The sequence below is a fragment of the Simochromis diagramma genome, unplaced genomic scaffold (genome assembly GCF_900408965.1).
Source record: "Simochromis diagramma unplaced genomic scaffold, fSimDia1.1 OVJJ01000387.1, whole genome shotgun sequence".
NCBI classification, from domain to species: domain Eukaryota; kingdom Metazoa; phylum Chordata; class Actinopteri; order Cichliformes; family Cichlidae; genus Simochromis; species Simochromis diagramma.
In genome coordinates this window covers 2,534,523-2,784,911 of record NW_024387152.1, presented here as the reverse complement: position 1 = coordinate 2,784,911, position 250,389 = coordinate 2,534,523, and the positions used below count along the sequence as shown (strand labels likewise).

General features: G+C 41.2%; 14 protein-coding genes across 26 annotated transcripts; 7 read left to right on the top strand and 7 right to left on the bottom strand.

The window, feature by feature from the left end:
- Positions 1-8,781: 8,781 nt before the first annotated feature.
- On the top strand, positions 8,782-51,688 carry l1cama (L1 cell adhesion molecule, paralog a). 5 transcript variants are annotated; one of them, XM_040047246.1, is made up of 29 exons: positions 8,782-8,909; positions 29,853-30,210; positions 31,326-31,340; positions 32,936-33,038; positions 33,516-33,718; positions 36,566-36,688; positions 37,022-37,192; positions 38,200-38,314; positions 38,604-38,788; positions 40,677-40,808; positions 40,888-41,034; positions 41,123-41,234; positions 41,595-41,758; positions 41,868-42,027; positions 42,194-42,318; positions 42,502-42,603; positions 43,481-43,678; positions 43,767-43,837; positions 43,932-44,157; positions 44,269-44,384; positions 45,722-45,938; positions 46,176-46,298; positions 46,563-46,739; positions 46,825-46,938; positions 47,078-47,227; positions 47,644-47,775; positions 48,483-48,555; positions 48,717-48,728; positions 49,080-51,688. In XM_040047246.1, exons 2-29 carry the CDS (start codon positions 30,081-30,083, stop codon positions 49,339-49,341), a joined length of 3,858 nt encoding a protein of 1,285 aa, XP_039903180.1. In that variant the 5' UTR covers positions 8,782-8,909; positions 29,853-30,080; the 3' UTR covers positions 49,342-51,688. The 5 variants fall into 5 exon arrangements, with proteins under 5 accessions (XP_039903180.1, XP_039903184.1, XP_039903183.1 ...); XM_040047248.1 differs by lacking the exon at positions 8,782-8,909 and adding an exon at positions 14,548-15,740; XM_040047250.1 differs by lacking the exon at positions 31,326-31,340.
- A 268-nt stretch (positions 51,689-51,956) lies between these two features.
- On the bottom strand, positions 51,957-56,996 carry ribc1 (RIB43A domain with coiled-coils 1). The gene is made up of 8 exons (XM_040047253.1): positions 56,801-56,996; positions 56,339-56,559; positions 55,960-56,177; positions 55,722-55,836; positions 55,320-55,438; positions 54,491-54,727; positions 52,375-52,541; positions 51,957-52,214 (listed from the first exon to the last, which is right to left on the bottom strand). The coding sequence occupies exons 2-8, from the start codon at positions 56,535-56,537 to the stop codon at positions 52,133-52,135; spliced, it is 1,137 nt and encodes a 378-aa protein (XP_039903187.1). The 5' UTR covers positions 56,538-56,559; positions 56,801-56,996; the 3' UTR covers positions 51,957-52,132.
- Positions 56,997-57,108: 112 nt separating this feature from the next.
- Positions 57,109-69,922, top strand: smc1a (structural maintenance of chromosomes 1A). Its single transcript, XM_040047252.1, has 26 exons — positions 57,109-57,498; positions 58,309-58,497; positions 58,812-58,924; positions 59,170-59,373; positions 59,937-60,175; positions 60,268-60,526; positions 60,657-60,797; positions 60,884-60,966; positions 61,082-61,181; positions 61,525-61,632; positions 61,754-61,939; positions 64,208-64,387; positions 64,489-64,635; positions 64,822-64,959; positions 65,047-65,163; positions 65,246-65,352; positions 65,452-65,593; positions 65,673-65,818; positions 65,928-66,081; positions 66,173-66,280; positions 66,448-66,604; positions 66,721-66,875; positions 67,042-67,193; positions 67,283-67,352; positions 67,464-67,574; positions 68,835-69,922. The coding sequence occupies exons 1-26, from the start codon at positions 57,390-57,392 to the stop codon at positions 68,913-68,915; spliced, it is 3,696 nt and encodes a 1,231-aa protein (XP_039903186.1). The 5' UTR covers positions 57,109-57,389; the 3' UTR covers positions 68,916-69,922.
- A 96-nt stretch (positions 69,923-70,018) lies between these two features.
- On the bottom strand, positions 70,019-87,887 carry LOC120743599 (dihydropyridine-sensitive L-type skeletal muscle calcium channel subunit alpha-1-like). 2 transcript variants are annotated; one of them, XM_040047245.1, is made up of 45 exons: positions 87,445-87,886; positions 86,027-86,132; positions 84,008-84,147; positions 83,749-83,882; positions 83,428-83,580; positions 83,146-83,351; positions 82,955-83,058; positions 82,724-82,869; positions 82,559-82,640; positions 82,324-82,484; positions 82,005-82,230; positions 81,703-81,910; positions 81,212-81,332; positions 80,983-81,097; positions 80,809-80,896; positions 80,612-80,681; positions 80,178-80,310; positions 79,943-80,072; positions 79,795-79,854; positions 79,483-79,589; positions 79,270-79,357; positions 78,375-78,482; positions 78,211-78,263; positions 77,981-78,127; positions 77,601-77,802; positions 77,323-77,481; positions 76,173-76,283; positions 76,003-76,086; positions 75,382-75,426; positions 74,864-74,890; positions 74,645-74,770; positions 74,478-74,543; positions 74,281-74,372; positions 74,041-74,200; positions 73,819-73,946; positions 73,623-73,719; positions 73,439-73,541; positions 73,241-73,342; positions 73,012-73,145; positions 72,750-72,875; positions 72,289-72,500; positions 72,145-72,209; positions 71,878-71,924; positions 71,725-71,799; positions 70,019-71,502 (listed from the first exon to the last, which is right to left on the bottom strand). In XM_040047245.1, the coding sequence occupies exons 1-45, from the start codon at positions 87,627-87,629 to the stop codon at positions 71,191-71,193; spliced, it is 5,544 nt and encodes a 1,847-aa protein (XP_039903179.1). In that variant the 5' UTR covers positions 87,630-87,886; the 3' UTR covers positions 70,019-71,190. The 2 variants fall into 2 exon arrangements, with proteins under 2 accessions (XP_039903179.1, XP_039903178.1); XM_040047244.1 differs by having other exon boundaries at positions 73,241-73,541; positions 87,445-87,887.
- Positions 87,888-89,228: 1,341 nt separating this feature from the next.
- Positions 89,229-92,723, bottom strand: tmem9 (transmembrane protein 9). The gene is made up of 5 exons (XM_040047955.1): positions 92,327-92,723; positions 90,944-91,035; positions 90,699-90,807; positions 90,320-90,451; positions 89,229-90,215 (listed from the first exon to the last, which is right to left on the bottom strand). The coding sequence occupies exons 1-5, from the start codon at positions 92,417-92,419 to the stop codon at positions 90,072-90,074; spliced, it is 570 nt and encodes a 189-aa protein (XP_039903889.1). The 5' UTR covers positions 92,420-92,723; the 3' UTR covers positions 89,229-90,071.
- Positions 92,724-111,388: 18,665 nt separating this feature from the next.
- Positions 111,389-120,183, top strand: c1ql4a (complement component 1, q subcomponent-like 4). Its single transcript, XM_040047758.1, has 3 exons — positions 111,389-111,770; positions 112,073-113,515; positions 119,918-120,183. The coding sequence occupies exons 2-3, from the start codon at positions 112,970-112,972 to the stop codon at positions 120,095-120,097; spliced, it is 726 nt and encodes a 241-aa protein (XP_039903692.1). The 5' UTR covers positions 111,389-111,770; positions 112,073-112,969; the 3' UTR covers positions 120,098-120,183.
- Positions 120,184-123,854: 3,671 nt separating this feature from the next.
- On the bottom strand, positions 123,855-132,420 carry zgc:153867 (uncharacterized protein LOC337226 homolog). Of its 4 annotated transcripts, none has more exons than XM_040047759.1 (7): positions 132,235-132,420; positions 128,451-128,478; positions 126,514-126,657; positions 126,238-126,411; positions 125,954-126,031; positions 125,433-125,467; positions 123,855-124,355 (listed from the first exon to the last, which is right to left on the bottom strand). In XM_040047759.1, exons 1-6 carry the CDS (start codon positions 132,403-132,405, stop codon positions 125,439-125,441), a joined length of 624 nt encoding a protein of 207 aa, XP_039903693.1. In that variant the 5' UTR covers positions 132,406-132,420; the 3' UTR covers positions 123,855-124,355; positions 125,433-125,438. The 4 variants fall into 4 exon arrangements, with proteins under 4 accessions (XP_039903693.1, XP_039903695.1, XP_039903694.1 ...); XM_040047761.1 differs by lacking the exons at positions 128,451-128,478; positions 132,235-132,420 and adding exons at positions 128,728-128,755; positions 129,159-129,262; XM_040047760.1 differs by lacking the exon at positions 125,433-125,467.
- Positions 132,421-139,858: 7,438 nt separating this feature from the next.
- neurod4 (neuronal differentiation 4) lies at positions 139,859-142,772 on the top strand. Its single transcript, XM_040047243.1, has 2 exons — positions 139,859-140,067; positions 140,993-142,772. Exon 2 carries the CDS (start codon positions 140,999-141,001, stop codon positions 142,055-142,057), a length of 1,059 nt encoding a protein of 352 aa, XP_039903177.1. The 5' UTR covers positions 139,859-140,067; positions 140,993-140,998; the 3' UTR covers positions 142,058-142,772.
- Positions 142,773-147,403: 4,631 nt separating this feature from the next.
- On the bottom strand, positions 147,404-149,755 carry birc5b (baculoviral IAP repeat containing 5b). Its single transcript, XM_040048220.1, has 4 exons — positions 149,605-149,755; positions 148,835-148,944; positions 148,526-148,640; positions 147,404-148,416 (listed from the first exon to the last, which is right to left on the bottom strand). The coding sequence occupies exons 1-4, from the start codon at positions 149,728-149,730 to the stop codon at positions 148,333-148,335; spliced, it is 435 nt and encodes a 144-aa protein (XP_039904154.1). The 5' UTR covers positions 149,731-149,755; the 3' UTR covers positions 147,404-148,332.
- Positions 149,756-151,383: 1,628 nt separating this feature from the next.
- Positions 151,384-209,613, top strand: znf385a (zinc finger protein 385A). 4 transcript variants are annotated; one of them, XM_040047661.1, is made up of 8 exons: positions 151,384-151,543; positions 184,120-184,271; positions 189,796-189,906; positions 195,323-195,497; positions 201,675-202,034; positions 205,325-205,509; positions 205,764-205,856; positions 206,154-209,613. In XM_040047661.1, the coding sequence occupies exons 1-8, from the start codon at positions 151,531-151,533 to the stop codon at positions 206,400-206,402; spliced, it is 1,338 nt and encodes a 445-aa protein (XP_039903595.1). In that variant the 5' UTR covers positions 151,384-151,530; the 3' UTR covers positions 206,403-209,613. The 4 variants fall into 4 exon arrangements, with proteins under 4 accessions (XP_039903595.1, XP_039903596.1, XP_039903597.1 ...); XM_040047662.1 differs by lacking the exon at positions 151,384-151,543 and adding an exon at positions 155,860-157,850; XM_040047663.1 differs by lacking the exon at positions 151,384-151,543 and having other exon boundaries at positions 184,154-187,441.
- A 17,463-nt stretch (positions 209,614-227,076) lies between these two features.
- On the top strand, positions 227,077-229,188 carry tac3a (tachykinin precursor 3a). The gene is made up of 7 exons (XM_040047953.1): positions 227,077-227,340; positions 227,682-227,797; positions 228,064-228,163; positions 228,394-228,423; positions 228,507-228,560; positions 228,645-228,711; positions 228,977-229,188. The coding sequence occupies exons 1-7, from the start codon at positions 227,115-227,117 to the stop codon at positions 228,993-228,995; spliced, it is 612 nt and encodes a 203-aa protein (XP_039903887.1). The 5' UTR covers positions 227,077-227,114; the 3' UTR covers positions 228,996-229,188.
- A 218-nt stretch (positions 229,189-229,406) lies between these two features.
- Positions 229,407-236,694, bottom strand: c1galt1a (core 1 synthase, glycoprotein-N-acetylgalactosamine 3-beta-galactosyltransferase, 1a). Of its 2 annotated transcripts, none has more exons than XM_040047950.1 (4): positions 236,469-236,694; positions 235,088-235,342; positions 234,010-234,674; positions 229,407-230,312 (listed from the first exon to the last, which is right to left on the bottom strand). In XM_040047950.1, exons 2-4 carry the CDS (start codon positions 235,296-235,298, stop codon positions 229,977-229,979), a joined length of 1,212 nt encoding a protein of 403 aa, XP_039903884.1. In that variant the 5' UTR covers positions 235,299-235,342; positions 236,469-236,694; the 3' UTR covers positions 229,407-229,976. The 2 variants fall into 2 exon arrangements, with proteins under 2 accessions (XP_039903884.1, XP_039903883.1); XM_040047949.1 differs by lacking the exon at positions 236,469-236,694 and adding an exon at positions 236,238-236,462.
- Positions 236,695-237,974: 1,280 nt separating this feature from the next.
- Positions 237,975-239,939, bottom strand: LOC120743927. The gene is made up of 2 exons (XM_040047951.1): positions 238,780-239,939; positions 237,975-238,647 (listed from the first exon to the last, which is right to left on the bottom strand). Exons 1-2 carry the CDS (start codon positions 239,059-239,061, stop codon positions 237,994-237,996), a joined length of 936 nt encoding a protein of 311 aa, XP_039903885.1. The 5' UTR covers positions 239,062-239,939; the 3' UTR covers positions 237,975-237,993.
- Positions 239,940-242,377: 2,438 nt separating this feature from the next.
- Positions 242,378-244,594, top strand: LOC120743594. Its single transcript, XM_040047241.1, has 2 exons — positions 242,378-243,539; positions 243,672-244,594. Exons 1-2 carry the CDS (start codon positions 243,258-243,260, stop codon positions 244,323-244,325), a joined length of 936 nt encoding a protein of 311 aa, XP_039903175.1. The 5' UTR covers positions 242,378-243,257; the 3' UTR covers positions 244,326-244,594.
- Positions 244,595-250,389: the final 5,795 nt, after the last annotated feature.

Genomic DNA, 250,389 nt, shown 5'->3' with positions numbered 1-250,389 from the left:
TGTTGCACTTTGAGAAACAAAATACCCTGTGATTGTTTAAAAAGACAGCAAAAGACCCCAACAAACTACATCATGTGTCGACTGTTTTAAGAAAATAAACTTTAAGTTAAAGCACGTCCCAAAAAAAAAAGAAAAAGTGCTCCCTCCTCATCAGTGATAGTGGAGCTGAGGAGGAAATGAATGCCAATGGAGTTCATTAACGATGTCTGTGTATGAGCCAGAAAGCTCTCAGCCTAATTCATTTTACTGCTGTGGAATAAATCACAATATTTCTGCTCTCACAGATAAAAGGTTTTCTTTCAGTACTGAGCCCAAACGGGCAGCGGGACAAAATCAGTTCATTAGAGTAATTGGTTTAATGTTTCTAATTACCTAGAGATATTTATACTAAAGAAAACTCAAGACGGTGCATAACCCTTTCTTTGCAGAATTAATCAGCCATTTATTTCCAAATCAAGGGTTTGATGATACTCTGAGGTGCCACAAGGAAAAGCGAGGCTTGAATATTCATAATCAATAAACTCTGGCTTTGTTTGCAGTGTGAACACTGTGCTAACAGCTCACCATTAAGTTGTGCATTAATCACTGGGTAGGTGTTCCAATTGCAAAGTTTTAAATTGAGAAAAATTACTTTCTTTTTTGTCATGTTTATCTCTGCGTTCTGAACTTCTTCCAGCTGGTGATGGGAACACTGTGTACCAAATGTGCGGATGAAGGAGAAGCTTGACATATCAAGGAGGACAGGAGCAGCCCTCAGTTTTGACAGCAGTGCAGCGGGTTGGGGAGGCTGTTGTTGAATGTGTCGGCATTGTCATCACCTCCTGATTAGGCCGCTATCTCTGCTCTGCCTCTGAGGACAACGTCTGTAGAGAGCTGCAAAAAGTGAGTGTGTATTTCAGGCAGATGAGCTGAACTCCATGTAGTGACAAATCTTTGTGCTTCTGTTTGTGAAGCAGAGGGAGACTGGAGACGAGGAAGAGGAGGAATTAAAAAAACAAAAACGTTGGGCTCAGGTGGGCGTACATAGGCTGGCTTTGGGTCACAGAAATGAGCACAGCGCAGTGACTGCACAGTCCAGACCCAAACCAGAAGTGACAGTCTGTCTACTGTAAAGGTCATAGTCTTTATTACCTCTGTGGTCGCTATCTCTCTACGCACATCTGCGACCACCTCCCCTCCAAGCTTCTCCCTCACCTCCCCTCAGGGGCACAGCAGTAGGCACCTTGTGGCATTTTAGAGAAGCCAAGCCACCGTGTGAAATTCAGCCCTGCTACATTACTGATCACGTAGTCAAGTAATTTTACTGAGCCACAGAGAGACATGTGCCACGCAGAAGGCAAAGACTGCGGGACGATTTAACGGCACCACATAAAACCTGCGTATTTATCTTCAAATAAGGCACAGAAACCTTATCAGTGAATAAGCTCCATGTCGTTGTGGGACTTTTTTCCATCTCTACTACATTACATTAGACTTAAAAATGTAAATGATTAGATGATGCAACTCCCACATGGTCAGTAGTAATACAAGATCAAGATGGTAAAGGGTCGTTTCTATTTTTGAGGTTTGGGAGGGAAGCCTTTGAAGTGAATGACTGTAAACAAACATCACAGTGATTCCTTTGCTTTAACAACACAGCGCGCAGCAACAAGTTCTATGCAAACGCCTCAATTTGAATATCAATGACATGAATTTGAGTATACATAAGCTGCAATTGACCATTTCTGATCTGACTGCCTGGCCTCGATTTCTGGTACCGATGTCTTATCTGTATCTGTAGTGGTGGTCTAACCTTTGGTGTACCACATCTGGTTTGTCTGAAGCTATTTACATTTAGTTAACATGCATAATGAGATGGATTCTGATGAGTGGAGCGCCGGTCATATCTAGCAGCCATACCACTGCAAGCATGGGCGGAAACTAAATCAGTCATTTCCCCTCAATTACTGAATGATTAACGCCAGGTCAGAGACGACCAGCTGACCTTCTGGCCACATAATGACTTTACATGGATCAATGGATCTCCAAAAACCAGACACACCAGCAACCCAAGAACTGAACTGTGTAGTCAAAATCTCAGGGAATGAGAGTTGGTGAAACCTGCTCTGACTGCTCACTTCTCACTCTTGGTTTGTCTTTTTTATAACTTTTGTTACCTGTCACCTTTCTCCATTTTTTTCCTCCTTTATAAAATTGTCACATTGCCCCCCCCGTCTCTTTCTTTTTCCCAGCGCTGGCAGTACTGTTGACTCACTGCTATTTTCCTTTGCGTGTCAATGTGTTTAAAACATTTTTCTGTCACTCTCTGCAGCTTTTCCATGAATTTCCTCAATATTTTCTACTTGATTTAACTTCCTGTCAACCATGAACTCCTCTGTACTCTAGAGTCAGATTTGAGGCCATCTGTCTGACAGCTACATCCTGGCCCTAACTGGGTCATGCCACTGGACAATGATCCCAGCAAAACAGCAAGAAAACAAGTGTTGCAATGGCCCAGTCGTAGTTCAGACCTCAACCTTGTAAATCCTTAAGAGAGCCGTAGAAGCGCCTTGAGGCGACTTTTGTTGTGATTTGGCGCTATATAAATAAAATTGAAGAAACTAATAAACTTACAAAGAAACTGCATTGTTCCGAGAGGCATCGACTCATGGGCTGCACTGCTACCGTACTAACAAAATGCAATATGTCACGTGTTGTTCGTGTAGAACCTGGTGAGAGCAAGATGATTTTTAATTATACCCAAAAGATTTTTCATGTGACTGTATATATATTTACATATATATTTAAATATGTTGGATTTAACAGTAGCAACATTAGTTGAAAAAGCTGGGGGAAGGTTAATAAAGGTCTGGAAAGACGTTAACGAACAAAATAAGTTTTTAGGAGTCTGTCAGAGCTAAAGATGGTGAAGGGTTCATCAGTCAGTGAAGAACTAGGGGCAATAGTTCAAGAATTTAAAAACCTTTTTCAACATAAAATAAACTTATTTCATCATCTTACATACAGATTACAATTAAAATGTTCAGAGGATACAGAAATATCTCTGTGCGCGAGGGACAAGGCTGAAACCCCAATTTTCAATGGCTGTGATCTTTAGACCTTCAAATCTCACCATATTTAACTAGAAAATAGAGTTGCAGTGTAAAGATTAGTGCCTGGGCTCAGAAACACCTCTAAAACCCACTGACAGTGATAACTAATCGCTGCATACACATACAGTTGTAGTCAGAAGTCTGTATCCACTCATCATGGGTGTGAATGTCATGGTAATGTTTGTTTAAACATGCTTTAGCACCTCGATCAGATGCTTTTGATCCCCACCGACAAGCTTCTGGATCCATCTTCTCACTGGATATTTGAACACTCTTCTAGGTAGAGTTTATTTCAATTTCCTGGCTTTTTTTGTCTTCTGACAAAGAAACTTTTCTGCAGAAGGTGAAATGCTTCTGTTCACTTGGGCAGCTACAAATTTCAGTCGAGTTTAAAGGTGTCGACTGTGGAGAAGGAGCTTCTTCTATTCTCTGAGGACAGTGACACTGGTGCTCCAGTTTTCACTTCACGGTGAACCTGAGCTTTGGTTGGTTGCAGGGTTGTCTTAAAAATCTTAACCCATCTCCTTCAGTCTCAAGCTAACAGTTTGGGTTTTCTTCTAGGCCTCGGCAAAGGGCTGACACATCAGAATAACTCGTATGTAGGTACAATTGTTTGAACCGATGATCTTGGAATCTTTGGAAATGACTCCACACAGGCCTTCCCAACTTTTGTAAATCTAAAGAAGTTCTTCTTAGATCTTCACTGAGTTTGAAGAACCATCAGCACCACTTTTTAAAAGATTTGATGTGTATACATAAAGTTTTGTGTAGTTCAGAAAATCCCCCAAAAACTTCCAATTCTTGTGTTTTAAAGTCCTTAAAGATGTTTGCTGTACAATCATTACACGCTGAAAAAAAAAAAGTTCAAAGAAAATTACCATGACGTTCATACCCACGATGACTGGAAAGTTCTGAGCACAACTGTATGAAAGCTAAAACTACAATGCAAAGAAAGACACAAGACTGCCTTCAATGCATCCTTTCACACAGACTGAGGTAAAACAGGAAAACTGTGGACTTTTTTTTTTTTTTGCACATCTCATAAAACCAGATTTTGCATTGACAGTAGAACACAGAAAACATGAAATGGTTAAACACACATTCTGCGATTTTAAGAGAAATACCAGCTCGTATCTGAATGGGACGGCAGCGACACATCCCACAAAAGTTGGGACAGGAGCAACAAAAGGCTGGAAAAGTAAGAAGCACTAAAAAGTTACAGCTGGAGGAGCATTGTGCAACTAATTGGCTGCTGATGTGTCAAACTGTCTTCAGGCAGCTTGCTGTGATAGACGAGGGATTCAATGCTTTTCGCATGACATTTGGGCTCATTTTACAGAAGATGTTTTAACATGACACAGCGGGAAGATCAATTAAACACGTGCAAATAATAAATTTTTTTTTAAAAGATTTTCCTTTTCCTACAGGAAAAGGAAAGATGCTTTTGTCAGGGCACATTTAGGATTAAACCTTTCATTATTATCTTATATAGTTATTATTATATATAGAACCATCTGTTTCTCGTATAATTGATATGTGTCTCACTCTTTTTAACTCTATCCTAATTTAACCATGAAGAAAAATGTTTTTTTTAAAGCTTTTTTTGCTTTTCGAGCCAACCAGGAAACACTTTACACAGTGTTTGTAGCTTTTTTGAGGACTATCTGTATTTATTTTTTCACCACACCATCCTTGGTGACACACTATCCTCCTTTTCCTCCCTTAATCTCTTGTTCCCTCCTCCATCTCAGTACCTCTTTCCTCTCTCTCCCTTGCTGAAACTCCACACCCACATTGCAGCCCTTTGCTGTACTGCCCCTGTCTGCTCGCTTCTTTTTAAGCTGATGAAATTGCCCCACCTTCCCCGCTCCCTCACCCTTCTCTGTCTTTTGCTGACTGCGTCTGTTTTTCCTGCAACTCCAGGCTTTAACTTGTTCATTCATAACCTTTCCTTCTCGCTCTCTCTCCCATCCTCCTCCTCATATATCATTCCACCTCTCCCGCCAGTCTGCTAGCTGACTCACTTACAGTCAAGTCGGGAGGAAGGAAAATGAGCAGAGAGCTTTTGCAAGGGCAAGTGGGAAGTCTCTCACAGATGAATGGGTTTGAGTGAAGGCCCAGCCAGCGGGTATGAAGAAGTGACAGCTGAGAATAAAAGTCTCCTCACAGATATGTTTATACTGCAAAGGTCGTGGAGGTGATTTTTATTTTATTTCTTCAGTTTGCTCGAGTCTCTTTAACATGAAACTGCTTTTAGGGAAGTGAAACGATCAGAAAGAGGGAGCAGAGACATCATCCCTATTGATTTACTTGAGTGCAACTTCATACAAGCTGCAAATTTTCCAACATCCTCCACTTGCAACTGCCTCTGGAATATTACTGCACTGAAATTTAGCTGTGGACTAAAAATCACTAATGAAGTATAAAGCGAATAATAATTATGATCCAGCTTTTGGGCTTCTTGTAAAGTTGTTGCATTTTGGCTTATTGGCCCAAGAGTTTTATTCACCGCTTTTCAACATCTGTTTAAAAAAATGTTACCAAAGCCAGATTTTCTAAGGTAGCACCGTCATCTCTGCTCCATGTTCCTTTTCAGCCTGTAACCCAGTTTTAGTCTCCACTCCTGGCATCCAACCAAGCCCAGATTTCACTTTGACCTTGCAGCCTTTCTTCAGCCATCCAGCCTCTCCTGGGAATAATGGCTGGGGTTTTCACCTAACTAGCATCATCAATCATTATTCCCATCCTGTCTGCTGCTGTAGCGGCTTTTGTCTGAATGCTTGGCAGATCCTCGGACACCAGCGGCAGATGGGCACGCTGGCACCCTCATGTTGATGAGGAGCACAAAGAGAAACTACAGCAGCTCAGAAACTACTCAGCTACATCAATGTTTCTGGAAGGGTCAGTGATTCTGCCAAATGCAGAGTACTGTGAAAAAGTCTTGAGCTGCCCCTCATTTCTTTAAATTTTGCGAGGAAAATGGGAAATACGTGCAGCAATTTCATTGAAACATGCAAATGTACATGTAAATACAGTATATGAGGCAAAAACAGAATTTGTACAATTCTAATGAGCTTGAAAATTAATACTTGGTGTGACCACTTTATCCTCCAACACAGCGTGAATTCTGTTAGCAAAACTTTCTCATAATTATTTAAAGGGATTTTCAGTTCTCCGGGCTTCTTGAAGGACATTCAAAGCTCTTCTTTGTTCCGTTGTCTGTCAGGACGATCCCAAACAGCTTCGATGACGTTGAGGTCTGGGCCCTGGGGAGATCAATCCATGACTGACAGTGATCCATTGTGTGCTTTACTGTGCATGTATCTGCACTGGCAGTGTGTTTGGGATCAGCTGAAAAATGAAGCTGTTGCCAGTGAGAACTCTTGCTGATGACACTGGTGCACAAACATGAGACATGCAGCTCCAAACCAAGACAGAGCTTCCACCATGTTTTACAGTCGGCGCTAGACACTCACTGTTATAGCTTTTTATAACAAATTGAACCAAAACTCTCAGATTTTGGATTAACAACTCCATAATATGTGTTCCTGCTGATTTTCAGTCCAGGTCTTGTGTCATTAGTGTACCTTAGGTCTTCCTCTTTTCCCACTGCCTGGCAGCTCCATATTCACCACACTTTGTCCAGTATATCCAGTATCCCTCCTCTGCACATGTCCAAACCATCTCAGCCCTACCTCTGTGACGTTGTCTCAAAAAACACTCAGCCTGAGCTGTCCCGTCTCATTTCTAATCCCGTCCATCCAGGTCATTATCAATAAATTTTTAGCATTTTGATTGGAAAATGTGAACATCAAACAAAACTGGGTATGTCATCTGGACCGACCATTTTCCAGTCTTCATCTTCTATATAGCTGCCCTCACTTCCTCCTTACTAATCCTCTGTGCTTCTTGACTCACTCACTGTCCTCCATCCCTCCTCCTCGTCCTCTCATCCTCATTTTCTTTATTCATCAGCTTGTCAGAGTACTCCTTCTATCTTCTATACACACTCTCTTCACTCTTTAGTACATTTCAGTCTCTACCTTTAATCACTCTCACCTGTTGCACATCCTTTCCAGCCTTATCTCTTTGTCTAGCGTCAACCTCACATATCCCACTTTGCCCATCTCTCTGTCTCTCTCTTTGATTCACAAAGGGCGAGATGCACTGCAGCATTAGTTTCTCTGGGACTGCTACTTCAAAAACACATGTAAGAGAATTACAAAATAAGTAGTATGTAGTAGTAGAAGTAGTAATGATAATCTTAAAACAGCATGAGGGAAAACATTTAGGCAGCCTGAAGGCAACACATGTTTGAGTTCAGCTAGGTTTGTGAAACTGTGTGAAATTAAGAGGGATAGCTGCTGAAAGGATTGAAACGTTAGGTGTCACCTTTTTATAACGAGCTTGTTGACTTGTGGTTGTACTTTGTATTAGAGGGTCCTCGAGATAAAGAAATGTTAGAAATGTTGTAATGTTCTGTCTGCTTTCCACGGAGTCAAGCAGGAGTCCCTGCACGATCAACCATGGCACTTCTATCTAGGACAGAATAGAATAATTTCATTTATATGGATTATAGCATAAATGTGAGTTTTTAAATGTGAGCTGGGTGGGAAAGAATTATCTTTCCATGGAAAGATAATTCTTTCTTTTTTCAGTGCCAACCCCAGCCTACCCCTTTGTCCCATAATCCTGTGTTCTTTTGCAGGATTAATACACGTTTCTGTTTGTTTAACCTGACTCCTCTGTGTTTGCATTTTGGATCCTCCTTTTGAACGCCTTGCAGCCCTAAAGGGTTTTAGAGAATGAATGGGGATGGAGGAGGTTTTAAAATAGTGCCACTTTATTCAGTGCTTTAAAAGCAAATAAAAGAACATTCAGTTCTACATTCCTTGATTTTTGGATGAGCTGGAGGGGGAACAGAGAAGACTGAAACACAGATTCATGCTAGCAGGATGCAGCAGATAAAAGGACGTAAAATAAAAGACCTGCTTTATCACGTGCGGCAGATTATCATCACCTATCATCACCAAGTTATCTTGGCCCCGACAACAAGCACATCCACACAGCCCCTGAATTACCCAACAATGAAGCCTCGAATCAGGACCTCTTCCCCCAAACTCAAATAAGAAATGGCAGATATTCCTGACACATTTTTATTCACCAGCGTTATGTAACATTCATCTCAGCTGTGCCTGCGATTACTCTATAATGAACTGAAGTCCAGTGAAATTCTTAATAGTGCAATGAATTAAAAGAGCTTATGAAAGTTGAGCTCAGTGGAGCGTAGAGATTACAAACACAAAACCTCATATGGACGTTATTTCACCCTGTAGTCTATTAGCCTCTGAAACGGTGCAGGGAGAACAAGTGCTGGAGAGCCATAGGCTATTTCCTCTATTATTATTATGCCTGGCACTGCCCAGGTGAATACAAGAACAGTAAAAAGAGCTGCTGGACCCTTTAATCCTGACCGTGTGGAAGGAGAAAGGGGAGGACAGAGGGGTACAATAAAGGAATGGCCAGAATCCACAGAGAGTGAGGTGAGGAGAGTGATGGGAGGGAACAGAGGAGGAGGGAGGCAGGCAGGCAGAAAAGGAAGGGTGATGTCACCTCTAACAGGCAGCCAATGAGAGTCAGGGAGGGAGAGTGAGAGAGAGAGAGGCCGAAGGAGGGTGTGTTTTTCTATCACTGCAGCATCAGCAGAGGAAAGGGGCACGATCATTTTCATAGAGAAGAGAAAGAAAAGACACAAGTAGATCAGGAAAAGAGGGCGAAACGGACGGGCCGACAGAGCCAAGGAGCATCACTCTGCAGGTAAGAGCATCTTTTTGTGACGAGGTGGGCAGTTTGTCATCACATGGAGAGAGAGCAGGAGTGTGCTGGTGAGTGGATTAATTAGGCTGCTAGGTGGAGGTGGCTTGTCTCAGAATCGCACCTTTGGCTCGTCTCATGCTGGCGGTGAAAAGACGACCGTCTGGTTCGTGTAAATCGCTTTATTCTTACCTTTCTTATTTAAATGTCTTCACATTGGGAGGACATCGTATTTCCACCAGACTTGTTGATGTTTGGGGGAAAAAATCAAATTACATTTTTTAAACACATTTAACTGAAAGAATTAGACAAATGTAAAAAATTTCACCAGACGTGTGTATTGCAGTGTTTTGGGGGAAATATACTGTAACACTGAATCACTTTTAATTGTTTAAGGAAAGTCAGGTGCCAGGAGTAACCTGTTGGTGTGGAATACTTTTAGAGGAAATCTCTTCTCTTTTGTGGCTGGATTTATCGCTTGCTGACTGAAGAGCAAGAACGCTGCATGCAACAGGCTCTCCTCTCATTATATTGAATACAGAACAGTGCCGATTGCCATTGAACCTTTACTGGTCGGCGTCACATTTCCTTTACCTTTTTAGCTAATGTTCCTCAAAGCTGGCGTTTGTCTTAAATAAAAACTATGAAATATTGATCAATGGATATTTTTAAGTGCACTGAACCGTGTTTTACATTTATAATACTCTGTCAAGTGCAAAATAAAGCTGCCGTCTGCTGCAACTGTCTACTGCATCACATTTGTAAAATTCTTCGCTTTGCTTCTCTTTCTGCCTTTTTAATTTAATATGAATATTCATCTCCTCCATGCATTCCCCTCCCCCAGCTGATATCTGAGTGGCTTAATGTTAAGTACAGCCTATGATTGCCATGTCCTCATCAGATTTTCACTCGGGTGTATGGAAAACGACAAAGCGGAGCAGACCCCAGCAGTTTTTCTAGTTCACCAGTCTTATTTCCTACACACCTGCAGTGAGTGTGTTGTGGCAGGTCGGTGTCAGGCTGGGTAATTTAAACCTGCTGAAATAAGAGAAGAAAAGGAAAAGGAAGTGGGGTGGTGAAAGAAAAGCAAAGAAATTCAGAAATCAACAGGAGACAGACTGAGAGAGAGATATTTAGACTGAAGGAGACATCAGAGTGAAAATAAGGGTGGGGCAGCGCACGCAGCAGACAGTGGAGGTGTGCCGACGGATGGAGGCGCTCACCTGGCTGTATGCCATACAGATGCCTGCTGTCAGCCTCTGCGACCTGTGAACCAATAGTTTCTGAGCCCAATGAAAACAGATGGTTGCACCAGTTGTGTTAATGCTACAGATCATATACAGTATATCAATATGTATTAAATGGATTTGCCAGAGACAGCTGCTGATGGTCGTGAGATTTTCCCCACTTGACGGTTCTTCACTGCCTGTCTCATGTTTTGTAAGTAACGCACACATATCATGCACAGAGATGTGACTGGATTTTTAATAAAGCAGTGATTAAAAATCTGCGGGTATCACAAGTGTTTGTGTGCTAGTACTGCCGTGAACCGACACGCTCCCCCTTCCTCGATGCCTCAGTAGCCTGGAGCTTGTCCCAGATGAACCCAGTCGAGGGACTGGAGGGGAAGGAAGGCGCTCTGTCTCACAATGACTGTAACCATCTGTACAACATCCATAAACGCACTGCACTGCACACATCCACACAATAGATCACGATACAGCTGCTGCTGAAGGGGCACGTTGGAGTGAATGAGAGTGTGTTTGTGTGTGTGTGTGGATCCTCACTGTGGCAGCGATGCTCCAGAGACCCACTGCTGGTCATATTATCATACTATTAAATGCAGCGGATTTTGTGTGGCAGTGAATCTCTAGACTGCGCTGGGAGCTGCTTGTGTAGCAGTGATATTGTTGTCAGAGTAGCCAGACTTGGACTCCGTCATTACCCTTGCTACAGCATGGTGCAGAATGTAATCTCCCCTCTGACGCTGGCTGGTTAATTGAGCTGTTTCATCAAAGAGATGGATGGAAACGGGGATTTATGTGCGGAGAGAAGGACGGACGAATGGGGATGTGCAATAAAAATAAGCAAAGTAGGGTGGTGTAAGCAACATTTAAAAAAAAAAAAAAAAAGCTGAAGGGGAAGAAGAGGAACGTCCTTTTGAAAGGCAAATCACTTTGCGTCATTTAAAGCATGGTCACTCCTTTCAGGGAGCGGAGAGAAGAGCACCAACTAGGACGAACAAAAAAAGCAATGCCATAGGAGAAGACACCAAAAGGAAGACTTGTTTATTTAAACATAAATGCTCTAAATATTATTGAAGAAGGTTATAGGTAGGTAGAGCCCTGCAGTGCTTTGTGACATATTCATGCTTTTGCTGTATACGGTTTTTAATGTCAGGGACTGGCCCATTTCCAAACGCCTTTAGTCCAGCAGTGGAAGTCGGGAGCTGTGTTGTGTAGGAGGAGAGGAGTGATTTGCTCTCAGTATGCCAGCTAGGAGCAACTCCAGAGTAGAGCAGCACAGCTCTGGCCCTTCAGCCCCTCAGCCACCTGTTATTGCCTTGGGGCACATTTGTCAGTCATCCCGCTCACCAAACGCAGATATACGAACACACACGAGCAGAAACACATCTGTAAGGCACATCCTCAGCAACCCAAACAAACACTCTGCAAATACACGCTGCAGAGGTCCTGTTGCAGTGCGCCAAATGAAAGATTCTCTAATGTTGCCTACACAGTCTGATTACTTAAGCGTCTGCGACTGATCAAAGACCACACTCATCACTTTCTGGGGATTCAGCCATTAAAGCAGCAACGGGGTAAAATAAGGGTTATGAGGAAACGCTCGCTCCTAGACTGAAGTGTCAACAATAACACTTTCAAGTCTGAGTTTCTTTTTATCCTCTTTTGAGAATAGCGGTTGTAAAGTTACAAACTCACAACTGCAGATTCAAAGGCTTGTGGTGAAAGGCTCCCTTGAGTTATCTTCTAGTGTGTGTGTGTGTGTGTGTGTGTCTTTTCGATGCTGTGTGTGTATGTGCGTGTGCACTGTTCAGCATCAGGATCCTGTTCCTTCAGGATGCTGTCAAGATGGAGAATGAGCCCCCCCTTCCCCTTCCACCAGCTGCAGCTCGGAGGCTGTTTGATTTAGACTGTGCAGATGGGAGTCGACCCACTGGGTGTCAAGTAGAGGATCGTGTCGACATGCTGTCAGGGTTTGGTGGGGAATACATTGTGGTGATTTAGGGAGCCAAGGGTCAGATAGATTGACAGGCCAGCAGGGGTAAATTATTATGGAAAAGTGAGGAGGAGGAAATGAAGCGAGCAAAGGGGAGAGGGAATTTTGCAAAGGTAAGGTGAGGCAGAGGGGGGGCGAAACCATAAAGATGTGAAGGACTGATTTAAAAGGCAGGAGGATGGGAGGAGATGGGATAAATATGAAAGTTGTACTGGAAAGTAGAGAAGAGGCGTTGTGATCTAAAATCACAGTTCCCGCTCTTCAAACCTTTAAACCTTTAAACATGGCTAATCCCTCGGACGGCGTGACAGTCTGTAGAGTCGGGGGAATTCCCAATGGGACGGCTCCCATTCAGCTCTCCTTTGGGCCGCCTGGGTGGGGAAAAATGACTTTTTCAAGAGAAAATTACATTTTCTTCACAATGCCCATTCTACCATCTACCATCGCAGTAGATCAGATGGGATTTACCATCTGAAGGAGTTACCCCCTCCCAAATATTCAAGTCCGTTGGTGATTATGGAGAACAGGAAGAGGCCGAGAGGAGGCTAGGCTCAAAAAAGAAGGGAGTTGGAGGAAGCTGTCAAATGTGCTGAGTTAACCTGTTTACCACAGGATAGATCCCAGATGCAGCCTGTAAGCAGACAGCCTGCATAGACTATAAGGCTAGCACAATTGATATAAAACCAATTCATATAATAGAGGTGACTAGCCTAGTTTATTTCGTAGAGCCCAATAGGTACACGATGAATCACAGAAGAAGAACATAAATGGTTCCAGGATGATCTGTGTAACATTGAATTACTGCTTTTAATTTAATGTTTTTGTAGCATCAGAGCAGCAGATAAGCCCATCAGACACTGTTGAACCTGATAAGCTTGGACAGAGGGGACAAGTAGAGAATAGTCTTAACAGAGTTAAGTCATTTAAATTAAGTTATTCATGTCTAGTGTAAAATATAACACGCGGAGAATAGACGAGATAGACTCTATATCCTATCAAGACTGAATATATCAGCATGGTGGTAGCTAGCCTAATTCATTTTAGCCTGTCAAGTCAAATAGTCTAAATTGTGCATCACAAATATTAATTATAAACTATTATGATATGTAATATATAATTGTAAAAAAAGAAACAACCCCAGAATAAATTCCTCCACTTCATGTTGCTGCCTTTGAATGTCTTGTTTTTTCTCCTTCCTCCAGTCTTTCATGTCGTATCAGTATTCATACAATGATCAGACAAAACCGCATCAGGATCTTAATCAAAGTAATGGCTGAGGCTCCGATTAGCCTTCCCAGAAAAAGACTCAGACAAAGACTCATAAATCCATCCCTATTATACAATTGAACCTGTGACGGAGACCAAGGCCCAAATAGAGGCGTCATGTATGGAAACAAATTTAATTTGGCAGAGTGAATTACTTTATCACTTTAATATAGCTTTAGAAGTGATGGTATGGGCGAGGAGAAATGGCAGTATTCCCCTGGGTAACAAATATGATATTGGCAGTTAAAATTGCAAAACTGAAACCCAGGAGAGAAATTAATTACTGACAAACCAATAACCCAGCTGGAGGCCCAAGATATTGTGGAAAGAAACTCTTTAAATAAGATAATTAAAAATAAAAAAAATCGTTATCGCTCTATCATTACGTTGCAAATCGTTCTAATCCTGTGACTTAAATTTTTTTACTCGGTGTCTTGAAATGAAAAGATGTAAATCACACAGAATCATACTGAAAAGCTGCAAAGCAATAAAGCTGCACACTGAATATGAATTAGGGGAGATATGAAACTCTGTCTGTCCTCCCGGATGCTCTCCTCATCCTTTTTCTGTCTCTTGCAAAATTATCTCTTTGTCTCAGCAACATAGAGAATTCCCCTCAGCGTCACTCCTTGTGGACCACAGTCAGCTCTATGAAAGAGGCTTTATTGTCCACCTCAGTAGCTATAATTAGACTAAATTGACCCTCTGTCCAGTGTATTTCCCCACTGCATGTATCTGTCTCTATGAAGTCTTCTGTTTAATGTCGAAGATGCTCCTCTGCCTAATTGTGTGCATCAGTCACAATTCACAGTGACCAGATGAAGGAATTAATTATTCATCAAATACCAGTGTTGGAATATTATTTTTTAATTTGTTAAAGACAATGTAAAGTATCTTTTGATGGATTATTCATTATTCACATTAAAATTTATGTGCTATAGCTTCTAGATAGCTGCAAAATTACGCTACATTAAACTATATGAAAATCACTGATGTTGTTTTATATATATACACACATATATATACATATATATGTGTGTATATATAAAACAACATCAGTGATTTCCATATAGTTTAAAATAGAGAAAAAATAGAGATATTTTCTTATTTTCCTTCTGATTCAAGCTGAATACAATTAGAATTAAAAATTAGGCATCTTCTAATATTATGTTATTATGACATTAATGTAGCACAAGGCTCAGGTAGCACATGAATAGCTGGTAGAAACATCTTCTAATTTTTGATTTCTTACTTTGAGTATATGTCAGAGCCTGTACTTTTTTACTTTTTACTTGAGTAAAGTTGAATCAGCACCTCAACTTTTACTGCAGTATTTTTTAACACTAGTATCTGTACTTCTGCTTAAGTACAGAATGTCTGCACTTTTGCCATCTCTGGGTTTTGTAGTCACAGTAGTGGAAGTGGCCGAGTGTTAAAGCATCTCACAAACACCCTTCATTTGCATTTCATAAAGAGGTTTTGTAGGCGGGGAGGTATCTCAGCGTGTAGCATCAGCATGTAGCTCTGGACTAACATACCTTCTGAAAAATGCATTTGTAGAGTGAGTTGTCTATAAAAATGCATTTATAAAATGTACGTCCTCTGGAGGAAAGCATTGTCTTTTTTTTGAAAGCACTGAATTAGATTTTTCCTGACTGATTTTTCTGATTTTCCTGGTTTTTCCTTTTTTGCTGGCTCCACGCTACCAAATTGAGCTCTCATCCGTCTCACGGTTGTGTTAATAAAAGCTAACACATTCGTGTGACGATACTGACAACATCTCCGACCACATTATGATACTTTGGGGACTTCACATATCATCGCCCCATTGTGGCTTTCATTACACTGGCTGTTTATTAAGAAGACACGGCCTCGTTGGTTTACTAATTTATTGATTTGTTGCTAAGAAGCTGGCTGCATTTTTAATGAAATTTGGGTTTGTGATATATCTCAGAACTGTAGGCTACATCTGCACTGTTGCTTTAAGTTACATCATGCAGCTCCTCTGAGATTTTGAGAGGGTTTCTCAATGCTTCTAGAATTTATTCTTCATCTGTACTCCGTGCCTCTCTTCTTGTTTTCCCTTCGGACCGTTCTTCTCAGTGTCCTTGGCATAACTTTCATGCCAGCTCATTTGTTTCCCATCATAACTGGATACACTTTTAAACAGTTTAGACAGACAGGCAACATTTTACTTGTACAAATGTATCTTTTGCACAGTTAGTATTTCATAGACGTGGCTGAATGTTTGAAACGACGGGGAGCCCGTTTGCCACACGACATGCATAATCTGGAGCACAGACAATCCGCTTTTCTTCAGACATTAAGGTAAGTGTGCTGGATGCCGTCCAGTGACGGAGTCGCACTCTCCATTTTCTCACATTTGAAATACAGTGTGCTTTGCGAGTTTTGAATCCCTCTGAAAGCTTATTTATTTGGAGTGTTGACATTTAAGTGTATTGATTTGCTTTCACTTGCCTCATTCTCGCGGTACTCCTACACCTCATTTGAATGAGCCATAACTGAAATAGATGGGGCATGAAGCGCAAGCATGAGGACAAACTTGCACTGAAACAGCATCTTCAAGTACTTCCGGCGATGCAAGTATCAGACTGTCTGTATCTGTGATGGAAAATGTTGGTGAAAACCATTGCTTATGTCTGCACGAGAGCAGTTAATCATGATGTACTTGCAAAAATAACATGTGAGACAGGAAAAGTGTGGTTGAAAAAGAAACCAACAGTGACACTAACTGAAAACATGATGCAGTGGTGGGAAAGGTTGAGATGAGATAAGAAGTAATAAGGATACGATCATACAGCTCTGGCACGTCTGCACGTTGAAGTACTCGTAAACACTGTGTAACTCAGGATGCGACTCCCACTCCTCGCTTCAAGTAAAACTTGTTGAAAATGCGATTCTGTGACTCTGTGGTCATCGCTTAAATGTTTGATAAAATTGCTCCCAACAATCTGTCTTCTCTTCATGTCTCAGTGATGTTGTGACTCTACTTTCTTGGAGGCGTTTTATCTGCTGTGTCAGGCATGATATATTCATTAGGGTTGGATTACAGAGAGTGGGAAAGGATCAGGTTTTGAGTGGGTTGTAATCCCCATACACAGGCCTAATTTAATCTTACCTACTGTGCCATCCTATTACACACTACACCCACCGCATGTATTCAAGTGCTGGCCGGAGGAGAGCAGATGGGGGGCATACAGGGTTAAAACAGGGTAACGTCAGACAAAAGAGTGTGAGACAACGAGGACGGATCGTAAGAAAAGACCCACGGAGAAGGAAAATTGATTATGAACAGCAGGAGAGAAAAAAATCAAATGCAGAGGAGAAAAAACGCCGAAAACATCAAAGAGAAAAGAATTATCTGGTAGATGAGATTTGGTGAAAGGTGTCCAACTATAATGGTTGCTGGTTTCTTTCCTGCATGAGCAGGCAGAAGACATTTCTTACAAAAAACTGTTTATCTGCGAGATTTCATTTTTATGTAATTAAAGACTTTAAATATCCCTCCCGCTATAAGACTGCAAATCCATCACACTGTGCTAGAAATTATTCATTGCAGTTATTAGAAATTCTAAACAGGGATGTCTAAAGAGTTAGTGAAGGAAACTGCTTAGGCATATTTTGTTTGGCAACTTCTCCTATCTGCCTTCTGCCCAGTGTATCCAGGGATGCTTCGCCACCTCATTATATTTATTTGGCCAAGTTGCAAAATAATTTGCATGCCACAGAGACTTTACACAGCGACGAGAGAGGGTTTATATAATGTAACCTAACTTCTGTTGTTTTTGCTACCATTTCTGACCTACATCCCTCTCATCATCCATCCGTATCTGCTCTTAGCCAGAATAAAATAGGCCACGCTTCCCTGCTACACAATCCACACACTATCTACCTGAAAAGGATCCTGTATGTGAAACTGTTCTTCTTATTCCCCCCTCTTTGTTTTTAAAATCAGGTTGGTGTTGCAGTCGTTTCAGTCTGCTCTCTGAATTGATCAGGGGTAATTGGGCAGAGCACTACAGAGAGCCTCTCACAGGCCCAAGTTGCAATAACTCAACTCTATATTTTGCTTTAAAACTGTCTGTTTACATCAGCCACTGTGCTCTTCCTGCTGAGCAGTGTTTGTGGCCAAACTCACAGGGCGCACTTGGTGCAGCTATTTTGTAAACCATTTGTTTAAATCTTTGCTGAAGAGAGGATTTACTTGTGTAGCAGGACGCCGTGAGGATTGTTAATGTGAGGAAAAGATGAAAGGGACAGTCCCCAAGAGAAAACGCAGGAGCAACAAGAAGAAAACAACACAGCTTTATTCAGGGGGGCGCGTGCCACATGCAGGGAGATGAAGAGGGAACGGATGCGGAGCATAAACAAACCGCATGGAGATGGATAAAGAAACTGGAGAGAATAGACCGAGGGTCCGGACATTGTTAATGAGCTTAACGAGGTAATTACACGCAAACGCAGAGACCTCATCCTCCAGGCCCTCGCGCAGGTTGGGAGGGGAAAGGGGAAGCAGGCGAGAGAGCTGGCAGAGAAAGAGAAGACCTTTGTTATCAGTCACCTTTTAATCGTTTTGATTGAACAATTAAAGTTTGATCCTGCTCAGGGCGTGCGTAGGAACTGCGAGAATGTGGAGGTTGAGATGGAAAGGCGCTGAGAGAAGATAAAGAGGAAAAGACACAGGGAGCAGAGGGAGATGGGAGGGTAAAGGACAGAGAGCCCGCAGCGATTAAAATGTCACCGCGAGCAGAGGCAGATGCACACCTGTCAAGCACAAATTCGCCTGCACACCTGCAGACTGAACAGACAGCATGCGCTCTCTGCTGGAATGACTTTAATTCCCAGTATGCATCTTCCACCTTCATATGTCTCTCTAGATGTTTTTCGATGCTAGTCCCCCTCCATAATCCTACGTGTCTTTTTGTTTCTCCAGACAGTTTATGTTTTATTTATGTATGCAGCGAACGCTGTTTTGACCAGTCTGTGGTTCAGAAGGGGGACAAATAAGCCAACAATAAAACGTTCGTGACAGGGCTGTTACCAGCTTTGCAGCCATCACACACGCGCCGCTTCCTGTGCTTCGACCCCTCGGCCTGCCTGCGGGGCCCGTCCGCCTCCACAAGTGTCAGGACAGCTGGTTTGTCCTTTCAGTTTCAATAAAGGAAAGATGTCTCAGAGTTATTTGAGACATGTTGTCATGCAAAACCTGTGTTTGTCTGGCTGGTTGTAGCAGGCGGGAGTTGCTGACGTGCTTTGTCGGTGTCCTATATAAAAACCAGCAGAATCAGCGGGTTTTAATCCGTACTATCATGGGGTGAAGATGAATTCGATATCTGCCACTGTTGCAGGGGATTTAGTGTACCAGAGCGTTACCCCGGGTCTTTTTCTCTATGAGAAAACATGTATCGTTATGCTCTGCATGCTTAGATCAACAGTTGGTGTGTGTGCGCATATAGACGTGCATTGTCAGAACATGTTCCTCAATGAACATAGCATCTTGTTGTTTAGCTGCAGGCGAAGGTTGCTAGAGTGTTCGGTGCTTCCCTGTGGCCTTTCTCTCTCGCTGTTTTCCTCTCCTGCTCTCATTGGAATTGGAGACAAACTCTTTCTGTCACCTTTCATAACTGAAGCAAAATGGGAAGGAAAGAGATATGAGAGACTATTTTAGGGACAAGGCCAAGGCTGGGGCCTTTTTGTTTATGGGGCAATACCCCAAGTGGATAGGGAAAAGAAAAGTGATGTGATGCAGGAGCAATGAAGCAAGGAAGACAGGAGCTGCAAAAGAGATGAAGCAGCATCCTCACTTCTTTCTTTTTGTATTTATTTATTTTTTGCTTATTCACTCTGTCTGCCTCCTGGAATAGATGATATAAAGCCAGATATGCTTGTCACTCCCTTTAAATGTCTGACGGGAGATGACGCAAACAGGCTGATGCGCACACAGCCGGGACAGAACAGGTTGTCTGTTTACCCTCTTTCATATTGCGCCTTGCAGAAAATTGATGCACGCGCCGCAAAATGTCACGTCCTTGATCTCTTTGCACCACTACACACTGGTGTGTAGAGGGGCTGGAGCTGTGCAGAGACGCGGGGAGGGGGATTTACAGAGGGGTCTGCAGAGGAAACAGGGCTGTGCGCCTCAGATAACACTGCAGCCTTTGATGGAGCCTGGCCCTTCTCTGTTGGAGAACGCAAGCTGCTCCGCCTCAGATACATCCCCACCTTGGACTCCGCTGGTAATGATTGGATTTAGTTACAGAACAGAAATGGTTTTCTGATGATAATGATAACAGATGCGAAGGGAGTTAGTCAGCCACTTAGGGTCGAGGGACCGTATCGATGCTGTGCCAGCCTGCAGATTTCCCCTTAGACTCCCCTGCCTCTCGCAGGCTTGATAGAAGCTGATGGTGGAGGTTGATAGAACGCTACCTGTAATTGCATTGTGTATGATCCTAGAAGGGTGGCTGTAATGAAGATGTAGTGCAGGATAGCTGCATTCCACAAAGCAGCAGAAGCTTGGTAGGGGGTCTGGGGGAGTTTAGAGAGAGAAAAGGCGCGGTTTTCTACTTATAGCACGAAGCAATCAACAGGGAGCAGGGAACTGACAATAGAAGGGTAAGAGAGACAGGAGTGGAATTAAAAGACTTAAAAGTTGACAGCCAGGGAATGATGAACTCTTTCAAGTGTTGGTAGCATGTAGACAAAACGAGAGAACTGGAGAAAGACGGGAGATCGGGGGGGAAAGCGCAAGTGAAGGCGACACGCAGGAGACAGAAGATGAAGGTAGCGAGTATAAAAGTGCACATCTATGACGAAGGAGACAGGGGATGGGGGGGATGGGGTGAGGAGGATGAACATGTGGGAGGGGGCAGGGAGAGAAATATTTGCACTGTGCCAGTGAGCTGGAGTCAAGAGGTTGTCATGGTGATAGTGAGGTGAGAAAGGAAAAGGGAGGCAGGGGTATTGACACCTACACACACACACACACTGAGAGACACACACATATAAAAGCTCATACACACAAACTACAGCAAATAAAATTCGTCTTTCATAAGAATACTGACCTGTCACATCTCGGGTAAACAGACTTTTCACGGGGACGCACACAGAGTGGGTGTGCACGACTAAGCTGAGGTCATGTATGAAGCCTGGTAGTCATATTACTATGCAAACTCTGTTTCCCAGATCGCTTTGCTTTCTTTTATCCTCAATCAATCCCATTTGAATGGCATGCAAATCCTTTGAAACTGACTTTAGCGTTGCCTTTAGTCTGCTGCTGCATGCACCTGCCTGTGTGTCGGTGTGTGTATCTGAGCCTTTCTGTGTGCGCAACAAGCAGCTCTAGTCGGGCATGTTTGTCTGAGCCTGTGCACATACTTACATAATAACCATCTGTAGTTTCATATAAATATTAAAAACGATAAACCTACAGAGGCAGCAAAAGGAAATGTTAAAATCTGAGGATTTTTTGGGTGTTTAAGAGAGTCGTTTTTACAGTCTGGAACCCTGTAAACATTATAACAGCTTGCTAGGATTAAGTCACAGTTCTTTTTCCTCCTAAATAAAATCAGCTTCACGTTAACTGTTAGGAATTCATCAGACTCGGCTGAAACCATCTTCAGTCCTTATTGACTAAACCAAACGAGTGACTTGCCTTGGTAGTGTGGGGAAAAGGTTGGGTGTGTAAAAGGAAAAAAAAAAAAAAAGCAAGCACAGCAGGAAGAAAAAACATTTCCATATTGAACAACAAACAAATCAATACCACTGCTCGTTGGTAATGCTGGCTCTTATATGAAATATGCTTTTAGTTGTGTACTGAGTGCTGGGAGGCAGTGCTAGCTCAAAAAAAGTGCACTGCAGCTGATGACTCGATAATCATTTTTTAAACTGTTTGAAGTTTTACAAAAACCTAAAAAATCCTGCAAACACGATCCTTTCTTTAACCCTGTTCTTCCTCCTTATCAGTACGCACACAGCCACTTTTATTTTCCCACTTTGTTTCCACTCCATAGATATTTACTAGCTGTTTAGGGATGTTATCTCCGCTCTTGTCCCTAGAAGACCTTCTATTTGATTAAATGAGTAGCACTTAAAATGAGTGCAACTTTTAACAAAGTTAATGGGTTTGTCGAGAAGCTTTTTGTGTAACCTGGTATTTTAAACATGTCAATCAGTAGATCTTCCAAGCTGTTTCGGTAACTCTGCATCTCCTCTACTTCTATTACTGCAGCTAGTTTAGTTTGTGTTATATATTTTTATATATATATATATTTTTTTTTTTGCAGGGTTTCTCTTGTTTGCTTTGTTTTAACAATGAAGTGATAAGTAGGAACATTTTGTGTGTGGGTTGTGTATGTTTTCATTCATGTGATTCCTGTAATTTCCTGTGCGATTCCTTCATGTCTCTACAAGCCCAGTGTAACGCTAGAAACAAAATCCATCCTCTTTCACACAGTCGTTCGGCCACTGGGGCTCTTCCATGCAAACGTGTTAGCAAAGCACTATGTGTGACCTTGCCCTGCCAGCAGCTCATTTCCCTGAAGTGGTGGAAAAAAACGGATTACATCCAACGTAAGGAGACCTTGACAAATGCGTCTGGCAAAGACTGAAGTCTTGGCATAAAGCTTTCTGCGGAGAAGCCCACGGGCAAATCTATCTACTAGAAATTCAAGCTAAATAAAAAGAAAAATACCTGCAAAACCTGGAAAATGGAGACACAGAAACAACTCTCAGATTTGTTTGGTATGAATTTCACTCAGGTACGGGGCTCTCTGCTATCTATCCTGTTATGATGGAGGCAGTAGGCGACATAAACACCCCGCCCATCTCTTCAGGTTATGGCGTGCTGCTTTTCCCTATGGATGTGGCCACGTGTTCTTGTGTGTCACACAAGTGGCTGGCAGCTGAGTCCTGCAGCGCTATATAGGCCACTTATCACCTACCCGAGGGACCACACCCTTTTCTCTGTCAGATGAATGACTGAATGCACAGCACTTCTTTAGACATCACTACCTGCAGCACACAGCAGGCCTCCCTCCACCTGCTCTCTGCACTGATGCAACCCACACATATGCAGACATATGCTCCTATTCACACCTGAGGCTCATGTGATAACTAAAGCACTACAGCCTTCCCTTTTTATTTTTACAGCTTTCACTGCATTTATGGATGGCTGATTCAATAACAACAAGACCTATATGGAAAAGTTATCACAGAGTCAATGTTTTGTGCCTATCTAAATAAAATGGTTTAGCTTTTCAAGCATCATATACAATGCTTCAGTGCCTGGTTTCCTGCTGGCCCCCTTTTTTTGTTGCTGTAGCGTGTTTGTGATCTGCAGCTAAGCTGCTGCGCTTGGCTTCGAGGCTAACAGTGACAGATATACTAATGTTAGCTCCTTTTCACAGCCCAGCCTATCTCCAGTTTGATCCCCAAAGGCTTTACTAACAAACAAACATAAAATTTCCTTTCCCCCCATCTGAGCTGGTATTTTTATTTATTTATTTATTTTTATCTCTAAGGGATGAATAGCTGCATACAAACACATTTACTCAAGTATCTCCCCTGAATCTCAGTTCCCAAACAGAATATGTCCTCACAGGGGAACTTAAAAGTGTCAGTGAAGGTCAAAATGCATGTCAAAATAAAACTAAAAAGAAGCAAGTTATTCACTCTGGGGGATGAGGAGAGGGAGGAAGAGGCTGACTGTCAGAGATAAAAAACAAACAAACAAACAAAAGAATGCAAGGAGTGTAGGATGGAGCAGGAGACGTGAGAGGGGAAAGAGAGAAGGTCACTCGTAATAGCTCTTCCACATAATTTCATAATGCCATGATTGCCCCTATTTACTCTGGCTAACACCATTAACTCTCTGCTGTATGGACACTAAACCATTATGGCACAAGAAATAGCTTCACAAGCTGTATACGACCACCACTGGATGCTCCTACAATACAGTTTACACAACAGTGTGCCTATAAGATAAATGATGTGCATAAGCGTGGAATTATTCGTAGTGTGCTGCAGAACCATTGTGTGTTTTATCTTACCTAAGAGGAAGTGTGGTGTGTGTGTAGGAGGGGTGGGGGGTATCTGGATGCAACACATCTTATATCTTCAGCGTGACACTGAGGGTGTGTCTGTAATTAGCGGCGTTTGTGCTGCAGGCACAGACTCTGACTGATGCTGTTGCTAATGAGGCAAATGACGCCCACGAGCAGAAGTTCAGCAGCAGTAAGGGTTTATATTTGAGTATGTGTGAGTACGAAGTCACAGCGTGTGTGTGAGTGTTTGCTTGCACATACAGAGTGCACAGCAGGCCTTAGTGTACAGAAAAGATTTGATTTGCTTCCTTCGCATTATCTGTGTGTGTGTGTTTGCTTTTTAAGATTGGGTTTTCTGTTTTCTTGTAATGTTATTATGTTTAATTTCCAGGTGAAATTAAAGGAAATGGGAAGTGATTTTCATTGACCACATGTTGAACCTGTTTTACTCCCTCATGTTTTTAGCTATCCAGTCGCAAAAACATCTCCATTCAATTCACCCCCCCCCCCCCCCCTTTGAACATACATACACTTTCATTTCCCACAACCAGCTGACTGACAGGCAAGACAAGTAAACTGTCTTATCAGTTTTGTACTTAAGTGCGCAGCAACTAGCATGCCAGAGTCAAAGGCAGGTCTCCATCTGCTAGACTGGCTCCATTAGCTGATAAGAGCGATTAGCTGACCTGCTGACACACAGACTGATCTTCACTGATACATGCAGCAACAGAGACGGGCTTATGTGCACCTAAACACATGCACCCCCCCCCAACACACACACCGGGAATCTGATACACTATTACAGGGGGTAACACCCCTATGTTGATCATTAAAGAGCTTTTACTGGTCCGGGTTCCCATAACTAGATCTCTCTTCCTTTAATGTCATTTAGGATTCACCTTTCTTTAAGAAAAGAAATCTCTGCAACCTATTTCTTTCTCTCTTCGCCTTCATTCACGATGAATTTTTAATTTTTCAGACTTTTTTGTTCTCAACTTTGTTGTTAGCTCCACCCATCTGGTCTCCCGTCGCTGCTGCCCTTCTTTTTCCTTTCTCCTGCCTGCATCCCTTCTTCCCTCCATCCACCTCTCCTGCCTCTCTCCGGACCTGACGGATATCTTAATGAGTCCACTCCCTTCTCCTTGAATTATTCACCACTATTTTTTCTCTCTCTTTTCTTTTTTTTTTTGTGGGGGGGGGGATGTTGCCACCATTGCCATTGTATCTTAAGGGGAAAAACATCAATAAATAAACCGCGCCAGAGGTAGCTTCTTCTGCAGTCTTGGTAATACGCTGAATAACTGTGAAATAAAGAGAGAGAGAGTGAGAATAGAGAGGTGAGGAGCACTCTCAGCACTGCTGTTTTGTAATTTAACTTTCTGTTGTATAAGTTTGTAAATTATTTAGCCTTATAATCCCTGAATTTGCAAGCTATAAATATGTGCAAACAGTGAATATATGAGCACACCCAGTAATCACACTTGTGTGTGTGTGTGCTGAGAGGAAAGTCTGTCAGTTTGCACCACTCAGTGCCTACGTGTGTGTGCATATGTAAGTGATACCGCAAACCCGATAGTGTCCATGTGTGTGAATAACTGAATTTGTATGTACAAGGGGGGATGCAGTGTGGAGACCATGTTGTTATGGCAACCAGGGTAGGGCGGGAGTGGGCGGTTGCCCTCACGGCTCCTCTGACAACCTTTATTTTCTCCTGTGTTGAGCCACTCCAATATTAAACCCTAATGCATGTCAAAACGGAGGGAGGGGGGTGAGGCCTGTAGTGAGGTGGGGTCCTCGAAAACAGGTGCGCGTTTTGGAAAATGATGGCGATGCTGTGCGGTGTGCCTTCTGCCATCACGTTTGACACCAGTGGGAGTAGTAAAGTATGCAACTGCTGAGCTTATGCTAATAGTGGTATTGATAAATTCGCTGTCTGTGTATCGTGATTTCAGATAAGCTGTAGCTCTGCAGCTTTTTCCAGCTACTAAATTTCCATTTGGAGTCGACTGTGGATCATCAGTCTTGAGATATATGTTACTGGGCCTTTCAACAAAGGGTGCAGGCATGATGGCACTGGGAAGAGGCTTTATAGCACAGTGGGAAACCACTGTGCTATAAAGCCTCTTTTCCATTAAAGTTGCAAATATTGAATTAACCAACCACGCTGCCTATTGTCCAAGCTAAAGTGCTACACCAGCAGTTTATTAAAGTGATGGAGTGAAAAGGGGTTCAATGCAGAGAAAAGAGGAGAGAGGAGGAGGGACTCTGAAACGTATTGTGAAAAGCGATCAGAAGGGAATTGAAGAAAGCTTTTAGTGTCGGCTACCAAGAGGGCTGACACTGAAAGAGAGGAGAAGACTGATGAAAAGAAAATGGTGACAGGAAAATAGGTGCTCATCGTTCTTGGACAGTTCCTATTATAAAGGTGGGCTCTTAAGTAGAAATGCTTTTGCAAAATGCGAGAAAGTCTTATGAGAAAGGCAATCTTCCCAGCGGTGAGTGATTAATGACAAATGACTGAGTTAAAATTGGGGAACAGAGCGGAAACAGGGAGCTGGTATTATTTCACATGATTTGTGGTATTTTTCTGCTGTAGCGACAAAATGGGCCGAAGACTGTTCTCACTGCAACAGGCTCATGCATTAACTATGACCCTGCCAGAGAGAGGAAGAGGGGAGGGTCTGAGGGAGAAAATCAGACAGCCACACCAAAGGCAGCAGGTATGGACGGTCGCTGTCAGTCTGGGACCAAACCAAATGTATGGCAAGGGGAGTAGATGAATTATGAATTTGGGTGAATTTAGGGCAAATTGTGCCGACAGGAAGAAGAAATCTATGAATAATTCACTCTGTAGGACGCCTGATCATCTACCCCCCACTAGCATCACCTTGTTTCACAGACACCCTGCCTCACTCGTACTCATCACTGACCTTTGCAATTTCTCACTGCCCTTCTCCTGTAACGCCTCCAACCATCCGCCCTCTTTCTTTAGGTACTGCTCCCTTTGCTTTTGTCTAAATCACGCCATCTCTCCCCTGTCCCTCTATCCACTTCTCTCTCTTCAAAACAATAAAAAAATCTGATGCTTCTTCAGACAGAAGAACCCTCAGGGAAGAAGAAGGGGTAAAGGGGGGCACGTATTCATTTATTTTTCTCCCCCCTCCTTCCGTCCTGCATCTTCTCCTCCTACACGTCTTCACAGCTGGAGGTAGTTAATATTTAAAAGCAAGGCATGACAGGACACGAGACCTGCACACATGCTTGAACACACCCACACATGTTCACTCGTGAATCCAACAGAGCGGTTGTATCTGATCAAAATGTGCTGCAAACGAAAAAAAATGAAGATAAACGCATATATCTATATTTATGTGGTTTTCTTCCCGTTAAGGGGAAGGAATACCAGCTATGTTCATTAGGACGAGTGAAATGATGTACTTGTGGCTGACTGGCATAATGGAGATGAGAATATATGTGAAACTCAAGACCCGATTAGACTCCTGAGGTTTGATCTTGTGTTATTGCCCCACCTTCTTCAAAAACAAGCGAGCCTATTAAGCACAGGAAGTGCCCGACAACGCCCAACATGTCTGCTTAATGCTAATTAGAACATTTTGCAGAGGAAGGATGGGTGGGATCTTCTCTCTAATGGGTAGCAGGGGGTTACACATCACAACAGCGCTGCAGTGGTTAAACTTTACTAATGATGGCAGTACTAACAGCATAATGCAAAATGTTTGAGTTATTTGCATTTTCTAGGCAAAATGCCTCAAAGCAAAGCATGAATATTTAAAGGAGCTGCTAAATCGACTCGGTCGATTCGGCTTGTTTGATACACGACCTGTTGGTGGCTAATTTTCAGCAACGTTGTAGCAAAGCAGAAATGACCTTGCCCTCGGATCTCAACTCAATGCTGCTCACTCTCCGGTCTCTCTGTGATTGAATGACTTTTGATGGTGCCCGTTGACATCCCAGTGGTGATAATAGTTTTTAAAAGCACTCAAACACCGTGAAGGTTCATCTCAGCCCAGCTGCGAGCAGCCATCCCAGGCATGACCTTTGACCCTGTCAAATGAAGCAGGTAACAGGGATGGGATTGGATCACTGACAGCTGCACAGCAGACGCCCTGAAGAAGTGAAATCAGACATCTGCTTCAATGACAGTCTCTTGCTCCTGTGATAATGGAGCGACCGCGAGGCTTCATGCTGTGTACACAGTGTGGAAGCTGTGTGTGTGTATGCGAGTGTGTTAGTGGGGCTGAGTGGGGCTTCAGTCTGGGCGGCATGTTTGGGTGGCAGGGTTGGCCTCGTTACATGGCAACCTCGCAGCCTCAGTCTCATGTGACAGTCATTTCTTCACCATTCCCATCCCATTATAGTGTTCCCCTTTACTGCTCCTCCTCAACAGGACTGGAATATTCCTCTGCAAGCTTTGCCTCCTCCTGACTAAAGCCCACTGGACCATGCCCTTTTATCTTTTTGATATCCTCTGTCAGACCACTGCAAGTGTCTGTCTGTCCTCTTTCCTTTCTGTCGGTCTGGTCATGCATTACAAGCTTCTTTTGTGTGTATCCCTGTGCGTGCGTGCGTGTGCGTGCATGTAGCAAACTCCCTTGGTGAACTGTGATTGGCAGAATGACAAGGTATAGCATGCCTAATCGTTAATCAGCGTCTTGCTTTGCTCCACACAGCGCTCCCTTGCCATCTCCTTGAATGCTAGGCAAGCTCCCACTTTAGATTACATTAACACCAGTATTAATACCCTGACTAGTCCTGCTTTATTCATCCCCTTCTAATGGTATTTTGGAGAGGCCGATTTAAGACCGGATCACTGTAATTGGCTCCCTGTTTCCTAAGAACAACAACAACTAAAGAGGCTTTAAGCCGACAGAAGGACTAAAGAAGAAGAGGACTATCAAGAAAGTGAATGATGCACACTGATTTGAAGATCTTGCACATGTGTGTCTATGTGTGCGAGTGGATGGATTAGCGTCACAGCTGTCACCCTTTGTCATCCCTCCTCTCCTCCCTCACATCTCTCCACCCATCCCATCAACCTTTGCTCCCCCCTCTTTTACTATGCCTCTCTCTGTCTCACCCCTCCCTTGCTCCCCTCCTCAATCCCACTTTCCACTTTTTATCCTTGCTAAAAGTCTTCCACCTACTTCACCCCTCCTCCCCCTTCTCTCTCCATGTTTTCCATTCTTCTGACAAAGCAAGCAAGTGAGTTTAATGGCTCATTTAATCCCAATGCTGTTAGTTTAAACAGCCTAACTAAAGACTTCTGTTTGGTCTTTAATTTAATCTGAATAGATCTTTTGATGTAGACAAATCCCACATTCCTGTGTCCTTTTGTAGGATATTGTTCAGTGCAATCTCTGCTGAGTGACACAAAATCCACAATAAACACATGACCAGCAATTATCCACTAGATGCAAGAAAATGACCGATAATCACCACTCTCTATCGTCCTCCCACCCACCACGCTCTTCATGCTCTTCATCTCCTCTTCTCTCTGACCTTCCCCCCACTCCCCAAGGTCACTCATCACTCTGCTGTGGCAGTGCCAGCAAACAACGGTGAGCGGAGCCAAAACTCCTTCGATCAGGCTGCAGAGCTGCCAGATCAGCCCCTCTCTCTATTATCGCCACTTTCTTTTGTCTCACATGCACGTCTTAATCATGGCGTGCTATAACAGCTCTTTGTGTGTGATACTGAGTAGTGTAAACAGTCAGCGGGCTGCGCCACGTGGTGCCGCGGGGGAGGACAGCCTGCATGTTGTGGCGAGGACCGACTCCAAGGATACAGATGGAGAATAGATAGACTAAAAGGAAGGGGTGGTTTTCCTTACTCACCAGGACTGATAGCATCTTTATCGCATACTTAGCACAATACTATCACCCCAGTACACTACAAACTGTTCAGTTCATGCAGTGCAGCCCTGACCAGTCAACCTAATTATCAATTATTTGTTTGTCTGTCTTGCGTATCGTCAGATTTATCACTTCATCACTCTGCATTTGTCTGTCTGCAGCCCATCTGGGTGCTGGGAGGCTCTGTTCAGCTTCTTGTTGTGGTATTCAGCCCATCTGTCCTGCTGACTGGCCTCTCAATACGGGCCACTGGTCATGCAATTAAAACCAAATAGTTTTTTTCTTTTTTTCTTAATAGGAACAGGTTGGGCGATAGGCTGGCTGGTGGTTTTTTTTTTGTTTTTTTTTTCCGATGGGATGGGCACTGTTGACTGATTGGTTTGTTAACTCTATGTCTCAGTCTGTCTGTTGATCTAACCACATGGCTCTGGGTATTTTTTCTTTCATTCTGACACATGGCCTCTCTGTGCATCTCCTTCCCTTTTTTCCTCTCTATCTTTCAGAGCAGAGACCAGCAGGAGGGCGTGGACCTGGTTTGAAGAACACTGAAGGAGAGGGGAAAACAGAGGGAGAGGACAAGAAGATCAAAGGCATAGGAGGCAAAGCCAAAGCCTCTTGCACAAGAAACATAGCCTCACACTTGCACGAGTCTGTGTGTGAGTGAAGGTGCTCTCTGTGTGCATTTTACTGTAAGTGTGTGAGCAGGTGGGACTTTGATGGGACAGTGAGCAATGCCTGACACGCAGCGACAGCAGGTTGGCAGTAGGGGGCAGTGCTCCAGCTGCCTCCTCCCCCTTGTCCTCATCCTTCTCTCCCTTGCAACCCAGCCCAGCCAAGCAGCCATAAATATTCCCCCCAATTGTGAGTACTGATTCATAATATTCCTATTAGTGGGTTGTGAATGCTTCCATGTGGTTCAAAGATCTATTTGTTGTGGTAATTACATTGTTGCCTCATCAAAGGGCTCTAATAATAATCTTTTATCATGATTAATTAGTGCAAATGAGCTGAATGAACACGCGTTTCTCTTTCAGTAACCTCAGTATTCAGTGTTACAGAGCTCCGTTATGCTGTAAATACATAACAGAACACTAGTATTTAGAGCTGGGGTTTCTTTGGTTAGGCCTCCTTTGTGCCTGTGTGGCGTCTAATTGCTTTGCAGTTGATCCTCCCCTACTGTATTGATTAGTCCTACTATTGATCTGGTTTCTATGGTGCAAACCAGAATCTGATTGGGGAGTAATTCAATCAACAGTTGAGTTATACAACAAAAAATCCAGTGATGTTTATCCTCACTCACCTCCTCGATGTAATATGTGGGCATTAGAAATACAGCTGAGTTTGTGGCCCCACAGGGAAATTGATCTTCATCTCCTCTGCTGCTGTCAACCTGCCCACAAAGCTCCAGCAGAGAGACAGAGAGAGGATATTTCCTCCACTGCTGCTTTTGTTGTTAACTCTTTATCTAAGACTACTTGCAGTGAGTCACAGCCGCCTACACTAATTTCAAAAGTGCCTGTATACAAACACATGCGCATCCCTCAAATGCTGATGAATGCATTAAATCTACCCATATGGGTCCCCGAGGAGGCTAGGTGACAGCGAGGTGAGAGGGTTGAAGGGATGAAGGGAGGATGATGGTGAGGAGGAAGAGGAGGAGGGAGGAGCAGGTCAGAGATGCAAAAGGTCAAGGTGTCTGGTGCCTTCAATTAGGAAGCCTGTGCCATGTCAATAAGAGTCACTGAGAATGAATGATTAGGATCAATAAATGGCATACCTTAGGATCTGTGTCAAGGAAACAAGGGTTAAAACCTACGCCCTATTAAAGGAGATATTACACCGCTGCATTGTTCATATGTGATAAATACTATTCAATGCGATCTATCTATCTATCTATCTATCTATCTATCTATCTATCTATAATTAAAATATTTTCCTTCATTTCCTTGACTCTGCCCACCACTGTGGACTAACAGACCGCATAAGAGATCGTAAGTGCTTTTACGTTTATTGATGTCTTAATGTGGATGCTGGCAATGTTTACTGCAAACACTTTAACCGTACATTTAATTTATTAGCATGTTTTTGTTTTCCATCCAACACGCATCAAACAAAATATACTTCAGTGCTGAACTTAAATGAGTCCTGGCATCTGTGTGCCCTTTCAGTGTTATGCTGCTAGTGTCTGTGTTTTATCCTGCGTTTGTGATCGCATGTGAGGACGTGTGTGTTTTATTTTCAACAAGCACCTGCGTGTAGGTTTGGGTGTGTATATGTGTTTAGCCTCATTGGCTCCCGGTAGGTGGAATTCCTGCAGGAGAAGGGAGGAGGAAGTTTGAAGAGCTGCTGTCGGTTAGGAGGCAGCAGGGCTGTCAGATCAAAGACGCGAGGAAATAAAGAGGAGTTAAAGCACTAAGCACCAGCTCCTCTCCTCCTCTTCTGCCAATAATGGAGCAACGCCCGCAGCCCAAACTTCAATTTGATCAGCTGAGGAAATGGGCTTATTTCCCTGCATCACTGGGAATCCTTTCATTAAATTTCTGCAGTCTCCCTATCCGTCTCTTTCCAAATCTCTGCAAACTTGCCCCTTGTTTGTTTTGTTCCCTCTCTGTCTCTGCGTCTTTTTGCTCAGTTTTTCTGCCGCACTGCATGTGCTCTCTCTTTGCTGCACGTTCATCTATCTCCGCTGTCTGCTTAGCTCTCCATCTTCATCGCCTTTTTCTCATCTACCGCGCCCCCCCTCTGTCCTGTGCCTTCCTTTACCCATTTACCTACATAATATAAATTTATCTCTGGCTGCAGCGCTGTCTCTTTCCTTTAAAGTCAAATTAAAGACTCTACTCACAAGTATCAAGCTGTGGCTTCTGTTCCACTGCAAAGAAGAACAGTGTGAATAGTTCCTGAAGATATGATATGAGAAAAACATTTAAATTTGGATTGATTTCAAAAACTATATAACACAGTACTGTGGTTTATAACATATGTTAAAGACATGTTGGTGTTGTGCCCAGCAAGTTGTTTTTTTGTGCATATGTAAATGCCGCATGTGCTTTATGGCTGCTGTGCACAGCGATGATAAAGAAAGGTAAACCTGTTCATTTGCTCTTTAAAAAAATCCCTGCTTCATTTCCAAGCCCACTTTTTCCTCCCTCTTTCTGTCTCAGTCTCACAGGGGACACTGTGCTATATACCTCTTTTATATGAACTCTTCCTCTTACATTATGCTGTATCAATTTTCTCTCATCTCAACCCATTTATTCCTCCTGCTCTCTTGCTCTTACTCTTTCCCTTGGCCTACATTTCATCTCCATCTCAGGGGACTCTTTTTAAGAGATATTGACTATATAGTTATCTGCAGCTGTTAAAATATGGAAATAAGTGGTGTCTCTGGTTATTTTGTGTTATTTGCTATGAGTCTGAGATGCGTCTTATGCAATCTGTGTGTTAAAGCTAGAGATATAGCAGCATGCATCATGGATACTCATCATGTGAATTTAACAAAGCAAAGCCTGCAAGTCAGTTTGGGGTGTGTGCATTTACATGTCTGTGTTGTGACTCGACTAACTATGACTTTTGATGTATGCAGTCAAGAGGCCTCCAGTGATCAAAACACAGCCGGAGTCTGTCACCGTATTTAGCACTGAAGACTTCGTCATGAACTGTGAAGCCTCTGGCAACCCTTCACCCATGTTAGTCAACACGCGCGCGCACACACACACACACACACAAACATAAAGATCATGGTTTGATTAAGAATGACAATGCTATATTATTCACAGGGGAGACCAACTATTGGTTATCTGGAACGGTGACCTTCCGTCTCCTTGTTCAGCTGACATCTACATATTAGCATTACATGAGAGCACAGCTTCTCCTAGTCAGATTTCTTGTTCCATTTGGGGATAAATGTCATTAAGCCCTCGAGCAATATTTTCAAAGTGTCTTAGCTGCTCTGAAGTGGAAAAGTGCTCCGATTGCCGAGGAAAAGATGAATATCACAATTATAGCACGAGTTCTAAGTCTGACTGGGGCATCTTGTGTAAATTTTGCAGCTATTCATTTGTGCCCTTAAATTAAGCAACATGTAAGGACACCCTATTTGTGTCATCAAAGGGACAGAATATTTGAAAGAAGAAAAATTCAGGCTCTTCTGTTTTTTGTTTTAGCTTCCGATGGGCAAAGGACGGGGAAGACTTTGACCCAGGCAGTGACCCGGAGCTGAAGGTCTCTGAAAGCTCTGGCTCATTCGCATTCTACACACTTAGCAACACCATGGACACACTGAACAAGTACAAAGGCAAATACGTTTGCTACGCATCCAATGAGCTGGGGACAGCTGTGTCTAACGAGGCCATACTGAACACGGATGGTAAGAGCACGTCGACGACTCGTGAACCACCGACCGCTTGTTGAAAGATATAGCCGTGAAATATTTGCCCCAATTTGTAATTGTTTGTCCTTGCCCTCGAGGCAAGAACAACTTCATTGAAATACTATCAAAGATATAAAACATCTCTATGATAAAGAGCAAACTGCATCACACCAGAGGAATTACAAATCTCTTAAATGTCATTTCCTGTTAGCTCTCCTATAAATGCCTTCAAGGTTCAGTTTTGAAGCAAGCTGCGGTATTTGTTGATTTATATATGGTTGATTTAAAAAGCTGTGAATGGAGACAGTGCTTTTCCTGCTTTATACAGCGCTCATCTGTTAGCAGATGGGGCTCACACTGAGAGTTAAGAGTATTGCCACCTGGAACATAATTAGACGCAATAACGTGATAATCATATACACAATCATCCACACACATACATGGGGACCCCTGAGCAAAAGTAAAGAGTACCTCTGCACATCCATCTACCTGAGTGACTGGCTCTCTCCTGGACGACCTCATCCCTCCACAGTTTCCCTGACAACGGTTTCCCCAGAAACGCTCTTGAGTTGATGTCATGTGAAGAAGCACTCTTCAGTAGCTCCTGTGAGGTTATCAACGGATGGGAGGAGGGAAAGCAAACATGTATCACTCACAAATTAAGTCTTCTACAAGACAAAAATAAAACAAACAGTGGTTCTGTTTCTGCTTTTGTAGAATCATCAGAAGTCAGTATTTTTTAATGTTGCATAACAGCTGAAGAAGCTGATGCACATCAGCTGAAGAGCAAATGTTACTAGAAAAATTGTAACTCTATTGATCTCAATAGATATATCGATAACACATATTATACCACTTTTACATAGATACATGTACAACAATCAACACACCAGACTGCAGTCTAATAGTAGCACAGACAAATTATAGTTATGTGAAGACTAATTAAATGCGTGTACACACAGCACTACAGTGGCATGGTGGTTCGCTCTGTTGTCTTACAGACTCCTCCCACAGTCATGTATGGTTTGGTGACTGGTAATTCTAAATTGCTCATAGTGTGAGTGTGAATGGTTGTCTGTCTGTGTTAGCCCTCCAACAGACCGCCTACCTGTTCAAGGCGCATCCCACCTCTCACTTGATGGCAGCTAGGATAGACTCTAACGCCCAATGACCAAGAAGTGAATAAGTGGAAGAAAATGGTTGTAAGCATGTAGGCACAACAGTTGAGATATCCATAATCCTAATAAACAAGACAACTTATTGAAGCCCCACAATACGCTCTCCACGTGTTATACCCAATAGGCCTGTTTTTAGAAATGTTTCTGACAATAGAGAATCTCCCTTTGCTGTTATTAATGCAACTCTTGTGCTAAGAAGTCCTTAATCTCAATTTGCATGCTATGTTACCCACATACTGAAATAACCAAGGGCGTTTTATCAGGTCGACTACATATGTGGTCTTGCGTGAGAATCTGCCCAGCAGCTTAGTTTTTTAGGCCTGTCTGTGGATGTGAGACGTGACCTTAAAGTTCACACAGTAAAAAAAGAATGTTTGTGGGGGAAGGAAAGAAGTGAAATTTGTCTTAATAAACATGCCGGACAGATTACTGGACTGCTTCATAGCCAGCTCTCAGCTGACAGTGTTGATAATGAGCAGGATGTTTTCTGCTTATTCAAGCAGCTGGAAAATAGGCAACAGGCAGTGATCAAAACACCACGAGCTCTTTTGCAACACTCCTTTCCAGAGATTCTTCTCACAAAATCTTTAGAATTACTTTCCTTTAAATTTCAGAACTCTCAATCCGCTTGGCTCATCCACAGACACTGCTATAGTTTGTCTGTTAAACATTAGTTTTAATTATTATTTCTGCAGCTGTGTCATGATATGAAATAGGATGTAAAATTTTGCTATGCATTCATGATTAATAAGAAAAGATACACAGCTTTGAAGGGAACCATCAATTTTTTTTCCTGTTAGAGCCATCACAGAATGATTTTTACAATCACCAACTACTTCCACCTGTAAACTTGTTTTGTTTTTACCAATTTGGAAAATGTCTCTATTTTCACACACAGATAAGGAGCACATTGTCCTGGGATAGTTGGTCATGTTTCACATCAAATGTGTAAAATTTCATTGAAAACAAGGACACTCTAATAAGAGAAAGTTTACTACATATCAGTTTATTTGTGTTTTTAATATGATGTATTTTTAAAAAACCAAGTATTTTTTATAATTAAAAGAATGCATCTGACATATAACTGAGTACAACTTCCAAAACAAAAATGTTTCTAATTTATGCATATCAATGTTTTGCATATAAGCCAAATGATGAACAGCGTGTCATTTACTACTACGGACACTACAGCCTGAAACACGCTGCACAAAACTCACCTCACAAGAATGAAGCATAACTCATCCTCTTACCTGCAGCAATATCATATGCCTGGGATACATAGCACTTATAAATAATCAAATATAGTAAAGTAATGTTTATATTTGTTGTTGTTGCAAGTTGACAACGTCAAAAATTACACGTTGACATGAAGATAAATTCATATATTCAAATGATCCTTCTAAGCCTGAACCTGTGAGAACTTTATCACTAGGACCAGCTCTTTATGATCAACACCAGCTCATATAAAATTACAGTATTTCCTGGAATATAATATTGTTTTACACGTGTACAGTAAAGCTGAGTTTGCCTTTGTAGTGCGACTGACCCGCACTGTATTCGTTGTTCACGATGACTTGTGTAAGATTGTCTCGTTGAACGTCTATATGAGCTCGTCCATCACCTACGTGTTTACTAAGACCTTTTTTCTGTCTTGCCTCCCTTTAAGTTCCCCCCTCCCAGCAGAAAGATAAAAAGGTTGATGAGACGGCTGGCGAGGGAAAAAGTTTTATTCTGAAGTGTAACCCCCCACAAAGTTCTATGGAGCCTATCATTCACTGGATGGACTTAAGTGAGTACATTATCTGTCCATCTCTCTGCTTCCATTACATGCTTCCTGTCTCCAAGATTTTGTTGTGCATTTACCACTTCAGAGAAAGCAAGTTAGCAATTTATTTCTGCATCGAGACATCAACATTTCTGCAACATTTTTCCTCTAGTGCTTTTTTACAATCCATGCAGGATCTACATTTTTCAGTTCCTCTCATCCTGTTGCATCTGTATCTCCTGCCCAATCTATATCCTGCTGTTAATAAGCTCCTCTGTTATTGTAATTTTTTCCAATTCTTTTAAGCAGTTTCAATCATTTTGTCAACATTTTTCTCACTCCTTTTACTTCTTTCAGGGTTACGTCATATCGACCTTAGTAAGCGGGTGATGGTGGGGAAGGACGGCAATCTGTACTTTGCCAATCTGGAAAGTTCGGACAGCAGGGATGACTACACGTGCAATGTCCAGTACCTGGCAACACGCACGATTCTGGCAAAAGAGCCCACCTCTCTGAAAGTCACCCAATGTGAGTTTTGTTGAAGATTATCTAAACTCATCTGACTCAGATTAAGCTGATCTAACCTGAATTAAGGGTGGGTTCCAGTTAACAACAGCTTTATTCAAAATTTAAACCAAAATAAAACGTCAAGGCCTTAAGGAATAAGAAAATTCAAGGCAATTTAGTTTACATTGGTGATTTTCTGATTGTGTGTAAAACAGGATCAGAAACAACAAAACAACAATTGATCATCAGGGTAATCGATTCGATGGCTCCTCTGTGGTTGAAACATGTCTTTCAGAACAGTAAATGTGAGTCTCATTGTGGTGCTAGATAGAAAATAAATCAGAGGATCCCAGTCAGTCTGGCCTAATGTCTGGAAATCTGGCTTATCTGTACCAGCGTTCCTTGAATCCTACAACTATTGATACACTCAGAACTTTAAACAGGAGTTTAAATTATTCTCCAAGCGCGTATCATGGTTGTAAAAGTCATTCAGTTACGGAGCTGTTTTGAAAAATAACCAGTTTACATTCATACACCTCTTAAAATCGAACTTCTTTCATTCTTAAGGACATAAATGCTACATTTAAATGCCATATGCAGTATATTAGTTGAGGCCACATAATTAAACTACACATCACCATGTGGTGGCATGTTGTGCTGACCGAAGCAGTGACCAAATCCAGTAGGTCCCACTGAACCAGCAGGGGGTCTTCCTCTGCTCAGCCCGTATTATAATGAGATTCAGCTCACACTGTGATGTGGCTGCCAGCAAGTGCGACCCAACTAGAGGTCAGAAAGATGAGCACATGTTAACATGAGACCTCTGTGTGTGTAGAGAGTCTAGATGATGATGTTTTGTTAGAAAGCTAAAGTCTATCAACATGAATCCACGCCCTGCATCTCTACTTGTGTTCTTCAGAGTCTTTAAAGTGGTTGCTGTGTCAGCAGCAGAGCAATCTAAAAAAATGACCCATGCATATGTATGAGTGTTTCTCTTTGTCTTTGTGGTTCCTCCTCTCTTTGTCCAGCCAACTCGGTACTGCGGAACAGAAGGCCCCAAATGATGAGACCTACTGGACATCACAGCACGTACCATGCCCTGAGGGGACAGACACTAGAGCTGGAGTGCATCGTCGAAGGCCTGTGAGTGTCTCAGCGTGCACATGTGTGTGCGCTTCCAACCCCTTTAATTGGAAAACTTAAGCCTTCAATCTTACCTGTCTCTCATCCATCCACCCCACCCTACGCATTATTCCATTATGTCTTTCGCTTCTTCCTGCCAACTCTGCTTCCTGCTGCCATCTTGTCTTAATGGTCCTTATCATTCCTTCCGGCATTTCTCTCTCTGCCTGCTTGCTTTACTCTATGCCCACTTCCTCTCATTGTTTTTCTCTCTTCTCTTTAATCCTTCCATACATGTCGTCCTTTCTAGTCCAACTCCAGAAGTGTCCTGGATGAGGAGGGATGGCGAGCTGTCAGAAACTCGGACCACCAAAGATATGTTTGACCGCCGCTTGCGCTTCACTAATATCTCGGAAAGTGACGGGGGCGAATACCAGTGTATAGCTGAGAACTCCCAAGGAAACACCAAACACATTTACATGTTGACTGTGGAAGGTATATCTCTTGCGTTTCTCTATTACACTCTCATTCCCTCACACACACATACACACACACTCACACACACACACACACACACACACACAGCATGCTATTATTTCCCATTACATATTTCTAGGTTGATATTTTAATCTCAATATATATGATGTGGTTTGCTGACCATTAGAATGTTTTCGGGGTTTCTGTGGGTAGCTGCATAGACAGAGACCTCCCTCACTAACTTTTTTTGGAACTGCCATAAATTTGGGTTGTTAGTGAGAGCCTGTTAAAAATAACATCAGTCACAAGAGATGCCACAGAAGCAGAGACACCTTGTGGTTCACACTACACAATCAAACTGCAGAAACACCAGATCCTGCCATTTCCTCAGCTCCCCAGTGTCTTTCATAAGAATAGCTCTGCTTTGTAAACTTCCATGTTGAAACTAATGGGCTCATTTTAAAGTGCAACCTCATTTTTAAAAAAAAATTCTATAAAAATGTAACACAGCTGCTTGCAAAAATGTGCTTTTTTTATGTTTCAAAAAAGTTTACCACTATGCTATATCGCCTCCTCTTTTAACAACACTCTGTAAACTCTTGGGCACTGAGGAGACCAATTAGTCTGAGCAAATTACAAAAACGTTTTCCAACTCCTGACTAATTAATGATGCGCCAAATGTTTGCAATGCGTGCCAGGTCCAGACTGCAGACATGACACAGAGACTGTTGTTATGTGGTTTGGCCTTATATCGCCGAATTCTTTCTCTGGGGAGGATGTTGTTTGGGTGGCAGCATATGTCACACAAAACTTTTTACATCGCCGGGCATTGATGGTACCTTCACAGATGTGCTAATTATAGTTATGTACACCCATGCCGCCAGAGATTACGGCTTTTGAACTGTTTAGTCTCTTTACGGTTTAGAGTGGAGGATTCACTTTTCATGCTTTCCAAGGAGGAATTTTTAGAATTTGAGAGGACAACTGAAATTAATGGAGAAAATGAGACTAACACAAGCTGCAGAGAAAAAATGTTACAGAATACAAACCAGGAAACGATAACACACAACAAAACACATACACTTTGCACAAGAAATTCAAAAACTGAAAGCATCAATGTAATTAACTAAAAAACTCAAAAAAACAATCCCCCAAACCAGAATTAATAATAAACAAGGGCACTCAGAGTGTGCAACTGTCCCCGAAGGGCTAAAACATCCAGGTTTTATGCCGATGTCAGCATTGGTAATATGGAAATTTAGTTTAGTGTATTAATCTTTTTGTGTCATTGTGAAGTCATATAATGGATATTAAGGGGCTCGTGGCTCAAGAGTTGGGAGTTCGCCTTGTAATCGGAAGGTGTAGAGCGCTTTGGGGTCCTTAGGGACTAGTAAAACGCTATACAAATACAGGCCATTTACCATATTAAAAATTGATGTTTTAAAGAGCTAAAACATGACTGGTATATTGCTTGAAAAGTCTGGAGATGGAAACTAAATCTTTTTCCTAATTCATGTGGTTCTGAGCGTTGCCCTATTACCTTGAACCATTACATACTAAAATGGTGTATTTAATTATTTTAAACCATATGTTTGAAGCAGGATTTGAAGAAGTCTTTGGCTTCTCTAAGTTGTAAAAACTTGTGATTTTAAGATATATTCATGCAGTGTGTGATTTTGCGTAAGTGTATGACCTCTTTGTGATGTCATAGGGTTTTATATATAAAAAGTGTGTTGTGAAGCTCCCTCCATGACCTTTTTTCAATCAACAATTTTGACAAAGAGCAGTGTTGTGATCAGTTGCTTCATTTTTTTGTGCTTTTGTTGATACCTACAAGGTAGTAGAAACTCAGTCTTATAGTATTTTGCTTGTACTATTCGGGACTGATATATTCTGTCACTTGCAGCTGCACCTTATTGGATCAAGGAGCCAGTCAGTCAGCTATATGCCCCAGGTGAGACAGTCAGATTAGACTGTCAGGCAGATGGCATTCCCTCTCCTATCATCAGCTGGACCATCAACGGGGTCCCCATCTCAGGTCAGTGCACACACCTTAACATGCGCCACCACCATCTCCTGGCACTTAAGATGTACTGACAGCGTGTATTCTTTAACAGGAGTTGATAAGGACCCTAGGCGTACTCTGACAGCAAGCGGATCTCTGATCCTAGAGGATGTGAACTTTGGAGACACTGCCATCTATCAGTGTCGGGCCTCCAATAAACATGGAACCATCCTCACAAACACCAATGTTTATGTCATCGGTGAGTGCTAGTCGTTACGTGCTGTTTGTTTAACTGGATTTTGAGTTTGTTCTCTGTGTATCTCATTTGTCTTTGTGGGATGTTTCAGAGCTGCCTCCCCAGATCCTTACCGATGATGGGAATACATATGCGTATACAGAGGGCCAGAAGGCTTTACTGGAGTGTGAGACCTTTGGCTCTCCTAAACCAAAAGTGATATGGTGAGGCGGTATTGCATATTCCATCGTTTGCTGGCAGATTTTCCCATTAATACATTCTAAAAAGGTGATATTATTGCGTGGGTAGGTCTTCATGTGCATAAATTAACAGCTAAGTGTTGTTACATCTGGGCTGTGACTGTGAATTCTGTCAGTGTGGCAAATATCCAATCAGGCTTTGCTCCTCGTAGTAAAACAGGAAAAGTGGCTTTTAAGTTATTAAATTTGTCAGCCGCTGCAGTTGCTGAAAACCCCTTTTTTTAAAATCACCGGCCAAATTTCTGATGTGTGTGTTGGTTTTTAAATTGATGAGTGTGTGTGTCTGTGTGTGTGTGTGTGTGTGTGTGTGTGTGCGTTTCACAGGGAAAGAAACAACGGCAGCTCCTTCCTTCTAGCAGATCGCAGAGTTAACCCTCTCAGCAATGGGTGGCTCGAGATCGCTAACGTCACCCACAGCGATGACGGGATCTACACCTGCACTGTGCCAAATTCCAATTTGTCAATCAGTGTTGAGCTGGAAATATTCAGTCAGTGACACTCACATGCTTAGAGACATAGTAACTCTTGGCAACTTTATTTATTACTTGTACCTCCTGCAGCTTGTCTCAGCATTGTATTGTTTGCTTTCTTCTGCAGATAGGACCGTGATACTGTCACCCCCACAGGCTCTGAAGGTCCGGGCTGGAGAGAGAGCCATTTTCACCTGCCTGGGCCTCGTCGACCCCAGACTCGACCCTCCTTTCATTCAGTGGAGAAAGAACAACCAGAAGCTGGCTGATTCCAACAGTGATGAAAAGTGAGATATTTTGATATCTGAAAATAAAGAGGATCATTTTGGAAATCATGAAAGGATGATTATGCTTGTGAGCCATTTGTTTATTGGGGTGGGGAATGAAGAGTTAGAGGGGAAGGATGATGATAATAAATTGTAATTCATGATGACGATGACTGTATTTCCTCAGGTATACAATGGAAGGACCGGATCTCAAAATAACTAATGTGCAGCCAGATGATGAGGGAGTGTACACCTGTGAGATCATCACAAAACTGGATGTAGCAGAAGCCAGGGGTACCCTCACCTTATGGGGTAAGACCACTGACCACATATGACCACAAACCGACAAATGTCCAAACCCTGTAAACAACAGGCCTAAAATCATTCTGTAGTTATAAACTCCACCCCCACAAAAAACAAACTCATTTAAAACCTTTATTGTGCATGTAGTGCATAGGTGGTCATGCTAGTAATAATACTGACGTCCCCTATCAGATCGTCCAGACCCTCCCATCCTCCTACAGATCTCTGATCCTAAGGATCGTACTGTCACCCTCAGCTGGACTCCTGGAGATGACCACAACGGCCCAGTGACAGGTGTAGTACAAACACATATAGTTGCACACTTTTAAGCACTGACATGTACAAAACCTTATACTTCACCTAACCTTAAAAACTACATATTAAGCCTATCTCTGTCACCACAAGGAGGACACATCCTCATGACTGCAAAACCCCCCACAACACAATCATACAGACATGCACAGACACAGCTGTCTTTCTCCTACTTCAGAGTATTGGATTAGACATAGAAATAGGGAAAATGGAAGAATTAGGTCAGGACATTGTCCAGAGTTGCTCTTTCTCACATGAAGCACACAGCTGGAGATCTGCCATATTAGATATGTTCTTACTGCTAGAAACACAATGTTTGATTTAGGCAAGCGTGGCATCCTTTTGGGGTGTGCGGGAAGCAGGACACATAACATGACAACCTGTAAACAGATTGTCTCTACAACAATAACAAAAATACAGACACGCACACGGTTTGAGTGCTCAAATCGCTTAGAAAAGCTAGCTATCCTTATAGCTATACAATAAATCCAGTTCAGTTGTATTTATGTAGCACCAAATCACAACAACAGTTGCCTCAAGGTGCTTATATTGTAAGGTAAAGACTCTACAATAATAGAAAGAAAACAGAGAAAACCCCAACAATCAGGTGACACCCTATGAGCAAGCTGTATGGCGACAGTGGGGAGGAAAAACTCCCCTTTTAGCAGGAAGAAACCTCCAGCAGAACCAGGTTCAGGGGAGGGGCAACCATCTGCCATGGTCGGTTCGGGGTGAGTCGAGAAAGACGGGACAAAGGCAGACACAAATGCAGCTTTATGAGTGTTGAGTGTTTAGTTATGTTTCCATTACTTCCTTGGGATAATGTCCTTTCTCCATCATTCCTTGACTTTTGTCGTAGAGTATGTGGTAGAGTTTGAGGACCACCGTTCGAATGAGAGCGTCTGGAAAATGCTGGCCAGAGTTAGCGGAAACAAAGAACGTGCCGTTCTCTCCCTGTGGCCCTTCATGTCCTACCGTTTCCGGATCATTGCCATCAATGACGTGGGCAAGAGCGACCCTAGCAAACCATCTGGAATACACAACACACCCGCTGAAGGTAAAAGCCATGGATCTGTAGCTATATGTTTATGAACTGTCACAGTAAATCCCAAACAACACTAAACCATCTTGTTTGCTAATCCCAGCTCCAGATAATAACCCTAAAGATGTCAAGAGCGAGTCCATTGAACCGAACACTCTGGTCATCACCTGGAAGGTATATCTCTTACCTGAATGCACCATTTGGTCAAAGCGGTTACTGATAATATTTGAGAAATGGTCTTATTTGGCTGCTGCTCCCATCTTTACAGAAAATGAACAAAACCGAGGTCCACGGACCTGGCTTCAAGTACTGTGTGCAGTGGAGACAAGCAGTGGGAGGTGGGCCCGACTGGCACGAGAAAAATGTAACAGAGCCGCCATTCCGTGTTGACAATGTCGGGAACTTCTCTGCGTATGACATTAAAGTTCAGGCTTTCAATGAGATAGGGAGGGGACCTGAGCCAGACACAGTCATAGGCTACTCAGGAGAAGATGGTACTATATTTTTAAAAAAACTATTACTTTTTCAGCACACTTTTCTTTTCCTGGGATTTCTTCTACTTGGCATTCTAACCCGTCTCCTTCCTGTCTGTCATTGGCGCTCAGTTCCTTTAGAGGCCCCGATGGATGTGGGTGTTGAAATAATAAACAGCACTACAATCAAAGTGACCTGGGCACCTATAGACCATGGGACGGTCAGAGGACACCTGCTGGGATACAAGGTACTGCCCTAGTATCTCATCTGTTGTTTGGCCTGACGTATGCATGAATAATACATGAGTGGTTTTAAAGTGGAGGCAGACAGATCGTAGCTTAGTGGCGTCAGGGTACTTTGTAGTTTCAAGGTTGTAAAGCCCTTTCTCCCCCTCAAAATATATCTCACATTCTAGAAATACTCCTTTTATTTTGGTTTTTTATGATTCACGTTCTAGTAAATGCTCCGTCCCTGCTTTTAAAGTCTTAGAGAACCAAATGAGAACATCAACAGAGTCATAATATAAATGTAATCAAATGCAATAAATGTTACAGTTTTCCTCATTTGCTTGGGCTCAGTTAATGAATGAGAGCTAAACCTGTCGAAAGGATGAAGAGCATCACGAAAAGCATTTCGTTTTCTTTGTTAGGTCTTTCAAATGTTTCAGAACACTTAAACAATTGTCTCATCCCAGCTTTGTGTGTTTTGAGATTTAATTATTGTATATGTCCTTGTGTTCCAGATAGGTCACATTTCTATCATCCAGATAGTTTTTGCCTCCAAAATATGTTGGCATGTAAATCATCCATGCAGAATACTCCATATAAATGTCCAAATCTGTTGGCGTAAGCCATGAGTATGAGAATTGATTGCAACAATGTTAGAGAGGAATAAGGATGTGTGGTGGTGAAGCAAGGAGAAGATGTTTCAATACCTGAGGCCAACCATCCAAAGCAAAGGACAGAGCACATGAGAGGGAAGAAGAGAGTGCAGGCAGGGTGGAGTGTCAGGGTAATTTGTGACACAAGGATAGCAGCAAGTGTGAAAGGGAAGGTCTACAAGATGGCAGTGAGACCTGCTGTGATGGATGATTTGGAAACTGTCCTTCTAACAAAAATAATTTGGTTAGGAGCGATCAGGACGTACACGGTTAGAAATGAGAACATCAGAGCAACGGCTCAGGTTTGGACACAAAGTTAAGAGAGGAAAGACTGAGATAGTGAGGACATGTGCAGAGAAAGGAGTGGATTTATTAAATAAAGCTGCCAGGCAGGAAAAAAAGAGGAAGACCATCAAGGATGAGGTGAAGAAGGACATGAAGAGGGTGGTGAGGATACGATGAGATAAAGGGGGATGATCCACTGTGGTGACTTGTAACAGTAGCAGCCTGAAAGAACAAGAAAGAACAGAGGATGTTTATAATTTGTTATCCTGCCAAACTGAGCTGTTTTGGGAGATTCATCTTCAGATTCAGTGACTTCAAAACTGTTCGAAGAAATGTGCCTGAGCAAACTGAGATAAACTGTAATTTTCCAAATATAAATAAAAAAATAAATCCTCATTTGTGATGTCCTCTTTTGCCAGATCCACTATACCAGGAAAGTGCATAGGAGCCACCACCGAGGCCGCAGGGCACAAGAGTTAGAAAGCACTGTGGTGGTGAAAACGGAGCCCAACGAGAAGAAGAAAGTGATCAGTGATCTGAGGCCGTTCTCCAACTACACCCTTAAGGTGACTGTATACAACATAAAGGGAGAAGGACCCTTCTCTGAGGCGCTGCCCTTTGAGACTCCAGAGGGAGGTGAGAATAAATGGGTTAAAGAGGCTAGAAATAAGGCTATGACAAAGTGGTTAAAGATGTTTTATTGCAGATGATACAAATAAGAGGTCAAGAAACATGGCAAAGGGAGAGGGAGAACTATAGGCATGAAGAAAAAAGAAATGAGACTGGTAGCAAGGGGTGATGATAGAGTGATGTGATGATAGATATTACTACCGTAAGTACATTATCATCATGCATTTTTTGTATTTTTGCTAGTCCCTGGTCCTCCCTTGACCCTGACCCTAGACAGCCCATCAGAGACAGAAATGACCCTCCACTGGACACCTCCTGGACAGCCCAATGGAGTGCTTATTGGATATCTGCTGCAGTACCAACAGAGTGAGCATGTGTCTATTTCAACCTTGCCAGCAAAGTGAACATTGAGTAAAATCCTTCAAGTTGGAAGTTCTTCTATGCTGCAATCAGACATTGGAAAAACGAGCAATGCATCTCCAGTGAAATCAATAGTGCTAAAAATGTCAAAAGGAAAGCATCCTAATGAGCTTATCAGTCAGTTACTTGTCACCATGAACAATACATTATCCATACATGTGTTGACAACCAAAAAGTGATTAAATGTTTTTTTGGCTCTGCTGTGGTCAGTTACAGAGAGTGATGACAGCCCCATGCAGGTGGAGACAATAGATGACCCCACAGTCACCCACATCACCCTGAAGAACCTGGACCATAAGAGCCACTACCGTTTCTACCTCAGGGGGCGGACTGCTGCTGGGGATGGAGTACCAACAACGATGAAGGGTGCCACTATGCTGGATGGAGGTATAAAGCCGATTCAGTCTTTTAATATGTAAAAGCTATTAAATTAAACAAAAATTTGATTTGCACTTGTCTGAATGCATTACAGTAGTTCCTATGAACATCAGCCTGTCTGTGGGGGAAAACGCAGTGAACTTTAGCTGGGTACCAGAAAAGAGACGCAGGAATGTTGGCTTCCAGATCCAATACCGCAACAAGAACGGTATAATATTCACACTAATCTGTGCATAAGTTACGCATCTTTGCATTCAACCTTTTAAAAGGATTATTACCTTGTGGGAGTAGCTACACAATCCTGAACAAGAAAAGAAAAAGACAGGTTTCTTGTTGTGCTTCTGCAGATGGCAATAAATGGAAGACGACAGAGAAGGTGAACTCCTCTCAGTCTTTCTACCAGATCCAGGGCTTGACTCCTGGCTCCTATTATTCTTTCCAATTTATCTACAACAACACAACCTTCTTCAAGACTGGAATCGAGACAGAAGGAACAGGTACTATGAGCCTTCATTCATCCTCTTTCCTTTTATCCCTACTGCTCTCTCCTCTGGGTTTCCCGCAGCTAAAAATATAAAGCCTGATCCTACAGAGAGTGTCTTGCAGTTCTTTCTCTGCCTGTGAAGTGCTTTCAAAGACTTTTGTGAAAAGAGAGCTTGGTTAGCCATATGAAATGATCCATTACTTGTGTTTGTTTGCTGTATTTTGCTGTATTCTTTGGTTCCCTGGTGAAATGCCAGCCTGTCAGAATGCATAATGATCTGTCTCCTTTGCTCTAGATTCTACTCCTTCTTTTATCTTGGTCTCCCTATCTGTCTCATACTTTCCATTTGCCGTGTATTTCATTCCTGCTTCCTGTTACCAAAAAAGCTCTAACTCCTCTTTCTACCACCTTCTTTTTTCCTCTCTTAAGGAGTAACAGAGATGCAGCCAAGCTTTGCAACACAGGGCTGGTTCATTGGCGTTGTGAGCGCCATTGGGCTGTTGTTGCTGATCCTGCTCATCCTCTGCTTCATTAAGAGGAGTAAAGGGGGAAAGTACTCAGGTCAGTGTGACCTACCCTAATAACTGTTTAATATTAGGAGCTATTAAACTGAAGCTTGATGAGCAGCAAGTTTTGTGTGGGCAATGCTGGCCAGTCTGGAGCCATAAAGCTGTCTGACGCTGCTGTAGAAAAAGCTTACTGCACCACAGTAAATATATTATATTGACTGGGGAGAATATTACGTGTTCTTTTAAATCAATCCCAAACAGTTTGATTAACTTTCTGATCTGAACTGTAAATATCTGTCCCATTTCACTCAACCTGCTTTCTCATGCAGCTGTCATGTCAAACATGAGACAGACCTCTAAGCTTACACTTCCTTGCTTTGACAGTAAGGAATAATCTCTGGCTCTTTCTGAAAAAGACAAAAAACGTAAAATAATGATCCATGTCTGACTGAAAAAAAACAAACTTTTAGCAATTTTCACATGAGAGAGAAGTGAAGACAAACCAAATAATAAAGCTGATGATACCTACCGCCATTCTAATTGGCTGTTATATTTTTAGAAAATCAGTGAGAACTTAAAACTATAATACAGATAAACTGATACTATCTACAGATAGTCCAGCTTTTTTGCTCCACCTAAGCATCCTTGATGTTATCTTGCTTTTTAATAAAACTTCACTGTTGAGATCTGAGACTTACAGTGGCTTTAGATAGAAGCCAGATTAAAATCTGACTATAATGAAATCTGTCACATTCTCAGTGAAAGATAAAGAGGAGGGCCCAATGGACTCGGAAGCTCGGCCCATGAAGGATGAAACTTTCGGAGAGTACAGGTGTGTCATCTGAATGAACGCTGTTTCCTGGATGCTTTGTTACGTTTCTGCACATTGATTTCTAACACAGCCCTGATTCCCTCAGCACTGCTTGGTTTTCCTAACCCTCTCTGTTCCTTTCATTGTCACTCTCCTCCCTAATGCCTGCCCCTGTTATGCAGATCTCTAGAAAGGTATGCTGCGATATGATTTAATATCCTTAACCCACTTAATTTTTACCTCTGCCAATGCCTCACTTACCTTCTGCCTTCCCATAAACATTCAGACTAATTTTAATGTAATATATTTGTTTACTGATTGCATTATGTTCAACAGTTCAAAATCCAATAATGTTCACCTCACTGTAATGTGAGACCCTGAAAAGCAAATAGTCATGATTTATAACCTGGAACCGACTATTTAAAAAAAAAATTACTTAAAATATTAGTACATAATATTCAACCTTTGGCATGTAGCACTGCATTTTTCGTATGTATCATGTTAACATTTCTTGCTTTTGACCTCTTCTGTTCTTCATGCTGCAGTGATCTTGAGGAGAAGCGAACAGCCAGCCAGCCGTCCCTGTGTGAGAAGAGCAAGCTGTACAGCGAAGACAACCTCGACTTCAATGGCAGCAGCGCCATGACCACAGAGCTCAACATGGATGAGTCTCTGGCCAGCCAGATCAGTCGTCCCAGTGGCGGTCCAGAAGGTTTCCACGGCCTGCCAGAGAACGCCCCGCTGAACCCCACTACCTTCTCTCCCGCCACCAATGGCGTGCCCAACTCAGTCACCATCCTCGATTAACCCCCACACATCCACCGGGGACCATCAGACCAAAATATGTCAACACGTATGTGCCCATATGCTCCTGTTCCCTACTGACTTGCTGATCTGTACTCCGACGACTAATAAACAATCATATTCAGATGTCCCTGGCAGCCATCTGATTGACTAGACTATATTGACCAAAGGAGTGTCCAAAGTAGTGGACAGCGATAGTGATATAAGCCCTACTGACATGAACATGCCCTTTGACCTCCCTTCATTTTCCTGTGCAGTTTACAACTAATGAAAATGACTAACATTCATTTCTCTCGCTCCTCTTTCGTTCTCTCAGCAAACAACAGTGCAGATGCATAAAGACAGAATGTTGTACAGTTAGAAATATCAGGGGGTGTAGGTATGGTCATGTAAAGATGCAGAGTAGTGCATTAAAAGTAAAGGATGATGGTAGAACCCAGTGTAGGGAACAAGACAGCTAATGCTGCTGTAAAAAAAAATCTTGAATCTTAGATATGAATCATGTTTGATGTACTTCCCACATGATTTTGTCTGTCTAATTGCCATTTAATGTCTCCGATTGTACTTGCCAGTGACATTTTTTTCATTTTACGAGCGTGTTTGAATACCAAACATCATTTTTTTGTTGCTGTTGTTGTTGTTGTGTCATTTTTTGTTACGTAATCATTTTTCATATTGTTTTCTATACTATTTATATAAAAAGCTACGGCACATTTCATAGATTAACATGTTTTCAGCAAAATCAAGTGAAGCCAAGTTTCTTACTGTTTGGATGCATTAAGTGGAACTTGCTGTGAAAATGCTGAGTAGCATCTGGTGTATATAGCTGCATCTACACTTATCTATTTAGCCATATTACAGTATTATAGATCCTTATAAGTTCCTGTGCCTGCTGGGTCTGCATAAAGCACCAGATTGATGTCATTACTCTCTCGCCTTCCCACCAGAAGTGTAATGTCATTTTTGAAAACGATGTTGTAATTTTTTTGTGTGTCGAGACCTATGTGTAGTTTCTGTATCGCTGTCTTTGTCTCTTTCTACGCTGTATTAAAACATTGTCTCTAATTAACAACCTTTCATACCTGCTCATCTCATACTAAACAAACTGAGGTGCAGTATTTATGTATATTTCAGATAAGAGGGTGGCGTCTAGTGCGCAAACACTCTCTCAAGTTTTATTTTCAAACCTTCCTCAATGCAAGCTGATATTGTTGACAGTTGTAAAGGCTGCCATTTGATATATGATAAAGGTTAAAAAATAGTTGTTTATATCAAACAGAGAATGTATTCCTTTCAGGGTTAGGCAGACACTGTATTTACTTGCTTCTGAAAATAATCTGAGCTAAAAAGGTAAAAGGAGAGTAAAGTCACAGGAAGAGCCGGGACCATTTGTTTTCCCTCTGAATGTAAATACAACCCTTACAGAACCATGTTTGATATGAAAATGTGAAAAATGTGCAGGTTTAAAGCCACTTCACTTAATTTTAAAATGTTGCAAATTGTAGTTTTTTTCCTTCTCTGTACTATTGCTATGAATTCAGACTTTTCTGTTATCGACAAACGATCACAGTGAGATTTGGGTGTAGCAAAAACATACTCCATAGTTGAATAAAGGAGAAAAAAATAAAAAAGGAAAAAAAAAATCACATTGTTATGTAGATGTTTTTGCAAACATATCGAAATTTGAAAACGGGAAAAAAAAAAGAGTCAATTTAGTGTCACTTAGTGAAAGTAGTTACATTACAATTTAAGCTAGGATTGCGCTCATGCCCTTAATCATCCAGCAATGCAGTGCAGTGAATATCTGTGGAGTTTTTGTCTGATGAAGTTGTGCGGGGCAGAAATGCAGTGAGCCACAGGGAACGCTTAAACGCGATACTCTCCCTTCTCAAACAAAAGCTCGCCACTGGCCAAATATCAACTGTAGTCTCCGAGGTAGAATATGAGATGTCTAAAGAGGCTAGTGGCACTGAAGGAGGTTTGTGTAAGCTCCCTGTTGTTGGTTAAACAGACACACTCAGGACAAATAAAGCTTTTAAAAAAAATCTATTTTCATACAGGAGCGACGAATGACGCAAGATATGCCAATATTCTAACTCAACTATCTGCTGCTAAACAACTGTGTGTCAGTGTTTGGGGGCAAATGTTAGCTCTGAATGAGGAATGAGTGTACACACACAGATACTCACTCGACTGCCGCTCACTCTTTGCTTTTCATGTTTTGTAGGGGAAACCTGGGGATGCTGGCCTTTGCTTTCTCACTGTGGTTGTTCTTTCTTTTTTTATATAGCTAAAGAAGAAAAATCGATTGAAAATGAATTGGTTTGTGTAGAGAAGCTTCTCTAGGACTCAAAAACAGACATTTTAAGTGGAAGTAAGACGAAACAGAAGGGGCAAGGGAGGCCAGGGGGTGTGCGCCGCTGCTGGGGATGATATGCCTCTTCACAGAGTGTGGGGTGCAGTATTAGCACAATATGATGATGCCTATATTTGTCATGGGTGGATGACTGGAGCTGTGGGTCTTCTGCCACTTTTGGGGCCAATATTGTAACTGCATTATGAAGCTACTGCTGTAACTGGATATATGACTGAAAAATAAAGTACGTGGAACAATCTGTACCAAAACAGGCTCCCATTTTTTGTCACTAATCAGAAATAACCGTGTTAATCGGGAGGAAATCTATGTCACTTATGTTATGATTAATGTTCATCCAGTTCACACTGATTCATTGATTAACCAGGTTTATTTAGCCCAATGCCACAGGAGGACAAGCTAATGTCAGGTCACTGGCAGTCAGCGGGAGCTGGTGTTGAATTGATAAAAGTAGTCCTTGGTGGGTTTGTTGGTGTACAGTCTCTTATTCAGGTACTCTTGCCTGGGGCAGAAACAGAAATTTAAACACAGTAAGTAGCTTGTCCCCCTAAATGTTTATAAAATCTGAAATCTCTATTTCCATATTTTATCACCTAAGCCTAAAACACATTTGCTGATTAGTGTCTAATCAGAAAGTGTATGAATATGTGGGCAGTGCTTACTGTGCCAGCTGCTCTCGGGCCAGCTGCATGTTGTAGCGGTCCATCTGAATTCTCCGCTCTCTATTCAGCTCGGCTGCTCTCAGGTCCTCCGTCTCGGCTTCTCTGGACAGCTTCAGCAGCTTCAGGTCCCAAGCTGCTTCACGGATCTTTTCAGCATCTCGCTGTTTCTGAAGGCAGAGAGAAAATAAATCTAAAAACACACTAAACTTGTTCTCCTAAAGGCAATTCTGCTTCATTATGATTTAGGTTCCCAGACTTTCATGCTGATTTTGGATGACTTTAACATGCCTGTAGATAACACTGAGAAATGCAAAGCTTCAGAGCCAAATAATCTGCTGGAGGTCTTATGGCTTGGTAACTGGATCCACCCAAATGTTTTTTTCTGTGTTAGCACTTTATGTTTATGCTTATTCTCGCCACTATTGCATCTTGAAATCAATGTTGATCATGTTAATCCAGGTCCAGGCACTAATGGAAAGTTTGGGGCCTTATTTTAGTACACTAGAAAGACTAGAAAGATACCATCATCCTGAATAAGGAGAAAACTGATATACACTGGTATATTTTTCTAATATCTCCAGCACACTAAAATAAGACCTTTTATTACTTGTTCAAACCAACTTTCAGTGCCTGGATGCTGGTTTGAGCACCGCTGGCTTGATGGACACTAGTAGTGCTCCTGTTACATTTACTAGCTTCCAATTAGTTTTAGAATTGATTTTTAAAGGTTAGTGCTTTTTTAAGGTGACGCAATGTTTGCGACCTCAATATCTATCTGACAAGCTAGTAAGCTACCCGCAGACCTCATGGATTATTTACAGAGTCTTAAGCAACACTGGTGATGTGGCTTTTATCTTTTCGCTGCTGAAACAACCTTCTGAATCACATCAGGAGTACTCCAACATTTGCAGTGTTTAAAACAACACAAAAAGGAGGGACAAACCTAAGTTGAACACCATTTCCACTGTGGGAGAAGAGCTACAAAAACCTGGGTGTTCACATCAATAACAGACTGGACTGGAAATGCAACTCTGAGGCTGTCTGGGTCATTTAATGAATTCAGTAAAACACTATTGTCTGTTACTGCTAGTGCAATCTTCTTTGTAGGTTTGTTTTGTGGTGGCAGCGTCAGAGCCAGTGACGCTGGAAAGCTGAACAAGCTGATTAAAGGCTGAGTCTGTGCTGGGGACTAGCCTGAAGCCCCTACAGGGAGTTATTAAGAGCAGGATGTTGCACAAACTGCTAAACATACTGGACAACACACGACATCCCCGTCATGACTGTTGTCAGCAGGTGACTCCCTTAACTCTGCTTTAATAATGACTGACATTAGTATTTTAATGTATTTTTTAAAGTTATTTATTTCTTTTTGTTTTATGAACTTTAATTCTACTTATTTTATTGGTTTTAAATGATCATTTATACTCATCTGTCAATAGTTTTAATTATCTTAATATATTTCTCTATTTTATGGACTGAAGGTATCGATCTCATATACATGTATATTTTTACTAGTAATATTGCACTGTTGCTTTTTTGGTTGTTTTTACTTGTGATTACAGACTTTGTAGGTTTCACATTCCCGTCTTATGTTTTTGTTTTTTCAAGTCTAGGATCATTTTCTTTGTGAGTAATCTCTTCAAAGCTGAAATCCTTTTTGAAAACAACCTGTGTAGAAAAGTTGGCACAGATGTCAAAAACTCTTTCCCTTCATCCCAAAATGGTCGCGGCAGATGGCTGCCCCCCCCCCCCTGAGCCTGGTTCTGTCTAAGGTTCAACAAGAGTTTTTCTGTCCCACTGTCACCAAGTCGCTTGATTGCTGTTGTTTATTTAACTAATATTTTAGGGTCTTTAACCTACAATATAAAGTGCTTTGATGTGACTGCTGTTGTGCATTGCTGCTGACAGAGCTGAATTAAATAAAAAATAATAAAAAAGAAAACACTAATTTCAAATCCACACATGCAGTGCCCAAGCACAAGTACTTGCCCCGCCCAATTCCCCTGCTGGCCACCTCTGTACTCAAGGGATTATGTGGACATGGTATTCTACATAACATATATGGAATACCGTGTGCAGCTTTGACTATATTACTGTGGAGTACAGAGTGTAATACCTGTCTCTCAAGGCATTGTTGTTCTCTCTCCTGCTGAATGCGTTTCAGCTGTTCAGGGCTCATTCCTTTCCACCTGTCTGGTAGAACCTGTGGTGGCCTCCCTCCTCCCACCTGTCTCTCTGTTGCCTCTGCACACTCTGTCATCATGTCAGATGTCATTGTATGCCACATCTCTGCCAGATTTTCCTGTTCCTCTCTCTTGCGTTGCTCCTCCAGTTTCTCTGCTTGCTCTTTAGCCTGTGTGTACAGGACATGGTGAGGCTTTAACACAGATCCAGGGACAGTTAATTGATTATCCCACTGATGACTGATGATTCAGAAGCATTGCAAAACCCAGTCTCTAAAATGTGGTTACTCCTAGCATAGAGCTACCAGTCAGCCATATGGCGAACGTCGTCCTGAGAGAGCCACTCAGTCAGCTGTATTTGCTTGTGCATCATGAGTGGTTATTAGTGAAACCACTAAACACTATGAAAAAGTACAGTGACCTGAAGGATTTACAATGATGCCTCCCAATGGGGGATTCAGCCGAGTGCATTCAGGCAAATGAGGGAAGAGCTAAATGGAGGCTTTTAAAAACAGACAGTAACCATGCATACATCAAAGCCGTTTAACCATCCATGTTGCCTGGTGCCAAATAATATGATTGCCGCCATCCTGCACCAAGTGTGTGTATGCATCATTTGACATTTTCAGCTTGCAATTCCCACATGACAACATCATGTCACAGCTTGCCCCTTCCCACCCCCCACCCCCCTTAGATTTTGCCTTGAGCATTCACATTAGTGAGTGGTGTGTGCATATCTGTTTGTCCATCTGTATACTGTACCAGAGCCTGATTGTAGTTCTCGAGCGCGATGCGGCTGGCTCTCTTACACACCTCCTCGAGGGCAGCTTGTTGAGCCCCTCTCACGTCTTGTTGCACCAGCTCTTTGCTCGCAAGCATCTCTGTGACACACATGATTTGGCGATCATCTGATGTGTGTTTTTCCACACCTGCCTTAGCTGTTGTATTTGGCTCTTTAACTGCACACTTCACACTTACAGTAAAGCTCTTAGGGATAAGCATCCATCACTGTCACCTGGTAATAAGGGCTGTGCATGGGAGTGTATGATTGTTTGTGCAGGAAAGCATGAAGCATGTGTGTGATGTACAGAGGTTGTAGAGTAAATGATGTAAACTCATTAGGAATGCTAGTGAATGTGTGTACTTGTGTGTGTCTCTTTTCACCTATGTGCTTGTCTCGCATGTGCCGTTTTTCATTCTCGTCCATCTGTGCTCGCAGATCTCGTTCTGTCTTTCTTATTTGTTCTCTCATCCTCAGCTCCTCTCCGACACCCTCTCCCTGTGCATGAAACAAGGACAGATGACCATAAGAGGTAATAATATTACATATTTAACCATTAGCTGGACCCCCCTCCCGGTCTTTAAAGCTTACAAATCCCCTGCTTTGTCAGAGCTGCCCTACCTTAAAGATTTGCATACTGGCAGGCCCTAGCTCATTCTCTGGAATGGCGATCTTGAATGCCCCCTTCAGGCCAAATTTAAGATCAGCATCACGAGAGTCCTCTGGTCGCTGATGAGTAGCCCAGTAATTGGTGAGTTCAGAATTCAAAACTCTTCGCTTCTCCTCTTCAGGATTGTTCTGCTGCACCAGTGCTTCATCTTGGTATATTCTCAACTTATCTGTAATACATTAAAAATACACCTGTGACCAACCAAAGCTCATTAATGGAGAGGGCCTGAAATAATAAGGGACTAGGGGACTTGCATTTATAGCGTCTTGCAGGAATTATGTCTGCAATTAAACTGCTTTAATTCTAACTCATCCCTGTCCTTCAGTTTACCCAAAGCTTTGTCCATTTGTTTCTCCATGTTTTGCTGGTGTTTCTTCTCCTGGACTTGTTGGTTTAGTGTATCTAGGTCGAGACCCATCACACGAAGCCGGGTGTTGAAAATGCGGGCCTTGCGTGCTGTTTCTGCAGCCCTACGCCTCTCCACAGCCTTTTCCGTGGACTCGTCTACAGGCAAATCCACTTTGAACATGTTCAAAGTTTCTAGTGACTTCCTAAAGAGACAGCATTACGACACTTATTATAGGAGCTGATAATCTTGCTTGAAAATAAATTATTAAAGAAATGATTATGCCGATTGAAATATAAAATCCTGGTGGGGTTCATCTTCAGAGCGATTGCTCCTGTCATCACCTGATAACATCAGAAACCAAAGGCAAGGCATATTTAAAGAAGAAGTAGACTAAATCAAATGTCTCTTCCTTAAAAATGGACATAAACCTCTGATCAACTTACCGCTGACGTTATAAATCTGTTCAGTTTCTTTCAATATCAGTGAATGAAAATCTGCTCCTGTTGTGTTTGGAGACCCTTGGTAACCATGGAAACAAGTGGCCACACATCGCTATGCTGGAAACACATAACAAGAGTGACAGGACCAGCTAAGGAAATGTCTTTTTATTTTTAATAATGTGTATATTCTGTAATAAAGTAGCATTAATAGTAGTAAAAAGTGATATCCAAGGTCGATCACAATCAAAACACGACAAACTCCAGACAACTAAATTTTGTCTCGCGAGAAACTGTGAGGTTTCGTGTCTCGCGCGCTTGTGGGTCTTCCTGTTGGATTGTAAAATGGCGCATTGTTGTCGCCGCCGTACCGAGTATATTTGATAAAGATTATATTTTTCATTTTAATTTTTAAAACGCTTGCGCAGATCATAATGTAACTTGTGCATAGAGCAGCAGTAGATTGACCAGAGCGGTTCATTCATTTCGTGCACACTGCGTCTTTGCAACAGCTTACCGGGTAAACATTGGTTGTTAGCATTAGCTAACTGCTAAGCTAATATTCACTGCAGACCAGCTAAACAAATATAACAAGATGGGTTATTTAAAACTGATAGAGATCGAAAATTTCAAGTCGTATAAAGGAAGGCAGATCATCGGACCTTTTCACAAGTTTACTGCAATCATCGGACCCAATGGATCTGGTATGTAATAACAGCTAACATAAACTCGAAGCTAATGCGAAATGCAAACTGCTAGCTGTGCCTAACGGTAAACACAGCTCCACAGCCCCTTTCTCTTTAGATCATAACTCTCAGTCTGTGCATAGCTGAACTGTATGGGGGTTCAGCTGTTGGTAGTGTGATGTATCGTATTGTTTCATATCCATATTTGCCACTAGAGTAGTTATTTAAATTTTATTTCGGTGTATTAATCGTTGTTAGTTTGTAGAATAACGTATTTGCATTTTAATTGAAGTAATTCCTTTAGACTGCTTAAGCACTTATGTCGTATAGGCACTTAATATATTTGTAAACATTGGGGTTGGACCTACCTTTACACTAGAGAAAGACGAAGTCTTTCAACGGTCTTTTCTCGTAATACAGTGCAATGCATCATCAAAATTATCTGGCCAACACAACGTGTAAAAACTGCATACTAATAGCCAATAAGATGCATTTTATTGCAGAACTGCTGTTTTGCACCAGACTGTACAAATAAAAGGTGAACTTTCCTATAATATTTACAGGACATGCATATTATCCCCATTTCATAGTGTACAACTAGAATAAATCAAAAATAACATTAAATAAAACAGAGATATAAGAATATGAGATGGGATGTAAAAATGAATATTAGGTAACAAAGTATGTTTTACATAAGGGATATTAAAGCCTATATACAGTTGTTGTTTATGTATAGAAGCAAGCAGCAACATGGTCTTAACATGTGTGTTTTAATATAAAAAGCTCCCAAAGTTTACTAAGATTTCAATGTCATCATAATGTTTGTAGGAAAGTCCAACCTTATGGATGCCATCAGCTTCGTGTTGGCAGAGAAGACAAGTAACCTGCGTGTGAAGACTCTGAAGGATCTAATCCATGGAGCGCCTGTAGGGAAGCCAGCTGCCAACAGAGCCTTTGTCAGCATGGTGTACCAGGAAGATAATGGAGAAGAACGTGCCTTCACAAGAGTCATTATTGGTACAAAGCTCCATTACCAACCGTCCTTTAATATATAATTAACTTTCTTTTTGAATAGTTGTCTGTGTGAATTAAAAGACACTGATCTAGTAAAATTTGAATGCTTTTCAGCTGAATAAAAGGATAGTAGTAAAGCTGCATGGATATCAGTTTTCAAAAATTGACTCATCGTCTAAGAAAACATTTTTACACATGTTTGCAATTTGGTGGGTCAAAAATATTTAAAATCTGTTACATTTATAAATGTATATATATATTATTTGTCTGTGTTGATGATGAGCTAATGCTTGTTTTGTTTTTGGAATATGCACCAGGTTCTTCCTCTGAGTATCGCATCAACAGTAAAGTAGTGGGCCTGCCTGAATACAGTGAAGAACTGGAAAAACTTGGAATTCTGATAAAGGCTAGGAACTTCTTGGTCTTTCAGGTAAGATTTCATTCTTGTAAATGTTGTCAAGATCTTTTCAAGAGCAATTTACGCACAGGCAGTCTTTCATAGTACTCCTGTACTAATCCACTAGGTTATTTTGATTGGATAGTGCAGTAGTTTTTAGTGTGTGTGTATCATTGGTTTGAACGTGACTTGGTCAGTTACACCAGAGATTAAATTAACACCAGGTAACATTTTATTTGCTATTTCAAATCTCAGTTTTGTCTTTATTTCCCTTTAAGGGAGCCGTGGAGTCTATTGCCATGAAGAACCCCAAAGAGCGTACGGCGCTGTTTGAAGAGATCTCCCGTTCAGGAGAGCTGGCCCAGGAGTATGACCGGAGGAAGAAGGAGATGGTGAAAGCAGAGGAGGACACGCAGTTCAACTATCATCGCAAGAAAAACATCGCTGCAGAGCGCAAAGAGGCTAAGCAAGAGAAAGAAGAGGTTTGCCATTTTTACTGAGTCTGCATAGGACACAAAGTGTCATGATCAGTGTCTATGGTTATTTGGCATTTACTGAATTCCTCCATACAGGATCCATTGAGTGGTATAGCCTGTTTCTACTCTAACAAATTTTAGTTAATATATAATTCCAGATAATGCAAATACTTGTCATTCATATGAATGCACCAAATTTCAACAGTAAAAGACAAACTAGGAACTTTTAGCTAAGCTCAACATAAGCTTTCAGCAATGTAACAGTTTCAACTGCACATCCTGCATATAAATCTATCCCACATATATTTATATAAGAGAGAAAGTCTGGTGTTAGGTGAACAACACAAAGATGAAGTAAAGATTGTTACACTGTAATCGGCAACAAATCTGTGTGTTTCTTATTTGAAATGACTCAAAAATAGCCTTGAAACAAACGTTTGAATTTTCGTAATTAGTTTTTTGGGTTATCTGATGGAAAAACCTCAAATTCTCATTGGTCATGAAATGTGGAATCAGTTACATCTCTAATCATGATTTGCTCGCTTCTCTCTTTTCCTTCATTTTACCAGGCCGAGCGTTACCAGCGTCTTAAGGATGAAGTAGCCAGAGCTAGTGTACAGTTGCAGCTCTTCAAACTGTACCACAATGAGACTGAGATCGAGAGGCTGAACAAAGAGCTTGGGCAGCGGAACAAGGAGATCGATAAGGACCGTAAAAAGATGGACCATGTGGAGGAGGAGCTGAAGGACAAGAAGAAGGAGCTGGGCAGGCTGATGAGGGAGCAACAGACCATTGAGAAAGAAATTAAGTAAGTGGCATTAAATAAAATAAGTTTTGACATTTAAAGCTTAATGCACCATTAGTCATTTGACTTACATTAAACGGTTGACTTGACTACAGGGAGAAGGACTCTGAGTTGAACCAAAAGAGGCCTCAGTACATCAAAGCCAAAGAGAACACCTCACACAAAATCAAGAAGCTTGAGGCAGCAAGAAAATCACTGCAAAATGCCCAGAAGATGTACAAGAAGCGGAAGGCAGACATGGATGAGCTGGATAAAGAGATGAGGGCAGTGGAGCTGGCTAAGCAAGAGTTTGAGGAAAGAATGGAGGAGGAGGCGCAGAGTCAAGGCCAGGATCTCACCTTGGAGGAAAATCAGGTCTGATGTGTGAAAACTACATTTTAGACATTTTATTTTGAAAAAATACCAAATTAGTTACAGGATTTTAGTAAAATGATAATGTTTCATGAAATTGAAAAATGCACACTCTTTGTCTCGCTTCTTCCAGGTGAAGCAGTATCATCGTCTGAAGGAGGAGGCCAGCAAACGTGCTGCCACGCTGGCACAGGAGCTGGAGAAGTTCAACCGTGACCAGAAGGCTGACCAGGACCGCCTTGACTTAGAGGAGAGAAAGAAAGTGGAGACAGAGGTAAAGGAGAGAAAAATGGAAAACGATGGAAAAGTTTTATGAGCCAGAACAAAATTGATTTGATAGAAGTTTTTGTTTCTCTTTAGGCCAAAATTAAACAGAAGATCCGTGAAATCGAGGAAAACCAGAAACGTATTGAAAAACTGGAGGATTATATTTCCACCAGCAGGTATGCTGCTCTTAATTTTGGATTGTTTTGAGCGGAGCTGTGGCAAACTTATTTTTATAGGTTTCTCTGGTTTACTGTGTGATTCACATCCTTTTTTCCCTTCTTTCCCCATCAGGCAATCACTAGATGAGCAGAAGCGTATGGAGGAAGAGCTGACTGAGGAAGTGGAGATGGCCAAAAGGAGGATCGATGAGATCAATATGGAGCTTAATCAGGTACTCAATACACAGGAAAGAAAGAAATCAGCACCAACAACAAGTTGAATCTACTCTAATTGAGTTAGTTAATTTTTGCATGTGGTAACTCTGCTCCTAAAGACATCAGCCTTTTTCTATAGCTCATATTTTCCTGAACTGTACAAGACAAAGCATTATTTCTTTTTGTCAATCAGTAGACTTGATTAAATAAATCATTGCTTTGTGGGTCATTAATCCATGTTAGCACACTAGCTTGGGTAATACTGGATTCTATAAATTTCTTACATCCGTTATGGGAAGTGAATACGTCACCTATCGTAGCACCTCTGATGAACCCCCTTATTATTGGACTGTGGTTTAGGTGATGGAGCAGCTTGGAGACGCCAGAATCGACAGGCAGGAGAACAGTCGCCAGCAACGCAAGGCCGAGATCATGGAGAGTATAAAAAGACTCTATCCTGGCTCTGTGGTAAGGCACCTTTGGCACTATACCCATGCCGGGTCTGCTTTTCTTTTCTTTTTGGTGAAAGCATTTAAACATTGAGCATAAGAGCACTAAACAAACAAACGTTTACTGATTGTGTTTTCAGTATGGTCGTCTGATCGACCTGTGTCAGCCCACTCAGAAGAAATATCAAATCGCTGTGACTAAAGTGTTGGGTAAGAACATGGACGCCATCATTGTTGACTCAGAGAAGACTGGCAGAGACTGCATTCAGTACATAAAGGAGCAGAGAGGAGAGCCGGAGACCTTCCTTCCTCTTGATTACCTTGAAGTAAGTATATAAAAGTAATGACTCCAACTGAGAGCTTTGAACAATTCCTAATAAAATTATGTCCTTGATGGGTGTAGCCTGTGAGCTAAATTGTGAGTCTTGTAAAACTTGGGGAAGCACAAAGCGTTGTCTGTCCATCCATACATCCATCGACTCAGACGTAGTTCACAAGGTGAACTACTTTACCTACATTATTGGTTTGAATTTGATTAAAATGTTATTTAATTTGAGTGAAATGGTAAAACAGGATCATCTGTTGTTCTACGGAGACTTTCCAAAGAATCCTCATGGGTCACGTTTTTAGGTTTGTGGGCAATGAGCTGTGAATTGTGATGGGTCCTGAACTAGATAAGCTGCTGCGTTGCTGGAGTTCTGATTTTAAATCTCTGCTCTGCTCTGGAGAATAATATCCAGGGTTCTTACGGGTGCTTGAAATCCTTGAAAATAATATTGTCTTTTCAAGGTTTGAAAAGTGCTTGAATTTCAGATGTGGTGCTTAAACGGGCCTGAAACTATATTTCATTCACTACAAATAACTATCTGACCGAATATTTTTCTTATCAGATAGAGAAATAAAATGAGTCTCGATGTGTAAAAGTAAAATTTCTCTGCCTGGGCTGCACATTACATACACATTAAACAACTTAAAAATTATAAATGGCTTCAAGCTCACATTGACACCTGTGGGGCCCTATCAGCCACTGAGACAACAGACAGATTTAAGTGTTTTAATATATGAATGTTTCATGCTTTAAGGCTGCCTGTTTATTTAAGGGAGATCAACAATACATTATAATTTTACATAATTATACCACAGATGACAGATGAAATAAATAGATTTTAGGTCGATGTTTGTCTTAAAGTCTTATATGTTGAATTGAACTGAGTGTGTCATCTGTTCGAAGCCTCTCCCAGTCAGCGCTGTTCTCCATGCCTGTCTTACTGTACAAGATGTTATTAGAATAAACACTTTAAAGGTGACTTTAACAATAATACAGACAGCAGTGTAGTCAAACATCTCACAGTAAGTTTTATTGGGAATTAACTTTAACCTGTTAGGCCCTCAGGGGTTTTCTGAGCTTGCTGCTTGAAAATGAAATGACCAAAATAAATGGAGCATTTCTCTGCAATTACAAACTACTATGTTAAAAAGTTACTGTGACTCAAACATATAAAAATTGGATTTTTTTTATTTCCCTCCCCTAGATTTTTTTAAAAAAGTAACACCTTTGAAAATATGCTTCGGTTCACATTTAACTCCAGAAAATCATAAATCAAAATATGGATATTACTGTGACAGTCCTCATGTCTGCACTTATATTTCTGACCTTGTGTTTTAAACAATTAAACTCGATCTTCTCCCCTTTGCCCCAATTTTTCTGGGCGTGGGTGCTTAACTAGTTAAAAACAAACAAACATGTGTCTCCTATTTTTGTGTCACATAGCTAAGAAGCGTCAATCGCTGATGAGAAGACTTATTCATTTGGCCTTGCTGTGTATTATTGTGGTGTTTGGTGCAGTTTTCTTGTTATGTGGGGTTGCTGTTTTTTTCAAGTGGAGATGAATATCTCTAACGAGTTGATTTGTTCACATTTTCACATCTTAGTTTTTAAGAGAAATGTGTTTTTTGAGTTTGTACACTATTTGCATATAAGGCGAGCATTTCCTTTTTCAGTATTTTTGTGTGGTGCATTTTTCTCTGTTCTTACACAAGGGGAACAAAGGACATTTAAGTCGACCTAAGATGATTTGTTTTAATCTTTACTTGGCCTTACTTAGTTAAACGAGTGAATCATGCATTCTTTTTTTGCCAATCTGGAAAAGCTTGAAAATTGACCTTGAAAGTGCTTAAAAAGTGCTTGAATTTGACCCTGAAAAATAGGTGCAAACCCTGAATATCCCTGTTGGGTGAAATTGAAGGTGGTCAGTTGGATGATTATGTATCCAGATAATATTTTGTTAAAGTTTCTCAGAGTTGGTCCTCACTTGAAATATTTGGCTAACCTAATTTTCCCTGCGGACGATAATGAAAATTCCTGCAACATGTTTTGTTTTTTGTTTTTTTTGGGGGGGGGGTTAAATGTTGTCACGTCTATAAATAATCTTTTTTCACTGACAATTTGAACCTTTTTTCCCCCGCAGAGGTTCTTTATATAAAATGCTACTTAACTCTAAAATAATCCCAACCTCAGGTCATTAATGTTCTTTCCTTAGTGCCGTTCACACTGTAAATATTGTCTAGAAAATTTAAAACTTGTCTTTTCAAAGGTGAAACCAACCGATGAGAAACTCAGAGAACTGCGAGGAGCCAAGCTGGTGATTGATGTGATTCGCTATGAACCTCCCCACATCAAAAAAGCTCTGCAGTACGCTTGTGGCAATGCTCTGGTCTGCGAGAATGTTGAGGATGCGCGAAGAATTGCTTTTGGAGGGCCATACAGGCACAAGGTACTTAACCTAATTTAAAGATGGATGATTGGATGATTCATAGATGTGAGAATGCATAATAACCACTTCTACCTACTAACTTCTTATTCATCGGTGTCCAGACGGTAGCCCTGGACGGTACTCTGTTCCAGAAGTCTGGAGTCATCTCTGGAGGTGCCAGCGACCTGAAAGCTAAGGCCAGACGATGGGATGAGAAGGCAGTGGACAAGCTCAAAGAGAAAAAGGAGAAACTCACTGAAGAGCTCAAGGTGACTTTAAATATATGACACACATCAGAGAGTTTGTTGGGACGACAGATTTTTAGTAAGAGTCACCATGAAGCACTTTATGCTGACTAACCTCTGACTAAAATAATTGTTGTTATTTTGTACTCCCTTAATTATTAAATGAACAATTCATGAATATCCACTTAATGTTAATGTTTTCCTCTGCAGGAGCAAATGAAGGCCAAGAGGAAGGAGGCAGAGCTCCGTCAGGTGCAGTCTCAGGCCCACGGTCTGCAGATGAGACTCAAGTACTCACAGAGTGATCTGGAGCAGACAAAAACCCGTCACCTCTCCCTCAATATGCAGGTACGGCTCAGTAACAGCTTTCTTTCCTCTTACCGTTAGAAACAGTGACCCTTGCATTAAATGTTTTTCCGTTACTCTGTGATACAGGAGAAGTCTAAGCTAGAGAGTGAATTGGCAAACTTTGGCCCTCGCATCAATGACATCAAGAGGATCATCCAGTCCCGTGAGCGGGAAATCACTGACTTGCGCGACCGCATGAACCTGGTGAGACTGGCACAGAGTGAGCTGCAGTTAGAAGTCCGTTTATGAACATGTAACATTGCACAACACTGTTTCTGTTTCCCAGGTGGAGGATGAGGTGTTTGTGGAATTCTGTAAGGAGATTGGAGTGAGGAATATCAGAGAGTTTGAGGAGGAGAAAGTGAAGAGGCAGAATGAGATTGCAAAGAAGCGGTGAGTTCAGTAATCCAGTCGCTTCTGATGCAGGACAGTGAGCTAATAGTGAATCTGTCTCTGTTTGTTGAAGCATAACTTCATTTTTTTTTGTCTTAGTCTTGAGTTTGAGACTCAAAAGACCCGCCTGGGTATCCAGTTGGACTATGAGAAGAATCAGCTGAAGGAAGACCAGGAGAAGGTCATGATGTGGGAGCAGACTGTGAAGAAGGACGAGGCTGAAATCGAGAGACTTAAGAAGGTGAAAACAAAGTTAGACGATGAAAATGTTTTGCCCTTGATTTTGTCATCACTTTTAATCCCTCTTGCGTGCTTTGTAGGAGGAGCACAGACACATGAAAATCATTGATGAGACAATGGCCCAGCTGCAGGACCTGAAGAACCAGCATCTCACCAAGAAATCTGAAGTCAATGATAAAAATCACGAGATGGAGGAGATTCGCAAAAAACTGGGTGGTGCAAACAAGTCAGTGACTGCAGACATATGCACTGTAGTTTTTTTTTTTTTAATATCTTCTTAATATGATTTTATGTTTGAGTGAGTTTGTTCTACAAACAACTTTTTATTATTCCAGGGAGTTGACTCAGCTCCAGAAGGAGGTCACTGCCATTGAGACCAAACTGGAGCAGAAGCGCAGTGACCGTCACAACCTGCTGCAAGCCTGCAAAATGCAGGATATCAGGTTGCCTCTTCGTTCTGGAACAATGGATGATATCAGCCAGGGAGAGGTACATTAACAAAACCATCGTTGCTCTAATTGTAATTCCATTAAGACCGAAGCAGAAAACGACAGCCGTCTTTTTGTTTTTACTGTTCAAGGGGAGTTCCCAGACGGATGAGTCCAGCAGCCAAAGGACATCCAGCAGTGTTTTGGCCAAAGAGGCTCTTATAGAAATTGACTACAGCAACCTGTCTGAAGACCTCAAGGTGGGTCCAAATAATATTATAAAAATTTTCTTTACACATTAAAATATACCAAGTAGGAAAATGAGCAATTAGCAGCAGAGGTGATCTCTATAGCTGAAGTCAGATTTTGTACTTACATTTTGTAGATGCATGTAAATTAATACATTTATTCTTTGATCTTCCTAAAGGATGCACTGTCAGAGGAAGAGATCAAGGCTGAGACGAACACACTGCAGCAGCGTCTGAATGAGCAGCAGAGCATCCTGCAGAGGATCAGTGCACCCAACATGAAGGCTATGGAGAAGCTTGAGAGTGTCAGGGACAAATTCCAAGAGACCAGTGATGGTGAGATGGCAGTCTCATGTTAGAAGCTGGGGTGAAATGTGGAAGGGGACAGGAAGTTGAAGACCTCTTGTTAAACTTGTATCATACGCTTTTTTTGGTTTCCTTTCTTCTTTCAGAGTTTGAGGCTGCTCGGAAAAGAGCCAAAAAGGCCAAGCAAGCCTTTGAGCAGATCAAGAAGGAAAGATTTGATCGCTTCAATAACTGTTTTGAGTCGGTGTCCACCAATATCGATGAGATCTACAAGGCTCTGTCACGCAACAGTAGTGCTCAGGTATGTTTTTAGAGACTTGCCACATTACACATCATTAACTATGTCTAATGCCATGACAGGAAGCAGTTTTATGTGTGGAATTTGGTACATGGTAAATTTTATATATATATCCATTTGTGCATGTGCCCAAGTTGCGTTTACCAATCAGCGTATGTTTCTTCTTTAGGCATTTTTAGGTCCAGAAAACCCAGAGGAGCCATATTTGGATGGTATCAATTATAACTGTGTGGCCCCAGGCAAGAGGTTCAGACCAATGGACAACTTGTCAGGAGGAGAGAAAACTGTTGCCGCCCTGGCTCTGCTCTTCGCTATTCACAGGTGAAACAAGGGAGATGTGCAGAGGAATTTTTAATACACGTGTGACTTGACGGAAGTTGACTGTTTACATCTTTCTTGCTTCTCTGTAGCTACAAACCCGCCCCCTTCTTTGTGCTGGATGAGATTGACGCAGCTCTGGACAACACTAATATTGGCAAGGTCTGTTTAGAGAATAAACGTTGATATAATGAGCTGTTTGTTTGTTTTTAAATTAATATTTCTTGTGATTTTAGTGCATTAGCCTTAATGCTTTCTCTTTGTACCTTCAAGGTGGCCAACTACATCAAAGACCAGTCAATGGAGAACTTCCAGGCCATTGTCATTTCTCTGAAGGAGGAATTCTACACCAAGGCAGACTCTCTCATAGGTGTTTATCCAGAGGTGAGTCTTTTTTTTTTTGTTTTGAATTAGAGACGGATAAAATCCCCAAAGAGCGGATCAGCTTAGATCCGAATTAGTACTACTTGAAGCACCACTTAAAAAGTGCAGCTGTGTAGTTTCAGCATTGTTTTACAACAAGAACGCTACCATAACAAAACCACAACAAAAAAGAAGCCATAATAACTGAATAAAAGTCGATAAAGATCCAGCATATGCATTGCTTTGTGATATTAAATTTACCCCATAAAATAATGCATATCATTATGTGTCATATAAGGTTATGCTATAGATAAGTCTTTATGGTTTGTTAAGAAAATGTCCCCATTTCATGCATCATTTTTCATATAAACTCTACTCTAGCACTCACAACACGCCAGTGTCACGAGACTGAGACATGTATTGACTGCACCAGATGTCTCCTGCTGAGCATAATGGCTGTTGAATCTATTCGCAAAGCAAAGAAGGAATTTACCCAGGATTCATCAGTATGAACTAATGTCTGCAACAGAAACTCCTAATCAAAGATTCTCTGGATACAGTTATGTATTGACGGTCACAGTTTCTGACTGGGTGGCTCATCTGTATCTCCAGCATGCAGGGTCATTAACCTGTTATCACCCGAGTATCACACGGGCTGCGTTTGTGATTTCGCCTTTAAAATTATAAAATAATTCTCATCTTTCAGGAACCATTTGAACTTTCTTAAAATAGTGGAGGATTTGCAGTAATGTGAAGAGCACGTGGTAAAATCTGTCTGTTTAGACTGCGAATGCTTTGTGTTACCACGATACACCAAATATCCCCGTGAAGCCCGTCTTCTCTTCTTTCTGAAACTGCTCGGAAAAAAACAAACATCCTAATATTGTATTGTGACCTGTGACGTGTTTTAAGCTAAGCAAAGTGTTGACCCAACCGGCGAGATGCATTTCTGAGTATTAGGCATATAAAGCTTTATGCAAAATACTAAAATATAGCCTTGAGATGGCTGAATTTTCAGTAGTCAGGCTGTTTTTAGACGTTAAACTTCTGAACCTGGAGCTGAGACAGCAATAGAATGGAGTTCATTAGATCCATATAACACTTTATATTCTTCATATACAGACATGCAATAACATTCTCATCATAAACCACATGCAGTGTATCTAAGAATTAAAAGATCCTGTTTGATATTTGGCCAATAAAACCTGAGCATCTTGAGCTGTGAAGTCAATGCTGATTCGGAAACAATGAACTAATTTTCTTTTTTTCTTCCATCAACAGCAAGGAGACTGCGTCATAAGCAAAGTGCTAACCTTTGACCTCTCGCAATATCCCGATGCCAACCCAAATCCAAATGAGTAAGACTAGCTCTCCCAGCACTGCTATTTTGTGAAGTTGGATGTTTCCATGGTTACTTTTTCTGGATTGCTCATTGTAACCTTGTAGTCACAGATGATGTATCCATTAGGTCTCACATGTTATTTCCTTTAAAAAAAACAAAAACATTAGAGTAGTGACTTATTGAGCTTCAGTTGTTTTATTTTCTTTATAGACCGTAATGACCAGGATGTATGTACATTTATAAAAACCAGTCCTTTGTCAGTTTTCCAATATAATTGTGTGGGGTGCTTTTTAAGAAGCTGTAGAATTTGTATCATGTGGTTAAGTATCTCGAACATCCCTAAAGCCAATTTTTGTTTTCATAACTTTTATACTGTTCATGGCCGTCTTTCTAGCTGTGTGCTTTAAAGCTCTTGCTTGTTTCCTCTTCTCTGTACTTAACTGCAATTTCATATGTGCGCCTGTGTTTGTTTGTTTTTTAAAGCTTAATGAGGAATCTGTTGTTACAGTATGATGGATACATTCCCATGTGCAAAAGCTAAATAAAACCTGCAGTTAGCAGCAGCAGCTGGCAGAGCTGTTATGAGATCATGGAACTGAGGCTATCACTGCTCTGCTACTTAGAAGTTTTTTTATTCCCTGAGTAATAATCTGAATCAACTTTGGTAGGCAGAAAACTCAGCATGAGTTCATGCTGAAACAGTTCGGCCTGTTTTATCGATTGCTTTGCTTCAATAAATTTTGAATTATTTAAACTCATTTATCTTGTTTACTTCATAATACATTCTTGCAACTCATGTGCTGTTTTGTAATTTCATCGGGCTGTTTTTAAAGTAGCTTTCATATGAATATGTTTGAACCGATCCTCAATGTAGCATTTATTTTGCTGCACTAGTTTATATTCCATAAGGGGGAATAGGGCTTTGGTAGGCGAGGCTATTTATAGTCCTTGTTTTCACACAAACGTCTACAGAGGCACCAATGAAAGCGTTCACTTTGCTTCTCAATAAAGCCTGTGTCTGCATTAACTCGTTGCACAAGTATATTTCTCTCATTAGTTTTGATTATTTGAACACTTATCATTTCGTTGTCAGACATCAGTCGTTAAATAAAACCTCGAGAAGTACATTTTTTGGATGATTTATTTTTTTTGCCAATGGTGAACATACCAAAGTAAAACCAACCCTTAGTGGGACAGATTTAGAACTTTAGAATTATGATGGGAGGATAACTCAAACTACTAGTATCTCCATAATTTTAAACAATAAGTATGCATGACAGCAGGTCAGAGGATAATGTATGAAACAAAACAGTCCTGTCGATACCTGATGTTAAGCACAAACATGAAACAATGCAACAATCCTATCCACACAGTTATGAATAAAACGACAAGTTTCAGTGACATATCAAGCTAAATCAACCATACCCCAGGTATGCTGATAAATCTTTACTAAATTTCTCCCAACACTTATTCATCACAAATTTATGTGTGAAGCGTTAGAGTGACGTAAAAACTGCAGGCACCGCTCAACTGCTTCAGTTTGTGTTTGAAATTCATAAAATATTTATTATAGCTAGATCAGTAGTTAATAATTCCATTAGATTGACCTCAGTTTCCTTTCATGGTTCATATAACAACATTTGTGAGCAAAAGAAATCTCGTTCGAGACTAACAGATTACAACACAGTGAAATCCTAATAGATCAGAGGACACTGCTTCACAACCTTCATCTTGCACTGTTAGCACCAGAGCCCCTTTAAGATGCTTCAATATTTTGGGGCCTGAATGCAAAGAAACCACTGGTTCCCCCTAGTGGAGTCCTGTGCCATTGTCTTGTTTGAACTGCATCACAGTAAAGATGCAGTAAAGTTACCTTCTGTATGAATTCACTGAGTGACATTTTCACCACACGTCACTTTCCGACTTTCCTCATTCCTCATTAGTAAGACACGCGGCTCACTGACGTGGCTGTCCCAAAGGCTATGGAATGGATAACCTCAACAAACACTACAAAGAAAGAAGTGCATCAATCCATTTACTCTGAGACAAGTACAGTGTTTTTATTAATTCGTCAAATCTGAAGTATTAGATGTTTCATTATTAGATATATTGTTACTTCTCAGTTAATGTTTCAACCAAAACATGAAACCTCCCAACTGTCTGCAGGCATTGAGCCATCCTGACTGTTACAGATTTTCAAAGAAGCAACAAGCTTGGTAAAGTGATGTGAGTTGGAGTCACACACTAAAAATACAAAACTGTCATGATAACCATGTAAAATCCAGGTGACAGTCCCTACACTGCGGAGTTGGTTTCAGACGGTCCCTGTGCGGAGGGAACCGTGGGAATCGGACGTTTCTTTCTCCTCACAGCTGGATCTGGCCGGCCTGTTACCACTGTTGCCGCCGCTGGGGCAGGAGAAGGGACAGGGATGGGACGCCTCTTTTTAACGGGGGTCATGCTGCTGGAGCGTTCTTTGAGGATGCCCTGAGCCACACCCTCCATGTCAGATACTGAGATGTGCATGGCTTCAGCCATCTCTTTCTTTGTTAATGAGACGAAGCCCGGGTCCCTGGCCAGGGAGACCAGTCCACTCTTCTCTAGAGCCTAAAGAAACAACAACATTCAGGTTTGTGCTCGCGTACAGTATTATTTTTAGTGTATTAATAACCATTGTGTTATGTTAAATCCTTTCAGTTATTGTACAGGTTAATTCAGTCCAGAACTAGCTTTAACGTAACCCATCTCTGACAAACCTGACAGCAGATGTTAGACGTGGCATTTAATTAGAGTAGAAAAGAAGACCTGATCAGCCACTTTGACACCTACCTCTTGGACGAGGTGGTCGGCTGCAGTGTGTGAACTCTGACTCTGACTGTCACCATAGTTAGGGTCATAAGGGAACTGCATAGAGAAGGTAAGTATTCATATATCGCCTGCATAATCTGTTGTTGGATGAGTCAACCTTCAATAAAACATTACCTGTGTTCTGCCTGTTCTCACTGTGAAGTTCCAGGCATGTCTGCTGGCTGAAAGAGGTAAAATAAATACATTAATGAATATATAAATAAGCAATTACGAAGCATTCCTATGGCTCATGTCTCAGTTTATTAATTTGGAGTTATTATCCGTCCAGAATTTTCCATGGCCACATTAAAAAGTCTTATCAAAGACCTTCATCTTTGATTGGACTTCTTCTGTGGTTTCGATTTAACATATGCAGCATATCATCTCCTGCTTGTGCCATACCTGCCTCCTCATCCTCACAAGGATTGTAAAACTCATCCGGAGTCCTTTCTCTTTCAAATGAAAATCTGAGAGGGAACAAAAATGATCACTCATAACGGCACTGGTACGCCATCATACTGATCAGGAGAGCACTTTGGTACTCACTCTGCAAAGGCGTTGTTGTTAGTGTTGCTCTTTGGTGGAGCTGTGGGGAAAAATTCTGTACCAGACACCAAAGCTGAGGCTGAGCTTGGTGGGGACTCGGGCTGGCTTTCAGCGAAACTGAGTGGCCGCATGTTGGTCACCTGTTGGGACTGAGTGTTAGCCGGCTCAGTGGAGAACGACTCTACCTGGTTACCAAACAGGTGGTGTGAACGCTGCAAATACAAAGCAAGATACATATTAATAATGAAATAGTACACAACAACGTAAAGGCAGGTTTAACGAAATGTTGATGTCATCTGACTGCTTTTCAGAAAGGTTTCTAATGGATGAAAAGCCAAAAAAAAAAGTCTCCATCCACTAAAGCTTTTTTTTATTAATAAAACAAATAAAGGAGGCCATAACAAAGGTGCTGCAGAATGGGAATACGAATGCACCGTATCGTTGCCGACGTTGTTTTGCACCTGATAAATGGCCTCTTCTCCTGCCTCCTCCATGGCTCTTTCCATCTCTTCTTCATTCTGCAGGTCTCCTGAAATGGCTCTGTGCATCTCTGGAGCTGCTTCTTCCTCTATACTCCTCAACCCCGCCTAGAAAAACATGGAGAATGTGGATAAATGAAGGACAGAGGAACATATCACCGAGAGATAAAGCTGAGTACTGCTGATTTACAGTATAGAGTACATTTACTTGCACTGTAAGCGGAAAAGGAAAACCCCAGCTCACCTGGATCTCTGGACCTGAGGCACTCTTCTTAGTTGGACGGTAGCCGTAATACTCCTCTTGACGCTTGATGAACTTGCGCAAATGGTCTTGCAAAAGGAAGGTGGCGTAGAATTTCCCCACAGTCACCTCATCATCTATAACCAGACATAACATAATCACAGTGCGCTCTGTGTTCAGAGACGCTGGATGATTTTGTAAATGTGAAACATGACATATACTACTGCCTCACCTCCAATAGGAGGAATGACCTGGTCTAACAGTTTCATGCTGGTGCGCTTCCAGATCTGCTTTATAATGGCTCTCAGCTCCTCATTGGCCTGCTCAAAGTTACCTGTTAGGAACGATTCAAGATAATGGAGCGTTGTTACAGTAGTAGCAGATGAGGCTGAAGGAAACATGTATGTTGCATAAAACATGTATACCGTACCTTCTGTTTTAATTTTGAGTGCAGTCCTGACCAGAGCGAAAAGCGTGGCATTAAAGGTGACCGTGCCATCACTGTTGAGAGGCATGTTCATACCGACCAAGCGCTACAAAAAGCAGGAAAACTTTAATATGGGCTCCTGCATACTTGCAAGCGCCACACAGTGCTACTTTAGGCCTTTCTGTACCTTGCATGCAGCCCGGTGAGGACAGAATTTGCCAAAGCCCAGAGGAGGCTGAATACTTCGCAGCAGCGTCACCACATCCAGATGTTTGATTCTCCCCCTGTTAGATCAGAGGAACGTCGCGAGTAATACCCAATTAAACAGCATCCCAAGGCTTATTTGAAAAGAAATGAGTTAAGAAATGAGATTTCACACTCACGTAGCTTCGGGATCATATTCAGCCCAGATCTTCTTAAACTCATCCAGATGGTGTGGACCAAGCAGAGACCAATCACGGGTCAGATAGTCAAAATTGTCCATAATTACAGCTACGAACAAGTTGAGGATCTAGAATAGGCAATAAATAAATATTGTTTGTTTCATATATCATCCCTATAATATGACTATATATAATAGATAAAGAAAAATGTTGAATTCTCACCAAGAAGGCACAGAGACAGTAGAAGCTGAGGAAGTAAAAGACAGCAAAATTGGACCCACAGGTGTACTCTTCTCCTGGCAGGAAGTCAGACTTGGGGTCACACTTTTTTCCATACATTGACGCCATCATGACCTCTTGCCAACCCTCTCCAGTAGCACATCTGGATATGTAAACATAAACCAAACAATGAAATGATGTTTTGTGTTCAAAACACAATTGAAGTCCAGAACCTGGTCTCACCGGAATAACATCAGAACAGCCTGAGGGAATGTCTGGAAGTTGTTGTTGCGGTTGACTTGAGTACCATCCACTAATGCTATCTTTCCAAAGATCTAAAGGTTGAAACAATGCCATTTAAAATTCAGCGTCAATCATCAATAACAAAAAATAGCAAAGTGTAACCGGTGACATTTTTTTTGCAGTTTGAATTCTTGTACCTGCATCCCAACGACAGAGTAGATAAAGAAGAGCATCACGATGAGCAGAGCTACATGAGGCAGAGCCTGTAGGCAGAAAACAATGACATTATTAAAAAGTCATCACTGGGAAGCGCAATGGAAATTTGAAATAAAAAAATCACGACGACAACGATTTCAATGATGACCTGGAAAGATTTGATGAAGGTCCACAGCAGGTTACGGATGCCCTCCGAACGGTTCAGCAGTTTGACCAGACGCATAACACGGAAGAGTCGGAAGAAAGTGATGGAAACAGAAGCATTTTCAGAGGCCTTTGGACACAAAGAAGGAATTTCATGAAATGAAACCTCAAGTAAAAAACAAAAACATGACTGGTTTTAAATGTCTGAAGAGTTCAGGCTTACCGCAATTACTTGCATTGGATTCGTCTCCTGAACAAAGCAGACGAAGAAGTGAGAGGTTGCAGCGGTATGTGTTGCATTTAATATAATGTTAAATATTATTCAAATATGACTTCAAAATAGGGTTAATATTAGAGTCATTTTCCACTTTTGATGAGTTACAAATCTTTCAGATCAAAGCCGCTTGTAACTCATGCAAAATAGACAAGCTACACACGCTTTATTTTGGACATATTAACTTTGTTTTTGCAGTCAAGCAATGATTAATACTTCCTACCAATATAGTACATAGTCTTGAGACAAAGCCGTGTTTATAAAAAACAGTACGAGCCATACTGCAACATAATATTGCCACGCCCTTGAGATTTGTTTTATATTCGCTATGTAAGATGACGCAGACAGTGTAAACAGAAAGGTTTTACCAGAAGGTTAAGCAACACACGGTCTGTTACATTAGTGCGATACTTTAGTGGCGTGCTCACACAGCAGAGCACATGCAGCAGTGGAGATCAGATATTTACACAGCCATGGAGACAGTACAGTCCTCCACTATCGGCCAGGGCACTCTGTAGAGGATAGACAGATGAGTAGTGAGGTGCATGGGTGGCAGACGGATTGATGGGCTTTGATTCAACAAAAGTGAAACTGCTGCAAGCTTGTGCTCGTGGATGGAAAAAGTCTGGCATTGCAGTGCAACCATGACTGAAAAATAAAAACTGTGATCACCAAGAGGAAACACTAAGCAGCACGAGTAGCATTACCACCTAAAATAAAACTGAATTCTTATTTGATATTGTGCTCTTTTTAAGTGCTCGCACAAGACGTCACATGGTGGTTTTTGTGATGGAAATGCATCCCAGGCTGCACAAGGCACCGAGGACGGGGAGATGGATGGGATAAGGTGGGAAAGGACGACAACAGTACTGACCATGTCCTGTGAACTAGTTCTCCTGGTGCCAATCAGCTGTTGGGCCACAATTATATGCTTCTGGGTAAGATTACTAAATAAATACATGTGGTCATTCTAAATCATATCGCACTAAAAATGTCTTAATATAGCAAACAAAGCAGTTTCACTTCATAATGGTGTTCTTTAATAATGATATAAAATATGCATGTACGTAAATCTTATATGTACTCACATCAACTTCACTCAGGATGACGTCAACAACGCTACCAATAACAATAATGAAGTCAAACACATTCCACGGGTCTCCAAAGTAACCCTGCACAGACAGGTGAAGCATACTGACACATTAGGCAGGGGGAGTGGGTGGATAAGAATCCAGACAATAATCGTTAGAGCGTTTACCCGTGCTTTGAAGGCCATGAGCTTAAGAATCATCTCCACAGTGAAGAGCACCGTGAAGATTAAGTTGAGAATGTCTGACAGCTTTGTGACGTGGTCCGACTGATTACAGTGCTGTTTTAAAGAGGGAAGAAAACAAATATATTTAAATATTTTAGCACTAACCAAATACAAATACACATTCATCAGTCCGATTACTAAACAGTCAACTATTTAGTAATAGGACTGATGCTTAAACTACTCAAATAAGATTACATTTACAACACATAAATCAGGCCCACATTGACATTTTTATAATTAGGTCTGCTACACATCCCATTCTCTGCTGCTTTACAACCCTTTTTTTAAAAAATATATTAAATATTAAATATTTTTATTAATATATTTAATATATATTAACAAGCACCTCACATGCACATCATGGTGGGATGAATTGTCAAAGAATTATAGGGAATGCTCACGTAAACAACCCTCATGGTTTGGGAAGAGTACACAAAATACTGTTGGTCACCAGACAAACTATTAAAAATAGTCTGGAACCTCTCAGTTCATATTGAATTTCCGAGGGCCGTAATTAACAACAGACTCCATCATAAATAATGGACACAGCCACTGACGAGCTCCTGTGTTTGCCAGGGGAAAATATTTTTTTCTCTAATGCACGCTATCAAAGCAGCTATGTTTAACCTGAAAGGAAACTGAGGTGGGTATCCTGCAGAGGTGTCTGTGCACAAGCTGTGCACTGCAGTGTACATGTTGTTGGTGCAATTATCTATGAATAATCAGTAAAGATTCATGCATGATGACATGACCGCAATGTTAATTTTATGTTTGGGACTTTTAGTTTATTCAGAGTCTGTGGGTATCATTAGGTGCAGAAGCCTCTTTGTTAGGCCTATAGTTATTTAGAGCATAAAACATGTGACATAATAAAAGGTGACAGAAGCACAAACAGCCCCACCCCCCCACATCTGCTCAGAAAAATGTCTGTCAGTGTCATCAGCTCCTGCAAGGAGCCAGAGATGTTCTGCTAAAGCATATAAATCAGGATCTCTCAGATTCATCTCGGTCCTAGACTGAAGATACTCAGTAATGACATTTAGTATTTTCTATGAGGACCATTAATATATATTAGGCAACAAAATGCACATACCTGCATCCCAAGACACAAAGTGTTCAGCATAATCAGAAAGAACATGAGGTACTCAAAGTAGCAGGAGGTGACAATGTACCAGACCCTGTACTGGTACGGGTTTTTGGGTATGTAGCACTTCAGAGGACGAGCCTTCAGAGCGTACTGCACGCACTGGCGCTGAAGAGACAACGAACAGACAACAGACACATTAAAGGAAAAAAAACGAGTTGCAACATGTTTTTATTTTGAATAATTAGACTACCAGTAGTACTGTCCTTGGCCTCATGTCAGTGTACCTGGTTCTTGTCCAGCTCACAGTTCTTATACTCCTGCTCACCCTGCTGCTGGAAGGTGACTATGACAAAGCCCACAAAGATGTTCATCATGAAGAAGGCTATGATGATGATGTAGATAATGAAGAAGATGGACACGTCGACACGGTTGTTGAAGACTGGACCCATGTCTTCTTCAGCTGAATCTATGGCTTTGTATAAGAGTCTGCAAACAAATGCAGATGAAAAATGAATAAATCAGTGAACTGAGATATGGTCAAATCAGTGACTTACAGTATTTCCAGTCAATGGAAATACTCGTTTGTCACTTTCCACCTAACTCCTCACTCAGTCAAGCTTATCACAAATGCAGCTGATCAAACCAGAACAGATTGTGTGCTTACTTTGGCCAGCCCTCGAATGTGGAAACGGTGAACAGAGCCAGAATTCCATTGAGCACGTTGTCAAAGTTAAAGTCATTGTTAAGCCATTCTCTCTTAGCCACTACTGTGTCTTGCAGGGAATTCTCCATATGCTTCAAGTAGAAACCTCTGAGAGCAGACACAAGGAACATTAGTTCAAACAGACGATGGTGGAATGAAATCTGCGATGTGATGAATGGTGGTTTCCTTACTGGCATTCCTCCTCAGTCACTTTGGACACATCTGTGCAGCTGTGGAATTTACCCTGAAAGGAAGTGACACAATTCAGCAGTTATATTTACCAAAGAGCAGTTTTGACTTATCACCTCTATGGTATCTTAGGCCACCCAGCTTTAGTTCAGAATTTAAAAATTACCTTAAAGAGTTGGACTCCTATGCAGGCGAACATGAAATTCAGCAGCAGGGTGACCAGGACGATGTTACCAATTGTTTTGATGGCCACAAATACGCACTGGACCACGTGCTGTCATATAAGACAAACAAAATCCAATAAACACTGAGGAGAACTCTGGACATACAAGTGAAAGACAAGATGTTAATTGATCACTTAAAATCCATATCTATCTGAAAATATCCAGTCATTTTCTTTTACTTTACCCTTATTATCTTAGAAAATTACTAGTTACTTTGCAGGTGAAGGTTGGACCACTAGACGAAACTACCTAACTCACACCTGGGGAAAATATGACCCCAAAGCCAGCAAACTGTCTTAATATGGCCTACAAAGAAAAGGAAAATTATCTCCCCAAACCCAGTGGGAGGTGGCCTTATACAATGAAATGAAGGGGACTGAATGGAGTGGGTCTTAACTCAATTTCACTGCACTCAATTTTGCACTGTGTTTTTTCAGATACCAATGCAGCGTTGCATTTAAACCATTGGTGAGGTGAATTTAGTTGGAAAGGTGTAGCATTTGGGTGGATTTGGGTGTTCTGCTTAACTTATCTAGCTCTTGTTTGGGATGCATTTTTATTTCCCCCTGCTACTTATGATTAATTAATGAAGTATGAAAAATCTAAATGTATTGTCCCCATTTGAGTACTGAGAGTCTCAGAAGGATAAGTCAATGTGGCTCACTTAAAAAAATGCTGCCAACCCCTGACCTTTTTACAATTGTAGTTGCTAAACTTAATACGGCAGTTTTTATGGGTATCAGGCAACTTTCCACTTATTTGACTTTTCCTTAAGAGTCTCTCTGAGCACTCTCACTCAGGCTCACAGCTCTCAAGCAAACTGTGCGTGTGTTTTACCTTTAATCCTTTGGCTCTGTTGATAGCTCTGAGAGGCCTCAGCACCCTCAACACCCTGAGAATCTTCACGACGGAGATGGCACTGGATCTGCGCACAACAAGAACACATGGCAGAAAGCAGCCTTTAAATTCATATCTAAGAAACTAGTATGATTTAAGCATAAAATAACAATGGTGATCTTTTCATTTAACTTGAGCATCATGAAAACTCACTCCATTCCCATAGACAGAAGAGACACTCCGACCACAATCAGATCCAGAATATTGAAAGAGTTACGACAGAACGAGCCTTTGTGCATGAACGCTCCATACACCGTCATCTGCCAGTGAAATAAACAGAGAACAGTTGAACAGTGACTCTTTTTTTAAGTGGTTGACCTTCAGTACAACAAGAAAACTCCTCTAAACTTCAGTCTCAGAGAAATTATAACAAACTAGCTGGTTAATCAATAATGTAATGTAGCATGACATTAGAGCTGGATCCATCAGTAATGCTCTTTACTACTGTTACACTGTTAAATCTACCTTCAGTACAATCTCAATGGTGAACACAGATGTGAAGACAATATCAGCATAGGCCAAGATCTGAAAGAAGCACACAGAAAAAACAGTCACATTTTGCCTTCATCCAACAGAAATTGTTCAGTTGGATCATCCTACACCTGGCTTTTACCTGGTTTCTGGGGGACTTGGGATCAATGGGGTCCTCAGCTGCTAATGAGATGGAGGAGAGCAGGATGAAGAGGAGGATTAAGTTGGTGAAGGACGAAGCATTGATGATCTTGTAGCATAATTTACGGAACCTAGATTGTAAAAACACACAGGCACAGGTAAATGTTTGCAGCATTTATTATGATATGATATCGTTTTCAGGTTGGTGTTGAGCTGGATGATGGTCTGTTTCCTACTTGTTCTGAGGGCCAAAAATGAAAAAGGAGCTAGCTTCAGGTAACGGAACTGCTTCTTCCTTCAGCTGCAGATCCGCCATTGGTCGGGGCCGGGGGCTGATAGGGATTTCAGGCTCTTCCTCCTCATCATCACCTACAATAGATAGAAAAGGCTCAGATTACTGGAGGTATTCAAATGAAAGCCTGAAGCAAAGACCCGTAATGATGCTGTAGGCTTCATATGGTAGTCACCAGGGGAGTGTGCTATAAACACAACACGGGGAATTAGCTGAGTCTAACTGTGATGACAGGTTACTATACTTATACTGTAACACAGCCAAGACAGCAGCCTTGATAAACAGCTGGTGCAAGGATTACAAATTCTTGCAGTTAGTGACCTCCTTCTGCTACAATTACACCGCTGAGAAAGGTTCAAAATTATTTTCTTGTATTACCTGGGAAATCAGCAGGTGGAAATGGATCTTTCACTTCATTGACATTAGACTCAAATTCATCAATTTTGAGCTAAAAAAAAAAAAAAGAAAGAAAGAAAAGAAAAACAAGGATGTTAATTTCTTCTAGATACTCGTGCTGCCAAATTACATACATTTCAAGAGTAACGAAGTGACATGAAGCCAGAAACAACAGTAACCTTGGCTGTGGTGGGCATGCCTTCTATCTTGGCCCTCTGCTTAGTTATCTTCTCTCTCTCCTCATCAGTCTTCTCAGGCATTTTCGCCCTGTACGGCAAGAAGGAAAATAATTAGATCGAGCAGATTATCTCAGCTGGCTTAAACCTTTGGTTTTGCTTTTTTTCCCCTTTCACCTTAGTAGCTTCTTCCTCAACTTCTCCTCTGCCTTTTCTTTCTGAGCTGAAGTCAAACTCTCAGCCTCTGCGAGGTTGTCGACGGCGATAGCGAGGAAGACGTTGAGGAGGATATCTGTTTGCAAAGAGCTCAGGAAAAGAAATGAACCATGAATGTTAACATTATCTCCATGCATAGTTTAAAAAAAGCAAAAAACAAAATAATAGTGTGAGCGTATGAGAAGGATACAGTTTCCACAGACAAAGAGAATAATGAAGTAGATGGAGACCAGGATGCCAGGAATGACAGGCCCTCCATAGGCCATGATTCCATTGTACATGATGGATGTCCAGTCCTCTCCTGTGAGGATCTGAGAAACGGTTAAGAGTTTAAAAAGCAGAAAAATGATGAATTATTGTTATGTATGAATGGATAGGACTGGAAATTAAATGTGAAATGAGCTTCATTTAAACTACTGACTGCAAAAATCTGTTTTAACAACTCAAATCAGTCATTACATCCGAGGCATATAGGGAATGATATGTGGTGATTCCAAATATCACATTACTTTGGATCTTTGACCTCTTCTTCAATGTCAGATAAAGTCAAACTATCATAAAATGCCTTTGATCTTTAAAATTATCCTTGAAATTGTACTGCCTCTGAGGTTTGAGCTTTCTGAGTGCTTCTTGTATTTAAAAGTTTAAAGAAGAGCCTACGAAACGAGTGCCTGGTCTCACCTGAAACACACTGATCAAGGCCTGAGGGAAGTTGTCAAAGTTGCTGCGCCTGGCTCTGTGGTCAGAGAAGTTAAACTTCCCTCCAAAAACCTGCATGCCCAGGAGTGAGAAAATGACAATGAAGAGGAAAAGAAGAAGAAGGAGCGAGGCAATGGAGCGAATGGAGTTAAGGAGAGAGGCCACAAGATTACTGAGTGACTTCCAGTACCTGAAACACAAACGAGAGGTGGTAAATGGCAACGGGTTACGCTATAATAGCTTATACTGATACTACGGGGATATTTTACGCGATCTCGGCTTACTTTGTGACTTTGAGGATCCTCAGCAGGCGGATACACCTGAGTACAGAGAAACCCAGGGGAGCCACAGCACCTGCAGACAGCATGATCATCTCCAGGATTCCACATAATACCACAAAGAAGTCAAAACGGTTAAATAGAGACATGAAATATGCCCTGGGTCCCAGAGCATACATCTTCACAAACATCTCAATGACAAACAGCACCAGCAGCACCCGGCTAGCCACATCTGTTGAGATGATGGAAGAGATGGACAAATGAATAAGTAACTGGAATATACGCAAAACTATTGTTTATTAAAATATATATGTAAATGATCAACCTTGAAAGGAAGTCAGGCTTTCAGACTGGTGGTGGTACTCTGTGGCTATGGTCAGAGTGTTGAGGAAGACCAGGAACATCACCACCCAATAAAACGCCCTGGTTTTCACGTACACCAGGCACTTCATCCTGAAGAAACGGTTCCAACGCCGAGCCAGGCGGCTAAGCACAAAAACAACTCTAACTTACTGTTTCATATTGAATGCCAGCAGAAATTTCCACAGTGGGAAACTCACTAGTAATAGATTATTCGACTCTTGCCCTCCAGGTCATACAGACTGTCTGTGTCTGAATCTCCACTGGTCAAAGGCAGGAGTCCTGATAAGAAAAAAGCAGCTATAATCCGAGATTTTCTTCGTTGACAAATGTTCAGAGGTTTTTTGTTTTTTTCTAGAGCGCACCTTTTCCTTCTCTATCAGCATCCAGGACTTCAGCGTGAGTGATCCACTCCATGTAGCCGTGGAGGTCTTCATCCAGTTGCTGACGCTCTCGTAACTTCTGGAACTCTCCACGTGACCTGGCCTTTTCTCGCTCTTTGGTAAACTCTCTGTGTGGAACAGCAAACACACGTTATTCTATTATTTCTCTGTTTACGTGAAAATGTTAGATTTACGGAAGGAGGGTAATCTTACCCACTGAGCACACCCAGAACCAGATTGAGCACGAAAAATGAGCCCAGCAGAATTAGAGGAACAAAATAGAGCCAGGGCCATTCATTCCCTATGGCATCATTCACCTAAAACCCAGGGTGTCAGTCAAAATCAGTGAATTTTATTTGGCTGCAAACTGCACACTGAATTTGAGACAATATTCAGCCACTGACCCAGTAGAGCACTTTGGTCCAGCTTTCCATGGTGATACACTGGTATACTGTCAGCATGGCAAAGCCAATGTTATCAAAGTGGGTGATCCCGTTGTTGGGACCTTCCCAGTCGGGCCGACATTCCGTGCCATTGATGATGCAGCGGCGTCCATTACCAGCCTGAGCACAGGGGGCAGGCAGTTCACCCTCTGCTGTGGCGTAGATATCTGTGGGGCAAGTTTAACAGCTTAATGTAAAGACCCAGGTGCAAGTATGTCTCACTCAGTGTTCTTTTAAACATACTTGTGCCTTTGTAATAGCAGGTCTTATGCATTTTGCACTTAAAGAGCTCCAGCCCCATGATGGCATAGATAGTGACCAGTAAGAAGACGAGCAGAGCAATGTGTAGAAGAGGCAGCATCGCTTTAAGGATGGAGTTCATCACCACCTGTAGGCCTGCAAGTGAACAAATAAACCCAGTTTGTTACAGAACCATAAGAACTTGGTACTGTTACAGACTCATAATACATGCCCATACACTCTAATGTTCAGTGTATCAGATGAATTTAATGTGTATAATCTAGAATCAGCATCTCTCTGTAGCAGGTGTGGATTGGTTCTTACTGGGGACTCCAGAAACGAGGCGTAGAGGCCGCAGTACTCTGAAAGCTCTCAGTGCTTTCATATCAAAGCCCCCACCCTTCTCCTTTGGCACACCTGACACCATGTTTACGGTATCCATAAATAAGGTAAAGAGACTGCAGGAAAAGATGAGACAGCCGTAAGTGCCATAGCCGGTACATTGTTTATGTATATCACATTTTAATATATATTACGTTCTTAACAAATAAGCTGTCTACCTGCAGCTAAGACATCCTCTTACCCCATGAAGACGATGACAAAGTCCAATATGTTCCAGCAGTTTCGTAAATAGGCCCCTTCGTGGAACACAAACCCATACGCTACTATCTTCAAGAAGCACTCCAACGTGAAGATGACCAGGAAGATATACTCCAGACTTTCCTGCAGCAACGGGAACAAAATGAGAACACTTTCAAAAAACTTTCACTCTCACATAATATTCTCTAATAAAGTATTAAATGATTGATTAAATATTTTAAAGAGCAACATGACATGTGAAGGAAGAGCTTGGTTACAGAAAGATGAGTAAAGCCACTGGAGGTCAGCAAAGGCTTAATTCTTTCTCTTCTTGGGCAGACTTGTGAAACATATGCTAGGAAGAGCAGCATAAAAAAGATCAGCAAAACTGTTGCTGGCATTGTCGCAGCTCATTATCTTTTGTTTCCAGTTTGTTCATTCTGATGCAGATTAAACATAACCTCCAGAAGGTTGAACAGAGGGACGGCTCAGTGCCCGCAGAGTGAATGATGAAACATTTTGACACCATGTAGCAAGTGAGACGAAGATGAAGCAGACTGTTTGCAGGAGACAGATAAAATGAGTGGCTGAATGAAAGCATCATCTGCAAATTGTCCCCATCTCTGTGCTTTTATTATCAGTGTTGACACAGGGCAGGAACACAGAACAGGGATTTTTCCTCAGACTAGACGTGGTTATATATGGATCTGAATATAAATGTTGTAGAACAAAAGGCTCTTAATATGACAGCAGTATGATAAAGTTTCAAGAATCCAGTAGGAACCCAGTCCTACTTCCAGTCCTAACAATCAGAAATAGAGAATTCATCTGAGGTATGTGCAGTTTATTTCCCCAAATCAGCTCAATAATCTCTAGCTGAACCAGCAAACACTGGTGCCCACATACCTAATCACCGACCCTGCATCCATTAACAAGTGTACACACATTTATAGACTTTTACTCAGTGTTACCCCAAGTAAAACGAATTCACCAAGGAAAGCTGCCCTGCTAGGCTACTGCGCATCAACATTACAAGCTATCATATTATTGGAAGACGTGGCTGTGGTTACACGAGGCAACACTGGCGGATTCTCCTGTATCACCTGCATCAGTGGAGTGGCGGCACGTAGGCTGACCTACTTCTAACAGTAAAAGAGGGGGTTGGTCCATCTCTTCTTACATTGTCACCTCTGAGGAATGGCACCGTAAGAACTAAGGAGGATTTAGGAAGAGGGCCAATGAAGAGATCAGGTGAGATTTGGGTTCCTAATAAAAGTAAAATGGCTATAAATCACAAAGACTGACATGAACTTTAACCCAGAGATATGTGTGGAGTATTATTGACTTAATGTAGGAAAGTAACCGACGGCTGGTGATGGCTGACATTTGTGCTAAATGCCAAACCTCTAAGAAAAAGTGATCTATTTATCATGACATTGGTGTCAATAGGACACATCCAATAAGCACTGGCCACATGTATGCACGGTGCAAGATCAGATATATCTTTTGCTCACATGCGCACCTTGTTTGTCTTTGGGTTGTAAAGTCTGTGACCTGTAATACACTACCAACAGTTTCACAGCTTTAAAACACACACCTATGAAGCTGAAAAATAATATTTTTCTGTACACACATCAGCATCGTGCCACCAGCTTTTTTACACTTCAGAACGAGACACTCGATGACTCAGATGCAGACACAGATGGCGCTCCAAATAAAGAACCGAGTTGTTTCTGGACACATTCAAATGGCGTCTGGCATCCCACAGCTTGTCACTGATTCAAAGCTGTAGTAAATTAATATTACTACACTCACTTGCTGATCAGAGCTGCACAGTCATCTACTAGTGATGGTAAAAATGAGCCTTCATGAACCCAAAAACACGAGATTAATTTAGTGTTTCAATTCTTTTATGTATTATGAATATTCTGAAAATGAAATACCGATATAGTCGTCATTCACCGCAGTGACTTCTCATACAGTCATGTGACATGCAACAAAAAAAGGCTCAATGTTTATTTACCAAATTTAAGTTGGTGTTGTTGGTGTCTTCTTCGGGCATGGGTAGGAACACAGCCAACGCGATACAGTTTGCAAAAATGGTCAATAAGATGATGATCTCAAAGGTTCTGGAAGGGGATGCTCAGGATCATGACAACAACAAACAGCAACAAAAATCCCATTTTGCCCCCCCAAATATCCACAAAGGTCTATTGTCTTATGTTTAGTATCTTACGATGTTAATGGGTGAGAGTGGGAGGGTGACTTAAACTTTCACAAGAATAAAAAGGTCAGTTTATTTATCTGACTAAGTTATTTTACGTTTGTGATTCAGTGTAAGGGATCCAGCTCTGCATCAGCTCTGCAGGCACTGACTAGTGCCTTTAAATGCTGCCTGAAACATCATCCCTGAAACAGCCCCCCGGGTAGCCAGCAAAGTGTTCCACTTTAATGCAATCTTGCCTGCTGTGCTGCTTCATTCTCACCCTTAGGGGGCTCTCTGCGAGAATTCCCCTGCCAGGTCAGCACCATGTCTCAGTGTGATGCCATGGGACAGCTGCAGAGCCCAAGAATATGACCAAACCATTTGAACACAGACTGTTAACCAGGAAAGAAATAAAGAAAAAAGCGGCTCTTTAAATTTTGTGATCCATGTATGAGGACAGTTTTGCTTTTGGCCTTCAGACTTTTAGTAATTTTCTATAATTTGGCTCCGTACACAGCACCTAAGCCCTGTGTTACCAAACCACATACCAATGAGATTAAACTGTGCCGGCGGAATGACTTATGACGTGGTCCAACATACCAGAATGAAATGTCAAATAGAACAGATCTTTACACATCATCACGTTTTAAAATGAGGTCACTGTTAAACTCAAAGTCTGTGTATCTGCGTTTAAACGCTGTGAACAAGAGGTTCCTATCACTGGATTGGTATGATCAACTCATTCCAGTCTGGATCCAGGAATGGACATGAGGCTAAAAGCAGAAAATTCCCTAGAGGGGCCACATTCTATCAAAAGCCTGCTTTGTGCTCTTTCATCTTCTCTTACCTGGACATTTAAAAAAAAAAAAGGAGCGAGTTGAATGAGACTACCTTGCTTTTGTCAGCTGATCTCAGATTAACAGCAGGTGAAACTCCACAGGCTGCAAACTTGACTTTGATACAGATCAGAAACATTACAAAAGTCTTAACACTTCAGGGATCATCTCATCACACATTTGAAAGAGACCTGGCTTGAGCATGCTGACCACAGGTGAACAAGGCTATTAATTCCCTGCCCTGCTGTCAGTATTTTTAAAACGGGGCTCCATGCTGCGCTGACTGTATAATGCCTCGATATCCTTGAATTTCAAAGAAATATTTAAACTGAAATCTCTGCTAAAATACACACAGTTGTCTGAGGCGTGTGTGTAATGACTGAAAGATCTAAAGGATACTTCCACTCCACTATGTTGATGCAGGCCTTGCGGAAGGGATTTTTGAGGTTGAGCAGGAAGAGAGATCTCGCGGGTCGAGGGTTTCCTCCAGTGGCCTGTAGTTTCTTAAGCTTCTCCCTCTGCTTCCTCTTCAGCTCCTCTTCATTCATGATGACCGGCTTGGCCGCTTCTGTGTTGGACGCCATCTTGATGCCTTCACCTTAGACAGGCTCCAAATTCCTGTGAAAGTTAACGTTTATTGTAAAATCCCAAACTCAGGTCCAGTATGTCTCCCCTTTGTGAAAGCAGATCCTCCTCAGGCTCCCCCTGGCACCTTCTTTCTTCTCCTCCTCCTCGCTCCTTTGTCGATCTCACCCGGGCAGAGCCACAGGCCTCTCTGCCTGGCTGAGGGCCTCTGACAAAATAAGCCCACTGCGTCCAGGAAAAACAGCAGGAGCCCAGAGTGACTGGAGGAGCAGTTGGCCTTGGTATAGTTTAAATTTAGATTATGAACCACCAGCAGGCCATGCTTGGGGATGATTATAAGGGTAGAGTGAGGGGGGGGGAACTTTGTGTGTGTGTGTGTATATATATATATATATATATATATATATATATATATATATATATATATATATATATATATATATATATATATATATATATATATATATGTGTGTTTTATTTTAATGTCAACCTCTTATTTAGGATTCATAAGTAGTACACAGACTTGTAATCATTTAAAAAAAAAAAAAACAAAACACTATAATGCAGCTTTTTGGCATTTCTAAATAATAACTGAAGGCTGGTATTTAAAGGAATAATGAACAATAGGTATCCGTAAGCCCACCCTAACCGCTGTAAGCGCCTCACATTGATTGTGTGGTGCGTGTAAACAATAAATCAGGGTTTGTGATCTAGCTAACAAGAAAACTGCAAAACTTCACCAGAATAATATTCAACACTGAATGATGGACTCAATACTCTGTAACATTCACTGTGACCAAATTATTTAGTGTTAATGTTCATAACCAAACAATTTAAATGAAAGTCAACCAACCCACCAATCACCAACCCTTAAAACAGTCGGTAGAAGCAGTGCCGTTTCAAAACGTGTAATTCCCAAACCAGGACGTTTGTAGTTACACATTTCAAAACACCTTTTCAAACTGGCAACATGATCTTAAACATGCCACAGGTGACTGTTTTCCCAGCAGCTGAAAACCACTCAACATGTGAGCAATCTTCAAGCACCACAGACCAGTGCAAGAACGCGCACTTACTGTGTACTTTGTCGCCCTCTAGCGCCATTAACAGGAACAGCAAATATGAAAGGACAAAAGTAACTGAAGGAGAAAGAAATTCCAAAACCTTTTTTTGAGGAATTTTCCTTTATTATCTCACATCAAGCTAAACATATGGTTCTATAGCACACTTAGGCCAGAGATGCATATAATACATTGACAGAAGGGATATTAAACAGTAATTACAAATCAACTAATCAAAAATCAATTAAAAAGATAAATTAGAAACCAATAAACTTCAGTAGATCATACTGTGTATGAGGTACAGTAATGCAAACCAGTGTGCCTGTTTTTGCTGTACTAATAATTTCCCAACTGGGAGCTTCAGTAATAGGATGCGAGCAGGAATTCACTGACAGATAATGATGCACACAAGGCCCTGAAGCCACGAAGCATCTGGATTCTGCCACATTATCATCAGCTTTAGTGGTTTAGGGCATTCTCCTGTGATTTTTCTGAGAGTCCCTTTAAAACTCTGATAAATGCCTCCTTTTCTTTTTCTCTCTTTGCATGAAAAGAGTGTTACGTCAAATTGTGCTGCAGAAAAAACAACAACAAAAAACAAACAAACAAAAAAACAAACAAAAATCCCCACACATGGCTATGGTGCTGGGTTCAGTCAGAAAATGTAAAAATAAAATTAATACAAATGCAAGCACTAGTTAACAATGGGTGAAATTTCTTAGTTGACCTTTCCATCTGTTATTTTTAGAAAGCTGTAAAGTTGGGAGAAACACGATCTCCCACACAAAGAGAGAAAAGGCACAGAGTGGGGCGCTGCTCAGATGTGAATATACAAAGTCCAAAATCAACAATCATACATTAAATTCATCCAGATTTAAATACCAATAAATAATCAGTGCCAAAACAATAGCAACAGCATTGCAACTGTATAGACAGAGCAGTCCTAATGAACTTAGCTTATTCTGAGATCACATCATAAATTATGCTTGAAGGAAAAACAATTATAAATATTAACACACAATAAGCTGAAATGCTTTTGACAGCCAATGCAAAATGGGAAAAGTTATTTTATTAAGACATTCAAAGCTGCACTGATGTGCAATTTGCTGAAAGGATTTGCTGAGATGACTTTAGGTCACCAGGAGTGCTTCAAGCATCAGTTTTCTTTAAACTGCAGCTTTGCCCATCTCAAGTTTTTACATCTAGTAAATAAACCAAGTTTAAACATTGTCGTGGTAGATGTGTAATGTTTAAATATTAATTCAGCAGATGCGGTGCACAGCAATGACAAGAGGTTTTGTGACAGTGCCACTGGTGTAATAGCAGACGGCCCAGGAAGGTTACGCACTCTAAACTTGGCGTTAAGGTCAGCCTTAAGGTTTAACTTAACAACTTGTGGCGGTCAAAGACCGTTTTGCGCTGCTCCTGGACCTGCTTTTTCCAGCGCTGCTGTGCTCCCTCAACCCGCTCCAGCACCGTGTTTCCTCTGGCCTGGCTGCTGCTCTCTGCCTGCGGACGCATCTCCTGAACACAAACCAGAGACGGTTTGAAATCAAGAACTTTAAACTCCACAGAAACCAAATAAATACACTGGAGTGTGCTTGGATGCTGTCTTCTTGAATGGTTACCTCAGAGTCTTCCTCATTGTGCAGCGGCTGGGTGTACGGGTCATGCTTGCGGATAAGAGGATCAACCAGTAGCAGGAAGAGCATGTAAAGCAGCAAGGCGCCCACGACTGACAGGTAAATGATGATGGTCACCTGCGATATTTAGCAAGAGTAACTCAATGAATCCAACATATAAGCTTTGCAAACTATTCTTACAAATCTTTTCTTTAAAATAAACAAACAAACAAAAAACCCCCCAAAACAAACAATAAACTAGAAAGGCTTTGCAAGATTTTCAACGACTCATCTTATATGACAAACAATCACAATGAACCCGCTTTGCTTGGGAATAAAAGCTGAGGAAGATATGTCGTCATATCCAAGACAAAGTCAGTTGTACCTTAATTGTGTTGCTGCTTCGTTCTTCATACTTGCACTCACAAAGCAGACAGTAGGCTTCCACATCATGGCCAGGAACAGGCATGGGCTCCACTACATGCAGGCAGTTGCTGTGAAAAACATGAAAACGTTTGTCATTTCTACTGAGCTAAGAGAAAGAAAACCCCTAAAAACACTAGCGCAGTGAAAGAGTAACGCCTTTTCTTTAAAAATCCATGAAAGTCTAAATAAAAATATTCTTCTTACCAATCTTTCTGGGAGAAATTTCTGTTATAGATGTGACCGGTAATGTTTCTGTAGGGCGGGCAGATGCATTTGCAGCGGACATCCTCAAAGCTCTGCAAGAATTAAGGAACTTTTGTAAAAGTGGCCCAGATTCAGCCCATCTTTCCCCCACAGCACCACTTGAGAAGTCTCTCTGTTATTAACACAAGCAGTTATACAAACAAACACTCTGACATATACTCCAGTTATTCTAAGTCAAATGGCACAAACACACAGATGAGGACAAGATTATGAGATCCTCTATGAAAACTTTATCTTTTGGAGCATTTAAGTGCTGTTTGACAGTGCAAGAAGTTTAAAAACACAGCTTTTCTTTTCTTTTACATAATTTTAATTTGGGCACAGAAACAAAATTATTTCACATTAGCCAAAAACTACCAGAGCCAAAATTATTAGCCTACGATACTATACTTTTGCAGTTTCCAACGAGTCTCACACACACCTCCTGAGTGATCCCAGGACAATTTCTCAAACGCCTCCAAATTCGATGGTGTTTTGGAGGCAGCTCTTCACAGGAGTGACGCATGTTTTGGGTGATTATCGTGTTGAAAAATAAAGCATAACCCAGACCCAGTTTTGCTGCTGACTGCTTGATGTTTTCTTTCAAACACTTCACGTATCCATCTTTTATGATACCTTCTACCTTAATGAGATTCCCAGTGAGTTGTACACCTTTTCCCTTTTGTCTCAACTGACCAAAGGACTCACTTTCTATGCACACTCATTCTCCAGGTTGACCTTGGCAGACTTCAGTCTGCTTTGAAGGCGTCTCTTCTGCAGAACTGGAGTTTGTGTTAGTCTGCAACCTCGCAGTGTATTCCTACTTCTAGTTGATTGTCTTCTTTAAGACTACAATTCCCAACTTGGCTAAGAAATTCACGAGTGTCCTGGCAGTGGTTCAGGGGTATTTAGACACATCTCTCACGAGTTTTCTTTCCAGTCTTTGAAATCTTTCAGAGGGATAATAATATTTACTCTAATAATGTTTTTCTGTGCGCAAATAAAACTGATTTATAGTCTCTAAAGAAAATTCTTATGTTGTTTAGTTAAAAAAGCACTTGGGAAAATTCTGACAAAAACTTTAATCAAGATAATCATTATTTAGATAAAATAATGTAAGACTAACATAAACAGGTATTGTTTAAGTAGATGTAATTGCATAATTGTGCTGACAATATCGCCCTTGAACTATTATTTTACATTTCGTTATTTAACTATACAATCTTTATATTTCACTGAATAAAACTGAGCACAGTTTACTGAACATCTTCCCATAAACAAAGCGATACTTGATGACATTTAATCCACAAACACAGATCCTCTGTGTACCAGCAGGTCTTTTACCTTAGCTCGAGCAAAAACGACAACATCCAGCAGAAACACGGTCACCACTGCGGCTGCAGCAAACATCCAGGATCTTCCCCAACCACACGACATTTCCCCAAAGGCAAAACAACTGGCACGACGACTGAAGGATCAGCAGCAAGGCTCTGTCAAAATATAGCAGCTAGCTAGCACTGCAAGGCAGGAAATCCACGACGCGAAATGTCGTAAAAACTGAAGAAACAAAGCTCGCAACGCGGTAACTTCCGCTGTGAGAGTGAGGAAAACGTCTGTTTCTGCTTTGCATTCAGGTTGAAAGTGTGCTCTCACTTTGTTTAGAGCAAAGATCGCCAAATGAATTTTGTCCTTCCTTATTCCGGACTCGTCACACATGAAGAAAACAATCCGACAGCAAAGACGCAGAGACGGCGCCACCTTCTGGACAAAATAAGAAGTACAATAAAATAAATGCATATTTATCAAGCAGGTTACATTATAATCACTTACTGTCCCTCTTTATGTGGGACTGCACAGCATTTTACCCCCACATACAAACGCACACATATCTTTAGACAGTGTCTCACATTTTGACTGGTTCTGCAGGACATGCGCTTTTCTAAAGTCTGGCTTTTACTAGTTGCATATGAAGGGAAGACTTTTTTTTATTATAGACAGAAAAAGGAAAAAGGTCAGCCTGTCTGATGTCATACCCATCAAAGAAAGTTACCAAAAAAGTCACAAGCTTTGCACATTTTATTGAATATGATGGAAGCTACCAGAAAGAAAAAGAAGATCCAGCATATTTTGGAGAAACAGAGGGTTTTCTGTGGTTTTTTGTTTGTTTGTTTTGTTTTAGTTTGGTTAGTTCGGCCCCCACACAGTGAGAAGGTCCTGGGTTTGAATCCAGTCTGGAGCCTTTTTGAGTGGCCTTTGCGAGGGGATCTGTCCGGGTACTTAAGCTTCCACCCACAGTCCAAAGACATGCATGGAGTTAGGTTCACTGGTAATTCTAACCTGCCTGTAGGTATTAATGCTTTTCTGTCTCTGTGTGCTGCACACTGGCAACTAAGGTGTACAAGGTGTACTCTGCCACTTGCCCTATGACAGATGGGAAAGGTTCCAGCTCCCCTCCGAGCGGAGGAAAGTATGGTCAAGTGACACGGTATATGTGTGGCCAAACTATGCACACTGAAACCCCAAAACCTTTACCAGATAGAAAAGCAGCTTAAGTAAAAGTGAAATGAAAGAGAATATGGGAGTATATAAAGACTGTTGCATTAGACCATAACAACAAACATTAGTCCTCCCGCTTTATCATATTCACCTAGCAAGAGAGATGAAATAACAATCCAGTCACTTGCACAATTTACTGTATTTTTGAGGTTTTGATCCCAGCATTGTTCTTGCATCCCATAGACAACATTTTCCCCACATTCAGTTTGTTGGGATCTGGACAGCATACCTGCACTCTTTTATTAATTTAATCAAGCCATTACTTTTCTGTGAATTATTGCACATTTTAGTCCTCAGTGCTAATTGCTTTCCATATTTTACATTAACAGTAGTGAGTGGAATTGTGAAGCTACAACGCTTGGACCAAAGGTTTGCTTTCAACAGTTTCAACAACATGTTTTAAACATTTTTATCAGCATTAAACGAGCACTGTGGACTCCAAAGCCTCTCATCCACCTTTACTGTTGTCTTATCAGACATTAGTGATGTGATTAAAGTGTGTCATAGCTGAAGCTGTACAGAGCTCAGATTTGCAGAACTGCAGATTATAGAATAAGCAATTCAACTATGAAATGTTTACATTTTGACCACTTACAACATTAAAATAATGCTTAAATATTAATGTGTCTAAAAATTAGATATATCAATGATGCATAATTCCAATCATATGTATAATATACATGAAGCAGCCTTTATTAATCTTTTTTTAAATGACCAGAATAATCAAGGATGCTTTATATTGTTTCACTCAACACTGCTCTTGAGTCAAATCCGGTTTCCATTTTGGAATTTGAAATATGAGTCTTAGCTTCTTGACCCAATCAATACCCCTATTTCCTGGTAATCCTGCTTTCACATCTCTCTGTATAGTAAGCTACTCATACCTTTAATAAGCCACAGAAATCAATGACTCACAAATTCAGCCTGAACCTCTTGAGCTTTCGGTCATATAGATCAATCGAGACCGTGGTTGTTTCTCTAATAAGCTACGATATCAGCGTGAACAACAGAGCGCCGTCTGTGTGTAAACACTGTCGTTCGTGTGACCTGTGATTCAACCACTTAAATCAGCTGCAATGCTGCCAAGAACTTGTTTATTCTATATATAGTTTGGAGATTTGGAGTGCTGGGATTTCAGTCTCACAAAGGACGTGAACTCAGTCAGTTTATGTCTGCCTACAAGGTTGTTGTTGAGCTATTTGTACGCCTAAAAAATATGAGTGATGGGAGACTTAATCATGTGAAACAAATACACAGACAACAGAAGAAATCCCTGAAATCCATATTTGTACTCATTTTTTAATGCTGTACAAATTACTTATTTTCAAATTCTTCCTTTAAAAAACAACACATAAAAAAGATTTCCACTCTTTTACTGAAAGATGCCAACCACGATGCTGTTTTCTTGGGTGGGAGCTAACAGGTGATATTTCACGGGCATTTATGTTTGTCAGAAATTGAAATTTTGCTGTTTTATTTTTATTTACAGTGAGCAGGTTTAGTTTTATGAAAAGACAAGAACTGGTCGGATTATGTGGAGAAAACCTTTCACCCAGACAATATTATGCTGGTGATGTCTTTTATGCTGTCAATGACCTTTTGCTGTTGATATACTTGGCAAGTTAGTTCTGAATGCTTTAAGTGTGTTTTGGTTTTTAATTGATTCCTCAATTGATTACTTCATGAACTCATGCATGTACTTCTTCATTCGTGTAATGATCTCCGTCATAATTGGACTAATAAACGCTTTAGATGGTGATTTGTGCGAGCTGTCTATAATATATTTCATTCTCTCACTTCTGTCATTGTAAGCCACTTGGTTCTCATCTTCTCTGATGCATGGTTGCCCTTTAATCCCCAGGCCAATTACAGCATAAATGACACTGACCAGAGCCTAGTGCCAGGTCTCATTATCAGTTCAGACTTTTTAAGAAAAAGAAAGGAAAAGATTCAGTTCTTCTTTGGGTAGACTTGGTAAAAAAAAATTCATTTAGGAAAGAAAAATGAATCTAGTTGTTTATGTAAAGTGGTTTATTACCACTCAACTAAAAAAAAAGCGCTGTAATTGATGCGGGCAGATACAAATATTTTGACAAAGTCTTTAGCCGGTGAACTGCGAACGCAGCCTGACTATAAAACAGCAAAGGGAAATGATCCATAATGGAAACACTGCAGAGAAATTCAACTCATAAACAACATCAGAGGGTGTCAAGTTCTCTTACTTGTCAAGGTACCTGAAAGTATTGACTGAATCACATTATTCAAAGCGTTCATTTTCCAGGGACATGAAAGCATCAGGCACTTTGCCCACTAGGAGATGCTATAAGGCCCAAGGCAAAGCAAACTCGACCAGCAGACGTTAGTCAAAGCAGACTTGGATCTGGAGCAATGTGGATACGATATAGGGCATATAAAATAAAACAAGAGAAAATATATTGTGAAATTCAAAGATAGAGCTACATAAAACCAATTAATTATTAGCTAAACAGCTGCAGCAGCACTGTAGATAAATACCTACCTTATATGACTCACCTATAGGATCTACAGGTTTTTGTCCTTAATCTAGCATTTTCAATACGCCCCTCAACCTTTCAGTATGTTTCTTTTTGACCTTTATCACATCATCTGCAGTGTCTTTTTGCCCTCCTCTGTATCATGCTTTTGGAGAGAACACTGTTTGAATAACAAGACTATCTCTGAAGCGATATCTCTCCTCTCCTCTCCGCTGAGGTGATGCATTGTGGGCAGTAGGACTATTCTAATGGACACACGTGGTAATTACAGTAGTGGGAGGTAGCAGACAGTGGTGATCCAGGGACAGCGCAAAACTATAAATCACAACTCCTGGTTCCGCCCTCCTGAGCGTAGCCGATCACAGTCAACCAAAAAGCAATTCTGCCAACATGTGTTTGCACATTTGTCTTCATCAGCCACTGGCTTGTTTTGGGCCCCTGGAATTGAATTTTTCTTTCCCATGGTAATCAAACAAAGACTACTTCTTAGGTGTTTCACTCAAAGTCCCCTGCATTAGGTCTAAATATTGACCACATGTGAAATATACTTGTCATTTTTTGTGTTTAGTTTGATCCTGTTGAAGTTACAGGAAAAAAAAATATCAAAGAATTATTAAATTACAGGATGTTTTTTTTTTTTAAATAAAAAAAGCTCTGTGTGATCTTCAGTCAGAGATAGAAGATAAAAATTATCAGTTTCAGTGATGTTGCTTTTTTGGAGGTAGCGTGAGATGCTTGCTAGAGAAATGTTGTAACCAAAAGAGGTGTCAATAGCAAAGGTGTTACAGCAGTAAGCAGTGATGGTGACTCAGAGTACAGTGTGTGTCCTGCTCTGCTTTATCTGTACGGACAGCTGCCTGTCAGCCAGCTGAGCCCATGCAGGGGGAAAGGTGTCTGCTGAGGAGCTGGTGTCAGCAAGGTGAGAGCCGAGCCCGGCTACGCTGAGCTGAGCTGAAATGGATGCAGAGGAGGGAGTGTCTCCTGCCTCTGAGGGACACCGATTTTCAGCAAGGAAACAGAGACTGCTGGAGCAGGAAACTCAGCCAGACAGAACATGAAAGCCAAGAGCGGCCATGACACATGATGGACACAAACGGAGGAAGGGAAGCCGTCCCCACACTCACCCGCCCACCGCTCGCTATTCCTCTCCTTCAGCAGTGCTGCACCCCTGCAGAAGGAGAAAAGAGAAACATGCCGATGATGCTTGAATTGCAGTGGCTCTCGGTTGAACTCTGCCCCCGTGTAATGTGTTGTCTTTGATGTTGCACAAGATGTTGCAGAGATGCAGGGAAACTTCAAAGAAAGCTTCATAGGCCAATTGCAGAATTGGTCAAAAAAGATAAATAAAACAGCAAGCTGCCAGAAATCCACACGCATCTTTCAAGGGAGACCAGGGGTCAGGCAAGAAGACAGCTGAAAACAATAGCAAGAAATGAAAGGTGACATGGATTGAAAGGTAGATAAATAGCTGCGGGGGAGGAAGGAAGTTTGTCGTTGGTATATAAGGATGCAATTTTAGGTTGTAGTCTTGGAAAAACAGCCTGCTGGTTTAACAAATACAGGCAGGCCGGTCAATAAACTGTCAGCTATTAACGTCTACTTTAAGTGACAAGGCCCCCCAGACTGATTTATAGAGCCAGCGATGCATAGAATCCTTACAGATAAAAAATGTTAGGCACCTGGCCGATCAAGTCAGCGAGCAAAACACAACACACACGTCAGTCAGCAAAAAGCACAGATATAGATATCGATGTGGATCTTCTTTCAGAGTAAGCTCAAAACAGAAGGAGGAAGGTAAACAGTCAAAAGTCACCAAGAGCCTTTTTTCCCCGACAAAGCGATTCCATGATCAGAAAACTTTGTCAGCTCCTTTGGAAGGAGACTCCATTCCTTCCAAACGGTAGGGACAGAGGTTTCTGTGTGATAAGTTTTCCCTAATGAGGTGATACAGACATTGCCACACCCTTACTCCATCTCCTTGTGTCAGTCTGTGATCTACCTACCCCAGCTGCAGGCCACATCTGGAGGCATGATAGATTTCATCCACAGGGGGCCTCCTTCGCCAAATGTCACCGTGAGTCATCTTCCTTTGTTTCGGCATTTGTTGCAATCTGACCTGGCAGCTCAGTGGTGCGCCACGACGGACTGCCACTGACACTTTCACATACACAAACAAAACTATTCTCGAGACATAAACGATATAAAGTAAAAATGTCTTCACAGGCGGTACGGTTGAGTAACACTTAACTATACTTGTTTGGTGCTTTCTGCCCGGAACAAATCAGACGTAAACCCTGTGATATAGAATCAAACTTGTCATCTCACAGCTTCAGAAATCAATAGAGCCCCACACTCTACCACTAATCTCAGCACACATGGAGCAAGCTCTGGATGACTCGTCCAGAGACGGCGGCAGGAGCAGAGAGAGAGGAATAAAGGAATAAGGTAAGATGGAGGAAGGTGACAGTAAGGAAAATGAGACATGAGCTGAGTAAGTTACATTTAAAGCTATTTATGTTAAGTGTCTGCACATTGTTGAGCACATAGTTTTCTTTAATTTGTAGGTTTGGAGCTCGATCTAGCTTTTAAAAGCCAAATAGACGCCTGGAGTCTCAACCTGAAATGTCTGCAGTTAAGTTACAAACGCTGATCTGAAAATGTGGAGAAGCTCTGAACAATATAAACAAAAACAGAATGCAAGGATTCACAAATCTCACAAACCCATAGAAAACATATCAAATGTTTAAACTGAGAAAACATACCATTTTAAGAATGATATGACAAAGAAGACCCGCACTGTCGAGCAGCTAGAATCCTAATCAGGCAGGAATGGGGCAAAGGTACCCTGTCAAAATCCAGCAGCTGCTCTCATCAGCTCCCAGATGTTTATGGGCTGTTGTTAAAAGAAAAGGGGATGCTACACAGTGGCAAACACGACCCTGTCCCAACCTTTTTGAGATACGTTACTGCCGTCAAATTCAAAATGAGCTAAAATTTTTCATGAAATAGTAAAATGAACTTAATATGCTTAAAAAAATTCTGTTTATCAAGCACTAAAGGATTTCTACCATTTCTTTTCACATGTGCACTAGTACACGTACAGATGAAACCTGAAAAATAGATTCTCATGTGCAGAATTGATTGAGTGCGACTTAATTTGCAGTCAGGGCAGTAAAGGGCTCTACATCCAAAATTTCCTTAATGGGATTCCTTAATATTAAGCATAAAGTGATTGTTTTCAGTGTTTTTCTTTAATAGAGTTAGCCCACCCTATTTAACAGCCTCTGCCATATCTCATTCCCTTTCTGGTCTTTATAGACTTCATCGCAGGCCTTCTTTTAATGGAGGAGTAGAGAGGCTGTTTACCAGACGTGAGGAAAACAGAAAACAGGGATGGTGAAAAGACAAGGGAAACGGGGTAAGCGAGAGGTGGAGGTTTATAGAGTGAGAGTGAAACTGCGAAAGAAAAGGGAAAAGACAGAGAACCAGGAGGAGGTGGGGTTAGAGGGAGACGCTCCACTGCCTGGCTGACAAACACAGGGTCCCTCCAGAGTCAGGCAGATGAGAAGGAGAGGAGGAGAAAGGGAGAGGGGTGAGAGAAAAGGAGGGGAGTTTGATGTGGGCAGTCAAGCCCACCACCCACCAGCAGCCTTCCTCTCATTCTCCACAACTCCACCCCCCCGCCCCCACTCCAGCAGAAAATCTATGCCTGCTCTCTTAGTATTCCTCCCATCTCTTGCGAAGGCTCGGCGGAGGGGAGAGCAGACAAGTGGACTACTAGTGAGGCCCTGGCCAGCCGTGTGTGATGCTATCTGGGAGCTTTTTTCCCTCCTTCCCTTTTAGGATGGGGTGTTTGCTCAGGGCTGACAGGACAGACAGAGCACCCAGCCACTTGAAAACCTCCACCAGGGACCTGAACTGGACACATCCTATCTGTACACCCCATTTTCCTCCCCTCCCCCCCGCAGAAAACCTGTAGATCAGTGGGGTCAACTGTGCAGGTTGTCTATTCTCTGACTGAACCAGAGTGCACAGATGAACCAGGGAAGGTGTGGCGGACAAGCAACATAATTAAGATCTCTTCATAAAGAAGGCTGCAATGAAAATGCTTAATATTTATTCGAGATGTTCACTTAGATATAACCTGTGCCTGTTAATATAAGCTCTCATTGATTTCAGGGAATACAGGAGCACTGCTTGCATGTGAGTTTGTGTCATTTGTGGTCAAACCCTTTACTCTTCATCTAACACCAAGTTAGTGCAATACTATTACTGCTACCTGTCAGTTCTTTGGTTTATGACCAAGCAGCCAACATCCTGCTTCAACTGTTGGCACTTCTGCAGGTAACCAATGTTAGCAGGATAGCATGCTAAGCTAAAATGGTGAACATAATCAGATCTGCTTTGCAGTCATCATGAACTCTGTCATCATGAGCATTTTAGAATGCTAGTATGAACAGCATAGCATGAAATGACGTACTGGCTCCTTTGAAAAGATTAGAAACAAATCCAGATGGAACAGATGAAGCTAAAAATGAGTGTTTCCACAATCATAAAAATGTTGATGCAATGTTTGTATTTGAGCAGGAAAAAAGAAAAGGCAGAGAAGTTGCAGACATGTGTTGTATCATAATTTTGAGTAGGTATTGTACGTATATTAAGTAAACGTTTGCTTTATGTATGTACCACACTGTTATTACATGATGTGGCTTGCAATAAAAGCATAAAATTGCTAAAATCACATAGTGTGTAGGTGCTGTTTGCTTCAAAGTGTTGCTAGCATGACTGTAGACTACACAAATGCAAACACAGTGGGGTGAACATTTTTTTTAGCTGTTTTCTGATTTCTTAGTTTTTTGCACATTTGTCACACTTAAATGTTTCAGATTGTCAAACACATTTTATCATCAGACGTTAGAGTAAAATACAAAAATGATGATTTCATTTGTTCAGGGAAAAAAGTTGCAAAGCAGTCCCAGACCACCACACTGTCACCTCCATGTCTGACTGCTGGTATGATCCTCATTTTATGAAATGCTGTGTTAGTTTTACGCAAATACTTTTTCACAGCACCACACATGTCTACAGAATATTTAAAAGAGGGTTGACAAGTGGTCACACCCTCTGACAAGTGGACTGGTTTCTTATGTTATGCAAATCTGAACTTTTTATCTCTTTACATGCAGTGATATTTTTGGGGTATCTTGAAAATGTTAATCCAGGTTTACATGAAAAAAAGACAGACTTAAATGATCCTGGGGGGATTTGAGGGAAACTGAAGGCAGAACCTTCTCTTTTCTTTACCTTTCAGTAATTACCAAGAAAATTAGTGGCAAACAAAGTGTGTATGTTTCAGAGTGTGTAGTTTGAGTAATGCGAAGGAGCGTATGTGCACTGTCGGACTTTACTTGTATTGTATGTTTATTTTGCCTTTAAGTGCATTTACACACAGTTAGCCAGGGTCCTCTGACAAAAATAACATGGCTATCGATCACCTGTGTAGCTTGTCGCGTTCGAATTTTGAGGAAGAGACATACGACTGAAAGTCCATAGTGGGTCAACACAAATTATTTATTTAAAACACATACATGTGGTGAAAATGGGGTCTGCAAAACATCAGGCTCCATCTCCCCCCTTACAATAGGTGGGTGTGATATTTATACTTCTGATGACCAGTACCACACGTCAGACTCGCCAAAAGCCTAGAAACTTTTAAAACCGCTCTTAAAACTCACCTCTTTTCATTGGCTTTTAGAAAGGTTTAATTTATTTGTTTTATTTATTTTTTATTTTATTTTTATCAGCGAGGTGTTACTACGAAATTGTGTTCTATTGTATTTTTATCTGTATTTACTGTACAGCACTTTGGTCAGCCTTGGTTGTTTTTAAATGTGCTCTATAAATAAACTTGACTTGACTTGACTTGACTAAAACAGAACAGTTCCTCTTTCAGTTCCTCCAGATGCATCCTGTTATTCTACTTGTCTAGACTTAAACAACACTTGCAATCAGTTTACCCAGACAGGCTATGTGTCTGTGTCGTTAATCTAAGTGCATGACCCCCCTCTACGTCACCTGTTACCAGGCAAACATCCATAGCATAGGCAATATGTAGTAAATTATACTGTAAACATGTAGGCAACCTTTCAATAGCTGAACTTTGCTCCATTGATCGGCCAGACATCGCGCTGCCCGTAGCTTCAAACCATTAATTATGCAATATGTGTATAACATGATTACAGTTGCACCTGCAATATCAAATCAAATCAAATCACTTTTATTGTCACATCACATGTGCAGGTACATTGGTACAGCACATGTGAGTGAAATTCTTGTGTGCGAGCTTCACAAGCAACAGAGTTGTGCAAAATACAATAATGTAAACAAGCAAAATACAAGAATGGCTACATCTGAAACTAATAAATATATGTACAATATATAATAGTGTATGCATTTCTGGATGTGTATACTAAATATTTTTCTACGTGTGTGTGTGTGTGTGTGTGTGTACACATATTTTACAAATTAAATAGAGTAAACAATAAATAAAATATATAAAATAAAATATACAGAGTGAGACATGTGCAAAACAGTGGCATTACTGTACAGTGTGGAGTGCATAATGTTAAAGTTCCAGTAGTGAAGCTGAGGTGTCTATGAAGTGTTCAGCAGCCTGATGGCCTGGTGGAAGAAGCTGTCTCTCAGTCTGCTGGTACGGGACCGGATGCTGCAGAACCTCCTTCCTGATGGAAGCAGTCTGAACAGTTTATGGCTGGGGTGACTGGAGTCCTTGATGATCCTCCCCGCTTTCCTCAGGCAGCGCTTCCTGTAGATGTCTTGGAGGGAGGGAAGCTCACCTCCAATTATCCGTTCAGAGCACCGCACTACTCGCTGGAGAGCTTTGCGGTTGTAGGCGGTGCTGTTGCCATACCAGGTGGTGATGCATCCAGTGAGGATGCTCTCAATGGCACAGTGATAGAAGGTCCTGAGGATGCGGGGGCTCATGCCGAATCTTTTCAGTCTCCTGAGAAAGAAGAGGCGCTGCTGCGCCTTCTTCACTGTTTTGTTTGTGTGTACTGACCACGTAAGATCCTCAGCCAGGTGTACTCCAAGGAACCGGAAGCTGCTCACTCTCTCCACAGCAGCGCCGTTGATGGTGATGGGGGTGTGTACTTCTCTGCACCTCCGGAAGTCCACTATCAACTCCTTTGTCTTTGCGACGTTGAGGGTGAGATGGTTGTCTTGACACCAGTGGGTCAGGGCGCTGACCTCCTCCCTGTAAGCCGTCTCATCACCGTTGGTGATAAGACCTACCACTGTAGTGTCGTCCGCAAACTTCACAATGATGTTGGAGTTGTTAGTGGCTGTGCAGTCGTAGGTGTAGAGTGAGTACAGGAGAGGGCTCAGTACACACCCCTATAAAAGATTATTATGTGCTTATGCTAACACCTGAAATACAGACTTTAATATAACCTCACCAGTTTCAATAAATGTGTCAATAAAATGATAACAATGATAAATCATAAATGATGCAACAGTAATAATAAGGATTATGGATGTAACATAGATTATGAATGTAAAAAAATATTTCATCTCGACAAGCTATAATCTCCATTGCCACTGCTGGACCATGACTGCTTAACCACAAACACACAAAGCTTTGTTGTTCTTAATATCCCCCTCCAAAGTAGCCAGATCCTCTGTCACCTTGAGCCTGGTGCGTCATGCTTGTGTGATTGCGCTAAAGGTCACAGCTTGTAGCTACTGTCATTAGCTGTCACTCTTCTGCACTCCCTCCTGTTTCCCGCTTCTCTCCTCCTTCGAATCGCTCTCTGTCACGCATTTCTTTCTTCGGCTCTGGAACACGGATCAAAGTGCCATCCTTAGTTGGACCTTGAAGGTTGAGGAAAGTGAGAAGCGACCCAGATGCACAATGAGTGTGCTTTGTGTGTTTGTGCATGATGTGCAGTGAAGCTGATGAGGGTAGCTCTGCTGGGAGCACAGTATCTTAAGTAAGTAAGTGTTAGACCGCATCAGACGGTTATGCCTATTGCAATTACACTTGTATTTGAGACAGAGTCTATTGCTATTTGAGGATTCACTGCCTGAGGAGGGAGGAGGAGAAAATATGTGTTTTTCAGCACTTCAGTGACTAATCAAGGTCTAATATTTGAGACTGCAGTGAGATGATTGCATTTTTCTTTTTCATGGACACGTAACACATTGCTTTCTTTACAGAAACACAAGAAGAGGCAACTCAGCATATTGTTTGGAAATCCGGAGAAAAATGTGAAGACACAAGTAGTAAAGAATACTGGTGCATTCCAGCTCACAGAGCAGGACCACGTGTGGTTAATTGAAACATGTTTGAGCGAGAGGAGCGAAAGAAACACAGATGTGGCGTTTTATCTGTTGGGGAGGTGAGGGGTAATCACTGCAAACTTTAATCAGTTCAGATCAATTATTCATGGTCAGGGGCCTATCGAGCTGATTTCTAAAATGCCCCTTCTCTCTCGCTCGCTCTCACTTTTTCTGACAGCCCTGTATGAATAATTCAGACTGCATTTACACAAAGAACTCCATCTCTGATACCTGATCAGTCAGTTAGAAACATTATGCAACTGGGAATGTCAATTAGAAATGGGAAAATGGGTCTCCTGGTATGTTCACAATAAAAAGAAAAACAAAACCACTCAAGGAGAAGCACAAATATAGCGAACGCCTTGAAAGGTCTTGAAGAACTCCAAACTTTATTATTCACTGGGAGAGAAGTTCTGAGCCTTAATGGGTTCAGCCAAAGTCAGGATTGTCCCTACACTGTGTCCACTCATCATCCATGAGTTTGTCTATTCACTAAGTGGACCCCACACACAGCTTGCACTGCATCAGACCAGCTCCATGTTGAAGCTCTGATCGTTTCCTTTGCGCCTCCTCTTGTTCCATCAAAAAGACTTCTTGCAGCTCCCAGTGCTTGTTCAGATTGATTTGGCTGCCTAATCGTTGTTACCCCCATCTTTTGCCATTTTTTTTCTTTTTTAAAGGCTGTCACATTTGTTTTGATTTTTTTGGAGTCTGATTAAATTCCTCACTACTGGGTGAGCTCTAGTGGGCAGGCTATATGAAAAAGTCCCTAACAGCCTTTGAGCTGTCCTTCCCCTGGTCTTATTTTGCCATCGAACTCCATTCTCTGCCTTCGAAGAGAGAATAACTTGTGTCTTATGGTCTTTCATACCCATCATTGTGTATTGAAAACTACATTTAAAAGCTTCTCTAATGCACAGTTTCTTAACTGTGAAATTAAACAATATGGTCTAGAGTATTACTTCAATTGTAGTTGTGAAAATCCACAAGAATTTTGATCTTTTTGATCTTATGTGATGATCAGTTGGTGAGGTGGTTAGCACTGTGGCCTCACAACAAACATGTGTGCACGTTTTCCCCGAGTTTCTCCGGTTTCCTCCCACAGTTTCAAGACATGCATGTTAGCTTAATCTGTGCTTCTAAACTGTAGGCATAAATTTGACTATCTAACTGTTTCTATGTGTTAACTGTGCAACAGACTGGTGACCTGTCCAGGCTGTACCCTGCCTCTCTAACCGTGACCACTCAGAAAGGCTCCAGCCCCACTGCAACCCTGAGCTGTATGAGTGGAAGCAAAAGTACATATGATCATCAGTTAGATTTCCTAAACTGTAACTTAATAATAGATTCAAAAATCTACAGGTACGATAGCGGGTGAAGCCACCTGTGAGTCCTGAGTCAGGGACACCAATTTCACAAACAAGCTTTTGTTTTTGACAAGTAACTGATCCATCAAAACAAAATCAAACACCAGTTGATAACACACTACATGGAAATTTGAGGGAAAGAGATATTTATATATATCATGTCATGGCTGAGATATTTCAGCCTAAACTAGTGCACCAACTAACCCACCATACTAATGGAAATTGCCATCTGCAGCCATGCTGCTATGCGTAAAAAACATGCCCACGCCTGAGAAAACCTTGTTGTCATGCCGCCTTGCTTCAGGACTTTTGAGGACATGCCCTTAAAGTTGGTCTGAAAACTCACAAGTACAAGGACAGACAAGCTAGTAGGATAAGTGTTCAATAGCGGAAGGGTGGTCAGGGAGAGAAAGGCAGATAAATAGACACTGTAGAAATGAGAAAGTGTAATTCTTGCTTGGCACAGTTTGTCATACCGTACCTGACAGCCACCAGCCATAAGTCACCAAATAATCACTCTCAATAATTCAGAGGGCTCTCTCCTGTCCTCCCTTCCCCTGTGCCTGCCCTTGTAAAGCATTCCCATGACATGAGGTCAAACCACATGGCCACACAGACATTTTAAGCTGCCTGTAAATGCAGAACGTTTAACTTGACTGGCTGCATTTCAACAGGGCAAGACAACAGATTTGGGGGTGGGGAGGGGTTTATGAAAAAGCAGGAAATGTTGTTCATGCCTCCCAGCAGTCCTGCATCTCAGCAACTGGACTAATAGGCTATCACAGTTGACATCTCCATGGGAACGTCCCACTGTATCACATTCCACCGCTGCTTCCTTTCACACCAATGATATCTTCCCGTGAAAGCATTAAGAGTTGATGATGTCTTGCATTTCCAAATGTGTACTGTTATAAACACAGTGGACCAATGCACAGTTTGTCAGTGGACAACAACAAAGACGTGCTTATGGAAGGAAATGTTGCATACAGTCCACACAAAGCTATTAAGTTTTTATGGCTGAAAAGATAATTAAATAAAGGTTGTAAAGGGTATAAATGAAAGAAATAAATGGAGTGGGTAAATATATAATTTCCCTGACAGCAGGTATTTTGAGTGACTGGACAGTCTATTCATCCTCGTCACAGTGCTGTCACAGTTCTGCTGCAGTCGAGTGATGACCACCCTTGTCAGGCCGAGTGCTGTCTGTCTCCCTCTGAATGATAGAAATGTAGAATGTGTCCGTACAGATGGACGGATCAATTTCTTTCAACATGTCCTCTATTCCTCTGTTCTTTCTTCTGTCATACTTTGAAAATCACTGTAATCTCTCCTCTCCTGAAATAAAAGATTTGTGTGTGTTTTTGTGTGTGTGTGTTTTCTTTGACCATCTGAATCTTAATCCGCACCTATACACCGGTAAGGTTTTTGCTCTGACATCTGTCCCTGCTGTGTGTCACTTCACGACCTTTTCTCTTTGTGTGTGTCCATCATCTCTTTTGTCTGCGACTGCTGGCTTGGGTGATCATGTGTGTGGCGTGTGTTTATTTCACAGTGTAGCACAGGAGGGGATCGCCTCCGACTTGGGGATGCTCTGAAAATGTCATTGTTTGGTTGCGCTCCGCTTTATGACACAGTTTATACAGCGCCAATGATTTTTCTTCCCCAGTGTGGCCCTTTTGCTTTGTCTGCCTGGAATCATGAACGGTAAATAAGTGGTAATGGGAGTGAATGGGAGGGGAAGTCAGCCAACGTCTTTCTGTCATCTCTTTAGAAGGTTGCGACCCTAAAGCACGCTGGCACAGAGCTGTTAAATTATTCAGGCTGTGTCTCAAGCCCCGATCTCTGGAGAAGACGGGGCTGTGATTGCTGGGAGCTGACTGACTGACATTTGCACATGAAAATCGCCTCTGTTTCCCCCAAACACCGGTTCTGCTCAAAGAAAACAGTAGAGGGACCTTGGTTCTGGAGGGTGTAGCGCTGAGCAGCGGAGGGCTGGTTTGGTTGCGGTGTAATTAGAAGAACAGTGCTGCACAGCAGTGGAGGCACTGCTTTTTAAATCTGCTGCAGTGAACAATCAGACCGATTTCACACGTCTGTAACTCTCGGAGATACAAACTAGGAGAAAAGTTCTAATATGTGGTAAAATTGGACTTCAGTGTAAATGAATATCCTAAAAGTGTCAATATAATGAGCGTAACCTTACGCTGAAAATTGGAATGGCAGAGCAAGACCTAGGGGACCGGCTGACTCATAAATCATCTTTCTTTGTGGGGTCAAGGGCCATTTGAATGAGACATGAGCAGAAATGTGATTTTTAGTTATGAGGATCTTTTCGCACCTATAATGCAATAATACTTTGTGCATATCTCCAGCATACATATTGATTAAATGCCAGCATTTGTGTAAATAGAAATTTCAGATGGCTGGGATTAATGCTAGAAAGAATCAATGTTTTCCAAAAGGCCATTGCACGCTATCTCACCGAATGGTTGAACGTCCATATAATGATGCATTACACTGTACACGGTTTGGATGTGTTGCAAGTCCAGCAACGTGCATCATAACTGCTCACTAATTGCAAATTGAGGTTTGTTTTATTGCAATTTATTATAATCTTCAGTAAATTGTTACTAAAACAGTCCACACAATCCAAGTTGTTAACTTTTATTTGGCCAATTAAAACTGGAGAGCTTTTGATTAATCACACTCAATCCAGAGTGCAATTAAAGTGAGTGGGAGAGTGAGAACATCCCTCTGTATGCTGGACCATGTCTCTGAGTTGATGGCGAATGGAGCTGGTGTAGAGGGTGGGAGGAGGCGGAGGTGGAGCGGTGCAAGGGATAACTGGCCCTGTTGGGAGGGAGGCTGGAGGAGAACACAAATAAAGAGAGGGAGGGTATTCGGAAGGGAGAAGGAGAGGGTGGAGCATCGGACAGATGACAAATTGTGATTAATAAATGTGGTTCAGGACGGCAGTGTGGAGGGTTGTTATTAATAGAGAGAATTAGAGTGGCTGTGCAACTCAATCTGCACACTGTCACTCTGCATCAGGCCCCATAATCAGAGCCTAATGAAACAGCAGAGCACCAGGATGTAGGCACATCCACACTCATCCACGCTAAGCTTATAAGCCTACCCTTTCAATACAGTACAACACACACTCCCAGGTAAGAAATAAAGTAAATAACGCTTTCCAGATAGTTAGCCAAAAAATAAACAGACATATATTTTCAAATGCATTTTGTTCCATGTTTTATGCATTGCGCTTTTCTTTTACTCCAACATACATCCAACTGGAACCACATTTTCAACAGACAGACTAAATTAAAGCGTCCCTTTTATATTACTGATCTATGTTGCTTTTGATTTAAAGACAAGACTTCTCTCACTATACATTTTTTTTTTCATCTGTACAATTTAACACTTGTCCCGGACCACCTTTATGCCCCTAATGACCTCTAAAGTGATCCACTAGAGTACAATCTACATAGCAAAGAACAGGACCTTGATAGCTGAATAGCTGTCAGTGTTAACTATGGAAGATGTGCATGGTGGTTCCCCAGGGAGTAATAGTCCTCCTACAGCTACGCACCTCTTGGGGACATTATGCCATCATCCATGAAAGAACTGATGCTCAGTATGAGATGTTTGCACAAAACGTATCGCGTGTCGTATGCAACGTATCTATTCCTGGTTGATTCCTAGTCTGCGAGCATTTTTGTAAATGTGAAACTATTTGATGATTGCTATGGATCGCTGCACTGAAGAATTAGTATGTCTTTAAGAAACTATGCCGACAAAAGAGCAACAGCGGAAGAGAAACATAACGTGAGTAATGTGGCCATAAATACGTTTCTGCCTCGCTCTTACTTATTTACACAGAGGAGTCGAGAGAAAAACTGGTGCTCGGATTATGCAGGCGTGTGCACAAAAGACAGAGATTTATTCTTGGTGTATCATAATATATGAAATTAATTATTAAACAAACTAATAACTCAAAAAGCCCAGTACTTATTCTCCTATGGCCCTTTTGCTGCTGGTGTCAGTCAATTCTGTGTGAGTCACAGTGAAATCAGAACAGGTAACATGATAAAGCAATTGCACTGAATAAAAAGAAGACACACCTCATCAACATAATGCATAATATTGAAATTTTAGGTGAGCGCGAATAGTCAGAGGAATGAATCAAGAGGAGAATAGGGAGAGAGGGAACAGACAGCTGAAAGACATGCACATATTTCAATATTAATCACCTCAGTAATATTTTAACAGGCTTTAAAAATCCAATCCTGAGCATATTGCCTCTGACTGTTGGCAATGATTATCTTCCCCATGCTGCTTAGGAGCTCTGAGCACTGTTCTAGTGGGACAGACTGACTGACCTGCAAACTGGGACTGACACAGCATTTAACTCGTCCCGGTGCTGCCCAGCTGCACCAACATCTCCCAACAGAAATATTGCCTGATATCGCTCCCCAAACCTTTCCGACACTTTACCAATTTCCCACTAAGTCCAAACCATCCTTAGAAAGCCACCTTAAAACTTGGTGATTATTTATCTCTCCATGTCCGGTGGGATAAGGTGATGATCCCTACATTACCAGATAGTGGTCATCGTATTTGAGGAGATGGAGGTCGAGGGAGGTGGGGGTTGATGAAAAGGGAATCATCAATACTGAATGCAGACCTATTCCCCTTGCTGCCACTGCTTCGGCCATTAAACTTTAAACTCGCAGATGTGTGATTGTGCCTGTCAGACAGGTGACACAAGACTCCAAGGAAATGATGATATGAACTAAAAATCTGCCCAATATGTTTCTGAAATGAAATGTGACCACCAGTGAAAGTGATGCCGTGGTAACTAGAACTGTAGGGAATGCTGATACAAGGATGCAAAACTTGCCTTTCCAGAATTAATGGTGTAAAATCTCTTTGTCCGTACATCCACTAGGATGCATGTGTATAAACACTGAAGTGGAGGTATTATATGTGCCTGTGTGTGAGTTTTTAGGTAAAAGAAAAAGAGCAGCACAATGTCTGGGGCAGGGTGTCTCACTAATGAGGCTTTATAGCAGTGGGATGCGAGTCACACACACAGACAATGGTCTGGGGAACATTTAGTGTCTCCTCTCCATTCCTCACACATCATGCCGAGGCAGCTTTTACTTAGTCACCATGCTCTGTCCTCCCTTGCCTGGCACACAGAAGATGAAAACATCTGCCTTCCTTTTGCAACACTCTATCAAACATTTTGCTTGCAAAGAGTTTGCCTCTAACAACAGGTGAATGTCGGGCTAGCAAGATACAGAAGGAACAATATGTGTGATTGAGTCCACATTTGTGTCAGTTTGAAGGTAAATAAATGCAGCATAATGACAATATGAACAACAGCAACATAATACAACAGCCATAATAATGAAATAATAATATTTGCTATTGTGAGTGTGTATAAAAAAGAATTTAACAAAAAACATCCGTTTTAGCAAAAAAACAAACAAACCAAAAAAGGAAAAAGAAAAAACAAAACGGGGATAGCGCGAGCGAGAGAGAGAGAGAGAGAGAGGGGGGGAGAGAGAGAGGGAGAGAGAGAGAGAGAGAAATCTAACAGGTGTAGACTACGACTGCCCATGGACCAAGCGCTGCGAAAGGCGGTACAGTGGACAGACCCTCTGGATAGGAGCGTCAGACCGGCGTGCGCTTTCATTTGGAATTGCGTAAAAAAAAAGTGTTCAAGCAAATATTTGCAAGGTTTAAATTCCTCCGAAGTTTATATCGTTTAGACTTTTTTTCTACCTGGAAAGAAAGGAGGGGATTACGCTCTGATCGAGAAACTCACTTTCTTGGCATTTCCTGCGCGCCCGTCGGCTCTCCAGCTCTCCATTTGGCACGGTAGCGGTCCAAAGTCCTTCAGTCATTTGATGGGACGCGTGAAGTACACTGAGTCACACAGATTTTGTCCTTCAGAAATTAAGGGATTATAAAGAGCCGATGGTGAGTTTATAATTGTTCAGTTTTATTTAGCAATTTACTTTTAACCACAGACTCGCTGCAGATATTTTGCATGAATAAATAATCACCTGTAAAAATATGTATATATGTTTGGCATATTTCTACAAAAATGAGTCCTATATTTATTTTAAACTGAACATTTTAATTCCATCACTTTATTTTAATTTCATTGTTTTACTTTTTTTCTTTTAATGCTGTGTTTCATTTAAATTGTGTACATGTGTGTAGTAAGTCAGACCAAATCAGTTATTGAGTGTCTCTGCTCTTTTTACCATCCTTTTTAGATCCAGCTATAGCCAGAAGAGGAACGTTTGAAAAGCACGCCCAAGTCAACAAAATCGCTTTTGGTTTCCTGAAAAACATCTTTTTAATGTGAACAGATAAAAGTGGGAGGTCATAGGATGATTGTGTCAGCCAGAGATCTTTGATGAACTTTTTTTTTTAACTTTCAGCCATGGCATTAAGTGAGATATACACATGAAGTGAAATCCTCTGCTTTGGAGGGAGGACTTAAAAGAAGATTTTTCAGTGAAAAAAACAAAAACTAAAAACACAAACTGTAGATTATTCTTCATCCAACAAAACAAACAAACCTCTACTCCCTCTTCAGTGAGATGAATTTGGCACCAGCTCTCATTTCAGCATACTTCTAATTAAGCTCTGGTTTCACAATCACCATCTCACTGCCAACTACCGTTTCTGCTTGATGCTGAAAATTGAACAGAACTCTAGGACTCCAGGAGAAGTCAGAAAAAGGCAAAGCAGACTTAATCAATTAAATTGTGTTTTTTGTACCATGTCACCACAAATCTGAGACATCGAGATTCTTGTGCTTACTTCTCTAGAAACTGTGGCGTGTGAAGTTTGTATTATTTCAGTCATATAGTCATAATATTTTGAACCCTGGACATTTAAATTTTCTCTTGGATTTTCTCCCTTGGTTGTTTCCTTCGTGGCTCTCTGCCATTTTGTCCTCTCATTCATAGTTGCTCTAGTGATACGCTGTTTCCCCCACACACCCCCAAGTCCTCCTCGTCTCTTTTGCAAATCATACTGGTTCTCTGAGAGGCTTCATCCTGGCCGGCACTATTCCAGCCAAGGGGGAAGAGGACTTCCTGACGCTGGCCGCTTCACGGCTCAGCCGCAGGAAACGCGTCATTGGAGCTGCTGTAGGTGTAGCAATGGTTCTAATACTCTTGGTTGCCATTCCCTTGCTGGTCCACACAACCAAAGGAGGGAATGCTGGAAATGCAGGGAGCCATTATGAAATGCTTGGAAGCTGCAGGATGGTATGTGATCCCTACACCACGTCTCAGCCAGGCCAAGAGCTGACAGCTGCGTCTCCACCCCCCCAGGATTACTCTGGAAAGAAGATAAAGTCTGGGCTTCGAGGGCCTCCAGGGATCCCTGGGCCTCCAGGAGAACGTGGACCCCCTGGAGAGCCAGGCAAACCAGGGCCACAGGGTCCCCAAGGTCCAGGCCCTGGTGGCTATTCTCCCTCACTCTACACTCCCAAAATTGCCTTTTACGCAGGGCTACGAAAGCAACACGAAGGCAATGAAATACTGAAGTTTGATGATGTGGTGACAAATGTTGGTAACTACTATGAGCCGAGCACCGGCAAATTCACCTGCCCACTGCCTGGCATCTATTTCTTCACCTACCATGTTCTAATGAGAGGTGGTGACGGGACGAGCATGTGGGCAGACCTGAAGAAGAACGGACTGGTGAGTACAAGTGTGTGCGTGTGTGTGTGAGGATGCGCATGCATGAAGACGCTGAAATAGAGAATGTATAAGTATGTATTTGTATGTATGCACACACATGACCATGCAGCAGATTTATTTATTTTTTATTTACTGCTGACCACCCCGTCTTACCATTGACTCATATTCACCTCTGTAACATTGAGCTCTTCAGATTCAGAGCACATTCCACTTAGCAGGTGGCAACATGACAGCCAAAGAATGAAACGGCAATCTTTCTCCTCATTAAGGCGAATTCATGCTATACAGTCTAAAACTGCGGCTACAGGTATTTGCATTCCCACATGTACTGTGGCTAAATGACAAGTGGCAGAATGCAGCCGCTGCCGCCGAAAGGAACAGTCTAATTAGTAAGTATCATACACAGAACTTGATTATCGCCTAAACAGAAGTGCAAAAGAGCACAAGAGAAATGTCTGTCAGAATGTGGACCAGCCAGTTTACACCTCAGCTAAATAAATAATGAATGTAAAATTGACAGTCCACTCATCCCCTCTTTCATTCCCCAGACACTAATTAAAGACAGAGGGGCTGACGGGGGGAGGGGAGAGGAGAGGTGGGATAAATCACAGGGATTTTATCAGAGAACTCCAAATTCAAGAAACATTCTTCAAGTTTCTTTTTACGCATTCATTCATTCATCAAGGACTCTGAATGCAAATGCACTCTGCTCTGAACTTACTCTCTAGACATGTAGTGTATCAAGGACTGTCGGTCAACATGGCTTAGTGCTGGTTCATGCGTACAGTTTACTTTATCATTGCAGCTGTGCTAAAGTAGGATGATTTAAACTTGGTTTTGAAGATGCAAAATTAATTGTTTAAAATAATTCATCACCCAATGTTTGATATTTGACGCACTGTTATATATGCATGAGACCACAAAGGTGAATGTGTGTTTAAGGCTGTCTGCCTAATGCTCCATATTGTCATTCAAGTCATTTTAGACTGCTAAATAATTTATACATCTTAGATGAGATCCCCTGAACACCCGCTATACTTTCCTCTCCTAACCCCTTCCCAGCTTGTTCATTGATTCTCCATTAATTATCTTTTCACTCAACTCAATTATTTAACCTCACCCAGGTCCATTTGACACCCGTGAGCTGGCCTCTTTAAACAGTTCTGTTAAATAGAGCACTCACCTAACAGGGATCTACCCAAACAGAGCTGCCTGTAGATGGAAATGGAGTGTAAATGAAATTCTGCAGAATGCCTGATCATGTTTGGAGTTATTGAAGCCCTGAGGCAGGCGGGTATTGTGCCTGAGGCCAGTCAGTGGCTAGGGTTTACTAAAAGGGCACTGTGTTTGACAGGTTGCATTCCTGGCTATAGAATCAAACAGCCTGTTTTATCATTGCCGTAGGTGCTGAAGCTTTATTGGATATTTTTTCTCTGCCTGCTGCTTTTTTTCTTCTTCTTTTTTTTCTGTTTTTTAGTCGATCGAATTGCCATTGCCACAAATTTGCCTTTCAACTTGTGTTGTTACCTATCTAACAGGTAAGGTCATTTATAACCTTATATGTTGTGTTGCGGCAGCCAGGCCAGGAGAATAATCTCAGAAAGATTCAGCAAGAATGAATGAAACACGAGAGACCGGACATGGCAGGGACATGCTGAGACGTCCATTTAAAGACTCTGAAAAGGGAGAGCAAAACAAGACAAGTGAGTTGATGGCAAGATCAGGGGTGGAGCAGAGGAAGATAGATGACTTAATGGAGGTATGGAGACAGTGGGCTGGTAGACGATGCATCTGGGAGGCTGGTGGTGAAGGCCAGGATGAGATCAGGCATGATGACCAATGGACTCCCACTCAACACGTCTCGACTTGACAAGTGATCAAGGTCGACTAGAGAAAGAGAGAGCGAGCGAGAGAGAGAAAAACAGGTCTTGCGAGCTCTGTTTATGCACTAGTTGAGCAAATGTAATGCTTGTTAGAGACACTTTAAGATGAGTGCATTAATTAATTCAGAATGCCGATAAATGCCTTCTGGAAACATTCGAGTTGTACAGCTTTACTTTTATCTCAACTGATAATGTTTAAAACTAGCATGCTGCATGGAGTCTCCGAGTGTGTCATGTGACATGATCTCAGGAGGATGTGCTGACTGGGGCGAGGCTTCCATGGGATTCCTATAGATCCAATACCTATTACCTTCAATAAATCCCCTCCCTGTAAAGCCTACCTGCACACACCTCAATCTAACTTTCACAAATCATTGCAGCATGACACCGTTTCAGAGCCAAGGGATTTGTGATTGAAGGAGGGAGGTCACACTTCAGCTGCTTCCATGTTTGTAATCGACTTAGGGTTTAATTCTAAAGTACGACGTGAAAGTTTGATTAACATTTTTCTTGCCCAGCTGATTAACTGCCCTTTATATTATTTGCACTGGACACAAGAAATAAAAGTTGGTAAATATGCTAGATATCTATTATATCATTAAGATACTTAACGATTCAATGCATCCAGCCTTGCTCTGCAGAAGACTGTCAACAAGCCTTTCTCATTGTTGACAGCGCTCTTATAAATGGCTTGAATCCCTCCTTCGTCAAATCACTGCCTATAATATAAGAGTTAAATTCTAGTTAATATTCTAGATTGGTAACAAATGCTATTAGTACAGACCCTGCTAATGTTGGCATGCTTTATGCTGTGAAGGATGATAATACACCACTGAATGTCTCTCCTTTCCCCTCATTAACTGATATGCGAGCTGCTCACCTACACATTTACAATTCTATAACACTCCACTCTGTACATATCTATGTATTAAACTTTCTTGGTGCAATATGCAATGTAGACAAATAGACACCGCTTCGACTCTCATTTTATCTCTCCCTTGTATTTTCATCTTACACGGGCTCTTTTAATAGCTCAGTTAAAGGTCAAGTTATCTCACACGGTAATGTTAAAATGTCATCACTTGCTGTAATGACCGGTACCTGAATTAACTCCCACAGAAGGAGGCGAAGAGGGAAAGACATTGATACACAGTAAGATTTGCTGTCTGAATTCTGATTTTTGTTTAAAATCTGCTTATGTGCTCCTGATTAAACACAATAATTAAAAGAAGTCACAGTGCACACAGGTGCCACAGACCACTGGCTACAATGCAGAATGGCAGGTAACAGCAAGCTAAGGCACGGTTCAGTGCTTAAGTCGCTTGTCGCCATGTAATCCCTGGGCTCCCAGAGGAGAGGGAAAACCTATTCAATAAATAATCTATTTCCACAACATCGTGCCCCCCACCCCCAACACCCCTGCCATGTGCAGGAGTCCCTTAGGTAAGTTTAACAGCTACTTTTCTATTGTCTCCGCTCTAAGAGGTCAGTATATCACAGTGAATGAATCCTGTCAGTTTTATTACCAGTGGAGCAAAGCACCACAGATAAAAACAAGACTTCATATACCCCCACATCTCCCTGGTCTCACAAAATAGCCTCGCTTGATCAGTCTGTTACTCTAGGCCCCCCTTCCTCAACTCTCTGGTCCTTGTTTTTCTCCACTCTCCCTTCATTTTGTCTATCCTTGCCTGTCTTTTGTGCTGCGGCTCCACTTGTATAGAAAATGACACTGCAGCTGCTCCTTACACCCCCCCTCCTTCTTTCTCGCCCGTGGCCCTCAGCTCCCAGGCGTGTTTACTGGAGGCCCTATAATGAAAGGGCTAGGCGGAGACAGAGACAGCCACAGGCAAGCCCCGGGGGCCCCTGCCTCACGGCTCACAACCCTTCCAACTCCAGGATCAGCACTGTATGCTGCCTGCTTCACAAGGATCAGTTTGTGTCCTCCAGCCGTATCCATCTCTTCTGCCGGCTTCCTGCCCTAATCCCACCACGTCTCCCTCATGCCTCTCTGTCTGGTATCTGCATCACTGGATGGGTTGTATTATTCCTTCAAGCACAGAAACACAAGCTGAAGTATCTATTCACATAATGCCATATACTATTTAAATTATATTTGCTGAGTGATCAATGCTATTCTTATTTATAGATTTAAATTTATTTTTATTAAAGTCGTTAGAATATGAGATGGCCTGAGGGATGAACAGAGCTCCCCGCATCGCTTTCCATGACACTGTTTGGCCAAAATAATAAGCTGGATGACATATCCCTGGTATCAATAGGAAGTCACAACAACATCACTGTCAGAAGCAGCCAGTGATGCAAATGTTTTATTGGCTGTCACTACACATGTCAAGCAGAACAATATAACCTTTATAGATGACAGTGTATTGGTTTTGTTGTTTGAGAGATGGTCTTCTGAGGGTCTAAGAAAGGGTAAATTACAACTAATGTTTAATTAAACTAATTGGTCAGGCCGGTTAGCACAAGGGTCTCCAAAATTAGAAAAAAAAGTACGGGTCAAATCTTAACAAAAATTGTATTTGTTATTTGCTAAATGCCTAATATACATTTTCTAAATGATGTAAATGTTTTTCTTTTTAGGCATTTAAATGTGAATCAACTGGTGATGATGAAAAATACATGTGAGAAAAGTTGCTTTTGTTGATATTGCTTTGAATATAGAGAAGATAGCACTAACGTGGACAGATAATGATTTAAAGAATGTAAGACTCAGTTAGCTTTACGAGAAGCATGCAGTTGGTTGGTTATTAGGTCTTTTTGAGATAATCTTTCACAGATTTAGGAAAATGCAAACATTATAGGAGCAGGCTAACTGCTTAAATGAAAGGAATTAAATGAAAAGAAACAAAGTGTTGAAATGCATCTTTTTTAAATAACACATGCTAAGAAATATGAATAGATCTAAAACAGTGAGAAAAAGCTATTCAGATCAAAGTCTTTTTAAGGTTATCTTAATGTAAAAATCCCCCAATAAACCACATACTATATATGAAGCATTCCCTGGTGGACTGGAGTATATACCTGTATTCCATCAGGGCATCTAATGTAATGAAACAAGACTGTTGGAGTAGCCTAACAATAGCTGTGGTTAGTTTTACTGACTGTCTTTTATGCTGCGAGCCCCCAGAGACTGACTTCTCAGCTCCTTAATCAATCTGGTTTAGAACGGACAGGGCCATGCTTAACAACTGGTCACCAACATGCAGTATCGTCTCATTTAGGACCACCTACAGATATTATTCCCGCAATACAATCCAACTCCAGGCTGGACAGATGGTTAACAGCATGTTCAGTTAAGGGAAAAACAGATTGGTGCAGTGGGAAACAAGCATATTTTTTCAGTTACAGTAATTCGAGCCGTGTTGCTCTGCGATTGACTGTTTTCGAATTGATGCATGCTCATTGGGGAGAAAGAGGCACCGGTGACGGGAATGACATGATGGTAGTTGAGTTGCAGATCATATTCTGTGGCTGTCATGGATATGTGCGTGGCTTGTCTGGCTGCTGACATAGATTGAGTGCTCCCACCGTAGATGGACACTGAGCCAGACATAAGGCCACTGATGGCTGACATGTGTCTGATGATTGGAGCTGCTACAACAGAATTATTGATACATCCTACTTAGAGGGCTTTCTTTCTTTTTTATTTTATTTTTTTAAGGAGTGCTGATGTTCTGTGCATTTTTAAACACTGAAACCGCTTTAATATTGTTTAAATTAAACCCTGGATTGCCTGAAGATTATTCATATTGCAAGGTATATACTTACTATCTGCCCCCCTTACATGTATATGCAAGTTTAAATAACACACTTAATACAAATCCTATTTCTTGTACAGCAGTAACTCAATCTAGGCATGTGTATTTGTCCACACACAGAAAATCCAATTAAATGTGTTAACAAACAAGTAAAGATCCACTGCTGCCTGCTCAATAATACCAAACTCAAGCACAGCATGCAAATGTGAAACTGTCTAGCTTAAGCATAGCCACTCAATATCATGCATATTGAGCTGGTCCAGCATCATAAGCAACAGGTCAATAGATGATGTGGATAGTGATGCTGTTTCTCGGCTGAACCACTTTCCCCATAGACAAAACGTTGTCTCCAGTGAGTCCGCTTGTCTCCACCACCATGCAGCTCTCCATCACCCAGCATTTTGCCCTCAAGTCCCACGAGCAGCTGATCAATAAAAGACATAGTAGCTGTGTTCACCTCTGAGGTTACAGGTCAGTGTCCCATCCATGTGTTTAAGCAGCATCATTGATGGAGGTTATGTCACAGCCATAACTCTGAGGTATAGGCTGTAATAATGAGTTACAACCCATCCTAAAATAAATGAATACAGTTTTAAAAATAAGCATAATGTGATGAATGTGGAGACTGATGCATGACACTTTTTGCTACAAGGAGCTCTCGCTGACTATGAGGCAGCTGTTTGTGCAGTTTTGTCCGTGTTCTAATTGTCAATGTGTATGTCCTCTGTCGGTGACAGGTAAGAGCAAGCGCCATTGCTCAGGATGCTGATCAGAATTACGACTATGCCTCCAACAGTGTGATCCTGCATTTGGACGTAGGTGATGAGGTGTGTGTGCAGCTGGACGGAGGGAAGGTCCACGGAGGAAACACAAATAAGTACAGCACCTTCTCCGGCTTCCTCATCTACCCAGACTGAATTTAATCCCCGCAGAGTGCGAACAATAAAAAAAAATAAAACAAAACACCAACATACATATAGACACACTGACACTTACACAGACATATACATATGCAAATCGATGCACAAACACAGAAATGCAGTGCACACACAAAAATATGCACATAGATGAATACAAGCAAGCACACACACACTCACACATATCTGCATAAAGACATTTTGAAATTGCAGCGTACAACAAAGGAATAAATGAAAATCAGAGATAAATGGAATAAGGTCAATCTGTGCCAATAGTCCTTTATTGGTGCCCTTTGAATACAAATATGAATTTCAGAATAGGTACAATATAGGTGCAAATTCAAATTCTACATTGTGGCTCTAAAATATCTAAAGAATTGTAATGTGTTATATATTAAATGACATTGTGCAAACTAGAATAAATGAAAGAGCATAAGTCTGGCTGTCGTGCTGCAATGATGGTGTTAAGGGTGCCATTAATTAACAAAGCTGAGACAAACGTGTTCCAATCTTTACCTGCACAATATTTATTTACACATTTCTGCTCCGCTTTCCAACAATCTGTTTGAATGGCCTGCATACATTTTGCAACTCATCATTGTAAAATACTTTCCTCTAAGCTTCAAAGTGAATTACACCAATTGAAATGAATTAAATCCCTGTTGTGATTCAGCGAGCATTGGGACGATACTGATTAAAGCGAGGCCATTTGAATAAACAGATGTTTGACTCCTCTCTTCTCTTTTGATTATGGCGCCGAATGTCACTTGGCAGGACAAAAGAAAGCATCTGAACATTGCAAGGAAACATATCACAATGCATTTCATCGATGGCACTTTTGTGTACTGACATTTTAATTGCCAAGTGCATTATATTGTGTGTGTTTGAGAGCACGTGCGTGTATGTGAGTACGTGGGCATGTTAATATGTGTGAGTGGATATATAAATCATGTAAGATACTGGGGAGGTGAAACACTGACAAGTCCAGTGTTTTATTTTCATTAAATGTTGTACATTTCACACCTTACTAGAATTACACTGCCATGTCTGAGATACCTTGTCAAAGAATCACCATATGTAAAAGAGTCATTTTGGGATGGGCTATGAAGTATATTGAAACGTTTGAGTTGACAGTTGCTATTAAAAATATCTATACCTACACTTTCTGTGTTCTTGCATGTTGTTTTGGCATGGTGAAGGTCAGTGCTAAATATAGGCACCTACACTCATAAACACGCACACGACCTTTTTATTTTTATTTGATTTGACCAGCTGGACTGACTTGAATTGAGTAGATGACATGACTCCGTGGACCTACAGTCAAAATCGAAACGGCAGCCTGCTTCAGTGTGGATTTCCAATATATGTTAAGACACTAAGACACAAACAAATATTTGACAATATTGACCTCAGCTTATAAAAGGCTCCACTACATGCAGGTAATGTATACATTTAAATGTAGAATCAGCTGTGCAAACAGTCCAAACTGGTCTTGACAATTATCTATTATGCTTTTGACACAAAGCTCACCATTAACGAAAATATACAACTGCTTTCTTTGCAAACATTGGCTGAAATCTGAATTTACTTCTTGCAGCTCAGTGATTTTATGGATGTCATACTCGGCTCTTTCGTTCTCTCTTTCCCTTCCTCCCTCCAAATCTCACTCTCTCACACAGACACTCTGTTCCTCACCTAACCCAAACCTTAACCTTTAAGTGTAAAACTTAATTATTTACATTTTGGACACTAGATTTTTGTCCCTGTAAGGAAGATAATAATTTTATTATGCAAACAATATTTGAGTCCATGCAAAATAAGCAATGCCAGTCCCACACACTTATACCCTTTGGTCTCTTTATGTGAGACTATCATGAAATATCAGGACACATTATTTATAATTAAGGTACAATGCTATTGTAAACATGTTTACCAAATTCCCTCACTCATTCACCTCAAATATTTGATAAATCAAACTCACGGTGATTTTCATTACTGTTTATATTCTCAACCCAAGAAAAAAAACATTGAAACCCATCGAAATTTCCTAAAGACGCATCATTTCATGTCTTATTTTTGTCCAGCAGCAATGCACGCTCAAATTTGAAAAGCTGGAACTAGTGCATTTTTGCCTCAGAAATTACTCGAGTGATTAGTTTTGGAATTTTCTGTCTATTGATTGAAAGACTGAAAATCTCAAACCCTGGTGTTTTTTCTTACCTACAAGCACCAAAATCATATTAAAAAGAATATGCGATCTCTTTTTAATCACATAAAGAATTAAAGTAATTGGGATTCCAGGGCTTTTTTAAAAGTTATCTAAGTGGATCAGTAGCTTTTAATTTCACCACAAAAATCTGTGCAAACTACTAACCACCTTTATGTTTATTAATAATCAATAAAGTCTGATATTACACATGAAATGATCAAGATTAAAAAAGGTGGGCAATATTTCAGATGATGCATAATTATTGGTGCATTGCACAAAATGTTTTTAAAGTTCACAAGAAGGCCCAAATGTGCTGCAAAAATAAAGTTTGCACACAAATTCCCAAATCTTGCTTTCTGTGAATAATTTCCCCACATTCAGGACCAGTAGCTTTTTAGAGTAGGCACTTCATCACTTTTTAAACCAGTAAGAAGGAGACATCATCTCCATGTTGAAGAGAACGCATCTTGATTTTTTCTTAGATCACTGGCTGAAAGTGAAGTGTCTAATTACAGTAGAGAGCTGAAGACAGTCTAGACGTAAAGGATTTGGTGAATCTGTTGCTCCTGAGCAGAAAAAGGAGGATGTAGCCGCACCGCGCCTGGGCCCAGCCCCCGGCTCTCTCTCCTGGCAGATTCCAGTTGAAAGTTAATTGGACGGGGAGAGGTCTGAGACAGGCTGTGCTGAGGCCCATTAGTGATTCCCCTGTCGAATGCAGAGCCACGAGGATCACAGACTCACAAATAGGAGGATTAAAATAATCAATAGCCTTGACTTCCATCGACCACACACATACACACACACCGAGTAATTAGTGGACAACCTATTCAGCACTGGACTATGACACCCTCCTGAACCTTACCCCACACACACACGAGCTCCACACTCCAATAGCTGTAGTGCCTAATGAGGGGAAATAGTTGTGGCTGCTTGTGAGGAAAGTGAAGAAAAGGTCAGGAAGCCACCAAACAGCCCTCTACTGCTCATGTCTGTGCTTTGTCATTTCCTCATTTCTCTGAAAATTTACAGCATGGCCAGAAGAAATATAAAAAACAAAACTTTTAATGTTTCTAAACAGCTGCTGCAAACATGAGATCCTACATTAGAAACTAGTGTCACCGGAAACAAACTCCTGTACAATAATTCTAATTTGGCTCAAGTCAGCAAAAAGGGCTTTTGAAGGCATGTCTTTGGTATAAACCGTAAATTCTGACAGTCAACCAATGCAAGTGTAGTTGTTTACACATTTGCTTAAGAAGTGAAAGATCATTGGTTTGATTCTGGGATACAAAAATCCCTTGGGGATTGCACCAGGAAGGGCATCTGGTGTAAAAATCAAAATCGAATGTGTGCAGCTATACGCTGTGGTGACCCCATGTGAATAAGGGAGCAGAATAGAGCAGCTTTCTGCACTGAAGGCTCAAGCAAGACAGATATCAGCAGTAATACTGCCCTCTTGTGTCAGCAGAAACCCCCCCACAAATAAAGAAAATCAATACAGCAAAATATCTTTCACTGTATCATACTAAATCAAACAAAACAACCACATGGGTTCTCAGAAAACATTTATTTAAATGCAGCAACAAAATCTGTTTGAATTCTAAACACAGAAAACTTTTTTTCTGCCTTAGTATGGCTTTAAATACACTGGTTTACCGTACAGTCAGAAACACTTTTATTCAGCCGTAGCAAGTCTTAGCCAATGACACAGCAGGTTGGTGACAGTATATGTATTTTAAAGGTCTTATCTAAAAAAAATTATAATAATCAGAAGTTATTGCATAATGATTTATGTTTTCTTACATGATGAAATGCTGCTGCAGGTAATATAAACCCAAATGAATAAAAGTTGGTCACACAGGTGAAAAGGCCTGGAAGCAAAACCTGGATCTTTGTGAGGAATGTAAAGGCACTTCTTAAATTAAAGATGGAGTAATAACTCATGGAAAGAAGCTAAATGGAAAAAGGGGGTACATGGAAAAAAAAAAAAAGAAGAAAAAAAGTGGGCTGCTCTTCGTCTTCACCCGCTCATAACCATTCTGACCAGTTCTGTAAAGGAGAAATAAAAGAGAAGTGTGAGTTTCATGGTATCAGTTTTTATAGAGACCCCCTCCAACTACAGCATGTGGAGGTAATGCCCCCTCCTCACCCAGCTTTGCTGAGCCTGGGTGGGAGATGCTGCATTTGGAGGCAGATCTCTCCACATTCTGCTCGCCCAGAGCAAAAGAAGGGTTGAAGAGGCGGGGATGAGAGAAAGAGGTGAAATCACCTCAACCTCCTATTGAGCCAAAGCAACTGGCAATCTAAGATCCAAAAAGAGCTGGTTAGAGAAGCCATCCTCGTTGTATGCTTTCCTCTAGCTGAGAAGAAGAGAAAAGCGAAGAAGGTCAAGGGAGCTACAGTCCAGTTGAGAGACGGCCAGCTACAAATTCAGTTTCCAGTAATACAGAGGAAAGAAACAGTCAGCACAGGAGCGACTCATTGCGATTCTCTTGTTAGTAGAAAAAGGGACTGGTCCACTCTCCCAAAGCTGGTGACTATACCATCTAAAAATGTAAAACATGACTATCTGAAAAGGTACATCTTATATGTGTGTTGCATCTGTGAAAAGACCAGTACCTCTGACACCAGTATAGTAAAGGCCTGTTTAATAGCACCAGTGACATGCAAACGAGATTAGAAGAGCTGCAATCATAACCACACCACCACACCAGTCAGTTCGAATGCCTTCGCTTCATGGCCACCGGGCTTTTCCTGAATGAGACCAGTCTCTTCCCTGTGTGTCCACCATATCCCCATAAATATAGGGGGGAGTCATAGACACATGCAGAGGGCCATGCTGCAGGCCAGGGGCCAAGACAGAGGGCTGCAGGAGAGAGAGGGACAGAAGAGCAGGAGGCTACACATGGGTCAGAGCCTCAAGTAGAAACGAGGAAGACCACCAGGCTTTCCCACATACATCTATGGGTCAAATCTACTTAGCAACAGTGCACTGTCCCAATTTACCAATACAAACAGCGCAACTAAAGCTGACTAGCGTTAGGATGACCTAATGCAGCTGGATTATCTGGAAACTAAAAGCAGGAAAGCCTGGAGGTGCTATCCAATGGTATACAATGCCCGTACCGGCCCTCAGCCTGACATGATGTGACGAACAAACCCTGTGGAAGAAGAACATTAACACGCTGTCAGACGCTGACATTTAAACAGAGCCTCTTACAGAAGTCCATTAAACAGAAGAGGTAAGAACAGGTATTAGAAGACGCCAACATGAATGATACGGAGCCCCCTGAAGGGTCACAGGAAGGAATTTTGCAAGGTTACGTTTACGCTGAAGCACAGGAACGTTTGCATTCCTTCAGATCCATATGAACACTTGATATGTTTAATAGCACATTTATGTCTATGTGACACTTTACTTTTACCCCTTTCAAAAGGCTCAGTGAAATGGACGCCAAACTCACACATACATAACTTTAAGCTACATTCAATTGACTTTTCAGAAAATGCACAATAACTGAAGTCAGCATAGCCTACACACAATGCCATGCATGAATTTTGAGATGAGTTGAGATGATGACATCCTGTTGCATTAGCTTAATTGTAGCCAGCATCCCATCTTGACCTTTTATATCATCAGCTCTCACCTTCGTAATTGATGCACCCATTTGCATCTTCGTGTCCTGCCAAGAGCGTCTCTACTTCCTCCTCTGTCATTTTCTCACCTGATAAATGGAACATAACAGAAGTAATTTAAAACTTACAAATTAAAATGTTGGAAAGATAAAAATACATTTGCAATTCCCTGGATATCAATTTGTATACCAATTTCAGGAACAATACGCTTCTGGAACTTGAAATCAATGTAAGTAGTGTGATCCCAACATTTCCATTTGAATAGCTATTAAGAAATGATAACAATATAGCTTGCCTAACGTGGTGAGGACATGACGTAGTTCTGCTCCCATTACTGTGCCGTTGCCCTCCTTGTCAAAGACACGGAGTCCCTCCACGAAATCCTCCATCGTCCCCTGATCTTTATTCTTAGCAATGGCCTGGAACATGGGCAGGAACTGCTCGAAGTCGAGCATTTTGGTGTTCATCTCTGCAAAAAAATAAAAATAAATAAGGCAGGCCTGTGTCAGAGAAGATTCCCTTTTGTCACTGCTGTATGTAACACCCAGTACGTTCAATCTTGTTCCCTCACCCTCAGACTTGGGGTTGCCCAGGACTTTGAGCACCTCGGCGTTAACCGGATTTTGCCCCAGGGCCCGCATGACATCTCCACACTGGCTGTAGCTGATCTTCCCATCTCCTGTCCTGTCGAACAGCAGGAATGCCTCCTTAAACTCTGCAGGACACACAGACACGTGATAAATTAAAGTATGAACATGAATTATTCAAGACGAGATGTTCATGAGTATGAGCAGAAATGATAAAGAGATAGGAAATGAACTGGAAATGAAAGCGGAAAAGCAACGGATTGGAAAAGAACATGAGAACAAGCAGACTAAAGAAAGATCCTGATTAAGACTAAATTGTAAACTTACAAGTTATCTGGCAAAACAGACAGGATGCAAAGCACCGAACTGACAAACCTGCCCAGCTTTTGTATGACACTCAACGCATGAAAATGTTAGCCAGCCTCGCTAAGATAACTGATCATATTGCGAAAACTTACACTTTACACAAATTAATCTTTGGTAAAGTGTGGTGCAAAATTAAAAAACAAAAACAAACAAACAAAAAAACAAAACACTATCTGCACACCATCTGATGATACTGCAACCATCACTTCCTCAAAAACTCTTTACTACAGTTACAGCCGATTTACTGCAGTTAATGCCTGCATGTTAAGGGTTTGTGCATTTCCCACCTAAACTATTTCACAAGTTGTGTTCATTCTTAAACAAAGGTTAAAAAGACTCAAACCTGTATTAATACAAGGCATCAAAAGCAGGCAAATCTCTCTAACAGGCAGTGACGTGTTTAGTAATTTTACTAGAAAACAAATGCAACAAAAACTCAATTCAGCCAACCGCTGCAAAAATGTTAATCAAATAACAGTTTCAGTTAAGCTTCATGCTGATCTAGTATCACCTCTAACAACCTCTAATAACTTTTGGACACCCTTTTAGCTTTGATCAGACACAAAAGGCCATCTAGCACAATAGTCTTGGAGGTAGCATTTTCTTGCAAATGATCGGAGGAGCTTCATTTAACACCATCACTGTTTGGCAACTCCACATATTAATATTGTATACTACTAATGAATAGTTAATAAACCTCTGAGGCACCTAAACCTTCTTAAGCCTTTACATTAAAAAGTATTGAGCATCTTTGTTGCTGCTCAAGTGGAGTCAGCTTTATCAACTGTCAATGATCTAAAATCAGCCATTCTAGTGTCAAACAGTGAAATAAATGCTTGCCTAAGCTCCAGCAATCAGGGAGACATGGAGCATGATTACACAACAGCAGGCAGTTTCTAATGTTATAGAAAAAAATAAATAAATAGTCCCCCCCCCAAAACAAACAAACAAAAAAAAAAGGCGTAGGCACTGTTGTGGAGTTTTTTTCCCCCCCCTGTTCTGAGGAATGTCTCTCTTCCTTTCTCGCCTGCGAGCACTTTTCCCAGCACCATATTTGGTTATTAGAGGAGTGGAGAGAAGGAGGAGGAGAGTGAGAGTAGCTCTGGCCTATTATGTCAGCTATGATTAAACAAACCAGCCCTAGGACAAAACCCATCCACCACTTTATCCAGCACCAAAAATGGGCAGAGTGGAGATGAGCTATTTGGAAGATAGCAGGCAAAGTTTATGGTACACTGACAAAAGCGGGAAAGCCTGCGCTCTAACAGAACAAGACTTGTGAGAGCAAATATGGACTCTGGCCATGATTGGCTTTTCAAAACTTCTTTCAAAATAAAATAAACCAAAATAAAACTGCAACACACATCAAGGCCGGTGAGTAGTACAACATTATGTGCAACTATGGCTGACTTTGACGTACCAAACACCAGTGCAAAGCGGCTATCGTACACATTTACGACAGACTTGGCTCCACAACCGACATGCAGATCACACCCTAAAACACTCCGAGATGGCCATCAGTTTAGTGTAAGGCGTCCCCTTTACAATGACTTACCATGAATCTGATCCAGGTTAAATTCAATCTGGAAAAGGACAAGCAGTTGCAAGTGGAAAAAAAGTGATGAAACAGTACGAAAATATAAAAAAGGAGAAACAGAAGGAAAACTTAGGTCTAAGGCCACGACTGCTACTGCTGCTGTGGCGGGCGGAGGACTTAGAGCAGGATGATAGTGGAGGTACAGGGCAAAGTGTCATCTGGAAAAAGCACGAGTGAAAGAACACCAAACAGGAGAAATACGATGGACATGCCACAACACAAAAGCAAGACTCACCGAGGATTTGATCTTCTGAGAAGTCAGACTGTTTAAAAAGAAATTAGGCTACATGAAAATGGTTCCTTAAAGCTGTGCAAAGCTCGCTCGCGTTTACATCAAAGGATCTGTGAAATACTTTACAGTTATTTAGATTGCCTGAACTTGCAGATAACATTTCCCACCGTTACCACATTCACTAATGCTCAACCTAAACCCAGTCATTACATCAGTCGACAAGTCGTATAATTGTTAACTTTATCCGCCATTCAAGCTAGTGCTAGCTTATCTAAAGTTGCACTTCCGCTTGCGCCCAGCGGTCCAATTCGGATATTCAAGTTCATCTTAACATCTCTGCAAAGTTCGGCCATTTTCTTAAAAGACTGAAAATAATACCTAACTGCATAACAACTGCGGTAATGCTAAGATGTGAATGAGGGGAAAAAACCCACCATGGCTGTGTCGGCTAAGGTGTGTCCGAGACGACGGCAAACCAAAGAATGTGACGGGTCGAGTGGAAGGTGGGGTGAGACAAACCAAGCAGGCGTACGTCATCACGCACAGGACGCAGGAACTGACGTCGCGGCAGCTGCCGCGCTCCATATATAGAAACAAAGCTGAAGGTATGGTATGTGATTTACAATACATGGATATGGAGCCTTCGTTTTATGATTAAGGTGACAAGTAAATGGAATAAACGGCTTAGGCCTTAAACCTGATTTTAGGCTAAAAGTGGATTATGATGGTCGGCCTGTCCTTTCCTTTATGGTTATGGTAACGTTATTCACAAATGTCCATTAATTAAAATATAGATTTTTTTTAAAATTTGTTTTTCAGATTGGGAAGAATGATGCTATTGTGATGATGTAATGATGTAATGATGTCTGCTGCTGGGTTTGCAGGCTGTGTTTAAGCCACATTTTCTTCAAGCCATATTTTGTGGCAAGCCCTCTGTCCCGCATGCACTGTGAAGTTGGACAAACCTTGTTTCAGCTATCTACTCTGCAGATTTTTACACGATCAACATTTTGCATGATCATAGAACTGGAAATGAATTTTTGACTGAGATTAAACTTAAAGGAGTTAATTATTTAAGTCGATCATTAATCAATGAGCCACTAGACCCCTTTTAAAAGAAATTATTTTAAGGATGTTATATAACAAAAAACACTTGCGTGATTGAGCTAAGGGACCTGCATTAGTGTTGTGGGTGTCTGGCCATCCAGGAAAGATGGATTTTTTGAGTATAGTAAGATCATGGACTGATGTCATATCACTTTATAGGCCAAAGACCTTTTTTTATTTCCTAGATGGCGGCCCGGCTTCTTGTCATGTCTGTGAAGTGGGTAACTTAACATGGCCCACATATCCTCACCAGCTAAATGGGACAGTCTCACTCTATAAAACAGTGCATGCATTGGCAACACTTAAAGCATATGAGGATGGCAGCAAAAGCTGGGGCACAAACCAAGCTAAGCTATATTACTGCACATATAAATACATTTTTTACATTAAGAATGATTGCCTATTCCTGCTTTTAACCTTTTAACATTACAAGCCCACATGATTTTGACTCGTAAAGTTCAAATGTTTTTAACAAGTGGTCAAGGTTAACTAAATTCCTATATCCACTGAGGTTTTTATATCAGCGCGCCCCTGAAAGGACTAAAATCCCCATAAAGCAATGACATTCAAAAGTATTCAAACATCCTGCTGCAATACTGGTTTATATTTGTTTAACACATACAAACCCTTTTAACATTAGTCTTGTAATGCCAGAAGGACACAACTGGCGGCTGGGTATTTTACAGCTGACAGTTAAAGTGTAGTGTTAAACACACACTGCAGCTGGTATACACTCACTGGCCGCTTTATTTGATACATCTTACAAGTCCTGGGTTAGACCCTCCTTTTTCTTCAGAGCAGCCTTAATTCTTTGTGACATAAATTCAGAAATGTGCTGGAAACATTCCTCATTTTGACACGTCAGCAGGCATTTGCTGGAAATTTATCAGCTTCACATCCATGATGCAAATTTTCCATTTTGCTACTTACCAAAGGTACTCTGTTAGAATGATATCTGGTGACAGTGGAGGCCATTTGAGTGCAGTAAACTCACTGCCATGTCATGTCATCGCTGTCTGAGATGTTCTGAGCTTTGTGATGTAGTGTGTTATTCTGTTGGAATCAGCCATCAGAAGATGGATACCCTAAATAAAGGCATGATCATCTGTAATACTCAGGTAGGCTGTGGGATCCAGATTGCTAAGAAAATATCCCCCACACCATTATACCACCACCACCACCAGCCTGAACTGTTGCTACAAAGCAGGACAGATCAGTGCTTTCACGTTATTCTGACCCTTACTGTTCAAATGTTGAGGCAGAAATCAAGACTCATCATACCAGGTGTAGTTTTTCCAATCTTGTGTTATCCAATGTTGGTGAGCCTGTGTGAATGGTAACCTCAGTTCCCTGTTCTTCTCTGGTAGGAGTGGCCCTCGGTGCGGTCTTCTGCTGCTGTGGTGATCTACGTCAGGGTTCCATAGCTTTTGCATTCAGAGATGCTGTTCTACGTGCCTCGGTTGTAACAAAGGTTTGGGTAACAACCAGTCTTGCCATCCTATTGCCTCAAAGCACATTAAAAGTCTATATACTAATACTAATCACCTTGAAATTCAGCAGGTTGTGCTGACGATGTCTATAAGCCTAAATGCCTTTAGTTGCTGCCATGTGCTTGCTGATTACACATTAGCAAATAATAAATCAATAAAGTGCTCAGTGAGTGTATGCCACTGTGCCAGAATAGTGGATGCAGATAATTGTGAACAATGAAATTAATGCAAAGTAAAATAATGTCACTTTCTAAATGATCTCATGATCTTTTGACAGAAGAACTTATTGCCTTATTTAACTTTTGAGGGTAAGCTAAGAAGTAAATGTTTAAAGATCTTTGGATACAATAACTGCAAAACATCAGAGAAGTATGAGAAGGTCTATTCTTTTGTTTTAATCTCATTACTTTATCTAGAAAGAAAATAAGAGTTTGCTCACTTTGAATTTCAGTGGTCTTAACTTTCTTTTTGTAGAAATCACTCTTGTGTGGGTTTTGAGATACAGGCAACGAATTTGAATTATCCTTCTGATGACAGAAATAGCACATGCTGTGACGGGAAACTGTCTCTAAGGGGGCCACTCACTGACTGACAACCAGTGCTGCTGTTACTGTCCCATTTCTTTGATTAACTTAGATTCTCTCTTGGTCTTTTTAATTAGCTGCACAATTAAAAGAAGCTACTTTGCAAATAATTAGAGATATTATTTGGATGGATATTATTTGAAATAAATTTCATAAGAGACCACTATTATGTATCTTTCACTGAGCTTTAATCTGTTTTCTAAGAGGCATTAATGACATACTGGGTGTAAAACTAGACTGGCTAGATGCGACTCATACTTTAGTCATACTTTATGAATGCCCCACATAAGCTCTGTTACAAAAATATGTACTGCAGACGACCCACTCACCTCCAAAGTACTGGGATCAAACGGTGAATCAGAGGGACGGAGCATCCTAGGCTTTTGCTCCGGTTTTGGAGTTGCAGGAGCTGAAGGCATGCAGGGATACGGAGGACCGAGTCTGGGTTGGGTCACTGATGAGGGAGACTTCTTAATGGAGGGTTCTCTTTTTGGAGACATTCCTGATGTCCTGGTAGAGTTACACTCAGTGTCAGATCTCTGCACTAGCAGCCAGTATGGCGCTGAGAGAAAAAATTTCAAGCTATGAAGTAAGTTGGGTGTATCCTGTCGAGGAGAGGGGGGAGGAGATCAGATTTATGATGCTGATGATGCTCAGGGACTGGCAGGTGGATGAGGCAGAGGTGAATTAGTGAAGCAAAGCGTAGGAGGAGTGGAGATGAAAGTGAGGGTGTAAAATAAAGAAGGGCCAAATATAGAAATCACCATCCTCCTCTGACTTCATTTATTTGGGTCAGAAGAGTGTGTGTGTGTGAGAGGGAGAGAAGAGAGAGAGGATTGGGTGCTAGTTTGTGCTATAAATGCCTAGAAACAGATACAAAGCATTAAAAAGCTTATATTTCCTGAACCAAGAGTCTAGAATATGCATAGTTCAGTGAATTCTGACAAGTGCATAAGGTACTATGAATAGTCATTGATTGGGCTGTAGGGGTACTGAAGTATCTCCCAGTACACCAGACAGATCACCAGTGTGTCACGGGTCCAGCACAGGAAGACACACACATTCACAGCCACAGCATTGTCTTTGGAGTCTGGAGTTCCTGCAGGAAATTCACGCAGGTACAGCGAGAAGATGTAAACTTTACAAAGAAAGGCCCCAGCTGGCAGGTCACCTTCTGGCTGTATCACTGTACCACTGTGCTGCCCGAGATTGTAACATTCATTCTAATTTTATGTTACGGATCACTCGAGGTTGCTAAATTTATTCTATCTTTTCATTTTAATATACATTTGGGGTTAATTCACAACAATATTCACTTAGTTGTATCTATTTTTAAGTGTAAATACCTTGTCTCGTGTCCAAAAACAGTTTTCTAGTGCAGACTTTGCCTATAAAATAACATTAAAGAATATCTAAAAGCACTCCTAAATCAAACATGCAACATACAACTTGCTTCCCCTTGTGACAAAGAATCAGCTAGAAGTAGCTTTATTTTTACATTCTGATGTTGTGGTTGTAACTCCTATAATATTACATGCACTACTGTATGTGTAAGCCTCTATAGTAAAGTGTTATAGCAAGCCATCATCAAACCTCAGACCACCATGGTCCAGTTTGAAATGTGATAATGTTCAGTAGTCAAGACAACCCTTTAATCACAGCTCTGATCATCACACAAGCAGAAATGTTTTAATTTATTTCCTTTGTGTTTTCTGTGTTTTCATCAATTAATCATCTGCTGATGATTTACTGGTTGAGGCTTATTTTCAGTCAACAGCTTTGTTTTCAGATTAAGTTTCCCCCCCTAAATAACAAGATATGAGTGTGTTTAGGATCAAAAAGAGATCTGTGGTTTCATTAGTTCAGTTTCTTCTTAAAATGAAACTATTTCATTGTCATTTTAAAAAAATTACGGAAGCTGATTTGAAAAATATTTTAGGATTTGATTTTTGGAACCAACCCCCCAAAATTTTACTTATACAATTAAACCAAATGATTATTATTTGATTCACCACATTTAAGTGCACATTATTCTACAAGTTTTTCCCACAGAATAAAGTTGCATAAAAATGTAAAAGATGTGGCCTTTTATCGTAATACACTACTATCTATTCAAATTTAAATTTCAATCTTGAGAGAATTAAGAATTTCAGTTGAGAAACAAATAAGTAAACCCGATGTAAACGACCTCCTGCGGCCGCCCTGCAGTACCTTCACGGCCCACCAGTAGAGCGCAATCCATGCTTTGGGAATCACTGAACAAACCCATCAGCCGTGAGGCGCTCTCAAAATATTTCACTAGATGTCACAATTGCACCACAGCACCATACGTACTCGACCCCATTAAACATTTGCCCTTAAATGATGATGAATGAATACAATACATCCGCTCACGCGTTTTAATGGACCTTTATGAGTGAAGTTTTTATAATAAATTATCGAACTTTCAGCTGTCAGTGTCGAAATGTTTTACAACTTCTGGTTTCGCTCTTTGCGCTCATCCAACAGTTTTTGCTCTCCGCTAGTCAGTCACATTTGGGGACAATCCATCGCACGCTCAATGGGCCTTGAAATCATCATTTATGTGTCCAGTGCGTCTAAACAATAGCGACATAAGACCCTTGCTGTGCGCCCAACGGCACTTCTGGTGCTTTATAATAGCCGATCGAACATGCAAAACTATAGGGTACGAAGGAACAAAATTATCAGCCCGTTATCAAAATAAAACGAAACAAGAGAAAATATAAATAAGGGAAATATTCTGATTTTTTTAAATTCACACTTTTTTTTATATCCATTACTTTATTTTTCAGCGTTAATCCTATTAATGCTTTCAGGATGCAGACCATTCACTTGCCAGCTGATTGCTGACGAGTCTGCCGAGCAGACAGCTCAGTGTCAAATAGTTTAAGAAGATTACCAGGGCTTCACGTTTTCCTCATCATTTCCAACAATAATCCACCGCAAGAGGCTAATAACTCTGAGAATACCCTATACATCTGCTTTGAAATAGATTATCAACCATATATGCTGTAATTAGCAAATTGAAATATTGTCCTTTTGTGTTTTGCAGGTGTCTGTGTATACTTATGAAATTAATTTTCTAAATAAAAAAAAACACTACCATCAGCGGTTCCTTTATTTTCCACTTTGTGTTGATTGTTGTGAAAGCAGATTCAATTACTTCAACTTAAAGGAAATGTTTCAACAGATCCTCTGAGCTGCCCCAATTGACTAATGAAATTATGGCACTTCTACCTAATGTCATTCAAAGTCCCCCGCCTGCTACAGCAAATCTCCACACCACCTGATTTATTTTTAATGATATTACACCCCTCGGTCGCCTGTGTCATGGTAATAATCGGGGCTGCTCCAGCTGCCTCTAGATCACATTAGCCAGGCTTAATATTGACAGTGCCGGGCCCACTGAACAATGAAGCTATGGGGATAGAGGGAGCTTAGAGGCTGCCTAGCCAGTGGGTATTCTGCAGGAGGTAGTGGAGATGCAGGCCAGGATGCTCCAGTTCCCTATGCCCCGGAGGACTGGCACCATCATTAGGCAGCATCTTCTATAGTCCTGTGGAGATTTAAACCCACCACTACCAAATCCAGACCCCACCCAGGCCCAAGACATCAAAACCATACTGACAGGGAACAATGAAACTAGTGGCAACTTGATTCCCTGCTATTTCTTCACTGGAAGGGGAGACCTGCCAGGACAGCAGCTCAGCAGCTGCACCTTGTAGGTTCCTGCTGTGACAGAGTATTTGGATAAGGTTCAAGGAGAAGCGATCTGCAGGGCTCACCTTATAACATCATAAAATAGGCTGTTAGAAGTTCACCCTAATGGACATACAAACCTTTTTTTATCTAAAAAAGAAGAAGAAGAAGTATAAATAATTACATAATATCATGGCTAATGCATATATATTATTTTGATTTATTAACTGATTTTTCTCTTTTTCTAACCAAATGTATTATAAGAAAAAGAAAAACCTTTTGCATCCAGATCTGATTAGAAAAGTGCTTTTATCCGTTAGACAAATTTATGTTGTAGGCTCGTCTAGTTGCTGTATTTGCATAATGGTCACACTGGGATTTCAGACTAGGCCACTTGTGGGACACTTGCACCTGATCACAGAGACACTATGGCTCTTTGCCAATCACACCTTCGCAGTTGATTCTCCCAATTAAAAAATCACCTGAATTTGTCATCACGTTTATCAGGTTGTTCAATGTCAGTTGAATGTCTGTATACTCAGATTTTATCGTCTATCCTAAATTGTTGTTTGGATTGAAAGGGGATTTTGTATTGGGGGCCCACAGATTACTGCCGTTGATTAGTGGTTGGGTGTAATCCTTTCAGACCCTCTCTCTCCAAAACACCCCTGGGATATGCCCATCTCCCAGAGGACCGGCAGCATGGCAGATGGACCCCCCCCCCTCCCTCCCTTCGGCCCCCTCTAACAGCACAACGAAAAACACTGTTGATGTCCTGGGACGGAGGTTGTAAAGTATCCTGAATATGAAACCACAGGCACCTTTGTTTAATGGCTCTCTCCCCACTTAGTGAGAATTGCCCTCAGGCCCGATTCCCATTCTGTAGGCACATTTCTGCTCGATTGGAATGTTTTCCAAATCCATTAGCCCAAAGGAAGAGGAATAAGCTGCAAACAATCTACTCATATTTTGGAGATGAAATGCTGCCTGATCTTATCTAAATGCCCTTTGTGATCCAGGAGACTCTAATTTATTGGCACCATATGGATATAACAAGGGATTTTCCAGGAAAAAAAAGGTATCAAGTTGAACATGGAATTATGTTCAGACACAACAGGATAAATAAACCGTACACTTTTCTGTGGAGCATGGCTGCACACACACCTTTATTCAGTCTGCCATGCTGAATGTCAGCAGTAGGACGTTCATGTAAATGGGCCGCAGTTGCAAAAGTGTGAAAACTTACAACTGAGCTCTGAGCTCTTTACATTTAGTTTGCACAATTTAATTTGGGAGAAACACTTCATTTAAAGATCTTTCCAAGTCTACAATAAAAAATTCTGAGAAGTCTGCTTTGTAATTGTATTCAGCCACGATGAACAGCAAATGGAAGGAAGACTAAGACGTCTTAACACGCAACATAAAATAACTTGAAATCAGCTGCTGCCAGTCGTAGAGAGAAAACTGCATCATACATAGTACAAATGGGCTCAGGACACTAAACTCTGAACAGTGAAGTTGCATCTCTCTCTAGCCTAACCGCCCTGTGCCACATCACCCCAACTCCTTAGCATGCCAGCTCCTCTCACAAATCCAAGCTCGCTGCATCTTTCATGCGTACAAGGGGGCTCAGCTTTCAGGAGCGAGCCAGGGAGCATGTGGAGCTTTAATTCCTATTGTATTCGTGCAGTCTTGGTGTGTGTGAGTGTGTCTGTGTTTTAGCAAAAGAGGGAGCGGGAGATAGAGATGAAGAAAAAGACGGAACAAGGACCCATCTGTCAGCACAGTGCACCAATCCCTCCCATTCCACTCGGAGTCCCAGGGGACTAGAGCGCGAGACAACTCACTTGTGGCAGTGGTTTTTTGTACGGAATGGGGTTGCCCCCATTTATACCAACAACAGCACTTAAAAAGCTAAAGTGGGGCTGGTACTCTTTTAGTCGTGAACATAAACTTGTCTTGGACAGCTCATGCCAAAGCTGACAATGCATTTCTTTTTTGGCCAATCAATCAAATCAAAGCATACATTAAAATCTGATTTATGTTCACAAAATCTTCATTATTAAAATGCATCTCTTTGAAACACAGTACGTCAGTTCAGTAGACTGTGTAACTTTACTTGTCTACTTTAACTTTACTTGTTGCAAAGATAAATATGTAGAACTATCCCAAGTTCAAATCATGCAAACTCATCAAAAGTTGGTTCAGATCATCTGTGTTCACCATGACCTCTTCCGGAAGGTTGGCTTTCTATGTTATTGCTTAAATGGGAGCAGGGCAATTCCCTTTCCGTTAGTCAGTCAGTCATTTGGGAAACCGATGGGGATTGTCGGAGACTGCTAGGCTCCAATTCCCCATGCAGGCTGCAGGTGTGGCGTGGCCATACTCACACTCCTGGGACAGAAGGAGAGTGTATGTATTTGGGGGTGTAGAAGTGCATCCACCAGGGGAGCTTTGGGACACATCATATTAGCCACATACACAAAGGACAAGGCTTATCTTCCTGTCCACATACCTTTATGGCCAGTGCACTGACCAGGAGTGATTAAAGAGGTAGATAAATACTGTTTCAAGCACAAGACATCTACTCGCGAGTGACGCCTGAGCATCCAAGCAACAGATGCCCCCACCCCCCAGTTGCTCCCATATTCAGCCATCTGTTAGCTTGTGTCTAATAAATCGTTTGATAAGTGCCTGTTTTCAAGCGCTTCTTGTCGATTAATCGCGTGATTATATCTTTTTCCCCGGAAATACTGCTCTTAAAAACAAGGAAACTTCACCGGATAGTCGAAAAGGTTCAGTCACGAGCACAGCTGTGCGCAATCGCGCGCACAATTGGGATCAATGCGGGGGCACGTGCGACTCGCGAGACCCCGTCTGTCAGTGGCCGGTTGTAACAATAGACCCCCACTGAGCTGCGGCTCGCCACGCACGACGACTGGCGGGCGTTTCTCGTGCTTTGGCATTTGTAGTTAAAAGTGTGCAAAATGACCAATATTTACATAAGATTTGTGAAGCCTAATAAAAGACGTAAACTCACGTCACGTGGACTACGCGTTTGATTCAAAGAGTCTACTGAAAAGTTAGGTTGTACGTGTTTAAAGTTTAAACAAAAGACAAACAAACAAACAAAAAACGACATAGAAAGCAAAGCATAAAAGCAATTAGTCATCAGCCAAACGTATCATTGATAATCCAGTAACTAGACGGTGTAGCTGATTACATTTCCAAATGGATTCTCATAAGCATAGCTGATCTAAATGTGTCTCGATCGCAGGACCAATCGACTCAGTAATCAGATTGCCAACTCCTTGGGGCCAAATATGACGCTAAAAATTGAAGGAAACAATTGAATGAGTGGTTGAACAGCGCACACACCTGCTCTCCGCACACCACGCTGTCAAAATCACTTAAATACGCACATAAGGAAGAGCGTCTCTTAACTCATTGAAGATCAAGCCCACACTGCGTTTAATGAAGTGGAAAATGTATAATCCAACCGACTAATGAAGAGATAGACAATCGATTACGATGGTTAACACACTCGCGCAGCAGCAAACAGTCCAGTGGATTTTACGATTTCTGTGTTTTCAGATTTGAGGGCAACAACAAGAGATCTTCATTCAAGTCAGATGTGATTGGAAATCTAACAGTAAACTCCTGCGTAATACTGAAATCTGTGATGGGAAATTATTGAGTTTATTATTATTGAGTTTGAGTTATTCTTTCTTCTTTTATTAAAAAATAGCTTTAACATTATTTCAATTTGCGCGCAATCGTGGTACTTGTAGACCTATAGCGGCAATAATTTTGCAACACAACTTAAAATTAGAAAAAAAAGTAGGATAAGGCGGGATTAGCAGAAGATTGGAAAATGATTAGTTTTGTTTTAGACATAAATATATTTTTAGATAGTGGTATAAGCAAAGTCACATTTGGGGAAAGAGTCTTATGAAAGGCTGTAAGATGCTAAATAACATTGCATGTGCTCCTTAAACTGCTACCAAGTGTTTTCAAGTTCCTCTTTGTTGGCCGCTGTGCATTTCTGACGTCCTACACACCCATCCTTTCGTAGTCCACGGACTTCATGATTAAAAAAAAAATGTTATGCATTTACCCTGTCTCACTCTCTCGCTCGCTGCACATTTGCCAAAACTTCTGGTCACGAGCACGCCACGCGCGTTTGGATAAGTTGACGGTGGGTGGGGCGGCAGAGGGAGGGACTTGCCCGGTTAAAGGCAAAAAGAATATCAGCCCGATCGTGTCATTTGGAGATGAAAGTTCCAAGCGTACTCATGGCCATCTGAGGGAGCAGAAGATTAAGGGACACTGGCCGGTGCGCGAAGAAAGAAACACAGCAGTTGTGGACTTATCACTCTTTTATTAGTCTGTTTAACATTTAAAAATCTATTGTGAACGAAGCGAAAACGGATCCCAAACAGGTGAGTTGACATTTTATGTCCAAGTCTTGTGAAAGAAATAGAAAAAAAAACCCATATGGCTCACATTAGAGCTAATAAATTTAACACATGCAATTTTTGCAGAAAAAAACTCTTAAGCTTATTTACAGCTGTGAAAACCTTTCAAATCACCCAAGCATCATCCTATTATTTACAGTTCTATCTTTTTTATGTTCAGTGGGATGTACAGTAAAGACAGAATTACGAGCCCAAAGTTCGCTCTACAAGTTACTTTAAATTGTCTCACAAAGTAGGACTTTTTTGCACAACAATAACAAATATTCTTCGTTTCACTTAACATTAAAGTACAAAATAACATTTAAAATGTGATTTTGGGGCGATATAGATTGCTCTGCAAAAAGTATTATAATAATAATAATAATAATAATAATAATAATAATAATAATAATAATAATGAAGGTATTCTAACAGAGAAATGTGTGTGTGTGTGTGTGTGTGTGTTGGGGGGTTGCATGTTTGTTGATTTGTATGTTGCCTGTTTAATCTTTGAGCTTTATATACTGAGTAAATCCCGTGGTGTCCCAGATTGACAGCGTCTCTGAAAGACTGGAGAATAACAGCAGGGAACCACTCATCCATCTCATCTGAAAACAGCCATTTATTCATTAATATCCAAATTTCACAGTGAGATTGATTTTAAATAATTACTGGATTTATTTCAGAACTGTTATGCGACAGAGGTGCTTGCACTTCATATAAGTGATCTGTCCATACTGCCCTGCTGAAATGAGAGCACTCTCAGTCAGTGTGTGCTTCTTCTGGTACCCATCAGTTATAAATAATAATACAATTTTATCACGTTATGGGGGAATAGCCTCAAGGATTTACATTCACAGACACTGAATCCCAAAGTATTGAATTTGTTGTGTGGGCTCTTTTTCTTTAGATCAAAATGATGACCAAATCATTTGGGAAAAGTGGGGATGTGAGTGAGCTGGTGAGCTCCCTCAGCTGGCTCGATGATGACGGCAGCTCACAGGATGGAGATGAAAGCCCAGAATTGACGGGGCGCCATGGCCTGACTGTAGGGGGTCGCCTCCGCTCCTGCACAGAACTGGGTAGTGAGGATATGGAGGAAGAGGAGGAAGAGGAAGAGGACGAAGAGGATGGACCAAATGGAGAAAATGCTCCCAAAAGGAGAGGCCCTAAAAAGAAGAAGATGACCAAAGCTAGACAGGAGAGGTTTCGTGCACGGCGAATAAAGGCCAATGCCAGAGAACGTTCTCGTATGCATGGGCTAAATGATGCTCTGGATAATCTGCGCAGAGTGATGCCTTGCTACTCTAAGACACAAAAGCTGTCGAAGATTGAGACTCTGCGGCTGGCCCGCAATTACATCTGGGCTCTGTCGGAGGTGCTGGAAAGTGGCCAGTCCCCAGAGAGTCATGGATTTGTGGAGATGCTGTGTAAAGGTTTGTCCCAGCCTACCAGCAACCTTGTGGCTGGCTGCCTGCAGCTGGGACCCAGTCCGATGATTCTTAATAAGCTGGAAGACAAGTGTGGAGGTCCAGGAATGGGTAGTATGGTGGCTGGCCATCCCCTCAGCTACCCATCCCCAGGCCTTCCCAGCCCACCCTACGGCTCCCTCGAGGCATCGCACCTCCTCCAAATGAAAGGATTCAAGGGGCCTGTATATGACAACCCCTCCCCTAACGAGTGCAGCAGCAGCACTCCTCCATACGATGGGCCCCTCACTCCCCCACTCAGCATCAGTGGCAACTTTGCCCTGAAGCAGGAGCCATCTCCGCATGAGTCAGAGAGGAACTACACACCCCACCATGCTCACTACCTCTCATCCCACCATTACCCCACGTCCACGACAGGCAGCCTACCAGGGGGGCCTCAGGCCCACCCACTCTTACAGGCTTCTCGCTACGAGTTGCCCCTGGATGTGGCCTTTGACTCCTTTGCTCCCCCTCACCTCATCACCTCTCACATGGGTACCATCTGAAATGTGATAGTACCAGTGAATGAGTGACTGTTATGAATAGCCAGAGTAGAAGCACTGCTCCTGTATAAACTGCTGTAAAAAGAGGATGACTGTGGTACTGAGTGTATAGAGAAAAATGTTTGCTTTTATGTTGTCTAGTACTCTGGGAGAGCACTGAATGCTCAGAGAGAAGACTCATCACCTCAACTCAATCTACCTGAAACATGCACCCATAACATTTATTATTGTATTTATTTCACTTTTGTTTATATGTTAATCTTCTTTTGAACACATTGCTCCGTCAGTTTTTAAAGAGTTGAAGTAAAAATTAGTTTACCAAATCAGATGTCCTCGCTGAAGCATTATTCAGATGCTTATGTTTGAACAAATACTTTATTATTTACACGTCTACGTATAAAAAGAAATTGATCAAAAAGTCACCCATTGTGCACTGAGGCCTACAGCCAGTTTCCTTCTGAATTTAAGAAAAGCGATGCATTTATTTATACCTGTATTTAATATTTATTTTGATAATGTCTTGTCTGTTTTATATTTTTCTCAGCACAGTTTCTGTTTCACTGTCTTGGGTTGATGCCAGCCACTGGTAGCTGTACTGTATTTAATTTATTTATTTTAAGTCTTTCAGGTACTTGTTCATTTGGTGTCACAATTTTTGTCATACTGTACTGTTAATATTTTGCTGTTTCGCACTTAATTAAATAAATATTCTTATATTATATGCTATTTCCATAGTAACACGTGTGCCATGTCTTTTTGTGATGTTATGCTCTCATCCATTTCTTACATTTTAGTTTAACAGAAAGACAAACGCATGCACTAACTGGCTGTAAACACAAGCTTGGTACAGTGATGTTTTCATTCATTTAGATTTCTTTTTGCGTTTTAGTATTACACTTATATATAAAGCACAGTAGATAATACAGAGATGACTCTTTTCGCTAAGCCCTCACATCAGAGGACAAATTATTTTCATCAACTCGATTACAATTTTAGTTAAATTACAAGTTCTGGTTTTAAAAAATAAATAAATGTGAGTCAGCGACAGCTGTTACATCGCTCTCACTAGCTTTGTGCATCGTTTTAGATGCATCATTTTCACAATATCCCTGTAATCTGGTCACGATTACCAGCAGGTGCAGTATTGGGCATTTTTCTGTACTCATAAATGCATTTTTACATGCAAAATAAATATCACACAAACAACACAGATAGCTAATTAGTATATTTAGATTTTTGTGGCTCTAAATCATTTTACAATAGAAGAGTGTGCCAACTAAAAAAAAAAGGGAAATCAGCAAGACTGGATGAAGGAGTACTTTGTGGCTGGGAAATAGAGATCTGTTGCATGATATGAGTGTGTGCATGTGTGTGTGAGAGAGAAAGAGTCTGTGCATGATGTCATTCAAAGGCTTGCTCCGGGGTTTCTATCAGGTCAGGCGGGAGGCTGTTGTGGGCCATGGGAAAACTGCTCCGGGGAACAGGTGAACCTGTCACAGCTCTGAGCCTCTATCGTTGGCTTTCTCTCCCATGTGTCCCATTTTCCCATGTAGCTCATGCCAAAACACTGAAGGGCAAGAACTCATTTTCCAATAATTCATCCAGTTTTACTGAATGGTAAACTAGCCTGGGTTTTCTTTGAGACACAGCACATGTGTAAGAAGGATGCTATATAGTAGCTAAGAAGATTAGCTTTTATGAATATTAAAATAATGCAGTCTCTACATACTAATGCCATAAATGGGTAAAAGTTCAGCAAAGCAGAAATAAGGATACATCAATCCAGAGATAATGTAAAGCTGCCAAAGTTCCTAAAACATTTATATCACTCAACTAATGACCGGAGTATCAGTTTTGACTTTCATGATTGTGCTGAGGGACATGATGACTCTTGAAATAAACAAAGAACAGGGCGGCAGAGTGCAAAGATGAAGTGCATGAGTGTATTTATCCTTGTGGTCTTTTGGCCAATTGTTAAAAAAAAGAAAAAAAAGGGGGGAAGGTGCTTTTGGATGCTGTTCTCTAAGAGGACTCCCCCTTCGTTTCCTTCAGCTACCCCTCCAGAGATTTGTCATTTCCAGTCCTGGCAACAGTGGAGAAGGGCTGGAAAAGAAAAGGGAATGATTGTTTTAGTGGGCGCCACTGGTCTATTGTGAACGCAGCCTGTTCTTTCTCTTGACCTGTGACCTGTATTGTTGTTGGGCTCCTCGTTTGGGGAGGTCAGACAGCTGGGGGAACGGTGGGGGGCTGATGGACAGCTGGGCCAATTTGGGGAGAAAGAGAGAAAGAGCAGAGAGTGAGAGCATAAAAGAGAGAAATGGGAGAGGCAAAGGGAAGTAAGTGTGTTGTGGAAGAGTGGAGAAGTGGAGAGAGGAGCAGAGGGCAGCAGAGGTGACCGAGGTCCTTGATCCTCAATTGCAAGTTTGTCCCCTCTGCTGCTGTGTGTCAGCCGTGATGAAGGAATGACACATAGCTCTACACACAGGCAGACAGTGTGAGAAAGTACTCGTAGAGTAGCTGATGCATGCTCTTTGTGTCCTTGCTATTCGGCTACAGCAAAAACAGTGTGTGCGTGTGAGAGAGAGAATGTAGTGGTTCTTCTTTTTTTTGGTGGTGGTGGTGGTGGTGGGGGGGCTGTTACGACTTATCCTCCATAGTCCAAATAATACATGAGTGGGTGGATATGGACATAATCCCTATAAATTGACTTTGGATACAAGATTAGAAAACACAGGACAGTCTTGCGCGAGGAGCATGGCGGAGATTTTCATGCAGCAATTTCAGAAATATATACGTGCCATAAGCTTTTAAAATGTAATTTTTTCTTGCTAATTTGTGCAAAAAACCCAAATTATTTTAAAATGGAAAAAAAACCCCCAATAATTATTGTAATAAAATACTTAAAAAATAGTAGAAAGGTTCATAACTTTACAGTACCATATATCACAGGCGTCACACACACATCAAGTGGCTCTTGTCTATAATAAGGGCATGATGATGAGGGTCTAGTAATGGGAAGGGAACACATGCTCTGTGATGCCATCTTGGCTGAGGCGACAGGCAAGGGAACACAACCTGTAGCTCAATCCCCTGGGAGAGTGAGGTCATGTCAGATATCAGCACACAGGGGTTATGGGTCCCATGCTTCAGCTAATGATTTCTCAACTTTAGTACTTTTTATTGATATATGAATATAGCCCAGTAGTTGCTGACAGCATGAGCCTATGTATAGCTTTATGTCTATATAAAGCACAATTTTTCCTCTAATTCACTTCTCTGCTTATATTTTTTTGTTTTCGTGTACAGCATGCCTAATCCGCTAGCTAAACAAGAGTTGCTCACAGTAAAATGAAAAGGTCCTGATCCATAGGAGGTAGATGGAGGGATAAAGCATTGTGATTAAGACTGTATTAATGGGGCCATAGGACGCTGGAAGGCTTTAATCAGTGTCTGTGTGCCGATAATCCCTCTGCCTTTAAGCTGAGGGTGAACACAGTGATTCTCCCTCCTCTTGGGCCTCAGCGCACATGCATAAACACACATGCTTGCTTCTGTGGGGTGCATAAGGCAATGGGTGGCTTGGTTGAGATGTGGAGCACCCCCAAAACAGAAACACCCTACACTCAGGAGCAGCTGGTAGACCTGGTAGGTGTTGTTAAAATGACAGCTTTCAGTCATAAATAGTCAATGATGTTTTTTCCCTCTGATAAAACACTAAAACATCAACTGAAAGTTTAAATATTTATATTAATGTCAGGAAAAAATAATAAAATAGAATTTAAGGGCTCTTTTTAAAATATGAAACATGAACTCAGAAATGGAGGAGGAGAGGAGGAGGAGGAGGAGGAGAAGAAAGAGGGTAGCTCCCAGGTTCATTACCTATGGAAGTGGGTGTAAAGGTGACATTGTGTGCAAGTGGATGAGGGGTGGACCTTCCCCTCCCAGACTTCTCTCCGAGCGTTAGGGTGTTAGAGTTAAAGAGCTTCTAATGGGATCTGGATGCTGTCGTGTTTACCCTGGCCCCCCTGCACACGCCCACTACATTGTGGAAGTTTCTGGGCTTAGGGACACCACAATGGGCTGAGTGTAGGGACAGATGGAGGTCCCTTTGGAACAGGGTACAAAACACAGCCAAGGTAGACGGGCTGCGGTGTCTTAGAGGAGAAGCAGCCAGAAATGAGAGAATATTTGATGAAAAATGAAAATGAAGTGAATGTTTATTCCCCCCCCCCTTTGTAATACAATGAACAGTGCAACTCATTGTCCTTAATCTGGCCGTCTATCAGCAAATTCATCATTTAAACACACTCACAGACTGTGGTCCACAATCACAATGGCGTCTAAGCTTCTGTGTCAGCTGGCTTCTTTACATGCCAGTCATTTATCCTTTTTATAATATTCCCATCAGAACTTTTCAGACTGAGACAAGAGCGTGAGACTTTAAAAGTTACATTAACATCATCCTGCCTTTCTCAGTGTATCCATTGCGCTCATGACATCTTTTAATTTGCCCTTTGTTTATGAAGGGGTTAAACCAGGTCATATGAGGGGGTAAATGCTGATGTCATTCATTTTGGGCACTATGGAGAATGAGAGGAGAAGATTCAGTGATAGATGCTGATGAGAAGCGTTGGAGGAGGGTAGAGGGAGGCACTGGTTGCAGGAGCAACAGATGGGGCCGGACTGGAAAGCCCAGGTTGTAAAGTTTCTGTTAGTAACATCTGTCAATTTGTCCATCTGCTACACTTGCCGCTTACAGTTTATTAAAGAGAAACCTATTTCATGACCAATCCTTTCTCACAGTCATTAATAAGTTTAGAATTAGATCGGCATGTGTCATAGTGCTCTGTGGACTCCTGTTATTTTAAAGTGTGATTTGTTAGGTTTATTCAGGTCTTAAATAACAGGATGGGAAAAAGTGAAAGGGCATCTTCCCAGCTTAGTTATGATGCAGTAATTTAAAATATTTTACTCCATTCCCACAGATAAGCTCATCTGTTACATCTGTGCCACTTGAGGACAGAAGTCATACCAAGCTATTCTCTTTGTTCATTTTCTGGAGCACACATAAATAAGTGGATTGACACAGGATGTGGGTATAAGCCCTGATTAGAGTTACATTAGCAATTACTGCACACATCCCCCTTATGATCCATGTAGTCATGCAAAACCACACCACTTACCCAAACACCTCATCAGTAAAAAGCTTGGATCTTTCCCCATACTAACTCAACATACACCTTCATATCCTTTAACTTTTTTTAAATGAATGCATTTAGCTTAAAGAACAAAATATAGTTTGAGGAAATATTTTACAACAGCACTGCAAGAAAGAGACCAGAGGAAATGATAAAAGCAGAACAGTTTATTAAAAATGTTACATCACCTATGAGCATTTTACTTTAGTTTTGTCTAAAAATATTCTCTTCAATTTGCTCTGCAGTGAGCGGATAAGAGAGAATTAAGCAGCTGATCTGGGCTCAGTGGCCAGAGTGTTACATTAGACATTAATCCAGAACAGTGGAAGGTTGGGGAAGGGATAGCATCTCTTAATCCTTCACGTCATCCAACCAAGCTCTCCATAAAACACAGTGAGAAACAAACAGAGCCCTGCATCATGTTTCTCTTGCATAAAGACAGGAGAAAAAGTAAAATGATTTTCAGAGTTAAACCGTTGTTCTTTAAGTGCAAAACAAACCCAGTCAAGTGCTTATCATGCAACCATCGTTCCCACGCCTTCTACTGTCAGCTGCAGCATCTCTTGAATTTCAGTCCCCCTCAGAGTTAGAGAAGTATCCTGGCAAGCCCTCGGTGCACTGTCCCCCTATATGTAACAGATGTTACTGGGGCAACAGTTGGTATTGAAAAGGAGGGGCTTCAGGCCATCTGTCCAGGGTCAAGGTTTGAAAAGGGGTGGTAGGGATGGTGGCACGTTCAGGGAGATGATAAGTAAGTGTTTGAAAAAAAGAGAATATAGCCCGCATTGTAATCCAGCTCAATGTGCGCTTTCATTTCAGAGTGAGGTGCATTTGTTAAGGTTTTGATGAGAGATTGGGAATTTCAGAAAGTGTATCAGCGTTATAGCAAAACTGCAGCTTTAATGCAAAAGCACCATCTTGTGGTCAAAGACGGTACTGTAAAGAAAGTGTCGCATTCGCCTAAGGCTGAATTTTATGAACTGCTATCCAATCCGACCAGTGAGTCAGGCTGCGGGTTCTTGTTTAACACTTAAGACTGGTATTGAAATAAAATAAGATGCAATGAATAAATGCATAGAATCAGTCCAGCTTAGATTTAAGCTCCACAACTGTATGGTCTATGGCATCCCTCAAAAAAGCCATCTTCTTGTGCCAGACCTTTTTCTAAAGGGAGAATGTTGGAAAGGGGGAAAAAAAAAAAAAAAAAAAAAAAAGTAGTAAGAATTGAGGAAGAGTTAGTGTCTTTACACACAGCCTACTGATGGGCACTTACGTAGTAAATCTTTAGCCTTTTGTTTTCCAGGTGACAGAATTCAGCCATTGTTAGCTTGGTGAAGTCTTTCTTCATGGTTAAGAAGTCACATTTAGAGCGTCTCTCATGTTCTGACCTTGTCAGATGTACATAATAAGCAAAAACACAATTAAAAACAAAAACATAATGCTGATTAGGCAATAATCAGGAGCCATGACTTATCAACTTCATGTAGCAGTCGGTCTTCTGCATATAGGTAACACGTCTGAGTAATGTAAATACAAATTAAATGTTTAACTGCTGCACCCCAGGTAGTATATTTTTTCTTACCAGGGATCATCATCTGGTTCCCAGCCCTCAAGCTCGAGCAGACAGAAGAAGCAGCAGGCAACATCTGGCTCATTCTCACTGGGGCAGTGGACAAACCCAGCTTTGGCCATCTGCAAATGTAAAAAGCAAGAGAGCCCATATTGTCTGAACCCTCTTGTTGCCAGGCAGGCCAAGAATTAAGAAGTTTTTTTGCAAAGGAATAAGTTTCATTGAAAATGAAACCTGACGATGGTCTCCTTTTGACTTCAGAGGGTAACATGGCACATGTTGCTCATAAAGCAAGATGTCAGCAGCCTGTTTATCATGACAAGACTAGAAGGTACCGGGACAAACCCGTGCACTGGACACTTGAAACTGAATCTGGCACCTCCCTAACCATAAATTGCACACTGCCAGGCTTTCATAAAAGTATGTAGTGGAATACCAATGATCATCATCAGTTACAATTATGATTCATGGAGATGAGTGTAAATACTCCTGTGTACAGTTTGAACCACCTACACTTAAACTTAATTACATATTACCTTTAAATACTTGGTGTCAATACAAAATGTTAAGTCATATTTAGAAAGCAGTTCAACTATTTAAATAAAAATATTATTTTCCCAAGAAGTCCCAGTTAAACCAACCTGTTAGAAAATAGATTTGGCCAAAGGTAACCGCTGTGTAAATCCATAACATATTGTAGATACAACAAATATGATGGAAACAAGCTAGCTAATCATGTTCCAAAGCATCAAGATTTCAGTTACTTGCAATGGGCGTCATACCTTTTCAGGCGTGCAGTTGCAGTCCTCTCTAAATGGCCAGTCTACAAAACTTTGCTCACGTAAATCATGACTGTACATTTTGCCAAATGAGTAAAACCTTTTTGCCAGCACATCAACGCTCGCCATAATGTCACCAAGGATGGACTCAGCCTGACATGTGCTTAAATCACTGCCATGCACACTTCTGCAGCTGTTTTCACTTTTCACTGATTAAATCCTCCCCAGGTTCAAGGCCGCGAGGATCTGTTTAGACTTGCTTTTGTTCTTATGTTCTACAGTGTTTTGTTGTGAATATCTTTATTATATTAAGATTGAAAGTTGTTATACAAGTAAAACTTTACTAACTTACAACTGTGGGCAAAATTAGGCCCTGCTAGTAAAGAAGAAGAAGAACCACTGCAGATATACACTGAGGGGAAAGCAGTGAATGGGAATGAGTCAAAAGTTCAATTAAAAATCATTTAGGTAAAGAAAACAAACAAACAAAACAAAGCAAAAATGTAACTTCTGAAGTGAGGTTTTCCACACAGACATCTGTTTGTCTTTATTGTTGAAATAAAATTGGCAACCTAACCCGCCTTGCCTTCTCTCCTTCCCTCTGGCTTTGAACCAGCTTACAGTATGAACCACAAATACGATCCAGCATTCTTACTGAGAAATTATTAATACGCTTGAGTTTTTTTCACCTACATGTGCATGTGTCAGAAACCTAACAGTAAATAGAGACACTATAGCCATTAATGGTTTTTGGTGCTACTTTTAATGGCATGTTTATTGCTGAGAGAGACGGGGGCAGTTTTTTGTCCGCAGTGAGTCTCTGTTACTCTGTAACGCTACCCCGAGGCCCCTGGGTGCTAAAAAATGCTTACATCTATAAACTGCTGTCCTTTTCCCCTTCTAACCTTATCTTTCTGCAGAATGCATGGGGAGGTGGGGGTTGCAGTGCCTGCTTATTAGGCTGTGAGTGTGTGACTCTGTGTACACACACACACTCGCACACTAATCACTGGAGGCACTCTAGGAAGTGATGCTGTGTAAGGACATATCAAACAGTAGGCTTTGAATGAGTTGGACATTCACTGTACAGCTGATGTCACATTAAAGCTAGCTCCAGTTGGCCTATGTGGTGGATGACTGCTTACTGCAGAATAGAATTTACCTTTAAATTTCTTCGTGTGTTATGTCGTCACTCTGCTTTTATTTATATCTGAATTTTTGCTTTTTTTCATCAGATTTTATTAAACACTGCCGTTGGTTTGAGGTACAGCAGCTGTGCTGTGATCCAGTGGGACCACAGGGTTTATTTAAAGGTTGAAGAATTTGCAGATGTAGAAAGGCTTGTGTGCTTAAGAGTGTTTTGCAAATGTTGGAGAATTCAATCCACATGCTGTACCAAAAATCCTTTCACGGGTGGGTAATTCTCATCTGTTGGTATTGGATCTGACTTCCTCACGCATTCACTGACATTTGGCTCACCTTTCTGCCCTCTTTGCTGCTGATGAGTCCCCGCTACAGCATTCGGCAAACGGCTCGCTCCTTCCCCTGACACGACTGCTCTCACCAGGTCTGTCAAGATTAGCTGCTGTACTCTCCTGCTCTCGCTTTGTTTTCACACAGGGCGGACAGTAAGAGGGAGGGAGGAGGTATGATGCAGAGAGGTGGAGGGGAGGTGACAGAGGCAACGTGTATGTATGCGGTCTCTATGTCCACATGTCCTTCATATTACTCAAGTATATGCTGTTTCCTTTCACTGATCGTGGGAATCTTTTCAAAATAATGAGAATTTAATTGTTTTTCTTCTACTTGCAAAAACCCAGATCAGTTTAATTGTACAAGGATTCAACAAAGGAAATAGTTGTTTCTCATTTTACCTAGCTAGTGTTAGAGACTGGACCCGGTCATTAAGAGCAGGAGTAGCTGAAGTCAATGTGGAGCACAGGTAAGAACTGAACCTAATATCATATCATCGTCTTCTGACAGAGTATGCTTGACTTCTATTTTTCTTCAATATTGCAGCTGTGTGGTGCAGTTTTTGGGTTTATAAATATGCCTTGGTTACCTCAAATTAGGTTATATTTGACAAATATGTGAACAGGTGTGCTTGAAGGTCACTGCTTGAAGGTCTTTCCTTTTCTCAAGTATACATCTGTGGAGATGAGCGCTGTCCTGACAGCTCCACCTGTTTCCTGCTGCTCTCACATCCAGACTGAGCTCCACACGAGTTTGCTCAAATTTCACACAAACATTATTCAAGGAATACATATTTGAGTGAAACTTGTCCCCGTTAACGAGGACACCACTTGTGTTTAACTGTTAGAAAAAAGCTAAATAAAGAATAATTTGCACACTTTCTTGATGATGATAGATTAGATGCTAGATTTTAGATGTTATCTGGTTGACCCATGTTGAGGTTTAATAATAGAGGACTGGCTGGAGAGATGATAATTAGTCTAAATAAAAATACACTGCTTATAATGTGTTGGCTTAGAGCAGAATGATGCGAATCATCATAGTAAAATTTCAGGAAAAAAGGAGTTGTGATGCAAGTGTGTGATCTGAATATGGCCGGAAAGAGAGGCGCCCTGTGCTCCTGTGGTGCTGGTGTAAAAGTGTCAGGAAAGTGTGAGAGTGTGACAGTCAACAGCGACATTCTCCACCTCCGCAGGCAAGTGTGGATTCACAGGACAGGCACACCCACCTGTGTACACACATCCACATACAGTGTTCTCACAGACTCTCTCTTTCTCTTTCTGTAGGAGACAGCCATTGAAACTTTATTAACTTTCTTTCTGAAAAGAAATCATAACAATCATCTTGATAGTTTGATCAAAACATGTTGCTGAAAGGTAAAGAAATAAAGCTTTTAAAAACATGGCTACACGGTGAATTATTAAAATTAAAACAAGCTTAAAACATTTTTATATTTATACAAATACTCTAAAACACTTCATAGTTTAATTCAAAATTAAGGGAGAAAATCTGTACACATGGGCACATTGAGTGCTTCTCTAATAGTGTGTCTCATCAACTGTTGGAGTAACGGGGAAAAAAATGGATTTCATGCTGGTAAGTTATTTTTGTCGTACTGTATCTGGAATGACAGGAAAACATTTTTCTGTTCGTCTGTGTTTTCTGAAGGGGGACAAAGAATTCAAGCAACATGTTATATGGCTGGCCACATTTCCTGCACACATCCACACCTGATCAATAGTCTAAATTTAGTGGGATGATTATCCCTCACATTTGGAAAGTGATATGCCTGTCAGACTTGCAGGCTCAGGCCGATTCAAGGGGAAAGCAGAGGTCCTTGTGCTCCTGCTCAGCTCCACTTACTCACCAGACAGATTGGGTCCTATGACAAACTCGTTATTTGGTTAAAAAGAGAAAGATTGCTGTTTTCCTTTGACATGGTGACTTATTTGTCACATTCTAAGGCAAAGCCAAAGTACGCTGATGGCACCTGCCTGGCCGGCTCACTTTTGACCTTCATAGCCAGTCTCTAAATTCACCACCGCAGTGACGAGAGGCACCCAAAGCCCAATATGTGAGCGAGGTTGGGCCTGTACATCAGCATCACCGTGCAAAAAAACAGACTTTAGAAGAAGAAAAGAGAAAACTAACACGTCTGGAGAGTCACATACTGCCTGCAGGACTCGGAGATGAACTATGACTTGAATTTATGATCAAAAGAAGCTGCATTTTGACTGCGCTTGAGCTCTTGAAGAGAAGTGACTTACAGTCACCATTGCAAATTTCAGTGAGCGTAGATTTATTGTGTGTTCCCCCAGTAGGATAGCAAGAGGAAGACTTATCTTGGCATTATTTGAAGGGTTGAGTTAGATGTGCACGCTCTTCCTCGGGTTTGATATACAGTATTTCTCACAGGCTGTTGCTGAACATCATTGGATGAGTATTTATAAGCCTTTCATACTCAGCAGTCATTCCTTTTGTATCTGACACTGGCCTCAACAGCTTTGTCTGTTCAACAAATCTGTTGTATATATTTTTCCACTTGAGTGAGGTGTATCTGTCTCAGTCTGACAGGCTTTAAGGCCATAACCAGTTGTGTCAGCTTTCTCTTTGGTTCCCTTATTTACTTCTATGTGTGGTGATGTGGCTCTGAGAACATATTAGCCTTTCAGTTTACATGAGATCATTTTACATTTTGGAAGTTTTCCAAATGCTTGTCTAGTACCAGAGCAGATATTCTGTTTATGCTCAAACAGAAGCAAGGCACCCTGTATTAACAGGCTTACACCAATAGAGGGTAGCATAGATTAAACATTAGCTAGAATCCAGAATTACTTCTGCATACTTTGGCACCTTCAGACTCACATAAAAGTGATGATAAAGATCAGTATTAGTCTGTTCTGTGTTAGCACTTTAAAAAAGACTTACCACTTAAAAAAAAATAGAGATTTATATATAAAAGTCAAAGTTAGCGTAAGCCTACTTTAGATTCAACACAGCGTCCTCAGAGGTAAGTGAAAGCTCGCTGATAGAAACGGATCAAGAAACAGAGTAAAAGCAAAGTATGTTAAATATTTTGTAAACAAGTTGCAGGATTGATGACATCATCCTTCAAAACATGGTATATCAAAGTAAATGTTCGGTAATCATAACAAATATCAAGAGTAATAAAAATAATCTTAAGAAGAATTTCTATATTAAATGAAGTTAACCGTCTTCGAGACTACTTAAATTATTGTACTCTTCTTTAATCCTGCCTTATCTCAGCTATTGCACTGACCTATGGGGTAAATTATACAAAATTCAACATACGACACGTAACATATGTCTTATTATTATTTTGCATTACCTTATTATAAATTATTAGTTTGTACAAAGGGCGGGTGTACGACCTTTTAGTTCCCTTTGACCTATGTGTGAAAGTCATTGTGATTTTATAACTTTTGAAATAAAATCAGGAATAATGATAATTATTTTTTTAATCATTGAAGGTACAGATGCAGTTTTTACACTTACATTTTACACTTTCTTGCAATACTCTATGTAGTGTGACCTAAAGGTTTGTAGCAGTAAAGCACAACTTTCAAACTTGGGAAATCTGACAGTCTCAGGGACACATTTGAATGCAAACAAATTCCTTTAAATGCTTGCTAAAATGACTAAGCACTTTAAAGTTTAAAAACAAAAGCAGTATCTAGCAGTTAATACCCTGCCAATTAAATCTCTATAATTAATTGCTTGTGTAGCAAACAGATGTTTCAGCTGAATGCAACATTGTGTCTGTTTATATACACGGAGCTAATTTTTAGGAAATCCCCCTCCTCTACGATTAGTTTCTGTAATCTGATCACATCGTTCGTGGAAACATTTTTAGAAAATAGTTTTGTAACTATAGACATGCAAATTAAATATGACCATACTTGTTATTTCCTCCACTGATTGTGAAGCAACATTAGAAACACAAGTGGATGGGAGGTGAAATGATGTCAGTTCATTATTCATTATTATCATTCATTATAACAGGTCCCTGGTGGCATAAGTGTCTCTCTCATCAAGAGGTGACAGAGATTAGCTTTAGAAGGCTCTATGAACAAACAGAGGAACCAATCGTAGTAGAGCAGCTTCCTCCCTTCTTGCTCTCTTTACACAGTGCTTCTCTACATCACCTTTCTCCAAACATACCAGTCCAATAATACCATCTGTCCTCTCCCCAGTGGCCTTCACCTTATCCCTGAGCTTCTTACCCCTGTCCCCCTCTCCTGCCGTCTGCTTTGCCCTCCCTTCTTCTTCTTCTTCTTCTTCTTCTTGTCTTTGGACGATACAGGATCTCCATGCTCCAATTTCACCCTCTCATCATGACATCCATTAAAGTGGCGCTGGGCCCTGGGCCCCTGTTGGCCCGACAGCACATTAGCTCTCGGCCCATTGAACAACAACAAGGACCGGCTCTGAATTATTGATACCAACACAACTAATGAGGAAACACTATCTCAGCTCTTTTGCTGACACACAAACACACACACACAAATGTTGACGGAACAACTTGCAAGCACAACTATATTAATAACAACTATTGCTCCAGCTGCTAGTGTCACATTTTCAAGAATATTTTCTGTACTCAGTCCATTTCCTGCAGACGTAATGTATGTCTGCGTGGTTTGTCCAAGGAGCCAGAGGCTAAAATTCTTCTTCTAACCTGTCTGTTCCTTTGCACTTAAAAAAGAAATGCTTGTTCCACATCAGTAAAGTCCATTATTTTCTCTGCTGGATGTGTCAGATCTTGCTTGCAGTTGTGAAATTTTCTGTGTGTCTTTAAGAGCTACCATATGTTCCATAATACCAGCAGTTTTTAGTCATTGGATTTTATCCAAACGTAAGAGTCTGTAAGAATTTGAGTGGGTGTTTGTGGCACCTAAGACTGCCAGTGTTTACATACAGTAGCCTAAACGTATGCAGTGGAGCTGCTGTAAAGAGAGGTATTGGAGGTGTCAGCCAGCCTCCTTAGTATTCACTCCAACACCCTGTGACTCACAGCCTCAGCCTGAGAGCGTGAGAAGGGTAGTGGTGGGGCTAGAGATAGAAGAGAAAGAGGGAAAGAGAGAGCAGGACAAGAGGAGGCACAATGAACATCAGGCAGCATTTTCTGTAGCCCCAGGCTCACGTGTTTATATCTGTATGTGTTTGCAAGCATGCCCGCCCAAGGGGATTAATTTTTTGACAGCTTTGTTAAGCCTTCTCTTAAGCGCTGAGCTTCTCAATAACATCGTGGCTGTGTGATTTTCCGAATGTCTCTCTGTGATTTCTCTTCACAAGGGAAGCTGGAGAGAGAGACAGAAAGAGAGAGGCAAAGACTAGTGCTCAACATGACAGCAGGCATTCTTTGAGTGGCTCCTCGGTGTGGAGGAAGTGGACCATAAGAAGCTGGCTGTGAAGCTCCTCTTCATTCACTGACTGCATTGCTTTGGTCGATAGTTAAATTTTTCCGCAGCCCATTTTCTGTGTCCGACTCTGTCTGTCTTTGTCTCAATATTCAATCCTTCTGGTTGTCTCTTCTTGTCACTCAATGTCTCTTCATTCCTCTGTCAGTTTGTATTTAGTTTAATCTCTGCCCCTCCTTCTTCTGCTTCCTCCGCTCTGTCGCTTTCTATTTCATCTCTCCTTTTTGCTTGCTCCCCCCCAAGTCCCACTCCCAGTCTCAAGTCTATCCCCTTTGATGAAACCACAGATGTTGATAAGAATGTGTAACTTTGTCTGGGTAGGTTGAAAAGATGGAGGGAGGAAAGGGAGAGAAGCACAAACGCGCACAGCGTTAAGGTTAATCCCCTTACAAGTCCACACACACATGGAGTCAAAGGGTAGCGAGGCGGAGGTAATAAACAGCGAATGCAACAGACAGAAAACCAGGCTCACTGTGAGGGGGAGATGGGTGAGGAGAGTGTGGCAAATAAAAGTGAGAAATTGGTTTTGGGAGACAGCATTTTCAGTCAAGCTCTGTCTCCCCTTCATGACTTCCACTCTGCATGATGACAAGTGCCTGCTGCTGTTCCCATTGGTCGAACCTGCCACCAATCAGAGCAGAGGCATGTAAGGTGCCTTTAGGTTATATCCAATCCCTAAAAAACAAGGAGCAGAGAGAGGGAGAGAAAGCCAGAATGGGAAAGGGAGTTGTGTGCTTCATAGAGAGAGACCAAAGCAGATGTTGACTTTAAAGTAGATCGAACTGCTTTCCTTTTGAAGTGATACAGTAGACAGGAAACTGGTTGTCAGCTGTTTGTTGGAGACCACACCACAATTCCTCCTGGCTGCTGTGGAGAAGAAGATCTTGGCTCTGTAGTCTCCCCCCTGCCAGCGTGATTGGCTGTCACACTTTAGGCTCCCCCTTCTCTCTTTTTCTTCTTCACTCTCTCTCTCTCTCTCTCTCTCTGTCTCCTCTGTACTGTCCTGAGGCTTACCTGAGCCACCACTGCAGAAACAGAGGACCCCCCTCCTCACACACACACACACACACACTCGTGCTGTTTCTCTCTCACACTCAGTTTTTCACCTGGATAGGGCAGGCGCAAGGGACGGCATGTGCAGCAGCAGCAGCAGCAGCAGTCTCTCCTCACATCTAGCGCTACCTCTCTGAGTTGCCTCTTTCTGGAGAGTGGAGAGCAACTCTGAAAAAGACATTTTGGAGCCATTGTACACTTGGAGAAAACAGGAGAGACGGGGGGCAGTGAGGGAACACTTGTCAACCCAGGGACACCAAAGGCAACGCACAGCAATGATTTTGGGTGAGTTGTTGCTTTTTGGTGCATCGGATTTTAGAAGACATCAGTCAGGCTGTTGAATCACTAATCCCTACTTAAACTTGGCCACCAGCAGCTCTGTTTTATTTATTTTTTTAGTAGTCTGCTTGGTTTTGATTGCACAGAGACATCTGTCAATACCAAGCGCCTGGGTCAACCTTTAAATTACAGATAGTGTTTGTAATTACGCTAATAGTGTGCCATTTATGTGGCAGGTGTGAGTGATGACATAGAAGGTCAAAGCATTTGCGCTGGACTGTATCATTATGGTCTGTTTGGTCACATGACCAGACTCCACCACTCTCATGTTCTGTCAGAAGGGGCTAAGTGACAAAGATGGTTTCAGCTGAACTTGGTGATAACTGATGTCATGCGGTTTTATACAAACAGTCAGTGCAGAATTCGTGACTTTCTTCTTGATGATTTGTTACTGTGGCACTCAATTTCTCCTCAACCTTGCATTGCTGCCATCCTGATTAATGATAAGCGTCCAAGTCATCAAACACATTTTAAAAAGAAGATTCATTCCTTAGCATGCAGGAGAGTATAGATTCCAGTTACTAGACATTGTTGTGTTGTGAGTCAGCCAGCACTTTCTTCTTTAGTATGCTGGTCTCATAGTGGCCATGTCTAGGAGAGGGGATTCTGTGTGGTCTGTGTGCGCTTTGCATTCGGCTTGTAGATTCATACAGAGGTTTTAAAAGGAAATTCGCTTGTAAAAATGTTCTAGAGTCTTCTTATTTGTACATGGCCATGACTGTGAAGCCGTGTGTGCTTACTGCCCATGTATTACTTCGAAATGTGTGTGTGCGTTGATGCACGCTCTCCCGGAGAGGCCACTTTGTTTTAACGCATGCCTGGGCTGATTCAGGCGCAGTTCTGCTTCTCTGCTCTCCCGGCAGGCATGTTTTTCAAGCAGATAACTTTAATGATTATGGGGAGTCATGCAGTCTGAGGTGTGGGAGCTCAAAGTGTGTGTGTACCTGTGAGCTAAAGGTTTTCAACCAGTCACTAAAGTTTTTTAGAACAGCCATCAAAGAGATAACTTTTTCACTTTGGGAAGGTTTTTAATTTCTGTTAAATAACATTAAAATTCATCTCTATTTTAAGGGTTATATTTTGCACTTCTGAAGCTGGTTAAAAATGAACAATTCCTCGACTTGAGCCTCATGTAACAGACAAGTACTGTCTTGATCAGGTTGCAGGTGGTAGCAGCTCCCGTAAATGATATTTGGGTAGGACATCTTAACACCAACATCCCCCCCCCCCTCAACTACAACTCTGCTGGTTGAGGTTAAACTTTAGCGTAGTTATTGGAGTGTGTGTATTTGAATTTTGATGGAAGCAATATCACACGGAACGTAACTTCTGTTGTGCAGTAACATAAATTTGGCCTCTGCATAAAGACTGATGTCAGTGTTAACTGGTTACGCCACAGATCTTTTTTCTATTTTACAGAAACGGTGATAATGAACTGTAGCTCTAACGTTCAAAATCTGTGTGTTTCTCATTGCATCTAATGATTTGTCAAACCTTTCCACTTCACACCTGCCGAAAAAGCTGACCCAAGGCTTCTGCTTATTAAGTTGTCACTCAGATAGGCATCTTTCATTATTTCTGTCTGAACACTGAGATTTTCTCGTGCCTAACATTCTGCTCCATTTGCATGATGATGTGGCTACTGAGTGATTTGACATTTCTAGCTTTCTTCTTCTGAAAAGGGTAATGTCATTGTAATGACCTTTACAATTCTGGCACTGGTTGATGTCGACCTCCAATCAGCAAATTTCCTGATTAAGCTCCCTGATATAAATCTGCAACGTTGTGATAACATATCTCAATTGGAAATGTGTGTCGTTATAAAAATGCAGTTAAAGAAAGAAATGTGTTTTTGAGTATGCCTGCGAGAACCGCATGCTCCAGCGATTGTGTCTGCATGGCTACTGGTGTTTTTCTCTTTCCACTGTTTTCTGTGACCTTGAGCAAACAACCTTTACCAGTGCGGCTCTGTCCCTGATGCTGTACACAATTCTATTGTAATTAGCTTTGTTGGCATTCTGGAGGCCTGACAGAGGCTTTTGGCTGCTGTAATAGTAATGACAATTCTGAAGTTGATCATTGCAATGGCAGTGTGCTTATATACAAAGCTGCAGGCAGCCAGCATAGCTGTCTGTCTGCTGTCTGTCTGTCTGGCATGGGCTCTGCACCGAGGTATTGGTATGAGACTGCTGCTGGTCAGTACATGCGTGTGTGCGTGTGTGCGCATGTGCGTGCGCGTGCGTGTGTGCATGTCTGTGCACGTGTGCATGTGTGTGTTTGTGGATAAAAAAGAGAGAGAAACAGCGAGAGAACAATGGCGACCTAATAACGAACATGATCGCTGGGCTCCTGTTAGTGTAGAGCTTCTCAGTTGACTGTGGAGTCATGGTGATCAGCCGCCATGATGTCTAGCACAAACCATCTACGCCTGCAGTGAGTTCCTGGTGTGGAGTCCACATTTAGACAGGAACTGTCTGTATTGCCCTCTTACTGTCACCAGATATTGCATGGTGAATGTCTGACAAGCATTCCTGGTAAAATCTACTTTGTTAGCATCATTGCAAAGTTTTTGGGGGAGGACCTGTCATGTCATGAGCAGTTCATGTTTAAACATTGCTTCATGTCTCATCTGTCTTGTCTGTTTGAGTCAGATCTGACCTCCCGAGCTCAGGGCCATGCAGCCGATCTGTCTCTTTGTTTTTGTGTTTGAGCGTCCACTCCTACCTCATCTGTCTCCATAAAGTTTATCTTTCTGTTCCTGTCTGCATAGCTATTGCTTATTCCATTCACCGAGCTCTGCAACCCCCTTCTTTTAATTGACTGCACACACTCACCTGGTTCCAGAGGTCAAGTCAAAGACATCATAAAAAAATGTGTTTGAGCAGATCAGCAATGCAACCCATCCCCATTTTCTTCATGACTGTGCTGCTCTCTTTGTTTATGTCAAAGTGACATAGTAATTATAACTCATTAATGAGCCAGATATTTGGTATTCATGCCCCAGTATTTTTCCTCTATGCTTCTTTGCATATCCAAGACATAAGGGGAATACTTGAGAGCTGCTGGAACTGCAGGAATTCTGCAACCCCATTTTCTACCTTTCTGCAAAGTGGACCTCTGGTTTCACCAGTTTGTGTTGTAGAATATCATGATGCCATTCAGCAGGAAGAGGTAAGACTATGGCATTGTGCTGTGTGATCTGTGTGATGAGTAGCTCAGTGTGCTTGACCCACTTCACCTTTATAGCTGCTCTGCATACCAAGGCACAGAATAAAAAAGACTTATTCCCATGACAGTAATTACAATATGCCACAAAGGTCAGGGCTGACCTGGCATGTAAGATAAATGTGGCACTCATTTGTAGGGGGACTGTATAATGTGTGTGCAAGGGATATTAGGCGGATATATGTGTGAGCAGGAGCAAGTAGCAGGCTTGCCACTTCTTTCTTTAAGTCTAGCTCACCCCTGGTTTGTGGAGATCCCTCTTCCATCAAAAAGCTGCTAGGTCTCATCCTCTCCCTGCCTGGCTTTTCTCTGTTGCTCCATTTGTTTATGCTGGAGTGACTGTGTGTCAGCAGGTTGTCAATACTGTCTGTAAGAGACTCTAATGAATAGGCCTGTTATTGGACTGGTGGGATGGAAACCCATTGTGTTTGTTTGTGTGTGCGTGTGTGTGTGCACGTGTTTGTGTGGCACACTGCGGAGCAGCAAAAGGTAAAAGTGTGTGATTTCCTGACTCCCATGTTTCCACTGGTCTCCCCGCAGTGCCCTGTATTAAAGGTTTTTTTTTAGTGAAAATTAGAATGATCCTGGAGTAAACATAGTATTTTTTTGTGAGTTATAGTCATAAAGTAAAAAAAGCAAACAGTGAAAATAAAACCGATTTGTGCCGTTTATGAAGCACCCACTAGGGCCCACGGCACCTGCCACCACCACCAAAAAAACCTGGCGCTTTGCTGCTGCGCTGTGAAGCACAGAAATGCACCTGTGCGTGATTATGGTGTCACATTAGTGCATTCACCAAGGCAAGCTGGCTGACTACTTACTGGGAATCCTGGGGCTACAAGACACCTGGGAGTTGAAGCCTGGAAAATGTTCTGTATGCTTCAACAGTCTGTCTGATCACAAAGTGGAAAGAGGCACAGATGATTCTTCACACTGCAGCTCTCTAGTGTTTTCAAAGAGACAGTGTTGCCTTTATCATATAGAGGTGTAATATTTTTTGTCATCTATTTTCCTGATGTCTTTGCTTAATTGTGCTCTTTTTTTTTTCATGACAAAGCTTACTAATAACTTGATTGCCTTTTATTTTATTTTATGTTCGTGAACTGTGACTTTCTTTTCTTTAGGGTTTCCTGTGTGCAACAAAAAATTGTTAATATGTTTATTTACATTCCCTATGCAAGGTGGCTTAACATTGCACAGGTGTTCTCTTTTGCCCATACTGGTATTGAATCACCTTGTGTCATACAGCTGCTTTGATGAAAGACTGGAGATCAAAAGCTTTGCTTCCTGTTTAACACTGCACTGCCACTGGTTAAATATTTAAGTAATCAGTGTTTTTACATTACATGAAAATATAAAAAATCACATTTTCAGCTCTCTCTTCAGTACTCTCTCTCTCACTATAAGGGTTAGTGAATCATAACTGAGGTCAGAACAACTCCTGTGAAAATGCTGAGCACTTACATGGCACTCTGTTATGCAATGGTTTATTTTATTCATCTCTAACATAATTTGAAATACTTGGACTATTAGGACAGTGCAGTGACATAAATCTATAATAAGACCATTTTTATATTCACTGCTTGTTGAATTTTTGATTTAATTGCACACGAATTCTGCAAATTAAATTGAAGAGATTTGAGTATTCAGTGTATACTGTTATTATCTGATTCAGCAGTTTGTATGTCATATATGAAATCGTGAAATAATTAATATACTCAAATGTTTATTTGATCTCTTATTCCTTTTGTTTTCTCCTTACTGATCACGCTCATGTATAGAAAGAATCAAGCATTTATGATGATGTAATGATCTGATAATTCACTTGCAGTTTTGTAAGGTTCAAACGGCAGCCAAGTGTAAAAAGGTTGAGCAAAGCTAACGTTTGGCTGCGAAAGATGTTGCATTAATCATGCCTGTTCTATTTCTGTGTGCTCAAACGAGAAGAGAGTAGAAGTGGAGGGGGAAGAGAACGAGGAAAGCAGATAGATAAAATGGAGTGAAAAGTGTCCTCATGAAAGAGAATTAGCTCTTTCCAGCTCTGGGGGGGAAGAGGAAATTCCTCTGAGTGCTGTTGAGATAGAGTTTCACACAAAGACAGAAGAGAAATCAATTGAGTTGCAGCAAGGTCATTTCATAGGAGCATGGCTAGCAAGGAGGAAGCTAAAGGGTAGAAGGAGGATCTCCATGAAGCACAGAATGAGAAGCGGGATTGAGTGAGTAGTGTAGGAGGACTGGGACCTAAGCGATAAAGAAGGAAATGAGCAAACAGTGAGATGAGGAACGCTGGATGTGGGGTGGAGTGACAATTCTTTGGTTACAGCTAGGCTAAAGGGTGAAATCCATGCTTCCTTGTGACAGCAAACATGGAGCACTTCTGTCTCTGTATCATCTGACTCATACCAAGAGGAAATATGAGCAGTATATCTAACATACTGCTGTCCTAAAGCTCTGCCTGAACTTCACTTATAACCACAAGGACATGTCCTCACTATGGTACCTCAGTCATCTAAACAAATCTCACTTTGCTCGACTACATACTGCTGGGCACACAGACCGAATGAATGCTACCAGCGTTTGGTTCCAAGAAGCCTTAAGCTAGCTTTTAATCCTTAATGTTACATGAACAGCTCAAAATAGCTTAAATCTCCACCCCTAACGCCTTCCCTCTGCCAACTAAATCTCTTCCAGCATGTTTAAATGTATGTATGATGCTTGATGATGAGTAGCAGAAAGGCTGGGTGACAAAAAGGCGTCAGTAGGTTGAGCTCCGACCTGCCCTCTGTGGAGTCTTGCCCATTGACAGCTAGTGTAGCTAGAGCTATCAGAAGGGTTTAGCGCAGTCTTGGATGAGTGCCGGGGAAGCCTCACTAGCAGGTAGTTATGGAAACCGCATGGCGTAGGTCTTAACACAGGCGTCTGGTATGCACACCTGTCTTTGAACAAGTTCTCCCCTGAACATGCGGCCCTACCCCTAAGTAGGAAAGCGGGAGGGATGATAAGGGACTCTGCCGGGACCTGCACCACAGCTCCCTGCCCCTGCCTTGGGGGTGCACAGGGAAGGTAAAGAGAGGTGTGGATTAGAAGGCTGTAAGGGAAGCAGGGGTGAAGAGGTACCTGAGGTCATTCATGTGAGTCGTGTATCTCATAGAAAAAAACACCTTTTTGCATTTATGCATGTAAAGATTTTCCACTGGGCAGCTTTGCCTAATGCAGCAGCAGCAGACACTGTTGTGAGACGCACAGATGGAGGAATGGTTGCTTATATATTTAACATAGCTTTCAGCTAACATGCAGTGGCAGTAAATGTAGTTCAAAAGAGAACTGATAAAATGTAACAAATGGAACCGAAGAGGAAGGATGGAAACAAACATTTCCATAAAATTAGCATAGTCAGGATTGGTGCACTTGTCCCAGTGAGACAGGAATTACCGCATGAACATAAGCGACTTCACATTACATTTTTCAAATCTGAATAATGGTGGTTAATGTTTGGGCTTGTAGTGGTTTTGCTTATTAACTGTAGCATGAGACGTTTGACAGCACAGCAAAGCAAAACATTTGCCAGCCCATACGCTATACAAGTAACATTTCTGCCTCCAGCCTAAATTTTCTCATTTTCACCTGCAACCGTTTGTGTAAATGCGAGGTTTTATTTACAGTAGCGAAAAGATGGCTTTCGTGTTCGTTCTAGGCCAATAATCACCAAGCAGCCACTGCCACAAATCTTCATTAGAAGATTAGCCTGCAGAGAGACAGCTTGTGTGTATTGTTTATTTATTTTGGGGAGTTTTGCTGTTATTAGTGGTGCTGCATACACCAACATCAGCCTTGGTTTCAGACTGCTGCCAGTTAGAATTTGTGAATATGAGCAAAATTCACCTGAGACTCGCAGTCTTCAAAACACATGCACACCAACAGTCTGTCCTTGTGGTGTTTTATTTTTCAAATCCTTACCCTCCTCTGTCTGTCTGCATCTTTCCCATGCATATGCTCAAAACAATATATATATATAATGCTGTCAGCTTGCTCTCTTAAGGTGCATCAGCTGCCCAGTAGGTACTCATACTCAAGGCAGAACAAATTAAGGTCACAGCAGGGAGAGGACAATGCCATGTGTGTCTGTATGTGGGTATATATGTATATTTTTTATATATATATTTTTTTCCTTTTCTGACCTCCAAACAGTGGCATGACTCCAGAGAGTGGTGTTGTCAAATGGCTCCTGTCCCACTCAGAGGACACTGACCCTCACTGCACCATTTTGCAGGATAAAAGGTGCCATCCCCCACATTTGACTTCAAACTAGGAAACAGAGTGACGACTGAAGACCGTGGTATTAAATGTCCCTTTTGTGCCTGCGATTGTTGTTTCTCATCCTCAGCTTTTAGTTTCATTGTACCTCTACTAAGAAAACCTATTGTGTTTAATGTTTAAATTTAATAACACTTTCAAAGCGGTGCCAGTTTCAGCAGCACCTGCTAAAAACAGAAAAATAAAATCTTTTCTTGAAATTGCCTTTTTTTTTCTTAATTCACACACCATACTAGATAAATAAAAAAGGTAAGAAAGAAGTAACAGAAGGACAAGCTGGAAACTGAAGCATCTTCTATCATCTGCAATCAGCAGTGTCGGGAAGGTTACTTTTAAAATGTATTCCACTACAGATTACAGATTACATGCCCCAAAATGTATTTTGTAACGTATTCTGTTACGTTACTCAATGAGGGTAACGTATTCTGAATACTTTGGATTACCTATTATATTATCATGCTTGTACTATTGCTGTGTGAATTATTACTTTTACTCTTTTTGGCTGCAGTGGTTATTATTATATTTACATGCTTCCAGCTCCCGTTTCTGCTCGGTGACCACTCTAATTTTCCCCCCTCCCTCGCTCACAGAGTGGCAGTCCATTCTCCCTGCAGCACGGACTACACTGCATGAGGCTACATGCTTCAGGCCTATGCCTGTAATACTCTGCTATTGCCTTCATATTAAATCATTTTTGTGAATATTTTTTTTAAAATATTTCTTCACGTCATTATCGGGCCGCAAGTAGGGGTGACATGGGCGGCGAGATTGAGACACGGGCATTAGAGCCTCTTAATACCGCCGTGTAATCCATTTATTTCAGCAAAGTAACTGTATTCTGAATACCACCTTTTTAAACAGTAACTGTAACGGAATACAGTTACTCATATTTTGTATTTTAAAATACGTAACGGCGGTACATGTATTCCATTAGTCCTCAACACTGACAATCAGTTTTATTCTCCTTCACTAAAAAAATGAGTCATATTGTCCATATATGTGTGGGTCCTAACTACCACATTGTGGACCTCGACCCATAGCTGCTAACTGGTTAGTTTAAGTGTTTTCACATCACACAGCTGAACGCTAAAATTATGACACTTTAACAACTAAGTTCCTCTCTAAAAATATTTTAAAAACCCTTTTGATTCCACTGTTTTATCCTTTATCCACTGGCAGTTTTTCACCCGGCCCTAAGCATGAAATACCTGACCCATTTCACTAGAAACCAAAGATGACTATTGATTTTAATCATTTTAGACCAGCCTCGTATCCTTCAGAGCGCTGAAACAGGGCTGGTCAAAGTAACTAATGACCTTAACAACAGCCAACTGTTCGCTGCTAATTTTCCTCAATTTTCGCCCAGTCTTCAGTCAGTCGGAATCATGCAGATTTATTGGACAGTCTTTTTTTATTTATCATTTATCATTTGTTAATGATAAATGTTTTTTTCTTCACCTATGCCGCCCACGTGATATGCTCCAAAAGCCTCTATCCATAGCCATTTCCCCCCCTCTGTCTATATGCTTCCACTGGAGCATATTATTAGAAAGCACAGTATTGATTTTTCTTTTCTATTTATATTTGCTGCATCTTCTACTGTAGCTTCCATTTAAAATGACTATACAAAGCAACCAAAAACACCAAATCTGTCATCTTGTCTCTCTGATTACTGCCGTTCTGCACACTAGCTGGACTATTCAGCTTTATTGCTCCATTGTTCTTCTTCATGCTGATCTTCAAAAGGTCTTAGCTGCTTCTTTAAATTGTCACATCTAGATTATTGCAACTCATTATATTGGATTGTAAGATTTTGATTTTGTTGATCATTTTAAAGCACTTGGCTGCAGCTTTACAACCATGTGTGAATCCTGAACTCCTCAGCTAGGGGTTTTATTTCTATCCATACCTGTTTGCTTCTTTTCTTATTAATATTTTAAGTAGCTTCTATTCTTTTGTGTAATGGTGACTTTAATGCAAAATCATTATTATTCCTACAGTATTTGTATATATAGTTGTATATTTATTTAATTCTTTCCCACCTCTGAATGGACTGATGGATGAATGTATGAAGTGATAGATTTCTTGTGGTTTTATTCTATTTATTTTGCTCCTTTCCATCCACCTACCAACTCTTGACATGAGGTTGCTTGGTTATCACACTGGCTGGTCCTGGTGGGTCCATAAGTTCCAGAGGCCTTGTCTCTGCCAACCAAAGCCTCAGACCTCTCCTCAAGGGCAGTATCGTATTCTGCCTGACTGTGCCTGTGTAATCCATAGCTGCAGGGAGAGTGACCTTCACAGCAGGCAGCCTCGCAGCAGGTTGCGTCGCATGGGCTCAGGAAAGAGGACAGGCTGGACAAAAAGGGTGCTGAGGGCAGGACACAGCAGTTCTTAGATAATTAGCCTTTCTTGTTACATTTTTCTACATGTTGGTTCTTCTTTTCCTAAAGGAGCAGATATATATTTTAGAACATTACATTTCTGTGGGACATGTTTCGGTGTTTCCTTTAAATACATTCCCTTTAATTGCTCTAAATTACAGTGAGTGCCACTTGCTTTCGGCCCTTTAAAAAGACTTTTGTATCATTCACTTTGTGCCACAGATATTAGGTCCCATGGCTTTAAATAGTGGAATGCCCAATTTTGAACATTATGAGGAAATAGATTCATCACCACCTAGTCTGTCTTAAAACTTTCTGCAGTTTGCTGTCTCTAGGACAAAATGCTATTTATGATGTAAAATTTGCTGTCCAGTGCACACTCCTGAAGTAAAGGTGAAGCCACAGCCGGGAAAAAGTTATTGACAGTTATGGGAGGAGATGACGCAGCCAAATAAGTCTCTGCTCATGAATGATGCATGTCCTCACTGGCCCTGACGGAGAAAGAGAGTGAAGCTGGATGACAGCTGGGGTGCTGTGTGTGCATGGTGCAGAACAAGGTGAGACTCTTTACTGTACAGCCCAGCGCCCTCCCTTCCTGTCTGTTCCCTCTTTCCTTCCTTTAGTTTCTCTTATCCAACTACACACAAATATACACAAAATTAGGAGGCGGAGCTGTTACTCTCCACAGTCTTCGGTGTTCCTGTATAACCAAACACTGACCTTTACAATGCTCTGATTTCCTGCGTTCTCCTACCCTTTGCTCTGTCACTCTTAGAGACCCGCTCTCTTTTCTCTCCCTCTCACGGAGCCCCTCTTGTTCATCAGAAACAATCATTGTGTTTTTCATCTCACTGCCCTGCTCTGCCGCAGTCTGAGCCTCCAATAGCAGGATGGAGAGAGATGAGAGTAAAGGGGGTGGGTGTGGGAGGTATGCAGCATGCAGGGCACAAACGGGAAAGTCTACATAATGGTTTGTTGTCGTCATCACTGTAGCGTCACAGCTGTCTATCCTTTTAGCAGCAGCTAGAACACAAAACGCGCAGTCTGCATCATCGGCGTGCCATGGAAACTCAGTATAAGAACAGAAACAGACATGAGAAAATTACACCTCTGATTTAAGAACTGTGGTCAAACCTTTAGAAACTACAATAGCAGCCTTCGATAGACACATGATTTTTGGTCAGAGCACGTTTGCATAAAATGGGGAATCAAATAGAACTGAAGAGAGTTGTGTCATCTGGTTCTCTTGGTCTTCTTCTTTAGATAAATGCACCTGCATACATGTGTCAGCATTGACCTTAGGGGAATCTGAAAATCTCACGTGTCCTGTTTGCTATGTTTGAGATAGTTGAGAAAGGGTATAACTTGGAGGATAATTGCTGGTGACAAACTACCTCTTCAGACATGGCTACATTGACTTGGATAGAGTATTTGTCCAAGGGAACCTAACAGTGATAGATCTAAATACTTTACGAACGGACCCAGCGAGCATGTGAATAAAACATTGTGCACGGGAACCACATCACTGGGGAAAGCCATTAATTCTCAGATTAGTAGCAAGTGGCTAATGTAGTCCATCACTGTGTAAAGCCGCGTAGCCCTGCACCACCCAAACAAACACATCAATCTGACTAACAGTGTGTGTCAACATGCTCCTTGATTACCATGCTAATCCCAGAGCAACCCACAGGAGCCCAAAGGAGATCATTAAAATCTAACATGCACACTTGAATATAGCTTCAACTCAAAATTCATTTTTTACACACACACACACACACACACACACACACACACACACACACACACACACACACACACACACACACACACACACACACACACACTTTCTCTAATATTCGAAGTTTACAGGCCAAAGGTAAAGTGGTGTTCATCACAATAAATGAGTGCTCCTGTTGTGCGTTGCTATTGCACAGATTCCTCCGTACACAGAAACAAATGATGCATCTCAACAGTTGATATTCAGGCACAGATTTTATAGCACTTCAGCAGTAATGTCATGTAAATGTGTTGTGAGTGTCAGAGATTTCGTGTTGCGTTAGTGGAGCAGAGTATGCCTGGAGGGCGCAGCAGGATGAGGGTGTGCGAATGTGTGCGCACGATTGAGTGTCTCTGTGGAGTTCTTAGTCTTTAGGTGTTCTGTGTTTTAGGCTGGAGTTAAGATCATTTAGAAAATGTAAAGTTTTAGGATAATAAATAGCCGAAATGTTGGTTTCATGTATAACAAGAAAAAGGGAGGCACGTATAGGTATTTGACCTGGTTCAAAATACTATTTAATATCAAACCACAGTGTTCCTGTGAAATAATGTTGCAACTTAGCTTTCCTACCTGATAAACGTTCTGTCAAGAGCAATGTGTTTTTATTGGAGGAATGCAGACCCTGTCTGTGCTCTGTATTCCCTGTCTCCTAAAAAGTTTTCATATAACTAAAGAAACTAAAGTTCTCAATTAACTTGGAAGAAACACTATTTTTATCTAGACCTACATTTGTAATCAACACATCTTTTCCATTTATGGTCTTGTTTTCCTGCTGCTGCTGCTGCTCCTTTTTTATACGACTAAACATACGTCAAATGGAGCTGCATTCTTGTCTCACATAACTCAGAAAATGGAGGAAAAGCTTCAAATGTGAGTAGCTTTATAAATAGCTCCATTTTATTATCTTTTACTAAGCTAACCCAACTAGTTTCCGTGCCTAAGTCTAACCGAAGAGTGTGTGAAAATAAAACTTGAAAGTATTTATGAGGACCCAAAAGGATTGGTGAAATAGATTATTGTTATCTATAGTAAATATACCAGAATCGCAATGGGATGTGATGAGGAAAGCAATGTTGCAATGTTGTGCACTTTTGTGTTGTGCATCCTCCTTTGCTTGTGAGACATCTTTCATTGACACCTCGCTTCCTTAGGATTGGAAATATGCTGCCACTGCACATGGTAATCTCACACATACACACACATGCACACTCGCTCACCGTGGTACCATTGGGCTGTCTTCCAACGTTAATACACAGGGCTGACGATGCTGTGGGACTGCGTGCACGTCACACTGTCACAGCATAGCAAAGGAATAGAGAGCGAGGGAGAAATGGAAGGAGGAGGATTAATTTTGGATGCATGGCATGTGGAGTTAAGATAACCATCTTTTTCTGCGGCTCTTCTCCACCACATGGTTTGTTCAATTACCATTTACTGCAGAGACGGAGAAGGGCAGATAGAAAGAGAGGGAGAGAGGGGAACAGTGAAAGGGAATAGCGGGAGCCATGGAGGAGGTGGAGGGGAGGCGCTCAGTGATGCAGGGGATGAGGAAGTAGACGTGAAAGAGTTGGAGAGAAGGGAGTGAGTGCAAAAATAGAGGAAGACAATAAAACCATTCTGTAAAGGGGTAAGGAGAGAGCATAGGACACGGAGAGGGACGTGTGGTGCGCACAAACGCGTCAGAGTGTCACGTCCTTACCTGACACGACAGCGACAAACATAACATTTCTGGTTTGATTGTGTAACAGCTTCGTAAAAGCAGGGCTTCTGTTACGAAACGCTGCCACTGTTTTTGCTTTGATGAGTGTCAAAAGCTGCGAGTGTAGCTTAAAAAAAATGACTTATTCAAACAGACTATTCCCACTTCTCTGCATGGGGTACCAACTGTACCAAATTGAGATATTCTGAGATGGAGCTCGATCCACCAGCCCCTCTCATCTCCCCCTTCTTTCCAGCATCCCCACTTTTAAATCCTAATCCCTCCCTCCTTATCTTTCTTCAACCCTCCCCCCTCCCACAACTATTTTCTCCCTCTCTGTCTCTCTTTCTCTCTGTGTCTCTGGCTTTCTCTGGGTCCAGTATATGGAGCAATTACAGAGATGATATCCACTGTCAGTCAGCGGCTCACAGATGAAGCTGGGCCTCTTTAACATGCTAATGGAACGCCAGATTCAATCAGGGCTTTGTGTGGCAGAGGGGAGGGCAGTGCCGCTCATTAAAAAATAAATCATAATAACAAAGAGGCCCGGGCAGCACAGGCAAGCAGCACCTACACTGCAGCATCGGACTTGGTTTTCCTCTCTGCTTTCTCAGAGCGCTCTCCTTGACTGCTGTCCCTCTCTTTATGAGATTATGTCAAATCAGCACTTTGTCCTATCAGGCTTTGTTAATCTTTCCCCCGCTCTTGTCACTGTTTTTACAGAGAGAAGCTGACATCTCTTCCTCCCATTTCCAGTCTTTGTGATAAGATGAGCAAAACTGGAGCTTCTCCATATGGAAAAGAAACTGAAAAAAGAAGAAAGTAGTTTATTATTTATATGTATTTTATCTCTGAATATCTCTTTGGCTATATACCACAGTTAGCTCAGGAATGTGGCTCCTTTTGTCATTTTGCACATACAACATTAACTTTGGTTTCTTTTTTAGTTAAACCTTTTGGATGAGTTGGACTCCCATTTGCCTTCAGAACTGCCTAAATTCTTTGTGGCTTAGATTCAACAAAGTGCTGGAAACATTTCCCAGAGATTTTGGTCCATATCCACATGAAAGCATCACACAGTTACTGCAGAGTTGTAGACTGCACATCCATGATTTAAATTATCCACACACATTTTAAAGGCGCTCGAAATCCAATGACTGTGGAGGCCATTTGTGTGCAGCCAACTCATTGTCATGTCCGCAAAATCAGTTTGAGATGATTTAAGCTTTGTGACATGATGTGTTATCCTGCTGGAAGCAGCTGTCAGAAGACGAGTACAATGTGATCATAAAGGAATAGACACGGTCAGCAACAATACTTAGGTAAGCTGTGGCATTTAAATGATGCTCAGTTGGTGACGGGCTCAAATGGTTAACATTTCATCTAATGTTCTGTTTTAACTTTAGTGAGCCTGTGCAGACTGTGCCTAAATGGACAGTTAGTGTCATGTGATTTCCTGATTAGAGTAAATCTATGCATCAATGAGCAGTTGAACAGGTGTACCTAATGATGTGGTTAGCGAATGTATTGATTAGCATGAGCTTAAAATAAATAACTTGAAAAAAGAAGGAGGGGCCACATGTATAAGTCATAGCGGACATGCAAGCCTTACATGAAACATAAGCATTTACTGTTAGACAGCATGATAAATGCTCTTTATTTCTATTTCTTTTGCATATCGATAAAGACCTTTATTGATTTATTTATTGACCTTTTTGGATAGATCTCTCCTGAAAAGCAAAAAGGTGAACTTTTCTGCTTGAATAAATTGATGTGTATGTTGACAAAAATATAATTCTACCAAACTGAAGGTAAAACCTCTTAAGCGCCTCACAAAGTCAAAGAGGATATTGTACAACTGATGAGCAAATTGATTCAGATACATACGCCTTGCCAGGTTACCCTTTAGCATCTTATGGCTCTCCAATTGGAAGCCAGTGTTGCTCATCTCCAGGTGTCCCTGCTACCCTGTTGTAGATTATGATTGAACACAGCTACAGTAAGGTGTCGTCACATGTCAGCGTGAATGTTTGCTTCACAAGTCTTTTGCTTCACAGGGACGAAGCTCTGATGTAATTCAGCTGTCACATTTAACAAGCATATTGCACCACATTCAGTGTCTGATATCCTCATTACTCTCATTACCATACTGCTTTGGATTGCTTCTCAAAAGCCAAGCTCTCCTTTTATCCATAATGCGCTTTGTTTAAGATCTCTCCATGGAGGTGTGATTCATGGATGCTCAGTTCCTCTTTATTCATCATGCATCAACACTAAAAAAAGAGAGGCAAGTTTGTGTGTGTGCCTTTTGTGCTTCACATTTCTATAGACCAAAGATTTATTATAGCTAAGATCAACCTGAGCTCACTGAATAATGCATCACCTGCTATCATGGAAAAATATGCTGAATATGTCTCAGCTGAGCTTAAAGGTGTGGAAGTGGGTATGAGAAGTGTAAAGCTCGCTCTCGACTTAGCTCGTAAGTACGAGACAACCAAAGGAAAGCATTCCTCTCAGCTTTGACAAACGAGCTGGGGTCTGGTTCACAGAGGTTTCCCTTTTTCATAAAGTGAGCACTGCCATGGGAATTAGCATCCACGCGGGGTGTTTTTGTGTGGCCAAATTTATATTAAAAATCTCTCCAAGAACTTTTTCAGCTCAGCTTTTTGAATTTCAGAATTTCAATTTTATGCCTAAAATTGCTTTGTGGCTTGCCTGCCATATCTGACTGTAGTTGTGGGGTGATGAGTTCTGATTTAAACAAAATTGTCATTTCTCGACCTCAATGACAAATGACATTACAGCAGAGACCCCAGAGCACTTAAAGAGATTGAGCCGTGGTAGGATTGCTCAGAACTGGACAGAGAGGCGCGTGTTAGAGGACATGCTCGTTAGTTATCATATTCATAGAAATGGCACTGCAGGCCTGAAATGAAAGCAGCGCTTGTCAACCTCATAAAGTATCCTCCCCCTCTCTATTAGGCTGATAGCATATTGCCCCCCATCCTCCTTGGGGAATGGAAGTCGGTGAAATAGAGTGGCAAACACAAGCAGGGGCACATTATGGTTGCTGCTCCTCAAACACTGCGGCTATATAGTGTTTAACTCCCAGCCTCCTCCTTCCTCCAAGCCATCATGCCTCCTTCCTTTCTCTTCCTTTGGGGTGGGGGTCTAATCTCAGAGAGAATCTCATGCTTTTGTCGATCTCCTCCGAAGTGTATTTGGGTTGATCCACCTGTTTATTGTTGAGTGATAGAATTCCATACCTGAGGGCACTAGTCTCTGAGCGGTGCATGGGAATGAAGTCACAGGCTATTGTTCCACCTGGGTGTGTGACTTGAGCCCTGAACAAGGGAAGAAAGGGAGGAGATGGGGTGGGGGGGTGGGGGTTGGGTGGGGGCTGGGTGGCATGGAATAAATGGGAAAATGGGAGCAAGGAGGAAAACAACAAACAGCCAAAGACAGGTGGAGAGAAGGGAGATAGAGGAGGTTCATGCTCCAGTGTGCTTCCTTCCCAGAAGAACGCCATCTTGTCATCCTGCCTTCTGTCCCTCCTCTCCCCTTTCTGCATAGGTGTAAGCGGCTGTTAAAACAGTAAATCAGTCTTTCTCAAGAGACACAACAAAGCAATGCCCCCCTCTCCCCCTCATCATCCAGCATTCCAACAGTCCATCCATCACTGACTCAGACTTTGCCTGCAGCTAGTGATACTCAGATGCATCTCTTCTGGACAGCAACTGTGATCATCTTACTAGCCTGACTTTTGGCAAGGGAGGAGCATTCATTACAAAAGAAAACTATATGAAAAAGATAGAAACCTGAGAAAGAATGAGAACAGACAGCAGACAACTTGAAGGGAAGCATGGAGGAATATAGAATCTCAGAATGTTCTCTTAGCTTTTATAAAAGTGTTGAAACTGTTAAGGTTTGATCTAATTGCTCACATTCATGTCACAGTTGTCAGTTACAACTGACAACATGCAAAATGCAACTGTACAGCATTTTTCTTTGTCTCTTTTAGCTCCACAACAAATATCTTTTGATGATCAAACGTGACTCTGAAAAGATTGTCACCAGCTTCAAACGATGGCAGCTTATCAGTATAAATTCACAACAGCTGCAGTGTATTATAATGGAGGGTTACATCTCAAATAGTGAAAACCCCTTAGGAGCTTCATATAGTGCATATAAAACAGCATCTTTGTAAAGCTAATGTTCATGTATGCAGGCAGAAATTATTTAAGACCGACATTTGGTGGCTTTTTATGAGAAATCCAGCAACATAAATATTTTTGGCTTATTTGTAGAAGCCTAAGTTCCACAAAAAAGACTGAAATTAGTGGAAGCAAACTGCTGTGCTTTGCATTTGCCATTAAAGGTGCTTAAGCGTTTAGAGTTTAGTTTAACTGCCCTTATTTGCATCAACACAGGTGATTTTATACTTTTATACAAACTTCCCAATCATTACTCACAATTAAGTGATGATACTTTCATTTTAAGTGAGGCTGCAAAATATTGCACCAAGCATGCATTGTATGTTTTTGTGCCCTTGTTGAACTGGGCCTATGGCTTAAAGTTAGAAAATAAATTCAAACTGATTCCCTGACGAGGGCAGCCACACAGAGTGTGTGTTTGCACATAGAGTGTTTGTGTGTTTGCTTTATGCTCCCATTTTGACCCTGTGTGCCTTGTCTCTAGCTTCTGCCTGTGTTGAATTGCACAGCAGTGTTCGCTCTGTGTTCTCATCATCCCTGGCTGTCCCCTCCCATTAACCCTGACAGCTATTCGTCTGTCATTATTGACCTCAAAACAGCACAAACCCTCACTGTCATCGCAGACACTCGCATACACACACACATAGACAGACATGCACAGACTACACACTTGCTATGCCTTGCCCTGAAAAATCATTTTACGCTTGTGCTATAGTTCAAGTTAAATTACATAGCACTTTTTATGACCGTCGAGATAAATATCACACTGGAATGCAATGAGTCTCAGGCCAATTCAGACTTATTTTCATTAAATCAGTTCCTCCTCCTGCCCTGAATGGTTTGGTGCAGGTTGTAACATGAGAACCAGCAAGTGGCTACCCCAACAAAGTGTTTCATTTTAAGTGTCATCATTGATTTAAGGTGGAACCACACAAAAACTGTATATTAATCATGTCAAGTAACAGAGAAACATCATTTTATTGGACCACCTTTACTGGGAAATTTTTTGGGAGATTTGACTTTCTAAAGCTGATGAAAGCCCTAAAATATATACACTTAAAGTCCGTGTAGATAGATAGACCATCCCACTTGATATTTGTTCACGCATGTCTATATCAGTGTGTGAGTGCCTCTATCTACACATACCCTGCAAATAAACAAAACCCAGTAGCCTCCAAAAGTTCAGTTTCCAGCAGGAGATTTATCTGAAGGATTAAAAGGGTGTGCATCTGCTTCTGTGGATCAAGCACGTGCACTGGCCCTTGTATGTATTCTGGGCAATTCTGGACACTGGGTAACACTGAGTTGTAGATTGGTAGCTGGAGGTAGGTAGGCAGGGATCTCAGATGCAGGCTGTCTTCACCTCATTCCATGCCATTATTTTTGCATTATACCTCCTCCCCTAGTGCCCATCTTTCTTCTCTCCATGACTCTTGGAATCCCCAGTCAGCTCCTCTGCGTCTAACGAAGAGACAGACTGGCAATTAAATCCTCCCAGCCTTGATTCAGCTACTTAGAAGAGATCAACGTGGGATCTTTTGGGGGCTTTTTAAGGCCTGCCACTGTCATATTATCTCAATAGGGTGTCATTACCGTCCCATCCAGGCTATCATTAAGCACAATATTCCCCTCTGGGAGAGCCGGAAGGTTTACCTAGCTGTATATCAAGTATGTCTAGTGCATGTGGGATTTTTTTTTCTGAGGAGAAAATATGTGCCCGATTTTATTTGTAATATTTTAAAGGAAAGCTTGGCTTTCAATAGATCTTGAGTTCAGTTCCCTGATCAGATTGGAAAAGACAAGGCTTTCTGTGTGCATTTGTGTGCTCAGGATGTGGATGATGATTTCCTGTTTGTTTGTACAGTGACCTAAAACTGCATGTAAAGCATGGATCACTCAGTGGAAGCTAGTTTAACTTTGTTTGACCTTCAAGTTGCTGGCATTTTTTTATTTTTATTTGAGCCACTCAAAATAAAACCATGCATGCTGCAGCATGTACTTTTCTTGTACTTTGCAGTGCAATTACAGTAAAAATGTGAAACAGCTCTTCTCCAAATTGGTAGGTTTGGTTAAAAAAATCTAACAGACCTACAATTAGCAGAGAAAATTTAAGCTTCTGCCACCAATGCAGAAAAATGTACACAAATATGCTTGAGTGACTGTGTGTGTGTGTGTGTGTGTGTGTGCTCATAACTCTCTTTCCAGTGTATTTTGTATTCAAGACTGAGGCATGTCCTAACTGATACCTAACATTAAAGACTTGGAGAGCAACCACTGTATCCCTTTTGCAGAAACTAATGACTCAAATTGTTTTTTTACGACCTAACAGGGAAGCACACATCTCTCTTGTCAAAGACAAACACACACAAACATACCTTACATGCAACGTGAACACAAACAGAGAAGCCTACTCTTATTTGTGGCAGTGAAACAAGTTTCAGCTTCCCCCGCTTTCCCCCTGCATAATCCTCCTATTAAAGCGTAGCATAACACCAGCAGTTCCAGGCAGCAAATCAAACAGATCTTAATCTCCGTCCACCTATCTTGTGTGAATGTATTAACCTTCACAGGAAGCTAGAAATTAGCAGAGGCTTGATGTGACTTTGAAATATTCCGATGCACTCAGCAGCACACTCTGGTGGTTGCTTGCTATCAAAACTGCTTGTGTTTTCCAAGATTTTGCATTGTGACATGCGGACCCCTATACGAGCCTTGCTGCATTCGGTGCAGTGTCCAATGAACCACATCGCTACCTGTCATTCACACTGTGCGAATCCATAATTCATTCCTAGCGCCAGCTGTGGCAGCTATCTGAAGGACGGATTCTGCTGGCACAGCTGTCTGTGAAGAGAGCATCGACAGGTAGACAGAACAGGATACAGTCTGTAGCAAGTCTCTTGGGGCTAATGACCTGTACAGTGCTGCAAAGATTTTGAGGTGACAGTTGACATATCAGGACAAACCTTTGTTACAGGTTGCAGAAACATTGCCTGTTCGTGTGCGTATGTAGACATAAAGGTTCCCTTCTCTATGAAGGACGCAGCTTTAAACTCATGGACACAGGTGACTCAAGGGGAATTATGCCCTTCATGAACCAAACAGGACATTCTTGTGTAAAAGTGGGTGTTAGACAAAAACTGCATTCAGTCTTTTAGAAAACTGTATGTGCGCATGTACTTGTTTCTTTGATGTGCATTGGTTTGTCTCCTGTGTGTGTATGAATCAGCCATCTGTAGAGTGCGAGTGACTTTTTTTTTCTTTATGCATTTGTTCAGGGCTTTTGGCCAAGCCTGTGATCCTGTTGATTGCGCTTATGGTCAAGTGAAAGCCAGCCACAGTGTCCTGTTGGGGCTGAGACTGGAACAGGAATGGATAAGGGTCAAAATTTCATTCTTTCTCCCCTTCTTACACCCTATGCCCACTCTCTATCATGCTCCCTCCATGGCTTGTAATGAATTGGCTATTCTTCCAGACCTGGGCTCAGCTGTGTACAGCACAAAATTCACACTGAGCTGATCATAAGGCAAACAAGGAAGGAATAAGAGTAAGAAATTTAGAAAACAAATGGAGACAGATGAGCAGCTGCTGGTTGCACGCTTTAGCCCGTATGGAATATGGAATTGTAAACTAGCCTTGATCCCACATTAGCTTCACAAATAGTTAAATAATAATAAGATTGTTATTAAGGTCACTACACTCTCCTCTTTACTGGTTGTGAAGACAGTTGTCCATCTGCAGTAAATAAATCTGCTGTGAATTTGTCCATTTTCAGGCAGAAATCATCTTCTGATTCAGTCAGACTGGACTGACGAGCATTTATGGTCTGTGGTAAACTCAGAATCAGAATATTTTATTAATCCCTGATGAAATTTTGTGGCCACAGTTGCTCCAAGACAATAAGAACAGTTACTGACCAAACTTAATCGAATAATACAGATATTGCAAGGTTACAAAATATAATAAAATAGCTCAATTATAAATATCCCAGGATATAGCACAAATTAAATATATATGGTTGAAGCCGAGTTGCCCCTCTTATCAAACTTTTGGAGCCCTGGTCTCTTGTATTCATGTCGCTGAATCAGAGTTCTTTAATCTGAGAGCTCAATGCGCTACATGCATACGATAGGTAAATAAAATCACAGTTCATTACTGAATTTACTTCTTCACATAAAATGTTGAAATCCCAAATTATTTTTCGTAGTTGTCATGGCATGTCATTGATTTCAGGCAGGTGCTATGCATCCAGACTTACCAACACATCTGTTGGTTATATTCCTGCATCAAACATATCTGCGGCACTGATTATAAGTTCTTATGTCTCTGTTCCCTCTGGGCAATGAGGAGGACAGGTGCCAGCTTCAGAGCCCAGCAGAAGGGCAAGTTGGCATCCTCACTGTTTCCACCTCCTTCTCCCTGCCCCCACTGCCAACAACCCTGGCACATCTGTGGCCGTCCAGCATGGCTGGTGCCAACTACCCTGCGCCCATTGTTCTCCCCTGAATGCATCTAACGCCCATGGGAAAGAAGGCTGAACACAGCGTGGCGCAATCTACACGGCCTGTTAGATAATCTCAAGACATGAAAAGATTCTCTTAGCCTAGATTCTAGAAACAGCTCTTTGTCTAGCAGAACGGGGGAAGGAAAACACACGATGGTGTTTTCTCCAAAGATTCTTACCAAATCAGCTCTATTTCTTTTCTCTTTTTTTCACATGCGTTGGAGTAAACAAAGCCTTGTATGAGCTTAGTATCACATTTTACGTTCGCATTTTACTTTTATTATATGTAAAACGCTGGTTATCGTATGAAAATCATCACCCTTAAGCATGTTTTCCTTTTTGATTCACCGATTGCTCGAACTGATTTTGAAATAGCTTCTGTTCTTTTCACTATCTTTACATTAGTGTACGGTATCATCATTTTGGGTGGGGGAGGCAGGATCAGGAAACACAAAAGAAAGGCGGTAACCACATTAATTTGCTCTGATCAACCATCAGTTATGTGTACTTGTATTTTCAGTTTTGCCTCCACTTGTTCAACCCCAAACAGAAACGGCTTTAGGGATTAAATGTGTCACATGGTGAAGCAGGACTGAGGGTCATTTATTAGTGCGTATGCATAAACAGACTGGTATTTACATAGCACCTTTCTGCTCTAACTGAGCACTCAAAGCATTTTTTTTTGCTACAAGCCACATTGACCCATTCATACAAACATTCATATAATGCTTTTTTCTTTGCATTTAAGCATTTCTCTAACTAGCAAGCATAAACTCACATCTGATGTATGAATGGGGGGCAGTTCAATATCTTGCCCAAGAACACTGACATTCAGCTACAGGAGGAGTCGGCGTTACCTGCTGTTGTATTTATACAGTGTAAGCATGGGTTTGTGGCCATTTTTAGTATTGGCACATATAACTACTTGGAGTGGTGCTTATTTTCGTGCTGTCTCTTGCCCTCAGTACTGTTCATAACCTAGACCTAACTCGACATTCTAATTAAGGTACAAAACTCGTGATGGTCCTCACAACAAGTGAATAATAAAGGCTCATATGAAGACAAACTCTTCAAAAAAGCCTGCAAATCCAAGCCTTCTGGCAGCGTCCCACAGGCTGTTTATGAGCTCTGATTATGGCCCCTGTTAGCCTGGTAGGATTCCTGGCATGTCAGAGGGTTTAACAACATCCAAATCACTGTCTGAGTTCTCTCAGCTCTTCCAGGCAGCCCTGTCTGTCAATTTCTACCACACATACACTCACACAGAACAGGCTCCAACAGCCACAAGGGAGTACTGAGGAAGGGAATATCAGACTACAGTGAGCAAAGATCCTGTTTTGTCATCACTTACTTTTGCATGCTGTAATTAGTTTTACTAATAACAGTACACATAACAGTTCTTTGATGAACTGCGAAGGCCTTTTGCGATTTAAAGTAAATTGATTTGTTTTTCTTTTAGTCATTTAAAGGATAGAAAACGCTGTAAAATGCCAGTCACAGACAGCCAAGTTGCTTACTCTGTTTGTCCTCCTGTCTACAACAAAAAAAAATTATATATGTGTAGTATTTGCATAGAAGCCATTAGAGGAGACTTCTTGTTATTACTCATTTACAATTTATTGTTTTATCAGCTCTGACTTCATTGACGTCTGGTCCGTAAAAGACAAGTGGGAGCACTTAAACACATGCGCTTGTTTACACACTGCACATAAAATGCCCATATGTTTGCGAAAATGCATTTGTGCACTTGTCATACTCCTGCACCATATAACAATTTGTTCAGTTAACATTGTAAAGAGATCCCCAGAGAGAGATTAAATTAATGGGATAAATATATGGTGCAGCCACACTCTGATTTATGCACGCTGACAAACACACGTATGTCTTCCTGCTCAAGGGCCAACTGCTCTTCTTGCTCATGTCTGGTCCACAGCTCCATTCACTTCCTCGGATTTCAGCTCCTTGTGCTGCTGCAGAGACGCGTTTTGCCCTCCACTCAGCCAATCTCTCTGTAAGCCTGCCAGACACTGCCTGACCCGCTGCCAGTAACGGTCTCAGTGTTCAAGGACAGACTCGCTGGGGAGCTGCAAACATTACTGCTGTGCAATTTCAGCTAACAGAGTCTCACTCCATACAAGCAAAACACACATTCACACGTGAACTTGTACAAAGATGCTAAAGGAGACGATGTATCGAGACACGGCACGACGCCATGATAAATGCAGTGAAGAATCATTGTATTAGTGATGCAGCCCTGATAGGGGACAAACTGGCTTCATCAGTTACTTCTAATCCTCTTTCATCAGAAGAAGCTACATTCACGAGGAGTTTAGATTAAAGGGTGAACTCTGCATGTTTGCAAGTGTACATATTTAATTAGGAAAACTAAAAAACCTGTCAGTTTTTTTTAAACCTAATGTAAAATGAAAGAGTTTAAGATTGCTGAGTCAGACTGCACCAGCTGGAAAACCAGCAGGCAAGAAGCCTCAAACTTGTTTCACATGTTGTAAGAATAATTGTGTGGTTTTGTGCTTTCATACACGTGTTTGCATGTGTATATGTTTGGTTTGTTTAGACTAGAAAATTTAAATGCTTAACTAGAGGTAATGATGCAGTCCTCTGCACCTCGAGGCCTACAGATGCGTAGCAGAAGGCAGCTGAGACAGCACTTTCACTCCAGCCCGACAAAGTCAATCCCCCCCCCGCTCTCTCTTTCTTATCCCTTTCTCTCCCACTCACTCTAATCCAAACTTCGGCGACTCCATCTGGTAACATAGTCTTCAAAGCAGCAGTCATAATATTTTCTCTGTTTACATTCAGTTGACATAAAGCTTGATGAAATCGCAGAGGTGTCAAATAATGCCCAAATTAGCATGTGAAAGTGTGGAGGAAGGTAGAAAAGCACTGCTGTGGAAACCACGGTGAGGGATGGCAAGTAACAGAGCAAAAAAAGTAGCTTAGAGCAATCCCGAAAAGGAGAACGGCAGAGCTTTAAGTCTCGGAGGAATTTGAAAGCCATAGAAATCCAGTTGCGGATATTAAGAGGCTTAATCTAAGAGCTTGCTGAGGCTGAGTTTTGCTGTTTGGGCCCCATCACTATCATCCTTGACAAAGGTTAGAGAGGAGACGAGAGGGAATAAGGAGGAAAAGGAAGAGAAGCCAGATGGGAGCAATGGGGAGAATAGGAAACTGCGTATCATTAAGGCAGCCTCACATGTTTCTTATAGGCGAATTAAATATTGCGTGTGTGTGTGTGTGCGCGTGTGCATGTGTATCTCTCTGTGTGCAAGGGTACCCTTGCAGTAGTTTTCTTAAGTGACTGCGTTTTTCAATTTCTTTAGAAATCCAGCCAAATGAAGTATGTGGTACTTCTTCTTTCATTCATACTATAATTAGACTCAACTAAGTGATCCAGCTGTAGTGCACAACACAGGATGACATAAAGCAGCGCTGCCTGAGATGGAACTCATTATCATCTAGCTGCAGATGTCTCCCAGGAGAGGAGAGGAGAAGAGAGCACACTGGCAGACAGGTGGATAAGAGGAATCCCCTCTGCCTCTGTGGCATCCTTTTCTTCCTTATGGCATTCCTGTTTCGGGGATGTGAATCATTCAGTCCACAAAACCCTCAACATCATCCCATATGTATTAAAGCAATGTCACACTTTGTAGATTCAGTCTTGCCAACACGTCTGGAAAACCAGAAGATCTGTGCAGCAATCAATGAAAAGCCCTTAACTGACCAAATGCATCTTTTTTCCTCACTGTGTAGAAACTGTATGCTTTTATGGGGCGTCACTTTGTTCTGTCCACAGAGAGATAATTGCTTTTGCAGTGAAATTATACATTATTGTGCATTTTGGAATTCAGCTGCACCTTCCAGGAAACAACTGTACACAGCCCGTTATAAAAAGCACATGTTTTTGTTGTTTTTTCCCTTCCTCTCTCTGTCTCTTGCTTTAATTTGTATTCTTTATATCACCTAAAGACACTGTTTAAATTCTCTGTCACACATTTGAGTAAACACAGCCCGGAGCCTGGACTCATGAATGCTGGAAAATACCGTGCATACTTATGTATCTCTGTCTCTTTCTGTGTTTAGGAGGCATCAATCGAGCTGGGGCAGCAGTGCCGACATTCTTACGGACCCCCACGGTGATCCAACCCCACTTGGACATGAAGCCCTTCCTGCAGTTCCCAGTGGAGACCCCCCCTCCTCCACACAGCATGAGCCTCTTCCACAACTTCAATACGGTAAGAGTTGCTGCAGACAACAAGCGCAAACACTGCAGCCTTTTAAGTCATAGACTGCGGCGAGAAAAACGCGCGACGCAAAATTGTAAATGTTGTGCTGGGTGCTGGAGGTTACCGCCGTTATGCTTTAACTTGCACTCTTCTCTGCGTACAGTTTTGAATGCAATAGTCAGCTTTAAGATATGTCTAAAACTTTTAGGTTGTGCTGCCACATCTAGATTAACAATGTATGTTGAGACACACTGGACTGTACATTAAGGAAACAGGACTATTTTCAAAGCCGTAAAATCGTAGATATATAATTAAAGAACAGTTTTAAGGCCATCCCTATAACTAACAACATCAAACGCCGCAGTTTGTTTGATGTAATTCTTTTTTCTTTTAAAGGAGAGGAGGCTTCCTGTTCCTTCTACCTCAGGCATTTAGATTAGACCATAGAGACATTTACCATTTCACCAACTCAGCATAATGTGGCACCTGCTCCTCCAGACTCCGCTGAACAATGTCAACACATTTCTCATCAGCAATATGTAAATTCACTGAACTGTATATGTACTCTACTGGGGCAATGCTATTTGCGGACCATGGCTTCAACAGGGTTATGTGTCACCCTGGTATATTTAGCTGCAGTCTGCAACAAGACAACATAATAACCTTTCACTAATTGGAAATATCTGGCATGAGCTTTGGCTGTGCATGGCCCTCCACGGATTGTAACAGGAGTCCAGACACTCTTAAACACATTTTAACAATATAGTCATTTTAATAGGCCTCAATGGACCATGACATAAGTGGAAGCATTTTCACTATCAAACTGCACTACACCCAGCAGACATGCATTAATTGAGATACTGAGATTATGCAGGCACTCGGTTTCCATTCTGGCCTCTGTTAGCGTAGCCCTAAAATCATTCTTGCTTGATTTTATTTCCTGTCTTGCTGCCTCTGCAACACTCCCTCTGGACTTCCTCTCACCTATTCTGTAACGTCCATCCGCTCACCATCCTCCTTATCAACGAGTCAACTAGGTAGGAAGGCCCACAGGGACGCTGTGAATGTTAATAGGTGTTCCTGCTGATGACTGCGAGGTAACCGTTAGTGCTGTTTTACAGCTCTGTGGCCAGGAGATGGGGCCATAAGAGAAGCTGTAAGGGCATTCTGACCTTACAGCGTACTCATAGTATACGCAGCACATTCAAAAGCATGAAGAAATGACTCACTAATATATCACTGTTGGTGTTTGCAAGGAGAGCTTCTGTTGCCTGAAGTGTATGACATAATCTCACGTTTTATTAGATATGTGGCATGTATGTGGTGTAAATATGCTGCAGATATGGAAACCGCTTTGTTTGCTCCTAAATGAGGCTCTGTTTTGACGTTTTGCTGGGATATCCTAGCTTTACACTTTCCCAGAGTTTATTATGTTCAATGTAGTGCTGTGAAGATGAGTAAATTTATACAGGAAGATCTAGAATAAGAGAGTAAGTGTCCACAGCTCCATTTACATCTTATACTGTTTTGTTTTGGAGGTTTTTAGATGGATTGTTAGGCTGAACTGGGGCTATTTCACATAACATTTCAAGTGCTTTTGATGTTTCCTGGCGCTTTTCTGCACCATTGCACAGTAACACATTATGATCCACAAAATATCTCAATGAAGGTACAGCACTGCAGTGAGCTGACAGCTAGTTGTTCCATCATTCTGCCTTAATAAGTGATCTGTGCTGAGTTTGTACAGCCTTAATGAGGCTCTACTTCACATTGAGGGTTATTAGCCCCATAGCGGAGGAATGGCCTCTCCTAAAGCCATATACAGCTTTTAATAGTCCTTTAATGTGATTTGTCCTCCACCTGCCTGTCTCGTGCAATGTGCCTGTAGACAATGATGAGGCTGAATTATTTATCTGCATCAGCTGGTACTGATACAGACATAAAAATGCTCATAAAACTCTGTTGCCTGCACTGTTTGCTGAAGCTACACAATCACAAGACTTCTTGGTCCAGTATAATCATGTGCAGTTGTTGAATCTTAACTACTATATATATCTTTTCTCACTCTCCCCCTAACAAAAATAATTGTAGTACAGCAAGACATGACTAATAGCTCATTATCTAAACAGTACACATTTATGTTTTGTCCAGCACCACATGTTGCCCTGTCATCACTTTGGTGTGAATATGTCACATCCAATAAATATTTGTCTAGCTAGAGTTTCATGCAAGTGTGAGTTCTGGGTTTGTGGGGGAGATGCCGGCTACAGTGGTGGATGACGACATTCGATGGATGGTGTGAATTAAAGATGGGAATTGCTCTGCCTCCTCCAGTTCATCAGGACTGTAGGCCTTCCACTTTATCATTTCCTTTTATCAGTGCTCGCATGTTTTTCTAGCAGCTTGAAAGGACACGGCTGTGGCGCTCTTGTACACCTGAGTCACATGTGAACCTCAGCTCTGGCTCATAGGTAGTAAAAACAAAGCTGAACTTGCACTGAAAACCTAAAGGAAGCCTAAACAGCAAAGTCAGGAATCAAGAAGTTGATTAGCTAAGAACCTGACCTATGAGCATAATTGATAAAAAAAAAAAACTGTTATCAGTAAATTATTATCAATATCCATACCAAGGCTATTCAGCACTCCTAGAAGAGTGAGAGTTTGGCAGGAGGAGAGTAGGATACATAATCCTGGGTGCACATGGGCAGACTGACAGACCATGGGGAAGAGAGGGAGAGGGAGAGGGAGAGAGGGAGGAGAAAACTGGAAAGCAGAGAAGGAAGTGCATTAAAGTGGAGTGTGAGGCAGAGAGGGAATGTAGTTGAGAATAGAGGAGGAGGAGACTGAAAAAAGGGACAGGCACTTGTTAGGTCATGTGTTGAAAAAAGAAGTAAGGGAGAGATTTCTCTTAAAGCATCTCAAAAGAGAAGCAGACGGTGTGCTGAAAGGAAATAAAGATATCGCAGCTACCAATGCTTCACTAGGCATAAGCTCAATTTTTGTGAGCTAGTCTGTATTCAGCATTGACCACCTACCAAACAGGCTGAATGAGTAAGGATAGTGCACCACAAGCTCTGAGCCTTGCACATGCTGAGACCCAAACACATACCTCAGCCAGCAGTACACACACAGGAGGACCAATGCAGCTCCAAGCTTCTACAGACAAAGAGGAGATGAAGGTAAGTACCTAAAATTCAAAGAGCTTGTCACATTTTTGTCGGTCCGACTGTGTCTTAAACTGTGCCAGCTTAAACGTAATGCTGAATTTGTGCTTCAAAGGCTGTTTTCGTCTGGCACAGTGTGGACCTTACTGTGACTGTCACAATGGCTCTACTGAGAGTCATGCTGTAGTGCACTCTCCCCTGGTGGGTTTTAGCTGATCAAACGAACTAAAGAAAGACTAACTAAGACCGAATGAAAACACAGTAAAGAATGGGAAGAAAATCAGAACTGTAGAAAATGAAAGATGAAAAGAAACTGTAGAACAGAGGATGTTGGTGAGTTAGGACGTGTGTCATTGTGCAGTGTTGGATGATGCTTGGGTGATATTTGAGTGTTTGGAGTTTTAAGGCTGCATGGAGCTGTTGACATGACTGCCGAGTGATGCTAAAGTCAGCGGTCTGCGGTCTGTGTGCTTTGCTTACCTCACCACATTCACACAGCTCCACAATAACATGAAGTTTCCATTATTTTCCCAGATAAATGTAAACTTTGTAATATGTTTGATTTCTATTTTTTTATGAGAATGTACAGTTACAGTTATGGATGTTCACAAAATTATACGAGCGAGTTTTGGAAAATCCCTCTGCAGTTACATCATAGTGCTCTCCTCCTATTTCATGAGAACATGTTTTGGAGAGCGTTTGGAGAAGAGGCCATGCGAGCAACATTCCAAAGACATTTGCTGGCAGCTGGACTGTGTTTTCAACAGCTGAATTAACTGGATGGGTCATAACTGACCCACACCCAGACTGGTGGAATGACTGCGGAGAAGCCCATGATTCATGCGGCTACGCCACCAGGCAGGTTCAAATTCTTGCTAAACTCTATCTAGTCTGGGTCACATTATGGACACTGAGAGAAAGAAAATTTTCTACACTTTGGAAAGATTTGATAAAACACAGTGTCACTTTTTAAAAATTAATAGGAAGCTTAATGCAGTCCTGGTGTGGAAGTTTGTGCTGGCTAAAGCTTAGTTCTTGTTGTTTAGATGTTCACGCAGTAAACATTTGTAATTGTTCAATATATCTTCCACCCCCACCCCAGCCCTCCCCATTAATCTGTCCTCACAGCCAGAGCAGCAGAGCTTTCTTTATACAGTTTCTTGGGAGAGAAACAGAGACAGTCTTGGAACGTGGAAAAGAGATAAGCATGCTTGATGTGAGGATGTCCAGCTTGGGCCTTTTTCTCTTTCCCTCCAACTCTCTGCTCTTCTTTTTCTCATTCGCTCACTCATTCTCTCCTCCAGATGGTATGTTTCTGTGCCTTCCGGCCACAGCTGGGTGGCTGAAATGTCTTGAGGCTCCTCCCCTTGATCTTTTATTTTTCTTTATTTTTGCTTCTTTTTGTTGGGAGTTGCCAAGCAACGAGCACTGTGCAAAAAACAAAAAACTTATTTGAGTCTAAGTAACAACAATATTTGTTTAAGCCCCTTCTATCCTGTCCTTCACTCCTCGGGATGTTGAGCTGCTTCTATATTGGATGAGACTGTGCCTCTCAGTGTAACAAGGCTTAAAGAAAAGCTCAGTAAATAGTCCAAAATACAGCAATGAATCAAAAGTGAGTTATTTTGCATCTGCCTGGCACTGCATTATGCTTTCATTACTCTTGGTGGACACACTTGAACGTTTCCTCGCTGTCTTTTGAATTCAAAATACAAAGTTTTGTATCCTTTTGTTCTTCAGGCCACGGATTTTTTTGCTTCATTCTTCTTGCATACCTGCGCACTGCTACATCAGTCTTTGTTTATGTTGCTTACTTTAGCTGTAGACAGTTGTCTGAGGTTGAAATATAAGCCAGCCACTGAATCCAGAGTAATGCTAAGGTCAACCAACAGTGATTGCTTGATAAATTCGGCTTCAAACACAAACAGTCCAGTACGGGCCGGGTCTTTTGTGTCTGGGACAGAATTTATACGGGCAGCTTAACTACTGAGGGCTGCTAAGCAAGTTAGTTAAATTTATACAAGGTGCTTAACACCACAGAGATGATGGATGTCCCAGCTGAAGCAATTAGCACAGGGACAGTATTATACTACAATGTAGTGAGGATCCAGAACCATCAGATTCCTAATCGTGGGGATGCAACAGGTGTCTCGGTTGTAGCAACAAACTGTCAACACTGCTGACCACTGTTTGCTGAAGTGAATTACAGATATCATCGAACAGACTCTGTAACCACTCTTTAACTGTGAACCTTATGCATTCTGCATGTGGTCATTTTGGTTTAGTCTATTGCACGTTATGACAGCTTGGCCCATTGAGCTGTGGCACCAGTGTGAATTATAGCTGCTCTCTGTCTTTCACTCTGGCAGATGGACCCGGTGCAAAAGGCTGTGATCAACCACACATTTGGAGTTCCTCTGATCAAGACCAAGCGACCAGTCATCTCCTGTAACGTCTGCCAGATCCGCTTCAACTCAGAGGTAAATAAATAAATGACGACACACACACGCAACATCACTGCCTCTCATCTTGTTTTCATTTTCTTTATGGCACTGAAAATATTTTATTTTTCTCCAAGTAAGAATCAACCTTTTATTTGTTTCGGAGGACTGTTTGTCCTGGTTTGCTCCCCCTGGAAGCTGGAACTAACAAAGCGGATGTGGTGCATTTGTTTGGGTTATGTGTTGGCCGTTGCGATCTGACTGGAATTTAATTTGTTTTAAGGCAGCGTAGACTAAAGTAGTGCACTGCAGCACAGAGGCTTAAGCGGTCCTGACGAATGTGTGAACGAGGAATAAAATTCTGGATTTTCTGTTGTTCATCAGTCCTGATAAGTTTGATCTTAAAGTTGTAGATTTCCATTTCTCTCTATAGAAAATATTAAACTTTAAAAAGCTTAATTAATTGGGATTTATTTGCACGTCATACCCTCGGGCAATTCGCAGACACAACTGATGACAAATTAATGAAAGCAAAAAATCATATGGAAGTATTTTATGAGTTGTGATGCCAAATATTTTTTCTGTTTTTTCCTTTTTTGTGTCAACAAATAGGATAGACTCATGACAAAACCAGTACCAAATGTCATATGTGTAGTGTATAATTTGGCTGCAATACTCCCTATTCAGTGTTGCAGACTTCAGGGCCAGGGCGTTCAACCATCCACAATACACAACATTAAGGAGTGGGTCAGGGCTATATATACACATCAGATCTACAATCATGGTTTCCGTGTGGTCAGGGAGCTGCAAGGCTGTAATCATGAAGCTTCTCTTAGCCGGGATCTGTCCTGTATATCTTCACAAGAAACAGGAAACAGTTAACTCGAGATGTTTATATAATGGAATACTTTAAGACCCAAGGATTGAGAGCCAATACTGACTTTTAGTTAAAACGTGTTCTTTTGTATGAAGTTACAATCAATAAAGAATCTGAAGACTTTGAATATTAGATTTTATGTTTAAAATATTGCCTAAAGAACAAGAAGGTACTTGCTGTGAAGAACCTAACCTGCTGTCCCCTCAAATCATATGAAGGTTAAAATTTAACCAAAGCAAGCGCAATTATTTAGAAGTATGCAGGGAGCATTTCTGCTTGGAAGCCATGTTCATGTGTGAATGATCTTTACACCAGCACCCTGCAGAGATTAATTTCTTCTCTTTGTCATTCACTGACGTCAGCTTGAGAGTGGTATCTGGCCATGATCTTCTCTGCTCAGGGAAAGGTGACCCTTTTTCCCTTAGTACTATATCAGTGTTTAGTGCAGTGGTGTGCGTTGCAAAGTTTGGGAGATATCAGGCTGTAGAGATGTCTGCTTTCTCTTGAATCTAATAAAACAGATGAGCATTTGGTGGTCAGGGAATCAAAGAAATACTTTTCTTTTCAAATCCAGCATCAGTATGTTTCTCATTCTGGGTAGGTGGATGCAGGGCCTGTGTGGTGGCTGTAGTTTGGAAAAACACAACAAAGTTTTTTTGATGGCTACTAGAAAAAGATGTTGTTACTGTCAAAAATATGCAAAGCAACTAACATTCCCAAAACTCAGCCGCTCACCCCAAAATAACATAAATGGATAAACAACACTACAAGCCAAGTAAAATGTGTGTTACGACCTGATTCAAAAGCCACAACATAAAGTAAAAACTGACAGAGTTTGTAGAGCTATTGTTTAAAAATGACATAAAAATCTCAGCTAAAGCTTACAGCCCACAATGAGATCTGGCAAAAAAGTCTAGTCCAAGTGGACCTTGGGGATGCCTATGTCCACACCTCATCAAATATACAATAAGCAATAAGCAATTAAGCCCTCTGGCAGTATTACTGCAAGGAGAGTAGATAGCAGAGGGATATATCATGTAAATTTAATTCGGCTATATGCTGTCCCTTTAATCGAGTAAAAGTCTTGTTAATAAGTTAGTGTTTTTCCAGATCAGCTTTAACTCCCATTACCTGGACAGGTAAAAACATACTGCAGTACATCATCAATGTCAGACTTGCAGTCTTGCCCTAGGTGTGACTCCCCATCCACACTTTTTGCGTCTCAGGCGTACAAGGCTGATGGGGTGGGTGGGCGAGTGGGCAGCGTGGACAAGTTTGTGAATGCGATCACTTGAGAATGAGGCAATGTAGGAGCCTTAAATTGAAAGCATAGGTGTATCTACTAAAATCTCAGGCGAGTTTGAATCGCAGCGATCTCGTCCCCAAGGTCAAAGTTTCCTTAAATTCTTGTGAATGGGATAAGTCCAGAATGTGGCTATTTAGAACTTTTAAATTGATACCATTTATGTATCTACTGGGAGAATGAGAGGAATACAGGCAGATGCCAGTATTTTTGTTTTTATTTGGAGATTATGTATTCTCCAAACACGCTCCTTCCGGTTGTGATCTATGTAGGTTCCTCCAGTTCTGCAAGCTGTTCATTCTCGTTTACGTGCCCCACCCTTCCTCCCTCCTTGTTCTCAATTCTTTGACTTCTTCATTTCTATTTAGTGCATGGGGATCTGCCGGGCCCGGGAGCCATTGCCAGTCCCCTTCGAGGCCTTTCACCAAACCGCAGCTCGATTCATGTCAAAGCGTTCACTTACCTACTAAAACGCTGTCAAATCTAAAATGAGGACGTGGGCCTCTGAGCTAGTGAAATCAAATTCAAATGAATATATGGTGGATGAAGATAATGCAGTGAGAAATACTTCAGGAGAATCTGATGGTGCATTCTCAGCTTCATTTTCAAGCTCGGGCACTGTCCTTGATGTAGACATTCTTTTCCTTTATCTGCCACATGTGAGCTGAAAACATTTTGGGTCAAAGAAGAAAGCGAGTGGGCTACTGTATTTGTCTTGCTTTACCTCCTGTCTCCCACCCACGTTCTCTTCATTTCCCACATCATTTTGCCATCATTTCTTTCATCCCATATGATCATTCTCTACTGTCTCTCTCTCTTCTTTTGCCTGTCTCTCTCTCTCCAAGGAACCTTTTCCCCTTCTTGCTGGCTGTCTCCCTCTCTCATGCTGCATTATTTACTGTGTGGAAATGCCCAAAATTGCCTGCCACTACTTATTATAAGATGCATTCGTCAAGGGCATGGATTAGTGTCTGGCTCTGACAGCCCCAGTGCATGTTGGGAAAGTGGTAGAGAGGAGACTTGAAGGGGAGGGGCAGGAGGAAAGGATAAGGGGGGAGACAGTTTGTGCCCCATTGTCTCTGCATTGTGTGTGTCCGTGTAAAGAACTTAACGGTGGTTTATGCAGAATAACCTTGATGCCACGCTGCATTAGTGACATCACAGGCTCTGTGGAGCTGCATTGACCAGCGTCACAACTGCTGCAGTATGCTGATATGCATCTCTTATTTTCATCCGCTTCCTCCCTGCTCACGTCACGTTTATCTTTTCTCCTCCAACCACATTCGCTTCGCTTCTTGCTTGCTTTTTGTCTCTCTTTTCTTTTTCTCCCTCTCTTCCTATTTCTTCCTTTAGAAATGCAGCTCTGCAGTAGCTCTGCTTTAATAACACAACTCCCCCCTCAGAGTGATGATCATGTAGGAAAGCAGTTGTTCACTTCAAACTCTCTGCATAATGAAACACATGCATCACAAACTGGCGTGGTGCAGTTTTTATTCTCTCTGAGATTTGTGTCTCTTTATATCCTTTCCATTCTGAGAGCAGCTTTTTTTGCGTTTACTTTCTCTGACTTTCAGTTTCCTGTGTTTCCTTTTCCCTTCATTCTCCCTCCCTCCTCTCCGCCCAGGACCTCACAGTGACACTCAGCTGCTTGGTAGTTGATCCCTTTGACTTGCTGGGAGAAGTCAAGAAAACCTCTGTGCCCGCTTTGCCACGCACTGCCATATACCTTTTAATCTTCCCACATTCCCCTCTTCATCATGAGAGATTACTTCTCTTTCAGCAGTCTACACCTCCACCCCTTTCTGCCTGCATGCAGCTCTCTCCACCTTGATCTGTAGGCTTTGCAAGTGCAGGTCCTTAAGACCCCTTTGACAGGGTACAGTTACAGGCTGATGTGTCATCCTGGTTTAAAAGAAACATGTGATCTTCTTACTTGCTTCAGCCAGTGCTCAGTGTTTGCCATGCCAGCTCGTTTGATAGATGCTGCCAGGCACAGGCACACACTCACACAGACACACACAAAGCAAATATAGACAACAGGGTTCGGTAACATTACTCATCACCCCCTGCCTGCTTTTGCCGAGCCAGTCTATCGCCACACTTGAGCCTCTGGTCAGCACGATGTCCTAAGTGTCAGTCAAATTCCTGAGGCAGCTGTCAATGACTCATCCCTGGTAACCAACTGTAATCCTGCTACTTAATAAATATCTTCATCATTGGTCCCTTGATGCAATCATTTGGCCGACACAGCACGTGCCATGGCACATCAGTTCACTTCACTTACAAGTGCAGTACTGACTGAATATGTCTGTATCAGCAAGTAGCTACTTATTTTTTCATAGTTGGACACATACTGTGAGAGAGGGGTGATGAAAAAAAGGGGCCATAATCCTATATTTGTGTGAGTGTGAGTGTGTGTGTGTGAGAGGGAGTCAGTGAGCCAGTGAAATAACGTGTGTTTCTGTTTTATAGTCACCATACTGTGAAGCCAGACAGCTATGTATAGCAACCCCGCATCACATACGCCGCATTTTACCCGACTTCCAAACATCTGTGCAGTAACACAGAGGCTAGAAACAGACTCCCATAATGTCCCATATTCTCTTCACAAATAACTCGCTTGTTTACTCAGTGAGCAAACACATTAGGCAGTAGAGAGCATGTCATCAGGAGATTGGACACAGTGACTTCCATAATAAATCTCTGCAGCATTTTTTGTCTTTGCTGGAATGCCGGCTGAGCGTGCAGATCCTTATTTTATATTTCCTGCCAGATATTGAAGACAACAGCATTGATGCCGTGTAGTAAGTAGATGATGTATATTCTCCAAGACTGTGCATATTCTATAAAGGGAAGAAAGGGAAGGCTTAGAAATGGACTAATGCGCCCTCCGGGCTTATATGGCAGTTTCCTGATCCTTAGGTTAGCAGGCATGGCAACTTCAGCCAATCCTCCACATAACCTATACTGTTAATGTTTCAATACACACCTTCATAATTTGTTCTTAATTCAAATAAGGGGACAAGGAGGGCAGGCAGTCACTTCATCACTGCATCTCTCTTAATATCTTGCATGTAATCTATCTCTCTGTTCACTGCCTGCTGCTCATCATGACTTTAGTCCCCAGAGTATATTAAATATCGTGCTGTCATAATGGCATGCATGCATGCCAGGTGCCACACCGAGTCTAATTCCACCCTGTTATATACCTGGGCATCTTGGCATCGGTGTTCACTAATGAAATAACTTGTTTTCCTTTCCATGCTCTTCTTTAGAGCCAGGCAGAAGCCCACTACAAAGGGAACCGCCATGCCAGGAGAGTCAAAGGCATCGAGACCTCTAAGAGTCGTCCTCAAGAAGGAGACAAACCTCACACCCTGCCCCCCACCTCCTCCCCATCTCCGCCTGGAGCTCCTGGCACAGCCCCAGACAGTGAGCCCAGCAAAGCAGGTGAGAGAACAGAAAACTACTGCCACAAGCAAAAACTGGGAAAAGGCTCGGGAAGAACCTTGTTGAAATAATCATTTCAGTCCACGCAGGATGTTCGGCAGCTTATGGTCTTTGTCAGAAAATGAATGGGAAAATATGCAAGAATAACAAAAGCGTCTAATCACAGTGGCTCCGCAGCGTATTGCTGTTTTTATGAGCATCTCGTCTCTATTTGTCGTCGGATTTAGCCGCAGCACATCTTATAGTAGACAGTGCGGTTCCACAGACTGCTGAGACTGATAATGACTGTCCCACCTAAAATCTAAAAAATAAACATTTAATTTGGAAGATTAATAGCTGAACACATTTTTTAGTTGCCAGTATTGGGGGAGTCTTTTAAGTATAATTGTAATGAGAGTTCAGATGAAAATGTTGAAATTCAGAATATCGGGAAAGTTGCTTTGACCTTTAGGAGTTGGAAATAGCTGAAGCAATAAGTTCAAATTGCCTTTACTGCCTAGTCACAAAAACATATATTATTAAACCTAATTGAGCCTTCAAGCTCAAGTAGGCAGAATTATACAAAAGGAAAACAACCCCAACAAAATTTGAAAATAGACTGCCCTCCTCCTGCAGCTCTCCACTCTCTTTCCCAATACCCGCCTAATAAAAGTATGTCCAGTCTGATAAAAGACAGACTTTTGACTTCATGTGGGATTCAAGCTCTGCTTTTCCTCACCTGATCAGGTCTGAATTTGATTGGCCAGAGTCTTTCATAATGGATTAGTTTTTTCAGACAAGAGGATATTCAGGAGTCTATTTCCCATTCAAAACAATTACAATATGCCACAAAGTTTGTATGAATTTTCTTTTTTCCACTGACATCCAGACTATTTTGGCTTTTCCCAACTATGCTTCAAAACTTTTGGTCATTTAAAAAAATCATTTTCAGTCACAGTAGGGTGTAGTAGAAGTAGACCTCTTACACTGAAATCAAACATGACATGAAAGGCTGATCGAATCATCATTACTGTGCCAGAGTTAATCTTCTGTATTAGTCAAGATAAACAGCAAGACTTTATTTAGTTGTTCAATCTAAATCTGGTTTGTGTCAATCCAGTTAGTCTATGAGCAGGAGAACATGGTATGGCAACATGGCAGTTTCTCTGCATCAACCACTCTGTGGTGTGTGGTGTGTCTTTGTACAGTAGTAAGCTAGTGGGAGGTACCACACCATGTATACCACATTCAACATAGACTACGTTGCCTGACCATCCACTTGTCAGTAAAGAGTCCTAAGACTGATTAAGACAAATGAATAAACGAAAACCTCATCCAGCCTTTAAAAGGACAGAAACAGCAGCTGATCTGACTTTAATGAAAAGTAATTAACTGTAAGCAGATTAATTTATTAGTTAATATGATGCAAGGCGTGATCAAAGCAGTGCAAGATCTTTCTTTAGCAAAGGATCTTTAACTTTGTTCCCGTTGTCTTAGTCTTTCCTTTATCCCTCTGGTTCATCTTTGCATTTCACAGTATAATTTAGAGGCTGGGTTCTGTGCGCGTCTGCCATTCTTCTCTGTGCACCAAACATTTCCATTCCCTTAGTGCCACCACTCTGGTCTCGGATCAAACGCCAGCCAATGAACAGACCAGTCGTGTTTTGGTGACATTTACAAAGGTTTCTGTAGCCTACTGTTTACCAGACATTTCCACCTTATTGGTGGGAGGGCACAGAGCAAACACGATAAATTAAAAGATGAAACTCAGGTCCAGAAAAAGCCTCAATGCAGCATGCCAGAGCAAAGAAGCAAAGGTTTTCACATTCCAGTGTCTCTTTCTGTCCATGAACATAACACTTAAGGTTTTCTTATAGTTAGTCTCAGGCAAGTACCAAGGCCAGTCCTTTGTGCTGTCTTCCCTCATGGGGGATCTAAGGTCAGCTAAGATAAGTCCTCATTAGTGAAGCTTCCTGCAGTGAACTCCTAGATCATGAGAAGCCGAACAAGCTTGCAATGATCGAGCTCTGAAAGTAGCAACATGTGAAAAATGCCTTTTTCCAACCAAGGGTCTTTCTTGTGACCTTGGAACCTTGCCTCTTCCTGATTTTTTTTGCATGCTTGTTTGTGTGTATATATGTTCGTGTATGCATGCCCTGAGTGTGATCTCAGTGGTTGGGCGGGGGGGGGTCTCTCGGAGGAGAGCCAGATGTCCATTTCAAAACTGGGAAACTACTGTCTGGGGAACAGACATTTTTATGGGCTGTGGAGTTTTGGTGGAATTCACCTCATAACATAGAGCAGTATGTGTCTTTGATGCTGAGCAACATTTCTTATCAACAGCTTCTTTGTTGCTCTCAGATTTCATACAATATCAATGTCATTTTAGACATTCAGATAGTCTGGGCTACTATCAGATATATCGTTTGTGAAAAAGAATTCACCATAATTTGTGATTAACATATCAAAAACAGAGTACATATACAAACTTGCTGAGGGCCGAAACAGTGATAGGTTATCCAATATTGTTTAAAGAGTGCTTCTTGAACCTTACAGATTTTCAGAGCAGGTCGTGAGTTTTACACCAGTCAAAGGATATGTGGTTAGCGTTGTCCCCAAAAAAGGAGGCACTTGGCTCTGAGAAATTTGGACTGGTGAGCTGAGGTTTGGCTGAGCCTGCGAGTGATGGAGAGCCAGCTGTTGTACTGGAGAGAAACTCTGGTCTTCCCTCCTTCCTTCCTTTCCTCTTTCTCCCTCTGCCGTCTGACACTCCCATCCTAATGAGCGGCTCTGTTAAAACCACCCTGATATTATAGCACTCTTTGGTCCACACAAACATTCACAGGCGCACACACCCAAGGTCAATTAAACAGATGACTTTCATGTGAGGGTTCAAATTGCATGGCTATGAGGTGACTGTAGTATTGAGTTACACTGAGCTAATGTTTGCTCCATCCTCTGTCTGTTTATTGTTAGCATTTGAGTCTAATTGAGGAAATCTGGGAATTCACAAGCTTTTTTACCTCCTTTGTGAATTATTTGATGAAACTGCCTGAAATAACAGTACCTGGTATGGGATGACTGTGTGTGTGTGTGTGTGTGTGTGTGTGTGTGTCCGTGTGTGTATGACTCAGGGTTCGGATGCAGGCCAGACAGGGAAAAGGCACCCAAATGCATTATGAATGTGGCTCAACTCTTGTAAGGCCAGCATTGAGTTTCGTAGCTCGTTAATCATTGAGAATGGGCATGATGGGGGCAGTGGTGACACTCAGAGTCATCCTGCCTAATCATGGCACACATGTAACACACACACAAAGAGACAAACCGCTCACACTTAAAGTCAGTACACTAGCCCTGCCGTAAACCTCCTGGCAGTTTTGCCTGACAAGTAAGATGATGACTTATAACTCTAAATACTGCAAGCATCTTTTTATGGGGGTGGGGGAACATTGGATCCATGAGGGGGGAGGGTGGGGATTATATTACATTAGTTTCTTTTGGCATTTAAAGTAAACAAAGCAAAAGTATCCCTGTGTAATTTTCCACCTACACACAACAGAATCATACCAACAATAACTCTCCTGTTTCAGTAAATAGACTGGTTTTTATATAACGCTTTTCTACTCTAAGCAAGAAGTCAAACACTTTTTTACAGCTTGGCTCATTTACCCATTCACGCCCATTTAAACAAACACTTTTTCCTCTGCTTTTCCTATGCAAGTGCTATCTATCATTAACACATATTCATATGGGTTAGTTTCATGCCCAAAGATACAGTCTGGAGACTGTGCCAGGGCTCGAACCACAGACCACCAACCACCAACCTTCCGATTAGTAGGTGACCTGCACTACCTCCCAAGCCACAGCCACATACATGCAGTTTATGTGCTTTATATATGGTGTGTAAACATCATGCTGTATCAAATAATATTATATCAGACAAAATAAATGTTCACACTTCAGGAATAGGGATTAAGCATATGGATGGAAGAAAACACTGTATTAAATCCTGCAGCTTAAACAACAAAACTTTTCCACATGGACAGCATACCATACTAGCTTTAATTTCCTGAAGTGGGTCAAGGCAATACAGGCATAGCAGGCCATAGTGTAAAGCATCTGGATTGAGTTATCCTTCTGTTGACCTCTCCCCATGAATAATACTGTCTTCTGTTGTAATTTCAGGTCAGCTAGCAGAGAGAATGGTCAGTTAGCCAATAGAGAGCCAAGTCTCATTAGAGAGTATCCTGTACTCTTAAACAATGGAGTAACTGACAGTGGGAATCTTGGGGTAAGAAAAAATAGCGCTTTGTATTGCTACCCTGAGAGGATGTTTCATGATTTAAATTTTAGTCAGTAAAAATGACATAAAAATATTTAATATAATGAAATATGATTTTCAGTGGATTGTGAATTGTTTTGGCCTGGAAGCCTAAAGGGGGAAAAGTGCATGACACATTTACCGTAGTGCTGTATAAGGTGCAACAGTGACTGGATGTTGGTTTGGTGTGGCAGAACTCCAGGCCATCATGGATCATGAAGTCCCTCATTACTATTTGGCCAGGCAACACCATTCCCACTTGATTTTAACCAAAACCAAATGTTATAGATGTGGATTTGGGGTTTGTTTCTTAACATTTCTTTGCACAGACACGTGCCTAAGTGTGCATAAAGCTCATAACAGTGCGGGTAACTACTTTGGTTTTTCTGTTATGCTGCCTTTTTGCACTTACAGGTACAAGCTCTTTACTCAGCTTAACATGTTCAGTCAGTGCTGTGAAAAAGTGGGCATATTATGAGTCATAAACCTCAAACAGCACTTTGATCCAGGACTGCTTTATGGGATCCTCAATGCCACATAGAGCTAGAGATAGTCCTTTTTTTCTTCTTTTTAACGGAACATCTGTTTGAGAAATGCTCTGTGCAGCCAGCAGCTCTGCAGCTGGAAACTTCCAATCTGGAAAGAGAGGGAATTCTAATCTTGGAAAGTAGTGGAATGGAAAGCACTTACAATGGCATCTTCACGAGAGATGATGCAATGGGGTAGCCAGGCCAGAATATACCAAACAATATAAAGTCATAAGACTAAAAGTGGAACAATAGATAAACATATCATGGTCTCTGTCATGTGAAAAAATCACATGCTCTGTGAACGCATGATAGAATCTATAAAAGGAAGTTAAGCAATTAGAGTGAATTTTTGTTTTCTTCCCAGAAAATATCATATATCATCCCTTTAGTACCCTAATCCATAGAGACCTGGTTTTGACGCTGTATCCTGTGGAGTGGAGTTTGGAGAAAGACCTTATAGTCCCTGCTAATGAGGGTAGTTCTGAATACTCCTGTCTTTCTTCAGCTAACACTGAGTGCTTAGTGAATGCCGAAAGCTCAAAGGTATGTGGGTGGCTAGTCCGAAACGTATACTGTATATAAACATGTTGTGCGATAAATACAGAAAATGTAACCATGAGCATATGCAGTGAGGAAGCTATAGAAAGAAAATCAGAGGGCATGGAAAAGAAAAAGTGAGAGGAGCGCTCACTTAAAGATATTTTCTTTGGATTGCATGTATTGCTCGTTGACAAAGCAAATGCCATTATTACTTCTATCCCAGCCAAAAATAACGGGGGTGGGACAGAGGGGAAAAGCCAAAACATGCTCAGGTTCAATTATCTGCTTCCTTGGAAACATTTCAATAAGATGAGCCCACAGCACTGACAAATTGACTTGAAAACTTCAAAAAGCTTGGAAACATTAAACGCTTGCCCATCCGTTCTTATATTTGGGTCATATGGTTTCCTCCTCTGATCTACTTTATGTGTAACTCAAATTACAAGGAACTCGTTTGACCAATTATGGGTTGCAGTATAGGAAATAAAAAGCACTTCTAAATGTGCTTTATGCGCTTTATGTTGGTTGTTCTGATCTATGGAGCAGACTTTGGCTTCCATATTTAATTGGGAGTGGTAGGGATGTGGTTACACAGAGTTTTTTTATTGCTGTTTGACTTGTGAACTCTTTGTTCTTCGTAATCATCTTTATTTAGTTATTTAGTTTTACATTTAATATGTTACTTTCAAGCTGGGGTAGGCTCCAGCTATGGTAAGGATTAGCAGAAGACAATGGATGGATGGATGTGACTTTCATTATAATTTCCTTTGTTTGTCTGTTTTGTTTTTGTTTGGGTTTTTATTTTAGATGAAACACGGCCTATGTCACGGATAAATGGACCCTTACTGGCACCGGGGCCCCTTCCACCTCTTCAAACCCCACCTACCCCACCCATGGACTCCCCTGTGCCATCAGTGTGCCCTCTCATTCCCACCCCTACTCCTCCACTGGTCCCCCCGACCTCTTCTTCCCCAGGCTGCGGGAGCAGCCTCACCAACTCAGAGCAGGTTGGATCAGGAACCCCGGTTTCAGGAGCCGTTGGCATTTCGGCTTCAAACAGCCCATCCAACCCAGAGACTGAGGAGGACAAGGCCAAGAAGCTGTTGTACTGCGCACTGTGCAAGGTGGCTGTGAATTCCTTGTCGCAACTGGAGGCGCACAACAAAGGTCAGTAATCTCTGAGCAATGATATGCTGAAATAGTTGAGCTTTCCTGAATTTAGCGGGAAATACAGTCATCTGGAATTAACTGTGGCGCCTTTCTCGTTCTGATGAAGTTTGGCTTGGATTCCTCTCTGTTTGCACAAGCCACAGTGTTTTTGATGGAAACAAAATGTATCACATCCTGCCTGGACTTTAGCCAAGAAATACACATGCAAACACTTGCAGAGATGTTGTTTTGAATTCCTAAGGAAGAAATTAAAAATCACAAAAAGTAGCAAGTCTAAACAATTTGTTTTTATTTTTATTTTTTTTGCATTTCCAGATAATCAACTGAAAGAATTGCTCAGTTTATTGAAACCCCAGTTTGAATTTCACTGAGGATGTTGTGCACTTGAATTGGCAGCTATAGTTTTGTATATTTTACAGTGTGTAAGAGTTGTCTTTTAAACAACTCCCAAAGTATCTACTGAGTTCCTGGAATTATCGCAGTAGCCCTAATGCAAATTCAATAATAATGAGAATGATGATTAATAACACATTACTGAGTTGTTGTAGCATCTCATAGGTACTAAAACAGAAGGTGTTATGTGAAAAAAATGTAATTTTTGAAGACTTTATGTTATAAATTTACACTCGGCTTTATCAAACCTTAACATATTTAGTGTATTTAAAAATGGCACTGGTAAGTTTCTTTGCTTTTGTTAATTTAGTAGAGAGCATTAAAAGTATACTAATTAGCAGATGAATCACTTTAATATTGACATGCTTGGTCGCTGTAACCAAGGATTTCTTGTTTTCAAGGGTCATCTGTACCTCACCTGTGTCAGTCCAGTCTTTAATACTGGAATCCCAGCCATTGTCAAGCCTACGTTCTTATTTTACTCTTGGCACAATTAGTGTAAATATACCTTCCCCGCTGAAAGATTCGATTTTAGCAGCGGGGAGCATGACAAATGTTCCTGGGAGTCGTCCAGAAGAAATGTGATGTTTAAGGTGTTAAAACCACAGCATGAATGAGAAAATAAAAGGAAATGTTGGTTATTGTGTGGGTGAGCTCACCATAATATGGGTTTAAATATTCTGTCAGACGGCTTTCACACGACAACACTTTCATGGTTACATATACCTCGAGGAACTGGCTGCATCCTATAATCCTTTCTGCACTGCATACTTGGATAGCTGCTGCATGTCTCACAGGACAATATGTATGTGCTGGGCTTTCTATCAGTCTTATGGGACTATAGTCTATGCACATGCACATGCATGAAGTACACTTAAACTTCACCACAGACAGAGGCCCCAAATAAACCTTATAAAGGACTGACTCCTCTCTGCTTAGAGTACTCTCAGCCTGAGCCAGCTGAGTCAGACATGAAAGCAGGTGATAAATGCTGCACTTATAATATTGCCATAGCATTCACTAATATGTATATATTACCTTTTGTATATTTTGGAAATTCATATTTTTTGACCCTCTGATTACTAGTTTATCAATTTCCCAAAAACACATCAGTATTTTTGTGTTGTATCTGTCTCCAAGAAAACATTTGCACATTTATAGTATTAAAAAAGATCATAGACAGCTTAAACATGATCCTGGGTCAAAGCCTGCTGGCACCCAGTGGGCTCCAGAGTTCAAACCCTGAATGACTAAAAGTTGAAATAGCTAAAACTGCACGAGGAAAGCCATCTGGAAACAATCAAGTTCACTCATTCTAAAAATCAGAGCTGTGTGTATTAGCAGGGTTCAAAAATGGAAGCATATGTCACACAGACACCCAGACATGAACAGTGTGCGTGGCACACCATGACCTGCCCAAGACCATGAAAACAGGAATAAAGATTTGTAGTCATGAAGTCATGTTACTTCATGTAACATTCATGCAACAATGTTGTCCCCTTTTGTTTGGTTTACACCCTGAGTCAACTTTGCAAAGACAAAAAAAAAGGGAAAAAAAGCCATTGCCAGACCAAAATAGAACAAAAGCAAAAACAGGCACCCAAGAGCACATTTTTGGCCACAAGCAAACCTTTCTCCACACTGAAGCCCACAGCCTCCATGCTCCCCACTTCCACCCCACCCAGATGACTTGTCCAACTTCTGTAACCTTAACAATGTTCAAAGGGAATTTAGGGAGTGGGGCAAATTAGTATTTCAAAGTCAGAGCCAAAGACAGTGGAATGCTGTTTTTCAGTGTAGTGGAGCATTGCAGTAAAATGGAGTGGGAGGTTTCATCCAAGTACAAAATGTGTGATTATTTAATGAGAGACTATTTTAGCACACACAATAATATGCAGTATGCAAAAACATATTTCTCTATGATGTCCTTTTTGCAGCTGCAGCTACTCGAGGACTTGTCCAAATGAAGAACATATTGTTAATAGGAAATTAGCTTTTTATTTATTTATTTTCATTTTTTGACTCATGACTGAGTAGATAACGTCATGCCAAATGGGCTCTGTCGAACAAACATCTAAAGGGGCTAATCTGTTTTTATGTCAAACGGCTTCATTTCCGAGAAACGGCTCTAGGAGCTTCAGTAATATATGTCTAGTGCTACAATCTGCTATGTAACCTGCCCTGTTTCTTTGCTCAGCAGTGTTAATGTTTGGAATAATACTGATCTCTTCAAACGGTACAAAGCAGGGTGCCATGCTCTTACAGCATAACAAATGCCTGATTGAAGAGCCATTTAAAGAGCAGACCAAGCCTGCATCTCATAAAAATGTGCTCCTAAATTTCCAAACACTGACATTTATTGTCAGTGTTTTTTAATGTTCTATTAAAGGCTCAGTGATTCACGTTTTCATTGATAATGCCAGATGTGGATCATGGATAATGGATGTAATATTGTACAGTACACACTATTTGGCCTTATCCTACGCACTCCACTGAGTCAAACATCATGAATCACTTATATTATTAGGTTATTATTAGAAAGGCTTTGAATTGACCTTCCAGATCACTAACTGCACAGATGGGTGACTGCTGCCCTCCTGTGGGGAAAGCTTTGCTCTACAACTTCAGGCAGAATTCATTCTTTCTGTTGTGCTGTGCTATGTGGTTATTCAAGCCAGTGGATTGTAGTTGTGGTTGTTTCTTTTTTTCTGCCATGATGTGACACTTTTCACTGTCTTTGTTCTGCAATGTTAACTACAGAGAAATTCTGTCCAGTCTCATTTTACTTCAGACAGGTGGAAGCAGTATGACTCATATGTTACAATTAATGTTTCGCTGGCACCTTATTATTTCATTTTATTATATTAGCTTTTAAATTCTTTCTTTCTCTGCAGGTACGAAACACAAAACTATCCTGGAGGCACGGAGCGGGCTGGGCCCTATAAAGGCATATCCTCGCCTGGGCCCCAAGCCCAGTGGAGAGCAGGGAGGAGGGCCGGTGGACCCCAACACTCAGGAACGAACCTTCCACTGTGAGATCTGCAATGTGCGGGTCAACTCTGAACTGCAACTAAAACAGGTAAGGTAGCAGTGGATATATTTCTGTACCTAAAATCTAAAGATTAGACAGGCATTTAGATTTGATTTTTTTTGTTAAGCACAAGATCAATTCAGTGGTCAATATTCTAAATTTTAAATTATGTTGTTTTATTCATGTTTATTCAAGTTAAACAATTGTGTAATTACATAGCTGTATTTTTTCATTATGTTTTCTCCAGTCAGTGTCCATGGTGTAGGAAAAGTAATGCAGTTTGCTGTGATCTTTATTTTTAGCACATATCAAGTCGAAGGCACCGGGATGGTATGGCGGGCAAGCCTAACCCTCTCCTCAGCCGACACAAGAAGCACAGGGGAGCTGATCTAACGGTAACATCTTACTGCTGATTTTTAGCTCCTATGACAAAGCACACCTGAACTCCAGAGATCAGATAGCCAGTGATACTTAAGGACATTAAGGTTGTGAAGCTTTGGAGTTGGTTTGATCTCCACAAAAGCCCATCAGGTGTTCTGTCTTCATCCTCCTACCTCAACCTAACTGAACTTTCTGAATTACAAAAGTGCATGGTGTACAGTTGTTTCACTTGCATGTGTTGACCTTCTGAAACTAATCAATGTTACCCCCCCTTCTCTCTTGTCTTGTACTGTTATTGATTCTGTTTTTAGTCTTCTTTGACCTTCTCCAAGGATCTCACCAAAGCTTTGGGTGCCGGGCTGTTGCCCAACCCTTTGGCGGTTGCGGCAGCAATGGCCGCCGCAGCGTCCTCAAACCCACTGGCTCTCCGCGCGGCTGCTCCCGCACACCATCCACCTCATCACATTTTGCAAGGCCCGCCTCTCAGCCACGCAATCCTGAGACCTGCCCCGGGGCCCATCCGCACCACTCATGGGCCAATCCTCTTCTCTCCTTACTGACACATAACCATCTGACTTCAGCCAGTCAGGAACATCCACTCCAAAAGCACACTGTGAAGCTACAAACATGATCAACTAACAGCAATTGATAAGGGGGGGGGGGGAAATCTGATAATATAAATATCTGACTGAGAGAATAGCAAGGGAACAGTGGAAAGGAGTACAAGTCTCTATTTTTCCCTTTACCTGAAACTCTCCATTCACTCTCCCTCCATTTCAAAAGACTTTTTGAGTGATCTGCAGATGGAATTATCAGAGAGGGATAGTCATTATGCATCAAACTCCCTTGTACATTTCTCACCTCCTGGTCCCTCCCTTGCACTGTGGCCCTCTCGTGGCCACCTCAATAGCTACAGAAGAAACACATGCAGACCTTTCTAGAAACGTTCAACCACATGTAGTGTTACATAATTATTCCGGGACAGGTTGTTTTTTCCACCTGTCACCATGGCTAAATGTGTTCTTCTCATCCTATGCACCTCAAAAACAAAGACAATAATGTTATGTCAGTAGGGTAGCTGCTTCCATCAGTCTTTGCTGTGTGCGCCACATGTAGCTGTACAGGCTTCAACGGCACTGTACATGTCCTGCTCCGTGCCGGAGGTCAGCAGCTCTCCAATTTGTGACATTAGGTCTCCGCTAGATACAACATGACTTTGGCTGACAGGCAGGTGGTAGCCACATCCGAACATGTCTGATGGTTGGGGGGATGAGTGGAGCAGAAAAGTGACTGTGGGGGGTTGTTCTTTGCTGTCATTTCCTGAGAGGGTGAGGTGAGAGGAAGGCTGGCACGGGTCACTGGATGGATTCACCACAGGCAACTTGCAGACGTACACAGGCCTGGACAAATATGTTTTAAAATAGATTGTACCAACAAAATTTGCTACAGGGCACATCTGCCAACCTCCATAACAGTCAGAGAATAGGCTCACCAAAGGGGAGAGGAGATGAAAGAAGCAGCAGAAATCACACATTAATACATATTGTACTGCCGGGTTTAAATACTCGATCACCATCTTTAGCTTTGATTGCATTTTATGGAAAGAATTCTGCAGTTTTACGAACAGCAGTTTGAAATAAAGTACTTGGGAGAGAGAAAGAGAGGATAGGTGTTATGCTTCAGCTTGGATTATTTCAAAGCCAATCATCATCCTCACATCTCCCTGGTCTTCATTCGCAGGCTGACTGTGTAGGTGGGCAAGTATGACTTGTGTACCACCCTTTGTCCTAATTTCTTCTCCATGCCACCTCACAACAGGATGCTACACAGCGTTCTGCATCACTGGGTTGACCTCTCCCAATTCCTGCACTATTCTTCTCCTCAGCTCCCTATTATCCAAAGGTTCATATGAGTCTATTGTGGGAGACACATCAACACTGGCAACCATGATGCTGAAAGGCAACAAATTAAATAGAGGAAGTTGAAAGCCAAATACATTCTTTGACAAATGATCTTGAGCTGAAGCGACAACCAAGCCAGAAGCCCAGAGAAGCCGCCCGGAGCAGGAGCCGAGACGTCCAGCCCAAGGCATCTATTGATACTTCCTGTCTTACAACTGAAAGCCATGAAACACACCATGATTTGTTTTCTTTTACAAAGACTGGTGAGCACTTTGTTTTTCTTGTTTGGTTTGGACTGTTGGTTTACATTTATATCACACATTTAAAAAAAAAAGAGCAAAATAGAAAACATGATAAAAAAAAATATTTTTGTAGGTAGGAAATGTTATTAACGTCATCAGTGGAAACAAGGAAAAGGGTGAAATTATCAGAGAGTGAATTATATAAGGGACTCAGCCAGAATGATATAAACGGGCAGATCGACTGACTCGGTGGGGAGCCACAAACACTAGCTAAGCGGCAGCAGACTTATCTTGCCTGACAGCTTGAAACTAACACCCTTTTCTGAACGAGATGTACACTGTGCCCTTTCATTGAGAAGCAATGAGCTCTAATGTCTTACCTTTGTCTGAATATTGCAATGCAATGAGCAATTTTTATCAGAGTGACTTGTTATCATTGTGACATGTTGTGACATATTGTCTGGAGTCATGTGTAAAGTGGGAGCACGCCAGCTGACTGACTTTTCTGTTCTTCCATGGGGAGTGCAACTTCTTGAGGGGATTGAGGTGGGGACGGAGAGACAGAGGTGTAGCTAGAGATAGGGACTGACCCTTCATATTAAAGGGCCTTTTTACTATGGTAATCTCTGCTTGGGGAACAGGGTACAACACCAGGTATCAAGGGATTAAAGCTAGATCTGTTCAACGGGTTTTTTGTTTTATTTGGACTTAACGAATTGCATTTTGTTGTTGTTTTTGTTTTTTGTTTTCTGTGTGTGAGAAATATGTCTAAGTGAAAACCTAGAGGAACATTATCAATGCCATTACTTAAAAAGAGAAGCTGGCTCTGTGTCAGCTTCCACCATTGTGCTCTTTTTGTTGCTGAACGTAATCTTCAAGTTCATTTTGTGAGTGAAATGCTATCCCAGCATCCTTGCTTTTCTTCCTGTTGGTGTGTGTACTATAAGTATTCTAGTGTGTGTTGGGACCTGCTCTCTCCCCACTCCCCACCAATCAGAGACAGAGGCAGCCTGGATCTATAAAGTGGCCTAACACAACTATGGGGACAAAAACCTGCGTGTGTTTGGTACGGTGAGATTCATCAGTCGTTCTGGATTCAAGTCACAGAGTTGACCAATAACCGAGCCTTATCAAAGTACTGCAAAGATGTCCCTGGTAGGTCAGTCAAGTAGCACCACTTGTCCTCGATATGTTCATAAAGTGGTAAACACCAGAGAGTCATTTTCATCATTCACATGTGGGAAATAAATGGTATTCCTATTTTCTGGGCAGGTATTTCATGTTAGCTGTGTTTAGGCTACTAGCCTTAGCCTTATTCTGCCCTCGGTCTTTCTCAGAGCAGAGAGAGAGAGATGGAGAGGCTATGGTGTAATTTTGTCTTGCCAATAAATTTATTTTTGAATTTCATTATTAGAGGGACAAAGACTTTGTATGGCGAATTGTAGCAATACCTGACTCATTCTGGCTACTCTTGTTTATTGCAATAAGAAAATTAAACAATAAATGTGTATGTGAGTAAAACATTATAAATGTAATTTAAATGAAAAAGAAACTTTATGGTAAGTACTACTGGTATCAAGAGAAACCATGGTGGAAAAAAGTAAATGTCAATAAATCATTAAATGATACTGTCTGTGGAGTTTTTATGAATCAAACAGTGTGGTGCTTTCTAATGCCATCCATCCAACTGCATGACCCTAGCTGGGAGTGTCCAGTCACAGAGCTGGAATTAAAATGAGTGAACTGCTTTAAATCATGGGTGGGGACTCCAGGCCTTAACGGCCAGTGTCCTGCAGGTTTCAGATATCACCCTATCAACAAACCTGAATCAAATGATTAGCTCATTATCTTACTCTGGAGAACTTTAAGACATGTCGAGGAGGTAATTTAGCCATTCAAATCAGCTGTGTTGGATCAAGGACATCTAAAACTTGCAGGACACCAGCCCTTGAGGCCTGGAGTTCCCCGTCCTCTAATCAGCCAATCACACTTAATGTATTTAGGCATGTAGACATGGTCAAGCCAACCTTCTGAAGTTCAAACCAGGCATCAGAATGTGGAAGAAAAGCAATTTAAGAGACTTGAAACGTGGCATGGTTGTTGGTGCCAGCTGGGCTGGTCTAAGAAGCTGCTGAACTACTGGGATTTTTCCACACAACCACATCTAGGGTTGAAATATAACTATCCAAATTAAAGAATACATCCTGTTTGCAGCAGTTCTCTGGGTGAAAATGTGCTGTTTTCAGAGGTCAAAGGAAAATACCCAATTGCTTCAGGCTGAAAGGAAAGCATCAGTAAACTGAACAGCCACTTGATACAACCAAAGTATGCAGAAGAGTACTTCTGCAGGTACAACAGCAGAGGGGCCATAGCAGCAGAAGACCACACGAGGTACCACTCCAGTAAGCTATGAGGAAAACTGAGGCTACAATTTGTACCCACTCACCTAAACTGGACAACAGAAAATAACATAGCAACATAGAAAATAACTGTTCCAACAGTCACAAGAACACAAAGAGAACAGGAAAGACAATAAATGGCTCTGTGACACAAATTCTGTTTGTCTTTCTTTTCTATCTAGTTTGTTAGGAAAGGTGATTATTATGAAACATATGAATCTATTAAAACAAAGCTCATGTCTCACTGTTATGTCGAACCTGCCAGAAAAAATCACAAAGTGACTTATTTTAAATAGGTCACAAGTAAAAATGGCTGCAAATCCCTGCATGAAGGTGTAATTTAGCTAGGCAAATAAAACAGTTTTTAAAAAATAGCCCACCAACTCTATGAGCTCAGTGGTCAAATATATATTAAAAGATAGCTGAGGTCATGAAATGAACATTTTAGTCATAGGAAAACTAGACAGTGGGAGGACAGTTGGTGGCACTGGTGTTTGTTAAAGCTTTGGGACCTTAATAAAAAAAATCTAAGGGTTGAAGATGTGTTCCACAAGAGCACATAGAAGAACAATATCTTTTGTGACAGCAGATATGAGAAGGAGTAGCTGACTGGTCCTGCATTGCATCTTCAAATGAAAAGCAGCATTGTACTGCCTGGAGACTATTGCTGATTTCTTGTGATACACAGCCCTCAAGCTGCTCCCACGAGACTTCTTTTGAGCATTACCAAACAGATCGACTGCTTGGCAGTAGCTGTGTGATTCTTATATCAATACACAATTTGGCCACTAGATGGTCCTGCTGTGATTACCGAGAAGCAAGTCTCACAATGCAAGCACGTCAGACTTGTGTAACACTGCAGTTCTTCAGTTAAAATTATGAAGACTGATAATCACGTACATTCAGTATTGAATGTACACCACGTATAAATATCTATTGTTTGACTGCCTGTCGGCAACGTACAGATGCAATGCATTGCCATATGGCAGAGACAGGATAAAGGGAAATTGTACAGATGGCTCCTATGCTACTGTCTTTAGTTTCAAAGGAGAATTTTACAAGTTTGGGTCCTTCCATGTTGTTATTTTATGTGCTGAAGCCTCGTAAGAAGCACAAGTGTGGGAATAAAAAACACTAATAAAAATAAAATATATTGCTTTTTAAGATGTTTATTTGATTATTGCATTTTAAGGAAAATATATTTGTAAAATTATAGTGGCACGACTTCTTCTTTTTGGGTTTTTTTGCCTATAAGAGGCAGACATGACAAGTTCTTTCTCGAGAGGTCCATGCATTGAGACGTGGAAATAAAACAGTGAGGTGGTCAGAAAGAGGTTTTCAAATGGAATCTGAAGAGGCAGAGATGCACTTTTCTCTTAATGGAAGTCTGCTTTTGAGTGGAGAGGGTGTGTTTCAGGTCTACTTATCTTTCTTCCTGACCCTCTTCTTATTTCTAAGAGGGTTTTTTTCTTTTAATAGTTTTGTATCATACATGTTGCAGGAAAAAGAAAGATATGTAGGGAGTCCTCCTGGTGGCATAGTTGGAAAAAGTATAAGATATTGTTGCATCCCATGAGATGGGATGATGGGACGATGTATACCCATCAGTAACTCATAGTTTCAAGTTATCAATATGCTATTAGTTAAAAATACAGACTGTGACAATGTGATAAATGCATTACAGTCATATTGGCACACTAAGTGGGGGTATTATCACTCATAAAGCTGATTTATATTGATTTCTAACATTTCACCTTATCATACCATCACAAATAAGATATGTTGATATAACTCACATCCTGTCTGTGTAAATAAGGAGGCATACAACATACAGAGTTTGCTGTTTCAGTTTATGTGTTCATGAAGTCACGCAATGCAATAAAGTGCAGAGTACCTGCAGCACTTTGGGCAATGGGTGCAGCTGTTCAAGCAACAACAACCAAAATCTACCATCAAAAACAAAAGCGTTCAAATAAATATTCACAAAAGTCACTCAACAAAAATGTTGCATATAAAGAGCTCCTTCTATGTAATTGTAGATGGAGCCGTTTTACATTTGTGCTAACAGGGGGAAAATCAGAGAAAGGTGATTTGTACACCTGTTTTTAGTCCTAAACATACACGCATGAGACACACATCTTCTCTTTAGCAGGTTTCGCTGCATAATTTGCCATACAGGTGTCTACTTCAGCACTTCAGCAGGTTTAAACTCTATAAAGTCATCTGGGCCAGTTTAGTGCATGACAAATAAATAATCATTGCATGCCGTGCAATCTTCTTCCAACTTAAACATCTTTTTAAGTTGGAATTTAAAAAAGAAAAAATAGAAGAAAGGCATTTTGTGGAAGAACCTTTTCGAAATCTGTAGAAATACAAAGAAATTTTTACACAGTGACTCTAAAAGTGTTATACAGTAGAGAAAATATGAAGACTAACTATATCACCAATGGAAAATTCTTGGAGGAAAAACGAATTGTAACATGCACAAAAAAAGTCCTCAATTTTACATATTCTGAGTATTAATCCACTTTCTGTATGCAAGAAATGAAAGCAGATATTAGTATAAACTGTAAAGGTTTCTGAATTATTGAAAGTCATGGGAGCCCACTGAGATATTTTTTGAGCAAATAGTTGCCAGTGCAGCGACTCAGTGTGTTACAAAGCCTGTGTTGCATTTCAACTAGAGAATGACCAAGATGAGTCGCAAATCAAATCGTAATTACAATTCAAACCCCACGGATAATTAATATCATATCAGACACAGAGCTAATGGATCACCAGCATGAAAAGACATCCCTCTCTCACTCTTACGGCTAAGGTTAATTTAACCGCATGCTGCCTCCACCAACATGACATGGCAGGGTCAGGTACATCAGAACAGATAATTAGAGCAGACTCTGCAGATAGCCTGGAAGGAGACAGAGAAGACGCAATGGAGCAAATGATTCCATAATGCAATTTCTTTAACTAGTTTCAATATTGTGTTGATGCCAAATGTAGCTCTTTCTTTTTTCAGTTCAACTTGTCATCTTTTTTTTTTTTTCAAACGTTGAATGTCTTTCTGTTCTGTGCAGTGTTTGTGCAACTTCGTTTACCAGAATTACAGCATAGCATAGGCTCCTCGTTTCAGATAAAAAAAACACAACTGTTTGTCATTACTTTTAATTTTGGACTTCCTTCCTTCATTTGAAACATGTCTCTCATTTGTTTCATTCATGTTCTTTCTATTTTTCTTAACTACAAAGAACAATCTTAATAAAAATTAAGAAACCTTTAGACACCCAACAGGCATCCGAGGAAAACGTGAAATTAAGCGATCAATCCTCTGACTAATATGTTGTTCTCCTTTGGGAAATTAAGTCAGTCCTCAACAATAACCAAACTGCAGCTCGGGGTCACTCACAAGAAAACGGTCCCAGAGGAAATGTGTGGATACAAAGAGCCCATGTAATATAACAATAATGTAAGTGCATTGCAGCAGACCTCGAGTCTACTATGCTGGTCGTTATGAACTCTTGAGAGACAGTTGCCAAATATGCTTTCATGTAGCATCTCTGCAGTTTCAAGGCTGCGCTGTTGGTGTCGGGATCTCATAACACAAATGTGAAAGAATGATCTTCAGTCCTTCGTGCAGGAGTAGGCGGGCCAGTCAAATTGGCCTTCTGCTCTATCACAGCATGGGTCACGGAAGGAGTGAATTGAATTAACTATTACGAAGAAGTGATTTGAAACCCATGAATAAAATCCACTGCCTGCACTGATTTTTGTCCTTGTGGCAAATGTGATAGAAAAAAATGCACAGTGCATTTAAATAAAATATATTAAATATCTTTTAAATGCTTGAGAATTTGAGGCCTCTGCCTATTTATTTTCCCACAATGCACTGAGCATTTCTTCTTCACTCACCTCTTTTTGCCCTCTACGGTGCATCTGGAAAGTATTCACAGCACTTCACTTGTTTCAGATTATGTCATGCTACAGCTTGTTAGCAAAATACATTTTCACCTGTAAATTCTACACACAATACCCCAAAATGACAATACTTTGTTCACAGCCTTTGCTCAATACTTTGTTGAAAAATCTTTGGCAGCAATTACAGCCTCAAGTCTTTTTAAGTATTAAGTTACAAGCTAGAAACACCTATTTTTCTTTGCAGAACCTCTCGTGCTCCATCGGGCTGGATGGGAAGCATTGATGCACGGGTATTTTAAGATCTCTCCAGAGTTGTTCAATCAGGTTCAAGTCTGGGCTCTGGCTGGCCCACTCAAGTACATTCACAAAGTGGGCCCAAAGCCACTCCTTTCTTATCCTGGCTGTGTGCTTAGGGTTATTGTGCTGTTAAAAGATTAACCTTTGCCTCTTGTCTCCAAGCATATCTCATTGCTGCATTCAGCAGTTTCCCTTAACCCTGGATAGCCTTCCAGTTCTTGCTGCTGAAAAAAAATCCCCACAGCATGATGTTTCCACCACCGTGCTTCACTGTTGGCAAAGGTATGGTATGGGCCAGGTGATGTGTGGTCTCTGGTTTCTTGGAGACATGATGCTTGACTTCAGGCCAAAGAGTTCAATCTTCCATCAAGTTTCATCAGACTAGAGAATTTTGTTTCTCATGATCTGCAGTTTCATCTTTTGAAAAACTACAGCAGGGGTGTCATGTGCCTTTTATTGAGGAGTGACGTCTGTCTAGCCACTCTACCATAAAGGCCTGAATGGTTGACTGCTGCAGAGATCCTTCTGGACGATTCTCTGCTCTCAGAGTGACCATCAGGTCCTTGGTCACCTCTTTGACTAAGGCCCTTCTTCCTCAATCACATAGAATTTCCCAGTCGCCCAGCTCCAGAAAGTGTCCTGCTGGTAACAAACCATCCATTTAGAGATGATGGAGGTGCTCATTGGGACCCTCAATGCTGCAGATGTTTTTCTGAACCTTTTCCCAGACCTGTGGCTCGATATTTAGTCTTCCGGCAATGACAGAAGTTCATGCACCATATATCAGTATATGGACATCTACACTTAAATAAAAAATTTAAAAAGCAGAATTTGTAACAGAACCTTATTTTTCTTAAGTGCATCCATTACAGCACTGTGTAGAAAACATAACAGAGAAGCAGCTGCAACTCCAAAAGTAACTTTACTAGTATTCATTTTTTAAATATTTGTGACTACTTCTTCAAGGTTAAAAAGACAATATGGCCGTAATAGTATCATTTTAACATACTGCCCCTGGAGTATTTAGCAGCAAATATACTACTGTCAGTACTGTACACCTCCTTGCTGTTGTGATTAGCCAAAAGCCACAGGGAGACACAGATGTTTTTCCAAGAATTTTCTATTTAAAGCTTCCATAATGCATGAGCGTACACCCTGAAGCGTTTCAGGAAATGATGGTGATGAAAACTATGGTGGGGAGAGCAGCGGATGAGAGAAATGGTGACACTGAAGCTTGATGGTCAGACACTGGATGCAATGTGAAAGATAGGGTGCCACTTTTAATTAGAAGATGAGTTACCGACAAGAGGAAACAAATAATGTTGTCATTCAGCTGTATCCTGTTGTGACAGCCACTCACTAATTATCTTTCTGTCCTGTCATGCATCTGTTTTCCTTTTCTTAGCTGTTAAAGCCAAATATCATTAATGTGTCTTGGTGTCTAGTGTAGCATCTAAATAAAGAACCGGATGATTAATAAATGATGATTAATAAATCCTGCTAAAAACTGTCAGAGGAAAAAATGTATAGCTTTTTTATATAAAGCCACAACAGCTGCAACCTAAACATCTAGAAGTTAGTTTCCTGATTGTTCACATGAATTGCTACATCCTGTATAATCCACTGTATATTACAGACTGACATGACTCTGAAAAGTGCCATAAATGTGGATTCTTTCAATTTGACAACTGCCAGCAAGGGGCAACTCCTACAGTGAAGTTTCTGGAAATGCCCACCTCTGACGAATGACCATTGAGCAGTTAGGCTACAATGACTGCAGGCAGATGTAAGATATGGTGCAAACCTACTTTTGTTATTTTTTATTCATCAACCATTTATTTAAAACTGCACCTCTGGTGAGCACTTGTGGCCTCTACAAGCAGCAACCTCTGATTGCGTGGGCAGCTACTGATGAGCTACACTTAGCTCTGAGGTGTCAGCAGGGTTCCCATGCTTCCCAAAAGGCAAATGAGCCATGTAACAATTTTTGTATATTATAGCCTTTAATGAAAACTATCACCAACAGCACCCACAAATACTTTATTATTACATTACATTAAAAATGACCTAAAAACCCCAATCAGCTTCCCCACTTTAATCTCAGTCTTGATTTCTTTGTGAATCTTTAAATTATGCTCAAACTCGTGGGGAAGCTTTGCCTGAACAACATGGAGAGAACAAACAGTTGACTGAAATCAGCACTGGTAGCACTGTTTACAATAATTACACAAATACATGTGCTCAGATAGTGATCAGTTAAATTTGTGGCTAATATTATCTTTTTATCTTGCAGCATCTTATCATACGCAAAGTAGCTGCTCAAGAGCCTTGAAGCCAGAATCACAAAAATCATCAAAAATATTTAAGAGTTCTCATTTGCAGGTTGTAAATGTTTTTCCTAAATTGCAGAGTACTAGAAAATCTTCCACTATTACCTGAAACAGCCTTGAGACAACAGTGGTTGTGATTTGGCACTATTTTAGTAAAACTGAATTGAATGAAAACAAGTTGCTCTGAACCAGTAACTTGACTAATAACATCCGTAAAAGCTCAGTTTCAAGTTTAATTTAGGATGACATAATGATTTTCTAAATTATATCCATATTTATATAAAATTAAGGATAAATCGTGGCTGTCTCATGATTCAAAAGTCAACACCATGAGTGCACAGAGTCTCTCAGTCAGAACCAAAACCTAACATCAAAGAACTGAAGCTGACTTCACTAAATCAACATGTCAGTTAAATAAATCACAAATTCCACATTAAAGGCAGATGTCGTCCTTCTTTCCATTTTGTTCCAGCATCCTTCCCACACAGGTGTTTAAAGTTATTCTGGATGACTGGGCCACTTTTCAGACTGGTTGGCCAATGTTTTCATTGAAAATACTTTTTCACAGCAATTTGATATTTGATGGAAAATGATGTTTAACACATTAAAATATACATCTGTGTCATGACTTCGTATTTATCTCTCTTTAGTCTCTCTTTAGTTCTAGCCTCAGGACTGGATACAGTCGCCCCAGACGGGAATTGATCTGGCAACCCTCCTCTCCACTACGCTACCCAGCTGCTAGAAACTTGACTAATACCAAGGGCTCAGGGAAGAGCAGGTGAAGGTAACAGTGGTCCCAGGGGTAATCGGAGCACTCGGTGCGGTGACTGCCAAGCTAGGCGAGTGGCTCCAGCAGATCCCAGGAACAACATCGGAGATCTCTGTCCAGAATAGCGGCGTCCTAGGAACAGCTAAGAAACTGTGCAGGACCCTCAAGTTCCCAGGCCTCTGGTACAGGACCTGAGCTTGAAGGATAGACCGCCCTCAGGGGCAAGAGAATCAGAATCAGAAAGATTCTGATTCTATTTATCCCCAAGGGGCAATTAAGATATATATAGAGAGAGATATAGATATATAGATATATTCCATTAACTGTCCCACATACTGACAATGGGTGTACCAGGATTTAGGATTTATTTGTATACTTCATAACTTTTATCTAGTGCTGCATAACAGTGAAATCAAACAAACAAATAAAAAAGATTTAAGAACAAAAAATATTGACCTGACAACAGCAAAGAAACTTTATATTTGGGTTCTTATACGTCAACAACCAATAAATAAATAAATATCTACAAATTACAATTTAAAATACATGTTTACATGTTTCCTTTGACTAATTTCCCAATGAATATTTATATGCAATTTAAAATATAACCTTATCAGCTGTTGTTTTGGTTTTTTGTGCTTGTGGTTTGAGCATTTAGTATTTGAATGAAAACAATCAGCTATCAGATTCTTTAATGTCTCTTTATTTCAGGAAATAAAGATTTGGAAAAACATTTTTGTCATTTGCTTTATCATGTTGGCTCTTTTAGATCGCTTATGGATCTGTTTCACTTGTGAAGTGTTATATTACACCAATAATATTTATTTCCCTTTTTTATATGTTGCAAAATTGCTAACCAGCATTTGAGTGTTGCTTTGTTCACTTGCCTTTGACCATGTATTTATGGACAGTGTATTATCATAAGCAAACCACACTACAATCATTCTAATCAGAAGATGAAACTGACAGATAAAAGTCACATTATGTAGTGCTGCCATATTTCTAATGAATTATAATGCATGTGAGTATCAGATAGTGATGCCTAATGAGTTTTTAATGTGCACTCCATGCTCACGATAGACTCGAAGTCTCCTCCTCCTAGCATATTATCAGGTTTTATCATACTTGGCTGTCTCTGACATCCTCTCGTTTAAACAGTCAGCTTCTCCAGTAAGTGAGGTGGAATAAAGGTGTAGTCCATCTGCCATGTCAATGACAACCCTCTCTTAAGACGAACCTAAAACACAATCAGTAATTCTACATGGACTGAGCGATTTGCTCTCATGTCTAGCCTGACAGACGTGGTGCCAGCTGTGTTTACCAGGACATTGTGTGTTATGAACATAATCACTTTACCAACCCCTGCCTACCCGTTATGGATGGCACTTGTCATTTACAGAGGAGAGCCCTGGGCCATCAGTCATCGCTATGTGTGAGTGTGTTCCTGCACAAGTGTTTCATTGTGTTTCGTGAGGGTGGGGCTGGTTGGGCTTTTTTGTACATTCTGTCCGTCTGTGGAAAGCAACAAAACAAGATTTACTCAAATACAATCACTGAACAGAAACATTTAAATGCAGTACTGTGAGCATTCAACAATTACACTTGCAAGCTCACATAGCTAATCGGCCATTGCATTCAGAGCAGACACTGGGCATTTATAACTCAGTCCTGCTGCCAGAATATTAGTCACCATGTAACAGCCATGCCATTTTGTAAACTGTGGTATGACTTTATTTAGAACTCCACTTGCCCAGCAGCTGTTTTGATTCTCTTCATTGCAACGACATTAAAAGTCTATTCACTTGTATTCACTTTTCTTTTTAAAGATATTAAAAATAACATTAGAACACACACATTGTACATATGTTTTAGGCATGTTTGAAGGAGGAAAGCAACACAATACTGTGAATAATTCAGTTATTCAAAGTATAAACAAAATTTAGAAATGAGTGGACTAAAAGCAAAAGGCGCCCTTTCGATGTACACAGAGGTCAAACGTGCTGTGTGCTCTAAACTGGCAGTTTCGGTTCTAATCTTTATACAAAGTGCCAACCTAATTATATTACAATTATTTTCCAGTACCAGTACAGCATGAGCTAATACTTCATACTGCAGCAATTTGATTGTAGAGATGCTGATTTGACGATCAAAAACACAGACTGTTTTTTGGGGGTTGCCAAAAGGATTACATTTATACTACTGATGCTGGGTGATGAGCTCACAAGTGAGTCGAGCCACAATAGCATCTACCCAGCAATCTTAAAACTTACTTTATTGAGTTTTAATCTGCAGGTTTCTATCCAGCATCCTGAAATTGGTCGATTTAGAGTAAATTTAGAGTAAAATCGACAATATTGTTTTCACTAATCAGATGATAAGAGCACATTTTTATTATTGAGCTTATGTAAGGAAATATATAAGGAAGAAGAGATGATTCACTGAGAGTGTCAGGTCAGCATTTGCAATATGGCATCCAGAAAAATAGGAAAAGTTTTATGTAAAACTTTTTATATATCCAGAATTTGGTCCCACAGTGCTATTATTATTATTATTAGTAGTAGTAGTAGTAGTAGTAATAATAATAATAATAATAATAATAATAATAATAATAATAATGATGATGATGATGATGATGATACATTATATTACATATTATTTATAGGTGCCTTTCAAGGTACTCAAGAACACCTTAAATACCAAAATCACAGTATGTATATGCAAAGAATTTAATAGTTCAACACAAAGAATTAAATAGTTCAACTAATACAGAATCAAACAGAACAAAGAAGCTTGAACAGGTGTGTTTTAAGACTGGCATTAAAATAGAGAGGGAATCAATATTGCAAGTGCGGTGCAGGAAAGAGTTGGAAAGAAGAAGGACAACTTAGATGAAAGCCCTAATATCCATGGTGGTCAGTCGATCAGGTGGTATAATGAAAGTAACAGCGCAGGATGATCTCAGAGTATGGGAAGGAGTGGCAATGTGCAGAATATCAAAGAAAAGTGGAGCTTTATAGGGATACTTGAAAGTAAGATGCCGAAACTTAAAATTGATGTGATATTTTACAGTTAGCCAATAAGGCTATTGGAGGACAGGAGTAATATCTTCTACAGATGGGGTTCTTGTAATGACAAGAACAGCCCCATTATGAACCAGTTGAAGGCTGTGGAAAATTTTGTTTGATAAGTCAGAGAGGATCGTATTACAATAATCAATACGAGATGGAACCAGAGCATGTACAAGTATAGCAGTACTGTTAGCTGTAAAGGCTTCTGGAATTACGTAGAGACAGCTGCTGATGAGTATTACTAACCTTAGTATTGAAAAAGGCCAGAAAAGTATTACACTGCTCATTGCAGTAAAACTGTGGTGGAAAATTGGTGGCTGAAGGGTGTTGTACAATAAAACAAGGAAAACAGTGATAGTATTCCTTTCACCAGACCTAATTAGTGCCGCATAATATTCCATATTCTTTGATTGCAGTTTTAAGTTGGTGTGATTCCAGGGTGGAACAGGGAGCAGAGTGAATGAGAAAGTCTGAGTTCTCAAAGCAACAAAAGTATTCAGAAAACTGTGTAGTGCATAATTGTATAAAAAAAAAACACTTGTTCATCAGGAGAAGATAAGATGTTCTACAGTTCTGCGGAACAACACCAACAGATAATATCAAGAATATAGCCCTCAGAGTGAGTTGGAAAATCAATAAATTAGTAGTTACAAAAAGACCAAATGAGAAGGCACTTATAAGAGGATTAGTGACGGTGTTCATATGTATATTATAATCACCGGATAAAATAGCATTAGAGGATATGAAACAAACTAAATTTGCAAAGTAATTTACAAAGACCTCATTTAGCTTGGGCATTCAGTACACTGTAGTAAGTGTATACTGGGAGTAGGCCCGCTGATTTGTAAGACAATAGCCTCAAATGAGGGATAATGAGGAATAGTTTTAGAGGATACTTTCCACTTCTTGTTGTAGAATGAGATCCCAGGAGAAATCCCTCGATTTAGCTGTCCAAAATTATTGTCAAGTAAAACTCACAGCACTCAGCAAATCACAAAATAGAGGAGATATTAAATTAAATTAAATTAAATTAAATTAAATTAAATTAAATTAAATTAAATTTTGATTAGTGCATCTTAAATCATCATAAGTGCATTGTAAATGTATCTAATCTATATTTTACTGTTAGTTATTATTACTTTATAAAATAAATAGCAATTACTACCACCTTATATCAGTCCAACAGAACCAGGAGAATTCTCTTTGGGTTCACAACATGAGCAAACACAAAAAATTGCCAATAGCTGCTACAGGTTTCCTTTCAAGTGAAACACAGATATCCTGCTGTGTCAGTTTGATCAATAGCTGACCCTCACACCATAAAAGCAATAACAGCTGTTTCTTGCAGATAAAACAGGAGCAACATATTAAGAGTGTTCCATGAATAATGTGTTTCATTGACTTGGTCTCCTGTGAAGAGACCACATGAAACAAACAATTGCCAGAGGTTTGTTCATAGGCAAGTGATTTTATTGTCTGAAGTTACTGCTGTGCAGGATTCATGTTTGGTCCAGACTTGTCATTCCTTGACTTTTGAATTTCAGGTGAATTTCAGATTTTTGAATTTTGGCAAGCATGGTCAAAGCAGCCATCGGTCTGCAGAGGATCACACACCTCAAAGCTTTTTATGCATCTTATTTGGAAGCAGCTGACCCCATAAGCAAATTAAGAACAAAGGACTAATTCGGGAAATGACTGTGGTGATTGCTGTGGTGATTGCTACAGAAAAGAGCGGAGATCAATGAGTCCAGATTATTTCCGACACTCTCCTGGGAAATTTCCCAGTGTCTCATGAGTTTCTGTCAAATCCCAAGTGAAAAAAAAGGGCAGTTTATTTGCTAATTGTGCATTCATACATTTAAACATTTATGCTGCCATTACTCCAAATATGGACATAAAACTTTGCTCAAATAGATAAACAAACATCCACCATCAATAAAACACTTAATAACAAAATTTCTGAATCAGAGGGTGAATAATGCATGAACTGCTTCATGATTTCCAATTTCTGCCTCAGTCAGTATGTTGCTCGCTTGATCTTGTATTTCCGTAATTGCTCTTGACACAATTTTATGAGCAGGCCACGGACAAAATAAAATAAGCTCCAGAGAGAGGCCACATCAAAACACACTCACTCACTTTTATACGCAGGTGTGATGGGAGCTCTGTTGCATTGCGGGTGCTCAGAGACATCATGGTAATGACCTGTGAACTATATTTTACATCACCATCATCTACCCACATGCCCAAAAAGACACACCTCCCAGTCCAAAATAGTGGTTTAAGAGCCTGTTCTCTTAACCTCTTCATTGGTTGGTTTGGCAACTCGTCTGTTTTCTAGCCGGTCTGAACACTGAATAGAGGCTGAATGGAGTGAGATACAGATGAAAACAGAAAAAACAGAATGGTATAACAGAGGTGGGCATTAAAAATTGTGTTTCAATCAAATTGTTCGGTTCAGCTTAAAGATTTTAATAAAAAAGATGATCTTTAGCACATGACATTACTTCAAGTTATTGCTTCTTCAACCTGGTTTCAAGCTTATATAATAGGTATAAAGTCAGCTTTAAAGTTAAGGTTAACAGAATGAATGGTGACTTCAGTCACCACTGGGTGGGTGTTGTATGCGTAAAGTGCTCAGATCTTCAGAGACAGTTCTGTCTTTGTGTCAAAGAATACACATGTAGTTGAGGTCTGAGTGAATATTCAGTCAGCTAGGTTTCTTACTTGTTGCAGCTCTTTGCTGTTATTACAGTAAATATAGCCTCGCTCTTTTGCACTTTCTTTACCCAATAACACAAAAGCCAAATGTAAAAAAAAAAGGGGGGGGGGAGAAAAGAAAATTTGTGAGTGGTAACAGGAGCAGTTAAAAGGTTTGGGAAGTTGGCAGCGGTACAATTCATAAAGCAAAAACATCTAACCCTAACAGAGGAAGAGAGGCATTCATCACGGCGCTGAAAATGAAAAATCATCCCAGGTTTGATAAGACTGTGCTTGATAATACACTGTAAGTTTAAAAAGTAAACCCCCTTTGGCAAAAAACAAACTGCATCATCAATAACAAACTTTCTATGTTCCCGGTGTGTTTGATTTAAAACGTCTGACGTCACACATTTTATTAACTAAAAAAAAGGTGGTAGGCATGAGACGTGAGAGACGGCGATTGTGTCTGTGTTGAACAGGATGTGAATGTGTCTTTGAGACTATTCTCACTCCACGATCAATACAAAATACTGTTTTGAGTCAGAAGGAAAAGTTCACCAATCTAAAAAAGAGTGATTCAAGAGGCTCAACAGCACCAGAGCATCTTATTTTCTCCCGAAGGCCAGTGCCAACCGCTGTCACTGAAAGAAGATTAAAGAGGACAAAGAGAAAAAACCTGTTGACAAGTAGACAGCAGAAAAACACTTTTGGAAAACACTGAGAAAAACAAAAAGGATTTTGGTTTCGAGACACCGCAGCTCACAATCTCACATACCCGGTATGGTCTTATGCTAATAGTATTTCAAGACATATCAACATCCATGTCAGTTTTAAAGAAGCAGCCTTCAAATTAACATTTAGATGGAAGTGACACTTCAGGACCTCGCGAGTCAGAGATCAGGAAAGAGTGGGTGCAAAAAAAACGGGTCCATCAAAATCATTTTACACGCCTCAAGGAGATGTATAAAGTGGAGTCTGAGTTAAAATCACCCACTGGATTAAAAGCCTATTAAGTCAATTACTGACAGGTGTGTCTTATGATCTACCGTGGAGAAGAGACTAGATCTGCTTATTTTCGTCTATACGTCGCCACAAGCAACAGTGATCAGCAGGAACTGCCGCTGAGTGTGTGAAGGCGTTCACACTTGTAGAATACCCTTTGGACTCAATGGACGGAGACTCTCATCTGTAAGTCCGGCCAGCATACACGCAGTCATTTGTAGCTAAATGTACACCCTGCAATTTCTCACACTTACAGTCTCACTCCTTCTTCTCAGCCTCACACAATAAGCTCCTCTGTACCCATCTGATCCTGTATTTTTTCATACCATCACTCCCATATAAGGGCTGTGGCGTCACTGTGAACCTCTTCCCTCCTTCCCACAAACAGATGATTGGCAGCTCCATTAAAGAGAAAGGCGAGCAAAAGGATTATGACTGTACTCCACGCTCTATGTCCTCTGCCAAGTACGCAGCTACACAGATGTATGAATCTCTATCCTCATGTCCTTACGTGGACCTCCAAATAAACTGAGCTGCCAAACATGTTGGAAATTTGAACCAAAGAAACCCACACAAAGTAACACACACATGGAAATTATTATCCTTTCTCTGTCTGCGCATGTTTTAAACATTTTTCCTTCTCTCATTCTCTTTTTCTATGGGTTCCACAGCAAGGTTACCTCTATCTATTCAGCCTGTTAATTCAATAAGCATTGCAGAAAAAGCAGGATCAATTGGCAATTTTTTTTAAATTATCAAACAGGTTGAAACCCGAGGATATTTTATGTGGACAAGGATGTCCCACTCTTTATACTCAGATAAATATCTGTGAGACATAGAAGAACATGATTACATGAGAGGTTTAAACTTTAACAACACTTAACTGCTGCAAACAAAGATTGAAATTAATTTAGTTGGCCAAAGGATTAGTCACTATAATAAAAACAGAGATTTGGCTTGCATGGAAACACTGTTTCAAATTCATTCGCATAGAATGATCTCATCATGGTGTTGGTCTGTGTTTTTGTTTTTCTTTTATATACTGCTTCACCTATAGCCACCATGGTCTACCTGCTGTTACTGAGCCAGCTGTGAAGGTCCAGCTGACCTGTCAGGACTAGAGATTATCCAGCTGTCTGCAGCTCTGAGGGAAGCGCATACATAATGACAGTTCAACAGGTTTGGTACTGAGTAGGATGGCAGGATTGGATGACTTCCAAATGTTGTAAAGCAGAAAGATACAAGACATTATTGTTCAGCACTGTGCAAGATATGTGCCTGTAATGTCGTCTGTAGCAGGATGTCAATGTTGGCTAACATAATCGATACAATATATCTACTCACCTTGTCATTAAATGAGAAGCTTTCCCTGCAATTGCATGCTGTGGAAAAACAGCCACGGGCACTCTTTCCTTGTGTTACTGGGTTGCTTTGATTACCAGGGGAGATAAGAAAGAAACACTCATCAATAATGCAAAAACGCAATTAATGACTTCCCCCACTTCTGACGGATCTCCCATCCCGGACCCCTGCACTGCTGCAATCCCCACCCTGACCCATCCCCGCACGATTACAGACAGGAACAAGACAAATATGGAAACGGGAAGCCATTTCTTAACATGTGAAAGGCACAATTTGGATTCCGGCTTAATGCTTTGTTGTCAGTGTCACACCCTCTCACATCGGTCTTAAATCTCCAGACCACAGTAATTGATGTGCATTACTTCCCTTTGCCTGCACTACAGTTTGAATCTCAAACTTTGCTTTACTGAAGAATGATGCTTGTTTGCATTCTGAATGCGTAAACAAACACCAACACAAGTCTAATTGCTTGTGTAATTGCAAGAAAAATTATAGGTTTGGTACTTGCACTAAATTTGAGCCATTTTCAGAGGCTGGTGAAAACATGTTTAAACACGTTTAAACACGTTTCAGGATTTCTGTGAATACTGACAGTATATACTAAATTTCCAGGCTATGCTGATTTAATTTGAAAAAGTAGCAGTTCTTGAGCATTTTACCCATGCAGTTTTTCACTCACAAAAAATGTATAAAAAGTCCCTCAGTGGTTGTCAGGTGATGACATTTCATCTCACCACCTGTCGCACACCATTTAACAGAGAATTTAGCAAGCATGAAAACAATTTCAAATGATGTCTGAATAACATGTTACTCATTGTGTCAGGACTGGTATGAAGATGTGTCTATCCAAGCTCAGCTCACCGCGTATAGGCTCTAAAAATGGTTGTGCTGATAATATTTCTACCCAGTGATATTAAACATATTTAAGTCTTGCTTTCAAACCAGCAGAGATCAATTATATATGGTATATTTTATATTCTGTCTCTTAAAAAAATTCCATGTTGATGTAAAATTAAAAGCCATTAAAATGGTAAGATTAATTGACTTCTATATCCTTTCTTCCCCAAACTAACTGCAGATATAGCCTTATCTTTTTCCAAATATGTTCAGTGGTGTGCTTCAGTCCACGAAAACAAACATGTATCCTCGTCACGAATCCTAAACTTTTCTCTATTTTTTTTTTCTTTTTAAAAGGGTGTGTGCGTGTTTTGTGTGCAGTGAGGAGTTGCGGGGGGAGGGGAGGGGCAGACGCTCTCATCATCATCATCATCATCATGACCATCAATGAGTAGGCTCTGTAGCCTTCAGTGCAACGTGATAAAAGAGTACTCCACCTACGCTGCTGATTGGCGTTACGCAGGTATCCAGCTATTATTTATTACCCCAAAGCCCAGACGCTTCATTCATCCGGACTGGCTCTCACAGCGGGATCTAGCCGATTCCACTCTACTTTGCACTTGGGCGCACTCAGCTGACTTGCCAACCGCATTATCTGCTCGACAGAAAACAGGTAAAAGCTAAAAAAAAAAAAATGTCTTAATGCTTAAAAATGATCTTTAAAATAACATTTAAACTGTTATCTTGTTGTGAAAGAAGATAGTTTAAGGTTTACTTTAACTCTTTGGTAAAGGAACAGAAAGAAACACTGCGTAAAACTACTGTCTTTGATCAATATGAATCTGTTATTTACTGATTTTGAAAAATTCTCTTCAATCTAACTTTGCGAACAGTAAATTGTGCGTTTTTACGCACCGATTGCATCGTGCCTTGTGCGCAGTGGGTTTCTTAATGAAAATGCAATGAATTTCCCCATTACGAAAACACCTTATAAAACGAATTGTTTTTGCACAGGCGACACCAACAAGATGAGAAGAGGTTTGCTACTGGTGACTTTTTTCCTCGTCATGGAATTTCGCTACAGCCGGTGCAGATGCGACGAGCCCGGATCGCGCAGATCAACTTCAGATGTAGGTTCCCGGGCGCGTAATAATAATAATAATAATAATAATAATAATAATGATTGCATTTATATAGCGCTTTTCGGGGCCCTCAAGGCGCTTTACAATTCCACTATTCATTCACTCTCACATTCACACTTTGGTGGAGGCAGCTACAGTTGTAGCCGCAGCTGCCCTGGGGCAGACTGACAGAAGCGAGGCTGCCATATCGCGCCAGAGTCTGAGAACATCTATTAGAATAATCAGATTTTGTTTTATTCTTCTCATTATTGCAGCAGACCATAGGCTTAGAGAACTTTAAGCGGAACATCCTGAAGAGATATAATGACTTGGATTATGACAGCTTTGTGGGTCTGATGGGCAGAAGAAGTGCAGGTTAGTGTTTTCGACGGGCGAACATGACCAGTTTAAAAAAATAAATAAATAAATTTAAAAAAAAAAAAAATATATATATATATATATATATATATATATATATATATATATATATATATATATATATGATGACAGTAATGCTGAAGCTATAAACTGAAGAATAAAATATTTGCTGCAATGTTTCTGAAAATCTCACCGGTCTTCTGTTTTTGTTTTATTTTCTTCATCAGAGGCTGACGCTGAACAACCATCCCAAAAAAGTAAGATTTTGTAATTTACTTATGGCGTAAAACGACTGTTTAAAATTGTCATGAAATATTGCATTTTGCTTTTTATATATAAGGGGAGATGGATGACATTTTTATTGGACTTATGGGACGGAGAAACGCAGAGACTGGTGAGTGTATGGCAGGTGTCTAATATCCATGTCCTTTTAGCTTTGTCGCCTTTCATATTCATGTTTTCTATGTATATGTTACAGATAATGGTGCCTGGAGGAGAGAGTATCCAGAGAGGAGAGGCATTTTTCTCAACAAGTGCAGGCTGAGGTGAGTGCTCCTTCCTTATTCTTAAACAGACATCACCAAATGTCAGCTGTTTAGAAAAAATAAGTTAATGATCATCCTGCATAATTAAGGATAAAACCGATTTCAGACATAGAACTTCGGAAGATTTGTGGTGTTTTAAAAGGGACTGGTCTATGCACACCATCTGCATGCTTTTCATTTCTTAAAGTAAATCTCTACTTGTAGTTCTCACAGTGGATTTTTAGGGTACTTATGTCCATGTATGTGTTTTGTTTTTTTCCTGCAGGTTACTTCAGGGACTGTAGACACTGAGAGTTACTTTCATTTGGCTACAATGACAGAATGTCACTGAGAACATCAACAGCAAACCAAATGTCTGATGGAAACAAAAAAAACACATGATTCCCACTGTACCCGGCTTATGAAAGTGACAATGTACCAAGCATAATGTACGGTTTTATTTGGAGACAAAGCATAATTAGAAGTAATAAATTCTATTTCTTTATCATGTCATTCTTTTTCTTAAAGTTCAAAATAAATGTAATTTTTATACATAATTCATTCATTTAAATGTTGGTGCATTTTCCCTTGTTGTTTAAGTGATTCTTCAAGCTGTTGTCTCATGTTGAGACAATACTGTTCAATCATAGTGTTGGGTTAAATAAAATCAGGTGCTCAAACGGTTCAACGGGGGGTTTCAAATATACTCTGAAAGGTGAAAAGAAAACACTTTATTTTGCATTTCTGAAACAAACATCATATCAAACATCCTGGCTCTGGTTTTAAAGCGTGTGTTAATTAGATTGAGTTACAAACGAAATTTAAACAAAATTAATTTATTAACTTGAAGTATTTTATGCCAAATCACTTAATTACTCACAATTAATAATAAATGTCATACATCTATTGCTTTTTCCTGCATAACTCCAAGCACATTGGCTGTGACAATAAATTCAAACACTGATGATGTCAAATATAATTAAGGCTAAACCAGATGTTCATATTGGTTGAACACAGCTGAGACACATGTAGCCTCCACTCAAACATCTCTTATCTTTAACAACTCACTCATGTTGTCATACTCAGCAGAAAAAGAGTTGTTAGTGCGCAGTAAAAGGGTTATCTGAAAAAGTCATACTTTTCACCACAGTTCTTCTTGACTAATCACAGAAGGAAAGTAGCCACAGGTGCTCCTGATGTAGTTTCTGATGGCGATCAGACACACTGCAGTTAAAACACATTCAGTACCATCTAAAAACACAACACAGCTAATACAATACAGCGTTTTATTTGACTGCAGTCCTGTTCACAGTGAGATGGGAGTTTAAATTCTCCGTCTCCTTTTCCTCTGTCACCGTATCCTCTTTGGTTTGGTTTCCATTGAGAGAAAAGGCAACAGTTGTGCGATTCTTTCCGTCCTTCACCCCTCGAACTGCTTTAAGTCCCGCTGTTACAGCCGTCTGCGAGTGTGGGCTGACATTCAAACCATGACGTAAAGAGGGCTGGTAGCGTGGAATATAACCATACGCTCTTAGGTGGTAGGTGTAGTACTCCATCACGTACATCAGCTCTGCTTCGATATAATGAAACGATACAGCCAGGTCTGAGCAGCACTGCGGACCCTAAGGAAGAATAACACGTAGGTTAAAAACATAAACCACACACAGAACAATAAAAAGCAACTCACTCAAAATATGTTAACACTGAAGTATTCATATTTTTACTACATGAGTAGCAGTCACCGTCCATAATCACATTGATAGTCATTGCTATTGTAAACCACTGAGTTTTGATTTAATGCCCACACCTGAGAACATGATCAGTAATCGTCCTTGTACAAAGTGTACAACGCTCTCTGCTTTCAATCTCTGAACTGAAATGTAATTTTCAACAAAATATTGGATTTAATAAAGACAAATAACCACATACGGTCCAAAGAAAAGAGAGTGCTGCACATTAAGGCTGCCACTAACGATTATTTTGATAGTCGACTAATCAGATCATCATCCATTGGACGTAAAACGTACAGCTTATTGCACCAGCAGCATCTGCTCTTATATAACTATCATTAGCTTACAGCTTTAAGTGTTTAAGGTATGTGCTAACTAAAAATAAAGACAAGATGATAGTTTATTAAATTTTAATGAAATGTGCAGATTGTTTCAGTGAAGTTTAATAAACTCCCTGCTATCTAAACTATAACAGGACACCGGAGTAAATTCTCCAGCATCTCACACTTCTGATGATCAGCTGTCTGCTTGACGTTTATTCAGCTGTGTAAAAACTATAACTTTAATCTCAGCCAAAGCGATTTACTCAGGAACAAATAAAATACTAAAAAAAGCCAAACAATAACATTTTTAAGTTATCTAAGTGACTTACATCATGTTTAACCTGAGTAGCGAAAGACGGCGGTGGGTTTGAAAACGATTTGCTGGGAGTCCGGTGTTCTCACGGCTCTAGTGAGCCTTGCCCCCGGCTCGCTATCGAGCTAGTGGGTAACAGACGTCTCCGAAAACGTCGGAGCGCTTTTGAAAATATGTGATGTCTTGATAAACTGAGCAGATATTTGAAGTTTACACAGCTACATTCTCACCTGAAAATATGTTAAACATTTATTTTGTGACCCAGAAAGAATAATAAGAGTTATTTTAAAACTAACTACTGTTTCATAAACGGTCACATGTTGTCACAGTTTTTCCTTTTCATTGTCTGAGGAAAAAAAATAATAATTGTGGCTTAAAAATATTAAAAGTACATTTATGTTCTTATTACCCTTTAAAAAATAAAAATAAAGCAGCTCCATACTCAGGCAGACAGCAGCTGACAGCATCAGTAATGAACCTGCCTCATTTTAATTGCAAAGTACAATAGATTAGTTGCATCATCAGCAACAAATTGACCAATTTTCCCCCTCATTCGACAGGACATTGTCTGTGCTGCAATCATCTACTTTAAAATGAACACTTTCTTTTTTCCAATTCAATTATTGTTTGCAAGGGTCAGGCACACAACTTGAATGTGTTAGATACTCACATATTCATTTATTTTAGTCAGTACTCTTCTGATGATTCATTTAAATCGATGCCTATGTTTCTAATTCAAAGTAAAATATACAAAACATCAGGCAACAGTTTTTAAATTTGATTCTAAATAATTAAATAAATAAAGAGTTATAAATTGGTCAGAATTATTGATTATTCCTTCACATGTTCAGAGACCCTGCTCGGTGCGATTAAATCAGTTACTTGGTTAACTGACTAATCCTGCTTCGGGTGATAACCGTAGATGAACTGTAGGTTTGGAAAGGCTTACGTTTCACTCAGACATTTGGTCTGGAAATCAAAGCAAACGTTCCACTGAATAGCTGGATAATTTATTTACTTATTTATCAGTTTATTTAAGTATCACTTATGAACAAGTGGTCACGTTTTGCAACACTCTTTGAGCCAAGAAGTTTTAACCACTTTATCCTTTAATTTATCATATTAGATTTGTGTCAAGCATAGCTTTTCTTTATTCAACCTTTTGAAGCATGGTGTCACCTGTAATTTGTAAAACTGTGCTTTCAAAGAAGTTTCCTCAACCCTTGATTACTTGGATTACTGTGAAGGTAGCATTAATGCTCAACAATATACATCCATTAGCCACTTCATTAGATTTACCTTGCTAGTGGCATTCAGATCTGCCTTAATACTGGCATATATTCAACGAGGTGCTGGAAACATTCCTCAGAGATTTTTCTCAATATGAACCTGACAGCATCATGCATTTGCTGCAGATTCATGGGCTCCGCATCCATGATTCTCATGTTTCACCACAGTGTTCTGTTGATTTGACAGATGGCTGCTAGAAGCAGCCATCAGAAGATAAATACACTGTGGTGATAAAGGGATGCAAATGGTCAAAAATAATAGTGATGTAGGCTCTGGCATTTAAACAATGGTCAAGTGATGCTGTGCCAAGTGTGCCAAGAGAATATTCCTGCGATACAGGCAGGATGGGACCATACCTTCATGTTGTTATGGCAATTTCTGACCGGACCATCCGACTGTCTTAATGAGCCTGTGCGAGACTCTGTTTTCTGTTCTTAGCTGACAGTAGTGGCAACCAGTGTGGTTTTCTACTGCTCTGGTACATCTGCTTCAAGGCTCAAGATGTTGTGCGCTGAGAGATGTTCTTCTCCATATCTTGGTTATAACAAGTGCTATTTGAGTTACTATCTGGCTATTCTCCGTTGACTTCTGCATCAACAAGGCATTTTCACCCAGTGAACTGCCTCCCACTAGATATTTTCTCCTTTCTATGTGAACTGTACAGATGTTTATGAAGGAAAATCCCAGTAGGGCAACAGTTTCTGAAACACTTAGGCCAGCCCATCTGAAACTGTCTTCCCCATTCTGATAGTCAGTTTGAAAGTCTCTAGGTCATCATGATCAGGTCCTCATACCTACATTCACTGAGTTTCTGCCATGTGATTGGCTAATTGGCTGCTACAGTATGTGTGGCCAAACACATTTTGGAACAAATTATGTTGCCATCCAAAGGAAGGCCTTTTTTGGTTTTTAAAGAAAACACCTTCCTGGTTTCAGTCAGAATATTGCCAAACCAAATTTGCCAATATTCTGATTGCATGTCTCCATATTTAAAATGTTAAACTGGCTAGCTTACAAGTCCAGATACGCCATCGATTGAAAAAGTTTGGCATGGTGTGACACTAAAATTCAAAGAAGGGCTTGAACTGTTGAAAAGTTTTCTATATAAGCTGGCCTCCTTAGTTCTCAAACTGTTTTGTTAAATGAAAACATGACACCACACAGCAGTAAACATGTTCTCGATCCAACTTTTTTTGAAAGTTTGTATGTGCCTGACATTAAATTCAAAATTTGATTATTTTTCTAAATTAGGAACTTTTTAGTGTTAGCACTCAATATACAGTCTTTGAAGTACTTTCAGTTAAAGACTGTAAACATTATTGCCTATGTGACAGTAAGTGTAACTTTCACTAAGAAAAACGTGTGTACACTTTTTTTAAATGAAAGACCTCTGTCACTTGAATGGAAGACATAAGCTAATGACATTAAAGGATTTCTAATTTAAGGTTCAGTCCGTCATCAGCATGACGTCCTAACCTAACTTGCCCCTTTCTAACAAGGTTAATCCACTCACTGTTTGTCTGCTTTATCTACGCGCTATCTGTGAACTGGATTTTAGAAATGACCTTTGTATGAAAAGATTTCTTTGTTTTTTACCACCACAATGTGTAAGCCCATTTCACTATTACTCGCTCAAAAATGAAACTAATGTGAGGGGACTTGCCTCAACAATTGGGTAGTAGCAATAGCTCCAGTACCAGAAGCTCTTGGAGAACTTGCCAGTAAGATGGTGCTCTGGCACAAATGGGTGAAAAGTTTCTCGTTGCAAAGTGTCTCTGGAATCTCCTGCCAGAACACCCATCTTCTCCAAACACTGACCGAGAGCTAGGTCTTCCACAGGGGTCGTGTGTGTGCAAACTTTGGTTCGAAAGCCTTCCACAAATCTTTTGAGGGCTTCTTTACTGAGTACATAACCTGCTCCCCCACTCATGTAGCCTTGTTTGGTATAAGGTTTGAAGCGCTTGCCAAAATAGATTGGTTCTTCGGAGGAGTGGTTGGACAGAATCCAGCGCAGGTTGTCCACTACCACATAGGTGTCATCATCCGCTTTTAAGAACCAGTCTGCTTCATTCCCGTGGTGTTCGTAGACATAATGGAACGCTCGAATGGTCTTCCAGTAGAGCTGGTCACGGCCCTCCTTTGTCCCCAGGCCCACAGTGGGGAAGTCAGGGTCGTCCACAGAGCTCATGAACACGACGATGTTGCAGTGCCGACTCCAGGTAGCCCTGACATGTTGGGCCCTGCTCTGCAGGTTATACGGCCCCGTCATCACCCAACAGAGAACGCGTACTTTCTGATACAACATATCTGCCACCTGGCTGTCTTCATCTGGAGGGACACACGACAGTATATAGCAGTGTTAACTGGTATGCAGTTGACCTGTTGCATTTGTCATTCTACAAGCCACACCACACTCTACTTAACACATTTGGATACATATGCAGTTAGTTCCCTTCCACATCCTTTCAGCTGTCATTATTTTGGCCATGCCAATTGGAAGTAGCATGAAAGCAATAGTGGAAAAATTCCATATGTGCATCACAGTCCAAAGCAGAATAGGTATTATCATCATTATACAGTCTAAAGTAGACTTGGTGCTATTTCAAGTCCGTTGTGTCTGTAAACCAATCTCTAAACTTTAAGGCAAAGTTCAGTCATGGGCTTAGAATGTTTCCTGCACTGTAAATATGTGAAAGCTATTATTAAATTAGAAAAAAAAATGTATTCACAACGTAACACACCTGTACGGTGAGGAAGGTGCAGATTCTTAACAGCAGCTCCCTCCTTCCTCCAGCTGGTCGGCCTCTCCCTCACAGCAGTGACTTTTTCCTGAGCTCCTGACAGAACAGGGTAACTTCTCTCAAACCACACCTGGTGAAGGAAGAAGTACGTACTGCAGGCCCCTAAAATGAAGCCCAGCGAAAAGCCCAATCTGGAGCTGAAGCCTTTCATGGCGATAATGTCTCCACAGCTGCGAGGTCCAAGTTATTGCATGTCTACATGAAACAGCACCACACTCAGTCAATTCGATGCACAGCCAAACCACAAAGGCCAACAAATATCAGTCATTAAACGTCTTTTGCGTTACATGCGTAAGGTGCTTGATAGCAGACTGACTGCATGTAGTTGTACAATTAATTTTGCTATCATTGTTTTCTTTTTTTAATTGCAATAACTTTAAAATTATAATACTTTGCCTCATGATTTTAGTCTTTGAAAAATGTCATTAAAAAAACTATTTCAATGTTTATGAAGTCATAGCGCGCTGACACAGCAGTAGACATGCGTTTAATGTATAATGTGCACAAATGACGACATAGTGATTAACTTCGCTGCTCGTGCCTAGAGAAGCCGTTTGATTTATTATGGTGACGTCACGTCAAGACCTCCTCCTTTTGTTAGGTTTAAAGACGGGATGATTAAAACTAATATTAGCAACACTTAAATTCAGTTTGTCGCTGGAGCGAAAAAGACTAGAGAAGTGCTTTTGACACGCACTTCATAACTAACTGTCAGCGGGCCGCTGGCAGTGTTTTTCATTGCGTCTGATGAGGTTAAAGACCCCAAATCCGAGACAGATGTTAACGATTAACGTGACGAGAAATGTTTATGGCAAAGCAGCTTCTCTCCTGTATGCTGCTCTTCTACTTTATCCAGACGATAAATAAAATGACATGACAATCTGGTTACAATAATCAGGGATTCGTCCGATGAGACAATAAATGAATAAACACGACAGAAACTGCTTGGCAGCAAAACGAGGCCAAAGGGAACCCAGATCGCTTTCCAAATAAAATAAATGAATACCAAAAGTTTCGTGTATGTCCACTGAGTAAATAAATGAGAAATACAAGCCTTTAAGAGACTCCCTCCCTCCTGTATGTTATTTACCTTTGCTGGGGATCAGTCATTTGTGAGCACGATGTGCTTGTCACCCCAAGGAGCAGCTAAAGTATTTCGTGAAAAACAGCACAAGGACGCTACACCTGTCGAGCACACGGCTACATGCAGGTCTCATTCACCCGAAATACTGTTTCTCAGTGAAGTCCTCCCTGCACTGTGTCGCCAAATAAGATGATTACCAGCAAAGAAAAGCTTCTGAGTAGAATTACATTCTTCTACCTCGCGGTGGGTAAGCTCTGAAAATGAACGCTGCCATTGGTCGCCTGTCGGTGACGTATGAGGAAGCGCTCGTCCGCGTCCTGAGAAATAATAATTGTTTCAGATGATCAAGATTTGTTTGTCACGAGTGACACTGGTTTTTCGGAGACGCCGGTGAGACAGTTACAGGGTAACGGTAAATGATGGCGACGACTTGTCGTCTGCAAATAATCGCCACTAGGTGTCACCCTTACAACGGCTCCAAAAGGCTTCAAGCCAGCTCCAGCAATCATAAGCACTTTACGTTAATGCAAGCCACCTCACCAGAGTTACTGACTCTACTTTCAAACAGAACTCGGAAATTAAAGTACATTCCGAGTCACCTGTTGCCCTGGATCCCCATTTCGTCTCTTGCAGTTAAAGGCAACCTGGCTATAACTACCCTCTCAGCTCCCCAGTTAGTAAAGGCGTTTTGATGCTACCTTACAAAAGCTCTAACCAATAAAACCGTGGCTATGATCCTGTTTTGATCTCTGTTCTACAGCTGGGTTCTTAGCTTGCTCCAGATAAGCAAATGTAATATATACAACAAATGTGACTCAATGTAAAGCTTAAAAAATTTAATGTATTTAAAAATTTACAACATATACAAAAGTGCTAACAAAGCACTTTTGAAGGGGACTAAATTTCTAGAGTTTTGATGTTCTTGAACCTCTAAACTCACACAGTTCAATTCATTTGTAGGTCATTTTCACCTCTTGTAAACAGTCATTTGGTATTGTGGTGGAAATCCAAAGTCAAACTGTGAGAGTAAGGTGTTTTCTCTTTCATTTAGTAACTTCTGCAAAGACAGCAACACTATTTACAGTTTTTTTCAATCGCTAACAAGCGCCTACCCATACTTCAGATACTTTTTCTAAACTCTTAACACAGACTCACACCTACAAAACACAATTGGCCAAATGGATAATTTTCTTCTCAAAAATACATTTTGTTAAATATATACTAACTCTTCATTTCAAAATAGAACACATCTTTCTCTGCACACACTAACTGTACAAAAACACTATAAATCTGACTCAAAATGAAATTAGTCTGTCAAAGAATAACACTTGTTTTCACTTCACAAGGTACATGCAGTCAGTCAAAGTACACCAGGTTTCAAAATACTGGCTATTATTGACATTACAAAAACTGCATAGACTTTTATGTTTCAGTTTTACAGGTATTTGCATGCGAAACATGCAATCCACCATTTTGACACCAGAAATGTCTTGGTTGGTAACTGTATGTCCACATGTACAGTAATGTTCACATTCAAAAGCATTCCAGTAAAAAGCAAACAAGTTTATGTTTCTTTACTGTTTACTACAGGAGGTACAGTAGTAACACGGTATGATAGGACAGAGAAAGTTTTACAGTATTGCTTACAGTGAACAAAATATCCATGAAACACACAAGAGCATTCTGAACAAAAAAACAACAGCAAAAAGCCAAGATAAAAAGGGGGGGGAGGGGGGCTAAAAAAAAGGCAAAAAATTTGCAACTAATCTCTGCGATCTTCAGGGTTAGGCCACATGTTTTCATCAACATCACATCTGATGTTATCCAAGTCGATGCACCTGGGATAAAACCGCCTGGTATGTCGGATCCACCCTTGGCAATCGTCAACTGTGATGTCCCTGGAGCCAGCATCCATGGCTTCGAGGAGGGACATCTGGTCATGTGGCTGATGGTCATAAACCTTCCACCTCCATGCAGAAAAGAACTCCTCTATGGGGTTGAGGAAAGGTGAATAGGGTGGAAGGAAGAGACTTACCAGTCTTGGGTGGACTTCAAACCATGTTGTTATTGCTTGCGAGTGATGGAAAGCCACATTGTCCCAGGTAATTACAAAGGTCCTCATGTTTTCACCCTCCTGACCCTGCTCTGGAACCAGGCGCTGGTGGAGATCATTGAGAAAGGCAAGCAAGCGCTCTGTATTATAGGGTCCAACCTGACATCTGTGAAGGAGTAATCCTGCATTTGCAATTGCTGCACACATGGTAATGTTTGCCCCTCTCTGTCCTGGCACATCAACTGTGGCCCTTTTTCCAATTACATTTCGTCCACGTCGACGCCTTTTGGCCAGATTGAATCCTGCCTCATCGATGTATATGAATTCATGAGGGGCCTGGTTGGCCTCCAATTCCATAACTCTCTGAAACAAAGTTTATGTAAGTCATGTTATTACTGTATACCATACTGTACTGTAACCTAGTATTGTGTAGGTTACCTACTTGCAAAGTGCAAAGCTTATAGAACTGGACATTGGATTGGATATACACTATACCTGGACATATTGTCGTCGTAGCTCCTTGACCCTCTCACTGTTCCTCTCAAAGGGAACAGTGTAGAGCTGCTTCATCCGCACTCTGTGTTTGGACAATGTCCACGTAATGGTTGTGAGGCTGATTCTATCGATATTGTCAAATATCTCATGGTCCGCCACAATTCTAGTTTGAATTTCACGCAGTTTTATTGCATTATTTGCAGTAACCATTTCTACAATGGCAAGCTCCTGTTCATTACTGAGGAGCTTTCCTCTTCCCCCAGAGGGTGGAAGACGTTGCATTCTTTAGAAAGACAAAAAATTCAACATATGCATTACTGTATGACCATATTGACATGTCAAGTGAGAATAGAAACAATCCATGTAAAATGCAATACTTACCTGTTGGTTTGTTGAAAGATGCGTATAATGGAGGCAACCGTTGACCGCCTCAAATTGGGCTGCACTCTTTCACCAGCCTCTCTTAGTGAAAGACCATGGTTGATTACATGGTCAATGATAGTGGCACGAATTTCATCACTGACTACTGTTCTTGCAGCCCTTGGAATGCCACCACCACGCATTCTTACACCTCTACCTTGCCCTCTCCTTGGGCCTGCTCTTCTCCCTGGGCCCCTTGCTCTTACTCTTCCTCGACCAGACATTACAGTGTTTGTCTTTTTTTTGTTTCCAAAAACATCACTCCTCAAGGTCTTGCCTTATAAACCCCACTGAGTCTAAGCCAGAATGGAAGAAGCTGTGGTTGGCCCAATTTACCCAACATAAATCAGCTGTGTGTCAATTATTCAATTGTTTGTTTATTATCAGCTGAGGTATATTTTTGATATTGATATTGTTTTTGTACTGATATCATTGCAGAAGCAGAGGTTTTTATACTGTATCTAAGGTTTGGAATATTGTTTTTGCTATTGTGGGATGTTGTGTGTTAACATTCGTAGATACTACAAAAACAGTCCATAATTTTGTTGGGAGGTATAGCTTGTCTGTTAAGAAAATGTAAGCATTGTGGAAATGTGTTCACTGACTGCATATTGGGTGAACACGACATGAAATGTGTGAATGGTATGGCCACAACAGACCGATGCTGTGCTAATTGTGTTTAGAGTTTTGCAAATGTGACAACTGTTTGGACAAACGCTTGTTAGCGACTGACAAAAACTGTAACGAATTCTGCATGATGTCTGATTCATTCCAGTAACATATATTGAAATTATAAACAGAGATGTGTCCTTGTTTTACACAAGAAAACACTGTGTAATGCTACATGTTGTTAGTGTTTTTTAGGGTCATTGTTTTGTGGGTGACAAAGTGTGTTTGTCGGCTGTCAACCTTTGCTAGTGTTCTGGAAGAATGAGTTTATTTGAGACCTGAATGAAGTGTTTTGGTAGTTGTAGTGCATTTTGAATGTGAAATGAACTGCTTTGCCAAGCTGACGGTCAGTTAGGAGAATTGTGTGAAGAGTTTTGCAAAAGTGACCTAAGTATTGGGAAATGTGTCCTAGCGTCTGTAAAAAACTGTATTGGGTGACAGGTTTTCTTATTTGTGTGAAGAGTTTTGCAAAATTAGCCAATAGTTACAAAAAATGTGCTTAAGCAATCAGAAAAAACTGTATTTTCTCACTCAGACACAACAACTGCCAAAAATCTTTGTACGTACAGGACATTTTGCATGTGCTTACATACTGTTTTCAAAACTGTTAAACTTATGGCCAAAACAATAACACAATGCAAAACTTGAAAAGACAGCAAAATTCAACAGCAATATTTTATTGAAACATATTTTAAATCTAAAAATGCAGTTTAACCAGCCACAGCTGATTCTCATTGTAGATGAACATCTACACAGGTGTTACTCCTTCAATTGTTCAACTCCTTCAATTCTGGCATGCCAGAAGATTTTTATTTTTTTGCACTAAGTAATCCCAAAATACAAGAATTTGTAAACACACCATCCACTGATACACATACAATAGTAATGCTATTCTACTCGGTCTTCTCCATTTGGCCACAGGTTCTCATCCACATCACATCTTATGTCATCTAGGGCAACACACCTAGGAAAGAATCTTCTGGCTGCCAGAATTGAAGGAGTTGAAAAATTGAAGGAGTAACACCTGTGTAGATGTTCATCTACAATGAGAATAAGCTGTGGCTGGTTAAACTGCATTTTTAGATTTAAAATATGTTTCAATAAAATATTGCTGTTGCATTTTGCTGTCTTTTTAAGTTTTGCATTGTGTTATTGTTTTGGCCATAAGTTTAACAGTTTTGAAAACAGTATGTAAGCACATGCAAAATGTCCTGTACGTACAAAGATTTTTGGCAGTTGTTGTGTCTGAGTGAGAAGATAATTCATGAAATTTGAGAGATGTAGTCATTGAATGCATTTTGTGCCAAAACAATGATAACTGGTCCTCAGTTTAGCCCACATAGACTTCTGTTGTGCTCACTGTGTGAGGAGTTTTGCAAAAGTGACTTAAGTATTGAGAAATGTGTCCTAGCATCTGTAAAAAACTGTAAGAGGTTAAGCTCTAAACTAACAAGAGATGAATTCTTATAATTGTAAATACAGCAAGTGTTTCACAGCAAAGTAGGTTATTTCATTTGAGGTCCTAAAGAATAACAGGAAGGAAAATACTGTAAATGGTTACATTTTTTCAAAGCAGGAATGCATGATTGACTTCTTTTCTTTTTAATTCAGAGAATCTAAAACTATGGAAGTTATTGAATTTGGGTATAAATAAATTTCCATGTTTTGTCCATTTTTACTAGTCGATAACACTAACATAGTGAGTGATGGGGGAAGTCGACTTTTGCAGATCGTTCAAGCCTGGAATGGTTAGATCACTGTTGTTGTTGGATGGATTTGAAAGGTTTTTCCTAACAAATAAAGGACTCTTTTGTTTTTTTTGTTTTAATTTTTTTGCCTGCCCTGTTTGGCTCTTCTGCCATCAGAATTATTGTCTAAAGGTGAAGAAAGATGCCCAACGAATTTACTTTACCAAATGGACCATCCCAGCCTATTTGATTCACCTTTTATTGTTTATTTTATTTTTTATTTTCATTTGCTAAATACGGGACAGACTTGACTGAGGAAAAGAAAGGGGAGAAAGAAAGAGGGAAAGAAAAACAGCAGAGAAGAGGGACGGGGATAAAGGGCAAAAAAACAAAAACCAACAAAATAAGCAGACAAAAAATACAAATATCAATCACCTGGATCACCTGTTGAGAAAGAAAAAAGAAAACAAGCAGAAGAAAAAGAGAGCAACATAATAAACAACATCACGATGATATATGGGAATATAACAGTAAATACTAAATATTAAACATCGCCTCTGTCAGTGCGCCCCAGGGTGGCTGTGGCTACAACGTAGCTTGCCATCACCAGTGTGTGAATGGGTGGATGACTGGATGTGTAAAGCGCTTTGGGGTCCTTAGGGACTAGTAAAGCGCTATACAAATACAGGCCATTTACCATTATTGTGCAGTACGTAAGCTCGACAGCGCACAGTGTGCTTTGAGGTAGGAGCCAAAAAGAGTGTCGTTTGTGTGTGTGAGCACCTGTGTGTGCACCTGTGAGCATGAACACGCTTGTTATTACAGTTTTTTACAGTCGCTAACAAGCGTTTGTCCAAACAGTTGTCACATTTGCAAAACTCTAAACACAATTAGCACAGGATCGGTCTGTTGTGGCCATACCATTCACACATTTCATGTCGTGTTCACCCAATATGCAGTCAGTGAACACATTTCCACAATGCTTACATTTTCTTAACAGACAAGTTATACCTCCCAACAAAACTATGGACTGTTCTTGTAGTATCTACGAATGTTAACACACAACATCCCACAATAGCAAAAACAATATTCCAAACCGTAGATACAGTATAAAAACCTCTGCCCCTGCAATGATATCAGTACAAAAACAATATCAATATCAAAAATATATCTCAGCTGTAAACAAACAAACAATTGAATAATTGACACACAGCTGATTTATGTTGGGTAAATTGGGCCAACCACAGCTTCTTCCATTCTGGCTTAGACTCAGTGGGGTTCATAAGGCAAGACCTTGAGGAGTGATGTTTTTGGAAACAAAAAAAAGACAAACACTGTAATGGCTGGTCGAGGAGGAGTAAGAGCAAGGGGCCCAGAGAGAAGAGCAGGCCCAAGGAGAGGGCAAGGTATAGGTGTAAGAATGCGTGGTGGTGGCATTCCAAGGGCTGCAAGAACAGTAGTCAGTGATGAAATCCGTGCCACTATCATTGACCATGTAATCAACCATGGTCTTTCACTAAGAGAGGCTGGTGAAAGAGTGCAGCCCAATTTGAGGCGGTCAACGGTTGCCTCCATTATACGCACTTTTCAACAAACCAACAGGTAAGTATTGCATTTTACATGGATTGTTTCTATTCTCACTTGACATGTCAATATGGTCATACAGTAATGCATATGTTGAATTGTCTGTCTTTCTAAAGAATGCAACGTCTCCCACCCTCTGGGGGAAGAGGAAAGCTCCTCAGTAATGATCAGGAGCTTGCCATTGTGGAAATGGTTACTGCAAATAATGCAATAAAACTGCGTGAAATACAAACCAGAATTGTGGCGGACCATGAGATATTCGACAATATCGATAGAATCAGCCTCACAACCATTTCGCGGACATTGTCCAAACATAGAGTGCGGATGAAGCAGCTCTACACTGTTCCCTTTGAGAGGAACAGTGAGAGGGTCAAGGAGCTACGACGACAATATGTCCAGGTACAGTGTATATTCAATCCAATGTCCAGTTCTATAAGCTTTGCACTTTGCAAGTAGGTAACCTACACAATACTAGGTTACAGTACAGTATGGTATACAGTACTAACATGACTTACATAAACTTTGTTTCAGAGAGTTATGGAATTGGAGGCCAACCAGGCCCCTCATGAATTCATATACATCGATGAGGCAGGATTCAATCTGGCCAAAAGGCGTCGACGTGGACGGAATGTGATTGGTAAAAGGGCCACAGTTGATGTGCCAGGACAGAGAGGGGCAAACATTACCATGTGTGCAGCAATTGCAAATGCAGGATTACTCCTTCACAAATGTCAGGTTGGACCCTATAATACAGAGCGCTTGCTTGCCTTTCTCAATGATCTCCACCAGCGCCTGGTTCCAGAGCAGGGTCAGGAGGGTGAAAACATGGGGACCTTTGTAATTACCTGGGACAATGTGGCTTTCCATCACTCGCAAGCAATAACAACATGGTTTGAAGTCCACCCAAGACTGGTGAGTCTCTTCCTTCCACCCTATTCACCTTTCCTCAACCCCATAGAAGAGTTCTTTTCTGCATGGCGGTGGAAGGTTTATGACCATCAGCCACATGACCAGATGTCCCTCCTTGAAGCCATGGATGCTGGCTCCAGGGACATCACAGTTGACGATTGCCAAGGGTGGATCCGACATACCAGGCGGTTTTATCCCAGGTGCATCGACTTGGCTGACATCAGATGTGATGTTGATGAAAACATGTGGCCTAACCCTGAAGATCGCAGAGATTAGATGCAACTTTTTTGCCTTTTTTTAGCCCCCCTCCCCCTCCCCCCCTTTTTATCTTGGCTTTTTGCTGTTGTTTTTTTGTTCAGAATGCTCTTGTGTGTTCCATGGATATTTTGTTCACTGTAAGCAATACTGTGACACTTTCTCTGTCCTATCATACCGTGTTTCTACTGTACCTCCTGTAGTAAACAGTAAAGACACAGAAACTTGTTTGCTTTTTACTGGAATGCTTTTGAATGTGAACATTACTGTACATGTGGACATGCAGTTACCAACCAAGACATTTCTGGTGTCAAAATGGCGGATTGCATGTTTCGCATGCACATACCTGTAAAACTGAAACATAAAAGTCTATGCAGTTTTTGTAATGTCAATAATAGCCAGTATTTTGACACCTGGTGTACTTTGATTGACTGCATGTACCTTGTGAAGTGAAGACAAGTGTTATTCTTTGACAGACTAATTTCATTTTGAGTCAGATTTATAGTGTTTTTGTACAGTTAGTGTGTGCAGAGAAAGATGTGTTCTAATTTTGAAATGAGGAGTTAGTATATATTTAACAGAGTGTATTTTTGGGAAGGATATTATCCATTTGGCCAATTGTGTTTTGTAGGTGTGGGTCTGTGTTAAGAGTTTAGAAAAAGTATCTGAAGTATGGGTAGGCGCTTGTTAGCGACTGTAAAAAACTGTAAAAGGTTCCTTCATGTAATGATCTGCTAGAGGGTGTGTGTGTGGGGGGGGGGGCACAGCCCCGTCCACCAGGGCATGAAGCAGATATGGAGGAGATCAAGACTCCAGACATCCAGAGGCCCCCAGAACACAAGAGACCAAGGAAGACCAACAGAGGGGCAGCCGCACCACTGTCCCAGAAAGAGCTGAGGAGAGTCCCAGATGAGGGGTCACTTAGCAGCCGTGGAGCAGAAGCCAGGGGGGGTTGCAGTGACGTGCCCGTGAGCTCCGCCGGCAGCCAGCTGTGCCAGAGTGACCGAGGCTCCAGGCTCCAGGCCCCGATAAGCAGCCACCAAGGAGTGAGCCGGTGTGTACCTGGACGCCCATCCCCGGACACAAAGAACCACCAACGCACCGATGTCTGAGGGCGTCCGCCACTGGAAGGGGAAGTGGTGGTGGGGGGAGATAGGCCTCCAAACCTTGGAGGGCCTGAGATGTCCCCAGAGAGGTGACGTCTGATACCCAACCTGACATATAGACACAGACATACAGGCACACACAGACACAAACATCCATTCCCACCCTCATGCTCTCATATACACTTACTCAACACTCACCCAACGTGGAGACAGACATAAAGAGACGCTGTACACACGATCACACTCCCCAAGCGTACTCTACGAACCGGGTCTAGGTACCCTTGCCCCTGGAAGGGGAAACTGCACCCAGACCCAGGTGGTGTTACCCTTTTCCCTGGGGTGGGGAGAAGCAGACCGCCCCGACGGGGGCTGTGTGAAGACTCCAAACCTCCCTCCGCCCGCTCATGTGTAGTGTTGATGCATGTGTGTTCTAAGGTGCATTTAAAACCCAGGAGGGCATGGAGCTACCTGCCAGAGAGCAGCAGGTAAGCGCATAGCCCCTCCTGATAGCCCTCAATGTTTACATGTATTTAAAATTGAGAGGTGGGCAACGACGCCAGGGGTGAGGTGTACACCCTGATGGTCTTTTGGATTCCGTGTAGCGTGCCCACCCCCAAGATCCTATATGTATGTGTAATGAGAGTCTTAAATGGAAAGTTTGAGTTACGTTTGAACAGCAGGTGTGTCAACATTATTCCCCTATTCAGCTGCTCAGCGACTCAGTTTGACAGTTGCCAATACACCTTACCCGCAATTGTCCATGATCTTATCTGTGTTTGTTGACATAATTCAGTGTTATCACAACAGCATCATCACCATCTGCTCTCTTCAGGTCCTCCTCAGGATTTCATACAAATGTATCTGCTTCATCTATGACTAGAACAAATTCAAAAGCTTCAGGACAGGTGTACTGGGACTCTATTTGGGAAAATTCATCAAGAACTGTGCCGGTCAGATCAATTACTTCAGAGGAAATCATTGCAAAGCTGAAGCTGATTTGAAGCATTCTCATTATCATGATCACTTGAGCCAGTGTCCTGTCAGGGAGGTCCCTTTTTAAGTTCAAGGTGGCACTTAAAAGGCCAGATGGCTCCCCATCCTAAGTTGGGCAATGGGGATATGTGGCGGGGTGTGACTTGTTGCTCAGCTGCAGAGAAGGGGTGGAGCAGTAGGTTGAGTGTGTGGTGTCAGGGGAGGCTGGTTGTCACATATGCCTTCTAATCATGCCTTTCCTATATGAACAGGCCACCAGGACCTGACAGGAGAGCTGTGTGGTGGGTGCTTAGCTCTAATAGTGTCACGGTCCTGACACTATAGTGTTTTGAGTTTTGCATTATTATTAAGCTTTGATTTTCATCACGGTTTATCATTACTAGACTTCTGGTTCATGGCTCTGTGATTTCTAGTCCTTAGGTTTTGTCTCTTTGTTCCCTCTGGTTCCAAGTCCGTCATGACTCTGTGTAAAGCCGTGTATTTGAGTCTGTGTCTGTAAGTTTAGTCGGTGTGTTTCCTGGTTTATGTCAGTGTATCCTGCCTAATTAGTCCCAGCTGTGTTTCCTTCCTGTCTCCTGTTCCCTGATAACTCCGCTGCGTATTTTAGTCCTTTAGTCATTCTCTGCCTGCTGTTGCGTCATTAACCTAACCTGCATTCTCCTTGTGCTGTGTCTTCTCTCTTCATGTCCTCCGCATCTCCTAGTTTGAGTTTCCAAGTTTCTGGGTTCCAGTTCCAGTTTAGGTTCTAGTTCTGGTTTGTTGGTTTGTTTGTTTTTGTAAGTCTTAATTTCTAACAAGAGTTCGTCCGGCAATAAAGCTACGCCCTAAGTTCCACTCTCTGTTTCTGAGTCCTGCATATGAGTCCTCCCTCCTGCCTGCCACACAGCACTAGCCAAATAGGCAGCTGGAAAGCTATGTGGTAAAAACGTGCATACATTTCTGTCATTTTGGAATGCTGTGAGCATTTGATCAGAACAGATCACACAAACCTTTTTATAGAACAAGTCAACTCTGATAGACAATGCTCCAAATGCATTCCTACATACCAGCAGGAGCAATTCATAAATGTTTATTTTTAACTTGACCTAAACTATAAAGATATTAAATTGGTGCTTGGCAGTAGATATGTTTTTATATAAATGAGAGACATCTGAAGAGAATTCTTAGTACAAGGGTAACACTTGTTGCAAGACGTACTCTGCCCTGTCATTCTTGGTTGAATTCATTAACAACCAGCGGAAGTGTTCTGGACAGCTCCACTGGTACTGAAGAATGTATGCGAAAAACAGGAAACATGGACTAAGCATTAGCAAACAGGATGTGCGCTTGGTGTTGAAAGAGCTGGATCCCCTTGTTTGAGGCAAGCAAGACGTTTCAGACGAAGGAACTATTTTTCAAAAGGGCCGATCCTCACCTGGCACCTGGAATCATATGATAAACTGAAGCCATATGACATCTGTATCAACGGAAGTGTTGATGGTTTCTCAAGGAAAATAATAATAACATTTTATTAGTAAATATATATTTTTAAATCTAGTGTTAAGTCCTACCTTATGTTCTTGATTATTCAGGAAATGTTTAAATCTGATAATGTTTACTTGTTAATTTATCATTTATTAAGGCAGTATAAAAAAATATATAGATCATTTGTATATCACATTATGGGAAAATGCACAGACTTTTTCAAGAGGATAGCTTGTGATGGTAATTTGGTTTTTAACACACACAAAACACACAACTTTTAGACTTTTGTAAACTAGTTCTCATCAGCATTAACTTTCAATTACTTTTTCTCAACCAAAAATTGAGATTTGCAAAAGAAAAATTAACCAGGTTTTTACCCCCAAATCAAATGTACATGATGGTGATGTTGGGAGATATTGATTATGAAGTGGTTGGACAGGGGAGGAGCCACACACAGGTAATATCACCTCAACCTCCTAAAAGCATGGAAAGAGTTCACAGGTTACCTGAGCATAAAAGAGAAATTGTTCAGAAGGAATCCGCTAAGCTGATAAAAATGGGAGCAATAGAAGAGTCGCACTATGCGTGGTGTATCCCCATAGATCTTGCAGTGAAGAAAGATGGGTCTATACGGTTCTGTGTTGACTACCACAAGTTGAATGAGGTGTAAAAGTTTGAAGTGTACCCCATGCCCCGGCTCGACAAGCTCCTGGACCGGTTAGGCACTGCTTGTTTTTCCATAATGCTGGATTTGACCAAGGGCTACCGTTTGTAGAGTCTAAGGGAAAAAAACAGCCTTTTCCACTCCGTACGGTTTGCACCAGTTCACACTTCCGTTCAGCTCGTTTGGAGCCCCAGCCACCTTCCAACGCCTCATGGATTGGGTCCTGTGCCCGCATGCAGTATATGCCACCACCTATTTGGATGATGCTATCATCCACTGTAACACCTGAGTGGAGCGTGTGCAGCTAATGCTTGTGGCCCTGGAGTCCCTAAGGCAGGGGGACTGCCTTAGGGACAAGGGAGCCTCGGGGAGTTCAAGGAGAAAAAGCCTACTCTGTAATTAGGAGGTAGCGAACAAGAAGAAATTGTTCAAGTGGCCACTCATTCAATGATGAGGATGTACACATTATGGACAGGTAGGAACTCTGGTTTGAGCGGGGAGTCAAGGAGGGCATTTACGTGAAAAGGAAAAGACCATCTCTAAATCCAGGAGGGGGCCTCCTGGATCACTGGTCTTTGATTAGTGGTTGTTGATCAATGGACATGACAATTTGCATATTAATGATCAAGAAACTGATTCCATTGTTCATTCACTGGGATAGTTTCAGTCATTGGGGAAAGGTACTGTTTATAAGGTTGGGGAAACCTGCAGTCAGCTGACACTGAAGAAGTCACGTGGATGAGTGACGAAATGTTTCTCCCATTGAAAACGCTATGTTGGGGACGTTGACAGAATTGGGGCCAGTATATGAAACCACCTGCCTTAGACTGATCAATATACCAGATGAATTATCTGAAACTGTTAATACTGTCTGACCCTTTTTATTGGTGCACCATGAGTACCAAAATTTTGTGGGCTTAACACTAATTATGAAGACTAGAAAAGCCAGATTAGTGCAATGCTCTGTGCTCAAAAATGGTCTATAGAACAGCAGTGTCATTTTGTGCTGAGTGCGTTTGGAGGAGAACCACTGTGCAAATTCTTATTTTGGAGCAAGTGGAACAGGATACACCAGATAAGATCTTTCTTTAACTTAAAGAACTGTATGGGGATACAACAGCTGTGGGTTCCCTGTGTGCCATGTTTTACGATTGCAGACAAAGACCAAAAGAGCTTATTAAAAAGTTTACTTTATGTTTAAGAGAGCTAGGTCATCGCTTGCAGATAAAAGAGCCACAAGACCCTCGGCGTGCAGACCTGCACATGATCAGTTTGTCTAGGGCCTCAGAGAGAGTGAGATCCAATGAGATCTACGGCATCTGTTAAGGCATGATCCTAATCTTTCATTCGAACAGGTGCATAAGATCTCAAAAATACTCTTCAGGAGGAGCTGAGGGAATTTGCTCGACCAGCACCAATTCCACAGATATGCCAAGCTCCCGGAAGGGAGCGAGAAAGGCAGGACTTTAGTCCCTGTTGGTTTCAGGAGATGTGCTGAAGTTTCAGAGCCACTCCAAGAGACAAAGCAAATTTCATTGCCAGTAGAACATCCAGGGCATGAGTGAGATCAACAAGGGCAAGTAAGTGTGGAATCAGTGGACACGTGGCAAGGGAGTGTTGGGGAGCTCCATCCAAGATGGCTTTAAATGATTAATTCCAGTCACTATGGACCAGGTGACTGGGAAGGATGACAATGGTCCAGTCCAGATAAACCACTCTCAATTTTTAGGGGCATTTTTAGAGGTATTTGTTGATGGTAAGGAAGTGATATTTTTGTTAGATACTGGTTTTAATGTAACAATAATGCCTGAAGCGTGTTTTAAGAGGTTGTTTGGAGATCATGACCCAGTAAATGAAA

Coding starts and splice junctions, on each gene's coding strand:
- l1cama (XM_040047246.1), top strand. CDS start 30,081: ATGCCTGACACGCAGCGACAGCAGGTTGGCAGTAGGGGGCAGTGCTCC. Junction 37,193..38,199: donor CTCTCTGAAAGTCACCCAAT/GTGAGTTTTGTT, acceptor CTCTTTGTCCAG/CCAACTCGGTACTGCGGAAC. Junction 42,028..42,193: donor GATTCCAACAGTGATGAAAA/GTGAGATATTTT, acceptor GTATTTCCTCAG/GTATACAATGGAAGGACCGG.
- ribc1 (XM_040047253.1), bottom strand. CDS start 56,537: ATGTTCAAAGTGGATTTGCCTGTAGACGAGTCCACGGAAAAGGCTGTG. Junction 55,837..55,959: donor CCAGTATGCAAATCTTTAAG/GTAGGGCAGCTC, acceptor TTTCATGCACAG/GGAGAGGGTGTCGGAGAGGA. Junction 52,215..52,374: donor GCCCGAGAGCAGCTGGCACA/GTAAGCACTGCC, acceptor TTTCTGCCCCAG/GCAAGAGTACCTGAATAAGA.
- smc1a (XM_040047252.1), top strand. CDS start 57,390: ATGGGTTATTTAAAACTGATAGAGATCGAAAATTTCAAGTCGTATAAA. Junction 65,594..65,672: donor AAATCGAGAGACTTAAGAAG/GTGAAAACAAAG, acceptor CGTGCTTTGTAG/GAGGAGCACAGACACATGAA. Junction 66,605..66,720: donor ATTCCAAGAGACCAGTGATG/GTGAGATGGCAG, acceptor TTCTTCTTTCAG/AGTTTGAGGCTGCTCGGAAA.
- LOC120743599 (XM_040047244.1), bottom strand. CDS start 87,629: ATGGCGTCCAACACAGAAGCGGCCAAGCCGGTCATCATGAATGAAGAG. Junction 84,148..86,026: donor ACAACACCAACTTAAATTTG/GTAAATAAACAT, acceptor CCGTTGCTGCAG/GAAAGTCTGGAGTATATCTT. Junction 73,947..74,040: donor ACTGTCTCTGTGCCTTCTTG/GTGAGAATTCAA, acceptor TGCCTATTCTAG/ATCCTCAACTTGTTCGTAGC.
- tmem9 (XM_040047955.1), bottom strand. CDS start 92,419: ATGTCGTGTGGTTGGGGAAGATCCTGGATGTTTGCTGCAGCCGCAGTG. Junction 91,036..92,326: donor TCGTTTTTGCTCGAGCTAAG/GTAAAAGACCTG, acceptor TAATTCTTGCAG/AGCTTTGAGGATGTCCGCTG. Junction 90,216..90,319: donor ACAATGAGGAAGACTCTGAG/GTAACCATTCAA, acceptor GTTTGTGTTCAG/GAGATGCGTCCGCAGGCAGA.
- c1ql4a (XM_040047758.1), top strand. CDS start 112,970: ATGGTTCTAATACTCTTGGTTGCCATTCCCTTGCTGGTCCACACAACC. Junction 113,516..119,917: donor ACCTGAAGAAGAACGGACTG/GTGAGTACAAGT, acceptor TGTCGGTGACAG/GTAAGAGCAAGCGCCATTGC.
- zgc:153867 (XM_040047759.1), bottom strand. CDS start 132,405: ATGTCTCCAAAAAGAGAACCCTCCATTAAGAAGTCTCCCTCATCAGTG. Junction 128,479..132,234: donor TTGATCCCAGTACTTTGGAG/GTGAGTGGGTCG, acceptor GTCCTTTTCCAG/ATTGAATTTAACCTGGATCA. Junction 125,468..125,953: donor TGGGTGCATCAATTACGAAG/GTGAGAGCTGAT, acceptor CTTCTTCCACAG/GGTTTGTTCGTCACATCATG.
- neurod4 (XM_040047243.1), top strand. CDS start 140,999: ATGATGACCAAATCATTTGGGAAAAGTGGGGATGTGAGTGAGCTGGTG.
- birc5b (XM_040048220.1), bottom strand. CDS start 149,730: ATGGCGAGCGTTGATGTGCTGGCAAAAAGGTTTTACTCATTTGGCAAA. Junction 148,945..149,604: donor GCAACTGCACGCCTGAAAAG/GTATGACGCCCA, acceptor TTACATTTGCAG/ATGGCCAAAGCTGGGTTTGT. Junction 148,641..148,834: donor GAACCAGATGATGATCCCTG/GTAAGAAAAAAT, acceptor ACATCTGACAAG/GTCAGAACATGAGAGACGCT.
- znf385a (XM_040047661.1), top strand. Junction 184,272..189,795: donor TCTTCCACAACTTCAATACG/GTAAGAGTTGCT, acceptor TCACTCTGGCAG/ATGGACCCGGTGCAAAAGGC. Junction 205,510..205,763: donor CTGAACTGCAACTAAAACAG/GTAAGGTAGCAG, acceptor CTTTATTTTTAG/CACATATCAAGTCGAAGGCA.
- tac3a (XM_040047953.1), top strand. CDS start 227,115: ATGAGTAGGCTCTGTAGCCTTCAGTGCAACGTGATAAAAGAGTACTCC. Junction 228,164..228,393: donor GATGGGCAGAAGAAGTGCAG/GTTAGTGTTTTC, acceptor TTTCTTCATCAG/AGGCTGACGCTGAACAACCA. Junction 228,561..228,644: donor ACGGAGAAACGCAGAGACTG/GTGAGTGTATGG, acceptor TATATGTTACAG/ATAATGGTGCCTGGAGGAGA.
- c1galt1a (XM_040047950.1), bottom strand. CDS start 235,298: ATGAAAGGCTTCAGCTCCAGATTGGGCTTTTCGCTGGGCTTCATTTTA. Junction 234,675..235,087: donor GCACCTTCCTCACCGTACAG/GTGTGTTACGTT, acceptor GTGTCCCTCCAG/ATGAAGACAGCCAGGTGGCA. Junction 230,313..234,009: donor GCTACTACCCAATTGTTGAG/GCAAGTCCCCTC, acceptor ATTCTTCCTTAG/GGTCCGCAGTGCTGCTCAGA.
- LOC120743927 (XM_040047951.1), bottom strand. CDS start 239,061: ATGCAACGTCTTCCACCCTCTGGGGGAAGAGGAAAGCTCCTCAGTAAT. Junction 238,648..238,779: donor TACGACGACAATATGTCCAG/GTATAGTGTATA, acceptor ACTTTGTTTCAG/AGAGTTATGGAATTGGAGGC.
- LOC120743594 (XM_040047241.1), top strand. CDS start 243,258: ATGCAACGTCTCCCACCCTCTGGGGGAAGAGGAAAGCTCCTCAGTAAT. Junction 243,540..243,671: donor TACGACGACAATATGTCCAG/GTACAGTGTATA, acceptor ACTTTGTTTCAG/AGAGTTATGGAATTGGAGGC.